We start from the raw sequence: 256437 nt of genomic DNA, 5'->3' as shown, positions 1-256437 counted from the left end.
CAAAATCCCCGGCCCACCAGGGGCTTTCCCTACACAAGCGGTGGCCCCAGTTTGAGAAACACTGGTGTATATTATCTAGAACATCATAAAACAAATCGTATGAAATTTTAGTTTGTACTGACTTTGTTAGTGCTTTTTATGTAGCTTGTTCTAAAACTAGGTAAATATCTAGATGAGTTGATGTACCTGCTGGAAGACCTCTGAGTCCCCGCAGGGTACATGTACCCCGATTGAGAACCACTGTTCTAAAGTACATTTGTAATCTGTATGCAACAAATTTACTGGACCACCAGGTGGCGCCAACTATCAAGTCAACAAATGAAAGTTGCCAGTAAGAGGCCTATCTCTTGCTTTGCTTTTGTATGGTATTAATCAGAATCTGGAGGAAGAGGAAGCAAGAGACCATAAAAAGAATTCTTGTTTACTGCTTCAAAGGGTGGTAGGGAGGTGATAGCCAGGTTAAGTGTAGGAGTGAAAGGAATTGTAGAATGATAGTAATTCTTGAACTCAATGGGCCAAACCTTTAATAATAGTTGAGGATAGCTTTTTAATTATAATGTAGCTTGGCAGAATTTTAGATTTTTTTAAAATAATTTTGATAGATAATATTGAATATTTTAAAGCATTCCCCCCCTTATTTTTATCAATTTAAATTATCACAGTTGTGGAATATTATTGGGGGAGGGGAGGTAAGACAATTTAATGTGTAGATATTAACATTGAAGCTTTATAATAGTTAACAATTCATACTTTTAACATCCATGTCAAAATATGCAAAGTAAATATCCCTAAATCAAAGTCTAAGTTCTCAAGCACCATTTTTCTTTCTTTGCCCTTCTGGAAGTTTTTTCTGTGTGTACAGTACACACAGTGTACAGTGAAATTGATGTTTACTGACTCTTACTAATAAATATCTAATCCTTCCAAAGCCTAATTATAACTGCTTTTGAAATTGCTAGAGACTAACTTCTCTGTTCCAATATGCACAGTATTTATAACTACTAGCAAGCTGCAACATTTTTTATGAATATTTAAAACCACCTGTAAGAATATAAAAACAAGCTAATTCTGAACTACACATACAGAAATATTCAGCGTCCCATGTCTCTATAATACAATCAAATCTACTTAAACCTAAAATCTTCTTGACAAGCAGCTTCTTTGGAATAAAAAGAAATGCACATTTCAGCAACAAGCCCGCTTGTTTGCCTCTGTATTGTAGGGAGCTGGGAAGCTGTTTAAGTGTAGGGACAACAGAAGAGCAGCTCTGAGCAGCCAGAAATGAAAACGAAATTTTATATAACGCTCATAGACTCGTAGGTCAGAAGGGACCATTATGATCATCTAGTAGTCAGACCTCCTGCCCATTGCAGGCCACAGAACCTTACACACCCACTCCAGTAATAGACCCCTAACCTCTGAAGTCCTCAAATCATGATTTAAAGAGAATCCACCATTTCAACTAATGTAAACCTGCAAGTGACCTATGCCCCATGCTGTAGAAGAAGGCGAGTGGCTCAGCTGGAATAATACAACTTGGGGACCCGTGGGAGAGGAATTTTTGAGAAGTCCATGAGATGAGGAAAATGTTGAGTATGTGGAGTCAGCAGAATAGCACTGTCATTCTCTCAGTTTGTGTATCTGCTTGCGTTTTCTATTACCAAACTTCCTTTTGTGGTATCTCCTGGTGTGCAAATGAGTACTACTTTGATTTTGGTGGGATTTTTTTTCTTGTCCTTTTCCCATTTTGTTGCCTTTCAATACTCCAAGTTGTTTCCTCTTTCCCTTTATTGATAGACCCCACTCTGTTCCATTGTTCCTTGCCAGTATTTACTGTTCCTTCTCAGTTTTTTGACTGTGCTCTGGGAAGTGCTCTTTGTTTTGTGTTCACACCTTGACCTGTTGCTTTGCTTGGTTATTTGTTTTGGATAGAGGTGGAAGTGGAAGGTTGATCAGAAGGAAGTATTAAAACAGTGGACTAGTATTTGGCCTGTGTAACGCTTTCCTTCACATAACAGTCGAGGGCCAGAGCACTACTTCACACCTGCAGTATAGACAATGTTAGTGGTAAGCTTTGGGTTCAAATATAATCTATATGCAATGATTCAATATTTTTTTACACTGAAAGATATTTTTTTAAATCATCAATCAAGGAAAAGGGTGAGCAAATAGACTATTGGTTGTGTCAAGGCTGTATCCCCACTTTGAACTTTAGGGTACAAATGTAGGGGCCTGCATGAAAACTTCTAAGCTTAACTACCAGCTTAGCCCTGGTCCGCTGCCACCATTTCCAATGGATTCCCTCCCTGGGAAGCCTTGAAAAACCTTCACCAATTCCCTGGTGAATACAGATCCAAACCCCCTTGGATCTTAAAACAAGGAGAAATTAACCATCCCCCCCTCCTTCCTCCCACCAACTCCTGGTGAATACAGATCCAACCCCCTTGGATCTTAAAACAAGGAAAAATCAATCAGGTTCTTAAAAAGAAGTCTTTTAATTAAAGAAAAAGGTAAAAATCATCTCTGTAAAATCAGTATGGAAATTTAACCTTACAGGGTAATCAAACTTAAAGAGCTCAGAGGACTCCCCTCTAGTCTTAGGTTCAACGTACAGCAAACAAAGATAAACACTCTAGTAAAAGGTACATTGACAAGTTGAGAAAACAAAGGAAAACTAACACGCCTTGCCTGGCTATTTACTTACAAGTTTGAAATAGGAGAGACTTGTTTAGAAAGATGTGGAGAACCTGGATTGATGTCTGGTCCCTCTCAGTCCCGAGAGCGAACACACTCCCAAAACAAAGAACACAAACAAAAGCCTTCCCCCCCTCAAGATTTGAAAGTATCTTGTCCCCTTATTGGTCCTTTGGATCAGATGCCAGCCAGGTTACCTGAGCTTCTTAACCCTTTACAGGAAAAAGGATTTTGGAGTCTCTGGCCAGGAGGGATTTTATAGTACTGTACACAGGAAAGCTGTTACTCTTCCCTTTATAGTTATGACAGGTTGTGACAAATGTAAATGGTTGTGACAGTCTTGCAAGGTTGGTTATATGGATAATGGTTTCCTCTTTGATTAATCTGGTGTTGGAATGATGCCTGCAGAGACAGACTGTGTCTATACTAAAAATGTTTCAGTATAGTAATGTCAGTTAGGGGCATAATATTTTTTGGCAATATTTCCGTGTTGGCAAAAGCTGTTATATAGATGCAGGTATGCCAGCATAAAAGTGCTTTTGCCAGCATAGTTTTTGTTATAAGATATACTGGCAAAAGCAATCTTTTGCCTGTATAACTGATCAGGTGTGGGAAAGGCTGACTTGATACATAATTTAATCTCAAAATCTATTTTTATCAAAACAAGATTCTAGACAATAGCAGAGCTAATGCAAGCACTTCCTTCTCAGTTAACATGACCTGTATCACCTAGATAATTGTCAGTAAGAGGTAAGAAACAGATGACTGAAATCTAATCCATAGATAAAAATGATGTAGAAAGGGAGGGGAAAACATTTAGGAGCTACTACTCCGACCACAACTCTGAATCTGCCTTCTGAATGTTAATATTCGTGGCATTTGCCTATTTAGACTGAACATTCTTCATGATTTCCAAATTAAGGTGTTCCTTTCTGGAACAGACCAGAATGAGCACTAGTCTGTCAATTTTCAGAGTGTGGTGCAAACACCATCTTTTCTTATTATCTATCTGTGGTAACAGAGAAGGATGTGGGGGAAGGGCATCAAATTTTCAAGCATTTAGACACCTAGGATGGCAAGAACAGAGTTTGATAGTTTTATGCTTCTCTTAAAATTACACTTTACATACATATGCTACTGGAAATAGGACTGTATAAATACCTAAGTGACAGTTAAAAATGTCATAAATATGTGAACCTGTCCAAAATAACTTTTAATAATGTATATTGATGCAACTTAGTTATCTAGTACTCTATTCTAGATTAGTGGTGCATAAGGAAGACAAGCCCGTTTATGACTACAAGCACACAAGATTTTAAGAGGCAAATAAGTGATATTAAAATTCAAATAGCTTTCATTCAGGAAAGTGAACACAAACATTAGAGAAATGTGCATTTTTGCAGTAAAATACCTGTCAACTTTTCGCAGTTGTAATAGCTGAATGCTCATAGCAAATAATAATTTAGACTTGAAATTGATATTTCTGATCATGAAGAAAATGAGATGTGTAACCTCTGATTAAAGTAACTGAAATGAGAAAAAGGGTGACTTGAACAATAGACTTGTGTTATCCTCTAATATGCTTTCATTATTAAAATAAAAAGATCCTGATGTGCAGAATTTGGTGCTTGTATAATATGGGCTATTCGTTCAATAGTCCAAATTTAATTTTGAATATAATTCTGTTGGATAGTTAGCCCACATCACATATACTTAAAAATTCTTTGAATCTTCATGATTTTTAATTCATATTTGGTTTGTTTTTATTAATAAGACAAATGAAAGTCTTATGTAAGTGGTAGACTCTAAATTTTCAGATGAAATTAATAGTTTACATTTGCGGTGTTTATGACTAGAAGTCACTCCTACAGATGAGGTATTTTGAATATAGTTTCTGATTTTGTCTTGTGTTCTTTAAATAAAGTATTTTCTTCTGTCATTGCAAAATTGGATTGAAAATATCAGTGACTATGTAATTAATGTGTGTGACTAGGTTGTAATGGAATTGCCCATGACTGACTTCCTCTAATGGATTCTGATGCCTTTCATCTGCGTAGCTTTAGGAAGCTGAACTTAAGGTTATCATTTGACCTACAAAATACACTATGACTTGTTGCACTTACATCAAGTAGCAACCGTATTTTTCTAACATGAATGTGGAATTTCTAATATGGTCATTTTTTACTTCAGATTCAACCATCATTGTTGCCTTCTGGAAGTTAACTGACTACTTCTGGATCAGCAACCTCTTATCTGATTGAGATCAATGGAAGCTCAGGGTATGGCCACACTTGCAGCTGTACAGCGCTGTGAGTTAAACCTGTCTTCGTACAGCTGAGTAGGGAAAGCGCTGCAGTCTGTCCACACTGACAGCTGCCAGCGCACTGTCATGACCACATTTGCAGCATTTGTAGTGGCATTGGGAGTGGTGCATTCTGGGCAGCTATCCGAGCATTCAAGTGGCTGCAATGTGCTTTTCAAAAGGGGGGGGTGGAGTGTGACAGGGAGCATGGGGGGAGAGAGAGTGGATTTTTTGGAGTGCCCACACTGTGCCAGCACCCTGCCTTGCAAGTTCCGACCCCCCTCCCTCTTCCACCCTTCTCTCACTCACTGAAAGCTTCCAGAGGTCAATCACTGCGTAATAAGGTTACTCCCCGTTTACACTGGAGCACTAGCGTCTCAGCCACTCTGCACCAGCTGTTAATCCTCTTGGGGAGGTGGAGTACTTGCAGTGTTGTAGCCACGGAGATACTGCACTGTAAATGCCTTGCCAGTGTGGACGGGGAGTGAGTTACAGCGCCGTGGGCAGCTTTATTGTGCTGTAACTCTCAAGTGTAGCCAAGGCATCAGTTACCAATTAACAGTTGATATGTGGGACAATCGGCTCTCAAAATTGGGAGGGAGTAGTGAGGGTAAGATCAGGAAGAAATGGCAGGAAGGTGTGTATTTTCATATAGCTGACTTCTGTAAGAGCAGCTAAAAAGTCATCTTTGGGTCACTGCATACCTGCTTTTTCACCAACTTTGTAGGATTTTCTTGTCAGACTGAATTTCTTTCTTCCAAGAAACTAACCTTCACAATTTCGCTTTGTCCATTTCTCAGTGTAGTCTAAGCCCTGGTCTACACCACAAATATATGTCAATATAACTATGTTGCTCAGGGGTGTGGAGAATCCCTCCATCTGCCCACCCCAGATTCTGCTCCCGTCCTCCGTAGCTCTTGTTTGACCCACCCTCCCCCCATTTCTGACCACTGCATTATAGTGTAGCTGATTCCTTCTCCTCTGCCATGCTGAGTAGGTTCCAGGATCATTGAGAGTACAAGAGAGACTGTCTACTTCTCTCATCTCCATTGCCTGATACCAGTGTTTCCCTGACTGCCAAGTGAATCCATTCCAGAGAAAGTTCTGCTCCGCCTCAAGATGGAGCGTGCACAGTTTCTTTCTGTGGGCAGTGCATGTACAGTTTTGGCAGCATGTGGGAGCTCTGTGAGGCACAAGCATGTACAGTACAGATAGAATATTTGGAGAATTTAGCTGCCAAACTTTAGCAAATCTCTGAGTATGTGTGAACTGATGCTTTCAGAGGCTTGTAACTTAGCCAAACTTGGGTAATTTTTCATAGAGATTGCAGCAGATGCTTATCTGAGAGTGGGGTGCTGTGATAGCCAAATTTCAAATCCTTTCTCTAAAGCATGGAGACACTTGAACTTTTCAGTGAAACGGTTCTAAGAAGTTTTAACATGAACAAAATGTATTCTCCCCAATCTTGGTCTTGGAAGCAGCTGAACCATTCTAGGTGAAACTTTCCAAAAACATTCAGCCTGCAGCAGATGCATAACATGAAAAGTTTCATCCTAGATGATAAAGTTCTGGACAAGTTATAAGCAAAGTGAAAATAGGGTCATATAATTGGAAGTGTTGTGGGCAACCTTAACAATAGGTGGCACACCAGCTCTCCCTGTAATATCTTAGGTTGTATTTATACCTTAGGCCAGGGGTCTCAAAGTCCCGGCCTGCCGGCCATCTGCGGCCCAAGAACCTCCCCACTTTGGCCTGCGGAGGAGAAACGCGTGCAGCCATGCTGCCGGCAATGTCTGTTGCAGGTGCCACTCCCCACAACCCCCATTGGCTGGGGGAGAGGGACAGAGATACTATCATTAGTCACTGGGCAAAGTCAGCCATGGAGGCAGGGTCACTTTTTCCCCACAATGAATATAAACAAGTCAAAATACTGAACACCACCATCTGATGCATACCTTGCTGCAATCCTGAAGGTTTCAATTGCTCAGTCACTGAGGCCAAACATCAACAAACTGACAGAACTGAAGCATTGCCAGGTGTCTGGCAAAAACTAAAAAACTCTGGCGGGCAAAGAATTATATAAAGTTGTATGACAGCTTTATTTCTAAGAAATTCGAAATAAAAAAATCAATATAAACGTTTTCTTTTCTGAACACCATCTTCAGTGACATTATTTGCCTGCTGGGAGGATTTGAGGACTGGCACTGGCCCTAAGGGATATTGAGTTTGGGGACCCCTGCCTTTAGACCATGAAATAATAAGCTTTACCTTTTGAAATCCCTACAATTTTATATGTAGGAATGTAATTAGCTGCATGCAAATAACTTTTAATTAACTGCTGATTAAATATTCTAAGTCATGGTTTAATTTTAATTCATGTCTTCTAGATGAATAGATGTCTTACTATTACCTCCCTAGGCCAGTGCATTTATCTAGCACAGGGGTCGGCAACCCTTCTGAAGTGGTGTGCCAAGTCTTCATTTATTCACTCTAATTTAAGGTTTTGCTTGCCAGTAATACATTTTAATGTATTTAGAAGGTCTCTTTCTATAAGTCTATAATATATAACTAAACTATTGTTGTATGTAAAGTAAATAAGGTTTTTAAAATGTTTAAAAAGCTTCATTTAAAATTAAATTAAAATGCAGAGCCCCCCAGACCGGTGGCCAGGACCCGGGCAGCATGAGTGCCACTGAAAATCAGCTCGGCACGTGTGCCATAGGTTGCCTACCCCTGATCTACCACTAATATTACAATATTTTAAGTGTGTCATCTGGCTGATTCCAATGCCAGAAAGCGATCAAATTAAATTTTTTATAAAGTTGAGGGCATTGGCTTATAAAGACCAAAAAAATACTAAGGATGTGTAGTTGTTAGACAAAGCTGGAGTGTGAAGAGAGATCATTGATTAATTTGAATTCTATAAGTGATAAACCAAACTTTGGGTAACTTGGTAGTGATAATACTATGCCTTTCATCACCGTGTGTTCTCTTCTCCCCCTGCACCCCTCAGGCTGGGTGTCATGCCCACTCCTTGATATTGCCCCATTTAGAAGTTCATGTCACAGAAAACCACTAACATAATTTCTAATAAATTAAAATAAATGTAGAAAGCCTTAATGAATAAAAAAGGTACACATTTATATTTCATATATTATCCTTAATAGATGAAAATATTTTTATGCAGTTAGTAAAGCTCTGTATAAATTAAATGCACAAAATCAGCAAAGAATTAGTGATAAAGAAAATAGTGTTTGAATTGCATGTGTTCAGGTCTCTGCACACTTGTTCTTGTAGCCTTTGAGAAATATGCTCAAAGAATAAAGTCCTCCATTCAGCCCCGAGCATCCTCATTACTCCCATCCACCCACCCTACAACTATCCTCAGTTTCCTCTCATGACCAAAAGTTCATCATCCCAGAATGGATTGCTGGATAACTTGTGTAACAGGCAACAGAGGGTCCTGTGGCACCTTTGAGACTAACAGAAGTACTGGGAGCATAAGCTTTCGTGGGTAAGAACCTCACTTCTTCAGATGCAAGTAATGTAAATCTCCAGAGGCAGGTATATATCAGTGTGGAGATAACGAGGTTAGTTTTTTTACAGATTCAGACTAACACGGCTACCCCTCTGATACTTGTGTAACAGGATATCCTGTATCTTCCATTCTGTTTGGCTTATGGACCCAAAAAGGCTGAAACTTGTTGTCCATGCTTTTTTCATTCCAAAGATCAAGTGTCTGATAGGTGGAGGTTTTCATATGCAGAGTTGGTAAAATAGTCTTAAAACTAGATTGCAAGGGGTCAAGGAAGTTTGATTTCAAGATGATAGTTTGTAAGATTCTTGATCTCAAAAGATGGCATTTTGAGGAGGCGTGTCACAGTTGCTTGAGGAAAGCTGACATGCTAGGTTTCCATAGGAAGTAATAGTTTCTACCAAAGTACCAGCTGAGTGGCAGAGGTCTAATTTGCAGGTGGTAAACTGAGTGAATTGTGGTCCATGTAGTAACTATTTCCTATGAAGGAAGCATTCGGCTTTTGTCAATGCTAATGCTATCCTGTTAGCTCTTAACTGTTTCATGCCAAAGGAACATGAATACAGGTAGCTAATAATCTGGCAGATTTTTTTCCATAATTTGCCACTTAGTCTATGAATCACACTAGTGACTTCAGAAATACTCTCCCTTCTTCTTGTGCTCTCCTTTACGGTCATCTGTACTATAGGAAGTCTAACCTTCTAGGGGTAGTTGGAGAATTTGTGGGCAGTATCACTTAATTTTAGTAACATTTTTACACAGTCACAGTTGTGCTCTATCTCACTCAAGTCTTTTGCATTTGTGGATTCAGAGTTGTTTCTGCTTACTTTAGGGCATATCTGTGTGACGTTGTGCAGTCTATATGGTTTTATAAAAATATAAGTGAATATAATGTAATTGGGATATGCTTCATGCAAAAGGTCTCTTGTAAGGTATCATTACAAAGCATATAATCTACTGAGTGTGATCATCCTATTTGTATAAATGTACCACTCTTTTTGTCTAAAACTAGAAATATAAAATATAACTGAGGGCCTATTGTAATTATGCAAAGTATGGGCCATTAATGGTGGTTTGGAATCTTGATGACTCCTATTAACCAGGACCGTTGTCTGCAGATGGCTGTTTGACCTGTGAATCGTCCTGTATATGTGTGTGCTGGCAAGTGGGTAATGAAGTCTTGCAGTGACATGTGATCATGTTACCTGAGCTGGAATCCATCTTTAACCTGGTGCTTTTCCAGTGAGGGGGGGTGGAAACCCAGAGGGACAAAGGGTTCCCGCCTTATGCAAAATATATATAAAGGGGTGGAACAGAACAAAAGAGGAGAGAAGAGCCATCATGAAGAATCCCCTAGCTACCACCTGAGCTGGAACAAGAGCTGTACCAGGGGAAAGAATTTTGCCCAGGCCTGGAAGGTGTCCAGTCTGAGGAAAAAACTTACTAAAGCATCTCTGAGGGTGAGATTATCTGTGTTCAGTTTGATTAGACATAGATTTGCGCATTTTATTTTATTTTGTTTGGTGACTTACTACTTGAATCCACTTAAATCCTACTTTCTATATGTAATAAAATCACTTTTTTTACTTAGAGTATGTATTAATACCTGGGGGAGCAAACAACTGTGCATATCTCTCTATCAGTGTTATAGAGGGCGAACAATTTATGAGTTTACCCTGTATAAGCTCTATACAGGATAAAATGGATTTATTTGGGTTTAGACCCCATTGGGAGTTGGACATCTGAGTGCTAAAGACAAGCACACTTCTGTGAGCTGTTTTCAGGTAAACCTGCAGCTTTGGGGCAGACAGGAGTGTCTGGTTCAGCAAGACAGGATGATGGGGCCCCGAGCTGGCAGGGAAAGCAGGGGTAGAAGTAGTCTTGGCACATCGCGTGGCAGCTCCCAAGGGGGTTTCTGTGATCCAACCTGTCACAATCTGCATGGACACTTATTGTGTGGCAAAGTAGGATGTTAATCTACCGTGCTCCAATGTGGTGAGCACTGTCTGTGTGGGCCCTGCTTCTGCACACAAGAAATTCCTTAATGTGCATTGACTTACTGCAGTCACTAGGGAATTTCTAGCGTGCAGCAGCAAGGTGAATACACAGGAAATTAGTATGCCACACTGGAGTACTGTAGATTTACACCCTAGTTTGCCAAGCAGTAAATGTTCATGTAGATGTGCCCTTAGTGACAAAAATAAGCTCCTTATTCCTAGTAGTCCTGTAGAGTCAACACAGTTAAGACAGCTAACTGGGCAGTCTCTTCCATCTTGCAGAGTGGTTGCACAAGTGTTATAGGGGACCTAATTTGATATCTGGTGATGTTTGAGATGGAAAGACCCTAGTCTAGGAGCCTAGGTTGCATTTGATTTGAGTAGATGTGCATGCACCCAGCTCATTGAAGCCAGAGAATTTTGCCTGGCAGCACTCTTGCCCTGTGGCTCTAATCCCTACCTTGGCTATATAGGGTGGTGCCCACCCTGAGTGCAACCTCATTTTCTTCTCACTGCTGTAGCATAATCTTAGACTATGTATTAATTATATTGATTACTTAAGAATACCCAGTTATCACTTTGAGGGTTGACAGGTTCTTGCCCCAAGATCAGGCCCAGTATTATTTAAATTATTATATAGTTGGGAACCCTGATGTGCACAGTTCCAACACTCACAATATAGGGACTCTTTTATATTTACAAATCTAGTTGATTAATACATTCAAAAACAGGGTTTTGGCATTGTGCTCCGGCTCCGCTCCAGCTCCACGCAAAACCTGCAGCTCCACTGCTCCGGAGCTGCTCCGCGCTCCAGCTCTGGGGTCTGCTCCAAAGCCCTGTAAAAAGAAGATTCAGATGGCAAGAGACTTATGGCTGAAGCAGCACCTTTTGGAGCAGGACATAAGGCCTGCTCTGGCACCAAAGCCCTTGTCTGATCAGTCACCTTCAGAACTTGCAAGTGATGCCACTCCACGTTCAGATTCTGCTGTTTTCCTGCAAGAGGAAGAAAAATCATTCTCCCTCCTCTGGTAGAGAAAGAGGCCCCATAAGACTAATCAGAGCCACTCGAGGACTCAGAAGATGAGGGAGAGTCTTCCTAAGAGGAGTGCTGACGGCACCATACTTCCTCCGGCACTCAGGATGGAGCAGGTCGATCGAAATGCTTCCCAGAACCATGGGAAAATCAGCAAGAGCCCACACTGTTAACTCCAGTTCTGGCTAAGGGGTGTCCTTTGAAACCGTACCAATGATACCGGTCCCAGTGCTGATTGTCTCCATGCTGGTGGCATATCAGGTGGCTTCAGACTTGCTTTGCTTCTCAGTCCCTGATTCTCTGCTAGTTCAGGAGTATTCCGGTACCATTGTTTCTACTGCTTCATCTTCCATTGTGCCCTTGGCACTTTCTGGCCATGTCGCAGAGGTGCTGGGTTCATTGGCACTGCAACTCGCACTGTCCGTGGTGGAATTGAGGGAGACACTGGGCCCAGCAGCGAAGGCCCTCTTGAATGTGGTGTGCTCTTTGGAACATCATTGCCTGGTCAGCAGATCCCATTGTCAAGCTTGGTACCATCCTTGGCCACGGTGGTGGTGCTTTCTCCAGTACCAGATGAGAACGTGTCTTGCTCAGTATCATTGGTGCCAATTACCTATTCTCTTTGGCACTGATTCCTACCCTGTGTTCGGCTTTGGATGAATCCGAGCACTTGTTCTCCCTGTTGGGGCTGGCTGGCTCCCCCTTTGTCACTGGAGAATCTGTGGGACTCCTTGAGATCCAGGTTGGGGTTGTCCACCCTTTCATTGTCACCCAGTAGGCACCAGAGACCATCCTCGGATCACCATCTGTACTAAGATCAGCATAGATCCTGCAGTCAGGACAGAGGCCCTTGGTCTGGTGCCTGCTGACACCAGTGGTAAATCTATTTGCCCAGTCCCTCCTTGTAATCCTTGGGATGCTTCTTGGACTTTGAGGTCCCATTCTAGAGCAAGATCACCTGTGCAATTGGTGACTCCTGTTCCCTGAACTAACAGCTACAAGCGACCGCTGAGCCTGTGCCCTTTGGACCGCCACAATAATCCGGACTGGATCCTGTGATTAAAGAACATAATCCATTGTTGGTGTAGCTAACTGCTTCTTTGTTCTCTCCAGACAGCTCGACGGTACTGGCCTCCTCAATGCCCGTGAACTTCAAGGCATATCAAGGTCTCCTTAGGTGTAAGGCCACTTTCTTAGGCATCCAGGCTGAATTTCTTCAGGAGAACACACACAAGCTGCCGGATATTCTCCAACCATCCGCTCAAGGGCCAGTAGCCCTCCCAATAAATGAGGCTCTCTTGAAGGTGGCAAAGGCCCTCTGGAATACTCCCACTTTGTTGCCTCCCATGGTGAAGCATGCAGAGAAAAGGTACTTCATTCCCATACTGGATTTTGAGGGTTTTATTCCCATTCGGCCCCTAAGTCTCTTGTGGTAACTGTAGCTAATGACCGAGCACAACAGGGAAGGTATACATCTACTCCTAAGGACAGAGTCCAAAAGGATGGACTTGATGGGGTGGAAGAGTGGTGTTTTTGTTTTTGTTTTTTTGTTTTTTTTTTAATACTACCTCTTTCCTGCAGATGCACATCACTAACTAGCAGGCATTGCTCTCTAAATACAACTTTGTTATTTGGGTGCCCACATCTAAGTTTGCAGACACGTTGCCAGAAGCCTCCAGGAACCAGTTTGTCATTCATTGCAGAAGCCTGTATGGTAGCAAAGACTTTTACAGTCAGCTCTAGATGTGGCAGATGCCTTAGTCAGAATTATGGTATCAGCTGTGACCATGAAGAGGGCCTCATGGCTGCAGAATTAGGGCATTGTGTCTGATGTGCAGCAGACCATTGATGACTTACCTGTTGATGGTAGGTTTTGGTTTCTAAAAAGATTGAGGCGTGCATCCTTTTTTAAGGATTCCTGAGCTAGTTTGCATTCTTTGGAAGTTTATACTTCAGCTGTACAAAGACATCACTGCAGTGGTCAGCAGCAATACTGCTTGCAGTGTTTCTTCGGGCAGGCCTCCTTTCCTGTAAGGCAGTGGGACTACCCCAGGAGGGGGCATAGATTCCAGAGTCAAAGGCCCTCTGATTCTGGTTTTAGCCAGCTGGCATCCAGCAAGTGCTCATTTTTGACTTGTGTGTCCAGAAGTTCTCTCTCCTGTTCTGTTCATGTTATGCTTACTCGATCGTCTAAGTCGTCCTAAACAGCAGAAAATCTTCATTGGTCCCAACTCAAAGAATTGAGTTAATTGGGGCCTTGATAAACTCTACGAAGTTGAGTGTTTTTTGTCAACCGATTCCACACAATCCACCACCTATGTCTGGAGCTGCTGTGTCGACCCTCCACCACAGCTCGAGTATTCCTGAGGTTGCTAGGCCCTAAGGCTGTATGCACATCCGAGTCTGAGGTTGTTTGTTTCTTTTGATTTTGTGGGATGAAAATCTTGCTATCCAAAAATGTCAGTTCTTCAGTGCTTTTAATTATTAAACTACATGCTAGGTATATTTAGTCATTATTATGTGAATGTCCTTAAATATTTATGATACTATAAACAATACTCAGAGTTGTGTATTTAATTCATATCTAGTGGTCTTTCCATCTACTCTAGGTATTCTGTTTTACAACATTTTTATTGTTGAATGTTTTGGTCAATGTTCTTGTCTGGGTTAGTTTACACACATTTTTGAATAATCATTGCCCAGCAGGGGCAGCCCAAATACCACTGTCAACTTGAAGCAGAATGATGTGTGTCCATATGTAAGCCTAAACTGAAAAACTACTGATCTGAGATAGTTGTTGTATGCCCCATGAATCCGTGGCTGCTGCATTTGTTACTAATAAGTCAGATATGGTAAAAATTGCAAAAACATCTTTTTAGTGATTTGTACCGACGCTTGCATCTAATGCACATCCAGCGGGATTAATTTAAGTGCAAGCAGACCTTGCTACTGTTAATGAGTTCAGTTTTTATTGTGTGAAATTTCATGGAATTCCTGACTTGTGATGTCTAAAAGGTTTTTCACATAAATTAGTTATAAAATGAAAGACAATTGTAGGTAAAATTACAACAGGGGAGGTGGAGAAGACCACTTAGTTTTTCCATGGATGATTTATAACCAGATATTGCTAACATAGAGACATCTCTCTCTACTTAATGTGTAGCTGTCAATCCTGTTTCTCTTAACTATGTATTAGAGTGGTGCAGAAAATCAAATCTCCTTGTTATATGGAATTTTTAAAAGAAATTACCAACTAAACCTTTTTTTTTTTTTTTTGCATTAGGTCCAAGATGGGCTTCTTGGAACACTGGTGTCTTTATTTGCATCAGATGTGCTGGAATACATCGAAATCTTGGGGTTCATATATCAAGGGTAAAGTCTGTCAATTTGGACCAGTGGACACCAGAACAAATACAGGTAAAAGATCTCTTGTAAATCAGATATTTGAACTGGAGGGACAGGTATAAAAAGCCACATTGTTAGGTCCTGAGAGAGGGGCCCTATATCTGCTTGCCTGATACATGGGAACAAAATAACAGGAGTATCTCTTACAATCCTGCAGAAAACTTGGTATAGATAGTTACTCAAGTTTCAAGTAAAGTATGTGCAGCTACTCAGGATGGATTGCTCTAAATCACCAATTTAAATCATGATTTAAATAAGCAAGCCAGGAACCTTGATTTAAATAATCAATTCTAATCTTGTTTTCATTAGTTTTTTAATTATTTCCCTAAAACAATTGACTCTCATTGGTTAGTAAACCTTTAAAACATGTTGATTTGCAACTAGATATAGTCTTTGCTTTAGCTTTGGTACTTCCTTTTGCTGAGGAGGAGGATATACTGTATCTATACACCTTTAATTAAGCAGTTTAACATACATTTATTCAGAGTCTGTTTTTAACAAAAAAATAAAAATTGTGAATGATGCTTTATTTTTTGTTTTTAAACTTGATTGGTTAAGCTGCATTTGGAAGGAAATTGGAATTCAATTAAATGACGTTAAACAACCTTGATACGAAAAATTAACACTTTTTCCCCCTCCCGTTCATCTTATTGTACCAATGTGTTGTCAAGGTCCCTATACAAGTACAACTCAGTTGTAGTAGTGGGTTTGTGACGCTAATCTAAAAATGTCCCATTTTCATGTTGACGTTCAATGCTACTTTGGATTGTGCATAACATCTATCTAGGGATACAACCCTTTGTACTTTAATTATTCATTTATGTTTAGCTACATTATAAATGGATGAGAATAGTACAGGGGTAAGCAACCTATGGCACGCGTGCCGAAGGTGGCACGCGAGCTGATTTTCAGTGGCACTCACACTGCCTGGGTCCTGGCCACCGGTCCGGGGGGCTCTGCATTTTAATTTAAATTTAAATTAAGCTTCTTAAACATTTTAAAAACCTTACTTACATAACTAAACTATTGTATGTAAAGTATTATAGACTTATAGAAAGAGACCTTCTAAAAACGTTAAAATGTATTACTGGCATGCGAAACCTTAAATTAGAGTGAATACATGAAGACTCAGCACATCACTTCTGAAAGGTTGCCGACCCCTGGAATAGTACAATCAGTTGTATATTGTCAATCGTAGAGGTGCAAAAAAATTGTAAAGTTCTGGGTTTTGTGTTTTACTTGTTTATCCGCTTTTAAATGATGGAATCTTGACTCATGTATTTACTTTTAAATACCAAAAATGATAGATTCACATCATGGACTATAGAATTAAACGTTCGCTTCTAAAAGTTGGTGGAGTATTTGAAACTGAGCAACATTGTCCCTCTTTTGTCAGTATGGGACTTAAGAGTCTCACAAAGTAGAAAAGGGGTGGCAGAGGAAAGCTTAAATGAATAAAGATAGGTTTTAATAATTTAAACTCTCAATTTTTGATAAATCCTAAACGAGCCTTTGGAATATATAGATTAAATGAAATCCATTGAGTTCAAATATTGATAATGTTTAGTGTCTTCTGACGCAATGCTGCTGAATTTGTAACTCTTTTATCAGGAGCATTTTGAAACTTTAAGATAGCAAGACTGGATTTTTCTGTTTTATTAAGCATATGCTAATTAGTAGGATGTTTAATTTCTTTATTCAAAGAAAAATTTTACTAAAGTATCATCATCTAAAGTAAATATATGAGAACTCTCACCTGACAAGTTGCAATGTCTCATATGGTAGCTAAATTTTTTCCATATACCTTGTGCTCCACAACTGAATATTCATTTATTAATTATTAGAGGGATTGTTTTATCAGGTTCTTCAGAAACCCATTTGAGAGAACCAATCACAATTAAAACATTTTGAGCCACAGTAGATTATCTACAACTGAGTGATTTGCCAATTTAGGAAATTTATTAAACACTCCAGAAGTTGCTATTGTCTCTTCAAACATTCTGCATTCCATATCAAAGTGCCATCCTTTTGGTAAATAGTTCTTTTTAAAGAAATTTGACTAGATTATGATGGTCTGTTATACCTGTTATAAAGTATGAATTGTAGTTTGGGTCTGTATATACTTTTTAATGCTATAAATAGCAAATTTTAAAAGACATGGGTCAAGGTTAGAGTATTTGAATGTAAACGTACCAGTGCTCATGTTTTTATTTTGTGTTACACTGTAATATGCTTTCCTTTTGTGTGTGCCTGTTTGTGAGCAGAAATAACATGTTCAAAGATATTTGAAAATGCTGCAGGTTCCCTCATCAGCATGTAGGCAGAAGAGCAAGCATAATTTGCATATACCTGTGCCTGGGATGAAATTCAGTTGTTTCTTGTAGGGTATTCCAGTAAAATACTTAAAAATTGTATATTGTTTGTACAATATGTAGCACAATTGGGTCCTGGTGACACCTGCTCCTAGGTGCTAATGCACTATTGTATAATAATACAGCAGAAATTGCATGATGTTAAAAATTTGTTTCTAAAATTACATAATTTTGTGGTGTTGGCATTAACAGCATGCTAAATTTAATTAAAACTGTTGCATTGTATTAGCTTTGTTACTATGTTTAAATTGGCTGCAAAAGCAATCCTGATGGCATGGATGATCCTAGCAGGACCACAATGGCTTACTTGTGTCAATGTGAGCAGAGTAAACCTTATAGTGGAGCACATTTCAGTAAGAGCAATGCGGAACTTAAGCCCATTTGAAAAGAAATGGGAAAGAATGTTACTTCAAAATAAATGAGACTTACCTCTAGCATATTATGTTGTCAAGTATCAGAGGGGTAGCCGTGTTAGTCTGAATCTGTAAAAAGCAACAAAGGGTCCTGTGGCACCTTTAAGACTAACAGAAGTATACTTCTGTTAGTCTTAAAGGTGCGACAGGATGCTCTGTTGCATATTATTTTGTGTATCTGAAATTATATAGTGTTAGTGCCACCCTCACCTAGATCTAGATTTTGTTATTGGAAAAATATTGTGCCTACATGTCGTCATATTTTTAATAATAAAAAATTGAAGGGAGGAAGCCTGAATATTTTATGCTGTTATAAAATTTTGATTTTTAAAATGACAGTCTTCTTCAAATTCAGTCCATTTCAAAATAAGAGTTCAGCTTGAGGAATTACACCTTCTGAGTTCCCACTGCCAACTCGAGTTTTACAATTACATTCTTCTATTCTTTTAAAATATTTCTCTCCCATTGTGCTGTGAGACAAACCTAGGCAAATTGGGAGCTGAAAATACAGGGGATATTAAAATTGCAGTCAAATGTACGAAATAAGGAAACTGAGAGAGACAGTTCTTCAAGTGGCCGCTGTACATTCCTACTCTTGGATTGTGCTGGTGGTGCATTTCTGATGATGGAACGCCTCCTAGCACTGCCATTGGAATCCGTTCATGCCCCCTCCTGTCCCATCTCTCACTGCTTCTGAACAGTCTGAGGACAAGGCTATAAAACAGGGTGTGGCACCCTGCCATCTCAGTGCCTTACAGCCGTGGTAAAAGACAGCCTGGAACGTCTCCAAATCTGACCCATCCACTTCTTCAGACAACAGTACCTTTAGTTAGTTCTTGTTCTTAGTTTAGTTCTTTATTTTATTATTCAAAATATTACCTTTAGAAAAAAGACTCTCTTGTAGGTTCCACATCTTGGCGCAATCTCTCAGATCGCGTGGCAGATCTGAAAGGAAAGTGGCTAGGATTTAAAAGACATGGATCTTTTCCTACTGTCTTTCGTGCCTCCAACACCTATGACGTATGTAGCATACATAGCAGAAGGACATTCTGTCTTTCATATTGTTTACCAGGAATCACCTTTTACTCTCCAAGCCTATAAACAGTGTTAAAACGAGACCCACGTGCTTCTGCTGGAGCATTCCCTAGTGACCAAACCCTCTGGTGCTGACCAGCCAATTTCTGTGATTAAAGAAAGGCCTGCATCTGACCTGTTCTCCTTGGGAACTAAGCAGCGGCAAGTTAAGGTTCTGCTAAAGGTTCTGTCATTCAGTCCAGGGAGACTGGTAAAACCTGTTGTATTGAAGGTTACAAGTAATCAGATAGTAGTTTCAGTACAAATATTGGCCTCTGTTACCTGTCAAGCCCACTTGGATCAGACTTTCCCAGTTCTGGGGGTGGTGTGTGATGTGGCCCTGGTTAGTAGTGCTAAGCACAATTGGGAGTCCTTTTTTGGAACTGACCCCAAGGAATCTGATATAGTCCTAGGTTTTGGTTTAGGATTCAAAGTTGGGGGCTCGTGATAAATCTCTTGAGGCCAGTCGTATTCTTAATATAATGAGTTTTATGGTTCCAAAAGTCTTTTCCAGAGCCAAGTAGCTGCCAGTGCAGTGGTTATTAGTTGTAGCCCTGTGTGATGGTGTATAAACCCCACACTGGACAGGAGGGGTTAAGAACAACAAGGAGTCCGGTGGCACCTTAAAGACTAACAGATTTATTTGGGCATAAGCTTTCGTAGGTTAAAAAAAAAACCCACTTCTTCAGATTCATCTTGGGTGTGAGTCAGGGTTTAAAAGCCAGCCAGCTCAGTTGGGGGCTGGCAAGCCAGGGAGGAGGATGTTCCCTGGGAGCGTCAGGGGAGGACCAGAGCTGAATCTGCACCGAGCTGGGGCGCAAAGGAGCCACAGCACCCAGCAACTGAGACTGGCGTTGGAAGCCCAGAAGGTGACATTCCCCAGGGCCAGTGGCCAGATGGGGTGTGGACTGTGGTAGGAGTGACCCAGGGAAGCTGACTTGAGGCTGACATTAGACGGAGATGGGTGAGCAGCCAAAACAGCCTCCCAGGGCCCTGGGTCGGAATCCGATGGAGTGGGAGGCCCTGTGTTCTCCCCTCCCCTTCCCCCACATTGTATCCACCTAGCCAGGTTGCTGCCCTGAGGACTGCGCCCCTTAGGGCGTGACTGCTGCTGTAGGCACTAACCACTAGGCAGGAGACCCTTCCCCCGCGATCATACTCAGACACATGGCTCAGATTCTCAAGGAATCTCGGATCCAGAAAACAGTCTTATTGCAAGAATTCTTGAAGGGATAAAATAAAGGGGATAAAATAAAGAGCAACAGACACTCTTGTGCCTGTTTCCACTCCAGGGAAAGGACAAAAAGCTGTGGAGTATTTTCAAATGTCCTCCAAACTGTCCCTTCCCCATACCAAAACTATGGGTTCATTGAAGACATCTTTTCCCCTTCTCAGTTTTAAGGTTGCTTCGATCTCTAGTTTCACTGCTTCTAATCGCATCAGAAGTGAGATTAAGTCCAGTATTGAGTCAGATAGGGATAGAGAGGTTACATTTCTACCTCTGTTCCATTCCACTGACAAGACTTGATAGAAAACCTGATTCTAATTACTGGTGAAACTGGCAGTTTCTTCTAAGGGATGATGGTTCTACTGGCCATCTCCTAGATACAATGGGGAAAATAAATAAATAAATATAAAAATGTGTGCGTCTGTGTTCATGTTGAAAAAATCAGACAAACTCTACTAACTACCATGTGAAGGGTTCTTGCTCTTTCACACTTACCCTGCTTGCCACCTCACTGATATTGGTTGCAGCTCTCAGATGAATTCTGTGGGTATGTTCTGCCATCTCTGACAGGGAAGGTAGAAAATTAGATATTTTGGGAAGCTCTATCTTCTCCTCTTCCAGTCGTGGCATCAAGGTATCGAACTCCCAAGCTGTGATATCTCATTATCAGTCCTGTCTTTGGGAGAAGATGGCTCTCTTTCTGCTTAAGAACCTTGCTGGAGATCAAAGAAATCAGGCAAAGGTATTAATTACAGAGGAACAATTTGTTGCCATACAGTTATTGAGACACTTTCCATATGTCAGACTTTGCTGCCAGGGGGGTGGTGTCTGTCATACCAGAAGGAGATGTGCATGGCTCAGATCTTAAGGTGTATTTCCTGAAACTAGAGTGGGTAAAAGATCTCACTTTAAAGGAGATGGTTTATTCAGCACAAACTATGTCCTCAAAGGAGATGGTTTGGAGCTCCTGTCTCAACAACCACAGGCAGCAGAATTCTCCTTAATCTTTGTCCTCATATCTTAGCAGCAGCAATAACAGCTTCCTCCATAGCATCAACAAACAAGAAAAAGCTACAAGCTTCATCCCAAGAGCAGGTACACTACTTCATGCTCTTCTGTGCCAGGCCTTAGACAGTAGGTGTGACACGAGGAGTGAGAGCTACAGCTCAGTCCCCAATCAACTCTCCAACTTTCCTCCTTCCATTCCACCTTTGGAGTTTCACTCTTCGACTATTTCCATTACTGGAATATCATTACCAGAGAGAAGTGGATCCTTGAGAAAGTGCAGGAAGTCTATTCAACCACATTCCTCCTCCCTGTTTCTTCCTACTGAGGGATCCCTCTCACAAGCACCTACTAAGAATAGAAGTTCTATCCCTTTTGGAAGCTGGGGCTATTGAGGAGGTTCCAAAAGAGTTCAGAGGGAAAGGGCATTTTCTCAAAGTAGTTTCTGATCCCAAGGATGGATGGTGGAATGTGATCCATCTTAGAGCTCAGAAACCCAAGTTACTTTATCAGAAAGTTCAGCTTCCTTGTGGTGACAGTTAGGTCAATAATTTCTTCCTGATCTATCCAAGATTGATTTGTAGCTCTCGATCTCAAGAATGCATATTTCCTTACATCAATCATATCTTCATATTGTGAATCTCTCCATTCCATGTTTTGTTCTTTTTAAAAATCACGTTCTGTTTGTGCCAGCCATCTATCGGTCGGATGGCCGTGTCTCCTCTGATTTATTTCCTGACACCACCTCACACAGAGTAAAAGTTACCAAGAGCTTTGGGTTGAAAGAACCCCGGGTAACACCAGTACAGGGTCCTCCCCTTTGGCCTTTCTGCTGCCCCTTAAGTATTTACAAAATGCCTTTTTGTCATGACAGCATGCTTAAGACTGCAGGGTATTAATATATACTCCTATTCTTATTAATGTCTAATAAAAGCTTCATCTCAAAAAGTCTCTGACCATCAATTTGTAGTGTGTATGTGTGTGTTTTGGGGAAACTGGGTATCTGAATAAATTGGAAGAAATCACATCTTCCTATGCAGAAGCTCTCCTCCTTTGGCACAATTTTAGACCCCCAAGATGGAAGGGCTTTCCTTCCAGAAGAAAGTATCACTCTGCTGTTACAAAACTTCAAGAAGCAACAGAGGGTCCTGTGGCACCTTTGAGACTAACAGAAGTATTGGGAGCATAAGCTTTCGTGGGTAAGAACCTCACTTCTTCAGATGCAAGTAATGGAAATCTCCAGAGGCAGGTATAAATCAGTGTGGAGATAACGATGTAGTTCAATCATGGAGGGTGAGGTGCTCTGCTAGCAGTTGAGGTTTGAACACCAAGGGAGGAGAAACTGCTTCTGGAGTTGGATAGCCAGTCAGTCTTTGTTTAATCCTGATCTGATGGTGTCAAATTTGCAAATGAACTGGAGCTCAGCAGTTTCTCTGTGGAGTCTGGTCCTGAAGTTTTTTTGCTGTAAGATGGCTACCTTAACATCTGCTATTGTGTGGCCAGGGAGGTTTGAAGTGTTCTCCTACAGGTTTTTGTATTCAACCTCTCTGGCCACACAATAGCAGAATCTTCTCTATCTCACTTACAAGGCAAAGTAGTTCAAGTAGTCATGATAACTTGACAGCTTTGTTCTGTGGGAACAAACAAGAACAATCTTGTTCCTATACCTTGCAAGGAGAATGCTATGGGATTGGAGCATCCATCACACTTAGCCTGTAACAGTCAGTCTAGTGCAGGGGTTCTCTCAACAAATTTTTTGGTGGCCTCAGTGCGGCCACCAACTCTTGCTGGTGGTCACTCTGACAATTTTTTTCCCTAAAATAAGTAATTTTAGGAAAAACAAATGTATATGTGCATATTTATGTCCAAATCATTGTAATTTATCTATATAAGGGTTTGGGTTTTTTTGCAGACTCAATAATAAAAATAATGTACAGTTGTCTCTATTCTTTACTGGACTTAAACAGAATAGAAACACAAATAAGGTGCTTTGAACATTCTTGTCTTTTTTTCTTCTTGTTTCTTTCTTTTGCCCCCTCCCCCCACTTTTTAAAAGACTTGCTAGCTATAAGTAAGTGTGCTGTGAAAAGTGATATTTGTATATTTTTTAATACCACTTTTTACAGCAGACTTACTCAGCCCTGGCAAGCCCGGGGACGAATTAAGCTCTGGATGGGGAGGTGGCTACAGAGGCAGTGGCGTCCAGGGGCAATGGGACACTGGGGGAGGCAGCGGGGGCCAGAGGTGTTGGGTTGGGGGGGTGAGCTCGGGGCCAGAGCCCACCACCGCGCAACCAAGGAACGGAGCCTAAAGCCCCACACCCCGGGGACAGGGCCTGGGGACAGAGCCCGAAATCCTGTGTCTAGAGCCTGCTGCTCGCCACCCCAGTGCTGAAACCCAACCTCCCCCCCCATCACTCCCCCCCGGGAATATGGGGGACTCACTTGACTGTAGGAAAAGATGACAATTTGGTGGATCACCTTGACAGGGAAAAGCTACACAAATGGTCTCTCGGTGACAGAAAATATTTGTTCTCTGGGATCACCCCGAAATAGATCTGTTTGCATTGAAATGTAATGCCAAATGCCTGAAGTTCTGCTTGAAAGCAGGAGTACACAGCCTATCTATATATTGGATGCATTCCTTCACAATTGGGGAAGAGGTTTCCTCTGTCTTTCCTCCACTTACTCTAATCCAAAAAATGATATGGGAGATATGGTAAGATAACTTCCTGTGACTACATCTCTGTTATATCAGCAGAATGGCTAGATCTTGCACCCAAATTCCTTGCACCTGTTGGAATGTGCTATATACCTCTGACTTAGAGAGTACTTGCTCATCAGAAGAGCAGTATATTCTGTTAAATTCTAAAACAATTTATTCAGAAGTGTTAGGAAAAAGTTTGCTTTCTGGGCATCACATAACAGTATATCAGCTTCACTGGGATTAGTTCAGTCCATATATGAATACCGCGTACACCTGAAACTATCTGACTATCAATATCCTTGATGAAGGACTGCGTTAGCTATCATTTTAATCTACCACACACCAATAGACAAAAACTATATTTACTCGTGACTCCTTCAAGAGCTTAATAAAGGGTATAGTGAATGTGTCAAGGATCCCATATCATCATGGGACCTTAACCTAGTCCTTACTCAAATCATGAGATTTCCCTTTGAACCTATCAGCGCTTCCTCTTTCATCTATCAAAACATGTATTCTAGCAATAAATTCTGCCAGAAGAGTAAGCGAACTTAAAGCTGTGATGGCAGATTCATGCGTCAGTCTTTCACAAAATGGTCCTCCATCCACATCTTAACTTCCTGCCCAAGGTGGTAACTGACTTCCATCTTCACCAAGCAATTACTCAATCAGAATTATTTCCCAGACTCCATGCACACTTGGGAGAATCAAAGCTCTATATACAAGATGTTAAGAATGCTAGCATTTTATTTAAATAGGAACAAAGTTTTTAGAAAGTCCCCATATCTCTTCATATCTGAAGAAAATTGTAAGAGTCAAGCTATTTCTTCTCAACACTTGTCTAAATGGGCTAAGCTCTGCAATGAAGAGAGCTATAAGCTAGCCTCTGTCCTTCCTGCAAGGGTTAAGTTAGTCTCTTTGGCATGCCTTAAACATGACCCCATTGTTGAAATCTGCACAGCTGCAACTTGGAGCTCAAAGCACATGTTCACTAAACATTACGCCCTTGATTGAGCACACAAGTATGATGCATACTTAGGTAGAGCAATACTTTAGTTACTACTTATTTAATTAGGACTCTGTTCCACCTTTCTTATTTCATGTTACCTCTTAGGGTACATCTACACTACCGGGGGGAGTCGATTTAAGATACGCAAATTCAGCTACGTGAATAGCGTAGCTGAATTCGACGTATTACAGCCGACTTACCCCATTGTGAGGACGGCGGCAAAATCGATTTCTGGGGCTTTTTGTCGGCGGCGCTTACTACCACCTCCGCTGGTGGAGTTAGAGCGCCGATTCGGGGATCGATTGTTGCGTCCTGACGGGACGCGATAAATCGATCCCCGAGAGGTCGATTTCTACCCGCCGATTCAGGCGGGTAGTATAGACCTAGCCTTAGACTATACCAAGAGTGTCTACTTGTAGAGGAAGAAGAAAGAGGCTACTCACCTGTAATTGCAGTTCTTTGAGATAGCCTTTACACATTCACATTCCCCACCTGACTTCTCTTCTTCCTAGGACTGCTACCTACAGTTGTGGTCCTGAGGCGGTGGTTGAAAGGAAACGAGGTGGAGCATGATGCCCTTTTATAGCTTTGCCTTCATTTTACCATCAGAGCTGCGTTGCCGGTACAATCTGAGTGTGAACGTGTAGAGTTCATCTTGAAGAACTTTGGGTTACAGATGAGTACCGTATATATTCGTTCATTAGCCCATTCATTTATAAGCCGACCCCCCACCCCCGAAAATGGATTGATAAAAATAGCAAAAACTGTATGACCCTTTCATAAGCCGACCCTATATTTCAGGGGTTGGAAAACTTTGGCTCCCGGCCCATCATGGTAAGCTGCTGGCAGGTTGGGACGTTTTGTTTACTTGGCGCGTCTGCAGGTATGGAGCCCCTCAGCTCTTTGTGGCTGCAGTTTGCTGTTCCCAGCTAATGGGAGCTGCGGGAAGTGGCACCACTTCCTGCAGCTCCCATTGGCTGGGAACTGCGAACCGCGGCCACAGGGAGCTGAGGGGCTCCATGCCTGCAGATGCTCCAGGTAAACAAAATGACAATTAGATATTCAATGATTCCACAGAGCAGGGGTCAGCAACCTTTCAGAAGTGGTGTGCCAAGTCTTCATTTATTCGCGGCGATTTAAGGTTTTGCATGCCAGTAATACATTTTACATTTACAGGGGCTGGCGGATGGAACCCCAGACTGGCAGCAGGCTGAACAGACCTGCCGGCCTGGGTTCTGTCCATACAGGCCGGCGGCGGGGTCACCAAGCTGGCAGCAGCGTGCCACAGTAAATCGGCTCGCGTGCCGCAGATTGCCGACCCCTGCCATAGAGTTTAAAATCATCAAATTTTGGTGTAGACCCATTTATAAGCCGACCCCCATTCTTTGCTGCGTCACTTTTTTACCAAAAATATTCAGCTTATGACAGAGTATATATGGTAATCTCCTTTTTCCTTTAATCTTTCACTTGCAATCTTAGAAGCTACTTTTGAAATACTAAAATAAACATTTTCAGATAAGTGATTTATTTTAAAGCTATGTCCACTTTAACTGTCTTAAGTGAACCCAGAGTAGCAAATTCCACAGGAAACATCTTATAATTCCCATTAATGTATGGTCTTTTTAAAATGCTTTTTGTAGTATCTTTCTATTGCAGAAAACATGCAAAGCAGGGTTGTGTTTGTTTGTATAGACTATAACACTTGAATAGACAAGTGATAAAAACAGAACATTGCATTCAAAGGAGTGAAGAGAACATGTATGAAACAAATGGATGTGATTAGGGGATTTAACCTCCAGTTCTTAAAATGTAGTGCACAAAAGTTTTTAATCTTCTCACTTACATGATCAGAATAACAATGGAAATGTGTTTCCAAGACCCAAATTAGCAATGTACAAAATAATAATTCTTTTACCACCTTTCTTTAGTGCATGCAGGATATGGGAAATACAAAGGCAAGGATAGTCTATGAAGCTAATCTACCAGAGAACTTCCGAAGACCACAAACTGATCAGTATCCTTTTTCCGTCTTACTGTTTTCAAATTCAGGGAGCCTTAGTACAACCCAAGTGTTACATAACTAGATGAAGAATTTGATAAGTGTGTCAACTTATCATACCACCCTTAATTAAAGTTTTTTTTTTTTTTTTACATTTATTATTTTGTGGTGCCTAACTAGAGGCATTAAAAAATGGGAAATGAATGAACAAACCTTCCTTATGGTAAGAAACTTAATGAATATATTTAGTTTATTAAAGAGAGAGGTTAAGAACTGATGTGTTCATAGTTTATAAGTGCGTACACAGGGAGAAGATTTCTGATTGAAGACTCATAGATGTTATGCCTTTGTCTTGAAGATGTACTGCTGAGATGTAGATCATTTGGTGCAGCTGGGAGCTGAACTGAATATGTGGTGAGCACTGGGGGACAGAAAAGATGACGAGAATTGATAAATAGAAAACAGATTGAATTAGTTGGGTCTAAAAGCAAAATGGGAAGTGGTGAATTTGATAATGGTAGGGAGAATTGATTTGGAGTGAATGAAGTGCTGAGTGAGTCAGGTGGATGAATGGTGACTAAGTAGGAGTTGTGTGGGGCTGAATAGTGAGTGAATTGGTATGGTTGTTTGATATGCGTGGAAAAATATTTGTGAAATGTTGTGTGCCAAGGAGTGTTGGAGTGCATAACCAAGCTGGTGATAATTTTAATGGTGTGCTGGTAATTTTTTTGATAATTTTGGAAAGCTAACTTCATTACTAGTATTAATTTAGGTTGCTTTCAATCGGTTTTGCCGCCTTATCTTCAGTTCCAGACCATCGTGGGGCTAGTTCTAGCTGTGTATGTGTGCTTCCAGCCTCTATAAGCTCCCTCAGTTGTTTGAACCCTGGCTGATCCACAAGAATAGAGCTGTACTGATCTCACCTATCATATCTTACCCTGAAACAGAGTTTAAAAAGTGTGTGTTATGGAATAATAAAATGTTGTTCTGAGTAGTCTTATGCATGAAGCGTGAAATGGTTAGGCTGTCTGAAAGCTTTCTGATTGCAAAAGCATTTAAATCCTTACGCTTTGTCTTCCACTCCAAGCATATCATAGGGAATATGTCTGAGTGTAGTTTGAGCCTGGATAACTTTTATTTGATCAAATGCTAAATGAAGTTATTAATAATAAGGAATGCTAAAGCTGCTTTGATTTTTAAGTGAAAGGGCACTGGAGTTGGCCATGCACTCACTATGAGCTTGGCCTCCCTCCAAGTCGCTTTTCCCTTGTCATGCTTATTGTCACAAGAAATGAGTGGAAATGTGTGAAAGAGGATATTGATAATGGACCTTTATATTTAGCAAAGTGAGAATTGGCTTTATTCCATTAGATGGAAGTCTGTTGCCAACTCCTTTTCACATGTTCTGAAAAGGACATCTGTTTGTGGTCATCAACGGATTTTGCAAGGAAACATCTACCTCGGTCTGGAGTCTTTTACTATAACTTCATATTGAGATATAGCCAGCATGCTGGAATCTAACTGGACGAAAGTGATTCCTGAGGCAGGGCAAGAGGGCCCTGAACCCTCCATGCGGAAGGAGAAGGGGGGTCTCTGACACCAAAAATGACACGTGAAGTTATATCCTGCTCTGTTCACTGGATTGGCCATCTCAAGAAGAAGAGTGAGACTCTAACCATTAGCTAAGCCATGCCTGAAGTCTATATACAGCTAAAAGAAAAGAGACTAATCACCTCCCTGCATGCAAAGTGAGTTCAAGTTATTTGCAACATCTGAACTACAGATCTATCACATGAGTTAAAGAAGAAGATAACTACTGAATTCGCCAAGGTTCCACTCCCAGGTCAGTTATCTAATTAGTAAGAAGTTATTTTGGGTTAAAAGCATACTATTCCAAAGCTGCCAAGTACTTGATTTTTAGGATACTTTTTCACAGATGCAGAAATGATCAGAAAGATGCAGACACCGTATTATTGTGGTAGGGGGAATCAGCTAAGTAAATAGGGTCTATCATAGGTGGTATGTTCAGACAAACTTAAGATGGAACATAAAAATGGGAAGCTATAAAGAAATCATTCTCAGAGTTATACTTCTTTAAAGCAAAGGCAAGAGTTTCAGCTGCTGCTTTTAGTAGAGTAGACTCTTAGCTCAATTGATTAGATTAAAAGAGAGGCATTCTTCCTTAACTTTCCTGTGAAGTATTGAAATCTTGTTTTAACCTTATAAATTGATGTAATTGCTCACTGTAGTAACTGATGAGCCAGAGAAATTAACCATTGATAGAATTCCAGTTGCAACTTTAATTTGATCATTGTATTAGGTTATATTTTATTAGTGTAGGGAAATTCCAGCCTTACATATCTGATTCTATGATCCTTGTTGCAGGATTGTATGTTATTGTACGTCTTTGTGGGTGCTCACAACCTATTGCATAATATAAATACAGAGTGAAAATGTTTTGATGGCAGGACACTGACTGGCATCTATTTTGCATATCAGTTTTTCATGTCATTATGAAGTATGATTTCAAAGAAAGAAAATGAAGCTGTTAAGAGAAGTATATATGAAATCTAAGCAATAAGTAGCTGTGACTGAATTTTTACTATTGATAAGTTCATCAAAAGTGGTTGAGCATGTGCATAAGTAACCAAAGCAGTTCAGGTTTGGTTTTATGTTTTCTCGCCTTAAACTAAAATTGCAAAAATGAAATGTTGGAGAATTAGAACCAAATGTCATTCTTTTAATTTGAATATTCTTAATTAACCAGTTTCAAGATTGATTTTCTTTCTCTCATTGTGTGTTTTACTTAACTGCCTGTTTTCAGAGCTGTAGAATTTTTCATCAGGGATAAATATGAAAAGAAGAAGTACTATGACAAAAATGCAATCAGTGTCACTAGTGTAAGTATGCAATTCTTCCAATAATTCAGATAGTATTCTTTGTATTTTTCTTGAAGCTTTAAATTACCCTTGGAGAAATTTAAAATGGTCTATGTAAGTACTTATCAGAAGAGGTACTGGTATGTAGGAATATGAAATAGATGATAAAGACATGGACATATAATTGTGAACATTCTTTTGGTCCGGAGCCATAAAATGCTGACCTTCATTATCTGTGTAAAAAAACCCAACAGACAGACAACTTCCCTTCCCACACAAAAACCTAGAGATGAACAACTTGTATGTGAGATAATTTATAATATAGTTAAGGTTGTGTTTCAGAGTTTAGTTTTAACAGGAACTTTTAAAGCTTTATTTTGTAAAAATTTTATTGAAGTGGCAAAAACCAAAACACAGAGTGTAAACTTGGAGCAGTATTGTTTTTTTTTTCTTTTCTTTTTCTTGAGCTCTCGTGCTTCCTCCCAGAATCCCATTTTCCCACTTACCTCAGGGCTTTAGTCTCCTTCCCCCGGTGAACCTAGTTTAAAGCCCTCCTCACTAGGTTAGTCAGCCTGCTTTCCTAGGTTTCCTTTTGGTATGTGCTCTATTCCTTGGACTTTTAAATACAGTCTAGATATGACAGATATGTTTGGAATGAGGTAATGAAAAGACTGATGCGAGCCCCAATTAAACAGTAAGCTATTATTGAACAAGTGTTACTGTCACATTCTGGACTGCAGTCCAGGCCAGTTGTCACTGCCTACCCTGCAACCTGGGTCCCTCACAATGCTGTGCTGTTTTAGCTTCCAAGCAGCTGTTTTAGCTCCTAACAGCATGCAGGACACTCCCTGAGTGTCTGTGTATAGCTGCAGTCCTGGTCCAGCAACTCTGACCGCAGCAGCCTATCAGCAACACTCCAGTCACACCGTGGCTTCCACCATCCGGGTTACTACTTTCAGGCCAACACACTCCCAGTCCTGAGTTTTCCTCAAAAATGTGTGTGCTGCATATCCAGCTCTGTTCTGGACAATTCAGGTAGTAAAAATCCAGATAGTAAAGGGTCAGTATTCAGCAGTTTGCTACTGTAAATGGCATTGCCAGACAGTTAAGTTTAAACAAAACACTGATTAACTACTACAAATTAGTGTTAGGAGAGTTTAAAACATTCTTGAAATCCCGATATTTGAATTATATCTCTGTAATAACATGAAATTGTGACAAAAACTTAATTTCACTTTTACATTTTTATATATAATATGAATGACTTTAAACTTTTCGTGCTTACAAACATTTAGTAATACATTTATAGCCCATCGTGTAGAATCTTTTCATAAATATCCTATTAGTAGGGACCAAGATGCTTCCTGTAAATATCTGCAAAGCTACCTCATTATCCACAGTCAAAATTCTCCTTTGCTGTGATGCCAACAATAACCTTGTGCTGATTCTCATTGATTTATTTTACTCCCCATTTGTCTGTATCCTAACTATTTGTTGCACCTTGTCTCATACTTAGACTGTAAAACTTTTTTTTCGGTGCCTAGCATAATGGGATCTTAGTACCTAGGGCTTCTATATGTTGTGATAATTCAAATAACTATAATAATAAAGGTTTATTTTTAATTTCTGTTTTCTCCAATGTATCTTTAAAATATACTTTGATCTAACTTGGATAGAATCTGAGTTCTGCCCATGACGCTTGGGAATGATATTCTTCGAGTGCTTGCTCATGTCAGTTCCATTCTAGGTGTGTGTGTGTGTGTGTGTGTGTGTGTGTGCCCACATGCACAGTTGCCTAAGACTTTTGTCTTAGCAGTATCTGTATGGTCAGCTGCGGCGACCCTCTGGAGTGCTGCGCTGATGTGGTGGTATATCAGGTGCCACCGACCCTATGCCCTCTCAGTTACTTCTTACCACCCGTGACGGTTGGTTGGAGTGTCGGGTCTTGCTTAGCTTCACTGTTCAGATCATTCTCCTTTGTTGTTTAGTCATAGACTAGTTAGCTGTTAAGTGATTTAGTACTACTTTAGTAGTTAGTCCCAACTGGGACTTTTGTCCTGAAGCGGGGCATGCCCCGCTTCCCAGGCTTGAAGCTTTGTTCTGAGTGCAGTCGGCCGATGCCCATCAGCAACCCTCATGAGTTGTCTGAAGTGCCAGGGGAAGTCCCATCGAAAAGACAAGTGCTAGATCTGAAAAAAATTTCATCCCCAAACTCAAAAAGAGTGGGACATTCAGTTAAGGACCCTCCTCATGGAGGCTGGTCTGTCCCAGGCATTGGAACCCTCACACTTGGACTCCATGCCCAGTACTTTGGTGTCGGCATGCAGTGCACTGCTGGCACCGGGCTCCACCCAGCACTGTTTTCTCCCCCTCCCCCCGCCAGTACCAAAGAAGTGGTCTTAAGTCATCTGGTCTGCAGGCACTGCGCAAGGGAACTTCAGGCAAAAGACCCGAGTTAGGCCTCGTGCCTGTAACGGAGGCTCTCAGGGGGTACTGCTGTGGACAGACACCCTAACCCAGCCAGGGACCCACCTCCGACCCCAGGGAGTAGTAGGGTGTTCTGGCCCATCGCAGGGCCATCTGCACCCGAGTCGGGCCTGACAGCTGAAGAACAATTAGGCTGACCGGCACCATAGACGCCTGGCCGCATGGCGGATCCCGCCAAGACACCAGCTCAGACGACCAAGCCGGTGATGGGACTGCCCCTAAAGACAGTGGAATGCCCCTGGACCACAGGCATTATTCCCCTTTGCTATGGCCAAGTACCCCGGTACCACTGCCCAGATCTCCGACACCACAGCCTCTGCCTACAAGACACGGGACTCTGGCATTGACATGCCGCTCCCCCTATTCTCTGTACTGACAGTCCTCCTGCAGATGGCACTGGTCTCAATTGCCTTGCAGATCTCCTAGGCGTTGGTCCCCTCCAACACAAGACTGTTCCTGGTCGTGGCACTGGTGGCCGGGGCCCCGATACCATTCTTTGTGCAGGCATCGGCCCTCGCCTTCCCTGTACTGGTCACTGACAAGAATCAGTTGAAACTCGCGCTTCCACGGCCCTGCACTGGTCACCAGAAGTCAGAGGGACAGTTCAGCCCTTCCCCTGTATGGGGTGAATCGTCTCCCAGTCGGGAGTCCACCAAGGCATCTGCAGCACTGGCATGGGGTCAAGGGCAATGTCCCACCCAGTGGCAGTACTGGAATCTGTGGAGGATGCCTATTATGCCAGCACTGTACTTCCACTGCTCCTTCCAGACATCATTGGACGTGCTACCCCCGGTGCAGCTGGCAGCGGTGTTGGAGCAAGGGGCCGAATCCGAAGCAGTGACTCCGAGGGAGGCCCTAGCAACAGTGGAACGGTCCCCAACACAGTAATGGGACACCCCCCATCCTCCAGCACTGCAGTCATCCTCATTGTCCCTGGACAAGGCGGTGGTGTGGCCCTCGCAAACTGGTAGCCCCCCGATGACTTTAGAGAGCACCAAGCCCTACTTAAAAGGGTGGTGGCGGAGATCAAGGCGCTAGCTGAGGAGCCCGATGACCTCTTCCATGTCATTCCCTCCCCGTCCCCCTTCAAGTCGGATTGCCAGGGGTCCTAAAGATCACCAAATCGGTGTGGCAGATCCCTTTTCCATTCCGCCCCCAACCAAGAAGGCGGAAAAGAAGTACTATATCCCCACAAAGGGGTATGAATACCTGTATACGCACCCTCCTGTGGGGTCCCTGGTCGTGTCCACTGTCAATGAAAGGGCCAGGCGAGTGGCACCCCCCCCAAAATAAAGCTAATGAGAGGCTGGACTTATTTGGCAGAAAAATGTATTCAACAGCAAGCCTTCAATTTAAGGTCTCTAACCATCAGGCCCTACTTGGCAGGTATAATTTCAACCTGTGGGACATCGTCGGCAAGTTCAAAGAGAGCCTCCTACAGGATCAGGCGCAGGAGTTTGCCACTCTAATAGAAGAGGGCAAGGCGGTAGCCAGCAGTGTCCTCCAGATGGCATGGACTTAGCATCGAGGGTGGTTGCCTCTGCAATAGTCATGAGGCGTAGCTCCTAGTTACATACCTCCAGGCTATCCCAGGAGATGCAATCCACTCTCCAGGACCTCCCATTCAAGGGACTGGGTCTCTTCTCAGAGCTAACTGATGCTAGGCTCCACGGCCTTAAAGACTCTTGGGCCACCCTCCACTCTTTAGGCCTACATACTCTTCAGCAGGCCAGAAAGCTGTTCTGCCCTCCACGGTCATTGAGGTCTTGGGGTACTCCTCGACCCAGCTCCTACAAAAAGGAGAACAAAGAGGTTTTAAGTGGTGCCACCAGTCATTCTTTGCCTCCTGCCCAGCCAGGTCCTTTCAGGGAACAAGGCAGCCAAAAACAGTCATGTTGATGGTCTGCCCGAGGACGATGCACCAGTCACTGCACTGGATCCGTTCCTCATCTTCCTCAACCGCCTCCATCCTTTCCGGTCGGCCTGGTCCCATATCATCTTGGACCGCTGGTCAGTAGTCTCGACACAGTCTCATCAGGCTATACCCTGCAGTTTGTAGCTGACCAACCCTTCCATCCCCTTCCCTGTCCCTCTTCAGGGAACCTTCTCACGAGCACCTCCTCATTCAGGAGATCGAAAACCTCCTGAGCCTAGGGGCAGTGGAAGAGGTTCCGCAAGACATGGAAGGAAGAGGATTTTAGTTTTGTTACTTCCTCATTCTGAAGGCAAAAGGGGGCCTCACACCTATCCTAGACCTGTTGCCTCAACAAGTCTCTCAAAAAGTTGAAGTTTCATATGGTCTCCCTGTCCTCAATCATCCCCTCCCTGGATCCGGGAGACTGGTACTCTGTCCTTGATTTAGAGAACGTGTACTTCCATATTCCTGGGTCACCGGCGTTTCCTCCGTTTCATATTGGGCCAGTGCCATTTCCAGTTCATGGCGGTGCTCTTTGGTCTTTCAGCTCCGAGTGTGTTCACAAAGTGCATGGCGCCAGTGGCCGCTTACCTGCGACATCGGGGGGTGGGGGAGAGATCCAAATCTACCTGTACCTCGATGACTCATTGATTAGGGGTCAGTCCTCGGATCAGGTGTGGGGGCATCTCGATCTGGTCTGTTGTGCCTTCCATGACCTGGGCCTAATAATGATATAAAGTTGATAGTTACCTCAGTGCAACTTAGAATTCATTGGGGCGGAACTCAACTCTACTCAAGCTAGAGCCTTCCTCCCTAAGACTCTGTTCCGAGTCATGGTGGACCTCATGTCATCTCTGCATTCCCACACATGCCTGAGACTGTTGGGCTACATGGCAACATGCACTTACATGGTCCGGCATGTGCGACTCTGCCTCAGGCCCCTACAGGCATGGCTGGCATCGGTCTGTCCCCAACGGACACAGTATGGACTGAGTGATCAGGACATTCTCGTCTTGCCATGAGTGGTCCCTTCACCCGGAGCTGGTCAGTTCTATCTTCCACAGGTGGGGAACTCCCCAGGTGGACTTACTCGCATCCAGGCAGAATAGGAAATGCCACATCTTCTGCTCGTTCCAGGACAGGGACGGGGATCCCCGTGGGACGTCTTCCTGCTCCCGTGGTCGGGGGCTGTGATGTAAGTCTTCCATCTGGTGCAGTTGCTGCCCAAGGTCCTCATGAAGATCAAGCAGGACAGGGTGAAGGTCATCCTCATAGCGCCGCATGGCTGTGCCATCACTGGTTCAGCCTTCTGTTAGACTTCTCAGTGGCGACCCTGTTCTGGATGCTGCTCAGGCGGACCTGTTGTCCCAGAACCACAGCAGTCTCCTGCACCTGAACCTGGCAGCACTTCATCTAACGTCTTGGCTGCTGCTTGGCTAAATGCGCAAGACCGGCAGTGCTTGTCCGAGGTCCAGCGAGTCCTGTTGGGCAGTAGAAAGCCTTTCACCAGGACCACCTGCTTGGCCAAATAAAAGTGATTCACCTGCTGCATGGAAAATAAGGGGGTCTGTCCCAAGCGAGTCCCATTGCAGCTCTTTCTAGATTACTGCCTGCCCCTCAAGCTTCAGAACTTGTCACTCTCATCCATCAAGGTCCATCTAGTGGCCATGTTGGCCTTCCACCCACCGTTCAAAGGCATGTCGGTTTTCTCTCGGGCTATCACAGCCAAATTCCTTAAGGGCCTGGAGCACCTCTACCTGCACCTCCAGGATCCTTTTTCTCCATGGGACTTGAATCTGGTGCTGTTGAGGCTCATGGGTTGCCCCTTTGAGCCTCTGGCTTCCTGCTCTCACCTTCTCTTCTGGAAGGTCACGTTCCTGGTTGTGGTGATGTTGGCCTGCTGGGTATCCGAGATTTAGGCGCTAACCTCAGAACTGCCTTACACAGTCTTCTACAAGGACAAGGTCCAGCTAAGACCACGCCCAGTCTTCCTTCCCAAGGTAGTTTGTTTCATTGGAGCCGGGACATTTACTTACTGGTCCTCTTTCCAAAGCCGCATAAGTCGGAGGAGGAGCGCAGGCTACTTGCCCTGGATGTCAGGAGGGCTCTGGCCTTCTACATTGGCTGGACCAAGCCATTCCATAAGTCGACACAATTTTTTCCTTGCCGTGGCAGACAGGATGGTCACCCTGTTTCCACTCAGAGAATTTCCTCCTGGATCATGGCCTGCATTCACTTCTGCTATGATCAAGCAAAGGTGCTGCCCCCAGTGATCATCATTGCCCACTCTACCAGGGCTTAGGCCTCTTTGGCAGCATTTTTGTCCCAAGTGCCATTCAGGATATCTGTAGGGTGGGCACCTGGTCATCGGTCCATACCTTCACATCCGACTATGCACTTACCCAGCAGGGCTGGGATGATGCTGATTTTGGTAGAACAGTACTGTAAGCTGCCAAGCAGTGAACTGAGCCCGCCTCCATAGATACTGCTTGTGAGTCACCTAGAATGGAGTCGACATGAGCAAGCACTCAAAGAAGAAAAAACTGTTACCTGCCTTTTGTAACTGTTCTTCTTAGAGATGTTTTGCTCATGTCCATTCCATTACCCGCCCTCCTACCCCTCCGTCGGAGTTGCCAGCAAAAAGTAACCGAGGGGGCGTACGACCGGTAGCGCCTGATATACCGACGCATGACTGCGGCCCTCCAAAGGGCGCCACAGCTGGCCCTACGTATACTGCTAAGGCAAAAGTCTCTGGAAACTGTGCCCATGAGTGCGCACACACCTAGAATAGAATTGACATGAGCAATACATCTCAAAGAACAACCTGTGTAAGGTAGGTAATCACTTTTTTCCTCCCAGTAGACTTTTGAATGAAGTAATCTCGGGCAAGCCAAGTTAGCATTCTTGAAGGCATCCTTCCAAAACTGCCTCTTCTCCAGAGAGAGCTCTAGCCCCTCTGCTGCAAAACCCACTCCATATTATGGCTTTTCCCATCAGAGAGGCTTACTAAACATCCAAAACAGTCCTATACGCCCTTAAGTTTAAGAGCTACTTCTCTTTGATAAGGGACTGGAGGAGATTTTAGTCCTCCCTGGACAATAAAAACTCTCCGGTGAGATTAAGGAATCCATTTTATGAATCCACATTTAGAGAATTCAGTTCGTATTGGCCAGGGAAAAGTGGTTTTGTTCTCATTTGTTAACATCTATTCTTGTATGTGCATGGCTAATGATTCTCACTGATGGGCTGAAATATCCTTGCCAGAGATAGGTGATAATTGGGATTGGTCCTGCTTTGAGCAGGGGGTTGGACTAGATCACCTCCTGAGGTCTCTTCCAATCCTAATCTTCTATGATTCTGTGATAGTCTGAAGTTGTAATGAAGTCAGAGAGACAGTTCTAGAAAATAGGCCCACCAATCTTGTTGCCACTGGGCTAAAGGTGTTTTACAATGGCTGCCACCAATTTGGCCATTTTGTGAATGTAGCACTTCATTTCCTAAGTTTTATTTTTAAAAGTACACCTCTACCCCGATATAACGCTGTCCAAGGGAGCCATAAGTTCATTATATCGAACTTGCTTTGATCCGCTGGAGTGCGCAGTCTCTTCCCCCCCCCCCCCCCCCCCCCCGGAGCACTGCTTTACTGCGTTATATCTGAATTCGTGTTATATCTGGGTAGAGGTGTATCTGGAAATGGAACAAAATGTGTTGTTTGACCCAAAATAAATTTTTTGTCATTTTGTTTATCCACCAAAAATTTTCAGAATTTTGGTCATGGTTCAGGTCTAATGAATGTTTTAAAAACAGTTTTTGGAACTGCCATCAAATCAGAAAATCCTCTATTCACTCAGCTTTACATAGTCACTTTATCTTGCTGCATGCTGCAAGAATGCTTTATCTTCTGTAGTTCTGAGTGAATGGAAGGAGTCTGATGGGAGTCCTTTAAATATATCTTTTACTGTTGTATTGGTGGTGGTGGTTGTGAATATATTGATTGACAGTTGTTACAGGAGTGGTCTGTTTTTTCCATTGTATATTTTAAGAATTGTCAGAGTATATAGGCTAAGGAATAGGTACTCCTTTTTACTGCTTGTGTAGGTATAAATTAAGACAGAGAAATAGTAAATATTTTTCCATGGAGAGGGCTTTTAGTTTGAACATCATTCAAACTCGTGTCACAAGGAAGAGTACTCTAATAAACAGCAAAAACGGACAAGTCTTCAAGAGGCTCATCATTTTTATAGTTCAGGATTGGGGGAAAAAATCACAAGTTCAATCTGTATGTGAAGGCTAGGTGTCTTGAGTGGACAAGGAGACTGACTGCTCTAATAAATCTAGAGACGTATTAAATTCAATACTGTGGAAGAGGAAGGTTCCTTTGCGCCCTGGGAGACAGAGATTAGGGATCCCTGGGAGGCTGCAAGGAAGTTTTGGGGCTGGCTCCCACTTGCAGCCCTCACAGTGCCTGCTGCCTGGGTATTCCTGCTCATACAGTCCCAGGGAAAGCAGGTTAGGGCCCAGGAGCAAGGGAAAGCAGAGCAGGACCTAGCTCTGCCCCTGTAGGGAGGTGAAGCAGCAGAATCCCAGCTCAGCACGGCCAGGGAAGGGATGACTCCTCGTCCCCCCCAAATCATGGTAGCTTTGCTCCCTGCACCAGGCAAGCTCCACGCAGCAGTAAGGAGGAGACAGTGGAAGAAGGGGGAGTGCACTTGTGCTGGCTGCTTGCAACGCAGCTCCTCTGGAACCGGGAACTCTGGGATAAAGCCGGAGGACTTCCAGGACCCAAATCAAGCTAGGGCCGTAAGCACGTAAGAAAGCAATAGGACTTGGACCTAGGTCCCAGCTTAACAAGGTCTCAGACCCTCCAGCACTGCAGGGTCCTGGGTCTGAGCCCTAGGTTAGCATAATTAGTGTATGTGGATGTAAGGAGAGCTTGGCTTGAGCCTGGGCTTACATTGCTGTGTAGACATGCCATGTATTCTTATCCCTACACTAGTAGAGACAGAGGGTGAAATCCTGGCCCCTCTGAAGTAAATGGCAAAACTCCCATTGACTTTGGTAGGACCAGGATTTTGACCCACGGTCTCCAGATTCAAATGTAGATAAGTAAAAGGTTTTATAAAAAATGCAGGATATTTATAAGTTTTCAGAAGAGTCCAATTTAAAGTCTGCCTTTGAAAAACATAGCTATCTTATTCAATGGTGCCTCGTGGCCTGTCGTACAAGATTTTACCTTGCTCCTAGCTTTAGAGGATGGGGTATAATTAAATCTACCACCTGCCATTGAATAACAAAGATGATAGAGCAATTTGGGTGTTCTTTCATGTTCATAAGACTTGTTGATTCGGAGTTTCCAGAAAATGCATGGTGTAGAGTTGGAGGGAAAGTGTTGGCTTTCAAGGATTGAAACATGGCATATAGTGCCAGGACATTTGAATCTGCCTCACTCTTTTAAGAGTGAACTGTCTTTTATAAGATGGTTTAATAAGAAATCTTTAAGAGATCCAACAGAGAAAATCCGACTAGGATACTATCTTCAGTCAGGGGTGGGGGAAATTCCCCTTGAAACCCACTTTCCTGGATTTTATCATTCTGAGGATAGTAAACTTGTTTGCAAATACACTGTTCCAACACTGGCGTCTTAATTCAGGAACCAGTCTACCACAAAAAAGATATGTTTTCACATTTATGGCATAGTTGGCGTGAAAGGACAAACCTCAAAAAGAAGTGTCTTTCAGACAAGGTCACTTCATTGTACTCAGGCAATTAGTCAACCTCTAATCAGTACATTCTCTGAAGAATGGGAGTCTCTTGATATCTAGCCAAATTATATTTATTAGGATTTAAAGACTTGCTATAATTATAATCAGTAAATGTTGGATCAGATGATAATGATATGGGATTGAAAACTGTATAGGCACTTCTGTGGCATTTAATAAACATTGACAAATTTATCCTCGCAGTATACTTGTGAGATAGGGAGGTATTATTGTCATTTTCAAATGAGGAACTGAAGCACAAGAAGCAAAGCAACTTCTTCCCAAGGTCACACACAAGGTGTATGACAGAGTTCAGAGTAGCACCCTGATCTCCTGAATCCCAGTTCTTTGCCTTCACCTAAACACCACACTTATTTCTGATGTTGGGAGAAACTCTATTAAGTTAATGGAGTTACAGTGTTGCAAAACAGGTCATTGAGTGTATGTGCACTCTTGGGGGTGCGATGCGTATGTATGGGTGTATTTAGACTGTAACCTCTTTGGGGCAGGGACAGGCTCAGGGTCTAACTGATCACAATATGTGGAGTTGGGAAGATAGGTCAGTAATGAGGAGGACATGTCACTGATATAGAGTAATTTAGATCACTTGGTAAGCTGGGCTCAGGCAAATAATATATATTTTAATATGGCTAAATGAAAACATATACATCTAGGAACAAATAATATATGCCACGTTTCCAGGATGGGGAAATCTGAAATAGAATTGGGGGTCAGGCAAACTTAAGTGAACATTTTACGAAGTTTTGGATACCTTGGTGGGCACTTGGCAAAGTATTATTTGACAAGGAAATTCACTTTTTAGCTTCACATTTCCTTTGTCACCAGATTCTGGAGTTGCTTTCAAAACTGAGTGATATGCATCCAGAATTGAAGGTCAAGGTTTGAAGCTGGTTTACTTTCTGGAAAGGTGACTTTCCATCTCCAGCCAAGTTTTCAGACGTTCAGCAAGTTTCTCTCTTATAGTGGTTGTGTCCATTTCTCTGTTACTTTGTGTGAGAAGGTCATGTATCAAAGTACTGGAAAGCAGTAGTTTTAAATAATTTTTATTGAACCCAAGAATGGACTGGTTAGTGGTGGTCACAGATGGTATGGCAGCCGCAAAGCCATCTGTTGTATTCAGGGCCACAAGTGGAAAGCTGCTGTAGTATTCCCAGAAAATATAAATCTGGAATACATAAATCTGTTCTACCTTTTTGATTTAGATTAATTTAATTTGCAGAGCCATGGAATATGGATAATCCTATGGTTATTTTAGATTTTTATTATAAAATGTCATTGTTTTGGCACTTGATCTAGAGGAGCTATAGGGAGTGTACAGCTGTTGAAGATTTCTTGTCTACAGATTGCATCTATTATAGAGACTGTATTTTCTGTGGTAATATAGTAACAAGCTTTCATTTATAAGCCTGACTTTAACACCACAACTCCTCTGACTTCTGGAAACTAAACTAGTCTACATGAAACTTATCATATAAGGTCACCTGCCACATGAAATTCTTTAGAACAGATTATAGGTTTTCCTTTGAGCATTTGTCTCTGTGCATCCTAATAGTTATTTTTGTGAGTTTAGAAATTTCTGGATTGTGGTGTCCATTGGAGTGGCATGTTCATGGTCCTTATGACAACTTATCTGAGGATATGTAATGGGGTTCAGCTCCAACTTCTCTTTGGTTCCTTTATTTTAAGAATCTGATTATTCTAAGACTTGGAAATAATGGAGAGCAGGTTCTGAGGATACATACAGACAGAATTTCTAGAAGAGTCATTTGCCATGGTAAATAGCTGTTCTCAGAGTGTTAGTGTGTGATAGTGTGCCATTTCCTTAGCGATAAGTAATGGAGAGAAACATCGCAGATGCTTACGAGCTGGAAAAGAGAAAATGAAATGTAGTCAGCAGCCTATTACAAAATGGCTACTTTAGGGTTGCAGTTACTTCTGTCTGCCAAATTCTAAAGGGCCAACCCATAGAATCATAGAAATCAGGGTTGGAAGGGACCCTCCTGCTCAAAGCAGGACCAATTCCCAACTAAATCATCCCAGCCTGGGCTTTGTCAAGCCTGACCTTAAAAACCTCTAAGGAAGGAGATTCCACCACCTCCCTAGGTAACCTATTCCAGTGTTTCACCACCCTCCTAGTGAAAGTTTTTCCTAATATCCAACCTAAACCTCCCCCACTTGAGACCATTACTCCTTGTTCTGTCATCTGGTACCACTGAGAACAGTCTGGATCCATCCTCTTTGGAACCCCCTTTTGTTATGCTCTTACAAAGCACACACAGTCTTTATAGAGGAATGTAAATACACAGCATTTGAGAATACCACAGTTAGCATATGCTTTTCAGTCACACACCACATACACACAAATATGCCTGCAGTGATGTTTATGATTACCAGTCCAGAGTCTGAATCAATCTAGTGGCCAGCCAGATTGGTTGCAGAGGGGAGCGGGGCTCTATCGGTCGTGATCTGATGCCCCTGGAGTGTGGCGAGACAAACCCAAAGTCCCATGGCCAAGCACCCTGTTCTTGTAGGTTTTTTCCTCTGTTGAAGCCTATGGATTTTGCTGTGTCAGTTTGTGAGGGTTACTTCTTAATTGGTGTAAACATTCCAATACACTTTGAGAGAGTCATCCTGTCCTTTGTTCCGATTTAATCAATTGTCCTTAGGGGTGCCAGCCTTCAGCTCAGGGTCGTCAATCTGCCCTTCATTATGGATGCACGTTGATGATTCTTTGATGTCCTTTAAGTTTCTTTACTACTTCTTCCTTGACTCTGGCTATAACAATGGCCTTCACACCTTATCTTTTCCTGATGCATACATTCCTCATTCACACACATTGAGAATACAAACAGTAGTATTTTATATCGAGCAAGATTCAATGCCTTTTTGCTAAGTTTTACAATCAATAACCAAGATAATTTACATTGAGACCCAGGCCTTCAGTGTTCTTCTAATCCACTTAACATAGACACAATAGAGAATCCTGTCTCTCATTTACTAAAACCTTAAAACAAAGAAATGTATATTTAACTAGAAGAACAGGAGTACTTGTGGCACCTTAGAGACTAACAAATTTATGCATCCGAAGAAGTGGGCTGTAGTCCACGAAAGCTTATGCTCTAATAAATTTGTTAGTCTCTAAGGTGCCACAAGTACTCCTGTTCTTCTTTTTGCGGATACAGACTAACACGGCTGTTACTCTGAAACTTATATTTAACTAGGGTGCCTAATTTGTAATACATATAGGAAACCATAGTAGACATTATAACTTATCCTAAAACAAAAAGGGTGAAAATAATCAGTCATAAGGATTGTTCTGGTCTGTCATTCCTTTCTGCTATTCAAAAAGGGTGGCTGACAGGATGAAATCAAATCATACATTATTTCTCATAGTACATTATAAAATCTAGCTCCTACACTTTCAGGTAGTTGAAAGCAGCTATCAAATCCCCCCTCACTCTTTTCTCTTCTGCAGACTAATCAATCCCAGTTCCCTCAGCCTCTCCTCATCAGTCATGTGTTCCAGCCCCCTAATAATTTTTGTTGCCCTCCGGTGGACTCTTTCCAATTTTTCCACATCCTTCTTGTAGTGTGGGGACCAAAACTGGACACAGTACTCCAGATGAGGCCTCACCAATGTCGAATAGAGGGGAATGATCACCCTGAATTACAAAAGTGCCAAATCTTATTATTATTAGACCTGCAGTACTTTTCACAATGAACATCAGCAGGGGATAAACTGGGAGTTTAAGAATATTTGGAAAACAATTTTAGAATAACATTCAGTGCTGTGGTTTAAAAGAAAAAAAACCTGTTAACTCAAAACTTAGCAGCTTTCAGTGTTTGGAAAAAAAAAAAAAAAAAAAAACTTCTAGGAGCTATGGGATACAAGTTAAGAATGTTGAAACAGGAAGATGTTATGCTTAGTTACCACTTGGGCAAGGTAGCATGCTATGTAATACTTGCAAGATTTCACTGTAATGTTTTACAATATATAGCAGCGTAATGCTGATTCCATTGATATTGTTGAGCAATTCATGCTGATTTTATTTCAGCCCACATCTTAATAGTTTTGAATACTGTAGATCACAATTTTCAGCTCAGTTGGTCTGAACATGCAGAGATTTAAAATTGCTATGCTCTAAACTGTATATTAACTACAAATTTATAAACCTGCATGTCCGAGAACTGTGTGCCAGTACTACTAGACAGTGGCACAAGACAATTCAGTGTGAATCACAGAAATGTAGGAGTGGAAAGGACATCAACAGGTCATCTAGTCAAACCCCTGCACTGAGGCAGGACTGAGTAATAACAACTAGACCATCCTTGACAGGTGTTTGTCTAACCTCTTAAACACCAATGACTGCTATTCCATAACCTTTCTAGGTAATTTGTCCAGTGCTTAACTACCTTTACAGTTAGGAAATTTTTCCTAATGTCTAACCCAAATCTCCCTTGCTACAATTTAAGCCCATTGCTTCTTTTTCCTGTATGTCCTGAGTGGGACGGGGGTGGGTCCAGGCAGTGGGATTGGGGGGAGGGAGGTCAAGGGAGTTGGTGGGTGTGTGGGGATGGACGGGGGGAAGCAGGGTGGAGGAACTGAGTGGGACAGGACTGGAACTGAGGGAGTTGGGGGGGGGGGGCTAAGGGGGATGGGATAGGACTGGGATGGGGGGAGTAGGATAGGGGCTGAGGGGAGCATGACTGGGACACGGTAGAGAGAGGCGGGGGAGACAGTGGGGCTGAGCTGGGGGGGGGTTGCGGAGAGTGACAGGGTCTGGAGGGGATGAGACAGGAGCAGGACTGGAATGGGTGGAAGTTGAGGGGGTGGGACAGCAGGGGGAGTAATGGGGGTGGGATGACTGGGTAGGCCGAAGAAGAGATTTGGGGTCGGGCAAGGCTGAGGGCAGTGGGTTGGGGGGAGCAGGGGGACTGTGGGGAGGCTGTTGGAACGGGGGCAGGGACTGAGCGCAGTGGGTTCGGGGTGGGAGGTACAGGGGGGACTGCGGGGGAGGCTGAGGGAACAGGGTCAGGGTGGGGGACTGAGGGCAGTGGGTTGGGTCTACACTGGCACCTCTCAGCATTGCTGTGCCGGGTGGCAGACCTGCACCAGCGCTACCCTGGCGATGGAAGAGTCCTCAGTGGAAATGCAGACTTCATGACACAGACCCTCCTTGTCACTTCAAACCTGGCGCTGCTCTGGTCAGTTGCTAGGCTCTTGTCACTTTCAAACCCATGCAGGGTATCTGGCTCTCTTTCAGTTCTCAGGTTAAGAAAAGCCTCTGCGTTTTGTGAGGGCTTCAGCATTCACTTTCCTACTTGACAAACTGTCTGCCTGACACATTGCTCCTGGGACATTCATCTTTATTCATTATCAGCAGGTCCATCAGATTAACGAGCAACACAATGGTGTCATGGATTTTTAATTTTTCAAACCACTTTGGCCTCAACAGGGTTAACAGCAAATCTGGACAGAGCAGATGGGTGTGAGGATGGGTTTGGGTATTATTTATTTATTTATTTTAGTGAAAATGTTTGGGTCTGAGCAAAGGCTGCAAACTTCCCTTTGGAAAGCTCTGATCTTTTCCCCCAGGGGCTAACGACAGCCTGGAATTCGGGACAGATTTCCACATCCATGCAGGGTGAGATGGTGGTGGGGGGAACGGACTGTGGAGGAGGCAGAAGGAACAGGGTCGGGGGGCTGAGGGCAGTGGATTGAGGGTGGAGGGCACAGGGGGGACACTGTGGGGGAGACTGAGGGAACAGGGTCAGGGTGGGGGCTGAGGGCAGTGGGTTGGGTGAGATGATCGGGGGGAGGGGAGGAACTGTGCGGGAGGCAGAGGGAACAGGGTCAGGGTCGGGGCTGAGGGCAGTGGGCAGTGGGTCTGAGGGGAGCCCTGCCAGGGGGCCAGGTGAGCCCAGCAGTGCTTACCTGGAGTGGCTCCCAGGAAGCATCCAGCATGCAGGTCCCTCCCAGTCCCTCTGGATCCTTCCTAGGGTAGGGTCGGGTCGAGGGGCAGGGGTGGGGTGGGGGCGCTCTAAGTCCGGCGCCCGCTGCCTGCTGCCGGAGTCTACAAGCCCTGCCGCGCTGCAGCACGCAGCGGAGCGAGACCTCCTCGTTGCCTCTTGTGTGCCCAGGGTAGGGGCAGGGCTGCACTCTGCAGGCTCCTGCCGGCCGGGCAGCAGGCGCCGTGGGCTGGCTCTGCCGTGCCAGGAGCTCAGCTGCACGCTGCCCCAGGGCCCAGAGAGGAAAGGTGAGTGGCGCTGGCTTGCCATGGTCCCCCTCATATAGGGTGACCAGATGTCCCGACCAATGTAAGGTCGGGACGTGGGACAAGTCCCCTAAAATCGGGATTGTCCCAATAATATCAGGACATCTGGTCACCCTAATTGTATCCATTTTTACCTTACACTTTAAAGGCAACTTTTAATGCACTAGGTTCCTTGTAACTTAAAGCAGATGTTTTTTGTGTGAACCTACTGTGACATCATATGATTATTTTGGTTTCAGTATAAAGGTAAAGTTGATTAGTGTGAACAGGTATTTAATTTCTGAAAACAAAAGTTTTAAAGTTGTGAAGATACTATTTCACTGGGTTTCAATTTGTTTACATAATGGACTGCTTATTAAAATTATTTCTTGTGAACCTTTCAATCTCAATCATACTTCTTTGTAGCAGCCTCAGTATAGTGGTTGTTGCCAGGGATGTGGAATTGCTAATATTAATCTATGAATATTGATGTGTAATGATTGTATTAACATTGTATGTGACCTAGTCAAATCAGGTAAAGTTACTATATAACTATGGTGGATTACTGGAATTTTCTGTGTGACTATTCATCTAACTCAGTGGTTCTCAACCTATTTATCATTGTGTTACTTGGGCCGTAGGTTGAAAACCAGTGTGCTCCCCCCTTCCCCCAAGACCCGTATGCCTCGCGCCTCCTGCCCAGAGACCCCTCCACAGAGTGGGGCCAGGAGTGGAGCTCTAGGCAGGAGGCAGGGACCTTGCCGTGCAGGGCTGATCGGCAGCCCCGACCCTGGACCCTCTACGTGGCAGCCCGAACCCTGCCATGCTGGGCGACCAGGTAGCCGGGAACCTGGACCCAGCCGCGCGGCCCGGTGGCCTTTAGCACAAAGCTGGGCCACAGGTGTGTGCTAATTGGGCAGCATGCGGGCCATGGGTTGAGAACTGCTGATCTAACTTAACAGGGCGCTGTTGAAAGAGAATGTAGAAAAGCAACGCAGTAGATCTAAGTAAAGACATCTTAGTACATTTGAAAAACAGTGGTTAAGCTGTTCGCTTCAAAGACCTTTTTCTCTATCAAGTTGCAAGCTTTTCTGCCAGAGGTAGGAGCCTAGAGATCGAGAGGGCACTTAAATAGTTATAAAAGCTTTCTCTTAGGATTAAGGGTGGTGGGGAGCACTTTCCAGAAACTTTCTAGGGTGACAGGCTGACACAGACTGCTGAGAGAGTCTAAAGAAGTTGGAGGCCCCCAGATCCAGGGAATGGTAATCCTTAGGGAAAAGCTAGGTATGCATACAGTGTTTTTATTGTGTTAAGGCCTCTTTTTCTTAAATGCTTTTGTTCTAAAACAGCAGTTGCTTTTGGACGGAACATGCCTGCAGGGTCTGAGCCTAAATCAGACCTGCTAAGGTAGTCTTGGTTAGTACCAGTGTGTGCAACACAGGGCCTGATCTGAGAATGGGATAATCTTGTGATTCCATAATCTAGATGATAGCTAGAGGTCTGAATCCTGGGAATGGTGTACTCCACGAAACCAGAAAGGGTCCAGTAACTGACACTTTTGTTTTTTAAATGTAAAAAAGTTTAAGGATGCATTAAGGAGACAAACACTTCAATGGAGTGATTCCTTGGTTATATCTCCATGTGTTTTATTTCCTTTCCCTGGCTGTAGGACTTCACTTTCATTAGCACTAAGCCTCTCCTCTTTGCTTGGAATCTTCCATTACTGAACCTTCTCCAGGTCATTTTACAGTTAGGCTGTATCTTGCGTGTCTGCTACCCATCTGGTTCATGTGTGTCAGGAGACTGGGTTGTAGGCGGTCAGATTGGGAGTCATGCTTAGTGGTTGGAGTCTGGATGTGAGAACCAGGGGTTGACATGGCCAGAACCAGGAAGCAGAGCCGAAGGTCGGAACTGGAGAATGCCAGAGCCAAGGACACAGAGCTGGAGTCAGGAATCAGAGCTGAGGGTCGGAACTGGATTACCAGAAGTTAGGGAAGGCAGAAGCAGGGCTGGTTCTGAGGCAGTAGCAAGGCTGGTGGAGGAATGGAGAAGGAGCAGGGCTTGGCAAGATAAAAGCACAGGGAGGCTGAATGTCTGTGGGCATGTTCGCTGAGTAGCCAAGGAGCTGCTGCTGAGCTTAAGAATTGGCCTGCTAACTTGGATGGGTCATCCAATGGGTCATCCATCAGGCACCTAGCTGGCTCATTAGGGTATCAGGAATACTGAGCAGGCGCTGCTGCAGGACCTTACTCCTGACAATGTCATCCCCAAATTTGATCATGACAAAAGTTGCACTGAAGAAACATCTGACCTTTTAAAAAAAACAAAAACAAAAAGCAACCCCCCCTCCCCAAAACCAAAAAACTGTGCAACGCCCCAAACAGGCACAAGTATATTTGGTGGGAGGGGGAATTGTAACATTCAAAAGGAAGCTGTTTGAAGACCTACTAAACTCTTTCTAGGAGGATAAGATCACCGCAGTTAATTTGTATATGCTCTACTCTTGTGATGGAACCGCTCTCTAGATCAGACTCAGTGTTTCTTTGTTCAGCGAGCCATTAATGTATTTAATTAAAGTATCAACATAAATAGTATTCGAAAAGTTTTCCAGTAGGTGAGACCTCATTACTAAGCAAATATTACAGTATGATCCTAGTTGTAGGTCTATTACCAATATACTATTTAGATGAGTGAGTGCAGTTTTCTTCTGAAAACTGAGTGATTCTGGAAACACGGTACTGTGGTTCTGTGTATGTCTCCCACTACTTCTCAGATAAAATTTGCTCAGTTTCCAAGTAAAGCTGTATTTAACTCCCTGACATGTAAAATCAATCTGGAATTTGAAAGTCAACTGTATTCTCCAAGACTGGTATGTTATCACCAATAATGAGGTTTCCTCCTTTGTTGTGCAACCCCAGCTTTCAATGATGCAAATGTGAGCAGAATTTGTTGCTGCAGTTGGAATTTAGACATGGAGGTGTCAGAATAGAGTTCATCTTCCTGCAATAGCTGTATTGGCTCTGGAATGCTAACAGCAGTTAAAAATTTAAAAGAATTTGTCAGTAAACTAAGCAGATAAGTCTCTGAATCCTCAAAGAACTTTTGTTAAGAGGGTACCAGTTTAGCATTTTAAACATAAACTCCAGTTCTTCTTTGAGTGCTTACTTGTGTAGATTCCAGTTAGGTGTGTGCGTGCCACGTGCACAGTCGTCAGAAAGGTTTTTCCCCTAGCAGCACCTGTCAGGTCAGCTGTTGAGCCCCCTTGAGTGGCGCCTCCATGTTGGTGAATGTGACCCTGCTGATCCGGCACCTTCTTAGTTCCTTCTTGCAGCCAGTGATGGTCGTTGGAACTGTGGTGACTTGCTATTGCAAATGTTCCTTGTTTCTCCTAGTAGTTGTACAGTTGTAGTTTTGTAGTCTGGTAGTATTAAGAATTGTTAGTTTATAGTGTTAGTGTAGGAATGGGGGGTTCTTCCCACCACAGTTTTCCTGTTCCCTTTGGGGCTCGAGGAATGCCTCGATCCCAAGGTTTTAAACCCTTCAGCGAAACAGACCATGTGCAAAATCTGTAAGGGGTTTTGTTCCAGGGAGAAAAAGGAACGAGACTTTCACCTGAAGCAGCTCCTGATGGAGGCGGCTCTTCATCCCAGCCAGCTTTGGCACGGCAGGATCCGGCACTGAGCTCCTCTGTGCGGAGTGCTCTGGCCTCTATACGGGAAGCAGTGCCGAGGAAGGACTCTGGGCATAGAGACCCTTGGCACTGAGGTCAGCGGAGGTGGCGCGGCACCACTCCCATTCACCGGTGCCACAGAAGCAGCACCGCAAGCAGGACTGGGGCCGATCTCCTGTGCCAAAGATGGCCACCTCGGAAAGTGCCACCGATGTGCGTCCTGAGGAGCACCACCTGGCGTCGACAGCCCAGGAGATGGCACCATCGACTTCGGCTCTGCAAGGGGGGGCCATTGAGTCCAGTGCTTGTGGACTCCCTGGGCCAGATGGTGGAGGACATCGAGTTGTCGTCCACCCCAAATACCTTCGAGGCCACGAGGGACTTATTCGCCATGACAGTGCAACGTCCCCAGCCGGTCCAGAGAAGCCTCCGGTACCTCAATGTGCTATACTGTCTCGAGGCAAGCCCACAATGTTGATACGATCAACTGCATCTACATGGTACCAGTCCCCAGCACCAACCAAGTGGCCTGGCTCTGATTCATGGCACTGCTCTCTATCGCCGCATCAGTCCCCCGTGAGGCACAAGTCCCACTCCCGGCACCATGCAGCGCAGCACCGCTCGACCTCTAGCAGTCACTCCCGGTCGCAGCACTGCTCCCCATCTTCCTGGCACCGATCACGGTGCAGCTCTGATCGGCACCGCCTTGGCCTTTGCGTTCCAGGTCTTTGTCTTCAGACTCCAAGGCGGAGTCCCTGTACTGCAGGGGTAGCCGACACAGATCGGATCATAGGCATCTGGATGTGGATGCAGGGCCATTGCAAGCAGCTGCGCAATGGCCATTCTGGACCCCGTGGCCAAACCACCAAGTCCAGGGCACCTCTCCCAGGACTTCCACTTGGTGGTACCCACGGCATTGATGAATCTCCCCACTGCTAGAGGTTCTGAAGTGAAGCCAGTGCAGTCCACCATGCCATCTTCTGAGCCTGCTCCGACCACCAGCATGGACCCTGGGGTGGTCAGCAGGGATGGAGAGGCTGTGCAGGATATCCCCAGGGACTCAGAGGGCCACGAGGATCCTGTACCCCACTAGCATCGTCGTACTTCCCGGATGAAGCAGTTGCGGGGACTGCTTCGGGACTATCCCCTATAGATAGCCGCACCCACCAGGACCTGCTACGAAGGGTAGTGCACAACGTGAGCCTGCAGACTGAGGAGGTGGTAGAGCTGGAGGAACCAATGGTGGATATCCTGGCCCTGGAAGGTCCATCGAGGGTGGATCTGCCCCTCATCAAAACTATACAGGCCAACACAAAGACCCTGGGGCAGACCACTGCCTCCATTCCTTTGACTACAAAGGAAGTCGAGAGGAAGTATTTTATCCCCCTGTAAGGGGTACGAATATCTTTAGACATACCTGCAGCCCTGCTCGTTGATGGCTGCCACGGTAAACTGCACGAGAGACTGGCAGCAGGGTCCTACCCCCAAATCCAAGGACTCCAAGAGGCTGGACCTTTTCGTCCGAAAGGTCTGCTCGACTGGGGGGCTCCAACTCAGGATTGCCAACCAACAGGCAATCCTGACCAGATACAACTTCAATTCCTGGAACTCCAGGTTAGTGTACATGAAGTCTAGGGAGGAGTTTGGGGCAGTTGTTGAAGAGGGCAAGGCAGAGGCACGGGCCTCTTTACAGGCCGCACTGGAAGCTGCAGACTCAGTGGCACGCACCTTGTCCCCTAAGATTGCCATGAGGCAAACCTCATGGCTCCAGGCCTCGGGGCTCCCACCTGAGGTACAACATACCCTGCAGGACCTGCCATTTGATAGGGCCGGCCTGTTTGCATAGCAAACGGACTCCAGGCTGCATAGCCTTAAAGATTCCAGGGCTGTGCTGAAATTGCTGGGGGTGCATACCCCAGCCACTCAGCAAAAGCACTTTAAGCCACAGCCCATACAGTGCCCCTATCCTCCATGGCCTAGGCACAATTTCTCTAGGAAGTGTGACAGGAATGGCAGGTTTAAACCTTCCTAGCCCCTGTCCAACCAGGGCCAGGCGAGTGCTTCTTCGCGCTCTAAGCAGGCCTTTCGAAGGTGCACCCGGGGACGATGGACCAGCCGACGGGCCAGATCGTCATCCCTGTTTCCTGAACCATCTATCCCACTCTGACTGTGCTTGGTCACAAATAATATCAGACCACTGAGTCCTTCGCAGGGTAGAAGTGGGATAGTCTCTCTAGTTCTGCGTGCCTCCCTCCCGTCCCCCCCATCCCTTTCCCTTCAGGGCCCTTCTCACGAGCATCTCCTCATGCAGGAGGTTCAAACACTCCTTGCCGCAGGGGCAGTGGAGGAGGTTCCTCAGGAGCTATGGGGCAAGGGATTCTACTCCTGTTATTTCCTAATCCCCAAATCAAAGGGGGGTCTCAGACCCTTCCTCAATCTGAAAGGCCTCAATCACTTCATGAAAAAGCTGAAGTTTCTCACATGGTCTCCCTGAACACAAGTATCAGAGGGTAGCAGTGTTAGTCTGTATCCACAAAAACAACAAGGAGTCTGGTGGCACCTTAAAGACTAACAGATTTATTTGGGCATAAGCTTTCATGAGTAAAAAACCCACTTCTTCAGCTTATGCCCAAATAAATCTGTTAGTCTTTAAGGTGCCACCAGACTCCTTGTTGTTTCCCTGAAGAGTTATCCCTTCTCTGGATCCAGGAGATTGGTACACCGCCCTCAACATCAAGGATGCGTACTTCCACATATTGATACAGCCTGCCCATGGATGCTTGCTCAGGTTTGTGGTCTGTCACAGACATTACCAATTTACGGTCCTCCCCTTTGGTCTGTCCACGGCCTCCCAATTGTTCACCAAGCGCGTGTTGGTCGTGACTGCCTTCCTCTGTTGGAGGCAGGTACAGGTGCATCCTTACCTTTATGACTGGCTGCTCCGGGGATGCTCCAGGGACCAGGTGGATGCACAGGCATGTTTCGTGTGCTCTACCTTTGACAGGCTGGGTCTCAAAGGATAAAGTTTATTGGGGCAGTGCTGGACTTGAACTGGGCCAGAGCATTCCTGCTGGAGGCTCGCTTCCAAGCAATGACAGACATCATACAAGGCCTCAGATGGTACCCCACCACCACAGCAAGGGGCTGTCTGAGGCTACTCGGTCACATAGCATCTTGCACCTATGTGGTACAGCATGCCAGGATCTGACTCGTACCTTGCCAGGCTTGGCTTGCATCAGCCTAGCCAAGTCAGTCAGTCACTCTGGACTCAGTGGTCACCCTCCCGGTGCAGGTCCTCGAGTCCCTCCGCTGGTGGTTCAACCTGCAGACAATGTGCGAGGGAGTCCCCTTCCACAACCCCCCAGCCCTCTCTGTCCCTGGTAATGGATGTGTCGGCACTGGGTTGAGGCATGCACCTGGGAAACTTCAGACACAGGGCCTATGGTCCCAAGATGAACTCTTGCTCCACATCACCATCAAGGATCTGAGGGCGGTCCAACAAGCATGCTAAATTTTCCAAGCTCATCTGCAGGGACATTGAGTAGGAGTCATGATGGACAGTTCAACTGATGTTTTACATAAATAAGCAGGGTGGAGCCCGTTCCTCTCCCCTATGTCGGGAAGCCTTCCAGCTATAGGAGTTCTACATTGCCCACTCCATTCCCCTGGAAGCGTCTTACCTCAAAAGTTCCCCAAAAGAGGTGGCGGACTACCTCAGCAGATCTTCCACAACTACAAGGGGTCCATCTGCCTGGATGTGATACACAGTATTTTCCAGAGCTTCCCAAATTGACCTCTTTGCCATGCGAAGCAACAGGAAATGTCAGCGATTCTACTTTCTGGAATCGCAGCCTGGGCCTCCCCTGGATGGATCATCTGTTATACGCATTTCCCCCATTCCCATTCATGCACAACGTCTTGCTCAAAGTCCTCGGAGTCAAGGCGGTGGTCATACTGGTGGCAACCGGCATGGCCTTGTCACTAATGGTACACCACGCTCCTGGAGCTGTTGGTGGACGCCCCAGTTGCATTGCCCCTAGTCCCAGACCTGATTACCCAGGATCACGGTTGCCTTCACCAGCCCGACCTCCAGTCCCTTCACCTCATGGCTTGGAAGCTTCATGGCTAAACCCCATGGAACGCATGTGCTCCGAGCAGGTTAGGAAGGTCTTGCTTGGTAGCAGGAAGCCCTCCACCAGGGCCACCTACCTAGCCAAATGGAAAAGATTCACAATCTGGTGCGCTCAAACCCCACCCCCCAATGCAGACTCCCATACCACTTATCCAGGAATACCTACTGCATTTGAAACAGCAGTGTCTGGCAGCATCATCCATCAAGAGACACTTGGCAGTTCCATCCGGGAGCGACTGCATGCTCCGTCTTCGCCAACTCTATAATTGGCTCTTTCCTCAAAGGCCTGGAGTGACTGTACCTGCAGGTTAGACAACTGATCCCGGTGTGGGACCTCAACCTGGTTCTTTCCAATCTAATGGGGGGCCCCCATTTGAACCACTGGTGACTTGTTCACTCCTATATCTGTTATGGGAAACATGGTATATTGCCTTATCCCCTTGAAAAAGATTCCGTGTGCTTCTTATAAGCATAAGAAAGGTGGCTTTCCTAGTCGCCATTACTTCAGCGAGGAGGGTTTTGGAGCTGAAGGCCCTCACCTCCGATCCTCCTTGCATGGTTTTCTTCAAGGACAAGGTGCAGCTTAGGCCTCACCCGGCCTTTCTTCCAAAGATGGTGTCCCAATTCCACTCCAACCAGGACATTTTTCTACCTGTCTTTTTACCCTAAGCCTCATGCGAGTAGCGAGGAACAGAGGCTTCACACACCGTACATTCGATGGGTGCTAGCCTTTTACATCAAGTGCACAAAGCTGTTTCGTAAGTCGAACCAGCTGTTCGTGGCAGTGGCAGATCGGATAAAACGGCTCCCGGTCTCATCTCAGAGGATTTCGTCGTGGATCACGTCCTGCATCCAGACATGCTATGATCTAGCTAAAGTCCATGTTCTGGCACTAATGGCACATTTCAGAAGGGCACAGGCCTCCTCAGTGGCATTCCTGGTCCGGGTCCCAATACAAGAAATCTGCAGGGCAGTGAGATGGTCCGCGGTTCACACCTTCACCTCTCATTACGCCATTACCCAGCATTCCAGAGACAATGCAGCTTTTGGTAGAGTTGTGCTCCAGTCAGTGATTCCATAACTCCACCCCATCTCTGGGGTAGGGCTTGGGAGTCACCTAACTGGAATCAACATGAGCAAGCACACAAAGAAAAAAGTTACTCACCTTCTCATAACTGTTCTTTGAGATGTTACCCATGTCCATTCCAGATCTGCCCGCCTTCCCCTCTGCTGGAGTAGCTGGCAAGAAGGAACTGAGGAGGTGCTGGGTTTGCAGGGTCATATATTCACCTCCATGGAGGCGCCACTCTGACCCAATGGGTGCTGCTAAGGAAAAACTTCCCAACGACCGTGCATTCAGTGCACACACATCTAACTGGAATGGACGTGAGCAACACATCTCAAAGAACAGTAGTTACGAGAAGGTGAATAACCGTTTAAGGATTGTAAGCAGTTTGGGTCTACTGTTGTGGATGTGTGGCACCTAGTGCAATAGAGACCTAATTGGGATTCTATCCACTACTGCCAAGCAAATAATAAAATATTTTAGTAGTGCAAAGGTGCATTTAATTTTCTTACTACTAAATATCTCAAAAGCCTGAACTAATCATTCAGCCAAAGGAGAAGTCTAATTGCAGAAAATAATCAATTAGAAACAAGTTAAAATTTAACAGGTTTTACTTGCGTTCTAGGTTTAGTTCTGAATCTTTTCTCTGTAAATTAACTCTGCATATGTAAAATGGCCACTAGAGGGCACTCTTGTTCGGTTCAACTCCTAACTCCACATTAGGTGGTTAAAGCATTTTTGGTAGGGTTCTTCTGTGGTCTTATGAGGTCCATCCATGGTTTGATAAATGTTTAAAAGATAAATTTATGGATTACTTGGTGTATGAATTACCTGGCTAACAGTCGATATCAGAAGAGTTAAATAAAAGATTGTGATACTTTTGATGTTGCTGGGTTCTTACTTGGTATTATTTTTGCAAAATAACAAATCAAAACAAAATACAGCATGTGCTTTCAAAATAATGGAAGAAACTAGTTGTAAACAGCTAATTAAAGCTTTTGCCATAGTTCCTTTATATGTCCATTTTTATAGCTATTTGTTTAGAAATAGCCATTTGTATGGCTATATATTGCCCTCGTTTATTCCACCCAGGATCATCACTAGACTTGGTCAGTATAATGTCAGTTTAAAACTCAAGCAGAATCCTACAAGATACTGTAAAAATCTTTATCCTTCTAATCCTTTTTTATTTTAATAAAAAAATAATCTTTCACTTCCATAATGAAATTTTAAAGTTCCAGCTTATTTTATTTGAACTAAAATTATTAAGTAAGTTCAAGGTGTATTGCAAAGATCTTTGCAAAACTGTAAAAGGAGGGTAAGTACTGTAAGTTTTTTATTATACACTTTTCACCTGAGCGGTAAACCTGTAATTGGATGGTAGAACAACTGTGCAGTACTGTAGTTTCAATTCAAAGCAATCTGTTTGTCCTGGTTATTAGATTGTATTTCCAGCTAGAGAGAAAAATGAAAACAGTCACAAAGAAAGAAACTGAAATATAGTGTGCTCTACTACATTCACTCTTATTCCTATTCATTTGGATCTTTTAGTAGACCAAGAAATCTTCGTTATAAGGGTAGATGATGAGTAAAAGGTTAATTTCATGGAATTTTCTTTAGATGCAAAAATGTTTTGGGTAATTTTTTTTTTAAATTCCTTACTACAGTATCCTGTGCAGAACATCTGATGCACTGTGAAATACACCAGTAAGGTCCAGTAAGCACAACAAATCTTGCAAATGGAGATTGAAAAGGAAGAGCTAATGGGGTTGGGAGAAGGACGCTTGAATTGCTGAAAGTGAACTGGTTCTAGTAGACCATTCACAAATCCTTGAAAACATGTACAGTGGAAATCTGACAGACATGTCTGAAATATGAATAGGGAGATCTATAAATGGCTCCCAAACTGAAGGCCCTTCCTTGATGTAATCCTGATAAAAATTGAAGACAGATAAGAGAGGATCCAACTGATTTCAATTGCCTTTTAAGAAATGTAGGACGAATAAGTACTTAATTAGCTGTGTAATTTTTTAAAATTTAAGAAAGCATCAGTTATTCTAGATACTGATGGCCAATGTGTGCTTCATGGATTCTGTAACAATATAATTAGTCATCCACACATTTCTCAGAATAGTCATACCTACCCACCTGCTGGTATCACTGTCTCATCTGGGCTAAACATAAATCACTCAACCCTTGCCAAACAAGGCTGTGTTGGCTGTTGTTTCCAAAGCTCCTATCACCATAATATCTAGATATTAGTTTGCCAGTCCTCAAAGAACTGAACATACTGATGGTATCTCAGCTCATTACTTAGGAGTATTCTCTGAAGACTTCAAATATATATATTGAATAATAATAGTAGTGAATAAAAACCCAATAGTACCTTACAAGGAAGATGTGGTGACAGCCCACTGCCTCAGTCCACCTTTTGAGAGATTTCCTTCTGTGAATAAGCTTGAAACAACTGAAGAATAGTTCCACACACAGGGATTGCTGCCTAGTCACAAGTAGATCAAGATCAACAGGTGAATTAAAAGCAGGATTAATAAATGTGCAGGTTTCGACTTTGGACTAAGAAGGCCTGGAACTCTCTGGATGCAAGAGGGTTCTCGAGTCCAGGGTGCTGTGGGCACAGGAGAGTAGGAAGTAGTAGGTGAGGGAAAGGACCAGGAATGCCATGGAGACTTCCTTCCCATTGAGTGTTTCTGTGGCTGGTTGGATCTGGGACCATTTAGTGTTATTCCACCATGCTAATTCTCTGTAATAAGAGCTCTTTGTTAGGTTGATCAGCTAGACCAGTGGTCTCCAACCTTTTTATTCCCAATATCACTTTTTAAATCTAAGGGCAACCCAGGATCCTCCCCCAAAACCCTGCCCTGCTCACGCCGCCCCCCCCCCTCGCTCTCTCCCACCCTCACTCACTTTTGCTGGGCTGGGGGTTGGCGTTTGGGAGGGGTTGCGGCCTCTGGGCTGGGGCCGAGGAGTTTGAAGTGTGGGAAGTGGCTCTGGGCTGAGCCTGGGGTAGGGGGTTGGGGTGCAGGAGGGGGCTCCGGCCTGGGGCAGAGTGTTGGGTGCTGGCTCTGGAAAGGGGTTGCGGTGCAGGAGGGGGTGTTGGGTGCTGGTTCCAAGGGGAGCTCAGGGATGGGGGTTGGGGCAGCACTTACCTCCAGCGGTTCCTGGTTGGCAGCAGGCGCAGTGAGGCGAAGGCAGGCTCCCTGCCTACCCCACTCCCATACCGCTCCCGGAAGGAGATAATGTGCCCCTGTGGCCCCTGGGCGGGGAAGGGGCACGTGGCTCCGTGTCCTGCCCCTCTTGGCAAGCACTGTCCCCGCAGCTTTCCCTGCCAATGGGAGATGTGGGGGCGGTGCTTGCAGGCAGGAGCAGCACGCAGAGGGAGACCCCCTCCATTGCAGGGCTGCAGTGGCCACTTCTGGGAGCGGTGTGGGGCTGGAGTAGGCAGGGAGTCTGCCTTATCTGCAGCCACACTGTGCCAGAGATCACGATTCACTGGTTGGTGATCACTGAGCTAGACTGACAGTCCCTAGATAGAAACCAGACTGAAAGATGATAAATTTTAAACCGTCATTTGCAATAACGCATCTTAAACTTCCATTTTTAGGAAGAGTGTTGGTCACCAAGATGTTAACACTGAAAGATGGACAGGACTATACTCTAGGCATTTCATACATTGGTGGGGCTTTGCATTATGAAGTCAGCTTCTCTGAGTGGACCTAGGATCTATACATAGGCCTTATTTGCATCTTACAGGATTACAAGTACATACCATACGTGGCTAGCTTGACCTGGGAGTTAAAATATATTGGGCATTCCTCTCCTGCTTGGATACAGTTAATGTAGTGTCAGCCTACAATCTTGCCAAAGAATGAAGAAACACGGTCACAATGGACAACTTTTGTTGACTTTCTGATATCTTTGTTTTGACAGATGGTATGCAAACGAGGAAACAAACATGTGAAGCAAGTGGGCTAATGCTGCAATATGTTTATTGTATAGATGATATGGCCTCAAAAAGTCATTGATCGCTATTGCATCATTTGAATGTGTGATATTGCCTGGCCAATAGCCATTATCATTTGTTTAATAGACTTTCAGATGTAGAAAACTCCTATTTTGCAATTAAAAGAGAAGGGGAAAAAAAAACCTCTAACCCACATTCTGCATCAGACAGATGTGTGAGGGAATTGAAAACAATTTGTGTCTAGGAACCAGAAAGCACAGCTGAAATGAGATTTTAAATTATTTTAGTAAATTATGGAAGACTTACACATCAGACTAAAGACTTGACTAACTGGGTTTTAAATAGTTTGTAGTTTACTATGTTTAGTTACCAAATCTTTTACCAGTGTTCAAATAAGGCTATGAATTGAATAATCCCCCTTTCTTCATTTTAGAAATTAATGTGGTAAAGTCAAAATGCTGGATATTTCACTGTTTCCATAGCAACAAAGTTATAAGCATAAGATTAATTTTACTGCATTATCATGGGGAGAGTCTCAGGTAGCTCTTACTGTAACACTAGTAGATTCTATAACAAAGTAAAAGCAGAAAAATACTGACCAAGTCACTTTTTTGTATAAATGTTTCTCATCTACAAGTTTAACCCAGTGTGAAATTTCTTCTTGAAACTACTAAACACACTATTAAAAAGCAAAACCCCTTTTCTGGAACTTCATTCACCAACCTTCAGAGCAAAAGCACGTTTCCAGGGCCTTTATGTATACCGATAGTGAATATTTATGTTCAAAATATACATAAATTAACTATAATACTCATGGAATCTTCTATAACAAACATGCAACACTAAAGATGTAAGAAGGGGTTTCTCTGTAGTTTTCAGCTATATTGTAAGAAGCTGTGTTAAAGATTATTAAGTTAAAAAAAAAAAAAAAGGGGGTAAGAATGCCATGTAAATATTAAACACACAAGGTGGGTGAGGTAAGAACTTTTATTGGACCGACAATAAAAGTGAAAGAGACAAGCTGGTGAAAGAGACAAGCTTTTGAGCTTACACAGAGCTCTTCTTCAGCTGCGGGAAAATACATTTCCCAGGCCTGAAGAAGAGCTCTGTGTAAGCTCAAAAGCTTTTCTCTCTCACCAACAGAAGTTGGTTCAGAAAAAGATACTACCTCACCCACCTTTTCTCTCTTTTATTCTGGGATCAACAACACTGCATATCTAAATAATCAGTTTTTTTGACAGTACGTAAAGACCTGTGCTGTAATAGCTCCATTTATTTTTAAATTTTCCTTGTGGGTACTAATGATGATATAGGGAAATACAGAGTTGTCAGTTTTATAGCTCTGAAGATTTACTGCACATTTAGTAAACATATTTCAGTTGCATTTTTCTATAAAGGGAATAGAAGGATAATGCTTCTATTAAAGTGATCAAGTACACCCAAAGAAATGGGTTAGGAAGATGTATGAAAATGCTTTTAGACGAATCCCATTTTCATGTGTAAATTGCCTCTGTGGTGTATATAACTGTCTCATAATGCCTTTGGTAATTCTGGAAGTACAGTGCTGGTAATAGTGGTCGTGCACACTAATGTTTAGAAAGGAATGTATAAAAATTGCTTCATAATAGGTCTGGCAGCCGACTGCTAGGATGCTGCTTTGTAGAAACTGACAGCGTTTTCTTTTATTTAGCATGCTCTTAAATAGAGAGCAGTTCATTAGAACTTTAATTAAATGTATAACTTCCAGGGTTATTTTGCTGTATTCTTTAAATAAATATTCTGTTATAGTGAACAAGAACAAATGCACTCCCCCCTTTCTCCCCCCTGAGACAACATGTCTTCATGCTTCAGGACATTAATATTTCAACAGTCACATTGGATAAAATTGAACAGTGGATGAAACCTAATTATTTTTCTGTGATCTTATCCAGGTTCATTTTCTTATTTTTATATTCTAGTGTATTTCATTATAAATCATTCACTGTTACCTGACAAACTCTCTTCCTTCAGAAATAGCATTAATAAAATTCAGAAGACCGAAATGCAATTGTCTTGCCTGCCTTGTTTTTCTATATTGTATGATTTTTTTCTCCCCAAAGTGCTTCTGTATCTTGGGGGGGAAATGAAATCATATGTTCCTTTGCTCTTTCTATAGTCTGTTAATTCTGATAATCTGCCATGGTTCCTTTCTCATCCCTTTCATCTGCTTTGTACAGATGTCCTCCTCTGATGCTGTTCAGCCTTTGGCACCTTCTCCTTCTCTGCAAGCTGCTGTCGAGAAGAGCAAATTGGAGGTATCTCTTTCCTAGTGTAATTTTTTTGTCAGCCTACATATTATAATACAGTGCACAGATTTGTACATTTGATTTCATCCATAATGTAGAGTAGCTTCTCCGGGATTTAGCAGAATGTTTCATTGTCTTGGTTAAAAGGAACTCAGATATTTAAAACAAGCCACAGGCTTTTCTACACCCTATTTCCCTGATCACATAAGTGAAAAGAGCTAGTGCCTCTAGCTATATGATTTTTCATCCATCTCTCTCTCTCTCTCGCTCTCATATATTTTGGATTGTTATTAGCATGTTCAAACTCTTACTCTGTCCTACAAAGCCATGTAAAGATACGTTCACACCACTAGCAAAGAGGCATGACTTTATTTTGTTATCCCTTTCTCTTAGAGCATCACTTTCATAAGGCATCAAGCCTCTGCCCTCTACTAGTAAAGCAAGATTTCTAAGATTGCTTTAGAAATCTCTCCTGAAAGGGCACTTCTACTCCAGCCAAGCTATCTAGCAGGTCTAACACCTTTTAAAACTAATTTCAAGGGAGTTAAAGTCCATAAATACAGACCCATTTGGTGGAATTTTCACAAATTCAAATTTTGTCATTCTTTTGAATTTTCTTCTAGTTATGGACAGTGTATAGACATTGAAAAAAATCATAAACTCCTAAAACATTGTTCATTTAGAACACTCTGACACTGTACACAAATATAGGTGGTATGTAAGGCATCAACACTCACGCATGGGACTGTTGTGGTAGAACCTATATTCTTCTTTGAGTAGTGTCCCTGTCGGTGCTCCATTGAAGGTGTCTGCATCCCTGTGCTGCTGATTGGAGAATTTTGGTGGCAGTGTCCATTCAGCCTGTGCATGTGCTGCCTCCCCTCACCCCCACCCACCTGCCATGAAGCTAACCAGCGTTGTGTGGGCAAACCCTTCTCAGTTCTTTCTCAGCGCCCATGGCTAGAGACTGAGCTTTAGCTGTCTGTTAGCGGATCTTACCTTCTATAAATTGCTAATTGTTTCTATAATCTTTTAGAACTTTTTTTCACTCCTTTATCTTTTATTTATTTTTTCCCCAAAAAACCACAACACTTTACTTTAAACTTCGAAGTAAAACAAACTCTCTCCCTCCACTCCCCTCCCAGACAGGATATGCCCGGTTCACTGGGTTTCAAGAAGTGTCTCAGTTGCAAAGCATCTATCCCAGTGACTGACGGACATTCTCAGTGCATTTGCTGCCTGGGAGTGAACTACATCTCAAACAAGTGTGGTTTATGCCAACAATTGAAACCCAGATCCAGAAAGAGAGAGAACTGAGACTCAAGCTTCTCCTAATGGAAGCAGTCCTCCAACTGTCCTCAGAGCCACTCCAAGACTCTGGGCAGTGGGAATTCTCACCACAACCCTCTGCATCTAAGAGAGGTGAGCCTAAGAAGTCATCCATGAGCCAGTCTCACAAGGCTTCTAAGAAAAGGGCTGTGAATCCCCACAGCAAGTCCTCACCAAGCTGAAAACTATCTCCGGTTCACTTGGAATCATAGGTACTGATGGCACTGAAGCTGTCTAAATCTGGTATCCAGAGCTCACATGGTACTGACTTGATAGAATATGTTGGGCTGCCTAAGGACCCAATGGGCACAGGCAAAGATTCACTGGTACTGAGTGGGCGCAAGAAAACTAGAGAATCCACCCTGGGTAAGGCTCCTTCGATGCAGGCATTGACAATGGTACCGTCTTGGCACGCCAGGCACTGGCGGACTGCACAGTAAGTACAGCATTGCCAACTCCTTTGATGCAGATGTCTCAGCACTGCCAACCGCTACCAGAACAGACTGTGGCATTGTTGGACTTCTGGTACGTGACAGACCTTTTGGTGTCTGACGCACTGGACTCACCTCTACCTGGTAATGAATCCGCCCAGAGTTCCAAACTCGGTGACATCATGCCATGCCCCCCTCCCCTCCCATTTTTGAGTGATGAGTCACAGTGAGCAAGAGGACATAGTCTGCTGTCATTCCTCTCATTCACCCTATGGTACCCATTTCCAAAATGGGCCTCAGCCGTACTGCCCCTCTGACACCACGTCTCCTTGGTAGGGGCAGCGGTGGTACCAACCTCCTGGGCCCATTCAGTGGCCTTACTGGGACCCTTGGCAGGCACATAAACACCATGCCTACCATGGTTCTAGCTTGACCTATTAGGGCCTGATGAGACACCCTCCTTCAGCTGCTGCATTGAGGGTGTCCGAGGCCCCTGAACACTTAGGAGAGGAGTAAGAGGAGGAGATTAACCTCCAGACCAACTTCTCATCTTCATCAACAGATGAGAAAGTGCTGCCCCCTCTTCCATCATTGGCTAGCTCAAAGATGCATTAAAATGCAGATGCATTAAAACTATCATTACAAGAGGTGACCAAGTCACACCATAAACTAGTCTCTGGATTAAGTTTAGAAGTGTGACCAACAAGGGTGATGTCATGGTGGGAGTCTGCTATAGACCATCAGACCAGGGGGATAAGGTGGACGAGGCTTTCTTCTGGCAACTAATAGACGTTATTAGATCGCAGGCCCTGGTTCTCATGGGTGACTTCAGTCATCCCCAATATCTGCTGGTAGAGCAATACAGTGGGGCACAGACAATCCAGGAAGTTTTGGAAAGTGTAGGGGACAATTTCCTGGTGCAAGTGCTGGAGGAACCAACTAGGGGCCGAGCTCTTCTTGACCTGCTGCTCACAAACAGGGAAGAATTAGTAGGGGAAGCAAAAGTGGATGGGAATCTGGGAGGCAGTGACCGGGAGATGGTCGAGTTCAGGATCCTGACACAAGAAAGAAGGGAGAGCAGCAAAATACGGACCCTGGACTTCAGAAAAGCAGACTTTGACTCCCTCAGGGAACTGATGGGCAGGATCCCCTGGGAGAATAACATGAGGGGGAAAGGAGTCCAGGAGAGGTGGCTGTATTTTAAAGAATCCTTATTGAGGTTGCAGGAACAAAAGTAAATATGGCAGGCGACCAGCTTGGCTTAACAGTGAAACAGATGCTTACAAGAAGTGGAAAATTGGACAAATGACCAGGGAGGGAGTGTAAAAATATTGCTCAGGCATGCAGGAGTGAAATCAGGACGGCCAAATCACACTTCGAGTTGCAGCTAGCAAGCGATGTTAAGAGTAACAAGAAGGATTTCTTCAGGTATGTTAGCAACAAGAAGAAAGTCAAGGAAAGTGTGGGCCCCATACTGAATGAGTGAGGCACATCCTAGTGACAGAGGATGTGGAAAAAGCTAATGTTCTCAATGCTTTTTTTTGCCTCTGTCTTCACAAACAAGGTCAGCTCCCAGACTACTGCACTGGGCAGCACAGCACTGGGAGGAGGTGACCAGCCCTCCATGGAGAAAGAAGTGGTTCAGGACTGTTTAGAAAAACTGGATGAGCACAAATCCATGGGGCCAGATGCGCGGCATCCGAGGGCGCTAAAGGAGTTAGCACAGGGGTGAGCAAACTACGGCCTGGGGACCACATCTGGCCCTTTAGACATTTTAATCCAGCCCTTGAGCTCCCGCTGGGGAGCATGGTCCGGGGCTCTGTGTCATGGTTCCGCATATCCCCTGGAAGCAGAGGCATGTTCCTGCTCCGGCTCCTACGCATAGGGGCAGCCAGGGGGCTCCACATGTTGCCCCTGCCCCAAGTGCCACCCCTGCAGCTCCCATTAGCCGGGAACCACGGCCAATGGGAGCTGCAGAGGCGGCGGCTGCAGATGGGGCAGTGCGCAGAGCTGCCTGGACGCATCTCCACGTAGGAGCCAGAGGGGGAACATGCTGCTGCTTCCGGGAGCTGCTTGAGGTAAGCACTGCCTAGAGCCTGCGCCCCAACCCTCAGCCGTGATCCCCCTCCCACCCTCTGAACTCCTTGGTCCCAGCACAGAGCATCCTCCTGCATCACAAACACATCCCTAGCCCCACCCCAGAGCTCACACCCCTAGTTGGAGCCTCTACTCTCCCCACATACCCCAACCCCCCGCCCCAGCACGGAGGCCCCTTCTGCTCCCTGAACTCATTATTTCTGGCTGCACCCCCAGCTAGAGCCCTCACTCCCTCCCACATCCCAACCCCCAATTTCATGAGCATTCATGGCCCACCATAGAATGTCCATATCCAGATGTGGCCCTCAGGTCAAAAAGTTTGCCCACTCCTGAGTTAGCGGATGTGATTGCAGAGCCATTATCTTTGAAAACTCATGGCGATTGGGGGACGTCCTGGATGACTGGAAAAAGGCTAATGTAGTGCCCATCTTTAAAAAAGGGAAGGAGGAGGATCCAGTAAGCCTCACCTCAGACCCTGGAAAAATCATGGATCAGGTCCTCAAGGAATCAATTCTGATGCACTTAGAGGAGAAGAAAGTGATCAGGAACAGTCAGCATGGATTCATCAAGGGCAAGTCATGCCTGACTAACCTAATTGTCTTCTATGAGGAGATAACTGGCTCTGTGGATGAGGGGAAAGCAGTGGACGTGTTATTCCTCGACTTTAGCAAAGCTTTTGATACGGTCTCCCACAGTATTCTTGCTGGCAAGTTAAAGTACGGGTTGGATGAATGGACTATAAGGTGGATAGAAACCTGGCTAGATCTTCGGGCTCAACGGGTAGTGATCAATGGCTCCATGTCTAGTTGGCAGCCGGTATCAGAGTGCCCCAAGGGTTGGTCCTGGGGCCGGTTTTGTTCAATATCTTCATTAATGATCTGGAGGATGGTGTGGACTGCACCCTCGGCAAGTTTGCAGATGACACTAAACTGGGGGGAGTGGTAGATAAGCTGGAGGGTAGGGATTGGATAAGGAGGGACCTAGACAAATTAGAGGATTGGGCCAAAAGAAATCTGATGAGGTTCAATGAGAACAAGTGCAGAGTCCTGCACTTAGGATGAAAGAGTCCCATGCACTGCTACAGACTAGGGACCAAGTGGCTAGGCAGCAGTTCTGCAGAAAAGGACCTAGGGGTTACAGTGGATGAGAAGCTGGATATGAGTCGACAGTGTGCCCTTGTTACCAAGAAGGCTAACGGCATTTTGGGCTGTATAAGTAGGGGCATTGCCAGCAGATTGAGGNGATGAGGTTCAATGAGAACAAGTGCAGAGTCCTGCACTTAGGATGAAAGAGTCCCATGCACTGCTACAGACTAGGGACCAAGTGGCTAGGCAGCAGTTCTGCTGAAAAGGACCTAGGGGTTACAGTGGATGAGAAGCTGGATATGAGTCGACAGTGTGCCCTTGTTACCAAGAAGGCTAACGGCATTTTGGGCTGTATAAGTAGGGGCATTGCCAGCAGATTGAGGGACGTGATCATTCCCCTCTATTTGGCATTGGTGAGGCCTCATCTGGAGTACTGTGTCCAGTTTTGGGCCCCACACTACAAGAAGGATGTGGAAAATTTGGAAAGAGTCCAGCGGAGGGCAACAAAAATGACTAGGGGGCTGAAGCACATGACTTATGAGGAGAGGCTGAGGGAACTGGGCTTATTTAGTCTGCAGAAGAGAAGAATGAGGGGGGGATTTGATAGCTGCTTTCAACTACCTGAAAGGAGGTTCCAAAGAGGATGGATCTAGACTGTTCTCAGTGGTACCAGATGACTGAACAAGGAGTAACGGTCTCAAGTTGCAGTGGAGGAAGCTTAGGTTGGATATTAGGAAAAACTTTTTCACTAGGAGGGTAGTGAAGCACTTGGAATGGGTTACCTAGGGAGGTGGTGGAATCTCCTTCCTTAGAGGTTTTTAAGGTCAGGCTTGATGAAGCCCTGGCTGGGATGATTTAGTTGGGGATTGGTCCTGCTTTGATCAGGGGGTTGGCAAGATGACCCCTTGAGGTCCCTTCTGACCCTGATATTCTATGATTCTATGATCAAGGTGCTGAAGGAGCACTCACGGAAGACAAGACTTTGCAGAGAAGCAGAATAAATTATTTGCACCAGTTTTACTGCAGAAGATGTGACACATTCTCATGCTTGAGCCATTCTTTTTAGGTGACAAATCTGAGAACCAGTCCCAGATTGTGTCAGTAGAGGTGGTTTTGGAACAAATTGATAAATGGAACAGTAATAAGTCACCAGAACCAGATGGTAGTCGCCCAAGAGTTCTGAAGGAGTTCAAATATGAAATTGCAGCACTACTAACTGTACTATGTAACCTATCGCTTAAATTGGCCTATTACCAGAAGATAGCTAATGCAATACCGATTTTTTTAATTTATTTCTTTTAAAGAAGGTTCCAGAGGTGATCCTGGGAATTATAGGCCAGTGAGCCTGAAATTTGGTACCAGGCAAATTGGTTGAAACTGTAGTAAAGAACAGAATAATCAGATACATAGATCAACACAATATGTTGGGGAAGAGTCAACATTGGTTTGTAATCATCAATCTATTAGAATTTTTTGAGGGGGTCAATAAGCATATGAACAAAGGGGATCCAGTTAATATAATGTACTTGGACTTTCAGAAAGCCTTTAACAAGGTCCTCACCAAAGGCTCTTAAGCAAAGTAAGCAGCCCTGGGTTAAGAGGGAGCGGCCTCACATGGCTCAGTAATTGGTTGAAAGATAGGAAACAAAGGATAGGAAAACATGGTCAGTTTTGACAATGGAGAGAGGTATATTGTGGGATCTCCCAAGGATCTATGCTGGGACTTTTGCTGTTCAACATATTCATAAATGATCTGTAAAAGTAGGAGGTAAACAAAGTAGGTGGCAAAGCTTGCAAATGATACAAAATTACTCAAAGCAGCCTGTGAAGAGCTAAAAACGGATCTCACAAAACTGGGAGATCGGGTGGCGAAATGGCAGATTTAATGTTGAGATGTGCTAAGTAATGCACACTGGAAAACATAGTCCCAACAATACATGCAAAATGGTGGGGGTTACCCTTGGACTGCATATTACTCTGTCAGCGGTCACATGTCTCTTCCCCTCATGGAGTTAGGCCTCATTCTTCAAGAGCACAAGCGACGTCAGTGGCATTGCTTCAAGAAGTACCTCTACTTGACATTTGCAAAGCATCTACATGGAGTTACATCCACACATTTGTGAGGCATAATGCTTTAATACAGGACTCCTCTGCTGAGTCATTCTTTGGGACAGTGATTCTGCCACCTGCATCCTCACACCCTCCTTCTCCTTGAGTACTGTTTGGCAGTCACCCACAGTGGAATACACATAGGAAGAAGCACTCGAAGAAGAGAAAGCTACTTATGATAACTGGAGGTTCTTTGAGATGTGTGTTCCCCATCTGTGTTTTGTTACCCGGTGTCCTTCTGTTCCGCTTCCGATTATTTTTGGATTCATGACAGAGAAGGAACTGGAGAGTCTGGCAGTCCATTTCACCCTTTATCTCTTCGATTGGAGGCATGTGGAGAGTGAGGGTACATGCAGTGACCAAAGACACTGCTTGCAAGAACTGTGTGGTTCCAGGAATGTGGAGCACATGCATACCCACAATGGAATATAGAAGGGGTTTGCCAGAGTACATATGTTCTCCTCTTCAGCACCATGATGTGCCTCTCCAAGAGGGAAAACAGTTTTTTGTTGCATTTCGCGATCCTTCTCTCTGATGTGATTTGGCTGCAAAGGACTGCAGTCTCTCCTCTCTGTACCATTGTCTCTTGCTGCACCTCCTCTTTCTTCTCCTGTTTGATCTGGTGTTGCTGTACCTGCCACCTAGGGTAACCAGATAGCAAGTGAGAAAAAATTGGGATGGGGGGGGGGTAGTAGCTGTGGGGTATACAAGACAAAGCTCCAATAATCGGGACTGTCCCTATAAAATCAATACATCAGGTCACCCTACTGCCACATGCATCTTTGGGTTGTGTTGTTAGTTCATTTAAACCTTTTTGTTTACCTCAATTTTGTGAAGTGCTGTGTAGATGTCAGTGATTCTCCTGCAGGTGCTGTTCAAAGAAATATAGATCAGTCAGTTGCTTCAGTGAAGGTGGCATATATGGTACCATTCCCAGACTCACAAAATATAGTTGTACCTCCATACCCCCCATTCATTTCCCATATCTTCCCAACAGTTTGGCACCTGCAGCAATATGGTAACAGCTTTTGCAAAGCTTGCATAACTCTGCCTAGCATAAAGTTATGATTAATGCATAATATTATTTGTGGTCCCAGCTTAGATTAAACTGGTGGCTTGCTGTGGAATGCTATCGGACAGAAGGAAGAAGGAAAAGAGCAGAAAGTTGATGTAATCAAGGTCAATTAAGGTAGAAAGGTTATAGTACTGTACTGTAATGCAACACTGAAACTTTTTTGGTTTCACTGTCTGCATAACAATACAGTATGGGTTCCCTCTTTAGACTATTATAGTACATCGCATGCAAGTAAAGCCATTCAGTGATTTATAGGCATCATTTGTGCAAGCTTCAAAGCCTAAAGGCTCTTAAGTTTATTAATGTCATGCATGACAGGCATAAAAGTTAGTTAATTTTAAGCCTGATTTTTCTTATGTCACCTGACACTATCTGAAAACTTTTGGGACAAATAGTATGAGGCTAAATTTTCAAAAGCACCCAAGTCACTTACGAGTCTAATTCCTATGCCAAAGGTGACTTGGGTTCTTAAGTTCCTCAGTGCTTAAGGTCAATTTTGAAATGGGATTTGTGCTTTTCAAAATTTTACCCATTAAGCAAGCAGGGATTCAACCATGGTTTTTGTGTGAAGAACATGGTGTATTTTCCAAAAATTATAGCATTTTCTCTGCGTATAGAATGAGTTTGGAGAATTTACAAGCAAATTACTTAATAAGTTAAAATTAATTTTAAAGTGGGTCTTTTAAAAGTTTAGGACTCAGTGTCAGGCATTTTCTTATCCAAATGATCTTAAGAGAATAATTCAGATGCCTCAAACTTCACAAATAGTTAAAACTAATGTATCAGGACTGTCTACACGTAAGACTTTTTTAAAAATAGGATTATTGGATATTCTTAACTGTTATACCTCATTACTGAAAGATTATCCTTCACCATGGCTGTTCATCGACACTGAGGGGGCAGGGGGGAAATCATGCATATCTTTAAAAATTAGTTTATCCTAATCGGGGCCCACAAATGTATTATAATTCACTATTCATAACTTTATGCTAGACAAAGTTATGCAAGTTTGTGGAAAAGCTGTTACCACACTGCTGCAGATGACAAAATGTTGGGAAAATAGGGAAAACGAACAGGGGGGTACAGAGAAACTGAATAAAATTGTAGTAGTTGAAAATGAACATTGCTTTAACTACTATAGTTCTCTGAACTCAGATTATACATTTTAAAGTTATCATTTCCTATTCAGTCACAGGTGTAATGAGGTGTGTTTGGCCCAAAACCACTAGGCTTTTTAACTAGACCAGAACCTTATTTGAGTTTGGTAATCTCTATTTGGAACACTGGAAGCTACCATACTGACTACGGACTATTACTATAACACACATGAGGAAAGTACAATAAATAATTTTACTTATTTTCAAAAATTATAACTTTAAGATGTGTAATCAATTTCTATATTTTATATGAAGACTTTCATTTGTGTTCAGCAGGACTTTTTTTTAAATTTAAGTTAATATTATTTGCAAACATTTTTTCCTAGCAAGTAACATACTCTTTCTTTTACAGAAGGAAAAGGAGAAAAAGAAAGATGAGAAGAAGAGAGAGAGGGAATCAGAAAAAACATTGAAGCCCCTAACAACTGAAAAGGTAAGACTACTTCATGTTGTTTCTTTTAATTTACAAATGGATACAGTATTAGGCCATGTATTGTGCCTGGAGTTAGATAGATGTATTTGAAATATAAAAAGATGTCTGAATAATAGTCCAAATTAACTACTGTTAATGGTTCATGAATACTTGAGTGACTGTCTGACCTGCAAAGACTGACAATGACAACTTTCCATCCATTTGATGGGACAGGGAAAGAAGGGTTTGTATTAAAATGTTTATCTGATCCTAGTAAAATAACAGTTGACAAGAATTAGACGTAGATAATTAATGTTTCAAAAATACACTATTGCACTCATAGTTACTGTGTATTTTTCATGCGTATGTTTTTTTGAAAACTGAGGTCTATGCTGTTGACTAGTGTCAGTTTACATACAGTTTACATGAGAGTTCTGGTCTGTAGATGCGGCACAGAGATGTATCTGAAATTAAATTGTATAATAATAGTAATATGGATTCACTGCTACAGTATGTTATGGAACTCTGTCATGGATTGAACAAATAACTTAAGTGAACACCAAGGAGGGAGAAGAATAATATTCCGAATATCAAGGTCTTTCAGATTGTGCAATGGAATTAGTGGAGTCTGCAGTACTAAGTACAGTTAGGACTAGACTGGAAAAAGTAACAATAAATACTTTTTGGAAACAATCCTGGCAGAGGAATGGACTAGATGTAATGGCTTTCTTCCCTAATCTCTGTAATTTCTGTGACTTCGTAAGTAGATGTTTAAGAACAATTTGTTTAATTTTATTGTAGCAAGGAAATAAAGCAACTAGAACAGTATAATGTGGGGATAAAGTTTCAAATTGTTACCCATCTACACACATTTTGAATACTCTTTTTAACAGAGACGACATTACTATGTACTTTATAAGAATAAATGTATTGTTAGCCATGCTCACTCATTTAGTGAGATACTTATAAATGAATACCTGATCCATTTTATACATGAACCTACACAGTTTATCGTTTGCAGGATTATTAAATAACTCCAGTCCAAATAAATCCTGACTAAATGCTCTAATAGAACAACTTTCAAAGAAACAAACCAGTTCAATGTATTTACTTTTTGCACAGGCTGTGTGAAAACTTAATTGTTTTAACTTTACCGAAAGAACTACATTTCAAACTAAAGTATGTTTTCATGTCAAATCTGTTTTGATATAAGAAGTTCAACAAATACATTTCTTTGAAAGTATTTGTAAAGATGCTTTCTCTTGTGACAGATGATTCATGTCATCTGTGAAAAACAATTAACATGTTTTTAGAACTTTAATCCTGCAGTGTAGTCCAATACTATATATACTTCATTGGAGTCTCTATCTGCCAGTTTATTTTTGCTGTGGGAATGTAGTGTCACAGCTGCATAAAAATACCATCTTTCATATCTCTGTTGTTTTATTAATATTAAAGTGTTTTGTTCTGAATGTTCACATGTCAAACTTATTTGTCATGTTGTAACTAATCTTCCATGAATAATATCCCAGCATCTTGATACCAGAAATTCACAAAAATTTCCAAAACAGAAAAGTTTAAAAGAAGATATCCGAATGCATGTGTCATTGCTAGCATGAGCTTCTCAAGATATTTCATGTAGTTGAAATGGAAATGAGAGAATTTTTTTTACTGAACATACCAGAATACCAAGGTACATCTTTATGTAATAATAAAAAAGTAAAATACAACCAAGAAAGCTGGGAGTGTGGGGGACAGGGTTACTTTCCTTTATAAACGTGTCAGATAGTAGCACACATTCTTAGTTCTCCACCTGTTAGTACTTTTTGTTTTTGTTTTTTGCTCTTGGATTCTGATGTTTTTTTTCAAGATTTTAGGTTAAAAATTGTGGTATAGTCTTGTCCTTGTTTTAAGATAAATCTATTTCCAACAATTATTTGTTGTTTAAGATTTTGCCTGTTTTATTTACTGGCAAGTCACCAACAAAATGTCTACAGTCATGATTCTATTAACTTGTCCTCTATTGGTGATTTTATGTATCGTTTTTCAAAATGTGTGGGGTTGGGCTTCTCGATTATTCTCTATCTGTGTTTTTTTTTTTTTAAAGTCATTAGCTGTTCTGAAGAAAATCTTGGAAATGTGACTTGAGTGTAACCAAGGAAAGCAGTATCTGCCTGAGGCCTTGTCTACGCTACAAAATTAGGTCAACATAAATAGCTTTTCATCACCCTAGTTGTGCATGTGTCTACGCTAAAATTTGTTTCCCACTGATATAAATTCTCCATTATGCTGACATAGTAACATAATTTCCCCAAGCCACATTGATCCATGGCCGATGTACTGAGGTTGACGGAGCGCAAGTGTAGATGCTGTGTTACCAAGGTCAACCCCATCAGTCCTCCAGCTGCTGTCCCACAATTCCTAACACTGACTGCTCTGATCACCATTGTGAACTGTACTGGCAAGGGGTCATATTGTTTGAAAACCCCTTCCCCTCACCTGCTCAATTAATGCCACCAACAATCTTGAATTGGTTCTCGCTTTGTCCCACAGCAGTTTGTGCAGGAAATCATCTTTTCTTGTGGCTCTGCAAATACTGGAGGATTGTGAATCCTGTGCTTCCAGTGCTAATGACAATGGTGCAGAGTTGTGCAAGCTCTGTGCCTCTGTCAGACATGGCGAACACCGACAAGACCTGCACAGGTTCATGAGATTTTCAAAATACGCGTGTAAGTTATGGAATGGAGATGTCATTATGGAGTGGAGAAAATTGCATGATGGAACTTGACCACCATGCATTGGCAAAACTTCTCAAAAAACAGTGTGCTGGACAGTGGTGAGCTACATATCAGGATACCTTTCCATGGTGCACTGCACTGTACATTGAAACAAGCACTCATGGACAGTACGACACAAAGAGCCATCTATGCATGAGCACAAGCTATATATTAACTGTGGTGGCTTTATGCAAATGTAACTTGCAGTGGCAAAAATTTGTAGTGTAGACATGCCCCAGGTTTTCAGTACATGTGAAACAATAGCTGTAAGGTGTGAACTACCCTGTTCATTTCAATGCGTGCCAAATCAGATGTCAAAGATGGTACTTTAAATGTCAGTATAGTTAACTATTTCACTGCTCATCTAAGCAGGTAATAAAGGAGAGAAAGTATTGTATCATATGAAGAGCTACACAGTTTACTCTGAGGCCTTGCTTTCACTAGGAAAAAGGTGTATTTTTAACGTGTTAGCTGATCAAGGAAAATCTCCCCAGTGTTTACCTCAATCAGTTACATTAAAAATACAGCTGCTTTGCAGCTGTACACTTTCAGGATTGACACTTTTGAACTCGTTGGCTTTTTTCCTAATGTCGACGTGACCTTATTGACTGCTAGTTTGGATAAGCCTTTAATAACGCATGAAGGACAAAGTGGGTCCGGTGATATCTTTTATGGGATTAACTTCTGGTGGTGAGAGAGACCAGCTTTTGAGTTTATACAGAGTTCAAGTCCCTAAGATGAGGGCCCAACATGACTACAACAACACTGTATATATTTAATAACTCATGTCAGGGTTGACGTGTGTGTGGGGTGGAGAAGGAGATCACTTCATTTTCTTGAAAGCAGGGTTCAAGATCCAGAGGTTTGTGACAAGATATTTTTGTTCATCTCTTGGGTTTTCCCCATTTTTTTAGTCTGTGGGAAGCAGGCAGACAAAGCCAAACACTGAAGCTAATGCTATTCCAAGATATGGTGGTAATGATGCTGATGGCTTTGTGTAATGAGGCCTTGTAGCCTCAGGAGTCTTTGAGCACTGACAATGTTTGGCTACATTAAGGGAACTCTATCCATCAAAGAACTTTACCTTCCAATCAAGTTTTAAAGTATATTACCTTTACTTTGAAGAAATACCAGGATATAAATGAGCTGTGTGGTGCAACTTACCTTTTACACATTGTTTTCCTAATTGGCTTTGAGACTCTTGCAGTGACTGTATGCTTTTGTTCTTGATCCTTAAAGGATTATTGTTCCAACACAGCTCTCCCCTTCTCTAAAAATATAGTCTGTCAAGATAGTCCTGTGTCTTAAATCTTTAGCAAACAGGCAAAAATTCCTTAGCTCTTAGTGTTTGGATCCCTAAGGGTGGCAGATAAGTTGTGTTGTGAAAATTAAAATGTTAATGATTGAAAAGTGCTTGGAAGTGGTGGGTTTTTTTTTTTTTTAACAATCTTTTTATTCAGTGTATTGCACTAGTTTTGACCTCGGCTTAAACAGCACTGAGACTTGAATGGTTATTAATGTTTTTTACTTAGTGATTATGGTTAGAAAGGGGACTGTTAAAGTGGTATCACTTAATCAATAGATTTGCTCCGGTGTGTTTTTGGTGTATCTGCTTGTTTCAGTAACAAAAAATATTTTTTCTACTTCCGTTAGTGCTGCAGAATTTATAAAATATAGAAAGTGAGGTGGAGTCTATTCTATTTTATGCAATATCAGCAAAATTCTTAACCAAGTTCCAGTTGCATGCCAAACTTATCCCTGTGGAAACTTTAAATCTTGCTGAGGACAGAATTTGGCCCTCAGAATCTTTGACTAGTAAAGATGTGCACACCGATGTAGTTATTTTCTCATCTCAGGTTGAGTTTTTGCAGGCCTGGCAATTAGGGAAAAACACCCTTTAAATTGTAAACAGAGAACATTTACTCTTGAAACCTTTGAGACAATTGTCATGGAGAATCCATTATGCCATTGTTTTTGCAGGCTGACTTTGGAGAAGAACTATGCTGTAAAATCAGTAAGCAGAGTTGTTCTTCATTTTGCTCGCTTTGGGGATGAGACTGAGCAAGGGACATAGCATCTCCAAGGGACAGCCAGCTAGTAGTCCTCAAAAATACCAGTTATGGTAGTCATGTTCAGTAGTTGTATAAATAACAATTATTTTATTACAAGGATATAATAACACATTCAAATTAAAGTTTTCAAAGTTTAAAAATCCATTTGGCAGGGTGAATAGGAATCTTTTCTATCAGTTGAGTAAATGCTAAGCTTGCATTTAAAAATAAAAATGTTCCTAGCTCTTATGGGTTCAAAGAGAGTCTTCCATGTGTGAACCAAGTGTAATCAATATAGTGCTATCTTCCGAAGTCTGTAGTCACACAGTTCCAGTGCCACTTCCTGTTATCCATAGTTGCACCACAGTAAAAAGTGCCAGAATCTTATCAGTTTTATTGCAGCTATTTAGAACCCTGTGGGCAGTAGTGATACTGACAGAACTCCTGTGGGTTTGAGATCTATTATGAGCAGCAGCTGCAGAGGCAGTCACTAGAGCACTAGTAGACATTTTCCCATTGAGGTGGCCACTTAGGGATCTGGGGCAAAATCAGTACTTGGTCCTGCTAGTAAAGGCAGGGGGCTGGACTTGATGACCTTTCAAGGTCCCTTCCAGTTCTAGGAGATAGGATATCTCTATTAATTTATTTATTATTTATTTATTAGAAGGCTAGAGGACGGGCAAAATAGCAGAGGCCCCTCTCCACAGTCTTAGCAGCCAGGTGCCTCTGTGGTATGATCTCACTAGCGTCTGATCAACTTTCAAACTCCTTCCCTAGTTCCTTACCCCCTCTTGCTGCGATGAGTATATATGGGAGATCACTACTTCATTTACTCCTTTTACAGACTCCTTGATGATGTGGGAGGGTGGTGTCTTCGCTACTCTATACCACCTTCAGCTTTTGCATGAGGTTTTTCTGCTACTGTATCCCTCATCCAGACCCTGGTATTTGAGTCTTCAATGAGTAGCTCATTCTCCTATCTTGCAAACAAATGGTGAGCAGGGATTACTATTTATCAGACTTCTACTAGCTGGGTACTGATAGGAAAATGGATTTCTGAGTGAAGACTGGGATTAGCACTTTAGTAGGAATTCTAGCACTCTTCTCTGACCCCAGCTTCTGGGAAAGGGAAGGAGGGGTTATTATCTGCATGTTGTCTCTAGATAATGCCTCTCCAGCCATCATTTATATGGATATGTGGATGAATAGTAGGTTTAGTTATCTGTTAGATATCTGGTGTAAAGCCCAGAGTTCCCCATGGGAATCTTTCTGTTTAACACCTAAACTTCTTAAACGTATTTTAGGATTTATTCTCCAAATAATTAGAAGTACCTAAAAACACTTCCCTTATAAATGATAGGGCCCTGACAGTTGATCTGTTTTTCTTCTTTTACTAGGTTCTGTGTTTATAGTGTTCTTTTTATAACCAAATTTTAAATTACTTTAAAAAGTAATCTAAATGTAAGATGTTGGGTTCAAGTGGATAGTGGTCAAAATCTGATTTTGAATGTCTGAATTAATTTAAGCGCTAAAACTGTAAATACAGAAACAAGATATTTATGTAACTATTAAATCTGAATAAAATTATGTCCAATTTAAGTCTGATGCGGATGGACCTCTTCAGTTACTATTACCCTATTATTTTTTAGTACAAAATATGTTCTGAACCTTTCATTTTCTTAGAAAAACATTCTATTACATGAAGTTGTATAAACAGAATTTTATTTCAAATTAGATTTGAAAAGCACTTCGCTTTACATCAATGAGCAATAGGAACATGTGTGAATAAATTAAAATACTATATGCTGTGTTGATCGGACATCTAATTGGACTCTGGAAACATTACATCATATGCTGAAAAAAAATCTGTTTAGGACAAAAACAAGCATACCACGTGGCCATCTTTTGTACATCTTTTGAAAACTTTGCCTCTGTGCACTCCCAGTCCCTATTCAAGCCCAAATTAATGGTGGTAAATTTGCAAATGAATTTGTTCTGCAGTTTCTCTTTGAAGTCTGTTTCTGAAGTTTTTTTTGTTCAAGTATAGCTACTTTTAAATCTGTTATAGAATGTCCAGGAAGATTGAAGTGTTCTCCTACTGGTTTTTTTATGTTATCATTCCTGATGTCCAATTTGTGTCAATTTATTCTGGACACAAATAACTAAAACTGCAGAACTAAACATAATTTGCAGATTTAACGCCATTAATTTGGGATTGAATGGGGAGTGGCTGGCTCACTTACAAAAGCAACTTTGCCTCTCCTGGAATTGACACCTCCTCATCAATTATTGGGAGTGGATTACATCAACCCTGATTGAATTGGCCCTGCCAGCACTGGTTCTTCACTTGTGAGGTAACTCTCTTCCCTTCATGTGTTAGTATAATAATGCCTGCATCTCTAATTTTCACTCCATGCATCTGAAGAAGTGGATTTTTTACTCACAAAAGCTTATGCCCAAATAAATCTTAGCCTTTAAGGTGCCACCAGACTCCTTGTTGTTTTTGTACTTATGTTTGTTTTAAACCTACTACCTACTAATTTCATTGTGTGACCCCATAGTTCTTGTGTTATGTGAAAGAGTAAAATAACACTTCCTTATTCACTTTCTCCATACCATTCATGATTTTATGGACCTCTATCATATCCCCACCATAGTCACCTTTTTTTTTCCGAACTGAAAATCCCAGTCTTTTTAATCTCTCCTCAGATGAAAGTTGTTCCATACCCTTAATCATTTTTCTCTCTACCTTTTCCAATTCTAATATATCTATTTTGAGATGGGACAATCAGAACTGCATGGAGTATTCAAGGTGTGGGCATACCATGGATTTATGTAGAGGCAATATGATATGTTTTGTCTTATTATCTAGCCCTTTCCTGAGGGTTCCTAACACTCTGGTAGCTTTTTTGATTGCCATTACACATTCAACAAATGTTTTTCAGGGAACTATCCATGGTGACTTCAAGGTCTTTCATGAATGGTAACAGCTAATTTAGACCCCATCATTTTGTATATATCAGGGATGGCCAACCTGTGGCTCCGGAGCCACATGCAGCTCTTCAGAAGTTAATATCTGGCTCCTTGTATAGGCACCAGCTCCGGGGCTGGAACTACAGGCGCTAACTTTCCAATATACTGGGGGCAGGATGTGTGCTCACTGCTCAACCCCTGGCTCTGCCACAGGACCCCCACTCTACCCCTTCCTGCCCCCTACTATGACCCCCTATGAGCCCGCTGTGCCCTCACTCCTCCCTTCTCCTTCCCCCCCCCCCCCAAGCTTCCTGTATGCTGTGAAACAGCTGCTTGGGTGATGTGGGGAGGGAGGAGGAGGCGCTGGTTGGTGGGGCTGCCAGTGGGTGGGAGGTGCTGGAGCTGATGGGGCGGGGAGCTGCTAACGTATTACTGTGGCTCTTTGGCAATGTACATTGGTAAATTCTGCCTCTTTCTCAGGCTGAGGTTGGCCACCCCGGTGTATATATAGTTGGGATTCAGTTTTGCTAATGTGCATTACTTTGCATTAATCAACATTGAATTTTCATCTGCCATTTTGTTGCACAGTCGTCCAGTTTTGTGAGATCCTTTTGTAACTCTTAACAATCTGCTTTGGACTTAACTACCTTGAGTAATTTTGTATCATCTGCAAACTTTACCATCTCACTGCTTACCCTTTTTCATGGTCCTTTATATCAGTTAAGCATATTATTGATTGGTTCCAACATGGCAGATCCCAACTCCAAGAAGCATGGGTTTGAGATTTGCATTCTGTCCGGCAGTTTTGCTGGTGTCTGTGCACATTCAGTGCCTGAAGCGTTTAGGTAAGAATCACTCGTCAACATGTTGCACTGTCTATAGTACAATTAGTACTGGTGCCCGGAAGAGGAGAGAGAATAGACTACAGTTTTCTTCTGTTACAGTAGGCCTTATCAACCACACCTCAGGGAGCTGATGGATAGATATAAAGGATATAGAAGAGTAGGGCTGAATCAACTCTGGCTATTTTGGGAGCCAAGAAATTACCATCAGCGAAGGCATCTGCTTCGGCTCCAAGCTCCACTGCCAAGTCAACTGAACTTCCAATAGCACACCCTTGGACCAAATCTGGCTCAGTCGTCTTCTGGTGCAAACACTCTAAGGTTCGTCAAGCCTTACCAAAACTGACTACAGGAACTCCTCACTTAAAGTCGTCCCGGTTAACGTTGTTTCGATGTTAAGTTGCTGATCAATTAGGGAACGTGCTTGTTTAAAGTTGTGAAATGCTCCCTTCTAACGTAATTTGGCAGCCGCCTGTTTTTTCTGCGCTTGCAGGAAGAGCAGCCCGTTGCAGCTAGCTGATGGGTGGTTAGAACCAGGGTGGACCAGCAGCCCCCCTAAGTTCCCTGTGCAGCAGCTGTCCCTCCCCCCACTGCCATGTGCTGCTCCTGCCCTCTGCCTTGGAGCTGCTTCCAGAGACTCCTGCTTGCTGTATGCGGGGAGGGGGAAAGAGGGGGCTAATGTCAGGGTGTCTTCCCCTCCCCCTGTTCCTGCACCCCGCTTACCCCATCTTCAATAGAGCAGGTTGTGTTTATTTTTTCGAAAATATCTGCTAGGTAGCATACTACTGACAGCTACTTGTCATCAAAGAAAGGGTCAGCAAATTTGGAACACTTGTCTTTTTGTAAAAGAAAAATGCCTAACTCATCTTTAAGTTCGACAACTCTTTTAAGCACTTTGCCACGAGATGTACCACACAGAGGTTCGCTGGTTAAAAGATTTTCATGGTCACTCCCCATCTCATTACAAAGATTCTACTATTTAAAGGTCTTGTTTTTATAAAATTAACCACATTGATGACATCCTGTAGCACTTTGTGCACTGTCTCCAACTTCTTTGCTGCAATAGCTTGCCTATGAATAAAGACAAGTGCAAAATATTTCACTTGGGAAGGAAAAATCAAATGTGTAACTACAAAATGGAGAATAAATGGCTTGGTGATAGTACTAGTGAAAAAGACCTGGTGGTTATAGTGGATCACAAATTGAATGAGTCAGTAGTGTGATGCAGCTGCCAAAAAGACTAATTTCATTCTGGGGCATATTAAGAGAAATGTCATATGAAATATGTGGGAGATAATTTTCTTGCTCTACTCGGCACAGGTGAGGCCTCAGCTGGAGTACTGTGTCCAGTTCTGGGTACCACACTTTAAGAAGGTTATGGAAAAAAAGGACAATGGTCAATTGTTCTCCATGTTCACTGAAGGTAGGACAAGACGTAATGGGCTTAATCTGCAGCAAAAGAGATTTAGGTTAGATAGTAGGAAGAATTTTCTAACTATAAGGATAGTTAAGCTCTGGACTAGGCTTCCAAGGGAGATTGTGGAATCCCCCTCATTTTAAGTTTTTAAAATACCTTTCAGGGATGGTTCAGGTTTACTTGGTCCTGACACAGTGCGGGTGTCTGGACTTGATGACTTCTCAAGGTCCCTTCTAGCCCTACATTTTTATGATTCTATGAAGTGGCCTTGTCTTCACCCTCCTCCTCCCCCTCCCCCCATGCCGATGACTTCAACCATTTCCAAGAGCTTATGAAGAGAATTGTGGACAATCTACAAATTGCACTGGAAGAATATCTATATAAGCCATTGGATACTCTTCAGCTGTCGACTCTGGGACGTGTGGTACTTCCTATAAATGAGTAATTATTTGAACTGGTTAAAAGTGCATGGAGTACTCTAAGTACAATACCTTCTTCAACACTTAGCCAAACAGTCGGCCGTAATGATTGTTCGCCATTGGTCTGTTCCTGTGTGGCCACAAGGGCTTGACAGCCAGAGAGTCCAACATTGGAACAGACTTGATGAACCCATGTAATAGGGAGTCTGCCTCTGGGCTGCCTCAACCCCTTGGTTGCTGGAATTTTATCCCGATTGTCACAAGCTGTCCGAAGAACGGAAGTTCACTGGAATGTCTTGTGGCATTCTCACGACATGTCCAAAAAGCATAAGGCACCATCTGTGAACAATGGCACTGATGATCTGTAGACAGGAACAGCCACAAACATCTACATTACAAATGAAGTAATTCCACTTTATGCACCATATACGATGTTGGCATTTTGCATGGAAAGCTTCCAGTTTTGCCCAGTTTGAGCAGCGTAGTGTCCATGTTTCATACAACAGTACGGGAAGGGTACATACATAAATCCTGAACTTGATTGTTGTGCTGAGATGATGATTCCATAAACGACCATGGCAGATGCTGCGATGCCAATCTGATGGAGAACATCCATGTGAGAGTTGGAAGAACTGATGAGTATAGAACCCCAAATAGCAAAAGCTGGAGACTACTTTGACAACTTCATTATTCAAAGACATTGGAATTGCAGGTTAACCTAGTCCTAGATTTTGCAGCTTTGTCTTTGATTACGAAATATGGAGGCCAGTCTTAGCCCCTCCTCCTCCATTTGCTGGAGTGCCTCAAATAAACTGTCCGGGCTCTGTACTAGAAGAACGATGTCATCAGTATAGTCAAGGTCTGAGCACGAGAGATCACCAATCATAATGCCTATTGACCTGATGAAATCCATTGCCCGACAAAAGAGTGCAGGGGCCAAGACGCAGCCCTGCCTGACATCAGATACTGATTTAAAAGCTGCTGACATCCGGTTTCCCAGACATACACTGGCAGTGGTTCCATTATTCAGCTCTCTAATCAAGACCTGAAGAACGGTAGGGACACCTATCACCTTTAAGGCCTTCCATAGCGTGACATGATCAACTGAATCAAAAGCAGCCTTAAAATCAATATACGCTACGTGCAGGGGCTTCCTGAACTCATGGTGTATCTCCAATAAGCAGAGGGCTAAAATAGCGCCTAATGTGGACTTGTTCCTTGTAAAGCCTGACTGTTGGGGGCAATGCTTCTGAATTAACAGAGATCCAAGTGTGCCGGCAGTACATGCACAAACACCTTCCCTGGAATACAGAGCAAGGTGATCGGCCTGTAGCTCTTATATTCACTGTGTGGTCCCTTGCCCTTATAAAGTGAAATCACAATACTGTCCTTCCAGGTAGTTGGCAAGGTTCCAGTTCTCCACACCAGATGAAACAAGCCCCTCAGAATAAGGACCTTAATCTGCTTCATCTATTTGGGAGGAAAAAGTTACTCGCCTACTCGTCAGTTTAGAATAGTTAATTATCAGGCGGGTGTTCAGCTAGTCCCTTTTAAAAATGCATGGATTTTAGTGAGTAATTGGAGTAAAGGAAGTACTAAAAAGTAGGCATATTCATAAGAAGGGAGATGAAATCTCTCCATTTAAAATGGCTGAGATAACAAATTGATTATTTTCACACAATTAAAGTTGTGGAGACTTGGTTAAAAAGTTTTGATAAAAAGCAAGTATGGGAACACCCCTGGAAAATCTGAATATATGCATATCAGTGATTTGAATAATTCACAACTGACCATGTTAAGGGCGTAAAATTAAAGAACTTATTGAACCATTGAAAGTTGCTTCTGAAAACCCATGGATAAGTGGTGTGAACTACCAACATTTTGAAGAAAAGTAAAATGTTTTGAAACCACTAAAAGTGATGCTGGCAAAGTCCAGGAAGTCTAGCATTACTTTTTAATATTTACCTGCATGCTCCACAAAAACTACATATCTTTTATTTACAGAACTATTAATCTAGCATGTTCATGTAAAGAAAAATGTCTTGGCTATAATATCTCAATTCTTATAAGACTGATAAAATACTAACTGAATTATCTTCCTTTAATTACGAATATCTGAGTTCTAAATTCTGTAGTTATGAGGTCTGTATTTTTTTAAAGAAACCTCATTAATCATAACAAATGAACTTTACTTTGCATAAACATTTAACCATTTAACCTGACTTTAAAAAGTGCTGAGCAGCTGCAACTCCAGTTGAAGTGAGTGGGAGCTTCTGCTTCCCATCATCTCTGAAAACTGGGGGTCACAGTATTAATTTCAGTATTGACACTCGGTGTATAGAAAAAGATTATGGGAAAAGATGTTACCTAAAAACTGCTTTCTTTAATTAAGATCCAGTATTTTAATTACCATTCCAAATCATTAGTGTAATTAATATACCTTACTGTTCCCTCTCTACTGTAAAATGTTCTGATACTTTTCTTTTTCTAGCTGTGAAATGCTAGGCACATTGGCATTTATCTGGATGTTAACATTTAGTAAAATGTTCCAGGTCTGTTAGCGTGGCAGTTCTTGTTCATGTAGCATCCCTGAATCCTAACATTAAGTGACATTTAGTTTAAAATAAATAAATAAATTACTTGACCAGTAATATTAACATTGTATGTTTTAGCCTTTGGTAATGCGGGTCAAAACAAGTCACAGACTTCTTAATAATCTGAGTCACAAAAGGTCTTCATTCAGCAAAGAGAATAATCATAATTAGCATAACTACTTATCTATATTGGCAGGCTATTCTAGTATAAGGAGAAAGGAAATAGAAATAATGAATTGTTCAATCTGAAATAGGTTTGTTCAGCCAGTCTTCTTTATAGTAGCATTTTATGTACGTTGTGCTTTTTCAGAATCATTAATCCATACTTGAGGGCTTTTTTTAGGAGTGTGCAGTAGGGTGTAACAGCACAGCCTTGTCCCCAACAAAATAGGGTGAGAGAGAACTCAGGCGGGGCTCTAAAATTACTTGTGGGTAAAGAAGAAAGCAACCATCTGGGAGGAAGCTGTGCTCTTAACCCAAGCTGAGGAAGAAACTCCAAACTGGGAATGCATTACATTTCTTATGTTTTATTATTTGTTACATGATAGTGGTATAAAGGTCTCGGCAAGAGCGACCTCCTTGACTGACTCAGGTGGTTTGGCTGAGTTGCATTACTAGTCTGGAGCGTGCTTGACCCGCCCATCCACCAATAGAAAAGCTCAGATTCTCCTTTCCAGAGATGTCTAATTCAATCTTCATTTCCAAAATCCAGAGGGTTACTGATTTTACTGGGGACTTCTCATAGAAATATATAGTTTTGAAAATAGAAGAAATTCTCCTCTGTGAACATATGATGATTGCTACAAGTTCAAGATGTGTTGAATGAAGTAAACAAACATACATTGCGACTTGAGGTAGTTTAAAAAAGGCAGTTGTCTAGTTCCTCTTCAGAAAAGACATGCCCAAACAACTTATGACAAGAGTGAGAAACCATAAGTGACAGTCTGATACTTCCTCTCTATTTTTATTGCAACCTGAATTAGTACCTCTTCTGACTAGGGCTTTTGTTGACTCAAAATCCTTCACTGCTGCATCTGTTTTTTTTTCTGTCATCCCTTAATCCATTACTATGTCACGAGGTGCACTCTATCCTGACTGTTTCTGATGAAAAGCCTGTATTCCACTCCAGTCAGGTGGGAAGAAGGCAATAAAAAGCTCTTCTGGTGTATATTTTATCTTCTTATTAATCAGAAACAATGACACTCGGGAATTCCTAAAGCTGAGGATATAGACATTGTTGTTTTGAAATAATGTTATAGACATAAGATTTTCTTGACTAGCCTAAACCAGACACTTACAGAGAAAGGTCTTTTCATATACTTAAAAGCAACTCTTCCTCTTTTAGAAGTAGTAATGGTTATAGAAATATGAAATACATAAGGGCTGGTCTTCACTACAGGGAGATTGATGCTGCTGCAAACTTCCAAAATAGAAGTGAAACTAACCCTACCGAGGGCCTACCTCTGGCCCGGAGTCCCGAATCTCCCCCCTGCCTCGCTGGGCCCTGGAGGTTTTTATAGCCTGTTGAAGGGGACCTCAGAAAGAAAAAGGTAGAGAACCCCTGTGTTATAATATATTACCCTATTCCTTCTGCATCCTAAGACTGCTCAGAATATAGTTTAAAAAAAAAAAAAAAAAAAAAGACTTTCATTGAGCTGTCCATGGTAGTGTTCAGGTGTTTTCCTGAAGTGCTTACAGTTAATTTAAATCCTGTGAAGTCTGTGAATAATTCATACTAGTCCTGATGTACATAACCTTGCATTTGTCAACACTGAATTTCATATACCATCACTTAGCTTTGTGTTATGAAGCTCCTCTGAGTCTTTATAACCTAATTTTAGTCATCTGCAAATTTTATCTCCTTCAGTATTTGATCATCCTTTTCCAGATCACTATTAATAAACACTAGTCTTAGTATGATTTGGGGTACTCCATGTCAATCTTTTGCATGCTGAAAACTGATTATTATTCGTGCTTTTTCTTTCTTAGCTAATTTCTGGTCTTATTACCTCTTATCCCATAACCACTTAGCTTCCTTAATAGCCTTTTGTGATTAATTCTGTATAGGTCTCTTTGAAAATCCAGTTCATACTAACTTGTTCTTTTTAATCCATTACTTTAATACCCTCAAATAACACTTCTTGTTTAGAGACACTCTGTGGGCTGGTTTATCCTTATCCTATCATGCTCACATTGGTGTATTTAATTGTTTTTAATTAGTATTTCAATACTGAAATTTACTGGTTCACAGGATCACTTTTTTTATATGTACAACATTTGCTAACTCTAGTATATTACCTCATCGTGATGCAAGATAGCATATTTTCATTAGCAGTTTAGCACTTAATTTTCAAATTCCTTCAGAACTGTTGGGATTATACCATTGAGTCCTGGTAACTGTTACTTTTCATTTATCAGTTTGTTCCAGCTCCTATTTTTTAAATTGAGCATCTAGAAGCTTCATTCATGATCAGGACCCCACTATGCTAGGAACTATACATACAACGAACAGATAAACAACTTAGTCGCTAAAAGTATACCCTTTTTCTTATTTGGGAAAAGTAGACTTAGGATAAGTATCTCTCTAACATCACCTGTTATGAAGACTGAGGCAAAAGTAATTGAACTCCTTTGCAATGTCTTTGTCCTCAATTTATGTAAAGTTCTCTGGTTAATTTGCAGGTTTCCTGCTTTTATTATGCCAAAAGAATTTTCCTTTTTTTAAATCTTCGAATATTTGCTGCTCAGTTTCCCTCTGAGCTTTTCTACTTTCCATCTTGCATTTTACCTGCCATTTTTATGCTCCTTTCTGTTGGCTTCACCGTGGTTGGATTTACTTTTATTTTTTTATAATATGATTGCCTATTTGTCTTAAATCTTGTCATTTAGCCATACTTCTTCCCCCCCCCGCCCCCCTCTTGCCATCCTGCTTTCTTTTTGGTTTTGGGGTATACATACCTTCTGCAATCTGCTCTCGTGTGCTTGCATAGCTTCTGGCTATGTCTACAATAGCACTTTTTTCAGCAAAACTTTTGGTGAGGGGTGTGCAAAAAACCACCCCCCTGACTGACATAAGTTTCACTGACAAAAGTGGTGCCAGTGAGGATAGTGCTATGTTGGTGGGAGACGCGGTTGGGAGTGGTTTAATTATGCTGGTGGCAGAGCGCTCTCTCCTGCTGGTATTATAGAGCTGCTACACAGGAGACCTTACAGCTGTGCCACTGCAAGGTCCATAGTGTAGACATAGCCTCCGTGTTGAAACTAAGGATTTTGATTTCCTTACTTTTGACTAAAGGTTTAACCAACTTCCTCTTTTAAAAAAAATAAAAATCCCACTTTCTAAATTTAGGTGTCTGTTTATTTTTGTTAGGATTTCTTCTCTGAGAATGGTGAACTTAATTGTATTGTGGCCACTCTTATAGTTATTGGACTAATTCCTGGGTTACTTATGAGTATGTTGAGAATAATCTCTTCTTTGTGTGCTTTAGAATTAGTTATTCCAAGACCCAATCATTTTAAAGTGTTGAGAAAATATTTCTCTAAACTTTATTCCATTGTAATGTTTGGCTGCGCGATATATGGGTCATTGGAGTTACCCATGGTGGTGGTTTTGTTAGATTTCATGTACTTCAACACTCTGCACTCTTCCTGATCAGGTAGCATAACCAAACTAATATATTCCCTTATATTCTTAGGGATTTAGGTTTCTATCCCTACACGTTTTACTCAGATCCTCTTTACTTAAATTTCTTCATTATACATTTTTTTTACAGTGCTCCTTCTCCATCTCCTTCTCCATCTCTTTGTTGTATAACCTATAACCAGGTATTACAGAATCCCATTGGTTTGTTATTTCAGCGCGTCTTAGTACTGCTTAATATATAAAGAGCCTTTTCTGTTGCTAAGTGATCTAGTTTGCCTATGTGACAATGCGGTTCTGGCGGGATCCAACTGAGAGTGCCAATTCAGGACAAATTGCTAAAACAGGGCAGTTAGAGCTCAAGGCTGGGGTTTCTCCACCTTTAAGGCAAACGAAACCAGCCAGACAAAGAGGACTTTGGTTTCACCCCACTGGCTAACCACAAGTCACACACACAATTTCCTTCGACACTCCAGTTTTCCAGTATCACCACCAGTGCCACTCGTTATGGGGACAAATGGTTATGAAAACCAATATCCCAATATACACAAAAAAGGTGTTCTCAATCCCAAAGGACCAAGCCCCACACCCAGGTCAATATACAACTCAGATCTTTCCCACAACTCACGCTGTTGCCAATCCCTTAGAATCTAAAGGTTTATTCATAAAAGGAAAAAGATAGAGATGAGTTAGAATTGGTTAAATGGAATCAGTTACATACAGTAATGGCAAAGTTCTTGGTTCAAGCTTGCAGCAGCGATAGAATAAACTGCAGGTTCAAATCAAGTCTCTGAAATACATCCCCAGCTGGGATGGGTCCTCAGTCCTTTGTTCAGAGCTTCAGTTTGTAGCAAAGTCCCTCCAGAGGTAAGAAGCAGGATTGAAGACAAAATGGAGATGAGGCATCAGCCTTATATAGTCTTTTCCAGGTGTAAGAACAACACCTCTTTGTTCTTACTGTGGAAAATTACAGCAAAATGGAGTCTGGAGTTACACGGGCCAGTTCCTGCATACTTTGCTGAGTCTGAAGGCATATTTGCCTTCTCTTAATGGGTCCATTGTATAGATGATGGCCCTTAATGGGCCATCAAGCAGGCTAGGCAGAGCTAATCCCAGCTTGTCTGGGATGTCACCCAGAAGCATAGCATAAGTTTGCCATACAGACAGTATAGAGCCAATATTCATAACTTCAACTACAAAACTGATACACACATAGACAACATAATCATAACCAGTAAACCATAACCTTGTCTTAGACACCCCCTTTGACCTCCTTTATACAAGATTTGGGTGCCACTACAGGACCTTGGTTGCAACAATGATCTGTATGGTCCCAGTTTGTCAATAACGTCACAGGCTATTTTGCTTTTAAGTTTTTACATTGATATATAGACATCTTGTAGTTTTTGAGCCAAATTTTTAAAAATATAAGCTCCCATTTAGGCATCTAAACAAAGTGGCTGGATTTCAGAATTCAGCACCTAGCAGCTTCTGTTGTTCAGAAATGTCTGTCAGACGTGAGTGCTCATCAGGACCTGTCAGCTTTCTTCCAACTCCAAGTTTAATACCTTGTTAGTTTTCTGTGCCAGTAGCCTGGTTTCACTTCAGTTACAGTATAAGTCTCCTGGAAAAAGTGCCCCATTGCCAAATAAATTTCAGATGCTCCTGTTTAAACCATCTTCTCATTCACACAGTAAGAAACTGAATACTACATTGAATGTATATAGTCTTCTCATTTATGCACTGAGAAGCTGACCCTGAATGAGGAACTGGAAGAACTTCAGAAAAAGCTAATGTTAGCCCTAGAACTAAGTCTTTATTCTAGTATTCTAAATAGGCTTCCAAGGTCTCATTCTCTCACTTCCCCATAGTATATAACAAAATATACCTTGATCAGAAAATTCACGCTATAAGCCTTTACTTCCTCATAGGTGCAGAGGCAGTGGATCTCATCGAACAGTTGTCATGGCCACCACATATCCGCTATCAATATTTTTAATAATTGAACCTCTGAAAACTAGTTACTATTTGTATTACTGTAGCACCTGGGAGCTCTAGTCATGGACCAGGAGCTAGGTGCTGTACAAACAACAAAAAGAATAAGAGATAACTGGTGGATGCTGACAGATGGGGTAATACAAAGAGACAATGAAGCAATATTGGTCAGTATGATAGGCAGTAGTCTCAACACACCAGCAGCCTAACCATTGTCAAAAGGAAAATTTATCTACATCTCACAACTGTAACCCATTTACCAGAGTGATCTCTGAAGTCTGAGAGGAATGATTAGCAATCACCTACCTCCTACTTCTAACAAAGCATGGTCACAACTAAAGGAGTTTGTCCCTCCATTCTGTCTGGTCTTTTCCCAGCAAGAAACTAGGTTCCTCAACTGCAGCCGAAGGACTGAGGTAACCGGTTCTGAGGTAGGACTGCTTTAATGTGTCTCTGTATAGAAATAATTCTGTATATCTTCACTCTGTCAGTACAGCTGCTCTCACTTCAAGATGCTATGCGTTGAGGACTGTGAGTTGCTTGCTGTGGGTGCACACATACATCACTTGGCTGTAAGGCAAGATGTAGTAGATTTTGCACTCTGTGTAGTAAACTGGGTTAAATCTCTGTCTTTTTGGATAATCTACTGCTGATCTTTTACCTCTAATTTTAAAATGAAATTGTACATTGTGAATGGGTATTAGGTTGTGTATTAGATTTTTATCTTCAGTTTGGAAGCTAAAGTTATTTAGTAGTGAATGTAATTTCAGATTTTTATTTCATCCACTAACAATTAAGCTGTCTAGTCCCCTCTCTGTGCTGAGATCCCTTGTGTTCATTCTGCCATTGCCTCTCATGGCAACAGAGTCAATTTGATTGTTAAGTCTAAATGTAAATGTTAGAACGAAAGTGTGAATGTACAGGTTCAGCAGAGTTCATGTAGTCCACAATTTTAAAAGGATCACAGATCAAAAAACAAAGTAATATCAGAGTCATTGACGTAATGAGTCTGAGAGTTTAAGCATTTGTTATGACATTTGAATAAGGATGTTGTTGTGGCGTTAGTTGGTATCATACCAACAGCTCTTGAATAGGCATCTGTTTTATTCTTAAAATTGAAAAATAATGTAATGTAGAAAGGAGTCTAATGTTCAGTGGATGAATCCTGTATATTGCTAAGAACTGGATGATGAGAAGCACCCAAAATCAAAGATGATTCTTAGATCCTTTAGTGACTTTTAAGGTGATGCGTTGGTGGACAATGATGCTGTTCAGCTGACAAATTACTTGCATGTAGCTACACCTACATTTCTTGCTGAACAATACAGAACTAAACTTTTTGGCTTACTGAAAAGAAAAATCCATGTATGTTGTTTAGTTGACCCTCTGCAGTGGGGCTGGAAGGCATGTTTTAACTAGCAGCTGATACTGGGATGGACAAGCTTTCATTGTATCCTGATGGAGTAACTGAGCCCATCAGGATGAATGCCAGAATGGGGGTTGGGAGGTGTGGTGCACATGGATGAAATAGCCTTGGTCTCATTGTCAGAAAATTCTAGATTAAAATTTCACAAATTTAGAAAGCTGCTTCACACATTGGGAGATAAGGTATTGTCCTAACCAACACAATCCTATAAAATAAAACATTTACAGTTGTATTAGTAACAGAATTATCTAATTATCTCTGACTCCTTACATGTTGCCGTTTGTGCAGTATATTCTCATTGCTCTACAATTATACAACTTGAAAGTCAGCGATAAGGTGACACAATTCATCAACAAAAAGTATTTTGTAAACCCTACCCTTGATGTTCTATGTTGGAATTGAAATGACTGAATCAAGTCTGTGTGTGATTTCAAAGCAGACTTCATGTACTGTAGCAATGGAAAGTAATAGTAAATGTATCGTACAAAAGATTAATGAAATTTGATGGCTATTGCATCCCTACAGAAACAATTAAACATATACCCACGAAATCCATGTGGGATGCATTATTAAATTCTAGTCAAAACGCTATGTATTACAGTGATTAATACTGTACAGTATAAACAAAACAGGATGTAAATATTCTAAAATTCTGAAACAAAGGTAGGGTTCTAAAGTGTTATGGGGAGTGGTACTGGTGTCCTCCTTCAGTTGTTTAATGTTTAGTCTCCTCTCCCTTACTCTGACCTGGAACAATGCTGGCTTGCCTTAAATAAGGAGGAAGTGTTTCTTTGGAGCCCATCAACAACAGTTAAAGCTCCATTTGGTTGGGTGCTGCTTCATGCATCCCTAGTAGCTCAGTTCAGAGCATTGGATAGCCCCTGTTTTACAGTGCATTGTATACCCACTGGACTGCTGGATTGATCTCAGAATCCCTTTAAAAATCGATAAAAGGAAATTCAGCTATGGTAGAAATACGAAGCCTCAGTTAGATCATTGCATTAATTTCCTTCACCTGGTCCTGGCTACAGCTGTTTCCCAGATAGCTCTTCTCTAGGTAAACTCACCTCAAGACACATGTCTGAACCTAAAGCATTGCTTATAGTTCCTCCAGGCAGTCACATGACCCTAGTAAGTTGAGATCCCTCCAGTCAGGTGCTTCACCTGGGGACCTCCAGTCCCAACTGGGACTAAATTAAGAGAACTTCATCTCTTAAAGGACTAAGAGCGATAAAAAGCACAATGGGATATCCTTGCATGCACCGAAAGACCTGTGCTCTGTTACCTTTATTCTCTTCTTCTTTCTCCGTACATCTTTGTCTCACTGTACAGTTCATTGTCATCAGGTTTATCTCTTCCTGAGTGAGTGTGAGTCAGCGAGGGTTTCTTATCTTTCTCTATAATTTCTTCTGGAAGTAGGAGAGGTTTCGGATATTCCATTGCCCTCCTGTGTCCTCCTATCCCTTTTTGTTTCCATCTCTATGCCTACTGCCTTGCAAAAATCTCTTTCCAACTTTGTTCCATTCAACATTGAAATGGGCAGAAATTGCCCATCCCTACCATTCTCTCTTCCCCCAATCGTTCACAGTAACATTAAGGAAGTCAGGGACTCTGAATGCTTGAGGTAACCCCTGCCTGTTTGAACACTCTGTTCTCTTCATTCTGCTCTGGCGTTCTTGAAGACTCCAGTAAAGTAACTGTGTCAAGGAGAAAGGATGTTAAGCCTCAGGCCTCTTACCTCACTTATTACAGTGGCCCCTTAGTGATGGGAAGTCAGAATTCCTTTAAGTTCCCTCTGCCAGCTACCTATGTCTGTAGTTAAAAACAGAAGTATGGTGGCTTCAGAATTGATAAAAATAAGAGTTGCTCTACCAGTGAATGAAGTGATACTGGATCCTGCCAAACCATCTGGTAAACTCCAGCCACTGAGCCACCTATTTGCAAATGGGCAGACAAAAATATGTAATCGTGAAAAATTTAGAAGTTTTATTCTCCAACCTACCCCAAATTCTTTGATTGTGGAATCTATCCATGAGCATGGCAAACATCATACAAAGTTGACATCCTATGTCAAGGACTAAAAGCATTTTTACCTATTTGGACAGAGGAGCTATTTGTCAGCAACTCTACAATTCCGAATTGCTAATTAGTCAAAATACAATTACATCAATTATGATAAATTCAAGAGTTTTATTGATCACTTCCTGATGGCACATCTGGAGCTATTCAAAGCTGTAATCAAAGAGGTTCAGCTCTTGGCAAGAACCTCTCTGCAAGTTTCGCTAGATACAACTGACATGGCAGCCCTCTCTCTCTCTCTCTCTCTCTCTCTCTCTCTCTCTCTCTCTCTCTCCCCTGCAGTCATTATGCATAAAACATCTTAGCTACCACTGTCCGGCTCTCCTAGGGAGGTCCAAAAGGAAAGTCTTCTCCAGAATTTTGAAGAGCTGAAGCTTTTCTCTGAGTCTACAGATAAATCTCATTATACTTTAAAAGATTCAAGGGCCACACTCAGGTTTCTTGGCATTTATACTCCTGCTAACAAGAGAGAATTTGGCAGGTTGTACAAAGCACAGAGCACTTCCTCAGTTTAATACTCTGTCTACCATAAGTCTACTGAACCATCCTTAAAAAAAAAAAAACTAGACCTCAAAAGAAGAGACTCCCTGCTGCAACTGCCACCACCACCCAGCAGACCTCATCCTCCAAACAGTTTTGATGGTTCGGTTGAGAGCTCAAACTTCCCCAAGACAGCTGCATCATCCTGTCCTCCTCCCTCCTTTGGAGACTGACACTCCCATTTTTGATCAGCTTGGGGCCAAATTGCATCCGAGTAGTGTTTGGAAGCCACAGCATTGGTTTATTCCATTCAATTCACCTTCATTCCCCCACCTTCCCCATCCCTACTCAGGTATTCTTGCTGAGACAGGAAGTCATCTCTCTTCTATGCATGGGGGCCATGGAATCAGTTCCAGTCAGACACCAGAGGGAAGGGTTTCTATCCCAACTATTTTCTGGTCCCAAAAAAGAATGGAGGATGGAGACAGATATTAGATCTCAGGTTCCAAAGTACCTCCATGAAATCACAAATATTCAGAATGGTTACATTTTGGGGATTGGTTCTTGACCCTTACTTCAGGATGCATACTTTCCTGTCACAATTCACCCCCTCATAAGAGGTTTCTTCACTTCATGGTGAGCCAAGGATCACTTTCAGTATCAAGTGCTCTGTCAGTCTTTCCTCTGCTCCAAGAATATTCTCAAAGATCATGGCAGAGGTAGCCACTCATTTGCATAATATGAGAATAAGTGTCATCACCTACTTTGAAGATTTGTTGATGAAATCATAAATCTGGTCATACATCCAGATAATAAGGTTTCTCTTGCACAGATTAGAACTTCAGTTCTCACATCAACATGTTCATCCTGACTCAAGTTCAACGAATAGACTTCATAGGGCTTCTCTGAATTCCATAACAGCCAGAGTTTACCTTCCAAGGGACAGGTTTATAACTCTAACATACTCATTTCCAAGATTCAAGCGAGTGTTCAGACTTTGGTGAGAAATTGTCTTCAACTGCTAGGTCAGCGTGTACTTTTCTAACACACTACTGTTACTCAACTTGTGCAGTAACTGGAGTTATTTAAGATGTGGCGCACCCATTAGGAGGACATATCTTGTAGAACTTCAGATACTATGTAAGGTGAGTACCTCTCCTGTTGCACAGAATAGTTCTAAAATATTCTACAATATGTTTGTCACTAAAACCTCAACCAGAAGTAGCTTTTGAAATGTGCCACAATTCTGTAAACAAATATCTCTTGTGGTACTAATGTGGATAGGTGTTTTTTTTTTTTAAATCATTCTCTTGGCTATAAAAAGCATGAAAATTTTAGGTATTTAAAAACAATTGAGATCATCTGAACTCTTAGTTTTGTTATAAAAGGCCTGACTGAAATGTTGAATGAAATCTTCAGTAATATGACATAAAGGGCTTGTCTACAGAGTGGGGTGATGTGCTATACAAGGGTGTGATTTCTAAAGTGCAAGAACACATGCATTAATTGGTACATGGGATGACTCTCTTGATGCACTTTAACATAGTGCTGTTTGAAACAGTATTATGTTAAAGTGCACTAGAATGGTTAGTACCCACTGGCAAGGTCTACATGGACCAGTTACTGCTCAGTGCGTTAGTGTGCTTTAGAAATCATGACCCCATAGAGCAGCAGTTCTCAACTGGGGGTCCGAGAGTTATAATTTTTGGTTGCACCCCCAATCCAGACAGGCTGGGTGGCCTCCTGAGGTGAGCCGGGGGGTGGAGGTGGCATTCTCTCCCTGGACCCCACCATGTGGAGGTGGCTTGAGCCTGGCTGGCCCCTGCCCCCCCTCCCAAAAATAGAAGTCAAACTACGCCTATGCCAAAGGACCCTGCACCGAGGCCCCCCCCCCACCCCTGCTAGGCCCTGGAGCTTTTATATCATGTTGTGGGGGACCTCAGAGAGAAAAAGGTTGAGAATCCCTGCAATAGAGCACCTTACCCCACCTAGTAGACAAGCCCTAATATACACTAACATCAAAGGGGTATCAGAAGCTTGATCCCATATAATCCTCCATGTGCAGACCTGCTCAGACTCCTTTTAACCTTGGATGGTGAACTTGGAGACCAGCCCTCTTTTTGGTTCCATCCTCCCAGTGACAAGCATACCCATCAGTATCCCAGCTGGCAGACTAGTTCTGTGCTGTACAGGTTATATCCTGTTACTGTTCATGATTTTTTTTCATCTTTACCCAAGTGTGAAAGTCCTTCTTTCAAGGTAAGACCAAAAAAGGGATGACTGTCAAGGTGAATCAACCTAAATTCAAACCTGAGAGGTCCTGTCTCATAAAGAGAATCAGAACCAGGAAGCTGTCAATTCTACAGATTGATTTGGTTTCTCGTAGTAGAATTTTTCCTTCCCTCTTGATTTTGGATTTGTTTTCTTATATCTCCACTTTTCCCTTTATTTTTATATTAAATCACCTATGTACTATTGATTTTTTCCCCCGCCCCCATTTTTCTGTCGACACAAATAAGTGTTCAGATTTGTTTTTTGTGTAAAACTGTGCAGAAGTTTACACAACTGTTCATTTTCAAAAATCTGAATTGTAACCCCATTTAAAGGTCACAGTTTTGAGGGCCTGTTTAACAAGTGGGTGTACAGTTTGTGGCCTCATCTGCTCATCAGAATGACCTCTTTATGATCAACTTTTAAGAAATCTCTTCCTACTTACCCTTTCTGCTACATCTCTGCCAGAGTAACTCATGACAGAGACATAAATTAAATTTCAGAATGCATGACAATAAATATAACTTGTTACAATAGATACCATGGTCAAGTAGACTGTAGAAGTACCTAGATAGTTACAAGACCACAGAAGTGATAAGCTTATCTCCCAGGTGATCTGTATTTTGTCCTGATGTGTTTAGAAATGGAAATGGTCTAATCTATGGGTTGCAAACCTAAAACCTGCATTGAATGTGCAGGTACCAGCTATGAGAGATGCTTTTAGAGTGGGACTGTTAAAACTTGCTATGCAGATTTTCCTTTCCTTGTCCTATTTAGCAAAATTCCACAACCTGCAAGTGGATAGGTGAAGTGGCTTTGGAAACTATACTCCATGCCAGTGTGAAGAAGGCTGTAGTTCCTGAGTCTTCGTAGTTTTTGAAGTCTCACTCTATCAGTGTGACTATGTAATCTCTTCAATTCTTTGTACTATATTTCATAAGTTTCAAAACATGGAATATTTGTGTTGTTGCAAGTTGCATAAGTAATGTGTTTTTAAGGAGGTTTTTCCACTGAATCAAATCAGCCAATTTTGTGATTTGTTACAGGTTAATCGTGAGACTTTTTTGGAGGAAGGGCTGTTAGTCAAAAACTGGTGTATTTGCTGGTTAGTGCCCTCTGCCTGTCCTTCAGCACCTGAGGGAATAGAGCCCAGCTGCAGGTACCAAGAATGAGAAAATGTAGTTTTTGTAGGGTTACCATCCGTCCGGGTTTCCCCGGACATGTCCGGCTTTTTCAGCGTTAAATGGCCGTCCGGGGGGGATTTCTAATCAAGTAGAAATGTCCGGGATTTCCCCCTTCCCCTCCTGCGGGGTGCGGCGCGGCTGATTGGACGCCTGGCCTGATTGAAAGCCGCTCGCAGCCGCTAGGGCCTCTAGCAGCCAGAGTCCCTCCCCCTCCCCCGCTCCCTCCTCCCCCACAGAGCAGCGCGGCTGTGTTTGATTCCACGTGGAGCCTGCATATCTCCCTCTGCCGGGGGAGCAGGACAGGCGGCGGGGTGTGTGTGTGTGTGTGTGTGTGTGTGTGTGTGTGTGTAGAGGTTGCAGGGGGAGGGCAGGCAGGGGGCGCAGAGGCTGCAGGGTGAGTGGGGAGCAGGGGGCACAGAGGCTGCAGGGGCGGGGGGGGTGCAGAGGCTGCAGGGCGAGTGGGGAGGGAAGTGTCTGCCAAGGCAAAGGCTAGAAGACAATTTTCTTTGCCCAAAAAGGAATTAAATCTGTGACGGGTTGAGAAACAACAAGTAAATTTAAAATTAATAATTTTTTCTTCAAAATATTCTTGTATTTTGCAGCAAACCTTATTCGGATAACAGCTATTTTAACTACACACTTAATTAGGATTTTCTGGCATTTAGTTTCTTACTGTATTTTGTCTGCATAATTTTTTCACTACTTATGAAGACTTGATTTATCCAGGACTTATGCAGAAATCATGAATTCTCTTGGTGGATATCACAGAACAAATAATTGCTCGGGCAGGTCTGTTTGACTTGTCTTATATTAATCAGCTGTGTCTGCCTATTATATTACTATCCTTGATAAAAATAGGTAAAGGAGAAGGAAAATAGAATAATTAAAGAATACTACATGAATTATACTAGGCAAACAAATCAAGAAATGGTAAAAGGGAGAAATGGGTAAAGAATAAAAATACTATTTATATAAACAGAGATAGGAAAGCCATGCTATAGTTTTGAAAGTATAAATCTGATGTACATTTTTGAATAGCCTTAAGAAAGTGAGGGGATGTGAGCAGGAAGTGAAATAGTGAGTGAAGATATAGAGGTCACTAGATTAGAAGCTGTGGATGTTGAAGGACTGTATAAAGCTGCCAAATGTCTCATCTCTCAGGATATTCACACTTGTGCCCTCTGTCTTGCATATATCCACACTAGAATGTCCTACATCTTGTATTGCTGGATACAGGCAGCAGAGTGTCCGTGCAGTTTCTTCTCTCAGTCACCAGGGGCTGCTGTTGTGCTGGGTGGTCTTCTCTCTTTTTATGATTGCCCATAAGGGCTGGTAGGACAGAAGAACTTACTTACATGACAGGAAGAAGTGTAGGGTGGCACTAGCTGCTTATGTAAAATGGAGGGGGTCAGGGAGAGTACAGCTGAATGGAACAGTCTAGTGGAACACATGAGCTGAGGGAAATTTAAAAAAGAGTGAAGAAAACAGGAAAGTATGAGATGTGAAAATAACTGACTAGAGAAAGTGGGGAAGTAGGAATCCAACAGAATTATGTCTTTAGAAAAGGGATTATTCTTACCTGCACTTCTGCTCTTATTTATTGGGCTCCTACTCTTAGTAAAGTGTACATAGATAAATATGTAGCTTCTTCAGTGATAGAGGAACAATAAAACCATAGATGAGAGTAATTTCATCTATGCAGGATGTGATGTGTCGGACTCCCTGTCCAGGATGCCACCTGATGTACTGGGGTTTCACTGAGCCCCTCATGCTGCACCAACCTGGACTCCCTCTCCCTGTTTTGCTGAATTAGGCTCTCCGGCCTCTGGCAGCACTCCTACATACAGGTAAGAATGCACCAGCTGTAGAATCATACAGAGGCTGCAAACAGCTCTCTATGGGAAGATTCAGGTAGGAAATTGCCCAGCACTCAAGTGCAGCTACCCTCTCGAAAGTACATCCAAATAATATTGTTTTGCGCTGTAGAGAAATCTATACAACGTAAGCTCATAAATTCGCCCCCTCCCTCAATGTGGAGAGAGAGATGCACAACTTCTCCTTCCGCCCCGCCCCGCCCCAGTTGTAAATTGCACAAACTGGGTTATGTTATAAACAAGAAATAAGTTTATTCCCTATAAAAGGTAAATTTTAAGTGATTATAAGGGATAGCAAACAGAACGAAACAGACTACTAAGCAAATAAAACAAAGCACGCAAACTAAGGGTATGTCTATGCTTACCTCCGGGTTCGGCGGTAAGCAATCAATCTTCTGGGATCGATGTATCGCGTCTTGTCTAGACACGATAAATCGATCCCGGAAGTGCTCGCTGTCGACGCCGGTACTCCTGCTCAGAAAGAGGAGTACGCGGCGTCAACGGGGGAGTTTTCCTGCCGCGTGTGGACCCGCGGTAAGTACCTGGTAGTTCGAACTAAGGTACTTAGACTTCAGCTACGTTATTCACGTAGATGAAGTTGCGTATCTTAGTTCGAACTGGGGTGTTAGTGTGGACCAGCCCTAAGCTTGATTCACTAAAGAAACAAGTTACAAAATGTAATTTCTCACCCTAAATATTGACTTAGGAAGGATGCAGACATAGTCCAGTACCATGTGACACGGTCACCTGGCACCACAGTGTCAATGAAGACATGAAACTACGTTTTCTGCAGGAAGGAACTCTCGGAAAATGGGGGATCCACATCTTCGAAGACTCATTGTCTTTTTCCTAATGGCCCGTTAGGGCTGATTGCTTATTGTCTGGTGGGTGTCTCCAAGTATAACCACAGTTGTAGCTGTTACATGGTCAATATTCCTAACTCCAAATACAGAAATGATACATGCATACAAATTGGATAATCACATTCAGTAAATCATAACCTTTCCAATGATATCTTGCATGACCCATCTTGCATAACATATCTTAGTTATGCCATATTCATATAAGCATATTTCTACAAAGAATATGGAGCGTCACATCACACAGGAGAAGTCCACGTTATGAGGCCGAAGTGTTGTGGGGAATATTAAATGGGTGGCAAACAGCCAGAGGTAGAGCCATATGGTTCCCAAGATGAAGACAATTAAGTTTGTACTGCAAATAAGATATGGAGAAGGAAATGTATTCCTTCATATTAGCAGAAAATTAGGTTTGGGAGCAGATGTTTGCAAAGTGACATGCTAGACGTCATGAAAGTTGTCAAGAAAGGGTCGTCATAATAGATTGTGCAAGAACCATTTTCACAGGAAAAACTCCCTAGACAGTGGTTCTCAAATTTTTTTTTTCCTGCGGACCACTTGAAAATTGCTGAGGGTCTTGGTGGACCACTTAATGATCTTTCCAAATGTTGTTTGTACCATTAGCTAACTATTTTAAAGCGCTTTGGATAAAAGTGCTATATAAAAAAAACCCTAAATAATGTGTTTTTATTCTACAAATAAAAGCACACAACTCACATTTTAATATTGGTAGTCTCTCCCCTGCTGTGGCAGCCACCGAGCTTGGCTGGGAAGGAAGGAGGGTCCTCTCCTTCTCCAACCTGCTGCGGCAGCCTGTGAGCTGGGGCTGGGAAGGAGGGGGTTCTCTCCCCAGCAGCTGCAGCTCTGCAGCTGGAGAAAGTCGCCTGTTCTCTGGCTGCTGCAACCCCATACATCCCAAATTCCCCCTAGCCCTTCTTCTCACCCCACTGACCCCCCACCTACCTCCTATTTCCCCCATCTCACCCCACTGCCTCCTTCCCGCCTACCCCTGATTCCCCCCAAGGCCACCACCTCACCTTACATGTGCATCTTCTTCAGGGTCCAGGCACCTAATTAGTGGAATCCAAATTCCCAATGTGAAAAAAAATTATTATAAGGGAATTTTGTTGAGAGAGTGGGGAAGCAGTCTATAGCTCTTCCAAAGTATCCCAATTAACTCTACAGACGATATGCTAATATTTATATTCCATCCATCATAATATAAAAATGACTGTTAGCATCTTATATATGTCTAGTAAGTTCCTCCAATCTTTTTGTCCGCATTAAGGGGTTCTTTTACTGTTAGATAAAATCAATATTAGGATTGTGCCTTATGGTAAGGAGGTCCTGAACTTGCTCTTTATTCATAAAGCAAGCAAATTGTGTTTGAGCCAAAGGGCTACATAGAAAGTCTGTAACCCTGTGTCTAACCATTCACTTCTGCTGTAGTCAAGAAAAGATATTTCATTGGTTTGTGAATTTGTTATACATATTATTGCTGTAATAACATGTAAAAGATAGCGGGCCAGAGCTATTGCGAGACAACAGTGGTAGTTCCTCAGTGCTGGAAAGCTAGGCAAAATATCAGTGAGTTTTAGAGATGTTTGGGTGAAGAGGGAGGATTGTTCTTAAAAATATTTTTAAGAAGTTAAATGTTATACATTTTTGTAAAATAAAATGTGTTTAATTTAATATTTTGTACTATTTGCAATATTTGTTGACACAACACCAAAGGTCCCTGTCCCAAATACTTTTTCTCGATTGTAAACTAACCACTAAATTGCTTAAATTTTAAACTCATGTCTTTGAAGATAAATATTTTTTAAAGAGTATGATATAAAAAATCAACCACTTGTCAAAACTATTTCTTCAATATAATACTGGAGTGTTATAGTAGGAAAGCAATGTAAATTGACACCAACATATTGGACTAGTTATAAAAATAACAGTCTATTATTTATTCCAAGGGCTATTGCTGCTTGGAATGCATATTAGTCTGTGGTGGCTTTGTACTTTAAAAAAAAAAAAAAAAAAATCCAGCGCATGACCTTCATTAGGATTTTTTTCCAGACAACTTCACTGTATTTCAGAAGTACAAATTTATTTCCCAAAATCTTGTTGGGATGAGCATTTGATCTCTTTCTGTAATCCATCTCTGCTTTAACACGTCTTATGGCTTTATGTAAGTACTTTATTAGGGCTGTAGTATTGTTCCTCTTAGCAGTGATCTATGGCTTAGAATTAAGTGTGTCTGGTGCAAAATGTTGCAACTTTTTGCTATTTTTTTTTTTTTTTTTTTTTAACAAAACAACCCTTCCCACCTCTACCGATGATAGCATTCAGGCTTTTCTGGTATGCACTATTGCTCTTAGTGTATGAAAAAATTATCTCAGATGCAAAATCAGAGTCATTTTAGGTAAATTTAAAAAAGGTTCATTGGGAAGTTTAAAAGGTTTGTTTTGGAGAGAACATTTAAAAAAATTAAAGAACACACACACACACTCTCTCTCTCTCTCTCTCTCTCTCTCTCTCACTCACTAGGGCAAGTCTTCTAGAATGGTTGTAAGAAGGCTATCAAAATGAAGCTTTTAAATTATACGCTCTGGGAATTTGCAGACACACATTTGAAGTGTACTGGAATAGGAGAGAAGTTTTAAAGTACAATTTCTCTTTCTCTCTTTTAAAATTAAACCAGGTTGTGTGTGGGTGGCGTGGTTTTTTTGTTTTTTGTTTTTTTGTGTGGTTGTGGTGGAATGATATCAAAGTCAAAATGGTATACCTAGTTGTATATGAGAGCCAACTGTGAAGTAATTTAATTTTGTGGTAAAATTCTTGCATACCAAATTTCAACCTGGAGATACAGGTCCTCATAGTTCCATACATAGTCTTTGTCACTCTCTTTGGGCAAGAATAATTGTTTTTAAAACTTATTAGAGACTGTATGTAGCTTTTTCCTAGGCTGAAGCTTGGTATGTCAAAATTAGACCTTTACTAACTTTTATGGGTAATCCTACAAATCTATGAAACTGTTTATCTCAGGGGTCGGCAACGTTTGGCACGCGGCTCGCCAAGGTAAGCACCCTGGCCGGCCAGGCCAGTTTTTTTACCTGCTGCCGCGGCAGGTTTGGCCGATCGTGGCCCCCACTCACCGTGGTTCGCCGTCCCGGGCCAATGTGGGCAGCGAGAAGCGGTGCGGGTGAGGGATGTGCTGGCCGCGGCTTCCCACCGTCCCCGTTGGCCCGGGACGGTGAACCGCGGCGAGTGGGGGCCGCGATCGGCCGAACCTGCCGCGTCAGCAGGTAAATAAACTGGCCCGGCCCACCAGGGTGCTTACCCTGGCAAGCTGCGTGCCAAACGTTGCCGACCTGTGGTTTATCTTGTTTTAGTATTGGCATTTAAATTGTAGCATTACCAAATGGTTTTTTTTTTTTTAATGAGCAATTATGCCTGCATTATTTCTTCAGGGTAGAAATGATTTTGTCATCATCCTAAAATATTTGCTTATTATTTGATCTTTGTCACATTTGATTGTTTTAATGCACTAATACTTACTAAATTGTGAGTTAAGAATGGTGGCATTTGTATCCAATAACTGTTCTTTCATATGCACCTTCAAAATATTCAGTATTGCCACTACAAAAGTTGCATTGTCACTAGGGATTAAAGGATTTTTTAAAAATTGATAGTCAGGATTTTTGTTCTGTTTGTAAAGGCAATAAAAATGTTTTTTCATAAAAGGACATACAGAATATTCGAGGACCTACAGGACTTCAGGTTTTCTGTTTATAAGTATTTTACCTACACTGTTTTTCCTTCAACATCCTGTTTAATTGCTGGAGGTGCTGATCTCATTAACTTGGTGTGGTAATGCCTTTTCAGACTCTTCTGACTCTTCCTCGCTAATGCAGACCTCATGGATTCTGTAACTCCCAGACTTGACATCAGTCTTCTATCTTAAGGCTCTATATTTATGCTTATCACTGTAGCATGAGTGGCTCCCATGTAGAAATACCAGCAGCAAAGATGCTAGTGGACTTCATGGATTGTGTGGTTCAACCTCCCTTTTCAGGGTAAAACTCCCTTGGAGGATTTTTGGTTTTGGTTGGCTAACTGGCTAATTTGCTACAGATTATTTTACTTTTTAAAAATAATTTTTGGAGGGAGAAGGAGATTTGACTATTGTAGTATATTCAGAGTTACACAGGCAATCCAGATACAGCTTTATCTTTACAGCTAATACTATGCAAAATGCCTGATTTCTAAATGATAGTATAATAAAAATGTCTTTTGACACAATAATTGACACTCCAGAAACTGAATGAAAAATCTTAACATTATCTCACTTCCATGTAGCAGTAATACTGAAAATCATCATTGACTAGAGCTGACCATTTGTGTATGTTCATACAGGCTTCAGCAAACTGTAGAAATGTTTCTCAGAGCTGAGAAATGCAGTAAACATGTTTCCTAATATAAATACACCTCTACCATGTTATAACACGACCCGATCTAACATGAATTCGGCTATAACATGGTAAAGCAGCGCTCTGGGGGGTGGGGCTGCACACTCCAACGGATCAGTATGTCTGGCTCCAACACTCTGCTCTGAGCGGCGTGTTAAGGGTGCTGGGCCAGGGCCAAGGGGTTGGATAAGGGGCAGAGGGTCTCGGGGAGTGGTCAGGGGACAGAAAGCGGGGGGGGTTGGATGGTTTGGAAGTTCTGGGGGTGGGGCAGTCAGGGGACAGGGAACGGGGGTGTTGGATAGGGCGTGGGAGTCCTGGGGGTGATTAGGGATGGAGGGGGTCTCTGGAGGGGACAATCGGGACAAGGAGCAGGGGGGCTTAGATAGGAGGTAGGGTCTTGGGAGGAGTGGTTGGGGCAGAGGGTCTCTGAAGGCTGTAGTCAGGGGACAAGGAGTGGGGGGGGGTTGGATGGGTCGGAGGTTCTGAGGGGTCAGTCGGGGCAGGAAGTGGGGGGGGGGGGGGGGGGGGGGGGGAGAGGCACGCATGTTTGCTGACTATTAATAATGGAAATGCTCGAGGCCAAAGCAAGTTCAATATAATGCTGTTTCACCTATAACGCGGTAAGATTTTTTGGCTCCCGAGGACCGCGTTATATCGGGGTAGAGAAGTATATAAGAAATCTCCACCGTAATCTCATATATACTATTCATATATAATATATTGACAAGCTTGAAAGGAGGGGGAGCAAGATCCTATTTCTCAAGTTGTCCATGATTTACCTAGAGAAAATTTGCTTAAAAAAAAAAAATGAGAAGAAAGGCAGATTTAAATTGTTGGGGGCTGTGTTTACTTGTTTATACATATATTGTTTAACTCAGACTACATGAGCACCTGAAAATCTCCAATATGAATGCTAGAAAAAAAATACTAAAATAATCTAACTAAACAATCGTGTTTAACAGATGTGCAAGAGGGATATAAATGAAATAAGTGAGGAAAATTGTATCAGTAATAGCATACAACTTCAGACAGAAGGGAGAAATTGAAAGAAAGCTTGAAAGGGAGGATAGTTGACCTAATCACCTAAGGTGGGGCGGGCAAACTTTTTGGCCCGAGGGCCACATCTGGGTGGGGAAATTGCATGCAGGGCCATGAATGTAGGGCTGGGGCAGAGGGTTGGGGTGCAGGAGGGAGTGCGGGGTGTGAGCGGGGGGTGCAGTGTGCAGGAAGGTGCTCAGGGCAATGGGTTGGGGCGTATGAGGGGTGTGGGGTATACGAGGGAGGGCAGGGGGTTGGGGTGCAGAGTGCGGGAGGGGGCTTGGCAGGGGTTGGGTGCGGGAGGGGTGCGGCACGGGGCTGGGGTGCGGGAGGAGTGTGGCAGGGAGCTCGGGGCAGGGGGTTGGATGCAGGAGGGGGCTCAGGGCAGGGGGTTGGGGTGCAGGGGACAGGAGGAGTTCGGGGTGCGGGCTCCGTCCTGGCACTGCTTACCTTGAGAGGCTCCATAGTGGCAGCAGCGTGCAGCGGGGCTAAGGCAGGCTTCCTGCCATATCTTGCATACATATCTCCTAAATATTAGTGGTACTTACTTGGTTAGTGGAGCTCAAAATTAGGTAGACATGCAAAATTACAATTGACAACTAGTCTTTAGATGATGCATCTTGAAATAGTTTTTTCTGTAGTCTTATTTATTCTGTGTTAGTTTGAAAGGTCATAATTTAATGTAGATTTGTATAAACTCTTAACGTCACGGGAGAAGCAGAAACTGTTTTGACTGGATAGCAGCATTAATGGCATACGTGATATAGTTGTGGTGAGAAATTGCATGGAGTGATTCTCAATACTGAAAGTGGCAGCTAATGTGACTTAAATTTTAAAAGGGAAAGTTGCTCAATCCATATAAATTAAACAAATTTTTTAAACATGCTCATCAAAAATGTGCTGCTCTTTAAACCAGATATAAAGATAGAAAATCCTTACCTTGGAGAGTTTACAACCTGAAAGACACATGGGGAATACAAGGCAATCCAAAGGAGAAAATATTTGTTTTATTGCAACTTGTGGGCATTGTGGAAGAAGTGAGTTTTTTAGGAGAAATTTGAATGAGGAGAGGTTTTTGTGAACCAAGATTGGAAAGTTATTTGAGATACTGGGAGATACTTTAAAAAGCCTAAAGTTAAGGGATCTGTTTAAATCCTGCAAAAACTGATTTTCTATCTCTCCTCCTGATTCTTTATTTGAAAATTTACAGTTAAACCCCGACAAATATTTTTTAAAGTATTCCTGTATGGCTGACAGTCGCCTTACCTAGACTATGTATATATGATATTGTGCTAGTAGCCACTTAGAAGGTCATTCTCTCAAACTTTCAATGCTGTCTGTCATCCAGCTCAAATTACAATGTCTTCATTTGGCCACTGAGCATTCTCCACTGCAGCAGCAAGGGACACGCCTAAACCACTGTATATAAATGGTTGATCAATTAGTCTAGATTCAGATCAAAGCAAAGTAATGGGAAACATACATTACAGAGTGCAACTGTTACATCTTAATGAATTTGAGTTAAAATGTATTTGAATTTTAAATCCTTGGAGAAAGTATAAAGTTTCATAAAAAAATTATCAAATTGTTAAAAAATAACAATCTCAAACCCATTAAGAATATTGTTTGCCTGCAAAGCAAATTATCTATTCATTTCACCTAATTTATTCAAGTGTAACAATTTTTTAAAAAAGCATAAATTAGATTGCCCATTCAAAATAATACAAAATTAGTTTATTTGCTTTGCTGCAATAGTTATGCATTTAGGTGACTGCCCTGCATGAATACACAATGGGGCTTAAACAAGCAATTCAATTACCTAGGCTTCCATTCTGTAAGTACAATAAACTACCATATCTACATCAGCTAATCAATAAGTCTGACAGTGGCTCAGAGAAATAATCAATATTGGCTAGATTTATTACTCTTTCAGATTCTGGGGTTTATAAAAATTTTCGCCTCAGAGTAGCCAGTTTGCTGGATGTGCCACTCTAGGTCAGTTGGTAGTTGCAACATTTTGTTGACAGGCTTCTATGTATTACTCTCATATTCTTGAATAGAAATACAAGCTACTGTTTAGTTAATTGCTCAGGTTCAATTTTCAAAAGATGGAAGTCTATAAAAGAAATTGCTGAAAGGCACATTTTTCATGACCATCTTGTACCATTGATCTCGGCAGTTGGATCTGCATTTTTCACTAGCGTAGTCACAAAAAAACATGTAGATTATCAGTTTGGTACTGAAGTATAGAAAAAGATGACTATAGTGAATTGAAAGCAATTTAATTCACTATAATGTTTTTAAACAAAATATGTAGAAGGCACAATTTTTTAAAAGTGCTTTTGTGTTTTTTTAATGTTAACTATGTAGTAAAGCTGAGCAACAAATTTTAATCTTTAGCATTGTTCTTAATTTCAATTCTCAAAAAATGTTTAAGACAAAAAAGTAGTAATATGCAAGGAAATAAGGTTTGGCTTATCTATTTTGATATCAGATGTAAGGGCTATTAAATGTCATTTTTAAAAATATCTGAAAACTTCGGAACCAGCAGCAGTTGTAATGGTTTCTAATACATGCTTAAAGTAACTAGTATCATAAGGATAAGAACTGCCAGGAAAATCATATCTGCAGGACTATTGCAAGCTTATAGTAAATTGCTAACATTACTTTCTCTCCTTATGGGAATTCTCAAATGTTTATGCAATCATTTAGAGCTTTATTGCCAGCAAGGCAATAAAAAGGGAAGGAATCCAATTACTTTAGGCACAAAGCTTACAATTCCTACGTAATGAGTGCAAAACTAAGACTTTGTTCGGTAAGCTTGGAAGCATTACAGGCTCTAGTGAGTAAACTGGAAATTACTTTAAGTAGGTTGAAAATACTTTCTTGGTAAATTGCTTTGATATAACGTTTTTATACCATTATAATAGTAGTAGTATGTAAGTTTTCTTGGAGAGTCAGATTAGGGCATGGAATGAAGCAGAAATGTGAAGAAAGCAGGCCTGATATATATAAAATTGGTTTTTAAAGTGAGATTTATCCGCTAGCATTTTTTCATCTTTAAGATTTGAAACTGAGAAAATGAGGAAAGAGAAAGTGAAGGAAATGTGTTCTCCACACATTTCACAAGTCAGGTTTTTTTTAGTCAAATAAGAATGTAGGAACAGCCATAGTGGATCAGACTAATATTATCCTGAATCTCATGCTTCTGTGTAAGGGGTGCAATTTTTACAATGGACTTGCATGCAACAATATGCCTGTGGGAAAATTTTCTTCCTAACTCTAGACAGTTAGTGATTGGTTATATCCTGAATCATGGGATTTGATACATTTTATTATTTTTTCTTAGCTAATGCAGCTCAGAATAAGATTAATATAAACGTTAAAGCCTATTTTGAAACCTACAGAGTTATTTGTATTAACATTCTGTGGTAGTGAGCTCAGCAAGGTAACTTGTGTATATTTTAAAATATATATTTGTCATAGTGGTGCTCTGTACCTCAAAGGACCACCCTGGATCCTCTCTATTCACCACTGCTATATAATTGATAAGTTTTGTACAAAGTATGCGTTGTGAGGTATCATTCTGAAAGTCTCGATCTCTTGAACATGAATATCCTGTTGGATTGTATATGCTATCATTGTATGTGAAGTTATGAAGTTTTGCTATGTATGAGTTGCTGAAATATGTTGAGGTTGGGAACACTCACAACCAGCCTTCCAGGTACAACAATGGAGTAGGCAGACATGCCGATGGCCCATTAAAGGGAATCCACTTTCTCAACAGCCATCTCTGAAGACTTCTCAGAGGGGAGCATGTAGACCATGAAGAATGCTTGACCAGTTGGGTGACCCCCACATCACAAGCATAGATCTTTCCAGCAAGCTGAAAGAAACTATAAAGAGGGAAAATGACATCACTTGGGCTCACTCCTGCACAACTCAACACTTGGGAACACATCTGGGGGTCAAAGGGTAGGTCTACACTACCCGGTAGTTCGGTGGCAAGCAAATCGAACTTCTGGGTTCGACTTATCGCGTCTTGTCTGGACGAGATAAGTCGAACCCGGAAGTGCTCGCCGTCGACTGTGGTACTCCAGCTCGGCAAGAGGAGTACCGCGAAGTTGACGGGGGAGCCTGCCTGCCGTGTCTGGACCGGGGTTAGTTCAAACTAAGGTACTTCGAACTTCAGCTATGTTATTCACGTAGCTGAAGTTGCGTACCTTAGTTCGAATTGGGGGGTTGGTGTAGACCAGGCCAAAGACTTTGAACTGGGGAGAGTGGATGCAGGCTGGAAGAGAGTTGCAGTCTGTGTACTGAAGTTCTGTTACTTGTTTGTACCATCTGTCAGGGTGAGACACTGCTTAATTCAAATCCTGTTTAGTTTATAGAACCTAGACTGCGAATTTGTTTTATTTCTTAGGTAAACAACTTTGATCTCTACGTTTACTACTTATAAGCACTTAAAATCTACCTTTCTGTAGTTAATAAATCTGTTTAAATTTTACCTAAAACAGTGTGCTTTGATTGAAGTGCTTGGGAAATCTCAGCTCAGGTTATAAAGGCTAGTGTGTGTGTCCTCGCTACATTGAGGGAGGAGCAGACTGTGTAATAATTATGGCTTCTGACCAGGGCAAGGTGGTATATTCCGGGGGTGCAATGCTGGGGAGCTATGGGGGAATTGGCTTGAGCTATTGTTGGTTCATAAGTGGCTTTGAGAGCATTCATGTAACTCAGTTGGGTGTGTCCCTGCCTGTGGATATCTGTGTAAGTGCAGTACTTGAGGTTTGTATCTTGTCACAGCATCACAATGTGAGAGGGATACCCTGGGGTTGGTAGGACAGAGGGCTCAGCGGTCCCACAGTTCAGATTGCACCCTGGAAATCCTGTCCCAGTCATTTTCAAATATCTTTTCAGTTTCAGTGGGTGTCACCTTGTAATATATAACTAACTTTGTTGTGTTGCTACATATTAGGGCTGTCAAGTAATTAAAAAAATTAATCATGATTAATTGCACGATTAAACAATAAAAGGATACAATTTATTTAAATAGTTTTGGATGTTGTCTACATTTTCAAATATATTGAATTCACTTTGAACGCAAAATACAAAGTGTATGGTGCTCACTTTATATTTTTATTACAAATATTTGCACTATAAAAAACAAAAGAAATAGTACTTTTCAATTTACCTAATACAAGTACTGTACTGCAATCTGTATCCTGAAAGTTGGAACTTACAAATGTAGAATTATGTACAAAAAAACTGCATTCAAAAATAAAACAACGTAAGACTTTAGAGCCTACAAGTCTACTCAGTCCTACTACTTGTTCAGCCAATCGCTCAGACAAACAAGTTTGTTTACATTTGCAGGAGATAATGCTGCCTGCTTCTTGTTCACAATATCACCTGAAAGAACAGGCGTTCGCATGGTACTGTTGTAGCCAGTGTTGAAAGATATTTGCGCCAGATGCATTAACGATGCATATGTCCCTTCATGCTTCAACCACCATTCCAGAGGACATGCATCCATGCTGATGATGGGTTCTGCTCAATAACTGTCCAAAGCAATGCAGATGGACGCATGTTCATTTTAATAATCTGAGTCAGTCAGATGCCACCAGCAGAAGGTTGATTTTCTTTTTTGGTGGTTTGGGTTCTATAGTAAGATATCTGAGACTGTTGTAACATGAAATATATGGCAGAATGCGGGTAAAACAGTAGGAAACATACAATTCTTCCCCAAGGAGTTTAGTTGCAAATTTAATTAATGCATTATTTTTTTAACGAGCATCATCAGCATGGAAGGATGTCCTCTGGAATGGTGGCCAAAGCGTGAAGGGGCATACGAATGTTTAGCATATCTGGCCCATAAATACGTTGCAGTGCCAGCTACAAAAGTGCCAAGTGAATGCCCGTTCTCTTTCAAGTGACATTGTAAACAAGAAGCAGGCAGCATTATCTCTCGTAAATGCAAACAAACTTGTTTGTTTTAGAAAATGTCTGAACAAGAAGTAGGACTTCAGTAGACTTTTAGGCTCTAAATTTGTACATTGTTTTGTTTTTAAGTGCAGTTATGTAACAAAAACATCTACATTTGTAAGTTGCACTTTCACGGTAAAGAGATTACACTACAGTACTTGTAGGAGGTGTATTGAAAAATACTATCTCATTTTTACAGTGCAAATATTTGTAATAAAAACAATATAAAGTGAGCAATGTCTAATTTGTATACTGTGTTGTAATTTAATATATTTGAAAATGTAGAAAAACATCCAAAAATACTTAATAAATTTAAATTGGTATTCTATTGTTTAACAGTGCTATTAAAACTGCAATTATCACAATTACTTTTTTTGAGTTAATCACGTGAGTTAACTGTGATTAATCAACAGCTCTACTACATACACAATATACTTGACACAATAGCAGGAAACAAAAAATTAAGCCACTGAACATTATGTACCTCCACCCATTCCTGATGGGAGAAGGTTTTATGTGCACCAACCTGTCTGCTCCATCAACAAATCAAGCTTACGTGAGCCTGATGTCCATCTCCCTCAGTTGTCTCTTTCCTTTCCCTCGCCCTATAAACTGATCAGCGATATAATTGAAAGTTTTTGTGCTAGTATATAACATAAATAAGGCACAAAATTATCCTAGATTCAACTTTTAAAAGCCCCAAAGCAATTTTCTGTAAGTGACTGTATGGATTCCACCCCAAGTATGCAAGATTGGATTCTTTTGACCACCAGTGTTCATTGGGACCACACCTGTGCCCTACATGTCCTTGCACTCCCACCCAAGGGCATAAAGGGTGGAGTGGATCCAACCAGGGCCAGCCCACAACGTTCTGGCACCTGAGGTGGGGAGCTCAAATGACATCTCATGTCAAAATGTACAAGGTAAATACTCTTAAATCAAACTTTAATAAGGTCTCAAGCACCATTTTTTTTACTTTGCCTATACGTAAATTTTGATGATTATCGATGGGAATATTTTTCATTGGTTTGTGTGTATATTGTGAAATGGACAAAAATCCAATCCTTCCAAGCCTACCTATAGTTAAGTGCTGTATATCATGCTAAGAACAGTTTTTTGCCTGTTGGCTTTTGCATTTGAGAAGGAACTTTGAGTCATATGATCTAATTTATTGGAATTAATTGTGTGTTATTAATATTGACATTCTAGGATATGCTTCTTCAAGTTAAATAGAAGTGTAGAATTAACAGATGAATGATACAGAAATTGGCAATCACAATAATGATCTCCAGTTTTAACTGGGCTTTATCCACAGGTTGACAGTACCAAATATTAATAGTACTTGGAATTTTTACTGCAGAGATTTGTTAGTTTAAATAGTGCAGCACGTCTGGGCCTTCAAGAATGTAATTTAGAAGCATAACAAGTGAGAATCACTGATCTGTTCAAACACAGTTTAGCTGTTATCCTTTCAAATCCTGCTGTGCAGAATTACAAATGATAAAGCAGGGGACATGCTTCTTTTCCATTACAAAGTGTTTCTGGCCTAGAGGTGACTAAGAGCAGCGGGGAAACAAAATTACAATATTTTACTCCGCTGCGTCTTCTGCTCCAAAGAGATAAGTAATGACGTTAAGTTACTAATACTATGTTAAAATGCATTAACACATTCATTGTTAATATCTGTTACCATTTCTATAGAAAGAGGTAGAAGTTAATTTTCTTTGTTTTTAAAAACTGATCATTTTGTAATTCTGTTATACTAGTCAAGTTCAATAAAATTAAAACAAAACTTGAAACATTAAAATCTTTTTTGAGTAAACTTTTACCCATATTTTTCTCAATAATTAATAGGATTTTTTAAAGCAGAAAACACTGTATATTTTAGTTCACAGTTTTTATAGGATTTAAATTATAACATACATTGTTTTATTTTTCATAGTCTCAGGCCAGAATCTATGAAAAATAATAATTTATATTCTATTTAAAAAGCATTTTATCAGTGTGCTTACATGACAGCTATGTATTTATAAATGTACTTTCAGATGTATTCTGTTCACCAAGAAAAATACCCAGATCTTGGCCACATTCGTTTTGTATTAAAATCCCATTTTATAGACCTCTTACGAGTTAGGTATAATTACCTCCAGAGTTTACAATATTACCTAATTTTCCCTATATTTGATTTAAATATTAATGTGTACAGCAAATACTAAGGTTAAGCCATTATCTAGGGCAGTGACGAATTTTAAAAGGTGACTGCGGTATGCATGTGTGATAAAGCTTTTATGGCATACTGCACAGATTAAATGTGTATGCGTACATTTAATCTGTATGGTGTGCCTCAAAAGTTTTATTGGAATGAATTTGGGATGGCTGCATTACTTGAGTTGTAGAGTTAAGTCCAAAGCAGAATGCAAGGAGTTGCAGAGGGATCTCACAAAACTGGATGACTGGGCAATAAAATCGCAGATGAAATTTAATGTTAAGTACGAAGTAATTCATAAGGGAAAAAATCTCAACTATATGTGTGTTTGTGTGTGTGTTCTAAACTGGCTGTTACCACCCAAGAAAAAGATCTTGGAGTCACCATGGATAGCTCTCTGAAAACTTCAGTTCTATCTGCAGAAGCGGTCCAAAAGGCTAATAATGTTAGGGACTACTAGGAAAGGGATAGATAATAAGACAGTAAATATCATAATGCTGCCATATAAATCCATGATTCACCCACACCTTCAATACTTTGTCCAGTTCTGGTCGCCTCATCTAAAAGAGCAGGTTTAAAACAAACATAAGGAGGTATTTCTTCACACTACGCACAGCCAACCTGTGGAACTCTTTTCCAGGGGATGTGGTGAAGGCCAAAAATATAACTGGATTCGAAAAAGAATTATATAAGTTCATGGAGCCGAGGTCCATTAGTGGCTGTTATCCAACATGGTCAGGGATGCAATCCCATGCTCAGGTGACCCTAAACTGAGTATCAGAAGCCAGGAATGGAAGATGGGTGGATCATTCTATAATTGCCCTGTTCTGTACACTACCCCTGAAGCTCTGGTATAGGCTGCTGTGGAAGACAGGATATTGGGCAAGATGGAGCATGGTCTGACCCAATATGTCCGCTCCTATGGTCTTATTCAAATCATCCCAAATATGTACTATTTAAACCTTTAGTACATCATACCTTCATGTATTCTGCATAGGTTACTTAGTTCTTTTGTAAAAACTTTTAGAAACATTTTAGGAAAGTTTTAAGTTTTATTGGTACTATTTTTGTACCACTCAATCCAAGTAGCTAGGTTCCTAAGTATCATGAGTCCAGTTGTACAGAGGGAGAAATGATAAGAAATAAATATTAGAAGACTATTTAAAGTAGACTTTCCATACATAATATTGTAATAGTCATATATTTCACAATATATTATGGCTAGAAACAGGAGAGAGATATATCTGGGGATATTAGCAGGACTGAATTGCCTCTCAGCACCTCAGATCAGGGGCGCTCAACCTTTCCAGACTACCATATCCCTTTCAGGAGTCTGATTTGTCTTCCGTACCCCAAGTTTCACCTCACTTAAACTACTTGCTTTCAAAATCCGACATAAAAATACAGAAGTGTCACAGCACACTATTACTGAAAAATTGCTTGCTTTCTCATTTTTACCATATAATTATAAAATCAATTTGAATATAAATATTGTATGTGCCTTTCAGTGTATAGAGCAGTATAAACAAGTCATTGTCTATATGAAATTTTAGTTCGCTAGTGCTTTTTATATAGTTGTAATGGGTTGGCTGTTGTCCCTCCCACTCAGGCTTAGAGGGAGGCCATTCCACCTCACTGGGTCACTGTGGGGTCAGCCCAGTCACAGGGCAGGGTGGTAAACAGTCTAGGGAGCTCAGGCAGGGCTGAACAATAGGCAGTCTATAGGGCTCTGGCCTTCTGGGCAGGGCAGAGCAGCAAGCAGTCTTTCACCTAAGGTGAGTAGGTGGCCACCCCAGGATGGGGCGGCCGCAAGGGATAGGGAGACCCAGGCCCACCCTGCCAGGTCCCAGCACAAGGCTCTGACAGTGGTGGAGGGCTTTGCCACTGGGTCAGCAGGGATCCCACCGAAACACACCAACTTGAGCACCAACTGCAAAATCGGACTAAAGTCTGATTTTCCTGGACTATTTCCTGCTACAATCCGGTGAGGTGTTCCAGTGTCCAGGGTCCTACGTCTCCTTGGGATACTCACTTACTGGCATGCTCAGTGGCTCATCTCCGGATTTGGTCTCCTCTGGGGGCAGGGGGCTACTCAGTTTGGTCATAGGCAGCAGGCAAGAGACCTCTGTCTTCTTCCCTGGCTTCTCTTCAACTAAGCTGGAGGCCCTGACTCTTACACTTCCTGTCCTGCCTCTCACTTCTAGCATGAGGGCTCCGGCCTGGCTCCATCCACTCAGGTGCAGAGAGTGATCCCTTCCCCTCTGGCTTGGAAGGAGGTTCCTCTGCCTCACTACAGTAGCCTGTTGTAAAACTAGGCAAATATCTAGCTGAGTTGATGTACCCCGCTGGAAGGCTTCTGTATACCTCCAGAAGTACATATATATATGTGGTTGAGAACTACTGCGTCAGACCACTGTTGTTTGGTGGAAGGAAGTTTAGTATTTTTCTGAGGGTGGTTTCTTTCTTTAAAATGTCTATCTGAAAGCTGATCCAAGGGTTAGAATGCTGGACATAGGCATTGAGCTGATGCATGAGTGGACAGTATGCTGGTAAAGTACTCAATTAGTAGGTTGCATTTAACCCATCACTTGGCAGTTTATTGCATGGCTATCACCATGTGGTGTATAAATATATGGGGGCATCTGTCTTTTTAGTATTTTCTGCAAAATGAGAACAAAATGAGAACAGAGCATAACTAGGCCATTGATATGAGAGAACTGCAATTTGTACAGTACACACTATAAAGTATTACCCTCGCCTCATTGGGGTGTTGTGGAAGTCTTGAATATGTTGGTCTCAAACAGAACAGATGGTGCTTAATAATAGTTAAGTTCATCAGAGGAGAGTTATTTCCAGCAGGCAATCCATCACTGATTTGTTCTTAGTTAAATTCAGACATGTACGATTTTGATTTTTATGTGGCTTTTGTCGTGCTGCTTTTGGTAATTACTCGATCAAATATGCAATGTAAAGTAGAGTTTGATTGCCTTGTCCTAGTCAGAGAAATTGCTTTAATAATTAGAAAACATAATGGTTCAGTTCTACAGAGGAGCAATTCTCAGTCCACTTTCAAATGGAAGGGACCAACAAGTCAACTCTAGATTTTCATACATGAATAGGATAATTCACAATATGTTACTAATTGATTTATCTAGGTTCAACTAATGCAAGATATTGTTTTCATTTAAATTGGATTGAGCCAATATAGTATTGTCTTAATAGTAGAAGCTGTTAAGATTTTTTTATAAACATGATTCTTGACATAATAAAATGTAACATCAGTTTGTACAAAATCTTCTGAGTTTTTATTGAACTATAGTGAACAAAATAGTGTAGGTTATTCTAGATTTTTGTCCCGTAAATCAGTGGTTATCAACCTTTTTTCATTTGCAGACCACTAAAAAATTTCCAGTACACGTGCGGACCCCTTTGTAAATCTTAGACATAGTCTGCATACCACAGGTTGAAAAACACTGTTCTAAGTAAGCTAAGCTGGCTATATGCTCAAATTCTGAATGACGTGAGAGATATCATTTCTGCAAATTAGGATTTTAAGTCCTATTATATACTTAAAAGTTCCCACTCTGTGGGATCTCACTGAGTGCTGTATTTTTTGATACTGGGTATTGTGCCAGGTGTACCAACTATCTATAGGCAAGTTTTGCGGGAGCTTTAAATGCTACAGTTTTGGCAGCTGTTTCCACCACCTCCCTAGGTAACCCATTCCAGTACTTCACCACCCTCCTAGAGGAAAAAGTTTTTCCTAATATCCAACCTAAACCTCCCCCACTGCAACTTGAGACCATTACTCCTTGTTCTGTCAACGGCTACCACTGAGAACAGTCTAGATGCATCCTCTTTGGAACCTCCTTTCAGGTAGTTGAAAGCAGCTATTAAATCCCCTCTCATTCTTCTCTTCTGCAGACTAAATAATCCCAGTTCCCTCAGCCTCTCCTCATAAATCATGTGCTCCAGACCCCTAATCATTTTTGTTGCCCTCCGATGGACTCTTTCCAATTTTTCCACATCCTTCTTGTAATGTGGGGCCCAAAACTGGACACAGTACTCCAGATGAGGCCTCACCAATGCTGAATAGAGGGGCATGATCACATCCCTCGATCTGCTGGCAATGCCCTTACTTATACAGCCCAAAATGCCGTTAGCCTTCTTGGCAACAAGCGCACAGGACTGGGAATGGCTGAGCCATTACAAACGTTGACTCTATCTCCCCTTGTAAGTACTCTCACACTTCTTATCACACTGTCTGTACTCGGCTAGCTTGATTATCACTTCAAAAGCTTTTTTTCTCTTAATTAATTGGCCTCTCAGAGTTGGTAAGACAACTCCCACCTGTTTATGCTCTCTGTATGTGTGTATATATATCTCCTCATTATATGTTCCATTCTATATGCATCCGAAGAAGTGGGCTGTAGTCCACGAAAGCTTATGCTCTAATAAATTTGTTAGTCTCTAAGGTGCCACAAGCGCACACTGTTGATTCATGTCCAGCTTCTCATCCACTGTAACCCCTACGTCCTTTTCTACAGAACTGCTGCTTAGCCAGTTGGTGCCCAGCCTGTAGCGGTGCATGGGATTCTTCCTTCCTAAGTGCAGGACTCTGCACTTGTCCTTGTTGAACCTCATCCGATTTCTTTTGGCCCAATCCTCTATTTTGTCTAGGTCCCTTTGTATCCTATCCCTACCCTCTAGCGTATCTACCACTCTTCCCAGGTTAGTGTCATCTGCGGACTTGCTGAGGGTGCAGTCCACGCCATCCTCCTGATTATTAATGAAGATATTGAACAAAATCGCCCCCAGGACCAACCCTTGGAGCACTCTGCTTGATACCGGCTGCCAACTAGACATGGAGCCACTGATCACTACCCATTGAGCCCGACCATCAAGCCAGGTTTCTATCCACCTTGTAGTCCATTCACCCAGCCCATACTTCTTTAACTTGCTGGCAAGAATACTGTGGGAGACAGTATGAAAAGCTTTGCTAAAGTCAAGGAATAACACGTCCACTGCTTTCACTTCATCCACAGAGCCAGTTATCTCATCATAGAAGGCAGTTAGGTTAGTCAGGCATGACTTGTCCTTGGTGAATCCATGCTGACTGTTCCTGATCCTGTCCTCGAAGTACTTCCAAATTGATTCCTTGAGGACCTGCTCCATGGTTTTTCCAGGGAGTGAGGTGAGGCTGACTGGCCTGTAGTTCCCTGGATCATCCTCCTTCCCTTTTTTAAAGATGGGCACTACATTATCCTTTTACCAGTCATCCGGGACCTTGCCTGATCGCCATGAGTTTTCAAAGATAATGGCCAATGGCTCTGCAATTACATCCGCCAACTCCTTTAGCACCCTCAGATGCAGCGCATCCAGCCCCATGGACTTGTGCTCATCCAGCTTTTCTAAATAGTCCTGAACCACTTCTTTCTCCACAGAGGGCTGGTCACCTCCTCCCCATGCTGTGCTGCCCCGTGCAGTAGTCTGGGAGCTGACCATGCTCGTGAAGATAGAGGCAAAAAAAGCATTGAGTACATTAGCTTTTTCCACATCCTCTGCCACTAGGTTGCCTCCCCCATTCAGTAAGGTCCCCACACTTTCCCTGACCACCACCTTGTTGCTAACATACCTGTAGAAACCTTTCTTGTTACTCTTAACATCCTTTGCCAGCTGCAACGCCAAGTGTGAATTAGTGTTGCAATTAAAGATGTATAAATTGTTTTGTTTTTATAATTAAGTTAATGGAAATTTTTCCATCCATTGTCCATGAATTTGTGCTTAAATGTTTTAGAATGGTATTCATATGATCTTATTAATGTAGAATTGGATTATTTGCCTAGTTCAGGTATAATGTGGAACTGTATATTGAACATGGTTATTTAATTTCCTTACCAAAACTGATAGACTGAACAGTGTTGGGCTTTCAGCTATGCTATCATATATTTAAAATGGCAGGGAAATGGAACAAAAATGCAGGAGTTGGAAAGTAAATGATTTTTGATTAAATTATCTTGAGTAGTTTTATGAATTACAAGCAGATTGGCTGGTAAAGCTCCCACTAATGAAGACTTTAATAATTTGAATGAGACATCTGCTCAGCATGAATTACATTTTATAAAATTATTTTATCTAAGTAGGTCTATAGTCTTGTTTTTATCCATTTTTTAAAATAAATTATAGATAGTCTAATTTTTATCCACTCACAGCTGACTGCTTTCTAAATTTGTTAGGACATGAATTTTATGTCTTCTGGTTTATTAGGACGAAACTTTAAAGCTGAATGACTGGCTGCATGAAGGTTGATAGCATTGTACTTGCTGCCAAATACGCAGGAACACGAATGTGCATCTGGTAAATCCAAAACAACCAATTTTACTGTGACCAAGTGAAAATTTAGCTTAGTTGGCATCTATTATATCATTACTATTTTTCAGTTAATGTGGTAGGGGTAGGGGTGGGTGTGTGTGTGTGTGTGTGTGTGTGTGTGTGTGTGTGTGTGTATATATGTGTGTGTGTGTACTTTTCATTTTGATAAAGGATTTGTCACAAAAGTTTTAATGGTAAATACACAAAAGTGAGAACTTGATTTGTATTAAAAAGTATTTTATAAAATTTACAAATGGGTCCAGATAAGAAATATAAATGTGATTTTATGTATTAAGTACTTCAAAGAGGAAACGTGTACTTCTTTTGGTGCTGTATGCACAACTCTTATGTATTGAAGTACATCAGTGTTGTGTCACCACATGAGACTTTATTTTTATTGTACCATTGGTGTCTAAGCAGTGTACAGTTTAAATTTACAAGTGATGATAAGAGCAGGAGAGCTAGAGAAAAAAGACTGGATTTCAGAGAGAAGAATTGGCAGGATTTAGAGATGATCTGAATTAGTGGGAATGAAATAAGAGAGAGGATGGACAATGAAGTTATTGACACAGATTAAAGCAAGAAATTGAGGACAAAATTTGGGGGTATATGGATTTGTTTCCAAATATTGTCATTTTGAGTTGACAAAACACCTAGGTGCTAGTTGCAGATGTGAGTTTGCGTAGAGCGAGATTTCTCTGTGCTTGTGGCCTATGTTCAAAACTGCCATTATTAGCAGTATGCATATGACAAATATAGAAAATACTGCAGTCAATATAGTACTAAAAAAACTGAAAGATATTACAATTATTATTCATAATACTGGCAATTACTCTGCTTGATATTTTATATCCAAAAGCAGAATTCCTGCTCACCAAAATAGTCCTGTATCCCTTTTCTGAAAGGCTGATTGAGCCCAAATGCAAACCAGCCTTTGAGTTGTGATAACTGCTAAAACTTCTTCCAGATGCATATACTTGATCTGAAAATACTGTATTTCAAATTTATGTCCAGCTTTAGGAAGGAGGAGACTACATTAAGCTCATTTTACTACCTCAATAAAGACTACTGCTAAAGTTTGTGACTACTGCTTCCAGCTCTGTGTGTTTCCTTGAGGAACTCTCACAGAGTAAGTTCACAATCTAGCACTAGTCAAGACCTAGAAAATCCTTAATATTTGCCACAAAGGTTATTAACCAGACTAATAATGTTAGAAATCAAAAAGCATTTTAGTGCAGCGGGCGAGGTACACTTGCCATTCTTTAAACCTTTAACCTAAACTATAATCAAATCTTTCATTAACCTAGGTAGCTGTAGGAGAGAATGCAGGCAGAAGCACACCAGCAGATTGGGGGCTATCCAGTTTATTGCGCAGAGTGCAGTATGTATGATTACCTGCCCTGTTTGCTGGTGACGTGTGTGTACATTCGTTGCAAGGAGCTCCTGGCCCTCAGAGACTGAGTCCGGGCTTTGGAGGCCAGGGCGGTGGAACTGGAGGAGCTAAGAGAGGCAGAGAGGTATGTTGATGAGGCTTTCTGGGACACTGTAAATTTGTCCCACCTCCGGTCAGACAGCCCCTGCGCTGTGAAGGAGGATGAAAGGCTCAGGGAAGGAGAGCAGTCAATGGGAGCAGAGGGAAACCTTCCCATAGTTGGGACTCTCCTTCCAGATGATGTTGAGGTATCCTCCCGCACTGAGTTACTTCTCCAGGGGAGGGAACTCCAGTCATTAGGAAAAGGCAGGTGTTAGTAATGGGAGATTTGATCATTAGAAACATAGATAGCTGGGTTTATGATGACTGGGAGAACCGTATGGTGACTTGCCTGCCTGATGCGAAGGTTGCAGATCTCTTGAGGCATCTAGAAAGACTTATGTGTAGTGCTGGGGTGGAGCCGGTGGTCGTGGTACATGTAGGTACCAATAACATAGGGAAGGGTAGGAGAGATGTCCTGGAGGCCAAATTTTGGCTGCTAGGTAAGAGACTGAAATCCAGGACATCTATGGTAGCATTCTCAGAAATGCTTCCAGTTCCACGTGCAGGGCCAGGTAGGCAGGCAGAGCTTCAGAGTCTCAATGCGTGGATGAGACGATGGTGTAGAGCGGAGGGGACTGGGGAAACTTTTGGGATAGGGGGAGCATATACAGGAAGGATGGGCTCCACCTAAACCAAAGTGGATCCAGACTGCTGGCACTTAACATTAAAAAGGTTGCAGAGCAGTTTTTAAACTAAGAGATGGGTGAAAGCAGATTGCTGCAGCGGAGCACGTGGATCGGACAGAGACTTCTCTTAGAGGAGAGTCTACCGATAGAGATTCTCTAGGTTCTAGTCAGGAGGAGAGGATGGAAGAGGATAAAGTATGGGCCAGATCAGACAAGAAACATTCACATAAAAAAGAATCTGACACATTAGAAAAGGGCAGACAAACAGTGACAAGTTTTTAAAGTGCTTGTACACAAATGCTAGAAGTCTAAATAATGAGTGAACTAGAGTGCCTCACGTTAAAGGAGGATATTGATATAATAGGCATCACGGAAACCTGGTGGAGTGGGGACAATCAAAATGGGACACAATCATTTCTGTGGTGGGAAGAACACCTCAACAGCCAACACTGTGGCATTTAATTTCAGAAAGGGGAACTATGCAAAAATTAGGAGGTTACTTAAACAGAAATTAAAAGGTACAGTGACTATAGTGAAATCCCTGCAAGCTGCATGGACACTTTTCAAAGACACCATAATAGAGGCCCAACTTGAATGTATACCCCAAAATAAAAAACACAGTAAAAGAACTAAAAAAGAGCCACCGTGGCTTAACAACCATGTAAAAGAAGCAGTGAGAGATAAAAAGGCATAATTTAAAAAGTGGAAGTCCGATCCTAGTGAGGTAAATAGAAAGGAGCATAAACACTGCCAAATTAAGTGTAAAAATGTAATAAATGCCAAAAAGGAGTTTGAAGAACAGCTAGCTTAAAACTCAAAACCCTAAGCCCGCTAAAGAACCAGTGGGGCCCCTGGATGATCGAGATGCAAAAGGAGCACTTAAAGATGATAAAGTCAGTGCAGAGAAACTAAATAAATTCTTTGCTTCAGTCTTCACGGCTGAGGATGTTAGGGAGATTCCCAAACCTGAGCCGTCCTTTGTAGGTGACAAATCTGAGGAATTGTCACGGATTGAAGTGTCACTAGAGGAGGTTTTGGAATTAATTGATAAACTTTACAGTAACAAGTCACCGGGACCAGATGGCATTCACCCAAGAGTTCTGAAAGAACTCAAAAGTGAAATTGCCGAACTGTTAACTATGGTTTGTAACCTGTCCTTTAAATTGGCTTCTGTACCAAATGACTGGAAGATAGCTACTGTAACGCCAATATTTTAAAAGGGCTGTAGAGGTGATCCCGGCAATTACAGACTGGTAAGTCTAACGTCAGTACCGGGCAAATTAGTTGAAACAATAGTAAAGAATAAAATTGTCAGGCACCTAGAAGAACATAACTTGTTGGGCAAAACTCAACATAGTTTCTGTAAAGGGAAATCATGTCTTACCAATCTATTAGAGTTCTTGAAGGGGTCAACAAACATGTGGGCAAGGGGAATGCAGTGGACATAGTGTACTTCGATTTCCAGAAAGCCTGTGACAAGGTCCCTCACCAAAGGCTGTTACGTAAATTAAGTTGTCATGGGATGAGAGAGAAGATCCTTTCATGGATTGAGAACTGGTTAAAAGACAGGGAACAAAGGGTAGGAATAAATGGTAAATTTTCAGAATGGAGAGGGGTAACTAGTGGTGTTCCCCAAGGGTCAGTCCTAGGACCAATCCTATTCAGCTTACTCATAAATGATCTGGAGAAAGGGGTGAACAGACGATACTAAACTGCTCAAGATAGTTAAGACCAAAGCAGACTGTGAAGAACTTCAAAATATCTCACAAAACTAAGTGATTGGGCAACAAAATGGCAAATGAAATTTAATGTGGATAAATGCAAAGTAATGCACATGGGAAAAAATAACCCCAACTATACATACAGTATGACAGGGGCTAATTTAGCTACAACTAATCAAGAAAGAGACCTTGGAGTCATCATGGATAGTTCTCTGAAGACGTCCACGCAGTGTGCAGTGGCAGTCAAAAAAGCAAACAGGATGTTAGGAATCACTAAAAAAGGGATAGAGAATAAGACGGAGAATATCTTATTGCCCTTATATAAATCCATGGTATGCCCACATCTTGAATACTGCATACAGATGTGGTCTCATCTCAAAAAAGATATACTGGCATTAGAAAAAGTTCAGAAAAGGGCAACTAAAATGATTAGGGGTTTGGAATGGGTCCCATATGAGGAGAGATTAGAGGCTAGGACTTTTCAGCTTAGAAAAGAGGAGACTAAGGGGGGATATGATAGAGCTATATAAAATCATGAGTGGTGTGGAGAAAGTGAATAAGGAAAAGTTATTTACTTGTTCCCATAATATAAGAACTAGGGGCCACCAAATGAAATTAATGGGCAGCAGGTTTAAAATAAATAAAAGGAAGTTCTTCTTCACACAGCGCACAGTCAACCTCTGGAACTCCTTGCCTGAGGAGATTGTGAAGGCTAGTACTATAAAAGGGTTTAAAAGAGAACTAGATAAATTCATGGAGGTTAAGTCCATTAATGTCTATTAGCCAGGATGGGTAAGGAATGGTGTCCCTAGCCTCTGTTTGTCAGAGGGTGGAGGTAGATGGCAGGAGAGAGATCACCTGATCATGACTTGTTAGGTTCACTCCCTCTGGGGCACCCGGCATTGGTCACTGTCGGTAGACAGGATACTGGGCTGGATGGACATTTGGTCTGACCCAGTAATGCCGTTCTTATGATGGACAAGCCAGCTTGTCAAGCTGTATTGCTCTGCTACAAAACATGGGGGCTTATTGTCATGCTGTACCTATAAACCAGAGATAGGCAACCTTTGGCACACAGCCTGCCAGGGTAAGCACCCAGGCAGGCCGGTCCAGTTGTTTACCTGTCGTGTCCGCAGGTTCGGCCAATTGCGGCTCCCAGTGGCCATGGCTCGCCGCTTCAGGCCAATGGGGCCTGCGGGAAGCAGCAGCCAGCACATCCCTTGGCCTGTGCTGCTTCCCGCAGCACCCATTGGCCTGGAGCGGCGAACCGTGGCCAGTGGGAGCCGCGATCGGCCAAACCCGCGGATGCAGCAGGTAAACAAACCGGCCCGGCCTGCCTGTGTGCTTACCCAGGCAGGCCGCGGGCCAAAGGTTGCCAATCCCTGCTATAAACTAAATGTAGCATCTTCATTGTTCATGAAATACTTATGTATCCTATACACTGTGGCTTTCCCTTCTTATCATACCTTTCTGTGCATACCATACATAGAGTATTTGTGTTTAGCATTTCTCAAGACAGTTCTCGTCATAAAGCTAAATCAAGTGTGAGATCCACATAAGCAGGACTATTCAAGAATGGAACTTATGTATCAATCAGATCTCTCTCTCTGATTTTGGTGTAAAATTGTCATAAATGGCTTCCCCCTCTTGAGTTCCCTTCCAGTCCTACTTTTCTATGATTCTATGATAGCTGCACTGAAAACAAAAGGCTAACACCCAGATTTTGAGGTGTTCCAAATACCTAAGTCTTGTTATCAGAAGTGACTTAGAAACCCATCCAAAATTAGGGTCACTCATAAGTGCCTACGTCACTTTTGCAAATTACAGTTAGGCTCTTAAGTCAGTCAGGTGTTGCAACACTAAGTGGAAAAATGCCAAAATACCTTTAAAAATCTGGGCCTAAGGACCTAAGTGTTTTTCCACTTATTTAACTTGCTGCTTAGGAAGTATAATGGCCGGAAAATGGAAATAAGTGATCAACATAGTGCCTTATGTAAATTTGAAGGATAAAAAGGATCTTGAGTGGGAAAATTTAATTCCAGTCATGTAGTGAATATTGTCCATTACACACAGCATTGTTTAGATGAAATAGTGGTAAACTTTGGTTAGAAAACTATTTGTCATAAAGATTACATTGAAAAGATGTTAGTAAACTTGGGTGAAGAACTGTTGCATATCACAGGTGTGAAGAGGGGACTGAGTGGTGCTTTCAGTGAATAGAAAGTTAATTCATTCTGATACAGGTTACACAGTAATATAACACTTCACAATATTTACTGATTTTTGGCAAGTTGGGAAAAATCTGTCCATAAACTAACTGATTAGCATATAAACAGAATGGAGTCATTAGGTCTGAAGTATATTTTCCAAAGACTTATAAACGTGTAATAGCTTAAAATATCAAGAACAAAAATAATTGTTGCCCAGCATATCTGGGTAACCCACTTTCTGTAAACTAATACATTTGTATATGATCTTACTATGGAAGCTTACTGTGTGGTTTTCATGTCACTTAAATAAACCCACTCCACTGCTAAGGCATTTCATCTTGAATGTGACTAGATTTTCCTTAAATGATAGAAAACATACTGGAATTTTTCAAAACAAATTTCAAGATAGAGTATTAAGTGATTTGATTAATATACTAACTGTACAACAAATGTATATTTGTATAAATATAATGTACTGGATTTCTCCAACCACTTGGTAAAGTGGGAAAGTAACAAAAAATTTTAGAAAAGCAAATGTAGTACTGATATTCAGAAGTAACGTGATCCACTCTCACATTTGGAGGATAATGAAACAGTGAGCAGTAAACACCATAGGTTTCCATAGAATAAATCTTTCCAGGCTGCCAACTGTCTGTTAGTAGAAATTCAGAATTAGCACATGAGAAGTATGCAGTAAATCTAATACATTTGGATTTTCGTAAAGCATTCGATAGTGCCTCCTGAAATATTACTGGCAAAATTTATTTAGATTGATTTGAATAGGAATATTTTGGTAGTAGCTGATGCACTATACAGAGTAAAAGGTCTGCAGAACAAAAGATATAGCTCAAAAGTCTGCACACTTGGACAGAAATAGCTCAAACTGTATCAACTGTTGGGAACTCCAGATCTATATCTTTTTGCCAGTCCACACAGCCACAGAATCAAGTCTTCACAAATTTCCCATGCAGGTGAGCATTGGGAAAGTATGCCTTCTCTATTCTTTGAAATTGTCCCCAGTTCCTGTATTCTCTTTCACAGTTCTATTACCTTTCTTGATATTTTCTGAAGAAGAGCCAGTCTGAATTATGAATTCTTATCTAACCTCACTTGGGAGCCCGACCTTACTTTTACTCCTTACCTCCAGTTCCAATAGCTTCCTGGTAGTCCTGGGAAAAGTTGGCTGTCGTGTTCCTAAGGCAGCAGGAACAGAGTAAACTCTGTACCAAAGGATTTCCTGATTGCACCTTGTTGTGGAATTACTGCAAAATATATAACTTCAGTAAGATAACTTCTGCTTGTTTGGAAGATACAACTAATTGAAGTTTAAGCATTTACCTGATTTATACAAACAAAACCCCACACTTAAATGTGAGAAATTTCTATGGTCCTTTTCAACTGGTGTAAATTGGTACAGATCCACTGAAGTCCATTTGTCTAACATTCATTGGTTGCACCTTCCAAACCTTTTCTAGGGAAAAATCTTTCACAAAATCTATTTAAAAAAAAAAAAAAAAAAATCTATAAAACCACAGTGCCTGGCACAATGCCTAGAAATAGCAGATTGTGAGAGATTTTGGTAGGCCACTAGTTCACTATGGACAGAAGTGGAAAGATAAATTGAACTGTTTCAGCTGGTTTGCATCCATGCTGTGACACTGAACGGGTACAGGCTGAAATTGCTTAGACCAAATTTGTTGGTAGAGCTAAGTATATTCTACTCCAAATTGAATGCACGTAAACCAGTTGCATCATTCCTGCTTGTGGCTGATAGCTCAGTGGTTTGAGCATTGGTCTGCTAAACCCAGGGTTGAGTTCAATCTTTAAGGGGGCCACTTAGGTATCTGTGGCCAAAATTAGTACTTGGTCGTGCTAGTGAAGGCAGGGGGCTGGACTTTACCTTTCGGGGTCCCTTCCAGCTCTATGAGATAGGTATATCTCCATATATGTGAAGTGTTCAAAAAAGTTCTAATCCCTTAGAATGCTTGTAAAACAACAAATTTCTTTTAAGTAGAAAAGACCTAATTGATGTGCTTTCCTCTGTTCCTATAAAATCTCATTTTCATCAAATTATTTTCCTTTGTATTGTTTGATATTTAAAAGAGTTTATCTCTTCGTTTTGAAAAATGTATAAATCCTTCAAAAGCTGCAGGACATTTCAGCATTAACTGTTCAGTGTTTTCTGCAAATACTTCTTTACCTTTAATGTTTAAGATTCTTTGTCAGCTTTTCCCACAATCTTGTAAATATTTTTTCACTAAATGGTCAATCAACATTTTTGTTCATTTAGTGAAAAATGTTATTTAAGGAAAAGAGCACTGCCAAAATTTGTTTGAAACAACTTTTAAGAGATTTAATGCAGTGCATGAAGAGCAGGGATTTATTGCTTGTAATAGAATGTGAGAAAAAGCGCACACAATATCGCGAACCACAAATATTCAAAAATCATGAGATTTAAAAATAATAAATTTGGGCATGGTTTTGTACTTGGGTTACATTTTTGAGCTTTTCTCTGCAACCATGAGAACTAGAAATTAGTTTGTAAATGAAAGCTAAGATTCTTACATAATCAAATGTCTCCTTGGAATTGGCGATTTAAGTAAAATACCAAATATTGCGTCTTGCAAAACAAAAAAGCATAAGTTCACAACAGTACATCTACATATAAATGTTAACCCTATTGCTCGGTAAAATGCCACTGATTTTTTTTTTTTTGTAATTAGTGGGAAAGTTTGATCATGTAGTACAGTATTCCCAAGAGAAATTGAAAACACATAAATTCCTGATTTAGGGTTTATCATTTGTGCTAGTTTTTCTTGTAAACTCTTTTTACTGCCAGTTCCTTTTCTGGCCAGTTTATATGTGTAATAAAAGCTCTAATAAAGCAAACACAGTCCTATAATTACAACATTTGACAAGACAAAACAAAACAAAAAATCTACTCAAAAATATTCTTACTGTATTTTTAAAGTAAAGAGATTAATTTTTGTAACAATCAATATGTTTCTAAGCAAAGGGGAATATTATTTAAATTCCATCTGTCTAGTTCTTACTAATGAATGCAAGACAGTGCTTTGGTTTTGATGAACACATGGTAGGCTTGCATTTGAGACTAGCTCTGTTATGCATTAATGCATTTCAGAATGCTGTTTTCAGATCCCTGATAATCAGCCTAATTTGAGGCAATGAAAATTTTGCACATTTAGTGCAATTTTAATGTAGCTTTATTTTCAAAACAGTTGGTATATGTTGAGAAAAGCAGTCCTTGCTTTTTTAAAAAAATCAAGTTTATAAGACAAGCAACATGTCAAGTGCATTTCTTCTCTCAGCTGCAGTGACCCATGACACAGATCATAGCGTTCCTTACAGCAGTTGAAAAAAATCCAGGTGCTTATAATTTTTTGTAATAATTTATGCACCTTTCCTGAAATGTTAAGGTCAATTGTGATTAATATTCCTAGCTCTAATTTATATTTCATTGAATGAAAATATACTCAGTTGTGGAAGCCCTTTTTCTTCTGTCATTAGATTTTTATTTGAATCCTTGCTGTTCATAATTTTACTTTTCAATATTAATTTAGGTTATGATCTTTCTTTTAATTCAATACTAACTAAATTTTTATAAATGCAACTGCAAATAAAATTAGGTTTATATTTAAGTTTGACCTATTTTACAAATGTTGGTCTGATATGAACGCTATTCTTTAGTGGGGCGGAGATCTTTAGGTCTCCTCTAACTACAGCCCACAATCTGGGGTCTGTACTCAATGTAAGCATTTCTATACATACTTTCTCAAGGGATAACTTGTCTAAATAAACTGGGAATTTGTAGTCTGCAGGACACCCCAGCCACTGGAGGATTGTTAGAACACAATGGTGAGTTTTATCCAATCTAAAACATTTCACAAACGCTAACTCTTTGTTGCAATCCTCGTCCTAGGAGGGTGGTGAAGCACTAGAATGGGTTACCTAGAGAGGTGGTAGAATCTCAATCCTTAGAGGTTTTTAAGGCCTGGCTTGACAAAGCCTTGGCTGGGATGATTTAATTGGTGTTGGTCCTGCTTTGAGCAGGGGCTTGGACTAGATACCTCCTGAGGTCTCTGCCAACCCTAATATTCTATGATTCCTGTTCATCTCCTTTTTGTACATAGGGAACATAAAGGATTGTCTAGATTAAGGACATTCGTATTAGTACATGTTACACTTCTGCAAATTTCCTAATCTAGGAAAGCCCTCGTGTGGAAAAGCTCAGACCAAAGCCACAGAGGGAGTTTGTTAAAGTCAGGATTAAAATGCAGGATACCCTTGTTCTCACCTTATGCCTTGTCTGAAATTAGACCACTCTGCCAGCTGTGCTATTGAGCAGCCTCTCCTTCCTATTGGTAACACTGACTGGGCAACAGAAAAGCAGATTCAACTATATACACTGTTGGGATGAATATAGGAAAAAAATACTATCCTAAATATGTATTAGAAGAATTTGCAGTGGCGTTAATGACATCCTGTGTGTCACTATATCCAGCTGCTGCAAACTACCAGTAACTTGTGATCCTTCCAGAAATTGAGGGACTCACGGTCCAGGTCTTTATACATTCCAATAGTGAACCCTGAGTAATTGTTAGGGGAGGGAAATGTAAGCAACCTGTAATCTTTAGAATGTGACAAACTGTCAAACCTCATGCTCAGTTTATATCAGTTTACATTTTCAAGGGTCTCTGCAAGAAAAAGACAAAAAGTCTCATTTTTTAAGCGGGGAAGAAAAAGCTAGGATTCTTTGTTTCTAAATCTACAAAATTAAGTGTGCCTATGAGCATGGGTTTTTTGCAGACTCAAAGGCCACCTCTGTACTCACTAGCAGCTGAAAAGTCTGCTGTTTAATAATATCCTCTTCCTATAGGGATGTCAAACGTGCTTCTTTACTAGTCTCATAACCTCCCCCACTTCCCAATTTTTCTTCTTTTCAACTTTTTAAAAGCTCACAAACCTGGCGTTTTTTTCCACACTGGGAAAACTATATAATTAATTTGGTCTAATAAAATTAGTCAATAAATAACTTGTGCAAAATGAGTGAGTCATTATTTTACTCAGTAACGGTGATTCCTAACAGTAAATGATTAACAGTTCAGTTTTTTAATATTATACTTTTTCACTGCGGTTTTTAAATATTAGACTTGTCCTAAACCCAGTAAATAATCCTGTAGTTTATATTGTATTTAGAATTTTCGTAAAACTGGTGAAAGAATAGGGTATATTTCACTTTTCTTTGTCCTTCCATCTCTCCTCCACATGTACTTCATTCTCATTAGAAAACAGAATCTGTAATCAGACGTCAATATGCAAAGTTAGTCTAGAAAACAAATTTTATTTGTGATGTATTCAAGAAATCTTAAAATCCTTATTTGTATTAAAGAAGCCTTGTACCATATATCTTAAAACTTATTTGAGTATGAATATTTTTCTTTCTAAAGCCTCAGAAGAGAGAGGATCAGCAATTAGAGCCTAAAGCAAGTCCGAAAAAACCACCAGAACCTACTATTGATCTTTTAGGACTCGGTAAGTAATAAATAATGAAATTCTCTGTTACTTTTATAAAAATGACTGCAACAGGACTTTTACTGAAATGAAGATAAAGCCATTATATTCCATATGCCAGCAGACATTTTAGTTGAACCTGAAAATTACATGATTAAAACTGCTGAGTTCCATCTGTAATGAGCTCCTTAGTGCCCCCCGCCCTTTCTCTATCAGTGATCTTCAGAGTTGTGGGCTGTGACATTTCAGCATTTAAAGTACGAAAATATTTAAGAAGCAAAATGCTATGGTTGCTTTATTATATTTCTGTTAGTATATATATCTTTATAATATGCTAGTACAAAAGAATAGTAAGCAGTTTCTGTTGAATGCAGCCAACCCTCATATTTTCATGTAATCTCAGTATCTTTACTATTTTGTAGTGTCTCATGACAACAATGGGAATTGTTCATTTTAATAGAATATGTTTCTCTCCCCTCTTCCCCCTCCTTCCCCCCGGCTGGCAGATGACCATGTACTTGTCTTGAACTAGCTTCGACTTAGACATTGCATAGGATAAGAAATATTTATCTACAGATATTGTCATGTTCTTCATACTTTTTTCTCCTCCCCCCACCAGAAAATTGCGAAACACACCATATTTTAAAAGTCATGTCTGAGCTTTCTAATATTGTTGTAAATCTGGTTTTGCTTTGGGTAGGTGCATGGGAGGTTAATAGTGGAAGCAGAAAAAGGTACTAAGGAGAATTCCTTAGTTATTTCTTAGTATGTATAACTTTATGCCTTTAATGCTATAGCATGTGGAAAACAGAAGACAATCTTTTCATGCTTTTGTCAGATTAGAGCTGTGAAAAGTATTGCAGTGAAGCTGTCAATATCTCTTTTATTGCCTAATGTTTCCTATTCAGGCTAGCTGGTTTATTTGGATGTGACTGAGAATTCACACTAACATCTTAAATTTAATGGTATTTTCTATGGGATATAAAATGTACCATTAACTACTGTAATTCAGGTAGAGTATTTTTAATGCTAGTTCTATATAATCAAGCTTGTCTACTATAACGGGCCATCAAACCTTATTTAACACACACAATATTAAAAGAAGGTTATGGATTTGATGTGAACCAACAAAAACGAGACAATTCAAAGTTGCTGGAAAACTAGTTCTCTTGAAAAGAGGCTCAGAACGTAATCTTTCTGATGTCATTTACTGCCAGCCATTGTGGCTCATATGGTATTAACTGTGATGGGAGTAAAAATTAATTGTGAATTTCATTGCTTTTTGTGAGTCGAAACCAGACCAGCAAACTAATCAACAGCTAAAATGCGATCAGTATGTGCTTCTGAGATTGTCATACCTATTATGCCTTTTCAGGCATGAGCTGAAAGGAAAAGTCGTAATATATCATTCTGTACACAAATTGGGACTCTAAAACAGCCTGATGTAAGTCCTACACATTTTGTCTAGAAAAAAAAAGAAAAAAAAAACCCTGTAAAATCTATTTAGAAAAAAATGACGATCAGTTGAATTATTTGCATATAATTAAAATATTGAATGTAAATATATACAGTAGTTATTTAAGGATTTTTTCTTAAGTTTTGCTCTGCTGTTTCAGAAAGCCATTCTCTCTCACTTGGCACCCTTCGCTAGAGTTTTGTATAGCCATCATTTTATTGCTTAAGTAAAAACAGTAAATTAAAGCTTGTTGGGGGTGGGTCTAAGTCCCTTATTCTGCAAATACATGCGATATAACTTTATTATATATAAACAGTTAAATTGGGAAAAGTGTATGATGTTCTGGACTGAGCTGTCTCTTCAGGGCGGAGGAGGTAGATTTGAGGTGAGCAACTTATCCTCTTAGGTATAGGAGGAAGAAAGGAGCATGCCTTAAGGAAATTGCTGCTGAGGGGTGGCTTTTAGCAGCACCTTTATTTGTGACTCACAACGTTTTATTCCCTCTCCTTGCTAAAGAGCGGGAGAATCCAGTTCCCGAGTTTACGTTACTTTTGCTAATTAAAATTTAAGACCAGCATTTGTCACCAAAAGGGAATGGAGAAAGTGATGGGCTTAGAGGGATAACCGCATCCGAGGAAGTTTTTAGATAGCATTATGATTACTTTATTGACCCAGTGTGTAATCACACATTTGAAAATTACACTTAACTTAAAAAAAAAAAAAAAAAAAAAATGTTAAGACTTGCTATTTTCTCTTTGCATCTAACATGGCAGCATTCTATATTAGACCTCATCTTGACAAAGAGGAATTGATCACAGAACTGAAAACTTAAGCGATAGCTTAGGTGGAAGTGATCCTGATTGAACAGTGCTTTTTACAATAGCATTAATACATCTCTATTTCTACTGGAGATACCTTGCCTGACACGTGCCAAGACCGCATTTGCCTTTTTCGCAGCTGCATCACATGCATCCACGTCTCCCCCCTCCTCTGCTGCTTCTAACTGATGAGATCCCAACTTGTACCAGAAGCTCTTATTATTAGACCCTAAGTGCATGACCTTAGATTTTGTACTATTGAATTTCATCACGTCTGTTACTCCAGTCTTCAAGGTCATCCGAATCTTCCTGTATAATATTCTATTCCTCCTCTATATTGACGGTGCTTCCCAACTTTATATCAACAGCGAATTTCATTAGCATGCTCCTACTTTTTATGCCAAGGTCGTTAATAAAAATATTGAATAAGGTTGGTTCCAAGACTGATATTTGAGGAACTCCACTATCAACCTCCCTCCAGTCCGATAATTCACCTTTAAGCATAATCTGTTACCTTCTCCAATTAAACCAGTTCCTTACCCACTTTACAATTTTTGTACTAATCCCTATCTTCTCTAACTCATTTCCCATGTGGAGCTGTGTCAAATACCTTACTGAAGTCCAGGTACAATAGATCTACTGCATTTTCCGTACCTAAAAAAAATCAGTTATTTTCTCAAAGAAGGAAATCAGGTTAGTCTGGCATGATCTATCATTGGTAAACCCTTGTTCCATTACATCCTCTTTTCCATTTGCCTCCATTAATTTCATAGAATATTAGAGTTGGAAGAGACCTCAGGAGGTCATCTAGTCCAACCCCTGCTCAAAGCAGGACCAACACCAATTAAATCATCCCAGCCAGGGCTTTTTCAAGCTGAGTCTTAAAAACTTCTAAGGGTGGAGATTCCACCACCTCCCTAGGTAACCCATTTCAGTGCTTCACCGCCCTCCCAGTGCAATAATGTTTCCTAATATCCAACCTAGACCTCCCACACTGCAACTTGACCCATTGCTGCTTGTTCTGTCATCTGCCACCACTGAGAACAGCCTAGTTCCATCCTCTTTGGAGCCCCTCTTCAGGTAGTTAAAGGCTGCTATAAAATTCCCCCTCATTCTTCTCTTCTGCAGACTAAACCCCAGTTCCCTCAGCTTCTCCTCATAAGTCATGTGCCCCAGCCCCCTAATAATTTTCGTTGCCCTCCGCTGGACTCTCTCCAGTTTGTCCATAGCCCTTCTGTAGTGGGGGGGGGGGGGCAAAACTGGACGTAATACTCCAGGTGTGGCCTCACCAGTGCCAGATAGACGGGAATAATCACTTCCCTCGATTTGCTGGCAATGCTTCTACTAATACAGCCCAATATGCTGTTGGCCTTTTTGGCAACAAGGGCACACTGCTGACTCATATCCAGCTTCTCGTTCACTGTAATCCCCAGGTCCTTTTCTGTAGAACTGCTGCTTAGCCAGTTGGTGCCCAGCCTGTAGCGGTGCATGGGATTCTTCCTTCCTAAGTGCAGGACTCTGCACTTGTCCTTGTTGAACCTCAGCAGATTTCTTTTGGCCCAATCCTCCAATTTGTCAAGGTCACTCTGGACCCTATCCCTATCCTCCAGCATATCTACCTCTCCCCGCAGCTTTGTGTCATCTGCAAACTTTTGCAATTCATCCCATCATCCAGATCATTAATAAAGATGTTGAACAAAACTGGCTCCAGGATCAACCCCTGTGGCACTCCGCTTGATACCGGCTGCCAACTAGACATCGAGTCGTTGATCACTACCCATTGAGCCCGAGAGTCTAGCCAGCTTTCTATCCACCTTATAGATAATTTAATTATTATATTCTTCACAATTTATTTCGAAGTCTTGAATACTACTGAGGTTAGACTAGCAGGTCTAATTGCTCAGGTCACATTTCCCTTTCTTAAATATAGTACATTAGCTATTCTCCAGTCATACAGTTCTATGACTAGATTTATTGAAATTTCTTGCTTCTGAACTAGCCATATTGTATGCGAGTTCCATCCCAAAATACCCGATTTGAGCACATGAAGCTTTTTGAGTTTTTCTTCCACCCTGTGATTTCCATTTCTGTATGGTGTTTTGATCAGCCTTCATTCCCATGTTCCATATTATCATCCTTACTGAAAACCAAAGCAAACTATTTAGTTTTGGGGACATAACTAAATGATCTTCAATCTTCTTCCCATAGTGGCTCAACTGCATCCTTCTTTATTCTCCTTCTATTTGTATAACTAAATCTGTTGTATATTTTAATTTCCATGGCAAGAGCTAATTCAGCTTGACTTTTAGAAATTCTTGCTTTATTCCTACATTTTCCAACCTCCACAATGTAGCTTTCTTTGCTAATCGGTCCCCTTTTCCATTGCCTATAGGTAAGACTAAGATTTTGTAATGGTTATTTTTAGTAAAAATCATGGACAGGTCGCGGGCAATCAACAAAAATTCATGGAAGCTGTGACCTGTATGTGACTTTTGCTGTTATGGCTCCATGGTTTCCCCTGCCACTGTGATGACTGGGAGCTGTGGGGTTCCCCCTCCGTCTGTGGCGACTGGGAGCTGCAGAGTGACCATTATCAGGAGGTAGCCACGTTCGTCTGTATCCACAAAACAACAAGGAGTCCACTGGCACTTTAAAGACTAACGGATTTATTTGGGCATAAGCTTTAAGAGATGAACTTCTTTTAACTGGTTCCCTAAATTTTCCAAGGTCTGCCCCTTTGAATCAAAAATCATAGTTAATGACCTGGTTTTGATTATCTTTCCAATTAATTTAAACTGAATCAGTTCACAACCACGTGATCCAAGGTTATTTCCTGTGACCAGCTCTTCTATGGTGTCCTCACCACTTATCAAAACCAAGTTTTAAATTGCATCACCTCTTGTTACCTCTTGTTCAGTGATAATTTGATGAAGAAAACTGTAGTCTGTCGCATCCAGGACTGAGTCCCACCAGTATTAGTAGCATTTATTCTCCAATCTATATTTGGGCTGGTAAAGTCTCCCATTATGACACAATTCCCAGTAGTGTTTATCTCTGTAATATTAGAGATCTCTGTGCATAGCAGAGTCTCACCCTACGGAGCCTACAGCAGACGTCTAACACTATCCCAGTCAAATCTTTTTTTACAGTCCTTCCCCTAAGTGATTTTGACACAAACAGATTCTCTTTTGTCCTTATCACTTTTTTTTACAGTTTACCACATCATTGATGTACAACGCTACCCCACTATCTTTACCTTTTTTCCCCTCTCTTAAACATTATCTGTATTCCAGTCATGAATTCTATTCCACCATGTTTTTGTAATCTCCATAATATCCTGTTTCACCACCTACACCAGTAGTTCTAGCTTATTCCATTTTATTGCCCATGCTCCTTGCATTTGTGTACATGTATTTTAATTGTTTCTGACAAACCTCATCCAGTTTTCTAGCCAGATTAGGTATAGGCCTGTTACTGACTGTAACAGCTATCTGATTACTACTGCATCAAGTGAATGTTCTTATTTGAAAACTGAAACTGCACATCAGAATTGATAATATCATCTCTAGAAAAAGGCATGTGGTTCACGGTTCTCACCCTGAAGATGCATACTTTCATGTGGATATTCACTCCTCTCACAGATGATGCCTCACATTTGTGGTGAGTCTCCACCACTGCCAGTACGGTGTACTTCCATTTGGGCTCACTACAGCTCTGAGACTCTTTATAAAAGTGTTCTCAGTAGCAACTCAAGTCAGGTAAGACAGCTTCACCATCTTCCTGCATTTTAATGATTAGCTTCTAACTGGCCGTTCTTGCCTGGATGTTTTAGCATCAGCTTTGTTGCTGCTCTTTTTAGTATCCCTAGGAATCTGTGTAAACATGAGAACATCTACCTTGATTCGGACACAAACCACAGATTTTATAGGAGCAACACTGGATTCAGTCAAGGAGGATTTCACTCCATGGGCATTCTTAAAAACCCGCTTACATTCAACCCTTGAACATAAATTCAGATGTGCCTTGCCCTCCGGTACTATATGGCACCATGTACTTATGTAACACCATTTGCCAGACTGCAGCTTTGTTGCCTGCAAGCTTGGCTCCAAAAAGAATATACGCTGAGTACACACAGCATGATTACCGTAATGACAGTTCCTTCCAAGGTGAGGGCCTCTCTGGCATGGTGGAGAGACCCTGGACATGTATGCATGGAAGTTTTCCTGTCTATCCCCAACACCTGACAAAACAATAATTATAGATGTCTTCCTGATAGGCTGGGGAGCCCACACTGCACATCACTCTTTTGGAACAGAGAAATACACAAAGCTGCAAAGTATTTCTACCAGTCATGCAATCCCAGCACATTCTGATAATGTTGGACAACACAACTACTGTCTTCCTTATAAACAAGCAGGGAGGGGCACGCTCTGTCCCCCTCTGTATGGAAGCGATCAATTTATGGAAATCACTGGCAGACAACCTCAGCCAGCATTTTACCACCAATCATGAGTGGGAGTTGCATGATTCAGTAGTAAACAGCGTCTTCACTCAGTAGGGAACCTCCAATTGTGACCTAAGGATGTGCAAAATATACTACTACTGGGGAGCCCAAAGTCATCACTCTAGGGCAATGCTCTCCTCCTGACCTAGACAGATAATTTCAGTTATGCCTTCCCTCCCATCCCACTAATATCTCAAGTTCTACAGAAAATTTGACTAGACAGGGCACAAGTCATCCTCATTGCCCCTACATGGCCCAGTTTTGGTTTCAAAGCCTCTTACAAATGTCATCCCACCCACTTATAAGCATTCAAACCTTTCTGGATCTCTTGACCTAGAAAGGTGGCAGGGTCAAACATCCCACCCCAGATGCTTTTCATTGCATGGCTTGCTATTTGGATGGACGTCACGCCTAGAGCACTCTTGCTCTGAAGCCATACGAGTCATCCTTAACAATAGCAGGAATGTCTCCACCAGAAAATTTAGTCAAATGGAGACATTTCTCTGTCAGGGTCCTGCAGTATTACAGATTTCCAGAGATGGTGGCTATTTCCGTTTTTTGGACTGTCTTCTTACCCAAAAGATGACAGGTCTTTCCCTTAGCTTGCTATATGTTTATCTGGCGACAATTACTGTGTTTCACCCTCCAATGGATGGTTACTTGGTTTTTACCCAATCAGTTATACTCAGGTTTTTGAAGATCCTGATCAAAACTTTTTTGCCAGTACAGAAATAAGCCCATCGCTGGGTTCTTAATTTATTGCTCTCCATAGTCATTAAGCCATCCTTCAAACTGCTAGCTACGTATTCTAGGTTGCCTTCCTTGTTGCCATCATCTCAGCCAGAAGGGTAGGTGAACTTGGAGCACTAATGGCCAATAATCCATACCCTATAGCCTGGACTATACTACAGAGTTAGGTTGATGCAAGGCAGCTTACGTCAACCTAACTGTGAAAGTGTGCCCACTACAATTTTTTTCCAGCTGATGTAACTGCCCTGCTACGCTGCCTTTAATAACTCCATTTCCATGGGAATCCTAGTCAATGTCAATGTAGTCAGGCCACCGCAGTGTCAATGTAGACACTGCATTGTTTACATCAACTCTTACTGGTTTTTGAAGCTGTCCCATGATACCCCACCTTGTACCGATTGCACTGTCAGTCACTTCTGGTGTGGATGCACCTCACCAACACAAGGAGCAAAATATAGATATGCACAAGCAATGTAATTACTGCAGCGGCTATATGCGGACGTAAGTTAGGTCAACTTAATTTTGTAACGTAGACATGCCCTGTATTTCATAAGGATATGGTCTTGCTATGATTATACCCAAAATTCATTCCTAAAATACTTTTGAAATTTCACATAATCCAGTCAATTCACTTACCTCAATTTTTCTTGAAGCCACGTGCCTCTAGCAAGGAGAGGAGACTTTAATTCCCTTAACATAAGATGAGCATTGGCATTTTACTTGCTGAGAATGAAACCGATCAGAAAGGTACCATAGCAGAACAAGTATGAGAACAAGCTATATAGCCTTTTAGAAAATTTCTAACTGGACCTCTGGCTGTATCCTACTCCGCTATCAGCACAGGTTCCTCCCCTGCATGGGATTAAGGTTCACTTTACGAGCACACAGTAGCCTCACTTCAGAGGAGTCTGTGCTTGATATTTGCAAGGCGGCTACATGGAATTCTGTCCACACATTCACGAGACATTAAGCCTTGCTTCGGGATTCCTACACTGATGCATCATTTGGGGCAGCAGTTCTACAAGCAGCTATACTGTCTGTATCCTTGCTCCCTCCTCCTCTCTGAGTGCTGCTTGCTAGTAACCCATGGTGGAATACACACAGGGACCAGCACATGAAGAAGAAGAAAAAGAAAGGGAAGTTAAGTACTTTATTTTAACTGGAGTTCCATACCCACAGTGGAATATGCGTAGGGATCACACATCTCAAGGAACTCCAGTTACAGTATGGTACGTAACTTCCCTTTCATCAGCACAGATACAACTGTGATACCAAAAAAAGCCCTCTACCTGATTATATATTTCACTTATTAGTAAAACAGAATTAAAACTGATACAATGATGTAGCAGCTCTTCGTAGTTTCAGAGCATTGTAATGCAATAATAGTAGTTCAGTCTCTCAAAGTTTGTTATCCCCCATAAAAGAACAACAGAAATGTGGTATTAACAAGAGTTAAATTGGGCTAACTCATGACAACAGTTGAGGAAGTCCATACTTTTTTTTTTTTTTAAACTGTCTACTCAATATAATGGCAAATTCTGTTCAAATTGTGAACAGAATATATACTAATGCAAGGAAACATAGCTCTGAGAGCTATAAACTGCCAAATACTTGATTAATGGCTATTAACTTTGAAATCCAAAGATTCTAAAATAAGTGTCACCAGCATGGGTAACTATTTCCTTGCTGATCATTTTAGTGTTGTTGTCATACAATCCTAAACTACAGCCTATGCTTCCCTAATTGTCAAAATCGCCAACTGATCCAGCAGTCTAAAACGCCCCTATATTTAATATCAAAAACTATGCCTGTAAGCAGCTGTACTGGTTTTTATTCATTTTTATATTTAAATAATTAAAACTCAATTTTTAAAATTTGTCTGAACTGCCACAGTATTTCAATCAGAGTACTGCAGGTTCCAGGGATCTTGCCACACAACTAGTTTTGGCTTGCTACAGAGCAGTGTTTTTCAACCTTTTTGATAGCAGGAACCAGCTTGCTGCCTTCCTATACTGTGTCTGGGAGATCTCGGGGCCAGTACCGATCCATGGACCAGTCATTGAGAAATACTGCTGTAGAGCACATAGGCCTTTCCTATATCCAGTCACATGCTGCTTCTCCTCTTGCATCATGTGCTCTACCAGCTCAGTATCCCTGGATACTCTTCTCGTTGACTTCTTTTATACTCAGTTCCACATCTTCACTCATTCCACCCTAGGTAGATTGAAACCAGCAGATTTTATTTAAAATATATTTTAAAAATACAGAAAATGATTGATAATTGTGCTATCATCTTTTTTTTTTTTGGGGTGAATACAGATTTACTTGGATCAGTCCATTTGAGGATGAACACTGTTCTTTAAGAATGACTTTTTTTTTTTAAATAGTGTGTACTGGCACTTTTCATTTTTGAGATGTTTTGCAGCACTCAAATAATGTTGAAGTATTACCTTTCCATGTGTTGAATTTGTAGAAAGAAGTAAAACTCAGTTTCCATTTTATGCATCATTCAGCAGTTAGATATACCATTCAGAAAACACAGAATTGAATATGGATAATGGCACATGTTAAAGTAACCGCATAGTATATTAGCACTGGTAATGAATGATCAGTGAAGACAGAGAAGTAATTGTCATGGTTTTTCACTTCACATTTTAAGAGATTCATATCCTATAAGCAAGTTAGTTATTGACAACAAGCTTTAAAAAATATTACCTTATTAACCTGAAAATACAAGAATAGAGCAGACTATTATAAATTTTTTATAAGTAGCAGGAGATGATTGTTAAACATGACAGGCAGTGCGTTTCTGGGCATTAGTCTGTCATTGTTGGTGGTAAAACATAATACTGAAACCACCTGAGAACAATGCTATCCTAAAAAATAGTACCTTGTTTACAGTGCTTAATTAGTATTATGAAATAGAACTGAAAGTTACAAATCATGAAAACAGGCATGGATATTTACTAGACAATTTAACATAGACATAGCGTCACCGGCAACAAATTGTAAATTTCCATTTTTGGCTAGATTCCTGTGAGAGAAAATAGTCAAACTAGTAGAGCCCTAAATGTTACTAGGCAAGCATGAGTATATAGTAAAATTGTCTTTCAGCACGTCAGTTCAGGGTCACATGTCCAGGCAGCTCTGAAGTATGTCACTCATACAGATTTCCAGGCTCTTGTGTCTTTGGGGAATTCTTCCTTGCTTTGGGAGAGCAAGAAACCTGTTTTTTTTTCCTATGAACACTTCACAGACTTTCTTGTACCTAAGAATTTCAATCACACATTACACTATCTCCCAAGTGAATGTGGGACTAACGCTGCATCTTAACAGCCAACCCTGTGTATCTGATAAGCCCCCATTTCTGTGTGTCATTTCTGCCTGCATAGTCACAGGGTTTTAATGATCCTTCATATAAATTTTCTAGATGGCTTTCTCCCCTCCCCCTCTCTTTTTATTACTTTCTAGCCCATCTTTGGAGATACAAGTATGCAAGCAGCTTTACTCCTTAGGGAATTCTGCATCAAAAAATTAAAAATCCTAAAAGGTGTAGTTTTCTTAAATATCTTTTTCTTGACCAGAAAATTCCAATATTTTTTTTAAAAATCAGCAAATTTTCCACTTAAAATCCATGAGAAATGTAACACATACTGGTGCCCCCCCCCAACCAAATACACTTTGTTAAATGTACAGTACTGCCTTCTGATCCTGTTTAAGGGTTACAATAAGACCTACTCCTCTGAGAGCAGCAGCAGCTGCTGCTGTAAAATGTGGCAGGCAGTAGTCAAATGTTATCTGCTGTACTAGCATAAATGCAAAAAGAGAAGGAACAGCAGATGGATCATCTTTAACTCTAATAGCTAGTAAATATCAATTTTGGGACCACAGCTAGGAAAGACAATTTGAAAAGTAAATTGATGTTATGTTGTTCATTACCTTTTCTGACTGAGCATGAAAGTTTTGCCTTGAGTGTACCCTCATTGCAATGGAAACTGCCATGTCTAATACTTCACCCTTAGTTACTGATGCATCCTCCAGAGAAGTGATGAATTTAAAATGGAAATACAGTTTATTAAAGTAAGCTGTTTCACTGTCATCCAGTGATGGTCACCCTAACAAGACCTATGCTGCTTACTGCTTTTTGAGATTCTAGTCATGCTACTCAGAAAGGCTTGTTATAAACTCTTAGCTTGCCATATCAGTATTTTGATTCCCTTGTATCAAAATACAAATCTTGTGTTGTAATCAAGATGACATTCTAAATTATTTGAGTTGTTTTAAAATTTTATTTTGCACCTTACCATCAACTATACATCAAATATTTTAAAAATTGGTAGGAAAAAAGGGAAGGAATTCTTTAAGTTAAGTGATTCCATTTGTCATTTGTTGTGTTCTCTATTTTGACATATATTGTATGCAAAGTCTAAATAGTGTGGTAGTTATTAGCCACCATTTGCACTTTTTCAAGCAAATATGTGGCTATATTCCTCTCTGCTGTTAATGTGAATAGAAAGAAACCAATCTTAGTGGAACCCCCACAGGGTAGGAGAGACAAAACGAGCCAGCAATTTTCCCCCAAAACTTCATTAAAGCCATTACCAGAAAGAAATAGGTTATAACTGGGAAGGTTTGTGTTTTTTGGCTGTGTTATGCTCCACACTTGAGATAATGGTTCAGCTTAATAGCTTTGACAGCTCCAGTAAAAACCACCTGAGAGAAGGGGGCAGAAAGCAGCTGCTAGCAGAGACCAGTTGGGGGTACAACTCCTGAAAGAGCCATGCTGCTTAGTGAATGGAGTTGCCAATGGATCTGTGCAGAGGCATCAGGCCTCCATCCACAGGTGTCCCAGGAGCTGCATAGATCTCAAGATACCTGTTGGTTTAGGGAGCCCAAACCCCATTGCTGCTCTATGAGGAGCTAATCTTCTTTCCCTAAAATGGTATGATGATAGGAAACACTTCAAAGTAAATTTTTTAGCGGAAAAGCAGTAATGAAAGAAAACCAGGTATCCAGTACATTTTTTGTCTCAGGGTACATCTACACTACAGCGGGGAGTCGATTTAAGATACGCAAATTCAGCTACGTGAATAGCGTAGCTGAATTCGACGTATTACAGCCGACTTACCCCGTTGTGAGGACGGCGGCAAAATCGACTTCTGCCGCTTTTTGTCGGCGGCGCTTACTACCACCTCCGCTGGTGGAGTTAGAGCGCCGATTCGGGGATCGATTGTCGCGTCCTGACGGGACGTGATAAATCGATCCCCGAGAGGTCGATTTCTACCCGCCGATTCAGGCGGGTAGTATAGACCAGGCCTCAGACCTTAGACAATACAGTTTATTCACCTCTTTGGATAAACGTGTGGCTTGAAGGGATTGACATTAATGACATTTATATTCTCCACTATAATACGAGTCATTTATAAATATATTTAAAAATAAATGAAAATTAAAATATTATAGTAGTATTAACACTGAGGAGCAGGAATAATACTGGTAAGCTTCCATGGTGTGCACTGCCTGTTACTTTCCTCCTGAAGTTATAGGTTTTAGTGAAGGAATGAAGGTTCTGTTTGTTTGGGGATGGTGTCCTTAATACGTTTAAAAGTATAAATTGACCTTTTGATAAGTTTTTGAGTAAATAAGTTTGTTTATACTATTTCCATATCACAATATGCTGTTAAATTTTCCTTTAACTACGTCAGTCTTGTAAAGAGCAATACTTTTTTGTTGTTAGTGCTGTCAATTAATCATAGTTAATGCATTACATTTAATAAAAACAACGCAAAACAAATTACCTGGATTAAAAAAATATTCACAATTAATTGCAGTTTTAATCGTATTGTCAGACAATAGAATACCAATTTAAATTAATTTATTATAAATATTTTTGGACTTTTTCTACATTTTCAAATATATTGATTTCAATTACAACACAGAATACAACATGCAGAATGTTCACTTATTTTTTTTATTACAAATATTTGCACTGTAAAAAAGATAAACAGAAGAAATGGTATTTTTCAACACCTCATACAAGTACTATTGTGCAATCTCTTTATCATAAAAGTGCAACTTAGAAATGTAGAATTTGTTTTTTACATAACTGCACTCAAAAACAAAACAGTGTATAACATTAGAGCCTACAAGTCAAAGCAGGAAGGGGCATGTGAATGTTTAGCATATCTGGTATGTAAATACCTTGCAACACTGGTTACCACAGTACCATGCGAGTGCCTGTTCTCACTTTCAGGCAATATTGTAAATAAGAAGCGGGCAGCATTATCTCCCGTAAATGTAAACTAACTTGTTTGTCTTAGCAATTGGCTGGACAAGAAGTAGGACTGAGTGGACTTGTATGAGGACCCTGGAGGGTCCCTTTTATACATATAGCTGAATAGATTTTGGGAGAGTTCCAGACCACAGAGGGTCCCAGAGCCCAGGCTCCAGCCCAAGCCTGGACATCTACACTACAGTTTTATGACCCTGAAGTGTAAGAAACCAAAATTTGGGGTTAGGAATCTGGATTCCCATCGTATTGATAATTTCCAAGTGTAACAGTTGTAACATTGGAAAAATGCAGCTAACCTTAAATATGTAGCAGTACATATTTGTATCTATTTTGAAAGCACCTGAAAATTCAACTCATTATGTGTACGCTTCCAACGTGGAAGTTTTCATATCTTCTTTTGAATTTTTAAGTGATCCAATTTTTAAAAGATGCTAAATTTGACACCCCTCTTCCCCCCCCCCCCGCCCTCCCACTGGAAAATTGGACCATTTTAGAGTCAAAGTGAGCAGGTTTTTATACATGTTCCTACTTTTTCCGTTAAAAACATTGCCCTTTTAAGAAAAGAGACAAATCCGTTTGAATGGAAAATATACAAAATTCTACATTATTTCATTATTTATCATCTATGTTGTTGTAGCCCCCAGGAGCCACAGTCATGGACCAGGACTGCATTATGCTAGGCATTGTTAAAACACAACAAAAAGACTATCTCTGCCCTAAAGAGTTCACAATCTGAGTGTAAGACAAAAGATACCAGAAGAATATAGACAGACGGGAAGAACAAGGAAACAATATTGGTCAGCATGATAGGTAGGGCCCTATCAAATTCATGGCCATAAAAAACACGTCACGGACCATGAAATCTGGTTTTCTCTGTGGAATCTGGTCGTTTGTGTACTTTTACCCTATACTTTACAGATTTCACCAGAGTTTCTCAAAATGGGGGTCCCAAGCCAAAAGGGAGATATGGGGAGTTTGCAAGGTTATTGTAGGGGGTGGCCAGAGTGTGGCAGTTGTTGGCCAGGCGCCCAGCTCTGATGAAGGCAGCACCCCCCACCAGCAGCAGCACAGAAATAAGGGTGGCAACACCATACCATCCACCCTTACTTTGTGCAGCTGCCTTCAGATCTGGACAGCCAGAGAGTGATAGCTGCTGGCTGAGGACCCAGCTATGAAGGCAGCAGCACAGAAGTAAGGGGTGGCAATACAATACCGGGCCATCCTTACTTCTGCGCTTCTGATGGCAGTGGCGCTGCTTCCAGGACTGGGCTCCTGGCCAGCAGCCACTGCTCTCTGGTCACCCAGCTCTGAAGGTAGCACCACTAGCAGCAGCAGCAGCGCAGAAGTAAGGGTGGCAATACCATGACCCCCATACAATAACCTTGCGACCCGCCCATAGTCCCCTTTTGGGTCAGGACCTCAGTTACAAAACTGTGAAATTTCAGATTTAAATATCTGAAATCATGAAATTTACAATTTTTAAAATCCTAAAACCGTGAAATTGACCAAAACGGACCATGAATTTGATAGGGCCCTAGTGATAGGCCATGTTCTCAGTGCACCAGTAGTGTAAGAACTATCAAGTTTTTTATAGGCCTCACAGCAATGGAGAGTATGAAGGAGGATATTGATTTCACTGCTCTACAGCCAAAATGCTCCTGAAATAAATGTAGTCAAACTTTATTAATTCTGGGTCACTGAGAACGAAAATGATGCTTAAAATTGTTGATTGGCTCTAGTTTTCAAGATATGCTATTGGGTCAGTATATATGACCCTTGACTTGGGAATGGCAGAGGATAAGTGAGTTATAAAGGAAAGGGATCTCAATTTAAACCAGAAATGACTAAAATACATCTTTGACTGGATCTAGGAATAAATCTATGACTGGGTTTGGACAGTACTTGCTTTTTAGGCAAAACAATAAATGATGCAATCTGAAGCTGGTATTGCATCATACATGATATGAATTGCATCATGTTATTCTTAGAAGTCATGGATGATGCAATCATAAGGAAGCTTACATCACTCTGCTGAACAAATTGCCCTATATCAGCTCTAGAAATCATACAGTGTCGTGCTCTCTTATTTGTCAGTGTTTGATTTTGCAAAAGGACACATTTCTGTTTAGCCAAAGTGAGCAGAGATGCCTCGTACTTGTGTGAACAGTGCAGATAACTTCTGCTATGTTTGTGGTGAAGAGACTTTTGCATCACAAAAGCGCAGTATAACCACTGTGGTTAAGAAAGCCTCTCACCTTTATTTTGGCTGCAAAATTGGAGATCAGGACAAGAAGTGGGCCCCACACATATGCTGCAACACTTGTGCAACAAATCTTCGCCAGTGGTTGAACATGAAAAGGAAATCTATGCCTTTTGCAGTGCCAATGATTTGGAGAGAGCCAACAGATCATACCAGCAATTGTTACTTCTGCATGGTGCCTCCAGTTGGGAAAGGTGTGTCAAAGAAGAACAAGTGGACTGTGCATTCTCCAAACATTCCATCAGCTTTACGCCCAGTACCCCACGGAGGAGGACTGCTGGTTCCTGATGCACCAGAATCATTCTCACTTGAGTCAGACAAGGAAGAGGATGAAACTTCTGGTCCTGAACCATCAATGTCACAGGACCCATATTTTCTCCCATCCTCCTCCTCTGAACCACACCTCATAACACAAGGTGAGCTGAATGACCTTGTCAGGGATTTGGAACTACCCAAGAGTAAGGCAGAGCTGTTGGGCTCCAGACTACAGCAGTGGAATCTCCTGGCAGGTGATGTTAGGGTGATGTTAGGGTTTCCATGTTCCGTGACCGTCAAAAGGATCTTGTCCCATTCTTCTTCATGGAAGGTGATCTTGTAGCCTGCACCAACATCAATGGTGTGATGGCAGCCCTCAACATCGTTCACGTTCCAGATGAGTGGAGACTGTTCATTGATTCATCGAAGACGAGTCTTAAAGCTGTTTTACTGCATAATGGCAATGTTTTGCCATCAATTCCAGTTGGTCATGCAGTCCATATGAAGGAAACCTATAACAACATGAAACAACTGTTGAGGTGCATACACTATGACCAACATCAGTGGCAGCTTTGTGGCGATTTGAAGGTTGTTGCTCTCTTGCTTGGTCTGCAGACTGGATACACAAAGTACTGCTGTTTTCTCTGCGAATGGGATAGTCGTGCAAGAGATTCCCACCACATCCAGAAAGATTGGCCACTCCGACAGGCATTGGAGCCTGGGAGGAAAAGTATTCAGCATCCACCACTTGTTGAATCAAGGAAGATTTTGTTACCACCCTTACACATCAAGCTGGGTCTGATGAAAAACTTTGTCAAGGCCATTGACAAAACACAAGCAGCTTTCAAGTACCTCTGTGGAAAATTTCCAAGGTTAAGTGAAGCTAAGATAAAGGAAGGTGTCTTTGTTGGTCCTCAGATTCGTGAACTTCTTTGAGATAATGCATTTGACCATGCACTGCGTGGCAAGGAAAAGACGGCATGGAAAGCCTTCCAGTTAGTGGCAATAAATGTTCTCGGAAACAACAAGGCAGACAACTACAGGTTGTTGGTGGAAAACCTCCTCAAGGCATACAAAAGCCTTGGTTGCAACATGTCACTAAAGATACATTTTTTGCACTCTCATCTAGATTTTTTTCCCACCAAACTGCGGAGCAGTGAGCAGCGAGCAATTTCACCAGGACATTGCAACAATGGAGAAACGCTTTAGGGCAAATGGAGCCCATCAATGCTTGCAGACTCTTGCTGGACAGTGACAAGAGATGCTCCATTTAATGAATACAAGAGACAAGCCAAGAAGCGCCGAGTAGACAGTGAATAGGACTAAACTATGTACATAATAGTTTTTTGCCTTTTGTTTCATCATAAATTTTATATAGATAACCCTTTTCCTGATTTTTAACGCGTTACATAAACAGGACAGGTGAAATATCATGTAAAGCAACCATAAACACATGAAAAGACCTAGATTTACAATTTATGATTAAAACTCTACTATCTACACAATATACATAGACATAAAATGTACAAACTTAAATTTCTTAGAAACAGTAGCAAATCAAGTATCAGGGGGTAACTAAAATTCATTTGCAAATTCAACACCATTAATCTGGGCTTGAATAGGGACTGGGAGTGGCTGGCTCATTACAGAAGCAGCTTTTCCTCTCCTGGAATTGACACCTCCTCATCTATTATTGGGAGTGGACTACATCCACCCTGATTGAATTGGCCCTGTCAACACTGGTTCTCCACTTGTGAAGTAACTCCCTGCTCTCCATGTGTCAGTATATAATGCCTGCATCTGTAACTTTCACTCTATGCATCCGAAGAAGTGAGGTTTTTACTCACGAAAGCTTATGCCCAAATAAATCTGTTAGTCTTTAAGGTGCCACCAGACTCCTTGTTGTTTTAGTAGCAAATCAGTTGTTTTAATTGTCATATTTGAATTCAGCATATCAAAATACATAATAAATAGCACATTTTATCTCTGAAGCAGATGACTTCTCAAAAATTGTAGACCAGTGTTTTTAGTTTTGGGGATGTTTATGGGGAGCGTTAAGGGTGAACGTCAGCATGGAAGAAGGCATGAAAGGAACTAGTTTGAAAATTTCGTAAGTGGGCCATGGTGACTGTCTTGATGGGTCAGTCAGAGGTGGGAGTTGACATCTCGATAGCAAATGAGAAGTGACAGGCCATAAAGAGCCTTGAAAGTGAGGAGAAATAACTACTGTTTGATATAATAGAGAAGCAGCAGCCAGTGAAAGGATACAAATGCAGGAGTGATGTGGTCAAAATGAGGGGCTAGGAAAATGATTTTTACAACAACTTTCTGAATGGATATTAGCAGGGCGATATTGCATTTCTCAAGGCCAGAGAAAAAGATGTTGCAGCAATCGAGATACAAGATGATAAAAGCCTAGACAAGAGTTTCATCTGTATGCATGGCTAGGAAAGGCCATATCTTAGGTCTTGTCTGCACGGGCAAGTTTCTGCGCAGTAAAGCAGCTTTCTGTGGTGTAACTCCCGAGGCGTACACACTGCCAAGCTACTTAATGCACAGAAACTGCGCAGTCGCAGGGCTGTAAAAAAAAAACCACCCCAGTGAGAGGCATACAGTTTTCTGAGCCAGGGCTACAGCGATTACAGGAGGTGTCCCACAATGCCTGTTCTCGCCTCTCTGGTCATCAGTTTGAACCGCCCTGCCCTCAAGTGACCAGCAGTGAGCCACACCCCTTAAATTCCTTGGGAATTTTGAAAGTCCCCTTCCTGTTTGCTTGGTGACACATGCAGTGGTCTCGGCGCATCTTTCGAGGTGACCATGCCTGCTCCACACACCAGGCAATCCCACGCTTGGAGCAATGTCGAGCTGCTGGACCTCATCAACATTTGGGGAGAGGAGGCTGTCCAGTCCCAGCTGCGCTCCAGCCATAGGAATTATGATACCTACAGACAGATTTCATGATGCATAACAGAAAGGGGCCATGACTGGGACACACTGCAATGCAGGGTCAAAGTGACAATCTGTGGAACGCCTACCACAAGGTGCGGGAGGCAAACCACCGCTCTAGTGCTGCACCCACGAGCTGCTGGTTCTACAAAGAGCTGGATGCGATACTTGGTGGCAACCCCATCTCCACTGCGAAGACCACTGTGGATACTTCGGTGGCTCGCGTGCCAGTCAAGAGTGGACCAAGCCAGGAGGAGGAAATCTTGGATGAGGATGTGGAGGGGGAGGGGAGACCTAGAGGCAGAGGATGACTCGGAGGTTAGAGATGCATGCTGCCAGGAGCTCTTCTCTACCCCGGAGGAGGCTAGCCAGTGTCAGCTGTCAGAGCTTGGCGAAGCGCAAACAAGAGAGGAGGCCCCTGTAAGTGGCTTTGATTTTGGGAATCGATGAAGCAAGTTGTTGGGGACAGGAGGGTTGCATAAAGCAGGCTTGTGTCTGTATGTTGTGCATACCACCACATGCCTAATCTGAGCGGCGGAACAGGGTGTTGATTAACTCCCTCACGTCATGGGAATCTGCCTCTGAGATCTCCATGAAACTCTCATGGAGGTACTGGGCAATCTGCTGCCGTAGGCTCTTTAGCAGAGCTGCTTTGTTTCTTGCTCTATTAAGGGTAACTTTCCCTCTCCCCTGCACATAGGCAAGTTGCATAAGGGCCAGGGTGAAAGCTGCAGTCTTGGAGAAGACCCTCCATTGATTCCCTCCTCACCCTCAGCAGCGAGATATCTTCCATAATGAATGCAGCCTGTGGAAAATATGGGGACAGTAATGATTATAAGGCCCCCCCCTACAGTGCTGGCTCTCCCAAAGAGGCACATGCCCAGTGTACAGTATGGTCCTGGAACACTGATTTCACCTGCCCCTGCAGTCACTCACCATTTTGGGGGTCTTGTGGCTGATGTGTGCTTGCCTGGGGTCAGCCAATTAGTGACAGGTATGTGAATAGTGGCTGTGTTTTAAATCACTGAATCAGTGATCTGTGTGTTGCAAACAATACTGCTTCTGTAAAATGTTGCATTTTGGCTTCACAGATATGACTTGGGAGCCCAGCCTCCCTCTTTATTGTCAGCTGAATGGCTGTGCAGAATTAGAAAGCAGCTGCAAAGAACTAAAGAGGACTTTCTGTGTGATGTCATCATGCACTCTGCGGCCGAAAAACAAGAATGGAAGGAGTGGTGGGACAGTGATAAAAGGGACCAAAAGGAGAATGTGACACACCAGAGCAAAGCCACGGGGCAGCTCTTAAACATTATGGAGCGCCAAGCAGACACGCTTCAGGCGCTTCTAGCACTGCAAACTGAGCAGTTCCATGCTTGCCCTTCCCTGCAGCTGCTGTCGCAAAACTTTCCCATGTGTCTCGCAGACACCACCAACACACACTTATCAACCTCCCGGCTCCAGTCTGTACCTGCTGCATTCCACACCTGCCCCATTGCAGTCCAGCCCTGCGGACTGCCAGTACGCAGTGCACTCAACAGCCATTCCTCTGCAGTTTAGCCCTGCTGAAATACAGTACCCACTGCACTGTACTCCAAAGGACAAGGTTGCATATGATACCTGGACATACACAAATCTTTAACCATCCCGGGACCCCACCTCCTCCTGGGACCCTCCCTTTCCCTATCCCCCAAAGTGCTGATGTGGTTTTTTTGTTTGTCTCTTCCCTCCGGTTCTTGTTTTTTAGTAAAAGGATTGTTTTGGTTTGAAAACAATCTTTATTTCATTAATTGAAAGCAAACAGAGCCCTGCAAAGCAACAGGCAATTTTCTTAAACCTTCATAGATTCTAGGACTGGAAGGGACCTCGAGAGGTCATCGAGTCCAGTCCCCTGCCCTCATGGCAGGACCAAATACTGTCTAGACCATCCCTGATAGACATTTATCTAACCTATTCTTAAATATCTGCAGAGATGGAGATTCCACAACCTCCCTAGGCAATTTATTCCAGTGTTTAACCACCCTGACAGTTAAGAACATTTTCCTAATGTCCAACCTAGACCTCCCTTGCTGCAGTTTAAGCCCATTCTTCTTGTTCTATCCTTAGAGGCTAAGGTGAACAAGTTTTCTCACTCCTCCTTATGACACCCTTTTGGTTCCATGAAAACTGCTATCATGTCCCCTCTCAGTCTTCTCTTTTCCAAACTAGACAAACCCAATTCTTTCAGCCTTCCTTCACAGGTCATGTTCTCAAGACCTTTAATCATTCTTGTTGCTGTTCTCTGGACCTCTCCAATTTCTCCACATCTTTCTTGAAATGCGGTGCCCAGAACTGGACACAATAGTGCAGTTGAGGCCTAACCAGCGCAGAGTAGAGCGGAAGAATGACTTCTCGTGTCTTGCTCACAACATACCTGTTAATACATCCCAGAATCATGTTTGCTNCCCAGAATCATGTTTGCTTTTTTTGCAACAGCATCACACTGTTGACTCGTATTTAGCTTGTGGTCCACTATAACCCCTAGATCCCTTTCTGCTGTACTCCTTCCTAGACAGTCTCTTCCCATTCTGTATGTGTGAAACGGATTTTTCCTTCCTAAGTGGAGCATTTTGCATTTGTCTTTGTTAAACTTCATCCTGTTTACCTCAGACCATTTCTCCAATTTATCCAGATCATTTTGAATTATGACCCTGTCCTCCAAAGCAGTTGCAATCCCTCCCAGTTTGGTATAATCTGCAAACTTAAGTGTACTTTCTATGCCAATATCGAAGTCGTTAATGAAGATATTGAACAGAGCCAGTCCCAAAACAGACCCCTGCAGAACCCCACTTCTTATGCCTTTCCAGCGGGATTGGAAAACATTAATAACAACTCTGAGTACGGTTATCCAGCCAGTTATGCACCCACCTTATTGTAGCCCCATCTAAATTGTATTTGCCTAGTTTATTGATAAGAATATCATGCGAGACCGTATCAAATGCCTTACTAAAGTCTAGTTATACCACATCCACAGCTTCTCCCTTATCCACAAGACTCGTTATCCTATCAAAGAAAGCTATCAGATTGGTTTGACACGATTTGTTCTTTACAAATCCATGCTGGCTATTCCCTATCTCCTTACCACCTTCCAAGTGTTCGCAGATGATTTCCTTAATTACTTGCTCCATTATCTTCCCTGGCACAGAAGTTAAACTAACTGGTCTGTAGTTACCTGGGTTGTTTTTATTTCCCCTTTTATAGATGCTATATTTGCCCTTTTCCAGTCTTCTGGAATCTCTCCCATCTCCCATGATTTTCCAAAGATAATAGCTAGAGGCTCAGATACCTCCTCTATTAGCTCCTTGAGTATTCTAGGATGCATTTCATCAGGCCCTGGTGACATGCAGGCATCTAACTTTTCTAAGTGATTTTTAACTTGTTCTTTTCTTATTTTATCTACTAAACTTACCCCCTTCCCATTAGCATTCACTATGTTAGGCATTCCTTCAGACTTCTCGGTGAAGACCGAAACAAAGTCATTAAGCATCTCTGCCATTTCCTGTTACTCCCTCTTCGCTGAGCAGTGGGCCTTCCCCTATCTTTGGTCTTCCTCTTGCTTTTAATGTATTGATAAAAAGTCGTCTTGTTTCCCTTTATTCCTGTAGCTGGTTTGAGCTCATTTTGTGCCTTTGCCTTTCTAATCTTGCCCCTGCATTCCTGTGTTGTTTGCCTATATTCATCCTTTGTAATCTGTCCTAGTTTCCATTTTTTATGACTCCTTTTTATTTTTTAGATCATGCAATATCTCTTGATTAAGCCAAGGTGGTCTTTTGCCACATTTTCTCTTTCCTAACCAGCGGAATAGCTTGCTTTTGGGCCCTTAATAGTGTCCCTTTGAAAAACTGCCAACTCTCCTCAGTTGTTTTTCACCTCAGTCGTGATTTCCATGGGACCTTACCTATCAGCTGTCTGAGCTTACCAAAATCCGCCTTCCTGAAATCCATTGTCTCTATTTTGCTGTACTCCCTTCTACCCTTCCTTGGAATTGCAAACTCTGATTTCATGATCACTTTCACCCAAGCTGCCTTCTGCTTTCAAATTCTCAATGAGTTCCTCCCTATTTGTTAAAATCAAGTCTAGAACAGCTTTCCCTCCTACTAGCTTTTTCAACCTTCTGAAATAAAAAGTTGTCTGCAATGCAGTCCAAGAATTTGTTGTATAGTCTGTGCCCAGCTGTGGTATTTTCCCAACATATATTTGGATAGTTGAAGTCCCCCATCACCACCAAATCTTGGGCTTTGGATGATTTTGTTAGTTGTTTTAAAAAAAACCTCATCCACTTCTTCCACCTGGTTAGGTGGCCTGTAGTAGACTCCTAGCATGACATCACCCTTGTTTTTTACCCCTTTTAGCCTAACCTAGAGACTCTCAACACTTCCGTCTCCTATGTCCATCTCCACCTCAGTCCAAGTGTGTACATTTTTAATATATAAGGCAACACCTCCTCCCTTTTCTCCCTGTCTATACTTCCTGAGCAAGCTGTACCCATCCACACCAACATTCCAATCATGTGTATTATCCCACCAAGTTTCAGTGATGCCAACAATGTCAAAGTTGTATTTATTTATTAGCACTTCTAGTTCTTCCTGCTTATTACCCATACTTCTTGCATTTGTATATAGGAATCTAAGATACTGGTTTGATCTTGCCTCCCAGTTTTGCCCTGACCCTCCTTTCTCTGTGCCATTATAGCCCACGCTCCCTCTTGTTTCCGACCCATCTCCCATGTCTCCATGTCCCCCACTTACCTGTGGGCTTTGGTCACCTGTCCCCGTCGTACCTAGTTTAAAGCCCTCCTCACTAGGTTAGCCAGTCTGTGTCCAAATAGGGTCTTTCCCCTCCTCGAAAGGTGAACGCCATCTCTGCCTAGCAGTCCTTCCTCGAATAGCATCCCGTGGTCGAGGGAGCCAAAGCCCTCCTGGTGACACCATCTTTGCAGCCAGGCATTCACCTCCATGATGCATCTGTCTCTGCCTGGGCCCCTACCTTTGACAGGAAGAATCAAAGAGAATACCACCTGCGCTCCAAACTCCTTCACCCGTACTCCCAGAGCCCTGTAGTCACTCTTGATCCGCTCACTGTCACACCTCACAGTATTATTTGTGCCCACATGGATGAGTAGCATGGGGTAGTAGTCAGAGGGCTGGATAATCCTTGACAATGCCTCCATAACATTTTGGATATGGGCTCCCGGTAGGCAGCATACCCCCCCAAGATGAAATGTCAAGGTGACAGATGGGCGCCTCAGTCCCCCTCAGCAGAGAGTCTCCGACCACCACTACCCTACGTTTCCTATTCACAGTGGTGGCAGCAGACCTCCCAACCTTAGGGGTATGAGGCTTCTCCTCTTTTACCCTCTTTTAATAGGGGGTGATTCCTTCTCTCCTGTATCAAGAAGAGCATAATGGTTACCTATTACCATGGCGGGAGGGTTCGGAGCAGGGGTGGAGCACTGCCTGCTGCCAGAAGTAACCAGCTGCCAGTGTCCACCCTGAGCCATCTCCTCCTCTACCAGTGGTGTATCAGCAGTCCTGTGTACTGGGACAGCTATCTCAGCTGTCTCCACATGGATACTGACCAGGAATTGCTCGTGGATTCGGATGCTCCTCAATCTAGCCGCCACCTCCTATAGCTCTCCCACCTGCTGCCTCTCCCACCTGCTGGTTCCACCAGCAGGCACCTTTCACATTGGATGGTCCCCCTAGCCTGAATATCAGTAAGTGGAAATTACAAGTTGCAGTCTTTACAAAACCACATCAAGATCTGGGTAGAAGCATCCACGCTCAGGCGCTCTGGCTACAGGCGCAGATGGAGGAGACAGAAGCAGTGCTGGAACAGGTGTTGCGGGTCTTCCTAACCATCGTAAGCCTCCCTCTCTCAAACTCCCCTGTATGCAGCCCCTTAATAGTGCATCAGCTGCACCAGTCACAATCACCTCCTAGCATTACAAACACTGCACTCCCAAGCATAGCAACAGATATTAGTGGCCAGGTGGTCTGGTGCCAGAATTGGAATATGCATGCCATCAGTCGCCCTGCCGCAGTTAGGGAAGCCCATTTGTGCAAAGCCATCCACAATGTCACGCATGTTGCCCAGAGTCGTGGTCTTTCGGAGCAGGATGCGATTAATAGCCCTGCACACTTCCGTTAACACGCATCCATTGGTCGACTTTCCCTCTCTGAACTGGTTAGCAACCAATTGGTAGCCGTCTGGAGTAGCCAGCTTCCACAGTACAATAGCCACGAGCTTCTCCAACGATAGGGCAGCTCTCATTCTTGTGTCCTTGCGCTGCAGGGCTGGGGCGAGCTCATCACACAGTCCCTTGAATGTGGCTTTCCTCATCCAAAAGTTCAGCACCACTGCTCATCATCCCAGACGTGCATGACAATGTGATCCCACCACTCAGTGCTTGTTTCCCGAGCCGAAAAGTGGCGTTCCACTGTGGTCAGCATCTCTGTGAATGCCACAAGCAATCTTGTCGTAGCTACTTTGCATGGCGAGATCAATGTCACACTCCTCTTGCCTTTGTAGTTTAAGGAATAACTCCACTGCCACTCGTGATGTATTAGTGAGAGCGAGCAGCATATTGATCAACAGTGCAGGATCCATTCCTGCACATCGAAGAGGCAGAACACACAATACACAAACCGTTGAAAGATGGTGCCAAATGTAAACAGAAGCACAGGGATTGCTGGGATGCAAAGCAATGCATCCCGGGGCATTGGGACAGGACCCAGGATGCCCCGCGATCCTCTCCGCCTTCCCACAACTCTTAGCAGCAGAAGAGGAAGAGATGCTCTGTGGAATAGGTGCCAAAATGCACCGCTCTGAATACCGCTGCAAGTACCACAAGTGTGAACATGTTATTGCACAGGCAGCTGACAGTATGAACACACAACAGCGGTTTCCCTTCAGCGCTCTCTGAGTGGCACTGTAACTGCTGGTGATGTAACTCTGCCAGTGTAGACATACTCTCAGAGATGTGATTCAGAATGAACGATCAAGACTTACACATAGCCGGAGGTGAAAATGACCATTTGTCATCATTCATGAAACTAAATTTCTGTGTCACAAAATGGCCTCAAATTCAATCAACATTTTTATGTACAATTTGAAAACTTTAAATTTTCACCACTCCAGTATGTTAGATTTGCATGTGTTTCTCCTCAAAACATTGTCCTTTGGATGGAATGTTGGATCAGTTCAAATTTGATTGTGTTGCTCTCTAGTGGCTTCAGTCTGCAGGGAAAATAAGAAAAGAAGGGATGTTATACACCTCTACCTCAATATAACGCTGTCCTTGGGAGCCAAAAAATCTTACCGCGTTATAGGTGAAACCATATTATATTGAACTTGCTTTGATCCACCGGAGTGCGCAGCCACGCCCCCCCCCCCCCCCCCCAGAGCACTGCTTTACCACGTTATATCCGAATTCGTGATATATCGGGTAGCGTTATATCGAGATAGAGGTGTAGTTAGAAAGAGGCAGGATAGATTTGCTCTGTCACAATCTGTACATTTTTCTCAGCTACAGCTAATGCAAAATATTCCATATGAACATAAAATATTTCAGTTTCAATAGGTTTAAAAATGATTATGAAAAGTCAAAGCTCCACATTTTAATGCAACTGATATTTTTGTACTTGGATGTAATTTTTAGCCATTTTATATTACTAATCACATCAAGTTTAGAAAGCTTTTGTGTTCAAAGCGAAGATTTTCTGTTTTCAGTGGTACATGTTTCCTGCACGTACTTCTGTGAGTTTGAAATGGCGCATTCTCATTTTTAACCAAGAACTTAATTTTTTTTTCCAGAGGTGAGAGGGGAGGCCACGGAATCTATTCAGCTATATTCTAGTTAAAGAAGTGTGGGAGGAAAGTGCTTTTCAGGTGTTTCAGTTCTATAGGATTCCTCCTCTTCACTCATTCTAACAGGCAAGATGATAACCAATTGCTATCCAGGATTTTCCTGCTCTCTAGAGCTACCTTCTCATCTTTCTAGCCCGATTCCTGCCTCATTCAGGGTAACGTGGCTGTGTTTGGCCCATTTGCCTCTTGACAAGGCTAAAAACAAAAGACCTCTACTTAATTATGCGTCTTGAACTAGAGCGTTCTTGCAGGGACGTCAAGTGTTCTTTCTGCTTTCCAGTGAGTGAAACCTTTACTACCTCGGTGGAATGAGACAGTGGCTGAAGCAATTTCTTTGACTGTGAAGACAGACAACCAGCTTCTCGACTGCCTAAAGAGTGGGAGAAGTTCATACACGGGGAAGGGGTGCTCCATGTAGCAGCAGCAAAGCAAGACAATCTCTGGGACTGCAAGACAATCTCTGGGACTGAAAGACAAAACTAACCAACCCAAAGGGGAGAAAAGCTCACCCATGGTGGGGGAGAAGGGGAGACTGTGAGGCAGCCTCAGAGTAGGAGCCTCAGAGTGGGGCTTATTAATGAACTAACTCCAAACCCCTCTTTTTTTTTTTTTTGCCCGTGAAGTATTTGAGTAGATCAGAGAGTACTTCCTAGCTGTTAAATCTTACCAGGAGGCTTTAATCTCCTCACCTAGGAAGTGCATAAAAAGCTTTGAGGAGCTTTGCAAGCATTTACATTCAGGCTGCTTTTTCAACTATTTCCAGAGACTTGTTTGGGACAAATGTAAATTCTCTCATTAATAAAGAAATCTCCAAGTCACTGGTGCTGCCCTTTCTCTCAGCTTTGTATGACCGCTATAGTGGGCCATAGTTTAGAAGAGGGAGCGGTATCCTCCAACTTTGAATCTGAGAAACGAGACCCAGACTCAATTAGGAGGCTATCTTAAGGTTTGAGAATATTTACTAAGGTATGTTTTTGGCAAATTCCCTCCTAGTCTATCCCTCAGTCAAAAATCATGGAGACTTCCTATACCTCTCCTTTTGCCAGTTGTTAAATGAGCTAAAGACCTATATACGCTTACGGAAGGTTCAGGGGATAAATGGCTCTCCACAAACATCCCTGCGGAGTCCAATGTCAGCTGAAATATCTCCTTTATAGGGGGAAAAAAATGTCTGGTGCAGGAAAGTTTCCCATAAACCTTGTGTCCCCCAGTTAGTTATTTGATAGATGCTGGAATTTCAGAAAATGAGATTTTCTCTTTCTGCCTTTCTAGGAAAGTGCTAGTTGTGGTGTCGGATGTTTGACTGCGTGTGTGTTTTTTCCCTGTGTGCTGTTCTAGCTCTGTGCAGACAGCAGGCACAGCAGACCTTGAGCGAACCGCCCAATGACCACAAGATTCATTAAGATGCGAAGGTGCCCAGCCAAGTTTATTGTCAACGAATCACAATAATTGCACCTGGCAGACTCTATGAGGATACTAAGGCTAGGTCTACACTACGGGTGGGCGGGAGGTGGTGGGGTTGACCTAAGATACGCAACTTCAGCTACAAGAAGATCAGGAGTACTTGTGGCACCTTAGAGACTAACAAATTTATTAGAGCATAGCGTAGCTGAAGTTGTGTATTTTAGGTCGATTTACCTGGCTGTGAGGACGGCGGCAAGTCGACCGCTACCACGCCGCCGTCAAATCTGCTTCCGCCTCTTGCGTGGTGGATTTCCGGAGTCAACGGCAGAGCCATCGGGGATCGATTTTATCGCGTCTTCACTAGACGTGATAAGTCGATCCCCAATAGATCAATTGCTACCCGCCGATCCGGTGGGTAGTGAAGACATGCCCTAAGACATGTATGCCCATGACAACAGACTTAGCTCAATAAATGGCGGGATTTTCCATTCCCGCCTCGGCTGGACAAAGATACTCCATCTCAGATACTTTTATACCCTGATACAAACAAGTTATGTACTGCCTCTGACATAATTAGTTACTGCTCCCTGAAAGGCTAGTTATCACTCATCACCTTGTACATGTTGGTTCAATCAAAACATCTCTATTATGTACTGTCATCTTGACCTTATCTTTTAGGAAGGCTCAGTGTGTTCCTGTTATCCTTGAGGAATGTTTTTGTACCATCCTTGATAACAGTATGTTCTGGTACCACTTGATATTGGGATGTGATTGCATGAGTACTCTGTGCTTAGCACTTCTTAGGAATGTGTAATTTTGCAATATCAGCCCTGTTCTTGACAGATTCTGTGAGCAGGTCCTGCCTCATACCAGGCCTCTGATACAGGAGCTTATGTCTCAGACTCTCTTCCTACTACATTCCCCCGCTTTTTATCTTTTTATAGGAAGGATGTTTATCCATTGTTCCAGAAAAGCATAATGCATGGACTGAAGATGACTCAGTGGGCTAAAAGTTATTTCGCCATGGTTATTTGCTTGACAAATTGGACAGGATAAAGTGCTGAATCCAGGGTTTTCTCCCATAATATTATGCCCTCTGAAGGGAAAAGCAATCATATAGATATTGTTCCTTCCATACTGGGGAATTCTATAATGCTTTGAGCACCTTGGGAGGAGTTGAGGATGTTAGCAGTAAACTTGATGGACTCCTGGGTAATAGTGTTCAGAGTACTGACCACCACAATAACTCTGAATAGTTTCCTCCCTACTGAAGTAGGAAGAGAGCTTGAGATATAAGCCCTTGTATTAGAGGCCTGGTATGAGGCAGGACCTGCTTACAGAATTTGGCAAGAACAGGGCTGATACTGCAAGAATACACATTCTTAAGAAGTGCTAAGCACAGAGTACTTACGCAACCACATTTTGATATTAAGTGGTTCAAGCCTGTGCGCTAAGATATTTTAGTAGTAAGTTACACAGGGCAGTCTTTTCCCTTAATGTCATGTTTCCTGAACATAGTGACCTTGCTTTACCCTCTAGTTAGTTCCTTGGTGCCTTTGAGGAGTATGAACCTGGTTACCCTCAGTTTGAGAAACCTGTATTTGAGCTTCTCCACTCTGTAGATTTACAGTTCTTCACCCTGAGGGTACGTTTCTGGGAAGCAATCACCTCAGCCAGAAGAAGAGTTCTCTGTGCCTTTCTGTAGTTCTCTATATTTGGCCTTCCCTAGGGACAGGGTTGTCCTCTGTTCTAGTTATTGCCAAAAGTCCTGTCCTCATTTAAACAAGATACCTCCATTCTGAATTTTTCAATTCTAAAGAAAGGGAAACATTATAGATCCCTGAGTTAGGTCCCTAAAGGTATACTTGGATATGAAACCTTAAAGAGAATGGATCCCCTGTTCCTTTTGCTTCAAGGACTCAAGGTGTCTAGATAGTCAGATAAATCAGGTCTACTATCAAATAGACATCCAAAGTTGCTGAAGTTCCCTGTCCAAAGATACTTTACTCCACTAGATCCAAGGCCAACTTCTTCACTAGAGAGGGGATGTTATATCCATAGACCAGCTTTGCAAAGATGCCACGTGTCCCTTACATTTTTTTTTTTCAGAGCATTGCTGTCTGAATGTGCAGGTGTCTGTGGGTGTAACCTTTGACCACGAAGTGCCTCAATCTGGGCTCCCCTTAGAAGCTCTCCATCTGGTGGAGTAATGCATTGGGGTTAGACGTTCTCATTGCCTTCTTCTGCGCTCCCTCTTCTGTATCCACCTCTGGGGTCTTATTTTTTCCTTGAAGGTTTACTCATAGGGTACTGCTACGAAGAACTCAGCATCTGCACCATTATGGCCTCAACTACAGACAAGCAAATTATATTCCCACTTACCGATTCATTTGCTTTCTGTAATTTGGTTAACACAACATAGACTCCTACACTACTAGGTTTTCTATACTCTGACAACAAACACGCCACCTTAGGTAGGGAGGTTGAGTAGGCCAAGATTATATTTTCTATCAGAAGGAACTAAAACTGAGAAAAAGAGGACGGAGCCTTAGAGAATGTGAAAATCCTGTACAGGTTGTCATCCTGCCTGTCAGAGTGAGTGAGGAGGGAGCAACTCAATTTCTGTCTTGATTGAGCCACAGAAATAAATGTATCTAGTATGTGGGAACACAATTTGCCTAATGGTTTTTTTGGGCTTGGATAATTAAACAATTGAAGAGACAGCATGTCTAGTTGTTTACAGATAGGCAGGCACACCTCAGTTCTGATCCTGGACTTTTTCTCTGATTTGTTGATTTGATATGTTCCCTTTGCTAAGTCACTTAACCTCTATATTTGTAAATTAGGATAATACTTAGATAAGAAGGGTGTTGAGGTTAATAAATGGAAATATTTTGACACTATCTAGAATTTTAATTATTGATAATGTCTATTAAGGCTTTAATTTTGTGATTTTCAAATGGAAAATCAGTGTCTCAAGTTTTTTAAAAACTGTTGTTGATGATTGAATATCACACTCAGGTTTACCACCTTTAGAAGGTTTTAATTGTGCACAGAAGGGCAAATTTTAATCCTAGTACCTACTGTAATTAACAGGAATTGAGCTGTGCATTGAGCAGATGCATGCGGAGAGGGTGGGGGAGGAGGGATCCTCAGGGTTCAGGGCAATTTGCAGGAATGGGATGGCTTTGCAGGTTCCAGAGCCATCAACAACTGTATGTAAATATCCATGTACATGTATACTTGGATGTTTGTATTTCAGGGGAAATCCTGCATATTCCTCCATGACTGCAGAGGGCTTTTTCCGGCAAGGGGAGAAGCTTGGAGGGGATCAAATAGCCCAGCATACAATTGTGCAAACTGATAGGTTGGGGCATGCACACATTGCCAGAGACATAGCCTCAGCACCTACAGGATCCAATTCAGTCCTCTTCCTCCTCCTCCTTCCCCAGCTCATTTTAGACTGTAATAATCTCTGCAGAGAGGCTTTCTCCAGGCTGCAGAGATGCTGCGCCAACCATATGGCTAGAGTAGTTTCCATAGCCCCTTGCATATGGATCACTACAGGGGAAGGACTAGAGAATCTGCATTGTGGTAGGTCCTCTTTCCCCACTGAACCCATTTGCTGGCTCACTATACTCTACTCCTTGCATTGCTGTGAAGGAAGCTTCCACACAGCAGATCTCTGCACCCTGTGAGATGTGTGCATCCACTGCAAAGCCTCCCTGCAGTTTGTGTAGTGGAGCCATACTATTTCCGCAGCCTGGGGACCCATTATGACTGCAGAAGAAAGGGCAAGATTAGCCCCAGAGGCCAGATTTCTAAGCATGTATATAAGTACATCTCTACCTCAATATAACGCTGTCCCCGGGAGCCAAAAAATCTTACCATGTTATAGGTGAAACCGCATTATATTGAACTTGCTTTGATCCACCGGAGTCTGCAGACCCGCCTCCCCGAAGCGCAGCTTTACCGCGTTATATCCAAATTCGTATTATATCGGGTCGCATTACATCAGGGTAGAGGTGTAGATAGCCACACAAACCATGGACAGTTCTTGGCACTTGGCAAGTTATCCTCCCCTGTAAATGCTACTGAATCGTTGGATCCTTTCCCCCCACTACCTTTCAGAAGCCTTTTTAAGGGAATCCATTTGGCACTGTGATGGTTCTTACTGAGCCCTCAGGTCACCACTTCCGTGCATAAGGCAGTCTGGAACTGTGCAGTGATAGTTGAAATAAATTGAGAGTTAGCAAATTGAAACGTTTTATAGCTTGGTGGTCATCTAAAAACATAAGACAGATATGTGCTTATAATTATGATTCTCTATAATTATTTGATTTGCCTAATTATGAACATTTTTATATTTATAGAGTGAAATCATTATAAGCTACACTTTGTATATTTTTAACAAAATTAATATTTTTAAAAACCTTCAAATAATCACATGGTTGCACATCAGCACCTTTAGTTTTCCTTTGGAGTATTTTTTTCTGACTGTATTTATTAACTGTTTTTCACAAAAACGTGAAGTAAATGTAAAAAACACAAGCAACATTATATTAGGGATTTTACACATACTAAAATCAGGCAATTCAAAGTTGTGGTTCCCATAGCAACTGTAACTGTGCCACATTTCATCTACATATTAAGGCATAAAGGTTAATATTCCTCTATAGTAATGCAAAATTCAGTTATGCACAAGTGGGGGGAAAGACTCTCAGCTGCTGTGTATACTATAATTTTCAATTGCCTGTCTTTTGTTGTATTAAAGTTTCAAATCTAACATAGCAATAGCATGCCCTTTCTCCTTCAAGAGCACGTTTTCATGCAATGCATTCTGGGTTGGTCACTTTCCATAGGAGACTGAAGACAGTCTAAGGCCATGTCTACACTGTTGATGCAGCAGTGTCGATTTAGCGGGTCTGGTGAAGACAAACTAAGTCGATGGGAGAGCGCTCTCCTGACGATGTCAGTACTTCACGGCCCTGAAAGGCGGAAGCTGTGTCGATGGGAGAGCATGTTCTGTTGATATAGTGCAGTGTAGACACCACTGTAAGTCAACCTAAGTTAGTGTAGACCAGCCCTTAAACTTCAAGGGCTCCTCATGTGATTAGACCCTCCCACTGATTCTATTCCAGGATGTTCTGCTTCCAAATAGCAACACAAGGCAGCCAGAGAACTCCTGTTTTGTCAATCACTATTTTTCCCTTAACAAAATGTTCTCGAAATTGGGTTACTATATTCACTTTTTCTCCCTTATTTGTTCCCTTATATCTTCAGTCTGCACTACTAGGAAACATAGGCTACGGATCTTACAGTGGCACAGCTGTACCGCTGTAAGGTCTCCCATGTAGCCGCTCTTTGCTGGAGAGAGTTCTCCTGCCAGGATAATTAAACCACCCTCAATGAGCGGCGTTAGCTATGTCAATGCCAATGAGAGGCTCTCCTGCCGACATAGCACTGTTCACATCAGTGCTTTGTCAGTGAAACTTATGTCGGTCAGAGGGCGTTTTTTTTCATACTCCTGACCGACAGAAGTTTTACTGGCAAAAGTATTAGTGCAGACATAGCATTAGTCTCCAGCTCCCAGGTTGAACTGCAAGGAGCCCATACGTTGCAGATTGTGAGGGAAGAAGAGAACAGTGAAGGGACTGTAATGTCTTGTCCTGTCCTCCCTGTTGTCTTGTAGGCAAACTGGCAGATAGCTGGAGCCTGCCAGTTACTTTATTCTTATGTGAACAATAGTTTGTGGTGGAGGATAAAGTGTTTTACAGCATACAGTAAACTGTTTGTTTGGTTTGTTCTACTGAATTTTTTTCTTTTCTTTTCTCAGATAAATAAAAATTCTATCCTTGATTTGTCAATTGTTTCTTTTTAGCAGTGGGAAAAGGAATGCCAGGGAATATTTCTATCAGAGAGCTGAAATTATAGTTGTGCTGTGTGTGAGTAAGTAATGGAGAAGTTTTATATTAATGAAATTCTGATTAAATAATGTATCTCACTGATGCACTTTTCTAGCATGAACACAGTCTTAGAAAATGATCCAACAATAAAATAGATGGGGAAGTACAGTATGTGGAAATCTCATTTCTACCTTCTTCCATCTCTCACATTTCTCTGTTGCAATAAGCCACACATTTCATGTGGTGTTATTGAATCTTTAATGCTGATGCTTTGATAATATTGGCCCTCAGAATGAATTTTTTTCCTTCAGGCAAATCATTGTTACAGTGCTAGAGCACTGGAAAATAACTTTTTTATGGCATGGCAAAAGAGGAAGTAATTTCCATACTCTTTATAGATTTATGGATTTGCTGTGGATGTCTTTGATGCTTTTGAAGGGCTTGTTAAGACTATTTATTATTAACATGTTCCACAATTTAAGTTTGATGAATGTATTACAACGTTAGACTGTTAATGTCCACTGGTCCTTCAAGTAATAGCTATATTTAGTTGCTTCAATATCTGCTTCTCAGTAACATATACTGTACATTTTTCACTTATCCAAGCATTTTACTTACTGTATTTTTATTATTTAATATGTATGTTCGTGTTATGGCATAACTAAATTTGACACGTAATCTGTTGTTCTTTAAGTGCCCATCCACATGGATTCCACTCTTGTGCAAAGCAGGTCTCCATACATGCGAGATCTGATTCTTCTGGCTAGCAGCTTCCATTTTAGTCAGATATTTTAAGGGGGTTAGGGAGGGTTAACTAGACCACCCTTTTGCCCCATACATGAGCTCTAGCAGTATGTCCAAAACAAGATTTTGAGGGTTCGGAATCTGCTCCTTGAGTGAAGCTCTAATGCTGCTTAACGACTGGCACACCGAGTGCCTCTTTTGTTTAGAAGAGGGACGTATTCCTCAACAGTGTTCCATATGTCTGCCCTCCTGTAAGCAGACTCAAAAAGGTCTGCCTAAAATTATTCGTCTTGGAGTACTTCTTGGCCTCTGCAGTTGAAGAGCAGCCAATGGGCTGACAAAGATAACTGGCACAGTAGTACCAACCATTAAAGAGAGAACCAACAGTACCCACCAAATCGCTGCACTATGTTTCTCTTAATACCAGCCTTCTCAGTACTTGGCACTTTGGTATCGGTCACCTTGGAAATGTGTTCCTTGTTACACAAAGCTTTTGTACCTGGTGTTGTAACACAGGGCAAATACAATACAGAGTTATTTAACTGGAACTGGTACTCTCCTCAAGAGGTTGAAGATGGTGATAGCTAATTAATGAGTTACAGACTCAGCAGTGCAGCAAACAAAGGAGATATGTCTGGTACTGACATCATCCCCCTACCAGTTAGGTAGGATACAACAGATCCAGGCACTCTATTCTAATCTATATATATAGATATATATTTTCTTATACTTCACCCATCCGAGAGCCTTCCAGTTGTACCTTAAGCAACATGACTAACATCTGTCATGTATTTGTTCTCTCATCCTCTCCCCAGGAGGGCCTGATAGGATAGTTCCATCTTTGGAGGAGTGTGTACTCCTTTTTCCTCATTCTCTTCAAGGCACAGAAGGGAGTCATCTCCTACACGTAGGTAGGGATTCTAGGGAGGACTCCATCTGCAGGAAACAACCTGGGGCTCATAGGGGCATCCCTCCTAGTATCCTCCTTTGTGTCCCCCACCCTAGTACCATCTACTATCAGCCTTAGCTCTATTGGACAGCCTGAGATATGCAGACATATTCATGCAAGCCTGCATTTTCTCCCCATTTTCAAGGATTATAACCTCCTCTCCAGAGAGGGCAGTACAGACCAACCCAGCCAGTGCAGACTATGATTTTAGAACAGAATGGGGAGGAAAGTGAGGAGGAGCAACATCTGCTAGGAGAAGAACTACTTGTCCCCATTTTAATTTCTTCCTTGTCCCCCAGTGAGGCAGTAAATCCCTGAATGTCTTCCTCAGTTGACATCTTCAAGTTATTCCAGGATCTTATCAAGAGACTTTGGATATACTTGTAGAAGTTGTGTGAGAAATTTTACACAGCCCTAGATATCTTGCACCCTTCCTTCCAAGAAGGCTTACCGTGCTACTAAATGAGGGGTTGTTGGAACCTGTAAAAGACTTGTGGCACATGCCAGAATTGACATCAACCACATCTAATCAAGCTAATAGGAAGAACCAAGTCTCTTCCATGGGATTTGGATGCTTTCTATTCTAGCCCAGTACCAGGAGCTCCTGTAGTATCTCCTGTCTGATAGTTCAAAGCAGCAGGGGCTTGCCAAATATACACCCAGGGAGAAAGACCCAAAGAATCTCTACCTATTTGGATACAAAGTCTACTCTTGTGCCAGCCTCCAGATATGTGGCTGACTACCAAGCCTTCTTCTCTAACTATGACTGTCTCAGTTAGGACCAACTGTCTTAGTTTGTGAACTAGGTACCACAGGAACATTGAGAGGAACTAAAAGTCATCATGACTGAGGGATAACTGATACTTTATACTTCCCTTCAGACTGTGCTGGACAGGTCCAATACAGAAGTTTGTACTGTAGCCACATCTGTAGTGATGAGAAAATCTTCCTAGCTTCAGTCCTTAGAGATTCTCAGGGAGGTCCAAACTACAGCGGAGAACCTTCCCTTTGAGGGTAATTAACTTTTTAATTCTAAAACAGTCTGTTTATTTGTTGAGGACTTCAGGACAACTACTGTATTCTTTGGGCCTGTACATTCCAGCCCCAAGAAGGAAACAAGTGAGACCACCTGCTTCCTTAAAGCAGCATCCCTCTTCCCAGTAGTATCATCAGCCTCGGAAGGTAGAGGAGACTCAAACCTTCATGGCAGTTCCTTATACATTGTTTCATAAAGCGTGGGTTGCTCTCAGGCCTTATTTCAAGTTTCTGCCCATGGTTGTTTGTGTTCCATATGAACAAATTTATTCTACTCCCAGTTTTCTTCCCAAATCCATTCTCAACTTCAGGGAAAGTTAAACTTCATATGCTTGTTATAATCGTTTTCTATTAATTGATAGGTATTATTTTGTTTGTATTGCAGTAGTATTTGCAGCCTCAATTAGTAATTGGGGCCTAGTCTACATTATAATAATTATTTTAAATTATCCAGGGCAATAATCACGTCTCTGTAACGTTCTTTGACTAGTGTCCTTCAAAAATAGCCGCACTATACCTCTTCCTATTATGTAACTCTAGTTATTTAAAGGGACATTCCCTTTTTTAAACATTGCCGAGACTAGTAGTATGAAATAAACTGCATTGTTTGCAACCCATGTATTCACGCATTGAGACTCTGAAAACTGACTTGCATGATTTTTATAGTCCAAGCTGAGAAAAATACATAATGTAAATAAATAGTGAAAAGAAAATCAGATTGCTAAAACTGCCTTATTAAAACTCAGAGGATTTAATGGTAAAATAGGCAAATAAATTTGTTTACGTATGACTTAATATTGGGCTTTTTGTTTACCATTTTTTAAAGTAAATGTTTAAAATCAAGAACTTGTGAATGTTTTTTATTGTCTAATATCATTAGTCTTGTTCACCCTCCCTCTTATTGTTTGTTGCATCTTCTCTTAAACTAGATCGTAAATTTTAAAAGTCAAGGAATGTATCGTATGGTACGTTTGTACAAGGCCCCTTACAATCTTAACAGGATCCCTGGGCATTGCCGCAGAACATATAATAATTTGATATTTCCCTTTTAAAATAGTCTTCACAGGGCAGTGGGAAAACATAGATAAAAAGTTGTTATTTAGAGAAAATAACACTATCACTGAGCTAATTTAAAAGGTTACAATAGACACAGCAACTGAAAAAGGTTAAGGGAAAAATATATTCAGAGCCAATATTGAAATAAAATAAAGGAATAAAATAAACTTAATTGAGCTTAGAATAGTGTTAATCTTATTTATCATTAGGGCCCTACCAAATTCATGGTCCATTCTGGTCAATTTCACAGCCAATTTCATGTTTGCAGATGTTTACATCTGAAATTTCACGGGTTGTAATCATGGGGGTCCCGACTCAAAAAGGAGTTGGGGCGGGTGTTGCAAACCTGTTGTAGGGGAATTGCCATCCTCATGTCTGTGCTGTCTTCAGAGCTGGGCTCTGAAGGCAGCAGCTGCGGAGCTCCCTGGTTCCAGGAGGTGGAGGTGGGTCTGATCACCCCCATACTGCTGGGAGCGCCCCAGCTAGATGCTCCATGCCGACATTCAATTAATGACATTTGAAACCGTTTGAACTTTTTTTTTTTTTTACTTGCTTTTGTTAACTTAAAGCAGTGGCTCTCAAGTTTGAGGCTATCTTACAAAACGACCTCAGATGCTCATATCTACCAATCAGTAAGTTGAGCCCTTACTGTGATTTGCTGCTGTAAAGTGTCAATCAAAAAATCCTGTTAAGTTCTTTACCTTTCTTTTTAGCTTTATCAAAACAAGCTGCTAATTGCATCTGGAAGGGGGCAGTTCCCTGTACAATGATCTCCCTCCCCTCCCCCTGCGGCTGTGAAGCAATGGGGAAAGGAAGCGAGTGGCGAGGAGGGGGTGAGGAGCTATCTATAGCTGGGAGAGGTATCCAAGAGCAGAGGTCCATGGAAAGAGGAAGTCCTGTCCCTCCTCAGCCCGTCCTGGGGTGCTCCCAGCAGCATGGGGGAAATTGGACCCACCTCCATCTCCAGAAGCCTCCTGCAGCTAAAGGAACCTCCGGGACTGCCGCCCAGCCCCGGAGCTTCCTGCAGCAGGGGAGGTACTAGAGGTGGGTCTGATCTCCCCCGAGAGCAGCTGTGCAGGGAAAGGACAAGTCTTGTTCCTCCCCAGCCCAGCTGGGACTAGCAGCCAGGAGCTCCAGGCTGAGACACTCCCAGTAGCACAGGGAGATTGGATTTCACAGGGCAGGGCTTATTTCATGGTCCAGGACACGTTTTTCATGGCCATTAAATTGGTAGGGCCCTATTTATTGTCTATAATTTATTATTTTAGTCTAATGGTTTTATTCTGTACAGCCACATCTGCAGTTTGACATGATGTAGTCTTTTGGCCAGGAGAGGCCATTTTAATGGGGTGTCTAGCCCTTCAGTGCCATAATCAGAGAAGTCTTTGCTTCTGCTCTCAGCGAAGGATACTCCCAGACTGATTCCTTTCTTATTCTACACAAAATACTTTATAGAATCTGCATCTTAAGTTTTTTGTATAAAGTGTAGCCAGAACATAAAGTTCCATGAAACCCATCCATTCAACTTCATATTATTTGCCTACCAAGTTCAGTGTAAGAAAGCTGTTAATTTCTTAATATATGGTGTAATGTGTATTCAGCTGTCACACATTCTTTCCATTTTTTCTAAATAATGATGCAAAATTTGATGCAAAACAATCTATAGGTGGTCCAGAAATGTCAACCATATTTTATTATAATTTTACATATTTGTCTACTTTTGGGAACATACCTTTCTCCACAGTCACTGTTTATATTAACAGTAATGTCCATGTTTTAATTTGGTATAGTCTCATCAACATCATAATCCTGAATCCTGCTAGGAGTAAAAAATAACAATTGATTTGTGGGCATGTTTTCTGTAAGATGTAACCCACACACTCACATGTCTACCCATATAGCAGTTATTAAATGGGGGAGGGGGGGATGTAAAATGTTTATACAGCATGATTTTGTTATATGCCTTCTTCCAACTTCCATCATCTTCCAGGATTATCTAATTTGGACCTTAATCCTAGAAACACATTCGTGTATGCACAGCTTTACTCAGATGAGTAAATTCATGCATGTATATAAACATTGATATGTTCCAGGGCCTTCGATTATAAGTTCTGGACAGGTCATGAACCATGTTATTTTGTGGCTGTCAAGCACAATGTACATCTCTACTTCTATAGAAATAAATCTCTCTCGTTCTAAAAAAAAAGATACCTAACATCATCATTTTTCTTCATGTGAAGAATGTATTCCATATTTTGAATAAATATGGCATTGTAAGTAACTTCAAGCATTATCAAATATTTAATTTTCCCTAGTTGTTCAAATTAATGTATTTGATAGCTCTCATGTTGAGTAGCCCAAAACTTTTGGGAGCTAGATGTAGGATAACTATTAAATTCCCATTCATAATACTATAGTGCTGGTGAGTGTTGGACTAAAATTGTGAAAATGCTTGCAAAACTGTATTCCATTAAACTGATTAAGATGCCATTGTGGAAGCCTTAAAACTGTATTTAAAATGTTCAGTTCTTAATTATATTGATATAATGTACTTTTAAAATTAGAAAAGTCCTTTCAGAATTTGCAGATATGAGATATTGTATTTCAGTGATTTGCTTCCAACACTGAGCATCTTTTTAACCAATGACAATTTAAGTGATTTGATTTATATATTCATATTTTACAATTATTAAATTCTTGTTTTAATAGAGGTTTCCACTTTAAAACTTGACTCCATTGTCTTTTTAAGATGGTCCTCCTGAAGCACCTGTTACAAATGGAAGCACCGCTACCATAACAACACTGAACGATGACTTGGATATCTTTGGCCCAATGATCTCTAATCCTTTGCCAGCAGCTTCTGTACCTCCTGCTCAGGTAAACTTCAGAGAGGTGCATTTGCATGTTGTTTTCCTCTTTATTGAATTTTGTTTTGAAAAATGCCAGACCAAACTTTTAGACTGAAATCATCTACTTTTATAGGTACAGATACCGCATTAGGACAAGCTTTCCCACACTGCCTTACCAACATCTTAACCAGAACTAGAGAGATCAACAATACACAGTGAGAGAGAGTAGTTTTTCCTGTATGCCCATTCAATCTTTGGCCTCTCTGAGATTGCCCAGGAAGGTGTGGGTTGTCCCAGTTCTTGTCATGTGGACTTCTTGCACTAAGAACTAGACAAAGAACACCATCTGATGACATGTAGACAACTAAGCTGTCACCAGATGTCAACAACTTGTGATCTCAGAGCAGGGGTGGATTTTATCTGGTGAGCTAGATGTGAAAAGCAATATCCTTCACCAATTTGCTGACTATTTACCCGATTTTGGAAGGGAAAGAATGGATACAACTCTAATGGAGTTTTTTCTTACTATTTAAATGTAGTCTGTTGTTGTTACTGGTTGGGGATGTTTTGATTTTTAATGTGATTTTGGAGATTAATTTGAAACATACTTTTTATGATTTTTTTTATAAATGCACAATTTTCTGTAAAATATTTCTTTAAATGGATGGATCTTTGACTTTGGGGGCTAATTATATTAGCTGGCAGCAGGAGAAGGCTGTTATCACAGAGTTGGGGGTGAACTGCTGGATCTGGGAGGGAACCAAGCCTGGCCCAAGTGTCTACTACACCCCTCTCCTGCCTTAAAATAAGGAGTCCCCCCATGTGGGAATCCCAGGTTGTGTGGAGGCAATGGAATACCACGGCCATATGTTGAGTTTGGGTGGAGGGTAGGGTAGCAGTTATGGAGAGAGCCTGGCTCAATTTCTCTTCCCTGCCCCTTGGAAGATGAGGGAGCTTCTGCCCCACGTGGTGCCCTTCAGAGAATGAGATGCTGGGGTCAGTGTCTGCTGCTGCTCTGACAGCAGCATGGGCTCGGCTCTTTAAAATGTTCAGTAGTTTTGACATGTTGCAAAAATTTTCCTGAGGAAAACAAGTGAAAGAAGGGAAATGGTGATTTTTAGCATGTCACAACTCAGCTAAATCTCAGAGGAATGGAAAAAAGAAAAGGAGGTTCCCTGCTGAATATCAGAGGCCTGCTGCAAACAATGGAAGTGTTCATATTTCTCAAAGAAAAGGTTGTGAGAATACTGTAAGGGAGAGTGTCAGGCAGCCTAAATAGAAGGTAGCTACTACCTCCACATATAATATTGCTTTCTGTGACCCTTGCTCGTCCAACGACCTATACAATATGTTTCTCCTTCTCTAGGAGTCGTAGGCTGGTTTTGTGTTCCTTCTCAGGGTATGTCTACACTACCCGCCAAATCGGCGGGCAGCGATCGATCCAGTGGGGGTTGATTTATCGCGTGTAGTCCAATCGCGATAAATCGATCCCCAAGTGCTCTCCCATCAAGTCCTGTAGTCCACCACTGCGAGAGGCGCAGGTGGAGTCAACGGGGGAGCGGCAGCAGTTGACTTACCGCAGTGAAGACACTGCGGTGAGTAAGTCTAAGTATGTCGACTTCTGCTACGTTATTCACATAGCTGAAGTTGCGTAATTTAGATCAATCCCCTCCCAGTGTAGACCAGGTCTCAGAAACCAGTTGTAGGAAGTAGCAGGATTCAGTCCCCCACGTGTAAAAGGGCTTCCTTAAAAGTCCTTGAAAATAGTCTGGAAGTCTTCTTTCTGCAAATTGGATCCTGAGCCTAACTGGCTTTATGCTTTTAAAATTTGCAAAAAAATTCTTCCTGGGCTTGAGTGGGGGACTTGATCTTCCAAGATAATCCCTGTCCCCACCATCCATGATGCTGTAAAATGTAAGGTGGGAGAGGTGACACAAGAAGACGACCAGAAAGTGCTCTGGGCATGTGCAGCCCTCCTTGAAGGGAAAATCTGCCTGCTTTGCTAGGTCCCCCACAGAAGGAGCAGAGTCCAGACAACTGAGGATGGGCCAGCTCTCTCTCCAGTCATCCTAGGCAGACTGATCCCATAGTTAGTTTCTGGCAGGGGCTGTGCCAAGTTGGTTGAGCAGGCAACAGGAGACCCTTTGTTCCATATAGAACAAGTCCTGATTCTGAAGGAAGAGGCTGCAGAGAGTGCCAAGGGACAGGGGGAAAGTAGCATTAGCACTACTTTCTCCTGGAGCACTTCACAGTGGAGTGGCTCCAGCACCTCCCACCTGCGGCTCCTTAAACACTGCTCACCCAGACTTTACCTTCCCAGTTTGGGATAAGCTATTTTGCCATGGAAACACTGGACGTATGTTCTCCTACAGGGATCTAGCCAGTATGAGTGGTCACAGAGATCATTGGTGGTTCTGTCAAGAATTCTGTCTGCCTGTGCTTACTGCTAGCAGTGGCCCTGTAGAGACTCCTAGAGCTCCTTTTATCTCTTCAGCAACCAACGGATCTCCTTACAGCCTCACAGCCTTCAAGAAAATGCATCCTAGAATACTCAAGGAGCTAATAGAGGAGGTATCTGAGCCTCTAGCTATTATCTTTGGAAAATCATGGGAAACGGGAGAGATTCCAGAAGACTGGAAAAGGGCAAATATAGTGCCCATCTATAAAAAGGGAAATAAAAACAACCCAGGAAACTACAGACTAGTTAGTTTAACTTCTGTGACAGGGAAGATAATGGAGCAAGTAATTAAGGAAATCATCTGCAAACACTTGGAAGGTGGTAAGGTGATAGGGAACAGCCAGCATGGATTTGTGAAGAACAAATCATGTCAAACCCATCTGATAGCTTTCTTTGATAGGGTAACGAGCCTTGTGGATAAGGGTGAAGCTGTGGATGTAGTATACCTGGACTTTAGTAAGGCATTTGATAGGGTCTTGCATGATATTCTTATCGATAAACTAGGCAAATACAAATTAGATGGGGCTACTATAAGGTGGGTGCATAACTGGCTGGATAACCGTACTCAGAGAGTTGTTATTAATGGTTCCCAATCCTGCTGGAAAGGCGTAACGAGTGGGTACCACAGGGGTCTGTTTTGGGACCGGCTCTGTTCAATATCTTCATCAACGACTTAGATATTGGCATAGAAAGTACGCTTATTAAGTTTGCGGATGATACCAAACTGGGAGGGATTGCAACTGCGTTGGAAGACGGTCATAATTCATAATGATCTGGACAAATTGGAGAAATGGTCTGAGTTAAACAGGATGAAGTTTAACAAAGACAAATGCAAAGTGCTCCACTTAGGGAAAAAAAATCAGTTTCACACATACAGAATGGGAAGAGACTGTCTAGGAAGGAGTACGGCAGAAAGGGATCTAGGGGTTATAGTGGACCACAAGCTAAATATGAGTCAACAGTGTGATGCTGTTGCAAAAAAAGCAAACATGATCCTGGGATGTATTAACAGGTGTGTTGTGAGCAAGACACGAGAAGTCATTCTTCCGCTCTACTCTGCTCTGGTTAGGCCTCAGCTGGAGTATTGTGTCCAGTTCTGGGCACTGCATTTCAAAAAAGATGTGGAGAAATTGGAAAGGGTCCAGAGAAGAGCACCAAGAGTGATTAAAGGTCTTGAGAACATGACCTATGAAGGAAGGCTGAAAGAATTGGGTTTGTTTAGTTTGGAAAAGAGAAGACTGAGAGGGGAACATGATAGCAGTTTTCAGGTATTTAAAAGGGTGTCATAAGGAGGAGGGAGAAAACTTGTTCACCTTAGCCTCTAAGGATAGAACAAGAAGCAATGGGTTTAAACTGCAGCAAGGGAGGTCTAGGTTGGACATTAGGAAAAAGTTCCTAACTGTCAGGGTGATTAAACACTGGAATAAATTGCCTAGGGAGGTTGTGGAATCTCCATCTCTGGAGATATTTAAGAGTAGGTTAGATAAATGTCTATCAGGGATGGTCTAGACAGTGTTTGGTCCTGCCATGCGGGCAGGGGACTGGACTCGATGACCTCTCGAGGTCCCTTCCAGTCCTAGAATCTATGAATCTATGAAAAGGGAGACATCCTCTTAAATGTGCTATGCCCTACTTCTCCAAATCATTACAGAAGAGATTTGCCATTTGATGATTAAAAAGGACATAAGGAGAAGCATTTAAGCCAAATTTAACCTATTTCCTGAATTTTAACCTTTCTAAGTATAGCAGCGCTAACAGGTCTTATAAAAGTGACAAAAATTCCAAAGTCTGATTCAAATCATTATTTGAACTTAACTTCCAGTAAGGAGAGAGTGGATTGAAGTTAAGTGATTTAGTTCAAGTAAATGATTTAGCCCATTATCATTATCTTCAAATTTAACAGAGACAGACACCCAAAAAAGTGCAAACCAGAGAAATCCAAAAGCTAGAGCAAGAAGATAGGCTCTTCATAGCATTTCTCTCCCTCTAATTTTTTATTACAGGAAGAAGGGGAATTCTCCCAAAACAGTGATGAGAGGAGGAGACAGCAACTCATGACAGACTATTATTGCTCATTTATTTAAATGAATGTCAAAAAAGTCACTACATCTGTGGGTATACAACAAGCTCTCGTGGGAGATCAAGAGGTAGTAATAACAATAATTAGAGAAATAGGTACTTCACATTAAATCCATAAAGGAACTGCAAATGTTTTTCCAAATGGCTCAGGGATGCCATAAACCCATAAGAAGGCAGAACAAATAGTAAATTAAAAAAAAATTGTCCTAATTTCCTTAGGATAAAAAGGACTCTATGACCTTGCCAAAAACTGATGTAATTTTTACAGCCTTATCAAAGGACAGAATCATACTTTGGAGGGTGAATTGTATCCATAGAACCCACAAATAATGATGGAGTCATCCTTGAAACATAACTTAGGCAACAGCCTCAGTCCTTTAAGCTTCCACTGCTTCATTCTGCTAGTCAAGAGCTTTACTAGCCTGCTAAAAAGACTTTTTTTCAACCAAAGCATAAGAATATTTGTTCTGCATAAAAGATCTTTTTCTGCCTCCATAGCAGCCCACGTTATTGGACTCCTTACACTTAAAATGTATGTCATGTAGTTGTAGCTGTGTCGATCCCAAGATACAAGGTGGGTGAGTTAATATCTTTTATTGGACCAACTTCTGTTGGTTAGAGGGACAAGCTTTCAAGCTACACAGAGCTCTTCTTCAGGTCTAGAAAAGGTACTCAAAGCGTTAGAGTGGCCCTCTAACATCTCCGCTATCATAGGACAAAAAAAGGGGATTAGTGGGTTACAGATTGTTGTCCCTTTTATGTCCTGTGAGTGTGGCAGTGTTTACGGGCGTCCAATGGTCCCTTAAAATATGTTCTAACTACTTATGCTAAACAGTCTGTTCCACCTTGCATTTAGCTGTGATACTCAGAGTATCTTTCCCAGACCTGAAGAATAGCTCTGAGACTCAAAGCTTGTCTGTCCCACCAATACTTATCAAAATGATCCATGATAGCTAACATAGCATTTACGGGCATCTGTGTCTTCATTTGAGGAAGGCAGATGTATAATTAAACAGTGTTTCTTGACCAATTCAAAATATTGGGGCAGGAAATCAGTGGACAAAGTTTTTGTAGAACCAGCTGATAAAGACAAGAAGTAGCTTTCATACATAGAAAATTTACAGACAACTCTTTCAGAACAGATAACACTGCTCTACAGCCAAAATGCTTCTGAAATAAATGTAGTCAAACTTTACTAATTCTGGGTCACTGAGAACGAAAATGATGCTTAAAATTGTTGATTGGCTCTAGTTTTCAAGATATGCTATTGGGTCAGTATATACGACCCTCGACTTGGGAATGGCAGAGGATAAGTGAGTTATAAAGGAAAGGGATCTCAATTTAAACCAGAAATGACTAAAATACATCTTTGACTGGATCTATGAATAAATCTATGACTGGGTTTGGACAGTACTTGCTTTTTAGGCAAAACAATGAATGATGCAATCTGAAACTGATATTGCGTCATACATGATATGAATTGCATCATGTTATTCCTAGAAGTCATGGATGATGCAATCATAACGAAGCTTACATCACTCTGCTGAACAAATTGCCCTAGGTCAGCTCTAGAAATCATACAGTGTCGTGCTCTCTTATTTGTCAGTGTTTGATTTTTGCAAAGGGACACATTTCTGTTTAGCCAAAGTGAGCAGAGATGCCTCGTACTTGTGTGAACAGTGCAGATAACTTCTGCTATGTTTGTGGTGAAGTGACTTTTGCATCACAAAAGCGCAGTATAACCACTGTGGTTAAGAAAGCCTATCACCTTTATTTTGGCTGCAAAATTGGAGATCAGGACAAGAGGTGGGCCCCACACATATGCTGCAACACTTGTGCAACAAAGCTTCGCCAGTGGTTGAACAGGAAAAGGAAATCTATGCCTTTTGCAGTGCCAATGATTTGGAGAGAGCCAACAGATCATACCAGCAATTGTTACTTCTGCATGGTGCTTCCAGTTGGGAAAGGTGTGTCAAAGAAGAACAAGTGGACTGTGCATTCTCCAAACATTCCATCAGCTATACGCCCAGTACCCCACGGAGAAGGACTGTCGGTTCCTGATGCACCAGAATCATTCTCACTTGAGTCAGATGAAGAAGAGGATGAAACTTCTGGTCCTGAACCATCAATGTCACAGGACCCACATTTTCTCCCATCCTCCTCCTCTGAACCACACCTCATAACACAAGGTGAACTGAATGACCTTGTCAGGGTTTTGGAACTACCCAAGAGTAAGGCAGAGCTGTTAGGCTCCAGACTACAGCAGTGGAATCTCCTGGCAGGTGATGTTAGGGTTTCCATGTTCCGTGACCGTCAAAAGGATCTTGTCCCATTCTTCTTCATGGAAGGTGATCTTGTAGCCTGCAACAAGATCGATGGTGTGATGGCAGCACTCGACATCGTTCACTATCCAGATGACAGGAGACAGCTCATTGATTCATCGAAGACGAGTCTTAAAGCTGTTTTACTGCATAATAGCAATGTTTTGCCATCAATTCCAGTTGGTCATGCAGTCCATATGAAGGAAACCTATGACAACATGAAACAACTGTTGAGGTGCATAAACTATGACCAACATCAGTGGCAGCTTTGTGGCGATTTGAAGGTTGTTGCTTTCTTGCTAGGTCTGCAGACTGGATACACAAAGTACTGCTGTTTTCTCTGCGAATGGGATAGTTGTGCAAGAGATTCCCACTACATCAAGAAAGATTGCCACTCCGACAGTCATTGGAGCCTGGGAGGAAAAGTGTTCAGCATCCACCACTTGTTGAATCAAGGAAGATTTTGTTACCACCCTTACACATCAAGCTGGGTCTGATGAAGAACTTTGTCAAGGCCATTGACAAAACACAAGCAGTTTTTCAAGTACCTCCATGGAAAATTTCCAAGGTTAAGTGAAGCTAAGATAAAGGAAGATGTCTTTGTTGGTCCTCAGATTCGTGAACTTCTTTGAGATGATGCATTTGACCATGCACTGCGTGGCAAGGAAAAGACGGCATGGAAAGCCTTCCAGTTAGTGGCAATAAATTTTCTCGGAAACAACAAGGCAGACAACTACAGGTTGTTGGTGGAAAACCTCCTCAAGGCATACAAAAGCCTTGGTTGCAACATGTCACTAAAGATATATTTTTTGCACTCTCATCTAGATTTTTTTCCACCGAACTGCGGAGCAGTGAGCGACGAGCACAGCGAGCGATTTCACCAGGACATTGCAACAATGGAGAAACGCTATCAGGGCAAATGGAGCCCATCAGTGCTTGCAGTCTATTGCTGGACAGTGACGAGCTGTTCCATTTAATGAATACAAGAGACAAGCCAAGAAGCGCCGAGTAGACAGTGAATAGGACTAAACTATGTACATAATAGTTTTTTGCCTTTTGTTTCATAATAAATTTTATTTAGATAACCCTTTTGCTGATTTTTAAAGTGTTACATAAACAGGACAGGTGAAATATCATGTAAAGCAACCATAAAGATACGAAAAGACCTAGGTTTACAATTTGATTAAAACTCTACTATCTACACAATGTACATAGACATAAAATGTAAAAACTTAAATATCTTAGAAACAGTAGCCAATCAGTTGTTTTAATTGTCATATTTGAATTCAGCACATCAAAATACATAATAAATAGCACACTTTATCTCTGAAGCAGACGACTTCTCAAAAATTGTAGACCAGTGTTATAGGGCTTACAACTGGTGTATTCTCCAGTATTGGGAGCCCATATTGGCCCAGGTATGAGGTAGATAGTTGAGGACGGGGTTTAACTCTGCAAATTCTGTGTGTGTGTGTTTGTGTGTGTGTGTGTGTGTGTGTTTGTGAGAGAGAGAGAGCGATCTTCTGATGAAAAAAAATTCCCTGTAACCTAACTCCCCGCATTTATATTAATTCTTATGGGGAAATTGAATTTGCTTAGCATCGTTTCGCTTAAAGTCACATTTTTAAGGAACAGAACTACAACATTAGCTAGGAGTTACTGAAGTGAGTTCCTATTGTTAAAATAAACATTTCATTCTGGTAGAGGATTATGTTGTATAAAGACAATATGTTGTCTGTTCAGATACCAGAGGCAAGGAATCATCTTGTTTGTGTATCAGTAACAAAATAATAGAACCTGGAGGCCATCTTTGTGTAATTTGTTTCTAAAGCATTAATTAAAAAATAATAAGGCTGAGAAAAATTGAAGGTAGACTAGAGGCTTATGAAAATTGAGATAGTGTTTATTTGCTTAGTGATAGCAAAGTAACTATCCAAAAGTCAGTTTCCAGATGTGAAAATATCAAGCAACAATTCACAGGCAACATATTTCAGAGAAGCTATGTTACTTATAATTTAGTGTAAAATTCTATTGCACGATATTCTTAGACTAAAGAAGCTAATTGTAGACAAGGTAATGTCTTCCAACACTGTGAAAAGCTTTTGTTTTAGTTCCTATCTAATTTCCTCTCTAAGAGGATTAATGAAAAATGTGAAATTGTAACGTCCTTCTTGGCTTCTTAATCATTTTTCATCATTTAACTTCATTTTATGAAGTATGCTGTCCACAGATGGAAAATTTAGGAACAGGAAGAGTCGTGTAACCAATGTATATAAGCACAAATTCACTTAGTCATTTTTGCTGCTTGTGTTAACCTGAATGGGTCCTCCTTGCAGATGCTATGCATTGGCAGGTATTTGGGTTTCTTTGTGGTAATATTACAAATTCTAAAATACTGATTCATTTACAGCTAATTTAATAACCAAATTGCTTTTAATTTAGTTTGGGAGTGAGAATGCACAGCTCTTAATCTGATATAATTTCCACTGGTAGCTTCATTCAATAGCCTGTCTGTTTTGACCTTTATTTCCCAGAGCACTTCCACTAAACCAACAGCAGCCACCTTATCTGCTGCATCCGGGGATCTTGATCTATTCACTGAGCAAACAACAAAATCAGAAGAGTCAGCAAAGAAACAACTCTCCAAAGACTCCATCTTATCACTGTATGGCACTGGGACCATGCAGCAGCAAAATGCTCCAGGTAATTAATTTTCAAATCCTGTTTCCAAAGTGATTCAATTTTTAAGCAGTGTTTAGAATATAGTAATTATAATCTGCTGTCAACATGAAATTAAACACATTTGTCCTTATTTATGTATATTCAAGTAGATTTGTTTGTTCTTACCATTTTCACAGCTGAAAAGTTAAAATGAATGAAGCATTAAGACTAGAAGAAAAAGTAGTACAGGATTCAGGCTGATTTTATTTTATTAGATGTTATAGCTGTTCTCATATTATAATCACATACAAAATATACTGATAATCCTAATTTTTATTATTTGATATAACTTGTTGTATGATCATTCATTACTTGGGTATGCAATGAGATTCCTCAGTATGTGAACAGAAGACTGCCTAAATCATTACAAAGTCATGTTTTGATCTCATTAAACTGGTGGGAATCCACTAATTTTCAGTAGTGTGACTGAGATAAGAGATGCTGGTGCAAATGAGATAAAAAATTGGCTCTGAGGCTGAAGAGTTCAGCTTTGGCAGTTAAACTGTTATTTTTTGTGCCATTTTTGTTAATACACCATTCTTTCTTATCGCTTTCGCAGTTTTGCCAGATACTGATTTTGTGTACAATAGGGTGGACAGAATCAGCTCTACAAATTACCTTCTAAAACTGGCATTTAGTGATTCAAACTTTAGGGAAGAAAATCAGTAAAAAATATTTTTCTTCCTTTCTGTTCCTCCCTCTTCCCCCCCCCTCCCTTTCCAAAATGCAGGTATTTTCATGGGATCTTCTTCCATGCCATTTACCACACAACCATCAACTCATTTTCAAGGTTTTCCAGCCATGGGAGTACCTGTGCCTGCAGCTGGTGGAATGATGGGAAATATGATGGGACAATCAGTGCCTGTCATAGGACAGAACACAGGTATGATGGTGGGCATGGGAATGCCCAATGGTTTCACTGGCACTACACAAACTGGTGTGATGGGACTTCCTCAAAATGTCGTTGGACCCCAAGGAGGAATGGTGGGACAAATGGTTACTGCACAAAATAACTATGGCATGCAACAAAATCAACAGGCTCAATGGAACATCTCTCAGGTGAGGATTTTTTTGCCCCTATATTGATTGGATAAAAGTTACTGTTTTATGAATGGTTACAAAGTAGCAGCCGTGTTAGTCTGTATCCGCAAAAAGAACAGGAGTACTTGTGGCACCTTAGAGACTAACAAATTTATTTCAGCATAAGCTTTTGTGGGCTACAGCTCACTTCTTCAGATGCATAGAGTGGACACTGCATCCGAAGAAGTGAGCTGTAGCCCACGAAAGCTTATGCTGAAATAAATTTGTTAGTCTCTAAGGTGCCACAAAGGTCTCTAAGGTGTCCTGTTGTTTTTGTTTTATGAATAAAATCATTCGTTTTCTACAAGCTATACTTGGAAAGCTGTAGCTCTGTTCTGTTGTAGACCCTGTGATGAAACTGTTTCTTCCATGTCTGAGACGGCTGCATAAAATTACAGATGTGATGCATTTAAACTTAGAGTAAAGAAACCAGCTATAATTTTGAGTGCAATTTAGCCAACTCCTAGAACAAATTGAACAATGTACTTTAAAATGACTACCACAAATACCACAATCTCTGAGTTACTGTGTATTAACTGCTGTTGCCCAATTCATGGAGCCAGATTCTCCAATCAGTTGTATGTGTGTAACTCCATTCATTTTAATGGTATTGCACGCATGTAAGTGAGCACAGAACTTAGACCCAATGAGAATGGCCATTTGCCATTCATCTGCACTTTCAAATGAGATACTTTAAAATAGGCTTTAGTGGAGGATGCACATTACTGTTTGTGCCCTGACTCTACTGTAGTTGAATAATGGTTAGTCTAACCAAATAATCTGAAAATAGTTTACCCTTTTTTTATTTTGATAAAACATGTTTGAAGGTTCCATTGTAGTAACAATTATAAAGAGTGTTGATGTGTGTGCTCAGTACTGTATTTGTCAGTGGTGCCCAAACTTTTCCTGTCATGGCCCCCCCTTACCAGTAATGGAATCTGTCCGCCTCCCATCCACCCCCATTATTGAACAGCTAAAGCTTCTGCAGCATAGGACCTTGGGCTGACAGCGAAGCTGGGGGCAGAACTGGGGATGGTGGTGGTGAGGGAATGAGGGTGGAGTGGGGCTAGGTGGCACTCCCTCCCCATGCCATGGGGGCTGGCCCACGCCCTGCCACGTGCCCCTCCCGAACGTACTTTCGTGCCCCCCAACAAGGGTGTATCCCACAGTTTGGGGACCACTGATTTAAGCGATTCAGTGTAACATTCTAAAAGCAAATTTTTCAAAAGAGAGGTTAATTTTATATCTAAATTAATTTTTGTTTTCATTGGAAGTTTAAGGAGCTAAACATGTATAGCATAATCATTCATTTTGTATTTAATGTACATGATTTTAATCGATCATGTTAAGTTTTGGTCTCAACATACATATCATAATTTCAAATTTAATTTTAAATATTTATATTTGAAAACTTTGTATTTAATTTACATTTTAAAAAATCATATTTTTAAATAATTGATTTATATCTTAACAGGGTGGATAACAAATATTTTTTGCTTATAGGTCAAATCTTACAATTGTATCATTTTCTAAAAAATAAGTTAAGTATAAGTCCCAAAACAGCTTGCATTTTTCCAAATATGGGGTTTTCTGGGAACAGGACATTTTTAAAAAATGAAAACATAGTTACATAATTGTATATAATCTACCAACAATTATAGCTAAATATTTGTTTCTCTTAAGTAATTTTTGTGGCATATGCTAATTCTGCACAAACATTTTGCTAATAAATTTATATAAAATATAGTTGAAAAATCACAGGCTTTTGTATGTAAATATAAAATAAAGCCTTCCTTTCCAGTTTGAAAACAATCTGTTGGATAGGTTCATTTTGTAATAGTTCATGAAAATGAGAAAGTCAGTGTTCTGTATTTCTAGATCATAAAGCACACTCAAGAATGAGATGCTGCACTTTCCTTGATCAGCAAATGAGAGACAACTCAATTCATAAAAGATCTGAAATATTCCAGAGCCTTCACTCCCTGCAAACAGATACAATTAAAAATTCAGTATCACACTGCAAACATAATTTTGAAATTTGGATAGAGAACACTTTTTAAAAAAAAAAAAAAAAAAAATGAAATCTTTAGCCTCTATCTGCAGAAAACTCTCTGTAAAGCTTGATCATTCATAGTTCATTTCTTTAAACTTTGGATGGACTAATTCACAAAAAAGGTTTAATTAATTAAAAAGGACATCCAGTTACTGCCTTTCATTTAATTTTCGTATAATGATCCAAAAAATGAGTCATTTTACGAAGGTGGTAAGAATACTGCTTACCTTCTACCAAAGTAATTAATTCACAGAAATTTTTAAGAATCAATATAAAGATAGTCTTCTCCTACCAAAACATTCTAGTGATTAAAAAAAATCAAAAATGTAATTGCAGAATAAATATGCACTAAGTAAAATCATATTTATCTGAAGTGTTCTGGGAACAAAACAGCAGTGGGAGAAATTAGGATTTTAAATAACGCTTAGGAGTTACTGGGTAAGTGATGACTGCAGGGGAACGTAACAGGTAAGAGGCCATTTTGATAAACAGTGTTGAGATAAACAGGATTGTACACTCACTTTTGAATTGTAATTTTAAAAAAATCATAGTGTGAAGGATTTTGCTGAAAGTACTTTAAAATTCATTTAATAGTTACTGTGAATATTTCACTTTGATAGAGTAAAATTATGTTACGATGATAGCTAATGTCCTGACTCTTCTAATTCATATATACAAAGTCAAACCAGTAATAACTGAAACATGGAAATTATAAAATGCAGGATAGATTAACCTGTGGACTAAAATGCTGACTGAAAATGCTACACTATTTTTATTTTGTGGAATAAGTTAACTCAGTTTTTTGAACTAGAGGGTAAGAGACTACTACTACAGATACCCAAAAATCTTCATTGCATCCAATGAGGGGGACACATCAGGTTAGAATTAGATATTTGGAAAAAACTCTTAACATCTTAGCTTAAGGCTGAAATTTTTGAAAAACTGTTTTACTTCACCATTTATGTTTACATACGTGATTACTTTTCAAAGCATAATGGCAGCCACTACTTTCAGACACATTTTAGTTTATTCATACTGAGAAATGCTGTTTACCTTAATACATTTTCAGATTGCAAAGCTGACCAGAACATTACAAATTAACATAGTGTAATAAATCTATATAACCCCTTAAAGTACACTTCATATGTTTATTATAGATGTAAGCAGCAGTGTAATTATTTTATCATTCCTCTCCAGTTACAAATGTTTTAGTGATGAGACAGTATTAACACGATTCTTACCTTGCTTTCTCCTGACTGGCCAAACACCTGGAAGCCTACTTTGTTGATGTGCTAAACCAGCTTTTGACAGGCGTTTCATTTAATAAAAAAATTAAATGCTGTTTTTGTATATTTGGATTTCCATCCAAATGGAGCTTGCCTTCAATCACAAATAAAAATATTATGAATCATCTAATTAATACTTCATTCACCATTTTCTAACATAAAATGTAAAAATTAAGACTCTAAAGGTGAGTTAAGCTATATAATTGTTTAAATAAATATGTATAAATACACTGTATCTTGCTGGTTAGCCAAAAAAAGGACCTCATTTAGCAGCAAATAACGTTGTAATAGGCTGATTCTTATTAGTTGATAACTTTCTTTAGGAAAATAACTAAAAATTACAAATGCAAAATATGATTAAAATCAATTTGTTAAATCAAGGTTTCCTGCTTGCTGATTTAAATTAGGGATTTAAATCAATCCACCATTTTGTTCCCTAACATTATATTTACTTGGTTTAGGAACCCTTTTACTGTTTCAAGCTGATAAAAAGTTTGTGTGCTCTAACACCAGTACTAACTAGAACTGTGTGTGCATTTCACAGATGAATCAGCAAATGGCTGGCATGAATCTCACTAGTTCCAGCAATGTGATGGGCTTTGGCCAGCCCCCCAATACAGTGGCAGGATGGACAGGAAGCTCTTCAGGTCAGACTCTCAGCACACAACTGTGGAAATGAAAATTGCAACAGAAGTTTCATGCAGAACAGTCACTTGACATTCCTTGCTCAAATGCATTTATTCTTTTTCTTTTCTCCCAGTTGTTCAGATTAAGAAGTTATCTAACTGACTGTGTTGTGGGCTATATTGATTTAAATTTGATGTGGCGGAAAGCAGATTGAGAATACATTTATATATCATTGGCAGCTCTTTCATATTACAGTACATATGATTTCATAAACCATATCAACCAGCTGCTTTACCAATTGCATACTCAATTTTTTTTCTCAAAATTATAGATCAAACGTTTGCATATAAGGGACGTAGCTATCATGTTAGTAATATCTCTAAATATATAAACCTTGCCCCCCAGATTACCCAGTAACCCTTGTAGAAGGTACTGTATGAACAAATGTTTAATCATATAAATAGAATGTAAATGTATCACTGAACAATGTTTTTAGTGTATCAAACATACTGTGTTTTATCATTCATTTCACTGTGATGTTATTATGGTGTGCTTAACAGGGAACATGGTTAGTGAAAGCAAGATAAACCTGGATATTACTGTAGTTCCACACATTTTTAGTTTATTCTTTTAAAACATGAATATTTGATCCATTTGAATTTCCTGTGACAAAATATGCAATTTGGCTCCATATGTGTATGGGTATAGAGAACTTATTGCACAATATGCATACAGGGTAACTCACCACATAAGGATACTTTTTGTCCTTGCAGATATATCCAGGTTTGACAGTAATTGTGTTTACATTTTATGGTGCCTCGTATTGATAAAATGTTATTTCCCTATATTAAAAAGATAAAGCCATAAACCATTGTGTGGTTTTTATTTCATGCTGTATGATCTACCTTGTCACTGTGACTTCAAGAAAGTTGTTGTGTAATACAAGAAAAACACATTTAATCTGGAAAGTGCTTTTAACAAATATTTTTGGTGACCAACATTTTGCAATCTTAAACCAGTTTATAATAATTCCATCAATTAAGTTGGATAAATAATGTTTCTGAAAATGTTGCACTTCAGTTCTTTCAGTCTTGATTGGTATTACTATGTGGAAACTCTTAAAACAAATGCTTATATTTGAGTTCAATGATACTGAGCTGAGAAATGCATGCAAAACAAGACAAAAGATGTTATGTCTCTTAAGATATCAGATTTGCTTATCTGACAAATTTTTGTTTGTACAGAAGTCCATCAGATGACGAGTACAGGATGTTGCAGAGTGGTAGATTGTACACTGCTTGAATTCTTAATTGAAGTTTCAGGCATCTTCAGCCACATCCATTTCCTATGGTATGTCCCCCACAGTTATATCTCTAGATCATACCTCAATTTTAACTGTGTCTAGGTGGTATTTTGGCTCATTACCTAGATTTACCTTTTCTGTTCGAGTGTGCCATACAAGAACCTAAAAAACAGAAGGTTAATTAGTGCAGTATTCGGTAATCTACAAAGATTAGCTATAAGTATTCTGCAATGATAGTGGAATTGGTACCTTTGTGCAATTGTTTGCTTTTGGTTCCAGCTCCTCCACGGTTGTTATCTGTTTCAGAAAATCAGATTCTTGCATTCCTGGTTGAGACCCACGGCGTTTGAATACAGCTTTAGGGTTTGACAGAATCACCTGAAGGCTCACAGCAAATCCTTTAAGACAAGTTTTTAAAATAAGAAGTCAAAAGTTTTAAATTTTTCACGTGGATATCATTTAAATCTGAAAATGGTTAGGAACTTGCATATTTGTTGTTTTATATTCCTATGTATTATTTGGGTAGACTTTTACGTACTGTACAATTGTAGAGTAAAACCTATTGATGAAATTGATTTCTTTTTGCTGTGAAATTGTTTCACTTAATTTCTGCACATTTATACCTACTGCCTATTGTGCAACAAAATCAGTTTTGTTTTTATATTTTCTTTTAGCTGATTAACTGTGCTGTCTCAAAAATCAATGCTTTCTCTTACTTTTCATTATCTTGGTAAATATAAACCAATACCAATACAAATGTTATGAATTCACATGTGCTAGTATAAACACTTCCAGCTCAAACATGAAGGTAAGTTAAAACAGGAAGACTAAGCCAAGCAGCTCAGTGTCTTCTCTGAAATAGCTTTTTTAGTTACTGAAGTTTAGGATTTCAAACTGAACTCTGTTGTTGCTGGAAGGCAAGTAAATTTAGATTGATTTTGGCATTATAATTTATATTGTTTGTATTAATAGTTTGGTGTACAAAAAAAATACATGTTTTATTAAAGAAGTATCCACAGATCTCCAGATTGTAGTCACCTAACCCAACACAAGCCAACTGACAAGTTTTAGGACTAAGCAGTCTGACATGTATGCTTATAATATGAGCTGGCCAGTTTTTGAAAAACATTCAACACAAGGGCAACACACCTACTGGAAAAAGAAATTACAGATGCTCATTCTAAGGCACGTATTAACAGACCTGTTACATTCACCAATAAAATGCTCCTCAAGGGCAGTTTGGAATGGTGTCCATTGTATTTTTCTCAAAGGAGTCACAACATAATTTTGAAATCTGTTCTGGAATACTGGCGAGAGCTATTTAATGCTGCAAAGAGTCTGAAATGTAACTTTATTGGCATATATATCAGTCCCATTTTCTACTACAATAATCCTGCAGGGATACTTTCTCTGAAATGATCATATCTGAAGGAACTGTAGTATCTTATCAGGTCCCTTTAGTGCAGCATCCTTTTTAGATATGAAAGTGCAACTGAATAAAAAGGAAATATTTTCATGCATCACATGCAAAACAGCTTTTAAGTGCTGTTGTTGCCGATGCAAAACAGCTTTTAAGTGCTGTTGTTGCCGTCTTGCAAGTACTTGAGTTAGACCTGAAAATAGATGGTCTCCACTTTAGCAAGTCAAGTCAGGTACCAACAGGGGAGATCTAAAAATAGTACAGCTTGTAAAGCCATTCTGAAACTGATTCAGGTAAAACAGTTTATATTTTCTGAACACCTTGATTAGTTCTGGGGACAAATTTTTAGGCAGTTTATCATTTTAATCTTTTCCATATGCATCTGTCCTTCCCCCACACTTATTCATGCTCATTTTACCTAGGTTACAGAGGTGCATATACAAAGGATCCTCTCTCTCTCTCAATAGGGAAAGCCTTAATTTCCTCACTGCCTGAAGTGTTAGATGATCAGAAATGATTCTGAAGTTTGAGTCATTAGTTCATAGGCAATTGCTTTTTGCTGTATGTCAAAGCAGTCATCTTAGCTTAAATATCTCACCAGAAACCTACCAACCACAATTCTGCTTTGAGGCTGTAGCCAGACCTTAGTCTGGGAGAGGCTAGAGGGGACAGGAAGTAAAGCGGAGGATGTAAATCAAACTCCAGTGTATCTGTGGGGACATCTGACCCTACCCAACAAGAGACGTACGGCTGACCATGCAAGAACACATGGAAACATTACAGGCTGCAGTGGCAAAAGATCTGCCCTGCTTGGTCATACTTGGGCATGAATGGAAGTTCTTCAAAGAAGTGGTCAAAGAGTGGCAGGGCACCTCATTGGAGAAAGTGGAGCTGGAAGACCCGAGAAGGCAGGAGACAGCTGCAGTGGCCAAGAGGGAGCCTTGGGAAGAAATGGGATCAAAGGAAGATGAAGAAAGACCCTCCCCATTAGTGAAGGATATGTCACCTGGGGCCATAGGGGCTTGCCACTGCCCGTCAACCTAGACCTACTTTCCAATGAGGGGGACTTTTGTGGAAGAACAAAGAAACAACCCCACACTGAGCAAGGTTTATGAGCAGCTTGCCTGTGCGGACAGCAAACTACTGGATCCCCAGCAGTTGAAACAGTGGCCCCATTTTGAACAAATAGGCAAGAGAGCATACCAGGCGATGAAGGATCCTAGAATGGGAGAGGTATGAATGCAACACCTAATATTGAGGAAGTTTCAAAGGAGGGTACTACAGTTGTCCCATACAGCCCCATATGGGCGTCACTTAGGAAGAGAGAAGATGTTTGACAGGTGACCCTGAGATTCTACTGGCGGGGCATCCACCTGGATGTGGGATACTATTGTGCCTTATTCGAATGCCAGTGGAAGGGCCCAAAGATGGTCTCCCAGCTAACACTACCCATTGTGAGAGTGCCCTTCAAACAAATAGGCATAAACATGGTGAGCCTGTTAGACATGTCTGCAGCAGGGCACAAATGCATACTTGTATTGATAAAGTAATGCACATTGGAAAACATAATCCCAACTATACATATAAAATGATGGGGTCTAAATTAGCTGTTACCACTCATGAAAGAGATTCTCCGAAAACATCCACTGGTGGTGTGGCAGTTAAAAAAATCTAACAACGTTGTGAATCACGAAGAAAGGGATAGATAAAAAGACATCATATTATCTCTATATAAATCCATGGTGTGCCCACATCTTGACTACTGCATGCAGATGTTTGCCTCATCTCAAAAAAGATATATTGGAATTGGAAAAGGTTCAAAAAAGGGCAACAAAATTGATTAAGGGTATGAAACAGCTGCCGTGTGAGAAGAGATTAATAAAATTGGGACTTTACAGCTTGGAAAAGAGATGACTAAGAGAGAGGATATGACAGAGATCTATAAAATCATGACTGGTGTGGAGAAAGTAAAAAAGGAAGTGTTATTTACTCCTCCTAACACAAGAACGAGGGGTCACCAAATGAAATCAATAGGCAGCAGATTTAAAACAAAAGGAAGTATTTCTTCACACAACGCACAGTCAACCTGTGGAACTCTTTGCCAGGGCATGTTGTGAAGGCCAAGACTATAATAGGGTTCAAAAAAGAACTAGATAAGTTCATGGAGAATAGGTCCATCAATGGCTATTAGCCAGGATGGGCAGGGATAGTGTTCCTAGTTTCTATTTGCCAGAAGCTGGGAATGGGTAAAAGGATGGATGGATCACTTGATGGTTAACTGTTCTGTTCATTCCCTCTGGGGCACCTGGCATTGGCCACTGTCAGAAGACAGGATACTGGGCTAGATGGACCTTTGGTCTGACCCAGTATGGCCATTCTTAATATGAGAATGCAGCCTCCTGGGCCACAGTAAAGGGGACTCCTGCTACCTCAGTCCAGCAGCCGGGAGGGGGAGGAAGGAGAAGAGAGAGCCCAGTGTCCTGCAGCATAAGGCAGCGGCCTCAAAACTGGATTCTATTTCCCCACCCATACACTTCCTCTGTCACTGAAAGTGCTTGTCTGAAAAACATTAGAATTTTTCTTCAAGGTTACCTTTGCCATCAAGTGTTAACTTGGTTCCCTTTTCTGCTAAACATATTTTTGGCTTCTCAACTCAGTCTTAATTGTATAGACAATCTGAGAGCTTCTCTACATGATACTTTAGTCTACATAAGTGTGTCACTCACTAACTGGCCCATATGGACCCTTCTAATGTGCACTAAACATTTTCTTATGCATCTTAACATAGTGCTGTTTGAAACAGAGCTACATTCACACACACTAAGGAACTTTTAGTAAACACCATCAGGCCAGTTAGCACACACAACATGCTCATGTGCACTGAAATTTACAGCCCTGTAATGTGGACTAAAGCGCCATCTAGACAAGGCCTGAGTAGGCAAACTCATTTTTTCCCTTCATTTGTCTTTATTCTGTAAGAACAGAAACCAAATGGCTCGGTAGCTGAGAAAGACTGAGGCCTTACTGGTGAAAAGGACTTCACCAAGGAAGGAGGCCTATTGTCCTAAATGGAGACATTCACTCTTCCTGAATATTGAAAGAAAAATTGTATATAGGTGCACACATGCACACGCCCTCGTTGATGCAAGAACATGCTATGGTTATTGTCTAGTTAATACATTTCTAACAATTTGCCCAGCCACTGCTTCTTTTCTGTGGGAAGTTATAAAGAAAATGTATTTCTGCACAGCATTTGCTGCTTAGATTTATCTGTGAATACACATAAATCCCTTCATTTAAAGCAAGCAGTTGTGAATGTTAGCTCCTTAGTGGCAGTGGCTACACTGCTGGTCATGGTCCCAGATGAGAAAATTAACCCTTGACTGACCACATTCTTTCTGAATAGCTTTCAAGGAACAAGCACGGCAAAAAGCTTATCAGCTCTAAAGTAACTTGCATGTACTCTCTTTATCTACGGGCAGTATCCAAACCTCATAGATTCTCTGACTTCCAAAGCCAGACTTACCCAAGCCTAGGAAATAAGGCAACATACACTAATAGATTTGAAAGTATGTTGGGAGTAAAAACCTGAATGTTGCCTGTGGGCTTCAGCCTAGCCCTTATCTCCCTGCAAAAAAATCCCATGTCATTCCACAGCAGGATATTTTCTTTTAAAGCGTAAATTAGGGTTTTTAAAAAATAAATCTGGCGCTGAAAACATTCTTCCCTTGCTTAGCCTCTAAGTGAAATATATGAAAACATTTGAGAAATGTCCCAGAACTGTTCTATGGTGGGAATGCCCATCACACTACAGCTCACTCCACCCACGTTTGGATACAACAGCAGCCTCAGGTCCGTCCAGCTTTGGAGATTCGCAGGGCAAGCACTTAAATTCACTACATACTGCAGAGGGTACTGTCATGGCAGCACTACTAAAGCAAACATAGTATGTTGGTAACAGGGTTTTGTAATGTACTTTGTACTTAAATTAGAGGCAGTCTCTCTCTCCATTTTTTTATCCAAGGATGTACATTTTCTGTGTTATATACTGACATTGAGTTTTGTTAAGCGAACATCTAAAGCTATCCTAAAATTAATCCAGGTGTTACTTTGATCATGTTCTTCCCTTTTACTCTGTTGCCCTCTTACTTGTTTGCTGGAAACGGAAGTTCTTCGGGTGGTTCCAGCCATGAATTCCACGCTGGTGTGCGTGCACCAAAGCCGGAGAATATTGCCTAGCAGTGCCTGTCAGGGCAGTGCTTGTTCTTGGACAGCTCCATTCTTTCCTTGTTAGGTAATTCCACAGGGTTGTGTTGGGTAGTTACTTTTCATTCCTAGGAATTCTGCTGTGTGGAGTTTCACAGGATTTCATATTGCCTCCCTCCTCTTCAATGTTGATATCCAGCTCTTTCCCCATCAGCCCAGCCAGTACTGATGAACACGTAGGCCATGCATGATAGCTAGCTGTCTGAAGGTCTATCGGGATAAGACTGAAGTTATATGGGAAAGCAGTTAGATACAGCAAGGATTATACCTGCCCTGCTCTTTCCACTACTTGCTCACATTCTAGGAGTTATGTTAGATCCCCAGCAGCTCTTAAAATGATCATATGGCAGCAGCCTCCATGAACATTTTCCCCATCCTTGTCTAGCCAGGAGATTGACTGATTTTCTTGGTTGAAGACATTGCTAATGGGATCCATGCTTTTGTCACAGGGCTGGCTTTAGTAAGTGCGGGACCCGATTCCTGGGGCTGCACTTTTGATTGCCAGCGGGGCGGAGGGGTGGCGCAGGGCTTGCAGCAGTCGGGCTGGGGTTGCGGGGCTGCCGCAGTTCGTTTGGGAGAGCGGGGCTGCTGTGGTCCGGCTGGAGGTCCAGCCGGCGCTCTGGCCAGGGGAGCGGGGCCCCCGAAGACGACCACCGCCGGGGGTGAGTGTGCAGGGCCCGATTCCTGGGAATCGGGCGAATCAGCCTAAAGCCGGCCCTGCTTTGTCACCTCAACATTAGACTATTCCATACACTCTGATGGGGCTGCACCTAAGTCAGCCTGGAAACCAAAAGTCGTACAGAAAGCAGTGGCCTGTTTATTATACCTTAAGTATCTAACACCAGAGTTCTGTGATCTGCACTTGCTATCCCTTGGTTTCCAGTTGGTATTGATTTTTACCTGTGAAAAGCACTCAGTGACTTGGAAAACTGTCTACTTCAGAGACCACCCTTTTCCCTGTACCAAACTGCTTCAAGTGGAGGGGCTTGATCTGGAGTGCTAACCATTTAAAAGGGAGGAACCCCTGCTGGTAGGACATTGACCATGAGGAAGGCTTACTAATTCCTTGAACTGTTCTTTGACCTTCAGAGCACATTGCCTATGTTTTTTTTTAAAAAACAAACAAACAGGCTTTTGTGAAGGAAGTGTCACAATGAATGCTGTTTGTGAGAGAGAGTGTTTTTGTTTCGGTTTGGTATCAACTGTGGAAGGTTATTTTGGGGGTGGGCTTTTACTTTCAAAGTTGTCCTTTAACTTTGGCAAGGGCTCTTTCAGACTCGTGCCAAGGATAATATAGGTTGCAGGGCCCTACTCCAAAGCAGTGGTCGCTAAAACAAAAGTCTGTCGTCCTCTTCCTCAGTAGAATCATCAGAACCTTCATACATCACAGATCTCACAATAAAGCAAAGCCTAAGAAATGCTGGCTCTTCAAGCCTCAGGAGACTCCAGCAAAATTGAAGGTCTGTCGCATAATGGATAGAGAGCATTGGACCTCAGATTTATAGTCTATCCAGTGATTCTTATGGTCTACATACAGGTGAGTGGATTCATCTTAATGCAACTACAACTATATCAATGCTAATGTCCCCCCGAGAATTCATCTGCTTTCCTTGAGCCAGCCTGGCATTAGAAGACTATCATCTAACTTATTCCCAAGGAAAGTCAAAAACTCTTGAGCTGAAAACAAACTAAAACAAATCACTAGCTACGTTGTTTATCCTAGATGCTTTATATTCCTCAGCTAGGTCTACTGACAGTAATATAAGCCTATGGGGTTTTGTTCCTGGAACACACATCCAAGCAGCTCCTGGCAGCAGCACAATACGCTTCAAAACTTTTTGAAGACGCCTATAGACAAAAGTAGTGATTGAGTCTTTGGGTAAATGGCCATATAAAAGGGAATATAAACCATAACAAACAAGTATTTTAGTGCATAGGCAGAAAGGGATTCATATCTGCTCCTATTTAGAGGACCTCCTAGTCCAGGACCCATCCACAGAAACGGTTCTTGGGGGTACCCTACAGCCAGCATAAGTACCAGAGGAATCTGGCTTCGTGATAAACTTACCCAGTTCATTGTTTAAAAGAAAACAATTATTCATCTGGGATGCAGAGAAATATACAATGTAAGTCCTCTCAAAGCAGTGAAAACAGCAGTTAAAGGCATAAGGTAGACTCAATGTTCCTCTGAATCCACAATCCAATTCCTCCTAAGTATATATTGGTGATGAGTGCCTCCTGTATAAATATCAGAGGGGTAGCCGTGTTAGTCTGAATCTGTAAAAAGCAACAGAGGGTCCTGTGGCACCTTTGAGACTAACAGAAGTATTGGGAGCATAAGCTTCCGTGGGTAAGAACCTCACTTCTTGCATCTGAAGAAGTGAGGTTCTTACCCACGAAAGCTTATGCTCCCAATACTTCTGTTAGTCTCAAAGGTGCCACAGGACCCTCTGTTCCTGTATAAATGTACTACAGTGGCCCAAATTCAACATGATGCCACTTTAGAGCTTTTCTTGTATATCCCCTGCACTTATTATGATCATCAACCAAAATCAAGATTCTTTGAAGGTTTTTAAGGTCAGGCTTGACAAAGCCCTAGCTGGGATGATTTAGTTGGGGATTGGTCCTGTTTTGAGCAGCGGGTTGGACTAGATGACCTTCTGGGGTCCCTTCCAACCCTGATATTCTATGATTCTATGATACACATATCTTTTCAATAATGTATGAAGAGAGACAGATTTCAGAAAGGTCTTCATATTTATGAATCAGAAAGATTATAGGAGCAAGAGGGGTGATGATCCCACTCAAACAAGGAAACCGTCTTAGTCAGTGGTTCTTAGCTCGTGGCCCAATCAGCACATGACTGCAGCCCATTTTACATCCTCAGGGACATAAAGGTAATATTGAATGCAGCCCACAATGGCAGATAGACCAGTGGTTCTCAACCTAAGTAATACTGCAAAACTTCAAAGGATATTGACTGCAATTGGGGGTGGGGGGGGGGAAGAGAGCGTAAATGCTAGCCTGGAAATTAAAAGATAAGGTTACACTTAAAACCTCAAATTTTGTTTCTGTATCAATCACTGTGAGGCTGGCACACCAGATGCCAGCTCTTGCCAAGCCTTTAAGCCTCAGCCAAGAACTAACAAATTCATTGCTGGACACCAGTCTGTTTCACTTGTGTGTTTGTATTGGACTTATAACAATGTGTTTAGACATTATGAAATGTTTAATTGCTGCCTGCAGTAATCTCACTTATACTATATCACATAATAAGGTAATATTTAAGTTTTTGCTTTAGGACTGTAAAAATGTTTACTCTGAAACTGTGAGCCCAGTCAGGAGGGATTGTCTCCTAACCATCAAGAAGGCCTAGCAAAACTAAATGTGTCATTGTGGGACATCACAATACGAAGACTTTAATTGCCCCTTCACACCAATGAAGAGGCTAACAGGGCTCATCTCATCAGCTTGAATTCTGGAAGAAAGAAATAAAAATAGCTGACACATTTTTTTCATCTCTTTTGTCACTTGGACTCTGAGGGGCTGGAGCTATGAAACAGAAGCAGAGATCCGCAGTGTCAACCTGGGTTAGCCCTAAAAGATATTCAGAGCTGACAGATTACTACAACTCTGTCACCTTTTAAAACCATGGACTTTAACTCATTTGTGTACATATGCTTGTCTGCTCTAATCTTGTAATAATTCTCTTTTCTGAGTTAATAAATCTTCAGTTAGTTTATTATAGGATTGGCTGCAGGCATTGTCTTTGGTGTGAGATCTAAGATACAAATTGACCTGGGTAAGTGAGTAGTCTCTTGAGACTGGGATCAACGTGAGAATTTTGTGATCTTTGGTATAATATAGCAACCAACTATCATTAAGTCCAGCTTCCCTGGGTGCCAAGATAGACGGGAATGCCCAAGGGAACTGTCCGTGACTCCATGGCAAGACTGTTATAGTGCTTTAGGAGTTCACACTTGTTACTGGGTTGGTGAAATCTAATTATAGAACACACAGCCAGTTTGGGGTTTGTGCTCTGCTTCTTGATAGTCTTGAGGTTAGCACTTACAGTCGTGAGCCACTCCAGACAGCATAACAATCACCTCTCTCAGAACTAGCCAAAACTAGTGGATAGACTTCTCTCCAAATTTTGCACATCTTTATTGCAGCAGGTTTCAGAGTGGTAGCCATGTTAGTCTGTATCAGCAAAAACAACGAGGAGTCCTTGTGGCACCTTTGTGACTAACAAATTTATTTGGGCATAAGCTTTGGTGGGCTAAAACCCACGTCATCAGATACATGGAGTGAAAAATACACTAAGCAGATGGGTCACTACAAAAAGTAATTTTCCCTCTGCTGATACTCACACCTTCTTGTCAACTATTGGAAATGGGTGACATCCACCTTGATTGCATGGCCTCGTTAGCACTACAAAAGTAATTTTCCCTCCCTTGGTATTCACCCCTTCTTGCCAACTGTTGAGAATAGGCCACTGCCACCTTAATTGACTTGGCTCGTTAGCACTGACCCCCCACTTGGTAAGGCAACTCCTATCTTTTCATGTGCTATAATATATATTCTACTTACTGTATTTTTCACTCCATGCATCTGATGAAGTGGCTTTAAGCCCATGTTATGCCCAAATAAATTGGTTAGTCTTGTAAGGTGCCACCAAGGACTCCTTGCTGTTTTTATTGCATTAGTAACTCATTACACTGATAAGTGATTTTGCTGGACTATTTTACTCTTATCACCAGAGAGATGTACAGCACTGTGTTGAACCCGTAAACCATGTTGAATCCGTATTGAACCCATAAACCAAAATATTCCTAGCTTAGCAGCGCTACAGCAAACTGCTACTGCCTTCTTTACAACAATAAGCAAGTACTGGAAAATGCAGACTTTTCCCATCTCGTCACTAAAAATGATCACCTTCAGGATAATCATTATAAACATTTCCACAGAAGTATGTAGGATATTTAATTTAAATTTGTTGTCATACCGTGTTCTACCATAGGGCTACGAACCTCCTAGGACTGGACAAAAAAAAAACACTTTGGTATCTTATATCTGAGGGTAACTGTACTTAGATGTAGGCAAACTACACAAATAAAGAGGAATAATTGGATTCATGTTTGCAGCCACATATTAAAGATTTCTTAAAGCTTTTATAACTCTTTCCAGATTACATCCACAGTGCAAAAGGTTGGTGCAAAAAGGGGCAAAATTCTACTTTCATAGGTGACATTTTATATCAATAAAATAGTTACTTAAAAAGTAACAAATACATTCCATAAATATTCAATACAGTAATGGACTAAAATATATTTTATATATATACACACACACACACACACAGTAATATCAGCAAGTACTTGGCACATCTTGAGTAATAAAATATCTATTAGACCAAGAGGTTGACAATGCTCAAGAATTTCATTTTGTCTTATAAAAATGTAATCCATACGAAAGAACTCCATCAGAATTTCCTTTTTATCAATCAAATCTCACTTAAATTATACCTGGTTATTAAGGTTAAAAAAAAAAAAAGCCCTCCAACATTAAAATTAAAACCCTCTTAATAAGATAAGTAAATGCAAACTTACTACTCTCTTGATCAGAGTTTTAATACAAAGAAACCAATAAAGAACTACGTCGAAACTGCTTTCTACATTTGTCAGATTATTTAGAGAAAATCCTACAAAATTAACTGTTACTATTTTCAGGGTCATACAGTGTCAATTCAAATGATCAGTAGAAAACTAAGTCAAACTTGCTTTTTATATTAATCAAAAGTGAATTAAATTGGACCTGGTTATTCAACAGAAAAGCATATGTAATTAATCCCTGTAAAAGTAAATGCAGATATACTATTTTTGAGAACAGTTTCAATTTAAAAAAAAACCTTTTTAAATTATTCAAATTTCATTTAAATCAAATAACTGAGGCTCATGTGAATCATCTAAATTTTTCATCTGCAGGTTCACTCCACCTTTTTTCATTTTGACTATTCAAAAATTAAACTACTTAGCCATAATAACAGATACTACATGAGAGTATGCACCCAATCAAGCTTCTATTGAAAGAAATTTGAAAGCTCCCACTAGTGTCATTGGGAGCAGGATCAAACCCCAGAGGCTGATAAGAAAAAAGACAGCAAATCTTAGCACAGAAAATTCTTTTAACAGCACAAACAATTTTTCCCTTTAGCCAGTTAGCTCTAAATATGTATAAACTTGTTTGTCATTATAAAAGTTTTCTTATTTTTCATCTCCAAACCACTGACAACGTTCTCTGATATGAATAAGATCCAAAGGTTACAATAAGGCAGCATTCAAGTCAGCAGAGTTTAGCTAGATGATTCTGAAAATTGTTTACATTTCAGGCCAAGTCCACACTACAAACTTGCATAGCTACGTCGCTCAGGGGTCTGACAAATCTACACTCCTGAACAACTAAGTTACACCGACTAACTCCTGGTATAGACAGCACTATTTTGATGGGGGAGGGCAGAGAGGGGCTTCTCCTGTCGACATAGCTACTGCCTCTCATGGAGGTGGATTAACTATGCCAGTGGAAGAAGCTCTCCCATCAGCATAGGTAGCATCGCCACTAAAGCGCTGTAGCTGCGCTCCTGCAGTGTCTTACTTGTAGACCTACCCTTAGTCCGGGATCAAAGTTAGCCACAGATCTAGAATTTAAAAATACAGAGATTCCTGAATTAATTTCTATGTACTCTGGAAATCCAAGAGCCTAAAGTGGTGGTGGTTTGTGTTGGAAAACTGCTGTTTTAAAAAGTCATTTTTAACATGAACTGAAAAAAATATTATCAAATTATATTTATAAATTCACATTTCCACACCAGTATAATAACTCTTATTCATATCTCATACATATCTGTGTGAGATATCCTTTATAAGAACCCTGCTAACGATGTTGGTGCTTTTAGCATGTATATTTTCTTTCAATGTATTCAAAGACTGAGCCAAGACAGGAAGAAGGTGGTTTTAGAAATCCAATCCTCAGGTAGCACTGTGTGACACAGAGGCTCCTTGGTAGAGTCCCATTCTTTGTGAAAGAGCTCTCACCTCAGACCTAACGAACTCATCACATCAAAGATGTCTTGCAGGATGTTTATCCATAAGAGTAACATGTATGCTTGTAACTGGTCAAGATTAATAATCTTTGTGACATGTATGTACAGTAATCTTTAAGGCAGAATACATTTATACAGAAAGTATGCTTTATGGACTTGAAGTGAAAATTAGTCAGCAGGGGATAACGAGCGTCAATGGTGGCCCATTCAAGCAGGAGGGAGTTGTCCATCCCATCATGGTTAGCCAATGATATAATGCAAAGCACAATTGTCTAGCTTTGCTCCATCCCAAGACTTTCAAGGGCAAAACATCAGAGACAACTGCAAACAATCTAAACCACTTGGAGGTAGAAAAGAAAAGAAAAATACGAACATTTCAACAGACTGAGAATCACCCTGTCTAGGAACAAAGACAAAAGCTTGTTTCAGTAGAACACAGGCTGGGGAAAGGCACTAGCTCTCCATTCACTGAGGGGTGTTCTCATGAAAAAATGGATGCTGAGTCCTGTGATTCCAGCTAGCTCTGCAACAGACTGAACTTGGGAGGGGGAGGGGAGGTACCCTACTTTATTAGATAGGAAAGGTAACTATTAATAAGTATAGACCCAATTTTGCATTTTATATTGTAACCATTTGTTTCCACCACACTCTCGTTTCTAGTAGAATCTCTATTCTTTCTTAAATAAGCTGTCTTTTGTTTTATTACAAGTGCTGTGTGTTATACAGGAGCAGGGATTTAAGGTAAAACTGGGGTGACATGGCATATTTGGGAGCTGAGGATCTGGAATTTCTGTGAGTAACCAATGTTAGAGGCTGGTTATCACAGGGAACACTTCAGAGGTATTCAGACTGGGGTGCACCTCTTGTTAACCTATGGGGCAAAGACAGGGCTGGCATAGCCCAGAGGAGAGTGCTTAAGTGGCTAATGGGCTGGTGGTGTTAAGGAGCTGATACCTAGCCACCTTGGGTAAGACTCCCTCTCGCTGGCGTCAGGGGGGTAACTCACAGTCCTGGGTACCCCAAGAACACTATGCCAAGCCAAAAGGATTGCTGGGAAACCCAAGCAACACCCCCCTTGTCCCTGGCTGTGCCGCCCTACAGCAGGGTCCAGAAGAGGAGGTGACAGAACTGTCATGGTGGCACTATACCAGCCAAGCATTCCCCTATGGAAAGGGAATCCTCCCCTAGCCAGATTCACCAGGAAACAAAGCTGCCCTAGCACACCAAGGGATCTCACTATGTATAACTAATTTGGTAATTTTGAACTGAACTGGTCAATGATGTTTCCTAATCCTAATGACTGAACTGCTAAAGAAATAAACTTTAAGAAGTCTCTGATGGCCCCATAGCATTGTATGACTGGGGGAAAACACATTTCTTAATTGAAACTGCCTTCAGTACAGTCATGGCTAATGGTAGTGAGGAATGAGAAAGAAGGCAGCCTCTCCTTGTCATAGCTTTTGTATGTGTTGGAGAAGACACTGTTACAAATTTCTCTATTGCCCCCTTTGTTCTTTTGTCTTTTCTTTGAAGATGTATTTCCTTTGCATTTTTTAATATATCTCCAAAATATTATGAAGTTAATAGAAAGATCTTGTGGATAAGGGAGAAGCTGTGGATGTGGTATACCTAGACTTTAGCAAGGCATTTGATACGGTCTCGCATGATATTCTTATCGATAAACTAGGCAAATACAATTTAGATGGGGCTACTATAAGGGGGGTGCATAACTGGCTGGATAACCATACTCAGAGAGGAGTTGTTAATAGTTCCCAATCCTGCTGGAAAGGCATAATGAGGTGGGTCTGTTTTGGGACCGGCTCTGTTCAATATCTTCATTAACGACTTAGATACTGGCATAGAAAGTATGCTTATTAAGTTTGCAGATGATACCAAACTGGGAGGGCTTGCAACTGCTTTGGAGGACAGGGTCATAATTCAAAATGATCTGACAAATTGGAGAAATGGTCTGAGGTAAACAGGATGAAGTTTAACAAAGACAAATGCAAGGTGCTCCACTTAGGAAGGAAAAATCCGTTTCACACATACAGAATGGGAAGAGACTGTCTAGGAAGGAGTACGGCAGAAAGGGATCTAAGGGTTATAGTGGACCACAAGCTAAATATGAGTCAACAGTGTAATGCTGCTGCAAAAAAAGCAAACATGATTCTGGGATGTATTAACAGGTGTGTTGTGAGCAAGACACGAGAAGTCATTCTTCTGCTCTACTCTGCGCTGGTTAGGCCTCAACTGAAGTATTGTGTCCAGTTCTGGGCACTGCATTTCAAGAAAGACGTGGAGAAATTGGAAAGGGTCCAGAAAAGAGCAACAAGAATGATTAAAGGTCTTGAGAATATGACTTATGAAGGAAGGCTGAAAGAATTGGGTTTGTTTAGTTTGGAAAAGAGGAGCGGGGACATGATAGCAGTTTTCAGGTATCTAAAAAGGTGTCATAAGGAGGAGGGAGAAAACTTGTTCACCTTAGCCTCTAAGGATAGAACAAGAAGCAATGGGCTTAAACTGCAGCAAGGGAGGTTTAGGTTGGACATTAGGAAAAAGTTCCTAACTATCAGAGTGGTTAAACACTGGAATAAATTGCCTAGAGAGGTTGTGGAATCTCCATCTCTGCAGATATTTAAGAGTAGGTTAGATAAATGTCTATTAGGGATGGTCTAGACAGTATCTGGTCCTGCCATGAGGGCAGGGGACTGGACTCTATGACCTCTCGAGATCCCTTCCAGTCCTAGAATCTATGAATCTATGAAAATATTCAAGGATAGCTAAACGGTTGACTTTCCTGCTCTCTTGAAGTCTGAGCAACATGAAAAAGTATAGAGGGATTTTAGACTCTGCCTGAAGGGTGCACGGGTTGGATGAGATGGGATAACACCAGCCATGAGTTGCAGCCATTTCCATATTTAATATATAATTTTAAGTGTAACCTTACGTTTGAATTTCTAGCCTTTCCAAAATTTCTGATTTTAAAAAGAAAATCTGTTTCCAGAAGCAATAGATATTTACAACCTTAACTCATGCTTAAACAAGATTCTGTCTGTGAATAATTTTTAAACCCCTAAAAGGTGTGGGACTGAGCTAGTTGAGAGACAGACATCTCTCCACTACGTCACTCTGATCCAGGCCTGGAAGTCCGCGTTCAAGGAGTGGTGAAAGGGGTGGGCTCTTGCCTACTGAATGTGTTCCCTTTCATGGTCCACATGAACCCACGTTGGGTAATTTCAGGATGTGGATGCAGGACTTTTGCTTGGTTAGTTTTTTAACAAGACCTTTTATTTGCTTTCTTTATTATTCCCCCTAAGTCTCTTCAAATCAAAGCACTGACTTTAATGTTGCACAGTGCAAATTCTATTTTCATTCTGGCTTTTATAAGAAATAAAAGCCACTGCCTGAGTTAGAGAGAGTAAATTTCTAAATTAAATAAATACAGATCTTCTGCTTACTGATTGCAGAGGATAACTATCCTATAATACTTGATGCCAAACAAGGTAGGCAAAGCTTACCCTAGGAGCGTCTGCTGAAAAGTCCTCTGCGTTTGGTGCCATACTATGCTGTACCTCTATTTTAGTTACATATGAAAACTTGAAAGGCAGCTTTACTTTTCTTACATCAGATATTACCCACATTAGGTAGGGGTCAGTGACAGTAGCAAACATTTCCAAAGGTGGGTCTTGTTTTTCTAGAAGCTGGTTAATGTGCTCAAAACTGCAACCTTAGCCAACCTTCTCTACCAGGATCACCAGGCTTTAACATGAAAAGCAGGAATTCTTGTTGTGCAGTGGGGCAGGTGTGTGCCAAAAGGTTTCAATGGGTAGAGAGAGAACAGTGCCCACATTCCTTGTTCCCCATTCCTGCCAGCCTCCCCACTTTTTGAATGAGTAACAGGAGTGCAAGTACAGTGGTACCATCCAGTACGCAGTACGGGCAAGAAATTTTTAGCGAGTACAGGATACCGGAAAGACTTGGGGTTAGCCCCCTCCAGAGGAGCAGAACAGGGCTAGGGAGGGCATTCATTCTTTATAGGACTTTAACAGCACAATAAGTACGCTAACAAACTTAAACAAAGCCTTTGTTTAAGTTTGTTAGCGTACTTATTGTGCTGTTACATTGGTCACACTGTTGGTTCATATTTAACGTGTGGTCCACTATGACCCCCAGATCCCTTTCCACAGTACTCCTTCCTAGGCAATCATTTTCCAATTTGTATGTGTGCAACTGATTGTTCCTTCCTAAGTGGAGTACTTTGCATTTGTCCTTATTGAATTTCATCCTATTTACTTCAGACCATTTTTCCAGTTTGTCCAGATCATTTTGAATTATAATCCTATCCTCCAAAGCACTTGCAACCCCTCCCAGCCTGGTATTGTCCGCAAACTTTATATGCCATTATCTAAAGCACTGGCGAAGATATTGACCAGGACCGGACCCATAATTCATCCCTATGAGACCTCACTCATTATGCCCTTCCAGCATGACTGTGAGCCGCTGATAACCGTTCCCAGAGAGTAGTTTTCCAACCAGTTTTGCACCCACCTTATAGTAGCTCCATCTAGGTTGTATTTCCTAGTTTATTTATGATAAGATCATTTGAGACAGTATCAAAAGCTTTACTAAAGTCAAGATATACCACGTCTACTGCTTCCCCCCATCCACAAGGCTTGTTACCTTGTCAAAGAAAGCTATCAGGTTGGTTTGACACAATTTGTTCTTGACAAATCCATGCTGACTGTTTCTTACCACCACCTTATCTTCTTGATGTTTGCAAATTGATTGCTTTATTATTGCTCCATTATCTTTCTGGATACCTAAGTTAACCTGACTGGTCTGTAATTCCCCAGGTTGTCCCTATTTCCCTTTTTATAGATTGGCATGATATTTACCCTTTTCCAGTCTTATGGAATCTCTCCATGCTAGATCACTCAAAAGCAGTACCCCTAGAGGTGGACTCAGAGTTCACGGATGTGCTGATTGCAACACTGCTCTCCTGAAACTGGCATCACTACGGGCCTATTGGGTGATGCCATAAGTGAGACGCGAAGGTATGAACTGATGACCATGTTACTGCTCTGCAGATGTCCTGGACTGGTACCTGTGCGAGGAACACTGCGGCTGAGGCCTGGATTCTGGTGGAATGGGTGGTCACGCTGGCCAGAGGCGGAACCTTTGCCTGCTCAAAGCAAGTTCAGATACAAACAATTATCCAGGACGAGCCCTGAGACTGCTGAGGTGGGCTCCCCACCCCAGACCTGACGCATCCGAGACCAGGGCAACGGATGGTTGAAGGGCAGCGAAGGGTATTCCTACCATTAGTGATCCTGGGTCTCTCCAGCAGGTCAACAAAGCGATGACCGGAGGTGGAATCATGAGTATGGAGTCCAGGCAGTGTCTGCTCGGGGAGTCGACTGACACTAGCCTCATCTGGAGGGGTCTGAGGCATAGCCTTGTGTACTGCACCACATAGGTACATTCCGCTATTTGCCCCAATAGTTTGAGGCAGACCTGAGCGGTTGTTATGGGGTGGGTCGTGACCTTGGAGATCAGGTCCAACATAGCTTGGAATCTGGCTTCCAGGAGGTAGGCCTTGGCCTGAGTCACATCGAGTACTGCCCTGATTAACTCTATTTTCTGAACCAGGACCAGGGCTGATTTCTGCTCATTTATCAACAGACCCAGCACCTGGAAGGTGGCTCTTACTGTACTGCTGCTGTGCTGGCCCTGAACCTGCGATCAACCTTTGATCAGCCAGTCGTTGAGGTACAGGTAGAGCTGCATGCCTCAACTTCCAAGGAAGGCTGCTATCACCGCCATATGCTTCGTGAAGATCTGTAGGGCTGCTGATAAGTCAAACTGATAATGGTGTTGACCTACTACGAACCTGAGAAATCCCTTGTCCCCACAGAAGATGGAGATGTGGAAATAAGCATCCTTTAAATAGAGGGTGGCATACTAGTCTTCTGGATTTGGGGAGGGAAAGATGGAGGCCAAGGAGACCATGCACAACCTCAGCTTCTTGAGATATTTGTTGAGGCAACGCACGTCCAGGCAGGGCCAGCTTTAGGCCCGATTCAGCCGATAACGCTGAATCGGGCCCCGCAACTGTCCACCCCACCACCAGCTCACTTGCCCCTCCTCCCCTGCTCCTCCCCCTCCCCTGCTTCCCACAAATCAGATGTTCGCGGGAAGACTGAAAACAAGCAGGGGCAGGCAGGCGGCAGCAGGTAAACGGGGGGGGGGGGCGCATGCGAGGAGGGATCCAGGGAGGTGCGGCGCTGGCTAAGCACCCCCGACCCCGGCGGCTCTGGCTCCGGCACCTGCCCCGTGGCTCCGGCCACGGCGCTGGCTGAGCACCCCCAGCCCGAGTGGCTCCGGCCCGTGCCCCGGGGCGCTGGCCCCGGTTCCAACCAAGCACCCCTATCCCGAGCGGCTCCTGCCCCGGGGTGCCGGCCCCGGTTCTAACCAAGCCCGGCGGCCCAGGTCAAGCACAGGGCCCTGCCCCGGTACTGGCTGAACATGCCGGCCGAGCACTCCCGGACCCAAGCCCCTCAACACCGGCTGGAGCGCGGCAAGCCCCACCCCCAGGAATCGGGCCCGCTCTTCCTAAAGCCGGTCCAGGCTGGGCCACAGCCCCCACTCCCCTCTTGACCTTCAGGATTAGGAAATATCAGAAGTAAAACCCCTTCCCTCTCAGGTCAAGGAACTTCCTGTACAGTCCCCACACATAGGAGGATTTGCACCTCCTGGATAAGAAGCTGCTTGTGAGAAGGGTCCAGAAGAGGGATGGGGAGTGGGTGAAAACCAGAGGGTGTAACTGACTGCTGTAGTGCATATAATGGTCCACTGTTGTATCTGACCAGGCTGGGCTGAAGGGTGACAGGCAGTCCATAAACAAAAGTGGGGGATGGATCTGGCGATGAGACTGGTAGACTGTCCTTGGGCATACTTCAAAAGGCCTGTGCGAGCCTGACTGGGATGCAGAAGTAAAAATTAGGGATTGGCATCGCTTATAGCCCTTCCCTTTTCTTTTATAGGGCTCCTGCCTGGGAAATGAGACATGGGAGGATGCTGGGGCCTAAAATGCTTCCTGGAGGCAGGAGGTGTGTAAAGGCCCAAGGAGCAAAGGGGAGTCCTCGAGTCCTTGAAGCTTAGCGTCAGTCTGTACTGAGAACAGGGAGGTAGTCTTCAGGGGGAGGCCCTGAATGGACTGCTGCACTTTGTGAGGGAGGTCCAATGACAAGTCATGAGCAGCGCCTCATGGTGACCGCTGACTCCATAGTCCGGCCTGCTCAGTCAGCCGCATTCAGAGGCGCCTGGAGGGAAGTCCTGGCCACTGCTTTGCCCTCCCCTAGGATGGCTGTGAACTCCTACCTCAATTCCTATGGTAGCAGGTCTCTAAATTTGGACAAGAGTCCCACAGGTTAAAATCATCTCTCTCCAGCAGAGCCTGCTGATTGGAGATATGTAACTGGAGGCTGCCCGTTGAACAAACCTTACATCCAAACAGGTCCAGTCTCTTGGCCTCTTTATTTTTGAGGGTAACGCTCAACTGCCCCATCTATCCTGCTCGTTTGCCGCCAACACCACGGAGGGCAGGGGGTGGAGGTATTCAGACCCACTGGATAGGACACTATTTCTTCTCTGCCCTTTTTGAAATGGGGGCAGAGAAGGAGAAGTCTGCCATAATGTCCTGACAAGTCTCATCACTGCTTGGTTAACGGGCAGGGCTACTCTGCAGGGAGCTGCTACAGCCACAATGTCAATTAGGTTCCTTGAGCTCTTTGACTTCCAGTCCCAAGTTTGCAGGACTTTTCAGGAGCTCTTGGTAGGCCCTGCAATCACGCAGTGGGAACAGATCACTAAGACCTGCAACCGTCGCATCCGGGAATGATGAGGAGGAGGCCGGTAACAGGGGAGGGTCCGCCTGCTCTTCCTCCACCTCACCCATTGGGGCCATTTCTTAGATGTCAGTACCAATACTGGAGTCAGGGTCTGGTGCCGGATGGGATGAAATGGTGGTTCACCCCTCTGATACTACTGAGTCTGAGCAGTGGGACAGGAGGCCCCAATAACCGAGGAAACCCCCACAGGTTCCAATACTGCTACTGCATTGGCCAGTGGTCCGGTGACCAGGCGCCAGCCATGGGGCTAGTACCAAAGTCCGGGTTTTAGGCCTGGTACCAGTAGGTCTTAAGTGAAGCGAAGGATTCCCCTTCGGGCTCCAAAATGGATTCTTCTCTTGGAGACCAGGGTGGTGCAGTACCTACTTTTGCCTCCGTGCCGTGCCTGGGAGCTGGAGACCAGTAATAATAATAATTAATAATTACAGTAACAGGCTGTAGACCACTGTATTAGGACCACAGGAGGGTTTGACCCAGGGTGGTGTCGCAGTGGTCGGTGTCACAGTGGAGCTTACCATCCCTTGCTCCCTTCTATCCCCTGGCTGGGGAGTCGGCTGGATTGGGAGAGACATTAGGTCCTTTGCCGCCTTGGAAAGCATCCAGGATCAAACGAGTCCACAGGTGCATGGCCCCACTGCTGCTCCCAATGTTGTATCTGACCAGGCTGGGCTGAAGAGTGACAGGCAGTCCAGAAATAAAAGGGGGGATGGATCTGGCGCCCGTACCAGACTTGGCGCTCTAGGTGTAGTCACCGGAGTCACCAGTGGCTCTGTGAGGACAAGTGGCCTGGCGCAGGTCTCACTGCACTGGTCACTTCCCGCTTGTCCCTCTTCGGCGCTGCAAAGTGCCCTCTCTCGGTGCACTGTTTCTTATGCTGCTTCTTCAGCATCAAGGATAGAGAAGGGTGCCAGTGGAGCACTTTGCATGGAAGCCTAAATGTTTGGCACCAATTCAGAGTGGCTCAGCTCCGAGACTGATCTGAGGGCTGCCTCCATGAGTAAAGCCTTCCAACAAATGTCTCTGTCCTTTTGTGTGCAAGGCCCCTGCAGATCTAGCACTTCTCTTTAACCTGAGTTTCCCTGAGGCACTTTAGACAGCTAGAGTGTGGGTCACTCACTGGCATCGGCTTGCCACAGAAGGTACACGACTTGAAGTCCAGGGACCAAGGCATACCCAGCCCTTGGGGTGAAAGTCCCTTGACAGCAGGAACAACTATTAACACTACTATATACACTAACACAGACTACAATAAATATACAATAGAAAGTCCAAATCAGTGGGAAAGAGGCCTTGCAAGAGCAAGAAGGATCATTCCGTGCAACCATCACAGGCAGTAAGAAGGAATCGAGAGGGTGTGGGGCTGGTGGCACCCCTTATACCAGCACATATGCACGTGGCTCCAGAGGGTGCTACAGTCAGTCCTATGGATACCAATGAGGGGAAAATCTCCTGCAACTGTGCATACAATGCACACACCTAGCATGAAATGGACATGAGCAAGCACTCCAAGAAGACCTGACAGTTAGTACTGGTCAAAATGCCTGCAGATGGACACCATTCATTTTCAAATGTCTGCTTGATTCTGCATTTACTTACTCTTCCCATCTCTTTCCACCCTGTGTCTCCCGGCTAATGATGAAGTAGCATCACTTTTGCAAACATGACATGACCGTTTACCAGCTCAGGCACTGAGTCTAGTTGCTACTTCGATGAAAAAACTTGATCCTTAATAATATAATATAAAAATAATAATAATGAAAATTAAAAAAAAAAAACTTGGTGCAGGTGAGAAGAATTTTCTCTCACCAATCTCTAAGAGGCTTGCTTTCTAACATTTCACATTCCTCTCAACATTTGCAACTTTGTTTCCATGCTCCCTTCTTCCATTAGCTGCTTTTTAAAAATATGAGCAGATACTTCTCTGTTGGTGTTGCTTCTTCCCCATATTTACGCCAGTGTATCCCCTGACATTCAAAGTAATGATCTCGACACATAAACCAAGGTAACTCATCAACTTTTCATATGCCTCTTCATCTAAGGGTGAGATTCCCTGGGCTTATGTTGTCTAACTGCCTCTGCCTGTAGCTAATGAATTATACACCTTCCTATCATCCTTTGAATGCCCATAAGCAACCACCTGCACAGCATAACACCAGTGTGTCTCTAAAACTCTACAGACAGGGATTGCTCTTTTAGATGTGCTTCCCCCAACCACACCGCACATCAGTCTGACAAGTTTGCAGTGGCTTAGGGACTGAACTATGTATTCACAAAGAGTAGTGCAGCTACTATCTCACTAAATAATAGTAATTTAGTGGACAAAAATTAATTTAGGACAAAAATATTAATGTAGACATTTAAGGCCAATTGCTCTCTTTATCTTACTTGAAATGTTCCTACACTTTGGACTTACAATGTAACATTTTTGAATAATAAGTGATCAATATTTGGTAATGTCTCCAAACAAAAAGTGTTAGGAATTATTTTAACCACCATTACTTTTCTATTACTGTTTTTAGAGGTTAAACATTCATATTCTTTATAAATCATTTTGGACTGTAGGCCTGAAATAGGATACCTCTTGGAAAGGTCTGTGAAATCCAAGAGACCTAGGGAAGGGCCAGTTCTTGATTCCCACCCCACCAACCTGTTTTGGTTGTGAGCACCTTAGAGCAGCGGTTCTCAAACTGTGGGTCGGGACCCCAAAGTGGGTCACAAACACTTTTTAATGGGGTCCCCAGGGTTGGCATTACACTTGCTGGGGCCTGGGGTCGAAGCCCGAGCCCCACCACCTTGGGCTAAAGCCAAAGCCCCAGGTCTTCAGCTTTGGGTGGGGGGGCTCAGGTTATAGGCTTTGGCCCTCCCACCTGGGGCTGCAGGACTTGGGCAGGCTCAGGCTTCAGTCCCCCTCCTGGGGTCGTGCAGTAATTTTTGTTGTCAGAAGGGGGTCACAGTGCAATGAAGTTTGAGAACCCCTGCCTTAGAGGAGTAGTACGTGCCTTCACACAAAGTTTCAAGAGAAAAATATGTGGTCATTTTGCATTCCTTTCTTCCCCTCACCGTCCCTCACACAGAAAACTAATACAGAGGGGGTTTTAAAAGTACAAAAAAGTTATACTATGGCGGAAGAATGCTATATCAAAAATCAGAATTCTGCACCCAAGAGATTATGTCGGCAGTTGAGATTTATACATAAAAGATTGGCCAAGCATGGGCTGACAGCTAGACACAGCTATGTGGTGTGCTAACTTCACAGTAGAAGATTGATGAGATCAATTTTAAAGCTTTTCTGCCTCTATCTAGCAGGCTATAGTTGTCAGTGATTTTTCCCCTAAGCCCGGTGTTTCAAACCATATCCATCTACAACTATCACTGTCATCATTTCACATAACCAACAGAAAATGAATCATTTCATGATAAAGTAGCATTTTGCAACATGAGGTTTACGAAGTGTCTGCATTTACCCTGCATAGTGTATGTTGATCATACAATGAAAGACACAGACTTCCTGCAAAAATTAAATGATTTGCAGATAATCAAAATGATCACATAAAATTAAAGCAAATTACAGTATATTGGGTTATCAAGTAACTATTTAATTGGAGAAAATGTGCATGCCAAGACTTGTAGGATATTTAAAACCAGAAGGGCTGTGTACAATGATTGCACTTCAAAAGTTCTGCTGTTTTAAAAGATGTAACCATTTTCAGCAATATTCTTATCTACAGAATCAAGAACTCCACAGGAAACAATGGAAATTTTCAAAGTTGTCCTCATTTTAAGGGAAACCACTTTACAAGTAAACACATGCTTTTGGCCTGTTCATGAGTACAAACAGGACATTGTGTTCATATATTCTATAGAACAGCTTTATCAGTACTTACCTGCCATATCAATGGCAAATGGACGGTCTGCTCTCCAGCCAGTATACCAGCCAACAACTTTGCCATTTTCCACTATAGGGCGCTCATACCGTCGACCTCCCACTAGCCCCACAGGCCACACAGATACTTTGCGGGTTGTACGCATCTGCAAGAAGGAGGAGGCACAGGGTGATTTCACTTAAGTTTTCTCAGCAGGCTGTTCTTTTTTTTTTTTTTTTTTTTTTTTTGTAAATGGGGGAAACAAAGCCTAGACATTTCCAGTCACCACAAGGTGTTTACAGATTTCAGTGTTTTCAGATTTCAACCCTAGAGAGTTGGTATTCAGAGGCTAGATGTGCCCCAAAGTTCTCTCACTGCCAGCTAGTTCTTCAGCTCTCTAGTCACTTCAAGTCCACTGGGAATATCCTGAGAGAAATAAGGTTGTTAATACCAGTGTTGCTTAAGATATAAGGCACAAAAAACATGTATATAATCTTTTCCTCATTAAAGAAAAGCACAGATGTATGTGGCAGATTTTTCCTCTGGAAGGATGTTTTGTTGTTTAAACATGTTTCTTTCTATAAATCCTTCATGCACGTGCATCATGACTGCAGAAGCCCAATCAGGGTAGTATGGAATGTTTATTTTACAGTCTGTAAAGACATACATGCAACTTTGAGGTCTATATCAGAATTTATTATATCTAGAAGCCAGTAACAGACTCTGGAAGGGAAATAAATCTTGATTCTGACTGGAAGCGCACACACACACACACAAGCCCGTCTTATGAGGATTGCACAGTAAGTATGGTTTAGGTGTGTTAAAAAGTGGCCTGCAGAGGACAACAAAATTGGGCTTATGCTCCCCCCATGGTGCCTAAAAAATGGCCAGTTTTACTTTTTGAAAAAAAAAAATAAATAGTGGGGATCATGTTTTCCTTTCATAGATGCATCGTTTCCAAGGCCAGAAGGGCCCATTATGATCATCTAGTCTGACCTCCCATAAAACACAGGCCATAGAATTTCCCCAAAATAATTCCTAGAGCATATCTTTGAAACGAACATCCAATCTTTATTTAAAAATGGTCAAGGATGGAGAATCTACCACAAACCTCAGTAAGTTGTTTGAATGGTTAATTACTCCCGCAGTTAAAAAATTTACACCTTATTTCCAGTCTGAATTTGTCTAGCTTCAATTTCCAGCCATTGGATTGTGTTAGACCTTTCTCTGCTAGGCTGAAAAGCCCATTATTAAATATCTGCCCACTATAGGGCATTACATCCAATCAAAACCCCTGCAGGATCCTACTAGAAACACATCCATTCAATGATTCCCCATTTACAATTACATTTTGTAATTAGCTAGTTAACTAGCTTTTAACCTATTTAATGGCTGACGTGTTAATTTGATATCTTTCTCTTTTTTTTTTTAATCAAAATGTCATGCGGTACCAAGTCATATACCTTATAGAAGTCTATGTATATTATGTCAACACTATGACCTTTATCAACCAAACTTATAATCTCATTTAAAAAAATCATGTTAGTTTGACAGGATCTATTTCCCATAACCCAGGTTGATTGACATTAATTATATTTCCGTCCTTTAATTCTTTATTATTAAAGAAATCAATATTAATAGTCCAGTGAGCTGCTCAGCCAGCGCTTTTAAAACTCTTGGATGCAGGTTATCCAAACCTGCTGACTTAAAAACATCTAACTTTAATAGCTGCAGTTTAACATCCTCATAAGATACTAGTGAAATGGAAAGAGTGTTATCATATGATATAACTACATCATCTGTTTTTTGCCAAAATACAAAACAGAAATATTTATTGAACACTTTTGCCTCTTCTGCATTATCATCTATAATTCTACCATTTCCATCTAGTAATAGACGAATAACATTTTTAGGAATCTTGCCCCTTCCCACCCCCCCCCCCCCCCCAATATATTAAAAAAACCCTCATTCTTATTGTCTAACTCTGCTGGCCATAGATTTCGCCTTGTGTACATTTGCTTCCCTTATCAAATTTCTACAATTCCTCACTTCTGATTTATATTCAATACTATCAATTTTCCCTTTCTTGTATATTTTTATAGCTGACCTCACTTCCCCTCTAAACAATGAGGCCTTCTTCCTTGATTGTGACTTTTGAGGCATCTAGTAAGTGTTCTTAAACAATTCCCAATTATCATTCACATTTTTCTGATTAAATTCTTCCTCCCAATTGCTCTGGCTCAGAGTTGTCTTCAGCTTTATATAATTTGCCCTTTTAAAGTACCACTCTATCCTTCCTACTTAGGTTATAACCATTAATTTTAACACTCTTATTCCAATCATATTTGACATCAGAGGTAGGAGTTCTGCCCTTAAGTCCAGTGAAGCCAGATTTCACCCTAGAAATGTAGGTCTTGTCTATCCTGGAAGATTCTATTGTTATTGGAAAACTATGGACATTATGGCATCACCAGAGATTACCCAAGACATTGTCTATCCTAGAAAGGTTCACCAGTCTAATGAAATCAAGTTAAAAATCAGTCTTGTTAAACTGGTACAACCCTACACCATTACTGATCTTAAGTCAATTCCAATTTAAGCAAGGATAACCCCATTTAAGTGAATCTACATTAGGGGTTTGCACTGGTTTAGCAAGATTGATTTTTATATTGATTTAGTTAAACCAGTTCATGTTTAAAGTGTAGACAAGGTCTTAAAATCCCTTCTCCTTACAATTACCTTTTTTCCGGACTTTTAAAATTTGCTTTTGTTTATTTTTACTAACAGCTTTTTAACTCCAATATCCACAGGACATTCTAGAGAAAGAAAGCTGTTGTTAAAGATTCAGTACCCCACACTCCAGAGAGCTCATAATACCCCTTCTCTAGGCTCCCAAGAGCTCCTCCTTCAGCAAAACCAGACTGACATTGCTTATATTTCCAAAGGTGAAAATACTAGTAGAATAAAAATAAGAAAGCCTTATCTTTCAGGTTTTCTTTCTACATCTTAAAAAAACCTTTTCAGAATGGACACAAAACCCTTTTTTTTAATCCTTTGTAAGACACTTTTATATTTGTCTAGCATCTGAGTGCCAACATGGCTAATTGGTTTTCTTTTAACTATTTTTCCTGTTTAAGGCCTTTTTATTTACTGTCATTTTTCCCTTGTCTTTTACTGCTCTGTGTGGTGAAATAGAAAGTTAACAACATTAATTATTGTTTTATTTTAAATATTTAGTGCATAAAAGTCACTTGGACTACTTCAGGACTGCAAAACATGAAGTGTTTTGGTATCTGTGGTTTCAACATTACACCCATTTTTTGAGCTCTTTGTAAAAATATATACATTGTAACATGTATACATATTGGATCTAATGTCACAAAATGTGCATACAACCTGCCCTCTCTTAGATCATGTCTACACAGGAAAGTTTTACCAGTATAGTTAACTGGTATAGTTAAACCACTATAACTATACCAGTATAAACCCCAGTGCAGATACTCTTATTCTTTTAAGAGTGACTTTCCCCAGTTAGCTTAAACCCTTTCCAAAGTGACATAAGCTAAATAAAAAGAAAGACCCTCTTATACCAGAATAATAGTGTTGACACATGGAGATCATTTAAATTCACATCTTATCCTATGTTGGTATAGCTTTCCCATGTAGACAAGCCTTTATCCAAGTGTAAATGAGAAGTACCTTGACCTCAGAGGAGCAGAACTGGGTGGCCCATTAAGCTTCACCTCTTATGCACTCAGGCACTCATTAACCCTGTGAAGGTGTTAAGTGTGTACAGCTTAACCAAATACCTAAAGAGGAAAAAGAAACCAGATATTTCCAGACCGCTTCATTTCACCCTTATGTTGTATTCTCACTTCTTTGTTCTCTTTCCTGTATACTCGGTCACTCTACAAATCTAAGTGTCTGCCAAGGACATAAAAATCCCTTAGTGCAAAGTGAAAGAATGTATCTAAGGCTGTGTTAATGCTAACTGTAGAGTATTTTACAGCCTCAGGATATATTTGAAGGTAAAAGTGGCAAAATGTCTTATAAGCCTCTAATAACAGTATTACTACATATTAATGTGCTGATGTGTTGTGAACATTGTTCATGTACCAGGGTAGGAAAAATCATATGGATTAATAGGTCAATTTGTATCAGATATTTCATTTTGTTTTCTATTCTGCTTGACCCTAACAAGTGTTAGGATACAGAGAGAGTAATTTAAAGATATTAGACTATCAGATACCAATATAATCCCATACACTACACCACAAGAGTCCTGCACTGCTTCTCTGGGTATGGCTACACTTGCAGCTGTACAGCGCTGTGAGTTAAACCCACCTTCATACAGCTGAGTAGGGAAAGCGCTGCAGTCTGTCCACACTGACAGCTGACAGCACACTGGCATGGCCACATTTGCAGCGTTTGCAGCTGCATTGGGAGCGGTGCATTATGGGCAGCTATCCCAGCATTCATGTGGCTGCAATGTGCTTTTCAAAAGGGGGGGTGGGATGGAGTGTGACGGAGTGTGGGGGGAGAGAGAGTGGGTTTTGGGGTTGAAGGGTTAAAATCCATGTGCATATTGTATAATAGCCTGGTATATGGATTTGCCAGCTCTTTCTCAGACCCAAAGTCCAAAGTTTGGCCTGGAGACCAGAAGCCATGCAAATAGTGATTAGCTAAGAGAAAAGCAAAATAAACAAGATAACATTGCCTAAGATATGCTTAGTCAGTAGAAATGCCAGATGTTGAGGCAATAACTGAATAATCATGTTTCATCCAATGTTTCAAATTGAACAAAGAATCCCTGTTCCTATTGTGTTTCTCCTGAAGGGAAAACAGTCTTCCCACAGATCCAACCTTGAGTTTATGAAAAATTGGCATGTCACTATAATGATATGGCATCCTTCCACCTCCCTTCCAAGGGACCAATGCCCTGCCTTAAGACATAAAGGAGACGATCTCTATTTCCATATGCTTGTACTGTTTCTTTGCTTTATCCCCTAGACATGTACCTGTCGGACAATCAAAGGAGTTGCTCTGTTCCTATGGATCCCAAATCAAAATTCAACATATATATTTTATACTAATAACATTTTATCAAAGTATTAATTAAATGTTAACTTGCTAACTTGAGACCATGGGCAGAAACATTGTGTAACCTTTTAACCATTGGCTATTGTGCTATCTTGTCTTGCTGCAAAACCTATCCCGGGGTGTGGAACTGCCTACCCCGTCACCTTCCCCCGCCCATGGAAAATCTATATATTCTATTGTAATCAATTGATTGACAGTGTCTCCGAGCCTAATAAGCCAGGTGACACTCCGCCAGCGCTGTGTGTAATAAACCCCTATGCTTTGACCTCTACACCGTGTGGATTTATGTTCTTCAGGGGTGCTGAGAGTGTGTCAGCATGCTGCCTTGCAAGTTCCGACCCGCCTAACCTTCCCGCTTCTCATTCACTCACTCAATGCAAACAGCAAAATGTTTGCTTTTTCTCTCTGGTATGGAGCTCTGAAACGGCACTTCCGCATTCCTGGAGTCGATCACAACAATGAAAAGAGTGGGCACTTGATAAGGGGATTATCACAGCGCAGCAAGTTAACTCATCGTTCACACTGACACCGGGGAGTTGTAGCCACTACACTGCATCTCTTATTCCTCTCGGGGAGGTGGAGTACCTGCAGCGCAGTAGCCAGGGAGACATAGCGCTGTACGTGCCTTGCCAGTGTGGACAGGGAGTGAGGTACAGCGCTGGGGGAGGCTTTATTGCGCTGTAACTCGCAAGTGTAGCCAAGGCCTCTAACTATATTTTTACTGGACAGCAGCGCATCTGAATAATCAAAACTTGAAGCCACAGTATATATGTGACATAGGGTTCCCAACTTTGGTTGGATGAATTCCTGGAGGTTTCATCACATGACATTATCTATAATTAAAGAGTAATCTTTAATTCCTGGGGACTCCAGGACAATCCTGGAGGGTTGGCAACCATAATGTGACAATCTTTTTCAAAAGGGACAGAGTAAGGGGAATGAGAATGAGGAAGTGGATGGGTAAAGCCAGGAGAAGAAAGAACAGCCTGGGGGAGGAGTAAACTATTTAAAGAACAAGGGAAAAGTAAAACTGGGAGGACAGAGCATCAGTGATGGAGGAAGATGAGGACAATTGATTAGAGAGAAATGGGGAATCAGAGAACAGATAATGGGGGAAGGAAGCACTAAAAGCCAAGATCTGAGAGAATGCAAAAAAACAAAAGCAGAGAGAGAACAATAATGATTCGTTCTCTCACACATGATCTTGCCAAAAATAGCACTTCATTAGTCACTCAAGAAGATTAAGTCACGGCAAGTGCAGGAATGATAGGGAAGGGGTCAAATCAGTTAGAAAAGGGAAAAACCTCAGGGAACTGTGGTGGGGAGGGAGAGCTCAGTGGTTTGAGCATTGGCCTGTTAAACCCAGGGTTGTGAGTTCAATCCTTGAGGGGGCCATTTAGGGATCTCGGGCAAAAATCTGTATGGGGATTAGTCCTGCATTGAGCAGGGGATTAGACTAGATGACCTCCTGAGGTCCCTTCCAACCCTGATCATCTATGATTCTATGAACTGGAAGATGAAGAGGATGGAATCTAGTCACCTTTTCTACCACGAAAAAGCTTCCAGACTGTAACAATTTGCTGAATGTTTTCACAGCCACCCATCACTGCCTCCCCATTTAGGACTCAAACTCTCCAGAAAATTCAGCTTTGTGTAGCATTTTTTCCGCTTCTCAGTTTTCTATTGTTTCAGTTCCCATGTAATTTACATTCTGATGCAATGCTAGTGCCCACCTATAGATTATTGCCTGGACTTGCCACACAATACCAGTGGGACGCCAGCAGACTTATACAAACAACTCCAATTTATTTTGCTAGAAGTTGGATTTAGAACTCCAGCTCTTCAACATTTACCATTGTATCTCTATAAAAGAGGAAAGATGGTGTACAGTAGAAGCATGGATCTTAGAATGCAGGTCTCCTGACCATCAGCTGACACACAATTCTTATGTGACCACAGGCAAATCATTTAAGGCCAAATTGTGGCCTGAGTCATGCTATGCAACCCCTACAAGTCAAGGGAATTGCACATTTGTGACTGGAAACAGAATTCAGCCCATGATAATTGTGTCTCTCAGTTTCCTCAACTGTAAAATGGGGCTAATATACCAGGGATACAATCATAGAATCGTAGGACTGGAAGGAAACTTGAGAAGTCATCTAGTCCTGCACTCATGGCAGGACTAAGTATTATCTAGATCAGGGATCGGCAACCTTTGGCCTGTGGCCCAGCAGGGTAAGCCCCATGCGGGCTGGGCCGGTTTGTTTACTTGCTGCATCCGCAGGTTCGGCCGAACGCGGCTCCCACTGGCTGAGGCTTGCCACTCCAGGCCAATGGGGGCTGCGGGAAGCGGGGGCCAGCACATCCCTCGGCCCGCACCACTTCCCGCAGCCCCCATTGGCCTGGAGCGGTCAATAGCCGCAATCACCTGAATCTGCGGACATGGCAGGTAAACAAACCGGCCCGAACTACCATGGGGCTTATCTTGGCAGGCCACATGACAAAGGTTGCCAATCCCTGATCTAGATCAGTCCTGACAGGTGTTTGTCTAATCTGCTCTTAAAAATCTCCAATGATGGAGATTTCACAACCTCTCTAGGCAATTTATTCCAGTGCTTAATCACCCTAACAGCTAGGAAGTTTTTCCTAATGTCCAACCTAAACCTTCCTTGCTGCAAATTAAACCCATTGCTTCTTGTCCTATCCTGAGCAGTTAAGAACAATTTTTCTCCCTCCTCCTTGTAACAACCTTTTACGTACTTGAAAACTGTTATGAGAACTCAGTCTTCTCTTTTCCAGACTAAACAAACCCAATTTTTTCAATCTTTCCTCATAGGTCATATTTTCTAGACCTTTAATCATTTTTATTGCTCTTTTCTGGACTTGCTCCAATTTGTGCACATCTTTCCTGAAATGTGGGGCCCAGACTGGACATAATACTCCGGTTGAGGCCTAATCAGTGTGGAGTAGAGCAGAAGAATTACTTCTCATGTCTTGCATACAACACCTGCTAATACAGCCCAGAATGATGTTCTTTTTCTGCAAGTGTTACACTGTTGGTTCATATTTAGCTTGTGGTCCACTATGACCCCCACATTCCTTCCACAGTACTCTTTCCTAGCCAGTCATCTCCCATTTTGTATGTGTGCAACTGATTGTTCCTTGCTAAGTGGAGTATTTTGCATTTGTCCTTATTGAATTTCGTCTTATTTACTTCAGACCATTTCTCCAGATCATTTTGAATTTTAATCATATCCTCCAAAGCACTTGTAGCCTGCCCCAGCTTGGTATTGTCCGCAAACTTTATAAGCATACTCTCTATGCCATTATCTAATTCACTGATGAAAATATTGAACAGAACCATATCCAGAACTGATCACTTGATATGCCCTTTCAGCTTGACTGTGAACCACTACTCTCTGGGAACCGTTTTCCAAACAGTTATGTACCCACCTTATCGTAGCTCCATCTAGGTTGTATTTCCCTAGTTTGTTTATTAGAAGGTCATGGGAGACAGTACCAGAAGATTTACTAAAGACAAGATATAGCATATCTACCATTCCCCCCTGCCTCCCCATTCCCAGGGCTTGTTACCCTGTCAAAGAAAGCTATCAGATTGGCTTGACACAATTTGTTCTTGACAAATCCATGCTCTAAGTTTTAGAAACACTTTAAAAACTGATTTAGTTAAAGCAGAGCACAGCCCTCATGTGGACAGACTTATTTCAGTTTAAAAATTATATTGATTTAGCCAAAGTCAAACCTTACTGACTCAAGCTAACATGATATAAGACACTCTTGAACCAAAAGGAGTAGCTGCATAATTTAACTTTAGGTTCTAAACTGATGAACACATCAGTTTCATTTTCTTGTGTAAACAAGGCCTTATATTAAGTGCATGGTATGATGATAACGTAATATATATATGTATTATATTTGTAATTTGGAGTCTTGCTCTAAATTCACTAAGGCAGTCATGCACCAGAACTCAGAACTAGCTTTACAATTAGGACTAGAAACCTTCTGAAACAGCAGCTTATATTTTGATAGTTAATATAGCAAAATGTGGAGGAAGGCCCTCAATCTTTGAATTTCATAGACTTTCTACCCCTGCAAATATCTACTATTGGAGTTTATTATCTCACTCTTACTTAATAGATCCTCTTTCTCTTCCCTCATTTTGTTGTTCTGGTAGGTCCTGATCCTGAAGAACAACAAGTGCCTCTTAAGAGCTGCTGGCCATCCTCAATTATTAGTAGTAGTAATGGTCTGGATTTCACTATAGACATATAAAATGACAAGATTTGGTCCCAAAGAGCTCGAGCTGAGGATGCCCAGCATGTTGCGAGACAGGGTCCCTAATCCTTACATAACAGGGAAAAAAAAAAGATCTGGTACAAGTATCTAGTTTCTCTCCTTTTAAAGTTACTCCAGCTTTTTTTCTAGCAACTTGTGTTTATTCTGAACTATTTAGAAAAGGCACCACTTGCCTAACTCTAATATCAGTGTGCATTCATATACCCTCAAGTGTATCAAATTCATCTACACATTAGAAAAATATTTAATGCACTACTGGTTCATATTTAGCTTGTTTCTTAAAGTAAGTTTTTTTTAATATGAAGAAAAAAATCAATGAGAAATGGCTAATATTTCATTCTGTCTAGGCTGCTGAATACTGTTTCCCAAAACTAGGAAGCTGAGCAAAAATCTGCTTTTTCCAACCAGTTCTGTAGATTCAAAGATTTCATAATACCAGTCACATTTAAAAAATACTGATGGTCTACTAATGACTTTTTTTTAAAAAATCCATTTGGCTGTCATTTTATCCATACCCAATTACATAGGAATCCATTTTTCACCACTACTGAAGTCACTAACAACTGTCCTATGCTGGTTAATAACAGATTACATTAAACATATAGTGGAAGGTGCACTAGTCCTTCCAGAGCTACAGTTGAACTAGCTTCCACTACACCAGACATAAAACCTGCCTAATCTGAAAATTCAGGGTAAAACTTTTTGGTAAACTGGGAGCAAATCATATAAGCAGTTTCAGAGATATGGAGGCTTGGAAATATACTCTTAATTCTCTTTCAGAAGATTTTCCTAACATTTTTTGACTAATCACATCTTCAAAACTTCAAGGTAACTGCCCAAATATGGCATAAATCCAGCATCCATTTAAATCAATGGAAAGGCTCCCACTGATTTCCATGGGCATTGGATCTCATAGACTCATAGACTTTAAGGTCAGAAGGGACCATTATGATCATCTGGTCTGACCCCCTGCATGCTGCAGGCCATAAAACCGTCCCTACCCCTTCCCTGGACTCTGCTGTTGAAGTCCCCAATCCTGTTTTAGGTGACTTCAATTGGCAGAAACCCTCCTGCTAGAGATCCCTGCCCCATGCTGCGGAGGAAGGCGAAAAACCTCCAGAGGCTCAGCCAATCTGCCCTGGAGGAAAATTCCTTCCCGACCCCAAATATGGCGATCAGTAAGACCCCGAGCATATAGGCAAGAGTCTCCAGCCTGACCCCTGTCGGCCATTATACAATTTACCTACCATTTCTTGGTTTTCCTTGACTACTATGTTTTACCATTAAACCATTCCCTCCATAAATTTATCTAACTTAATCTTAAAACCAGACAGGTCCGTCGCCCCCACCGTTTCCCTCGGAAGGCCGTTCCAATATTTCACCCCTCTGACGGTCAGAAACCTGCGTCTAATTTCAAGCCTGAACCTCCCCACGGCCAGTTTATATCCATTCGTTCTCGTATCCACATTAGTACTAAGCTGGAATAATTCTTCTCCCTCCCTCGTATTAATCCCTCTAATATAGTTAAAGATAGCAATCATATCCCCCCTCAGCCTTCGCTTTGTCAGACTAAACAACCCAAGCTCCTCTAGTCTCTTTTCATACGTCCCTAAAAAGCAGAGATGCTAGTAGTATGTTTGAGGCTGGTGATGCATGCATGAATTATGGATCAGTTTAAAGGTGTTATCACCCGTATAGATATAAATAATGATAACCTACAGAAACGTGGTTTAAATTAGCTATAGTTACCACTCAAGAAAGATCTTGGAGTCATTGTGGATAGTTCTCTGAAAACATACACTCAATGTGCAGCGGCAGTCAAAAAAGCAAACAGAATGTTGGGAATCATCAAGAAAGGGATAGATATTAAGACAGAAAATATCATATTGCCTTTATATAAATCCATTGTATGCCCTCACCTTGAATACTGCATGTAGATGTGGTCGCCTCATTTAAAAAAAGATATATTATAATTGGAAAAGGTTCAGAAAAGGGCAACAAAAATGATTAGGGGTATAGAACGGCTTCCATATGAGGAGAGATTAATAAGACTGGGACTCTTCAGCTTGGAAAAGAGGCGACTAAGGAGGGATATGATCGAGGTCTATAAAATCATGAGTGGTATAGAGAAAGTAAATAAGGAAGTGTTATTTACTCCTTCTTATAATACAAGAATAAGGGGCCACCAAATGAAATTAACAGGTAGCAGGTTTAAAACAAACACAAGGAAGTATTTTTTCATGCAACGCACTGTCAACCTCTGGAACTCCTTGCCAGAGGGTGTTGTGAAGGCCAATACTATAACGTGGTTCAAAGGGGAGCTAGACAGATTCATGGATGATAGATCCATCAATGGCTATTAGGCAGGATGGGCAGGAATGGTGTCCCTAGCCTGTTTGCCAGAAGCTGGGATTGGGTGACAGGGCATGGATCACTTGATGATAACCTGTCTGTTCATTCCATTTGGGGCACCTGCCATTGGCCACTGTCAGAGGACACGATACTGGTCCTGATGGACCTTTGGTCTGACCCAGTATGGCCATTCTTATCCATTTAAAAATAACATGCACCATGTATATGACACAAGCATCTTTTTAGATACATGTACTGCATATATGTATATTTTCAGGTGCACTGAACATTTGTCTCTTTTTAAATGTACAAAATACATACATCAATTTGATACATGCATTATTTTGACAGACACTTGGTAAAGTATAGGTAACCTAGCAGGTTCTTTGCAAAATGTACATGGCATGACAGGGGCTTTGCAAAGCACACATGGTCCAGGCACAGATGCTCCTGATGGGACAAGGTTCTGCAAGGGAACCGCTTTGGTGCAGGTAAGTCCTGCCCAGAAGAATAAAAGAGCAAAAGCTACATGGGACATAACAGGTCCTGGACCAGAAATAGGGAAGAGGAAGCCACATATGGGTGTAGAAGGCTTTCTGGAAAGGAATGAGATCATTTTGTACATGCCTTACAAAATTGATCAGATTTCCTGCATGGCTACCAAAGTGCCCACAGACGATGCAAGTCATACAAAGAATCCTGTTATACTTTTAAAATCCAAGGAGGTTCCTAGGCAGCAAACTGCATTGATTGGAAATTCCAGATAAGATGCCAGTTATATATATATATATATATATTACACACACACACCCCTCCCCCACCTTTTTTGGTAAAATACAAAGCTTGGGTCACGCAACCAACCTTAACTCTACTTCATAGTGTCATCCTGAGGACTACCACAAACCCAGACATCAAACAGGTCATTCCTATTAGCGACCATAAAATATTTAGTACCTTACTTAATAAACCTGTGTGAAAGGATGGATCCAATGTCTGAGTCTGGCAGTTCTCAAGACCATCAGGGCAGTTCAGGTAACTAGCTAAGCAGTTGTTAACTGTCAAATGATTGATGTAGTGTATTGCTTTGTAGTTTATAAACTAAAATGTTAACTTAGAACTTCCTAGAGAAAGCTTGAGAGTATTTTGAAAACACTACCAACTTAGCAGTTTTTGGATGAAGTGATACATTCATTCATCCTTTATTGCAAATTAACAAAATTGTTTAGTCTGGGAACAAATGAATGGTTAGAATAACCACAAAAGACAAATAAAGGTGGAAGACGTATCCCAGTATGGAGAAAGGCAGTTATTAAAAATCAGTTATTTCACAATATCTTGAGTTGACAAGGTGGGTGAGCTAAGTTCCCTGTAAGCTGCACGGCCATGCAGCTGCCTATTTAGCACTGCGCAGGCATTCAGGGAACCTGCCCAGCTGGGACCTGCTGCAGCCAGGGGAGGGGCGCCCATAGGCGTTGACTTCCCCTCTAGCCAGGTGTGCTCCACCCATCCCTCCACCCAAGTCCCCGTCCTGCCTTTACTGCCCCTGCTCCACCCCTTCCCCACCTCCTCCCCCAAGCACCCTCCTGGAGCTTCCTACACACAGCAAAACAGCTGTTCGCGGGAGGCGCTGGGAGGGAGGAGGAGTTGGTCAGCGGGGCTGCTGGCAGGGGAGAGGCACTGGGGGGTGGGGGAAGCTTGGCTGCCGGTGGGTGCTGCTGAGCAGCACTCACTAATTTTTCTCTGTGGGTGCTCCAGTCCTGGAACATCTATGAAGTAGCACCCCTCCCCCAGCCCCAACTCAGCCCCAGACCTGCCGCAGCCGGTGAAGGGGTGGCTCAAACCCAGCCCTGGCCAGGACCTGCCACGGCCGGGGCACCCCTCCCCCGGCCCCAACTCAGCCCCAGCCCGGACCTGCTGCGGCCGGGGGAGGGGAACCCATCCTGCAGCCCCAAAGCTCCTGCAGTGGGGAGAGGCACCTCTGCCCCCCAACCCAAGCGCTGCTAAGGGGACAAAAAGCTGGGGTGAGTTCTCTCTCCCAGCCCTAGTCCCAGAGCACCCTCCTACATCCCAAACCCCTCATCTCTGGCCCCACCCCAGAGCCCATGCTCACAGCCGGAACCCTCATTCCCCCACACATCCCAACCCTCTGCCCCAGCCCTGAGCCCACTCCCACACTCTGAACTCCTCGGCCCCACCCTCCACCACATTAATTTTATTATGTGCACCAATATGAAGGTGATGTGTCATACATCACCTTCATATTGGTGCACATAAAATTAATTCCTCAAGTGGATCGGAAAAATTAGAGGGAACACTGTGAGTGAGGTAATATCTTTTATTGTATGAACTTCTGTTGGTGAGAGAGACGGTCCAATAAAAAGTTATTACCTCACCCATCCTTGTCTCTCTCATATCCTGGGACTGGCATGGCTACAAGTACACTGCATATCTTGAGTTGGCATATTTGAGTCTACCTACATCAAAACCTTTCTTGTATCCTTTCAGCAGGTCAACCTCCTATTGAAGTCTTCATTGACAGGTATGTCTGTGTAAGAAGGAGATTAGCTAAACTGATGGTGGACACACAATCTGCATGTGTAAATTTAACATACATTGGTTTTTAAAGTAATAGTATATAGCCCATGATTTAAAATACAAAAAGGGCAGAGTAAGTCAATCTCTGGTTTAGTGATATATACAAGATAGGCAGGGAGGGATATGAAAAGTTAAGGTAGAGGTTGGAGTTGGAACCTCAAAACTGTTGTTTTTGATTTATTAATCTAACATTCTATGGAGGCAGAATTACAGGATCAGATAGTCTCAGTCTTAACTAAGATTTTTGTCTAGAAATCTAAAAGTGTACCACTGGAAATCAAAGTATTAGTCACTTTATTATAATTACTTGTATCCAGGCATCTTGTGAGCTAAATGCAACAGAAAGTGTAACTGCATCACTTAAAACAGCCTACAAGAAAAGAAAGAGAGAGAGAGAGGTCACACTGATCCATGTTGAAATCTCAATAAAATTCATGAAATAAATGTTAGTTGGGCTTTAGTCATTCCACTGGCTTTGCTATGAAAATTAATTTCTTGCTGGGTATCTTGCCTGATCAAATTCTTAAACACATTTCCAGAATTGGGAGGGGTGGGGGAGGGGGGAATTGGTTTTGATGGAGATGGATCTGTAGATGAGTGGTCCACATCTGAGGTAGAGAATCAATCAACTTCTAGGTCTCTAGGCTATGAAAATAAATAGATAAAATACTGACACAGCTGTCTGGACTAAAGAAAAAGTGTAGACCTAAATTTCTAGGTCACATCCTAAAGTGAAAAGAGTTGTGAGCAACTAAAGGCCAGACTTCCATTTATTCCAGAGAACAATTTCTCAGTTATTGCCATAATGTCACTTAGCACTCCAAACACCAGGCTAACTGCTCCTCTCACAGAAGCCTCTTCTAAGTGGTTAAAAATACTCATTCCTGACAAAGGATGCAGAGGAACCAATGGGGAACATAGTTGAGCTGCAGGGGTAGCTAAGGACAAACCATCCTCAGCACCACTTCAGAAACTGTAGTTAAAACATACTTGGAGCAACTTCATTTAATTGAAATAGGAGAGCACATTTTTGGCTATTAACAAATTAAGCTCCACACCACCCAGGGGAGGCAGGCAAGTGTGTAGGCCACAGTACAAAGAGCCTGGTGGGGTTCCAAGTTTACTACAGCTGGTCAATATTTGTTTCCAGGTTTAATAATTAAAAAAAAAAACTGCATTTTATTTTTAATTGTAAAGGAAAACCGTTGCTGTTTTCTGACTAACTCTAATATTTAACATCTCTCCGTATCAAATACACCTGATGCGTTTCTAATATGGTGATTATGAGCACATTATAAAATACCATAAATGGAAACTAGATTTTTCAAACTGACACCTTGACAAAAACAACCTGGCATTTCACAAAGTGCATTCCTTCTGGCTTGTACACCTTCACTTGTAATAAAGCTGCTGCAGGGGGGTGCTTCATTAAAGAGGCTCAGATTCTCTTTTAAGCATATTAGAGAAATTTGCAGCAATGGAGCTAAGCCAATGCAAACCTTTACCAGTGTAAAGTGCACTGATGCAACATTCCTATGGGGTTTTGGAAGCCCTTAGGAGTTTGAACTTTCTGGTGCCAACAGGACTGAAAAATATTACCAAAACAGCCCTACTTTTATCACTAAAATCAGCTATGACTCAGAACAGACACACAGATCTATTTAATAAGATAGCAATTTTACATAGTCACTTTCTAACTGTAATTGTGCCTTGTTCAAAAAAAAAAAAAAAATCACAGACAGTCCGTGCGCAAGGCAGGATTAGAATACAGGAGTTTCTGGCTTCCAGTCCCACGTCTATACCAATCCCTTACTCATCTACAATAGGGGTCTTAAATCAGGTTCCCTTTGGGATTAGGGATTCAGCAACCACCATTCAGAAGAATTGCAACTGGAAGGCTGGGAAATAGCATTAAGCATTAACAAATTCCCTCTCACATCTCATTAAGCCACTTTCATGAAGAGAATTACTACAGGATTTCTGCCACCTGTGATGCGTTGTGAGGCTGGCTTGGAAAGGAGGAGCACAATTTACTCTTAATCAATCAATTCCCAAAGGAGAGATGGAGATTTATTTTAAAATTGTCAAGTCAGAACTCATGAAAATAGTGAAGGTTTTCCAATGAGAAATAGAAATCTGACCAATGCCCTGATTGAAAACAAGGCTATGCGGACTACCTTCTCACCAGAAAGGCACACTCTGCTTGTGGCATTTGCAAAAGCTCATTTGCAAAGGATTTTAGTTGCTTGAACAGAGCATCAGATCAATATGGGGGGGGGGATTATCTGTGTTCCAGCAGCACCTTGCCTCCCCCCTCCCCCCCAAGCCCATCCGTGCTGCAGGGAAAACAGAAATGGGGTTGTTCAGTAGATATTTGAAGACTGAAATCTCTCCCTCTCCCTGAAGTAGATCTGTTTTGTTTGTTTCTGCCTCTCACAGCAAGAGCTTCACTCACAAATGTGTTTCCCTGTGAACATGGGACTGCTCAAAGCAAACATTTCTTTCTTAGCACTGAACCGTGTTGAAAGGAGGCTTAGAATTGCTTAGCTGCATGTGTGAAGAGGCTGGCATTCCTGTTAGCAAAGAGAAATAATTGAACATGGATTGCCTGTTGTGCCTGTAATCTTCAAGGTTAACCCTACGGATTCATTCATCCTTTGCATCCCTGCATTCACAGCCAGCACTTTGGGGAGCTAATTTGTACCTTTTTAATTTCATCATCCTCAGAAATTAGAAACAAAGGACTAGGAAATAAAAAACATTCAAGCTGACTCAGGACCATCTCCTCTTAACAGTTACTTAACTGGTGTGCCCTGTCACTTCTTCATTTAGTGTTTCCTCTTCCCTGTGTACTTTATAGAAAGGATTTGTGTCCAGACAACATTTGCCCCTGTGCTACCACTGGAAGAGGGGCATATTTTCTGGACTGGGTTGTAGCCTGCAGTGGAATGAACCACACTGGCAATGAATTCCAAGAGAACCCAGTTGATAGCATTAAAACAAGATGAAGGCATAGAATTCCTTTGCATTGATGAGCTAAGTACAGCCATGGGGGTCTAGTGAGGTTTAGGAAAATAACCCAGAAAAACAGAATATGACATTTCCAGTGTAAGGTCCTCAAATTAGGAGCTTCAGTGCTGCATCTCATGCTGGAACAGGAACTAGAGTAGCTCTGCTAAATGAGGAACTTGCACCTCAACATATTGAAGAGGGAAGCAAATATATTTTAAATCTAAACACTAGTCAATTGTGTTGATCAACATTTCTAAAACAACACCCTCTACATGCTTTATCTGCTGAGCATCTTTGTATATTTTGGGTTTGTATCTACTGATTGTAAATCACCCATGGATGTGAGCTACTAGCTAAATACAGGATGCTATCATACATTGATAGGTTCATACCTTTAAGCACTGAAGTATGCTGATTTCAATCTCTTTAAAACTCCTGCACATTGCCTGCCAATCTACTTTTTCTCTTTCCCTCCCCCATTTTTCTGCCAAGGTTATTCTTTTATCTGTCAAAGATACATGGTCTTTCTTCTGTTGTTTTATGTCCACTTATTAAACATCCTCCTTCCTGCCAGTGGGAAATCAGAAAGCTGGATAACCTCATCCCTGTGCACTTGCCAACTCCTACTGAAAGGGAGCAAGCTCTTCTCGGAGTGGCTGGAATAAAGACAAAACACATCCCCTTACAAATGAGACTCCTGAAAAGATGTTTAGCCATTATGTAAAAGATTTTCTGCTTTTAACAATGACAGGCTTCAAAAAAGAGTGGGCAACTCCAAGCAAAGTAATTCATGGCAAGTTAAATTATAAAGGACCATGATTCATGATGTGAGTTTGCCCTCCAGGGCAAAAGAAAGAGATACAACCAGAACTGAAGAAATCAAAGACAGCGGTGTCTCTTTTATCCCAGTTTTAACAGAGCCACAGTGAAGACATTATATAATCCCCAACTCTGCATATCTCAGCAAGAAAAAGAAAATAGCAAGTGACTGCTTCTGGATGTGGGAAGGAAAAAGAAGGCAACTGTTGCTGAAAGGCAGAATTAAGATTAAGGTAACGGTACTCTGAATGCTTGCGGAGTGCATGAATTTGGGAGAAGGGAATATGTCATGTGTTGGGTCTGGGGGAAGATGTGTGCAGAATACTGGAGTATTGATTTTGGAAAGGTCTATGCATGAGTTTGGGGTGAGGGGCCATGCACACTGCCTAAAACTGGGTAGACTGTATGAGTCTGGGTGTATTGAAAGTCTTGAACTGGTGAAAGTGCATGCACAGTGCATAAAACTGTGTCTGTGTGCAGGGGTGGGGGGGGAGTGCATGCAGGGTCAGGGTGTTAATTGGCTGTTAGAAGAATATGCAAGGTCTGTGGTGCTGCGGAGTCTCTGGGCCTGGCTGTCACCTGGAGGAGGTGCAGGCAGGATGCAGGGCTCTGGATTGGCTAGAGATGGGAGGGGGGGGCTGACTCTGGATTAGGTGGAGGTGCATGCAAGGGGCCGGTGATGCACAGCTCTGGACTAGATGGAGGTCCATGGTGGGGTCGGAGTACTAGGGCTTGGCTCTGGACTGGGTGGAGCCAGGCTCTGGACTGGGTGCAGGTGCATGCAGGTGGGCAGGGTGTGCCAGGCTCTGGAGTGCGTGGAGGTGCACGCAAGGTACGTGGCTATGGCAGGTCAGTGGGTTCCCTGACCCGACACCCGCCCCCCTTCCCCAGCGCTACCTCCTCGAAGAGCTCCAGGCTGTAGGTGTTGTCGTCGTCGGCGAAGAAGAGCACCCCGAGCTGCGGCGGCGGCAGGTGCTGGTGTCGCTGCCGGAGCCAGGCCAGGCCGGCGTTGCGCTGCTCGGTGGCGCGGGGCAGGCCGGGCCGCTTGTACCTGCGCGGGGTGGGGACGTGCAGGTGGGTGCAGGGCAGCCCGGCCCGCGCCACGAAGCGGCTCACCAGCTCGCTGCGCCGGGCCGCGTCCTCCACCAGGACCCAGTGCAGCCGCGCCACCTGGCGGAAGGTGTTGGCCAGGCGGGTGAGCTCGGCTTTCTGCACCGGGCGGCTGTAGGTGGGGGTGATGGCATAGATGGGGGGCAGCGCCGGCCGCCTGGGAGCCGCCTGCTGCGGGGGCCGGGCGGGGGGCACGAGCGGCGCCCGGCTGCTGTCTGTGTCCAGCAGGAGGATGACGATGAGCCCCCAGGGCAGCAGCAGCAGGAAGCTGCTGAGGAGCAGGGACTTCATGGTGCCCCCATCAAGCAGGGCGCCGCCCTCACAGCATCAGCGGCCGCCGCCTGTGCTCCCCTCCCATGGAAGCAGGGCTGCGGGCGGGCGGCTCTCAGCGCATCGGAGCCGGGCGGAAGGGGGCAGCCCCAGCGATCACAGGTCACCCCCTGCCTGGCCACGGGGGCTGGTCAGCCCGGGCGGGCGGGTCAATGCCCTGGGGACCGAGTCCGACGTTCTGCCCTGGGCTGCACGGAGCGGGTCAGTCACATGGCGCAGGGGCTGGCGCAGAGCCGGGGTAGGGGGGAGCCCAGCCGGTCCCCAGGGCGTCTGTGGTTCCCCTCTTCGCCCGGCCAGTCCTGCCGGTGGCTGCCTGCTCTTCTCGCCGCTCTACGCCGGCGGCTGCCGCCCTTGCACCGCCTCTTGCCCTCGCCACATCCCTCCTCGGGCCAGCGCCGCGGCGGGGCTGCCGGACCGTCCTGTGTGCGGCGCTGGTGGTGGCTAGGCGCGGAGCCCCCCCGCTGGGAGGTGGCGCGGGGAGGGAGGCTCCTCGCCGGGTGTGCGGGAGGAAACGGGGGGCTCTCCGGGCTGGCAGGGGAGCTGGCTGGAGAGGTTGGCGCGCTGGCTCCCTCCTGAAAGGCTGCGGGGTCTTTGGAGAACAGGCAGCGTCTGCTCACGTGCTTAAAACTCCAGGGACCGGAGCATTGGGGGAGGGGGGGGGTCGAGTCATACCACTAACGAGCCAATGCTGTGAGTTTTAATCACCCTGACCGCCCAGTCGCGTAAGCCAGCCGCGCGGGTTTGTGTGTTGCGGGACTGCCTGGGGCAAAGGAAACCCCCCGAAGGGTTCCGCAGAGGGGCCAGCGTTCCCCAGCGTAGCTTCTGGACTCTGCGTGCAGCAGGAGCTAACGCCTGGCCGGGCGGCTACATGGGAGACAGCTGTTGTTCCGCCTCGCCCGCTCAAAAGAGTAGCCCTTAAACTTCTTTTGTCTAGCAAATGTGGCAGCTCTAACACGCCCTGAAGCTCGTGGCTAGCGTGGCTGCAGCGAGACAGTGCCTGTGCCCCGGGAGACGATAACCAACGCATGGACATCCATCACCGGCCGAATCCGGCTGGTGCAGTTGACTCGTCTTCTGAAACATCCCATTCCCTGTGCAGCCGTGGTTGGCCCATAGAAAACAAAATGCCAACCGCTCCAACGCGGGATGTTGAAGCAGGCAGTTCTCGCGGCTGAAGGCGAGGGAATGTTCGGCTTTGCAGGGCTATGTGTGAGACTGCACCACTACTGCTCACCTCCGAGTTGCCTAGAGAAATTAAGTATCTACAACGCAATTGTTTTTTCAATAAAATTAATTTTTCTGACATGAGGAAAAGTTGAATAGTAGAGTGTATGTATAGTGTATGCTGCTGCCCACTTTTCTGCCATTTTTAACTGGAAGAATAATGTTCCGAGAAAAGCAAAAATTAATATTTGTAAATTACTTGAAAACATTTCATACACTTACATTTCTTTTTGTTGACTTAGTTTGGTCAGCTTCTTTGTGTTTTTGTATTTTCGGCAGGACTTTACATGCTTATTTTAATCTCTGAATAACCCATACTCTCTGCTGCATAACAAAACATTTTAAGAACAGTAGTAAAAGGCATTCTAATTCTAACCCACTATGACTGCCCATTTTTGTACATGAATCTCATTTTCTTGCTTTTTCACCATATCTCTAAATTTGCTTCAACTTTGTAACAAACAAACCCCAGGAACTGTTTTTTTCAAATCAAATATGCATGGGTATTTTATCTTGTAATCAATAATTTAGCAGTATTTATTTCATCTGAATATGATACAATAATCTAGTGCTACAACAAACTTCATTCCCTCATACCAAAATGAAACACATGTTCTAAACGCTACTCCTTCCTCTCCTAGGAGTGCCCAAGAAGTTTCTGTTGCATTGTTCAGCATTTTTCATTGTCATTACTAAACATTAGTTTAAAAGTTTACTTGTTCCTTTACACTTCATGTGATGCAAAATAGATTGAAAGATACACTATTATTCATTATAATGAGAATTATACTATTTAATACATGTGCTGTATTACATTTATAGGCCAAATTATGGCCGCACCAGTTTAAATCTGGAATAATTGTATCTGACATCAGAATTTTGCCCATTTAGCAGAATTTAGTGGGATGATTCTGCTGTTAAAAAAAACATTCCTTATATTTTCAGACAAGCCAATTGGCTGAAAGTACACATTTCTAATCTATTTTTATATATATTCTTGTTATTCAAATGGACATATTAACCCAAAGGGCTCACAAACAGAAAGGACATTAGAGTGATGTAATATAAATTGAAATCTGTGTGACAATGAGAGTAACAAATGACTATGAACTGAGCATCTAAATGAGGAAACATCTGTGCAGTCTAGCAATAATTAGAGTTAGCGTGTTTAGTGGAGAAATGGAAAGCTTGTTATGTGATTAATGAAATAATATGGAGGAATACAGCAAGTCTAAGTAGTTCAATATATCCAAATCAAAAGCATCTCATACCTGAAATTACAGTTGCCCGTTTTGTGCTGATGCAGCTTATCTGAAGGACAATAATCTAAATAACACCTCTGTCAAATGGCTAAATATGCCATTGTTTCCCCATTTACTGAACAATGATATTTACAGATGGTGCTTATTCAGGTAATGTAACCTATGTATTAAAGCCACATCCCAATAGGATTTCTTTTTAAAAAGTTAATGGTCAATTCAGGGGAGTTCAAAGCTCATTATTCCAAGATATTTGAGTATCAGAGCACCAAAAGCCCAGTGGGGCACAGACTAAAATTAAGGATTAGGAAGGAGTGTATTTTAATGGACATATTCTTTGTATAACAACTAGTCTTTTCTCAGGAAAAATTATCATCATTAGTGGGAATTTTGTAGGAGTAATCAATACTGATATATAATACCGTAACAAAGGCAGCAATAGGAACAGCTGGTGTAATTGCAACAGTTTAGAAAGGAGCACAACCACTAACTCATCATCAAGGCAAGTTCTTGATGGAATATTTGATACTAGTCCATCTCTGTAATTGACTATGTTCCTGGCATCTGGTAACTAAATTCAGTGCTTATGTACATCTATTCAATTTGTATTTACTGTTTCTAGCTATATACAACATATTGTAATATATTGATTGGTTTTATTGATGGGAAGTACCCAGCTGTCTGACAATGTGTGCTGATATAAATTTCTAGATAAATATATCCACACAGTGTGAACTGTATTTATATATTGTTTTGTAGGCAACACTCATTCGCCTGTTTTTATGTCCACGTTCTATGTAATTATTTTACTATGCCTATAGTTTTACTCTTAAACTGTTGCATGATGTATGTTATGATACAGCAACTGTATTTTGCCTCAGAGGTGGCTACATTTCAATGGTAGATTAAGTACACAATGTGTAATAGAAGATGCTAGTTAATGATGCAGAAGCATTTTCTTTTATATTTAAATATAGATTATTTTAGGCCAAGAGAAAAAGAGTGAGTTGTAAAGTGTTTGAAGAGTTTTGAAATTCCTCAGGTTGAAAGGCACTATATACAAATAAAATATTATTTATTAAAATTCTCTCAAATAAGCAAAGTAGAATGTTCTTGTTTTTGAAATTAGAGAGACCCACTCACATTATATAATGACTAAACATGCTATTTTTGTGTGACAAGACTAGCTACAGATACATATTTTACTACAAAACACCTCAGCACTATTTATTACCAAAATTGTTACATTTGACTTTGGGCCTCAGGTGTAACTATAAAACAAAGGGCCAGACTCTAACCTGTGATGGATGGCACAAATCATTATGTGACTCAGATCATTCTTATAGTTGCACACTAAAGCAGAGTAGTGCATATTCAGAGTTACATGATGGCGGGTGGGCATGCATTACTCTTTAGAATCCAGAATGGTTTATTTGCAGAAAGTTATTGTGCTGAAAATATAGTATGGTGTTGCTGATCAGTGCCTTCATTCCCCAATGCAGATTTTTGTCATGGATTTGTCAGGAGGTGGTGCCAACCTTTCCATCCTAGGTAGCTCTTTGCTTTTCTTCCACTCAGTCCCTTGGGCCACCCTTCGCTCTCACATCAGTGTTGCTACTTCTGATGTTACCCAGCCTATCTCCAGTCTCTCCTGTAATGCCTGTCTTGTTGGCAGAAAGCCTGACACTTTTACTTGCCCAAATAGCACTTCTCCCTGTCCAGGGTTATAAACAATATGGTTTCCCCAGGCTGATAGTATATCTATCTGAAGTTATAGTTGGAGATAGGAGCATTTGAAAGAAGCAATTAAAATGGATTTTTCTGTGTGCTCTGCAATGATGGGACTATTTCACTCCTGCAGGAAACAGGAGCAAAAGCAATTAGATAAACATAAAATGTGGAATTATGTTTAACTGGTGGATAAAATACTGCAGAGAGATTGTGTCTGTTTCACATGACTGGAATTGAATAAAGTAAAGGATGCTGGTTCATTACTTTTGAATTTGTGTGACTACTTGCTCTTATCAGAGGAGGTTGGTGAAGATGGGTAGGCAAAATTGGCATGCAAAGGCGGGTTGATGGCCATTTTACAACAGAAGGTAAAGACCAGACTTCATCTGACACAAAACATGGTATGCAAAGACTATCTTGCCTCTAATAAGGAGCCCGCACCTGATATTTATAGAAGCAGCTTTTTTCCTAGTGTTGGGATTGCACAACTAATGTGATTTCATTTATTCAGTAGCAGTGGAGTGTGCACAGTACCCTGTGGGTTTGGATCCATATTTTATAAATATAAAAGGCAACTAAACTACTAATAATTTGTCTTAGGTTGAAGTACTAATATAAATCTAACACCTAACCCTACAAAAATGAGGACATTGTGACTTAAAACAAAAGCTCCATTTCACTCCATGCTGCCTCAGTAATAGAGAACACTGAGGCTACGTCCTCAGTACGGGGGGGGGGGGGATTCGATTTAAGGTATGCAAATTCAGCTACGCAAATAGCGTAGCTGAATTCGACGTATTGGAGCCGACTTACCCCGCTGTGAGGACGGCGGCAAATCGACCTCCGTGGCTCCCCCTTCGACGGCGCTTACTCCTACCTCCGCTGGTGGAGTAGAAGCGTCGATTCGGAGATCGATTGTCGCGTCCCAACGAGACGCGATAATTCGATCCCCGGGAGATAAATTTCTACCTGCCGATTCAGGCGGGTAGTGTAGACCTGCCCTGAATATAACATACTTCAGGAAACCTTTGTGGTACTCAGACATCTGATCAGTATATGCCAAATACTAAAGGCCCATCTCCCATTGAAAGCAATAGGATTTTAGCCTGAACAAGAACTGAGTAAAGACTAAAAAATTTAGCTTTATGGTAGTAGAGAAAGGAAGAAATTTCAGTGTGCTAAGTAAATGATGAGTTAATGCTTCTGTATTTCAGATATCTTAAAGAGTACATCTGTATTTTGCCAGGTATTCTGAACTTCTGGTCTCTAAACTTTGCAGCTGATTAATTGTATAAAGGGAGTGTTTAATTCAGTATACATTTTAATAAATACTATAAACCATGGGAAATTACATGCTTTTCACCATGTAATGTGTATATATAACATATATTCCTGTTAATTATGGTATTTTGGGGCCCCATTGTGCAAGGCACTGTACAAACATAGAGTAGTAGACAAGGAGTTTACAATCAAAATAGACAAGACAGACAAAGGGTGGGGAAAGGGGTAGAACACACTAGCAGAGAAAACTGTGGTAGTAGCAAATGGCATGTTTCCTCCATGATTTGGGTGTGTGTGTTAGGGTGACCATACGTCCCGTTTTGGCCGGGACAGTCTCTTTTTAAAACCCAAAACATGCAGATGTTGCAGCTTTTCAAAGAAAAAGTTATGAGAATTTTTAACATGGGTAAAACATTTTTTACTAGCTTTGATCACAGAAATGGCTGAAATTTTTCAAAACAATTCACCTTGAGGCAGACACCCACCATGTAAAATTTTAACCCAGTGGAAGTCTGGCAAAGTTGTAAGCAATTGAAAACAGGGTCTTATAATGGGAAATGGGCAATTTAATAATAGGTGGTGCTACCAACCATCCTATTGTATTCTTAGGCTAGAAAATAATGATCTATGTAGAATTGTTATATATATAAAACAATTCTACATAGATCATTATTACATATATATATATATATTAATTCTCAGGGCACTAGGACCCAGATGGTGATCCCCACTCCCATCCCTGCCATGTGGCCTTGGGCAAAAAAATAGAGAGAGGAACCAGCTGGTAGCGGGCAAAGACAGGTAAAGCAGGAACCTTTGGCCATTCAGAGAACTTTAAACAGTTTTGACTGGACTTTCTCTGCCCTGTGCTGATTGGCTGTTTGCTACAACCATCTCCCACACCCTCCACCTCATAGTCTCTTCACTTCCACTTCATTCCAGACCTGCCCCTCTTATCCCTTCTCCTGTCACCTTTATTGCTTTCCCTTCACTTTTCTTTCCTTTATCTGATCTCTTCCTAACCAAACCCACCCTTCTCTCTCTCTCTCTCTGTGCACAGGGGTGGCCCAAGATCTGAGCCCTGCCTGCCCTTTGCATGAGGCTGTCGCTGGTCATTCAAACTGGAGCCTTGCCTCCCTGCCTGCAAGGGGCTGTAATCCCCTCCCCCCGCACACGTTCCTCCACACCCCACTTTTTTGACAAAGTTGGCAAGAGCAAATGGGGACAAATGCCCACTTTTGCAAAAAAAAAAAAGTCGAGATGGCCAGGACATGAAATGAGGCTTCTGTGGGAGGGATGTTCCTTTTGCTGTCCCCATGAAACTTCATCCAAATTTGGCCAAGTAGTAAGCCTTTGAAAATATCACAGTTTCCAGGGGCCCAGTAAAGACTTGCCGGGCACTGAATGAAGCCCGTGTCCTGTGGAATTATGGTATGTGACCAGGTAGTTAAAGATTATCATAATAGCATACACACAATTTGACATAGCTGGCATTCCTGCAATGTGGTGCAGAGAGTCACATGATTGGAATGCTAAAAATCACTGGTTATAATCTATTTAGCAAGGTCTGAGTGGGAAAAACGGGATGGGGAGTGGCAATCTATGTCAAAAATGGCATTATCTGTTTCCAAATTGCTGACAACTTCGAAGCAAATTATCTTAAATTATCTTAAAAGCACAAGATGGAATACTATTTGGTGTCTGTTACAGAGCACCAACTCACACTAGAGAACGGGATGACTGCTCCTTAAACACCTATCTATAATGTGTGGGGCAAAAAAAGCTGCATTATTCTGGAAGACTTCAATCTGAGGGACACAAGATGGAGGTTTCATAGAATGACAGAATCATAGAAATGTAGGGCTGGAATAGATTTCAAAAAGGCATCAAGTCCGGTCCTCTGTGCTGAGGCAGGATCAAGTAAACCTAGACCATCCCTGACAAATGTTTGTCCAACTTTTTCTTAAAAATCTCCACTAATAGGGATTCCAAAATCTCCTTTGAAGCCCATTCCAGTGCTTAACTACGCTTACAGTTAAAAGTTTTTCCTTTTATCTAATCTAAATCTCCCTTGCTGTAGATTAAGCCCATTACTTCTTGTCCTACAGTCAGTGGACTTGGAGAACAATTGATCACAGTCCTTTTTATACAATCCTTAGCATATTTGAAAATTGTTATCAGATTCCCCTCTCCTCCTCTTCTTTTCTCAAGACTAAACATGCCCAGTTTTTTAAATCTTTCCTCATAGGTCAAGTTTTTTTAAACCTTTCATCATTTTGTTGTTCTTCTCTGTACCTGTCCACGTCTTTCCTAAAGTGTGGCACCCAGGATTACAATACTCCAGCGGAGGCCTCACCATTGCTGAGTACAGTAGAACAATTGTTTACCATGTTTTAGATATGACACTTCTCTTAATACACCCCAAAATAATACAAGCCTTTTTCACAGCTGCATCTCATAGTTGAGTCATATTCCATTTGTGATCTACTACCCGGATCCCTTTCAAAAGTACTATCACTTTCACAGTTATTCTCCATTTTGTAGTTGTGCATTTGATTTTTCCTTCCTAACTGAAGACGTATCTTTATTGAATTTCATCATGTTGAATTCAGACCAATTCTCCAATTTTTCAAGGTAATTTTGAATTTTAATCCTGTCCAAAGTGCTTGCAACCATTTCCCAATTGGTACCATCCACAAATTTTAGCATCATATTCTCCACTCCATTAGCCAAGTCATTAGTGAAAATATTTACCAGTACTGGACCCAGGACGGACCCCTGAGAAACCCCACTAAATAAACCCTCCCAGTTTGACAGTGAATGATTGATTCTTTGGGTTTGGTCTTTCAACCTGTTGTGCACCCACCTTTGCATAATTTCATCTAGATTATTTTCCCTAATTTGCTTATGAGAATGTCATGTGGGACTGTGTCAAAAGTCTTATTGAAATAAAAATATATCACTTCTACTGCCTCTCCCATCCATGTTAAATAAATCCCTGAGTAAAGAAAATTAAAGGATACTAGACCATAGACACAATACTAACATTTGTGCAGGTTTTATTTTGTGTTTTTGTGATGTTATATTATACTAAGGAATTGGAAATCGTTTTAAATGCCTTCAGAAGAAGAATGGCTTCCGGTTGCTAGCAGTCACTCCTCATAAAGAAAGATTATTGTATTTACTATATAGTGAATTTTTAGAAGGTCCTCAGGCTGATATGCGGTTTTGTCTCTGAGAAGGCAAAGAACCTGCTCCAATTCCTATTGAAGTCACTGCTGATCTAACCTTGATGGTGCAGAACTGGGACCTAAATAAGGCCTTCTCTACACAGGAAAGTTGCACAGGTCTAGCTTAATATTTGCATTTAACCCAATATAGTTAAACCATGCAAATCCTGTTTATATCTGGGGATATACTAAGGGCTGGTCTACACTGGGCGGGGGAGAATCGATCTAAGATACACAACTTCAGCTACGCGAATAGCGTAGCTGAAGTTGAAGTATCTAAGATCGAATTATCTGGGGTCCACACAGCGCAGGATCGACGGCTGCGACTCCCCCGTTGACTGCACTACCACCGCTCGCTCTGGTGGAGTTCCGGAGTCGACGGTGAGCGTGTTCGGGGATTGATATATCACGTCTCGTTAAGGCTATTCGCTTGATTATCTTAATGAGACGCGATATATCGATCCCGGATAAATCGATTGCTACCCACCAATATGGCGGGTGGTGAAGACATACCCTTACTTAATCTGGGGTATACTTATTTCAGTATAACTCTGGCTTTAGATTTAAGCTAAACCAAAATAAGCCACTCTTAAACTGAGAAGAATATGCACATTGGTGGTTTGTTCCAATTTAATGATATAAGTTTAAAATCAATTTAAGTTAAAATGGTGCAACTTTCCCATGTAGACAAAGTCTCAGTAAGGAAATTCACTTAATCTAGATTGTAGGTTAATTCATCCCAGTCCTGCATTTGAGCCAGTTTAGTCTGGGGAGAGGGAAGGGAGGACAGTATAAGAAGTGACTTCCTTGATGTCTGTGGCCCAATGGCTCACAGCATGAGGTTCATAATTTTCCAGAGTTCCAATTTGTCACTTCTCTGGAGAGCTAAATGTCAGCCAGTCTCAATGGCATAGAAGGTAGACAGGCCCAAGACAATGACATTGTGACCAACTGACCAGTGATTCTTCCAGATGGTAATTAGGTGGGTCTCACACAGACCCCATAAAGGCAGGCACAGGTCAGTGATCTGGCCTTTTTTTCAGCTCCACATCTGATACTTGGCATGATAATCAAGTGATAATTCACATTATTAACCATCATGTTCCAAAGTCTCCTCAAGTAACGCGTCTGGTTCTGGCTCTTAGTTTAGCTTTTTCAGGCCATCTTCACTGTCACCTTCCTTGGGGCATCCTGGATGAGTTAGCGGGAAGAAGGGTCACACCATATAAAGATAAAAGGGCTGGAAAAAAGGCCACACCATGGAGCTGTGCTATTTGAAACTCTACCTGTTGTCTCCAAAATAGACCAAACCCATAAACCTGGTCATTGCAGCTCAGTATTACTGTTGGGTTTACATGTTGTGATGGCATGCTTTTCTTCCAGTTACAATTCCTGGTGATCCCTTTCAGGACTGTTGCCATGATGCCATAAATATGTATGTTACCCATTTCTTTTGCATTCAGCTTGCAACCTTAGCCAAGATGGCTGGGCTTCCAAGACAGTGAGGTACAGACTAGGGTAGATAGTGATCTGAGGGTTTCCAGTGATGTATCTGACTTGGAGGGCTGTCTTCCCTCTGTTAGACCATTTGTTCACCTTTCTAATCTTTCTTCCTTGTGTTGCTGTCCCAACAATGTGTCCCAGAGACCACCTAAGTTGTTGGTCACAGTATTGTGTCTTGGACTCAAAAGTAAATGGCCAGCAAAAGAAAGATCCTGTCACTGGAATTTGAATGTGGCACAAACTGAATCACTTTTAAAGAAATCAGGGGCATGTGCTTGGTTCAGCCTAGACCCCTCTTCCATGACATGCAGTGGAAGCATGGACAACCAAACACAATCTTCATCCACCTCACATAAACATGGTTTTGGAAACATACAAGGAGCTGATGATCAAAGTGAAATGGGATTGATAGAGCTATGATAGGGTTCCTTGAGGTTATGCAAGACTGGTCAGAGTTCCTTCTGGGTAGGGTGAATAGATCACTGACAGGAAATATCGGGACGCGGGGGAAGGTGGGGGGGGGCCAAAAAAAAAACCCACCAAAAAAAAAAAAAGCCATTTTGCAGGTGCCAGGGGAATTAGCAGGCCCCGGCTGCGCCACACCTCAGGGCCCCGGGCACATGCGGCACGTCCTGTCATCCCGCCGCCCCGCGGGGAAGGAGCCGCTGGAGCGAGAGGTACGGGGCTCCGGACCCTGGCAGCGGCGGGCGAGAGCGGCTCAGGGCCGCGCGAGTGACCATGTAAAGTTTATCGGCTGGGAGGCGGACCCCGGCTCCTCGCCCTGCCTTGTAGGCGGGTAGCATCCCCGCCCCTCCCTCCCCCCTCGTCCTGGCTCCTCACCTGAGCCAGGTTGGGGGGGGGGGGCGAGAGCCCTTCAGGGAGGGCAAAACCTTGCCTTGTAGGCAGGTAGCATCCCCGCCCCTCCTTCCCCCCCTCGTTCTGGCTCCTCACCTGAGCCAGGTTTGGGGGCGGGGGCGAGAGCCCTTCAGGGAGGGCAAAAATTGCTTGTTTGTCCAGCTGGCGCAAGCCTGGGAGGGAGGGAGAAGGAATGAGGGAGGGGGTGATGGCTGGCTTCCAGTTCCTGGAGCTGGTGAGTACGACTCCAGCACCGGGCGGGCAAGGGGGGCTGGCAAGGGGGCTGCTCCACCAGGAGGGCGATGGAGGGACTCAGCTGAGGAGCCAGGACAAGGGGCGGACTCGGCTCCTTACCTGGTCTGCGGTGGCCGGCACAACATGCTGGCGCAGGGCGGGGACGCTACCACCCCTACAGTGGCGAGGAGCTGACCGTGGTCCCCCTCCAAGCTGATAAACTTTACACAGCCACTCGTGCGGCACCGAGCCGCTCTCCCCCGCCGCTGACAGAGTCTGGAGCCCCCCCATCTACCTCCTGGGGGAGCAGCCCCCTTGCCAGCCCCCCTGCCTGCCCGGTGCCCCTACTCACCAGCTCCAGGAACTGGAAGCCGGCCACCGCCCCCTCCCTCCAGGCTTGCCACCATTACAGCAACAAGCCTGGGAGGGAGGAGGAATGCCACATGCTTGGGGAAGAGGCGGGGCCAGGGCAGGGATTTGGGGAAGGAGCCAATGGGGGAAGGAGGGGATGGAGTCGGGGGTGGGGTGGGGGGCGAGAGCCCTTCAGGGAGGGCAAAAGTGCTTGTTTGTCCAGTGTCCTGACCGCACATTGGTCGGGACGTGGGACAAACAAGCAAATATCGGACAGTCCCGATAAAATCGGGATGTCTGGTCACCCTAAGTAGTGGGGCAAACACTTTTTGCAGGCACATAAATTCTGGTGTAACTATATTTCTCTGACATTTTTTGGCTTTGCCTTTGTGGATTCAAGTCTTTTGTGCATGGCTAAGCAATTTGCTAGTGGGATCTTGTGGAAGGTAGTCTTTGCATGAGCATTAGATAAATGGCTAAAAAAGTAGGCCTGAGTTGGGTGAAGTATCCCAGCCACTTAATCTCAGTGCAATTGAAAGGCAAGAGGAAGTCACTTGCATGGATTCTGAAATGCCAACAATTGGTGGCTGGCGGAAACTTAGCTATGAGGCCCACACTCTCAGTATGAGACGTGGGATGTTTAAGCATCACTATGCAAAAGCACTTGGGCCAGGTGACCCATAAAGAGGTCCCAGGATGGGGCAGAAGGATGGGGTTCCTCCATGGTAATCAGTAGGGAAAGGATTTGGCCAGGCTCCTTTTCCAAGAGTTATTTTCCAAGGACGATATGCCTTCTGTTGTTATTGTGATTAATGCAGCTGTGGTCAAGCTATCATTATGTGCATGTCTTCCTCACACCATGTCCTTGGCAAATGATGTATAATTGGGCTGTAAGGCTCTCTGTCTGCTGTTTAATATGCTCTTTACTGATACGCTCTTTATCAATAGGGTGTGTGGTTTTGGGTTTGTTTGTTTGTTGTTTTTTACAATTATGTTGTCTCTTACATAACAATGTTTAAACAGCATTTGTGTAGTCAGACTCTATCCCTAGGCATGTTCACATTGTTTGATGTCTCACAATTTTAAGGATTAGGGCTAGAGGTTGTAACAGAAACAGAGCTGCAAAGTACGTTATCTTGACAGATATTTAGGGCCAGATGGTGCATTGATGGTGCTGTCCTGCATGAGGGGCAGTGTAGAGGTGACTGCCTACAGGGATTTCCAGGAAGGACTGTGGCTCCAGGCAGTGCAGAGAAAGTGCCTGTGATGTACTATCAAAGGGAACCGTCTGAGATTGTCAGGACTTTGCATGTTTGGGGCACCTTTATATCAGGATAAGGCACTCAGATACTACTGTGTTGTGCACACATGGTTTTGGAAATATACAAGGAGCTGATGGTCATAGTGAAATGGGATTGATAGAGCTATGACAGGTGTTCCTTGAGGCTATGATAGACTGCTCAGAGTTCCTTCTGTGTAAGGAGTAGTGGGGCAAACACTTTTTGCAGGTACATAGATTCTGTTGTGCCTATATTTCAAGGATGATCTCTTAATAGAATTATTCTCTTCCCCACCTTTACATGCCCATATAAGAGCATAATCTGGCCCTTAATATACAGTCCTGGAGCATTAAAATTACATCTCTCCACAGTGGATTTCCTGTCCTGTAGGGTGAATTCTATTGAATTACGAGTACCAGTAAAAGAGGAACTCTTCCTGCATGGCAGGTGGAGTTTTCACAGTCCAGGACTGTAATATTGTTATAAATAATATAATTCTACCAAATATGTCTGATCAGTTATGACATTTGAGAGGGACAGACTATCATATCCTTTGCGAAAAGACAAGGCAAATAGTTATAGCTGTCACTTTCCCCAAAGAATGCACTGTTTGTAATTCTCAAATGATGCAATTTTACATAGTGTAACTATCTGTCAAAGTTTTCACTAAGGATGAGATATTATAAAATTCTCAAATGGCATCATTTAACGTGCCATATTTGACAGATCTGTATTAATTATATATAGTATAAACAGAAATACAACATGATGGAATATATTATTGAATATTGAAACTATTCATCACTTATCTTAATCAACTTTCACTTTACCTCATTTATGACCTTATTTGCTCCACAATTTCTGAGTCCTACAGTTGTTCCAAACCTGTGAACTAAATTTAATACTTGATGAAAGATCAACCTATATTCCTATAGGACATTAATTTGAAAGTGTTATGCATGTTTGGGTAGGCTTTTCAAAAGGACTCTCCTAGAATTTTCAGTGCACCTAATGACAGCATTGTGGTTTCAATTTCAGTATTGAAATCTACATGATACATACATTAAAATCACTATTGTAACATTTGTTTGATTAAAAATGTAGCAATGGAATGTCGATCACTCCATTACAGTCTTTTATCTCCCCATGAAAAGATCTATTCTTTACAGATCACCAGTTACTGTGAAGTCTGATTCATCTCCCTGTCTTTCTCTGACACCAGGAATCCTTTAAAAAATGAAGATGTAAATTATACATCACTTTAAGAGCTGGGCTTGCTGGTCCCTTCTTTCATTCATAATTCCCTTATCTTGCACCCCTAACTTTATTTATAATGTTCAGAACTGGCATTTGCATCAGGCAAAACAGAAGGTGAAAATACATTTGAAAGACAGTTTAATAATCATGCTTGGATATACTATTTGGGAATGCTAATCTTTATTTGTTCAGACTCCTCTGACTCTTTGAGTTGTCTGTGATTGATGTCAGATTTAAGCCTGAACATATTTTTACACAAGAAAATGCTCAGGTTTTCCATTCCACACCAGCCTGTTTTTCTATCTCAGAGAAGTGCAACATCTTTTGAAATACTGGATGATATTCATTTATTCACAGGCATTCTTGGCAAGGGCATATTCAGATTGCACACTGCAGTGTTAAATGTGTTGTGTGATTATTTAGTGTTATTGATTATTATTGAATTCCAATTAATTCTAATTTAATGAGCTGGGGGATTGTAGGGTTCTAGTCTCAGAATCAACCTTGATTCTTTTGTGCTTATCAAGTTCCATATCTGATTGGGAACCCTGGTGTGCACCACAAAGATACTCACACAGAGGGCAGAGCAAAGCTTTAGCCACTTTTATTAGCACAATTAGTAAAGACAAAAAAGCTCCAAACCACAAAAAGATACCAAATACAGAGTTAAGGTGATATCTTGTACCATTCCTCACAAATATACTCATATACTCACACCCTTCCTTGGGGATCTGGTGCTGAAAGACAAAGAACCTTCTCTGTCCCTGGCAGTGAGTCTAATGGTCCTGATAAACCGACAACTAAAGTTACACACTGGCCTGGCCTATTATAGGGCTTAGGTGTTGTCATGAATAGTCATGCAAATGTCCAGCCTCCCTTGTCCATATCTAACTTCCTCACCCTAATAATGTGGGAGGCGTTTTATCCTATAGGTTGGTATATTAATAATTGTAGCTTATTACTAAGGCTACAAGTTTGTCATGGAGGTCACAGAAGTCACGGATTCGGTGACTTTCCGTGACCTCCATGACTTCTGCAGTGGCCAGTGCGCCTGGCCCGGGGGCTGCCTGAGTAACTCACTGGGCCAGTCACACCCACTACTGCTGGGGCAGTCTCGGGCCCCTGCACCCTCCTCCCCCAGCAGCAGCAGGAGTTTGGGTATGGGAGGAGGCAGGGGGCTGGGACATGGGACAGGGTGAGGGAGCTGGGTGGCGCTTACCTTGGAGGGCTCCCCGGAAGCTGCGACATCCCCCACCCTCAACTCCTAGGTGGAGGGGTGACCACGCAGCTCTGCACACTGCCTCTGCCCCAAGCACTGGCTGTGCAGCTCCCATTGGCCAGGAACCACAGCCAATGGAAGCTGTGGGGGCAGTGGCTGAAGGCAGCGGCAGCGTGCAAAGCTGCCTGGCCATGCCTCCATCTAGGAGCTGAGGGAGGGGGATGTCACTGCTTCCAGGGAGGCACTGAGTCAGGTAGGGAACCTGGCCCCCCCCCCCCCCCAGCACCCGGGGTGCCCCGTGGGCAACCCCTCCCCAGCAGACATGTCACCTCCTGGGCTGTCTCCCCGCCCAAGATTTAGTCCGCAGTATATAGTACAAGCTATGGACAGGTCACAAGTCGTGAATTTTTGTTTACTGCCTGTGACCTGTCCATGACTTTTACTAAAATGTAGCCTTACTTATTACTATATAAGTCAATTATCATCTCCCATTGCACAGACACTGTCTCGCTACAGCCACGCTAGCCAGGAGCTTCAGGGCATGTTAGAGCCGCCACATTTGCTAAACAAAAGAAGTTTAAGGGCTACTCTTTTGAGCAGGTGAGGCAGAACAACAGCTGTCTCCCATGTAGCCGCCTGGCCAGGCGTTAGCTCCTGCTGCATGCAGAGCCCATAAGCTATGCTGGGGAATGATGGCTCCCTGTACATGGATCCCTCCCCCTGCAGCTGAGGAGTGATGGATGCAGAAAGTGGGGGGAGTGGGAGCTTGCAGAGCTTCCTGCAGTTGGGGGAGGGTCTGACCTGGCACCAGATGCCATGCAGGGGAAGAGGTAGTACCGTCCTCCCCAGCCCAGCTGGGACTAGCAGGGGTAGGAGCCACTAGCCAGGTCTTCCCCAGTCCCGCCTCCTGCACCACAGTGATTTAGCTGGGGGAGGGATAGCTCAGTGGTTTGAGTATTGGCCTGCTAAACCCAGGATTGTGAGTTCAATCCTTGAGGAGGCCATTTAGGGATCTGGGGCAAAAATCTGTCAGGGTATTGGTCATAATTTGAGCAGGGGGTTGGACTAGATGACCTACTGAGGTCCCTTCCAACCCTGATATTATATGATTCTCTCTGCCAGTTACTCTGGGCACTCAAAACATACTGCTGGGGAGGGTCACATAACCGCTCTTGTGGCTTTCCTTTGCTTCCCAGTCAGAAAGTCATTTTTCTGCAGGGAGGCAAAGAATTCTGCACATGTGCAGAATTCCCCACAGGAGTAGCCTATTGTATGGCCTACAGAATAATATGTCCAAATGAGTCTCATCCTTTTTAGCATACGGTATTAGTCCCTCTCACAAATGACTTGGGGAATTAATGATTGAATTTGCCATCATATTGCTGTAAACCGGTTGTTAGCTTCGTGGAGAGGCAACAGGCATACAGACTAATTTCCATGCCTTCCCTGCAGCTGGGAACTGGAAGTGCTCATACGGACTTGTTTTCTCCTGCACACCTTTGGTGGGGGCTGTATTAGAATTGGTTCCCCATAAAGAAAATCTGAAGTTCAAAAATCCAACACAATTTATGGAAAAAGAAAAAAAATGTACAAGAAAGGGAAGTGGTCTGGAAAATAAAGCGATCTCACAGAATACAGACAGCTGACAATATAAAAAAAGTTAGGGCTGTCCAGCGATTAAAAAATTAATCGCAATTAATCACACTGTTAAATAGTAGAATACCATTCAAATATTTTGAGTGGTTTCTGTGTTTTCAAATATATTCATTTCAATTACAACACAGAATACAAAGTGTACAGTACTCAGTTTATATTTATTTTTTATTACAAATATTTGTGCTGTAAAAAAAAGAAATAGTATTTTTCAGTTCACCTCATACAAGTACTGTAGTGCAATCTCTTTATCAGGAAAGTTGAACTTACAAATATAGAATTATGTACAAAAAATAACTGCATTAAAAAAAACAAAACCAATCTAAAACTTTAGAGCCTACAAGTCCACTCAGTCCCACTTCTTGTTCTGCCAATTGCTCAGACAAACACATTTGTTTACATTTGCAGTATATACTGCTGCCCGCCTCTTGCTTCCAACGTCATCTGAAAGTGAGGACAGATGTTCACATGGCACTGTTGTAGCCAGCATCACAAGATATTTCCATTCTAAATGCCCTAAAGATTCATATGTCCCTTCATGCTTCAACCATCATTCCAGAGAACATGTGTCCATGTTGATGACAGGTTCTGCTCTATAATGATCCAAAGTAGTGTGGACTGATGCATGTTCGTTTTCATCATCTGAGTCAGATGCCACCAGCAGAAGGTTGATTTTCTTTTTTGGTGGTTTGGGTTCTGTAGTTTCCACATTGGACTGTTGCTCTTTTAAGACTTCTGAAAGCATGCTGTACGCCTCGTCCCTCACAGATTTTGGACGGCACTTCAGATTCTTAAAACCTTGGGTTGAGAGCTGTAGCTATCTTTAGAAATCTCACATTGGTTCCTTTGCGTTTTGTCAAGAACACTTTCACTGCAGACTTAAAATAAAACAACATGTGCTGGGTCATCATCCGAGACTGCTATAACATGAAATATATGGCAGAATGCAGGTAAAACAGAGCAGGAGACATACAGTTCTCCCCCAAAAAGTTCATTCAGAAATTTAATTAACGGATTATTTTTTTAACGAGCATCATCAGCATAGAAGCATGTCCCCTGGAATGGTGGCCGAAGCATGAAGGAGCATACGAATGTTTAGCATATCTAGCACATAAATACCTTGCAATGCCGCTACAAAAGTGCGAACGCCTGTTCTCACAGGCCACATTGTAAATAATAAGCAGGGAGCATTATGTCCGTAAATGTAAACAAACTCGTTCGTCTTTGCAATTAGCTGAACAAAGCAGGACTGAGTGGACTTGTAGGCTCTAAAGTTTTAGCTTGTTTTGTTTTTGAGTGCAGTTACAGAACCAAAAAAATAAAAATAAAAAATCTACATTTGTAAGTTGCACTTTCACAACAAAGATTGCCTTACAATACTTGTAGGAGGTGAATTAAAAATACTATTTCTTTTGTTTTTTATATTTACAGTGCAAATATTAGTAATCAAAAATATAAAGTAAGCACTGTACACATTGTATTCTGTGTTGTAACTGAAATCAATATAGTTGAAAATGTAGAAAAACATCCCAAAATATTTAATAAATTTCACTTGGAATTCTATTGCTTAACATCACAATTAATTTTTTTGAGTTGAATCACATGTGTTAACTGTGATTAATCAACAATGAAAATGGAGCTACTTCTCCCACTGATGTCTGATTCAGAGGTAGCCCTGAAGTGGAAGTGAGAAACTAGAGACGTTCTGGCCCTTGTCTTAATTTATCTGTTCTTTCCCCCACCTTCTCTTTTTTAAACAAGGGGCTGATTATTTTCATTTAATACCAGTGATTTAGGCCTTACAGCAGCTACCATGGTAACTGGCTGCATGCACACTGTACAGGTGGCCTGTGTTTCCTACCTGTGGAGCTTGTGTACTCTATAGGAGGCATGTGGGGAAATGCTTTCTCAGACAGCACAGTGGTTCCTTGAGCTGCATTTTTGGCTGCTAGTGCTAGGGGTTATTAATCATGTTTATTACAGTAGTGCCTAAGGGACAAATCAAGAATGAGGCCACATTGTGCTAGGCACTGTACAAATACTGAGTAGCAGATGGTCTGTGCCCCTAAGAGTTTACAATCTAAGAGTATGTCTACATGGGTCAGATTAGCTGACTTGGGCTCACACGGCTAAGGCTCTAGGGCTGAAAAGACTGTGTATAGACATTTGGGCTCAAGCTGGAGCCCAAGCTCGGGCACCCTGCGAGGGTGGACATCGACACAGCAATTTTTAGCTCCACACCTCAAGCCCTAGTCAGCTGACCTCACCTGGTCCAGCTGTGGCTGTGCTACAGGGCTTTTATCCCTGTATAAGCATATCCTTAACAGATAATACAGACAGAGGGTAGACACGAGAGTCAGTGTGATGGGAAGCAAATGGCATATTAATTCCATGTGTTTTGGGGTATGAATGGGTTTAGTTAGAAGGAGATGAGGCAAATGGAAAGAAAAGCGAAGGGAGGCAGGTGAGGGGGGACAGGATGGGGAGAGGGAGAGGGAGTAAGTGTGGAATGAAGCTGAGGTGAAAGAACTATGAAAGAAGGGCAGGCGAGGGGAGAGGGTTGGTACAAAACAGCCCATCAGCACAGGGCAGAGAGAGTCCAGTCAATGAAATTTCAGATTTAAAAAGCTGAAATGATGAAATTTATAAATTTTAAAAATCCTATGACCGTGAAATTGACAAAAATGGACCATGAATTCGGCAGGGCCCTACTCATTACCAATGTATTAGTCACAAAGGTCACCACACATACAGTTACAAAATATTACATATTGTGTCTTAAAGTGTCCTGTTTGCATGTTGAATGTATTGGCTCATTAATATAGTAGCATAGATATTCCAGACTAAGGATACGTCTACACTACGAGAATAGTTCGATTTTACTTAAAGCGAATTTGTGGAACCGATATTACAAAGTCGAACGTGTGTATCCACACTAAGGACAGTAATTCGACTTTGTGAGTCCACACTAACGGGGCAAGCGTCGACATTGGAAGCGGTGCACTGTGGGCAGCTATCCCACAGTTCCCGCAGTCCCCGCTGCCCACTGGAATTCTGGGTCGAGCCCCCAATGCCTGCTGAGGAAAAAAATGTGTCGAGGGTGGTTTTGGGTAACTGTCGTCATTCAACCCTCACTCCCGCCCTCCCTCCATGAAAATGCCAGCGGGCAATCAGTTCTCGCACTTTTCTGGTGATTGACAGCGTGGACACCACAGCACTGTGAGCTGGGATCCCAATGCGATCATTGCTGCAGTTATGGCCGTTGTCAACACCTCGCACCTTATCATCCACCTTTTTCAGAGGCAGATGCTGAGAAATCAGGTGAGGAGGCTACGGCAGTGCGGTGAGGACATTAAGTCTGAGAGGGGCACAGACCTCTCACAAAGCACGGGATCCTGCGCCGTGAACATCATGGTGGCAATGGGTTCATGCTGATGTTGTGGAACAGTGATTCTGGGCCCGGGAAACAAGCACGGACTGGTGAGACCGCATAGTGCTGCAGGTCTGGGATGAATCACAGTGGCTGCGAAACTTTCGGATGCGTAAGGGAACTTTCCTGGAACTTTGTGAGTTGCTGTCCCCTGCCCTGAAGTGCAAGGACACCCAGATGCGAGCAGCCCTGACTGTCCAGAAGCGAGTAGCCATAGCCCTCAATCAATGTCGGATGGCCGGGCAAGGTTCATGATGCTCACGTTTTCAGGAACTCTGGTCTGTTTAGACGGCTGCAGGAAGGTATTTACTTCCCGGACCACAAAATAACCGTTGGTGATGTGGAGATGCCTATAGTGATCCTCGGGGACCCAGCCTACCCGCTAATGCCCTGGCTCATGAAGCCCTATACAGGTGCCCTGGACAGTGAAAAAGAACTCTTCAACTACCGGCTGAGCAAGTGCAGAATGGTGGTGGAGTGTGCTTTTGGACGTCTGAAGGGGAGATGGAGAAGCTTACTGACTCGCTCTGATCTCAGTGAAACCAATATCCCCATTGTTATTGCAGCTTGCTGTGTGCTCCACAGTCTCTGTGAGAGCAAGGGGGAGACGTTTATGGCGGGGTGGGAGGTTGAGGCAAATCGCCTGGCTGCTGATTACGCCCAGCCAGACAGCCGGGCGATTAGAAGAGCCCAGCGGGATGCGCTGTGCATCCGGGAAGCTTTGAAAGCTAGGTTCCAGAGTGAGCAGGGTAACCTGTGACTATTAAGTTTGTTTAAACAGAAGCTGAACCTGCCCCCGTTTCTTTACCCAGTTAATGTTAACTATCCTCTCCAGTTAGCAACCCCCTTCCAACACACCTTTAAAAATAAAATAAATGAAACTTTGTTCGTTAACACCGTTTTCTTTATTAAGGATTTCGTGGTAAAGTGTTGAAACTGGGACGCAGACTGTGGTGGGGAGCAGGTGTAGTGATGGAAAGGACGCTTCTAAACTCGAGGAATGACAGGCTCCTGCTCCTAGAGTGGTCCGCAGTGGTGGACTGGTTGTTTCAACGGAGCCTGCCACCACTCCTTTTCGGGACTCTGTGTGTGGGGGCTATGTGACTTTGTGGTGGGGGAGGGTGGTTACAGATCCCCGGCTGCATGGCTCTGTCATCCAGGCTAAGGACCGCTGCATAAGATCTGTAACCGCCCTCCCCCACCACAGACTCACATAGCCGCCCCACACAGAACATGAAAACCACCTCCCAGACTGACCAGGGTGCCTAGTGACTGCAATGTGTGTGTGACCTTCTGCTGAACCTGCCCCCGTAGTAAAGGTGACTGTCCTCTCCAATTACCACCCTCCTTCCCCCCCTTCAAACACACTCTCCTCTAAAAGAACATGACGGAAACAGTAATTAACAGAAACGTATTTTTTATTAACAACTACACAGTTAGGGGATGAAACTAGGATGGGGGCTTGGGTGAGGTGCTTTTGGAGTGAAGGAAAGGACTTATAAAATCTTTGGGAATGACAGCCTTCTGCTACTTGAGCAGTCTGCGGGGTGGAGTGACAGTTTTCACGGCCCCTGCCGCCCCTCCTTCTTGGGACTTTGGGTGAGGGGGGGATGGGACTTTGTGGCGGGGGAGGGCGGTTAGAGATAGAATGCAGCGGGGCTCTGTCCTCCTGCCTCCGGTCCTGCAGAACATCTACAAGGCGCCGGAGCATGTCCACTTGCTCCCTCATTAGTCCAAGCAGCGTTTGAGTTGCCTGCTGGTCTTCCTGCTGCCACCTGTCCTCCCGTTCGCTGTGTGATCGCTGGTATTGCGACATGTTCTCCCTCCACTGGGTCTGCTGCGCCGCCTCGGCTTGGGAGCAGCCCATAAGTTTTGAGAACATCTTGTCCCATGTCCTTCTCTTTTGTCACCTGATCTGCGCCAGCCTCTGGGAGAGGGATGCCAGGGTAGCTCGGGAGACACTCAGAGCTTTGGGATGGGAAAAAGGGAGTGAATTCCTCACAAAAATACAGTTTTGCGAACAATGAATATAGTCTCTCTCTGTGAACAAGACCATGCACATTACCTATCTTATGCGCACTCAGTACAAGGTCAAATTTTCGGCCTTCCCATTGAGTGCCTGGGGTCTTGCTGTACAGATCACACAAGCGGGGCCGGATGACAGAATTCGGCTAGCAGGCGGACATGGTAAGCCGTAGACTTTTGGCTGCTTAAAGCTTAATTTATAGCAGTGCCCTCCTTTCACGTTCCAAGCAATTCTCCTAGCATTGGCCAGTTCCTGCTGCCGGCAATCCGGCCAGCATGAACTCTGCCCCTGTCACACCCCCCTCGCGGCTCTCCCTGGGAAAGATCCCTGCATTCTGCTGCTGTCCCGCCTCCACCGTGTGGCTGTAAACCGCCGGTTTCAGTTATGTAAAGGAACAGGCAATCAGTCCCAATACTAACATTCCCCTAATTCAAAGCAGGTCACCATGAGTGATATCACTCTGATGAGGATTTTGGAGACAGAGAAAGAGCTCATGCTGTGTGAATGCCAGCAAACACCAGGGCCGTATGCCGCCATGCTTTGTGAGGCAATGTTCCCGGAGTACTTGCTGCTAGCCTGGCGCAGAAAAGTTTCCTACCATGGAGGACGCAATAAGGCCGCTCTCCCCAGGAACCTGATGCAAAGGCTTTCACAATACCTCCAGGAGAGCTTCCTGGAGATGTCCCAGGAGGATTTCTGCTCTATCCCCGGACATATTGACAGAATTTTCCAGTAGCTGCACTGGCAAGGACTAAAAACTAAAGTGCCTAGGGCAAACTAATCATGAAAAACCCATTGTTAAGATACCATTCCTATTCTGTTCAAATAGAATGTTTAAAACACTTACCTACTGATCATTCCCCTGATTCACAGTCTGGGTTACCGCCTTGGGAGGGTTGGTCTCCGTGAGGTGATGAAGAGATCCTGGCTGTCGGGGAAATCAGCATTGAAAGCGCTGTCAACTGCCTCATCCTCCTCATCTCCTTCCTCATCTTCCCCATCTGCGAACAGCTCCGAGGAAGCGGCCGTCGACAATACCCCATCGTCAGAGTCCATGGACAGTGGTGGGGTAGTGGTGGCAGCCACACCTAGGATGGAATGCAGTGCCTCGTAGAAACGGCATGTCTGGGGCTGGGATCCGAAGCATCCGTTTGACTCTTTGGTCTTCTGG

The 256437-nt window shown here is 42.0% G+C and overlaps 2 protein-coding genes across 3 annotated transcripts; one reads left to right on the top strand and one right to left on the bottom strand.

Annotated features, from left to right (window-relative positions):
* The first annotated feature begins 12902 nt into the window (after positions 1 to 12902).
* SMAP1 (small ArfGAP 1) lies at positions 12903 to 188105 on the top strand. Of its 2 annotated transcripts, XM_034766215.1 has the most exons (11): positions 12903 to 12930; positions 14845 to 14978; positions 26702 to 26787; positions 29597 to 29672; positions 61154 to 61231; positions 70858 to 70938; positions 131420 to 131504; positions 172513 to 172640; positions 182005 to 182173; positions 182922 to 183250; positions 187155 to 188105. In XM_034766215.1, exons 1-11 carry the CDS (start codon positions 12918 to 12920, stop codon positions 187287 to 187289), a joined length of 1314 nt encoding a protein of 437 aa, XP_034622106.1. In that variant the 5' UTR covers positions 12903 to 12917; the 3' UTR covers positions 187290 to 188105. The 2 variants fall into 2 exon arrangements, with proteins under 2 accessions (XP_034622106.1, XP_034622107.1); XM_034766216.1 differs by lacking the exons at positions 26702 to 26787; positions 29597 to 29672.
* Positions 188106 to 188192: 87 nt separating this feature from the next.
* On the bottom strand, positions 188193 to 233328 carry B3GAT2 (beta-1,3-glucuronyltransferase 2). Its single transcript, XM_034766217.1, has 4 exons — positions 232191 to 233328; positions 213120 to 213264; positions 188790 to 188938; positions 188193 to 188702 (listed from the first exon to the last, which is right to left on the bottom strand). The coding sequence occupies exons 1-4, from the start codon at positions 232692 to 232694 to the stop codon at positions 188616 to 188618; spliced, it is 885 nt and encodes a 294-aa protein (XP_034622108.1). The 5' UTR covers positions 232695 to 233328; the 3' UTR covers positions 188193 to 188615.
* Positions 233329 to 256437: the final 23109 nt, after the last annotated feature.

Source organism: Trachemys scripta, chromosome 3 (genome assembly GCF_013100865.1).
Source record: "Trachemys scripta elegans isolate TJP31775 chromosome 3, CAS_Tse_1.0, whole genome shotgun sequence".
Classification (NCBI taxonomy): Eukaryota; Metazoa; Chordata; order Testudines; family Emydidae; genus Trachemys; species Trachemys scripta.
This window is presented reverse-complemented; position numbering and strand designations above follow the sequence as displayed.

What these genes read in the sequence shown, in the direction of transcription:
- SMAP1 (XM_034766215.1), top strand. An exon ending in TCGAGAAGAGCAAATTGGAG is followed by an intron (nt 61,232 to 70,857) that starts GTATCTCTTTCC and finishes TTTCTTTTACAG; the next exon opens with AAGGAAAAGGAGAAAAAGAA. An exon ending in CTTCTGTACCTCCTGCTCAG is followed by an intron (nt 172,641 to 182,004) that starts GTAAACTTCAGA and finishes TTTATTTCCCAG; the next exon opens with AGCACTTCCACTAAACCAAC.
- B3GAT2 (XM_034766217.1), bottom strand. Translation starts at nt 232,694, where the DNA reads ATGAAGTCCCTGCTCCTCAGCAGCTTCCTGCTGCTGCTGCCCTGGGGG. An exon ending in GCCTGGAGCTCTTCGAGGAG is followed by an intron (nt 213,265 to 232,190) that starts GTAGCGCTGGGG and finishes TCCTTCTTGCAG; the next exon opens with ATGCGTACAACCCGCAAAGT. An exon ending in AAGCAAACAATTGCACAAAG is followed by an intron (nt 188,703 to 188,789) that starts GTACCAATTCCA and finishes TCTGTTTTTTAG; the next exon opens with GTTCTTGTATGGCACACTCG.